At 38.2% G+C, this 288,358-nt stretch overlaps 14 protein-coding genes and 4 long non-coding RNA genes across 28 annotated transcripts in view; 12 read left to right on the top strand and 6 right to left on the bottom strand.

The window, feature by feature from the left end:
* Nucleotides 1–45,880: 45,880 nt before the first annotated feature.
* LOC144207762 (uncharacterized) lies at nucleotides 45,881–68,038 on the top strand. Its single transcript, XM_077733403.1, has 6 exons — nucleotides 45,881–45,912; nucleotides 46,798–46,928; nucleotides 57,752–57,797; nucleotides 59,740–59,775; nucleotides 66,926–67,013; nucleotides 67,512–68,038. The coding sequence occupies exons 1-5, from the start codon at nucleotides 45,881–45,883 to the stop codon at nucleotides 66,987–66,989; spliced, it is 309 nt and encodes a 102-aa protein (XP_077589529.1). The 3' UTR covers nucleotides 66,990–67,013; nucleotides 67,512–68,038.
* A 28,038-nt stretch (nucleotides 68,039–96,076) lies between these two features.
* Nucleotides 96,077–117,596, bottom strand: tsc22d3 (TSC22 domain family, member 3). Of its 3 annotated transcripts, none has more exons than XM_077732137.1 (4): nucleotides 117,285–117,596; nucleotides 116,850–117,169; nucleotides 97,842–97,893; nucleotides 96,077–97,505 (listed from the first exon to the last, which is right to left on the bottom strand). In XM_077732137.1, exons 2-4 carry the CDS (start codon nucleotides 117,167–117,169, stop codon nucleotides 97,248–97,250), a joined length of 630 nt encoding a protein of 209 aa, XP_077588263.1. In that variant the 5' UTR covers nucleotides 117,285–117,596; the 3' UTR covers nucleotides 96,077–97,247. The 3 variants fall into 3 exon arrangements, with proteins under 3 accessions (XP_077588263.1, XP_077588262.1, XP_077588264.1); XM_077732136.1 differs by having other exon boundaries at nucleotides 116,850–117,200; nucleotides 117,285–117,595; XM_077732138.1 differs by lacking the exons at nucleotides 116,850–117,169; nucleotides 117,285–117,596 and adding an exon at nucleotides 98,265–98,592.
* mid2 (midline 2) lies at nucleotides 102,784–180,181 on the top strand. 4 transcript variants are annotated; one of them, XM_077732134.1, is made up of 15 exons: nucleotides 102,784–102,840; nucleotides 108,261–108,436; nucleotides 120,925–121,025; nucleotides 135,809–135,891; nucleotides 136,973–137,079; nucleotides 146,755–147,647; nucleotides 157,409–157,474; nucleotides 158,084–158,179; nucleotides 159,902–160,009; nucleotides 161,873–162,021; nucleotides 162,296–162,423; nucleotides 162,565–162,708; nucleotides 164,279–164,440; nucleotides 172,598–172,805; nucleotides 173,112–175,740. In XM_077732134.1, exons 6-15 carry the CDS (start codon nucleotides 146,811–146,813, stop codon nucleotides 173,548–173,550), a joined length of 2,337 nt encoding a protein of 778 aa, XP_077588260.1. In that variant the 5' UTR covers nucleotides 102,784–102,840; nucleotides 108,261–108,436; nucleotides 120,925–121,025; nucleotides 135,809–135,891; nucleotides 136,973–137,079; nucleotides 146,755–146,810; the 3' UTR covers nucleotides 173,551–175,740. The 4 variants fall into 4 exon arrangements, 3 of the variants coding, with proteins under 3 accessions (XP_077588260.1, XP_077588261.1, XP_077588258.1); XR_013328532.1 differs by lacking the exons at nucleotides 102,784–102,840; nucleotides 108,261–108,436; nucleotides 120,925–121,025; nucleotides 135,809–135,891; nucleotides 136,973–137,079 and adding exons at nucleotides 137,854–138,196; nucleotides 177,054–177,302; nucleotides 179,887–179,933; nucleotides 180,128–180,181 and having other exon boundaries at nucleotides 173,112–173,557; XM_077732135.1 differs by lacking the exons at nucleotides 102,784–102,840; nucleotides 108,261–108,436; nucleotides 120,925–121,025; nucleotides 135,809–135,891; nucleotides 136,973–137,079 and adding exons at nucleotides 137,854–138,196; nucleotides 177,054–177,532 and having other exon boundaries at nucleotides 173,112–173,557.
* Nucleotides 175,883–177,044, top strand: LOC144206983 (uncharacterized). The gene is made up of 2 exons (XM_077732139.1): nucleotides 175,883–176,398; nucleotides 176,473–177,044. Exons 1-2 carry the CDS (start codon nucleotides 175,979–175,981, stop codon nucleotides 176,590–176,592), a joined length of 540 nt encoding a protein of 179 aa, XP_077588265.1. The 5' UTR covers nucleotides 175,883–175,978; the 3' UTR covers nucleotides 176,593–177,044.
* A 1,583-nt stretch (nucleotides 180,182–181,764) lies between the features above and the next one.
* pmt (phosphoethanolamine methyltransferase) lies at nucleotides 181,765–186,647 on the top strand. Its single transcript, XM_077733620.1, has 12 exons — nucleotides 181,765–181,950; nucleotides 182,308–182,479; nucleotides 182,594–182,749; nucleotides 182,818–182,954; nucleotides 183,031–183,176; nucleotides 183,256–183,444; nucleotides 183,876–183,965; nucleotides 184,062–184,151; nucleotides 184,233–184,355; nucleotides 184,760–184,891; nucleotides 185,887–186,003; nucleotides 186,095–186,647. The coding sequence occupies exons 1-12, from the start codon at nucleotides 181,866–181,868 to the stop codon at nucleotides 186,203–186,205; spliced, it is 1,548 nt and encodes a 515-aa protein (XP_077589746.1). The 5' UTR covers nucleotides 181,765–181,865; the 3' UTR covers nucleotides 186,206–186,647.
* Nucleotides 186,648–187,125: 478 nt separating this feature from the next.
* f8 (coagulation factor VIII, procoagulant component) lies at nucleotides 187,126–198,688 on the top strand. The gene is made up of 27 exons (XM_077732938.1): nucleotides 187,126–187,376; nucleotides 187,444–187,526; nucleotides 187,776–187,898; nucleotides 188,320–188,532; nucleotides 188,901–189,080; nucleotides 189,166–189,263; nucleotides 189,829–189,949; nucleotides 190,023–190,257; nucleotides 190,336–190,486; nucleotides 190,569–190,656; nucleotides 191,016–191,233; nucleotides 191,313–191,454; nucleotides 191,532–191,750; nucleotides 192,302–193,122; nucleotides 193,200–193,342; nucleotides 193,662–193,827; nucleotides 193,902–194,141; nucleotides 194,255–194,483; nucleotides 194,566–194,748; nucleotides 194,824–194,940; nucleotides 195,505–195,576; nucleotides 195,688–195,773; nucleotides 195,863–196,018; nucleotides 196,118–196,262; nucleotides 196,355–196,497; nucleotides 197,519–197,701; nucleotides 197,952–198,688. Exons 1-27 carry the CDS (start codon nucleotides 187,228–187,230, stop codon nucleotides 198,114–198,116), a joined length of 4,869 nt encoding a protein of 1,622 aa, XP_077589064.1. The 5' UTR covers nucleotides 187,126–187,227; the 3' UTR covers nucleotides 198,117–198,688.
* A 1,905-nt stretch (nucleotides 198,689–200,593) lies between these two features.
* Nucleotides 200,594–202,378, top strand: LOC144207455 (uncharacterized). Of its 2 annotated transcripts, none has more exons than XR_013328668.1 (7): nucleotides 200,594–200,853; nucleotides 201,430–201,506; nucleotides 201,578–201,667; nucleotides 201,754–201,851; nucleotides 201,913–202,009; nucleotides 202,072–202,135; nucleotides 202,222–202,378. It is a non-coding gene; the product is annotated as an uncharacterized LOC144207455 (long non-coding RNA). The 2 variants fall into 2 exon arrangements; XR_013328667.1 differs by having other exon boundaries at nucleotides 200,598–200,853; nucleotides 201,578–201,687.
* Nucleotides 202,379–202,733: 355 nt separating this feature from the next.
* On the bottom strand, nucleotides 202,734–204,367 carry LOC144207454 (uncharacterized). The gene is made up of 4 exons (XR_013328666.1): nucleotides 204,205–204,367; nucleotides 203,921–204,012; nucleotides 203,029–203,284; nucleotides 202,734–202,839 (listed from the first exon to the last, which is right to left on the bottom strand). It is a non-coding gene; the product is annotated as an uncharacterized LOC144207454 (long non-coding RNA).
* A 748-nt stretch (nucleotides 204,368–205,115) lies between these two features.
* Nucleotides 205,116–221,131, bottom strand: slc16a2 (solute carrier family 16 member 2). 3 transcript variants are annotated; one of them, XM_077732947.1, is made up of 8 exons: nucleotides 220,789–221,131; nucleotides 220,015–220,540; nucleotides 215,337–215,481; nucleotides 213,842–214,316; nucleotides 212,353–212,496; nucleotides 210,552–210,780; nucleotides 209,100–209,353; nucleotides 205,116–209,031 (listed from the first exon to the last, which is right to left on the bottom strand). In XM_077732947.1, the coding sequence occupies exons 2-7, from the start codon at nucleotides 220,430–220,432 to the stop codon at nucleotides 209,112–209,114; spliced, it is 1,653 nt and encodes a 550-aa protein (XP_077589073.1). In that variant the 5' UTR covers nucleotides 220,433–220,540; nucleotides 220,789–221,131; the 3' UTR covers nucleotides 205,116–209,031; nucleotides 209,100–209,111. The 3 variants fall into 3 exon arrangements, with proteins under 3 accessions (XP_077589073.1, XP_077589071.1, XP_077589072.1); XM_077732945.1 differs by having other exon boundaries at nucleotides 205,116–209,353; XM_077732946.1 differs by having other exon boundaries at nucleotides 205,116–209,353; nucleotides 220,015–221,131.
* Nucleotides 221,132–226,276: 5,145 nt separating this feature from the next.
* Nucleotides 226,277–228,300, top strand: LOC144207803 (LRRN4 C-terminal-like protein). Its single transcript, XM_077733439.1, has 2 exons — nucleotides 226,277–226,388; nucleotides 227,265–228,300. Exon 2 carries the CDS (start codon nucleotides 227,267–227,269, stop codon nucleotides 228,035–228,037), a length of 771 nt encoding a protein of 256 aa, XP_077589565.1. The 5' UTR covers nucleotides 226,277–226,388; nucleotides 227,265–227,266; the 3' UTR covers nucleotides 228,038–228,300.
* Nucleotides 228,032–230,095, bottom strand: LOC144207805 (thiosulfate:glutathione sulfurtransferase-like). Its single transcript, XM_077733440.1, has 4 exons — nucleotides 229,973–230,095; nucleotides 229,254–229,385; nucleotides 228,945–229,107; nucleotides 228,032–228,789 (listed from the first exon to the last, which is right to left on the bottom strand). Exons 1-4 carry the CDS (start codon nucleotides 230,061–230,063, stop codon nucleotides 228,735–228,737), a joined length of 441 nt encoding a protein of 146 aa, XP_077589566.1. The 5' UTR covers nucleotides 230,064–230,095; the 3' UTR covers nucleotides 228,032–228,734.
* A 444-nt stretch (nucleotides 230,096–230,539) lies between these two features.
* Nucleotides 230,540–235,200, top strand: top6bl (TOP6B like initiator of meiotic double strand breaks). The gene is made up of 12 exons (XM_077733402.1): nucleotides 230,540–230,560; nucleotides 231,243–231,358; nucleotides 231,479–231,653; nucleotides 231,733–231,788; nucleotides 232,093–232,164; nucleotides 232,324–232,519; nucleotides 232,805–232,928; nucleotides 234,318–234,476; nucleotides 234,588–234,709; nucleotides 234,793–234,906; nucleotides 234,966–235,064; nucleotides 235,153–235,200. Exons 1-12 carry the CDS (start codon nucleotides 230,540–230,542, stop codon nucleotides 235,198–235,200), a joined length of 1,302 nt encoding a protein of 433 aa, XP_077589528.1.
* Nucleotides 235,201–235,400: 200 nt separating this feature from the next.
* pola2 (polymerase (DNA directed), alpha 2) lies at nucleotides 235,401–240,249 on the top strand. The gene is made up of 18 exons (XM_077733556.1): nucleotides 235,401–235,719; nucleotides 235,817–235,941; nucleotides 236,030–236,115; nucleotides 236,211–236,268; nucleotides 236,390–236,499; nucleotides 236,663–236,862; nucleotides 236,982–237,070; nucleotides 237,233–237,385; nucleotides 237,698–237,760; nucleotides 237,924–237,975; nucleotides 238,069–238,187; nucleotides 238,258–238,296; nucleotides 238,387–238,460; nucleotides 238,813–238,915; nucleotides 239,006–239,112; nucleotides 239,336–239,392; nucleotides 239,458–239,584; nucleotides 239,670–240,249. Exons 1-18 carry the CDS (start codon nucleotides 235,635–235,637, stop codon nucleotides 239,823–239,825), a joined length of 1,803 nt encoding a protein of 600 aa, XP_077589682.1. The 5' UTR covers nucleotides 235,401–235,634; the 3' UTR covers nucleotides 239,826–240,249.
* Nucleotides 240,250–240,405: 156 nt separating this feature from the next.
* pigg (phosphatidylinositol glycan anchor biosynthesis class G (EMM blood group)) lies at nucleotides 240,406–249,207 on the top strand. Its single transcript, XM_077733406.1, has 13 exons — nucleotides 240,406–240,801; nucleotides 241,538–241,743; nucleotides 243,105–243,314; nucleotides 243,626–243,814; nucleotides 243,944–244,082; nucleotides 244,265–244,477; nucleotides 244,558–244,775; nucleotides 244,930–245,214; nucleotides 245,456–245,850; nucleotides 246,001–246,192; nucleotides 246,527–246,836; nucleotides 246,950–247,113; nucleotides 247,989–249,207. The coding sequence occupies exons 1-13, from the start codon at nucleotides 240,648–240,650 to the stop codon at nucleotides 248,209–248,211; spliced, it is 2,898 nt and encodes a 965-aa protein (XP_077589532.1). The 5' UTR covers nucleotides 240,406–240,647; the 3' UTR covers nucleotides 248,212–249,207.
* Nucleotides 249,208–249,578: 371 nt separating this feature from the next.
* guf1 (GTP binding elongation factor GUF1) lies at nucleotides 249,579–255,832 on the top strand. The gene is made up of 17 exons (XM_077732825.1): nucleotides 249,579–249,973; nucleotides 250,070–250,181; nucleotides 250,455–250,603; nucleotides 251,215–251,295; nucleotides 251,363–251,440; nucleotides 251,517–251,600; nucleotides 251,684–251,748; nucleotides 251,829–252,032; nucleotides 252,104–252,243; nucleotides 252,680–252,803; nucleotides 252,880–253,012; nucleotides 253,157–253,300; nucleotides 253,413–253,546; nucleotides 254,050–254,151; nucleotides 255,259–255,378; nucleotides 255,467–255,503; nucleotides 255,580–255,832. Exons 1-17 carry the CDS (start codon nucleotides 249,779–249,781, stop codon nucleotides 255,712–255,714), a joined length of 2,037 nt encoding a protein of 678 aa, XP_077588951.1. The 5' UTR covers nucleotides 249,579–249,778; the 3' UTR covers nucleotides 255,715–255,832.
* A 25,938-nt stretch (nucleotides 255,833–281,770) lies between these two features.
* tmem271 (transmembrane protein 271) lies at nucleotides 281,771–283,799 on the bottom strand. The gene has a single exon (XM_077732941.1). The coding sequence runs from the start codon at nucleotides 283,347–283,349 to the stop codon at nucleotides 282,558–282,560; it is 792 nt and encodes a 263-aa protein (XP_077589067.1). The 5' UTR covers nucleotides 283,350–283,799; the 3' UTR covers nucleotides 281,771–282,557.
* Nucleotides 283,800–284,313: 514 nt separating this feature from the next.
* Nucleotides 284,314–285,965, top strand: LOC144207576 (uncharacterized). The gene is made up of 4 exons (XR_013328711.1): nucleotides 284,314–284,479; nucleotides 284,672–284,763; nucleotides 285,399–285,660; nucleotides 285,857–285,965. It is a non-coding gene; the product is annotated as an uncharacterized LOC144207576 (long non-coding RNA).
* A 294-nt stretch (nucleotides 285,966–286,259) lies between these two features.
* Nucleotides 286,260–288,358, bottom strand: part of LOC144207669 (uncharacterized) — a 2,414-nt gene continuing 315 nt past the window's right edge. Inside the window, exons 1-6 of one of the 3 annotated variants that reach the window (XR_013328761.1) lie at nucleotides 287,853–288,358; nucleotides 287,014–287,279; nucleotides 286,846–286,942; nucleotides 286,699–286,780; nucleotides 286,560–286,632; nucleotides 286,260–286,474 (exon numbers count right to left, since the gene is read on the bottom strand). The exon at nucleotides 287,853–288,358 is cut by the window's right edge and continues 315 nt beyond it. This is a non-coding gene — a long non-coding RNA (uncharacterized LOC144207669). The remainder of the gene's footprint in view (nucleotides 286,475–286,559; nucleotides 286,633–286,698; nucleotides 286,781–286,845; nucleotides 286,943–287,013; nucleotides 287,280–287,852) is intronic. The other 2 variants (XR_013328759.1, XR_013328760.1) reach the window with 2 other exon arrangements.

The following is a 288,358-nucleotide window of genomic DNA, read 5'->3' as shown; positions in this document are numbered from 1 at the left end:
TCTGTTTGGAATGAATTAAAACAACCACACTTTCACACCAGGTAGCTTTCTTATGGTGCTCTCAAGAAGGAAAAAAGAAAAAACAACAAATCGGAGCGACATTCCTTAAACAAGTGCCTCATTTTCTAACACATCTGCATCTTTTTTTTTTTCAAACCCTCAGGAACATATCAACAGCTCCTCAGTGTGGTTAATAAAAACATTTCAGTGAGTCAGGCAGATTTTATTGTATCCATGTTGAGGATGGAGCCTGTTTTTGTCAGGCGGGGAAGTGAAAATGGGAGATCACCAATGATCTTGGACCCCAAGGCTTTATTTTCCCATGGAGACAGCGTGGCAAATTAGGCTAGCATGTTGCCTGTTCAAGCACAGCTGCATTCAGAGATTAGACAGACACAAGCTGCCAGCTGTTACTCGGGTTTTGTATCACTGACTAATTGAGACCAGCCAATGGTGGGAGAGAGGCCCATGTTGCTTGTTTTCTGCCATTCTTAATGTGTGCATCATCTGATGATAAGGTTCATCAGTAGGACTGTGGTGTAGGTATGTATTCTATATTGATTCCGGGTTTGAACCTGGGACCAACTGCAAATAGTGGTCCTCAACATCTTATAAAAATCCACCTTGATCTGACCACCTGATCAACAACTCAACTCGATCTTTTAGAATCTTGTAAATCGTCTCTTTAGCGCATCATTTCCAGATGATACATTGCTCACCTACTCATCTTTCTGGGTTCTCTGCTCAATCCGATTCTGCTTGATTTTAGGCGACTAAACCACTACTCTAAGAGTGACATTCTAGTCAAGCATAGAAGATATTTTCAAGATAAGACACATACATTTCCATGACTTGAAAACACTTGCATTCCCCTGTGAACTTCCCCATCGCTTGACAAACCATCATGTTACTACGGTATAGTGCTGTCAGGCAAAATAATCTTCTCTGCAAAGAATTTAACTGCGTACCTTCTGGCACTGTATGGCGATGCAATTTAATACCTTGCTGTGATAACCGAATGGAAGAAACTCTTGAAACTTCAGAGCTTATAATAAGCTTGTCAGCTTATCATATTAGGCATGTGAGCTTATAACATTAGCATTTAAATGTTCTCGCATGTACGGTAATGTGATTGGAGAGTGTTGCCATTTTGACTTTGCCACTGAGGAGATGAGCGGATGGGTGGGGAAAAGTCACAGATTCGGTTGTGATGTGCTCTTGGTGGCTTTTGGTTGATGATTTGTGCTAATTATTTGTGGATTAAATGGAATTTAATGCTAACCTTTGTTGAATTTCCATGTGAGGAAGAACAACAGGAGTCTTTTGTGGCTTGAGAATGGTTGGGTGGACTTGTTTACATACTAGTATTGCATTTTATTGGAATTAACTTTTGATATTGGGCTAATTAGTGTCAAAATATAATGTTTGTAATGTGATGCTTACTTAAAATGTCTAAATAACATTTATTTGTGTATGTAATTCTGGATAATGTAAACTTTCTTCCATAGCAAAATTCTTTTAAAATTGCCTATTTACTTTCTTTGTATAAAATTCGTAAAGATCTTATTTATAGCCCAATATGGTAGAGATTCAAAGAAATTATCTACTCTAATTGTTTCTATTGATTTGCCTGACCATTTCTATGACGAAAGAAAGGCATTTTTTTTTCGTTCCACTTTAGTTATTCTTTTTCTTCTTTTGCACCAAATATAGCTTTGTTTCCCGCTTAATTTTAATATGTTCCTCTACCCATTTATTAACTTTTTTTCCAAAACCATGCTATAAATTAATGAACCCCCAGCATGATATAGGACAGATACATATTATTAAACAAAACTAATTATCGTCATTGGTACTGAACAATCATATCCTGCACACTAAAGTATTCATGTTGGGATTTAAATAGGCCTATCTATTAAAAGACACAATATTTCATTCCATCTATGAGGAGGAAATAACTTTAATAGTCCTTTATATCAGAGCGGAAATGGGCAGTGGGCATTAATTAATAACTGAAGATGCTTTGCAATCAGAACGCTGCTGGTTGCACAATTTGTAGCTGACATGCACAAAAAAAGGCATTTCCATAAATGTGAATAAATTTGAGAAACCTTTTAAAACATATCTACATTTTCGTTGTCTTTTTTTTTAAAAGGCAGTAAGCCCTAGATTGAGTTCTTACAAGGCATACGTTCTAACCACTTTCTACCTTACCACCTCATAAAGTGGGCTACAAATTTTAAATATTAAGTGCACTTATGAGTGATTGGTAGCGTTTGTTAGGAAATGACTACAAACCACATTTGCTTCTTTTTTCGTGTACCGAATAAACCCCCCCCCCCACACCCCCCATTTCTTCTGCTCTAAATGTGGGGCATTTGAAAACCTCATTAATTTAATGAGTGCACAATTAAGATGAAAAATTACGTTCTTAATATAATTTTAGAATTCATTGTTATTGGAGCGCATTAATCACCTTTTTCTTTAAAGTGATAATTTTATGGTCCTGTTCTGTCTATCAGTAATTTTCTGGCAAATTTGTGCAGTAAAAACCACTTAGGTTATAAATTACCTCAACAAAATGTGCATTCAATTGCTCATATTACACAAAAATAGGCGTATAATCATTTGTGTTTGTGATATCTAGATTCCATACTCCTCCTTTTGAAGCAGTAACAATGTATATAATTTTCTTTTGTAGCAAGTCGTGCACAGTTTTACCTTGACTCAATTTTGGCCGAACTGTAATCCCACTGTGACCAAAGGCTTGCTTTGTCTGTTTACATCAAGCAAGTAGCTTGGCCTCAAACTGAGATGGAAACGTTTGTTTTCATAAATCTCACAGAGGGGTATGATTTAGTTACATCTTGCAAATAAAGAAATAAAAACCTCCAAACCATCAGAGAGATTAAACTTCCAACTGTGCAGTTGACCAATTGGAAGAATCAACCATTGTGATTGCATGGCATATTTCAGCTTTTTTTCCCCCATGAATATCATTGGCGAAACATAATGACATGTTAGCAATAATTAACAAAAAGTAAAACCTACCCGTACGTATGTTTACTCAGCTGCCAAACATTTATCGCGCCCAACAACCCAATGCAAAATAGCTTTACCTCTCATTAATTGTCTTAATAAATAATTTTCTCATCTTTTTCGCACATTTCATACAAAAATGGTGTACTTTAAGTGTGTATGCATATACACATAGTAAATTCATATTTTAGAAATCTAATAAATAAGTGGTACTATTTGTTTTTACCTACTGGGCTGGGTTTGTTGATTCAAAATATGATATTTTGCCTTTGAAACATGTATTATACTTTTATTTGATTCACTGTGTCACATAATCCACTTTGATATTTGAAATTTCAAATGTTTTTTATCCATTTTCTTTCTCTGAGGACATAACCAAACACTCCAAACTCCAATAGGATGCGTTGACCTTGCTACAGAAGCATTGCGTCGCTTCAATGCTTTATCGACATGAAGTCATCGTGTGTATTCAAAACCAAATGACAGACAGGAATATTAAAGCTCAATGACATTTACCTTTATTATGCAGCCGCCTTTTATGCATTCGGGGATTTAAAGTTAAAGCTCTAGGGAATTTCAGCCTCTCTGACTCAGCATGAGCTCACCAGTAACTTTACCATGTTGCATTTTTGTGTGAAAAGATCAGTGGCAGAAAACGTGCTATTGTGAAGAAGTAAAATGATATAATTTTCTTTCTCCTTTTTGTACTTGTCAATTTTCACCTACTCCTTTTATAAAATAATGATTAACCATTTTCAGAAATAGAAAAATGTTGACAGAAAATAATTGTAGTTAGCATCCATTTTTTTTATATGAGCGATTCGCCAAATTCAAGGTTGGATTGATTTAAGTCCAATAGAAGAAATTAATAAGGAATACCTTGTTTTTATTTATCAGGGTGAATACAAATACATATCTGGTCATTGACATGAAGTAATTAATGATACACCAAGGGAAGATATAGCTATAAGGTCATTTTATAGTGGACTTAAGTGGAAGAAAAGAGTGAGAGACTTTCTTTAAAGAGTTTGAAAATTTGATCCGTGTTTAGTCAGGTGTGGAACCCGGTGGTGATTAGGCAACACCGTAACACAGTGGCCATGTCAGTTGGAAGCCATCCAGAACTAACAATAAGTCAGATCTCGACGGGCCAATTAGCTCCCGGAGTTCCCATGTAAAAGCTTTCATGAGAATCCTGTGATTGGAGGCCATTACGAACAAAGAACAGTGCCAGAGGAGACGTTCCGTCCTCAGTGGGGTTGTTCTTCCTTGTCCAGTCAGGCTTGCATCTGTGACAAGCGGGTCCAAGTTCCCAACCAGACACCGGCCCTGCCGGAAACCAATTATAGCTCTTAAATCAAATTGTCATTGACCATTAGAGCGGGCAGCTACGCTGGATTGATTCCACTTCAAATCATAATTACAGACAGAATCTGACCATTAGGCAAAACATGTGATCTTGATAGTCCAGCTCATTAAAGACTTTGACAGGGTCCAAATTGTATTTCTATCTGCCCATTGTTTATTAGCTGTTGGAGAAGAGTCTGGATAAGTTATTAACAATCTTTTAAAGCCCCCTATCCCCCTGATATTAATTTGAGACATGCTTTATGCGTGAAAGTTACTACTTCAAACTTAACATCCATCTCGTAGTTTAAGTTACTTTCACGTTGAAAGGTGAGCATGAGTTCCAGTTCCCGAACAGTATATTTTCTCGTAGATTTATTTTGAGGAAACAAGAAGGAAACGATTTTCCGGCATGGGCTTTTTTTTATTTTATATTTCTCTCCTCTCCCGAGGCACAGAAGTCGAAAGAACAGTTGGGGTAACATCCTCAAAGCTTACTATTTCCAGTGAGGATTAAATACTTGCATTTAAATTTGGTAGAAAATGAAAGAAATGCTGCCTTGCCTGCATCAAAGAGCATCCTTGTCATTATTAACTTTAGGGGGAAGAATATGCAACTTGACAGAAGCGAATATTGTCCTGTGCTTTCTTTCTTTTTCTTTGCTTTTATTTTTTTTTCCAAGGTGTCCTTCCCCACTTTCCTGTCAAGTTTCTTGTTTTGTGAGAGTGTGAACGAGCATTTGTGTTAGTGTACTAATTGGCGCTTTGTTGGAGTGGATGCTCCATTAGTACGGCAGGAAATAGACTCCATTGTTTGTCGCCAAAGATATTTTACATGTGAATCTGTTTCCAATATCCACAATAAAATGGCAGCTACGAATAAAGTTAGGCTGGACCCGTTCTCACTATTTTTTTGAACAATGATCAATAATTTGTAAACTGTTAATCTCTGTGTGTCATATTGATAGGATGGTCATTTTTTACATTACCAATGCATAAATGGGATTATTACTTAACATAGTGCATTTATCCGGAATTATAAATATGAGAAAAGGTTGTTTTTTTTGTTTGTTTGTTTATTTTTGGAGTTATTTTGGGATTTGCCGTTGATTTGGTTTACCGTTGTTGTTGTTTTTCCTATCCCATAGTATTCATTCACTTGTTTGTTTATGTTTTATTGAATAGCCATTTTTTTTGTGTTTTTTTGCGATTTGCTATTGTATTGTCTTTTGTAACTTTTGATATGCAGTTGTGTTTTGCTCATTATTGTTACTCTTACAGTTACACCCTGTGCACCAAAACTAATTGCTGTATTTCTTTAAGGATTACTATAGCTGGTTTTAATGTAAAAAAGGTCTGAAATGGAATAGGAGGACTTGTATTTTTTCTTTGTGGGTGCCATCCCGTGCAATTCCATCAGTGGCCAAAAGCTGACAGGAATGGATAGGCTCTATTAACGTAGGTCTCGCTGGCCCGGGGCTGCGCTGTAACCAGTGCAATTAATCCATATCGTTGCTTTATTGCAAGGTGTTACCTTTTGTGCACTTGCTGTCATACAAGCACACCCTGACTTTAAAAAGATTGCTCCAAATAATGGATATAGATCTTTGCAAAAGACAGTGTTGACAGAACAATCTGAAGCAGTTTCTCCTTTTTAACATTTTAACAATGCATGTCACCAATGTTTTCATATTTCCCGCCCTTGGGAATTTTGACAATCTATCTTTCCGCATAGTTTGGACAACACAAAAGTACTTTTACTACTTTTTTTAGGGGATATTTAAACCGATTTAAATGATACCTTTGCCTCAGGGGGAGGATAACATGGGTTGGTCCTTTTTTTTTTACATAAGGACTAATTTTCAAATTTTGAAAGTAATCTACTGAACAATTTATCTATTAAACATAAAGAAGACTTTGAAGGCATTTGGAATAAATGCTTAGATTTATGTGTTTGCATATTATGTGTTTTCCTTTACTACTTTTTTTGTTTTGTTGAAGCCAAGTGAACCGATATTTTTTCCATTGGATATACATTAAAAATAATCCTATTTTCTATATCGCGTTGCACTATTTCAGCATGACTTATTCAAAAGGTTACATTGACATTCCTATTGATGTAACACAAAAGAAAGAAAATCTTATTTTCATCTTGATGCCTAAGTCGGTTTTTATTGCAATTTTGTCTTTTCCAGGACAGACATTCAAATATTTTTTTTAATGAAAATAAAGAATACTACTTCCGACTTTTTTTTAAGTAGATTACAAAGTAGTTTGATGTCAGTGTGCACATTTATTGGCGTTAACTCCACAAGTTCTTCAGTCAGCTGGAAAATGCCTCCTGTAAAATGTACAACATTTTATTGATTGTTCTAAATGTTAATGTCTTTTGAGCCAGATATTTCAGCATCTAGGCTACGATAAAACATGTAATAATGTAATGATATTTACCAACAGCTGTTCCTCCCTTTACTCCCTAGGGGGGCTGAGAAAAAAAAGATTGATGTGACTTGGGTAGATTTTTCTATTGATTTTGTGAAAAAGAGGTGGCAAAAACCCTGGAAATGTCACAAGAATTTGTCTTAACAACATTGAAATGCCTTGGAAACGTGCAACAGCTTGCCAATTTTAGATTTTGCAAAAAAAAAAACAAAGTTTAGAAGCAGAAGCCAGGATCATACTTCTCATTTTAACACATTTTGTTGCTGGAAGGAGAATTCGAATCTCATCTTAAATTCCTAACTGCTTCAGGCATCTAAAAAGAATGTAGGAATGGTCAAAAAAGGGTTGTGTTCTGTGAATCAATTTTATTATAGCCGCAGGAGTTGGAAAAGTGTCAAATAAATAAACTTGACTGCATTTTTTTATTTGATTTTATGAGCCATAATATCATAGGCAAATGATTTTTGGGGATCTTAAATCCATTTCAACCTTTGACGTAAAATTAGCGGTGATGGATAAAAGTGTAAGAATCTGAGCTGTGACACAACATAAGGGAAAGAAAACGCTTCCCATAATTGCTTCGTTAAAAACCAGTTGCATTGTGCGTCCTGGAGTAATTAAGCAGTTGGATTTTTACATTACACCAGTGAAAATTAACAAAGAGCACATCTGGGCGTCCCATAGGTTTAGTCATTAAAAAGCCCATTATTTTTCAAATTACTTTTTCAATCTTTCAGCCCGGCTAATCTGGAAGAATTTCCCAATAGACAAGTTCCTGTTCTTGTTTTGAATGACTCCTTTAGGAAAGTTAAACATTTGGAGAACGTGGTTAGCCGGGGACGTTCCTTATTCCGGAACGGGAATTTATTTCCAAGACAACGTGAAAAGGGAATTGCCGTAAAAATATGGTATTCAGCCACCAGGTTTCGTCCTCTGGAGATGCGTTTGCGTGTTGTAGTAACACAAACTGCCAATGGGGACATTGTATCTATTTAAATTTTAAAGATATCTTTCAATTATTGTTCATCCAGGAATTAGAACCAGGAGTCAACATTAGCTTTTCAAATACATAATGATGTGCGATTTATTTTCTTTTTGTTAATAATAATCCATGACAACTTTTGCATATCTCGACTAAACTTTATTGTTGAACACTTTACAATCTGTTGAGCATTATATTCCTCAAAATTTCACCCTGATTAGCACTATTATATTTGTATTTTATTCATTTAAAATTGTGCTAGGCCAGAAAAGACCCTACTACGACAGTATTTTGGGGGCGGGGTTATCGTAAAAAGGAGGAGCCATCCAAATATTTTACCATATATATATTTTTTTTTTTACTTTAAATAAAGCAAAACCAGAGGAAAATAATTCAGTGTATATGTAACACAAGTGAGCAAATGTTCAGGCAAAAAAGAAATAATATAGTTGACATCATTTATTTACAATTGTCTAGTGAGTCACATTATTGTATTATTAAATCATCCATATAACACCAGCCTCAATGACTTGTGTTGTGAATGACATAACAGTAAAATTAAAGATTAATCCACACGCGTCCTTCTTCCAAGCAGCAAAACAAAATTGGAAACCATCTTTGAATCGTCTTTGAACTGAAAAATAAAAATTCATGGCTGGAATATCAACAATGTTTTCCTCTTGAGGGGCCAATGCACTTGAAACATAACACACATTTATTCATATATTTATTTAGGTAGAGCAATAGTTTATATAAAGGACTTGCTTTGTTATTTTATGTTATGTGCTCAACTGATGTTCTATATTGCATTTGTTAACCCAAGGACAGAAAAGAATCTTTTCTTTGAATATATTAGGTTTTCCTAATAGCAAAATGACACTAAACCATACATTTCTAAACACATTTACTAAAACTAGACAGTCCCAAAAACATAATCCATCTTTCTAATAAATCTAAACATATTTTGCAATGCCAAAACATAAGAGTTTTGCTATTGTTCTCAAATTAAAGCTAATATAATGCAAATTGCAGAGTGAGCATTTGTTAAACAAGGCCGTCCTAAATTGACAAAAACCTGACACAAATGATATGATCATACCTAGAAATATAGTTTACTGCCGGTTCTAAAAAAAACAAAAACAAAAAAAAAACACTACAGCATTAATGCTTTAAAAATGCATTTAATTGTACCATTCTTGTTCTTTCCTATTTTTCTTGCCCAACTTCTGTTCGGATACACAAACGCATTTAACGCATAAAACTCCTTAATGGAACAGATTTTGCTCATAGTCAAAAGAAAAAAAATGAATTAATGCCCAGCTGTAGAATTTGGTTGCCATATTGGACAGTATTATCGTCGTCATCAACGTCGCACGTCACGTTAAATTGACCAAAAAGCAAAATGCTGTTTCTATATATGCTACAGGTTGATGACAGGATTCTTCACACAACCTGTTTATCAACCCAATTATGTAGTTTAATGTTATTTGGCAATATATAAATGCCTTTTGTCTCACTAAGTGTCAATGGGCAATGATTAGAAAACAAGACAATGACAGCGAAATGTAATGTTGAAAACTGATTGACATATTGAATTTTTCAGTTGCACTAGCCAAAAAAATGCATGGCTAAGTATAAAAACGCAAGTTATATTGGAGTACAATTCACATTATTGAGGGGAATTTATTTGATGAAATGCAATGCCAAGAATAGACATTTAATCTTGAAAGTTGTTAAAGCTTAAGGAGCTTTTCATCAAAGATGGTCTGTTTATGTATGTCCATCGGAAATAGTTTTTTTCTTGTTTTCGTTTAGTCGTGGTGAATCTGAGGCGACATTATTATCCATGTGGAGCCCTGACAGAGGCGACTGCGGTAAAAGTCAGAGATGGAGATAAGAGGACACTTTGACCAGCCTTGCCTTCTCACGATAAATCTTTATCATTGTTGATGATGGTCTGACCTCTGCAATGTGCACCGAGGGTGGTGGAGGTTGCAGGGTGATGATGAAGGTGCTCGCTCATTAATACAACTTGAAATCCTCCAGGCACCTTCCATTTTCTTGATGCTTGTGACCTTTCCAGAATTGCTACTATCAAATGAAAGGCTTTTGAAGCTCTAGGCTCTGCTTTTGCAAAGAAAAAAAGAAAAACAACCTATACTTTGGATAGAGCTTGAATTATTTACTATCATGATTTTGGTTTCCACGTCTGTCACGCAAGCAGATGCTTTCCAATTTCAAATCTTGGCTGTTCTTCCTTGGTGGAATTTCAATGTTCTCGCCATTTTTACACATATTCCCAAACACGTTTCTGTATGTTAATTTAACAACCCGATTTTTTCATGGACTGAAATTAAGAGGTAAACAAAACAAGGCACCTACTGCCAATCATGAGCTAGCATAGGCTCCAGCACCCCTTGACTGTCGTGAGAACATGCGGAATGGGATGCAGATGGAGAAAGGAATTTTCCATTGGAGAGATTGTGATAGGTTGGTTGCCGAGGTGACCATCTGCGACCATAATGAGGACAAGTTATATCAAAATTTATCGCACAACCTTGGGATCCCATGAGTGTGCCTCGTAGTAACTACTAGCAAAAATACTATTTACATTTGGAATGGACTAAGCTCACGGATGATTGGATTATGGAGTTTGAAACCAACCTGTATTTTCCATTAGTTCTAATTGTTTTGCGAATGGAGATGATTGGAAGATTTATTTTCACCTTGGACGAGTTTGTTGTGGTGAAAACAGCCGCAAGATACCACTGACCTTACCTTACTTTAGAGTTTACTTAGCGGATTCTTTGCGTTGTTTTGTGAATGTCCAAATGTTGCATGACGTGTTTGCAAACGTTTATTTAAGTCTACACAAAAACCTTGTTCCTTCAACCTTTTTTTTCCTTTTTTTCTTGGTCTTTTAATACAAACACAAAGAAAAAAAAACGATTTAATGTTGCATTTGTGGTCCATAGATAACGGTACAATTATTTCACCATGCATTCTCGTTTACCTAGTGGCTAAACATTACTTACGAAAGAGAAGTATTTCGCATTTTAAAGTTCAATAGTTAGCCGTATCTTTATATAAAATGACAGCGTGGTGATAAATTTCTCCTGGAAGTGGAGGTTTTGTGTCATAGTCAAGCCATCAACTCTAATTATAGTGTGATTAATGGCGCGGTAATTGTGACAGTTGCTCAAACCAGTGTAATGTGGTCAAAATGATTCATGATGAGTATAAACTGAAAATCCCAATGATGGATTCTTACTGTCAAGGGGTAAAGGAACACTTGTTCTCTGAGAGCCATTCATGTTTACAGTATATGGAATACAATCCAATAAAGGGTGACCGGGTTCTATCCTTTCATTTAAAAGCTATTGGAAGATAGGATGCTTGTTTGTCTTTACACGATTCAATTTTTTTGTGTAATTGTGATCTTGAATTTGCAGTTTTGAGAGTCAAACAGCTGAGACAACATGGCCTCAACAGACCCAAAGCAGTAGTAACGCTCGGGCGATTGTTTACTTTCACTGTTTATTCCAACACAAAGCCCCCGTTAATTTCCCCCGCGTGGTGCATAACTGAAACGCATCGAATAATTAAGACTGTTTTCACACCATGACTTTTGGCTTCACTTCCTTTCGCCACACATTCGCTTAATTCAACTGTCCGAAAGAATGAGTCCGCTTCACCACCAAAAATTATTGAAATATTTATCAATTGGATCAATTTCACATTCCTAAATGGCTGCTCTCCTTGAATCGATCACATTTCAATGTAGTTTTGCCTTGAGAAATAATTGTATAATGCATTCCTGGGTAAAAATTTGACACTGACTAAAATTAACGAAATGTACTCGCAACTTTCGATGACCAAATGATGATTAATGAATTTCAAATATTACAACCTTTCAGCAGTTACTCTATCAGTTGACATTATGCACCCTATTATACATGGAGATATTGCACTACATTGCGTTACCACATCTGCAAAGATGGCTTTTACCTTGACTTTTCTTTTTCTGTTCCGTTACGCATCGAGGAAGCCTAAGCCTGACTTTGACTCGCACATATCGGCGCCACCCTTAAAGCGCCCGAATGTGTGCAAGCTAAAGCAACAGGACGCCGTCTTTTCATGCCACCGGCACTGTAGTCGGTCTTTTTATATCAGCGAACACCCAGCAAATTAAATTGCCAACTTAATGTGACAAATTTGAATCAGCAGCCTTGATCAGTTACAAACCAGCTTTCCTGGCAGATCAGTGTCTCACAACACAATAGTCCCACTGTCATCATCGTGTATGTCAAAGACAGACGCGTTGGCACAGCTTTAAACTGGAAGGCGACGAGGCTGAAAGCAAAGGAAAGAAGCTGGCCTTTGATTGAGAAATATCTCAACCCAATTAAGCTTGATAAAGACAGTGTGGACAGGTGTACGAGTTCCATAGCGACTTGAAGATTTGTGGCAATACCCTCAAGCGAAGCCTTCCACTGCTCAAAGGACACCCAAGTGTGTTAGGGTTAATTGCTTGACCCAATCCATCCCAATTAAAGATTTTAAGGCACACCCCAACCCCGGTGTGTATGTGAGGAAATTGAAATCCGCTGCAGATGGCTCTTCCTGTGGGGTTGCTTCAAATAATTGCTGGTAGAGAATGTGTGCGTTAGCGTGTGTGTATTTTCCTATTAATTTCAATATTTGGGTCAAATACAGTGCACGTCGCTACTTTTTGCTTTTTTCGCCAACAACACTGACTTGAAACTTGACAGACTTTTTTTGGATTGTACTTTTTGAGCTGTAGTGAAAAAGTCAGTGGCACATAAGGAAAGTCAAAACATGTCAATCTTGGGTAAGAGTGGGCAAGGCCAAATCCAATAGTGGTGCACCTACAAAGAAATAGCACAGCCGGATGGCTATGATGATCTGTTTTTTATTTTTCAAAGCTTATCTGGGCTCGAGCCTTTTTTGGAATTTGTATGCATTGCTGAAGAGAGGCGATCTGTTTCCTGATAAAAATGAACTATATTGGTATGTTTCATCTTTCTTATATCTGGTAACTGCAACAAAAAAGTCTTATCTAATTTGATCGAAATGCTTGTTGTTTTTTTCTATAATCAGTGAGAAGCCATGAAAGCTCATTAAGTTGCAATTACCAACTTTAATCTATAAATCTAGTCGCTGAATTTGAAAAAGGGCACTACTGAAAAAGTCTATGTTGTCTTGATAGCTCTTAGTGCAACTGTCTTTTGAATTGAAACAACTGGCAAAATGATGATTGCATGGCTTTAAATTTGCAACTTTGGTCAATTACCATCAATTAGTCAGTAACAAGATGAGTTAAATGTATTCCTTGTAAAGTGTAATCAATTCAAGCATCATCCCTACGGCATTGTGACTGCCACTCTAGTAAGGGTGTCATGAATAGGAACTTTATTTCATAACGACCCGTCGCAGATTGTCGCAATTATACATATTACCCTCATTTAAGGCAAAATGCAGTTTAAGAAGGCCCACGCGGCAGGAATCCTCAGCCCATCTGCAGATTTTAGTGTCAAGCTGTGTGACTGGCCACAGTTCAAAATCCTCATGATTAGTCATTACAATCCTCGCATCATGACTACGGAGAAAACCATTTGAAATGGTGGAACCTTCCAGGTGTAAATCCCATTTTCTCATCTTTAACAAGGATCAAAATGACATTAGAAACACACGTTGCTTGGCACTGGCTCTCTATTGAAGGAAATATCTTGGCGCTGGGTTTTAAACGATGCACCTTCCATGACGGTGTCGGATCCCTCGGCGTGAGCGTCGCCAGGCTATAGAATGACTGCAGAGTTTAAGCTGTGGCTTGAAATAGATCACTTGCCAAGAAACTAAAGCGTCTTTCTGATGTGCTGCCAATGCTCCCTTTAGAAGACCCTTGACTGAACACTACACTCAGTTTAACAAAAGTAGTCAAAAAATTGAAAGAAGAATAGTACGTATCTCTTCTTGCTCTTTTTTTTCTGATGCAGAGTACACTGACTTGCTAAACGATGCTTATGTAGAAAACCTCATAATTTATTAATTTCAAATCAACAAAATGATAAGACTCAAAAAGGTTACACCTGCATAATTTTGTTTACATGTCTATTCTTCATCATTTGTTAAATGTGAAATAGTTTTAATTTATCCAAATAAAGCTACTGATCAAACAGGCAAAAATATGAAAATAAAATTGTCCCAAATATTTTCTTAACACTGTAAAAACCTACACTTTAATATTTTTTACTTGCTACTTTTCAACAAACACTACCTGATTACCATTCAAAACGTACAAAACAATAACTAATCTCAGTAAAATTCACACTGCATATTGCACAAAGAAAAACATACATTACTTTCAACAACAAAAAACATTAAGGTCCTTTTTCTTTTGCTAATGACAACAATCATTTTCTTTAAAACTATGTTTGGCCTTGGCTATCATTTAAATGAGTATCTACAGGCATATATATGTATATAAAAGACTGCATTTTTCGCATGATGACATTGCTTTGCATTATTTTCAGCCATGTATGAGGAACAGCATCATTAAAGATGCACACGTTTGTAGATTCCAAATGAGCATGTTGTAATGTCTAATAGCATGTTGAAGTCGACACCAATGCACAGGAGCAAATTCCCATCTCCACAGTGGCTATCTGCCTAGGCTGTGTTGACACCTTGGAATTGATTTCCCAATGGCAGCACGGTCCATCAGTTGCCAGAAACATTGGCTTGACTGCAGTCGCATCATGTTGACACAGAGCACAATCACTTCAGTGTGCCTGCATTGTTCCTGTGGCACAATAGAAAACAGACAAAGACTAGTGGATGTCAGAAGGGATGCTACACAATTCCCATTCACTAAGATTCACTCTTGACTCTTTCTTACCCATCACACCCCCACAAAGCTACAAACTATAGGCACGGCGCTGAAAAAGTCAAGAAATGTACACCGTAATATCAGAAAATCCTTGTCGGCCAATCAAAATGCTAGTTTGGATCTTTAAATCGTATTGTACTTGTATTTTGACAATAAAGGCATTCAATTAATAACAGAAATACCTCGTCGGCCAATCAAAATGCTAGTTTGGATCTTTAAATATTATTGTACTTGTATTATGACAATAAAGGCATTCAATTAATATCAGAAAAACCTCGGGTTGCCCAATCAAAATACTAGTTTGGATCTTTAAATCATATTGTACTTGTATTATGACCATAATGGCATTCAATTCAATTATGGGGGCAAAAAAATTGATGGTAGAAACTTAGTCACCGTGAAATGTATGGTACATGATCAAGACTTTAGTAATTTAATTCACTTATTTAGTTATGGAACATTGGGTAAGTATCTGATCTGTCTATTGAGAAGCTTTATTTTGACCATAGAAAGGGCTCATATCCCTTATAGGAGGGACAAAGTCTAGCTATAATAACATATCCACCAAACACGAGTGTCAGAAAACCCTGAACTGCAAAGTACTCGGCTTTTCTGTGGGTGCAGTGGCAGTTTTATGGTAATATTTATGCTGTGAAGTCTATTAAATTTGTTTATTTTCACTTGGGTGTACAGTGTGAAGTCGAGGTGTTTGCCGTTACCAACACGATCCATTAAGTATTTTATTTTTGGTTGTTCATGCTAGTGCCGCTGCTAAGTTTGGCTACGCATAATTGTGCTTGAGTCATCAGGCTAATCAAGCTTTACATCACTGTGCGTCTACTTCTACTCGTATATTGCAATTTTTTTCTGTATGGCATCAATCATGGACCCGGGCAATGAAAAATGTCTCTTGTGCACAAAAGATATGTCACTGTGATGGTGGCGGTATTTCCAGCGGCTGTTGTCGACCAGTAAATTAGTCAGTATATTAGTGCAATGAATCTGTAATTAGTCCAATAGAGGGAATGTTGGTTTCAAGTCGAGCTGAGTGTCACAGATTTAAAAGTGGAAATGGAAACAGTCTAACAGTCAAACTGTTTAAAACAAGGGTGTCAGACTCGGGTTGGTTCGCAGGTCGCTTTAACGTCCACTTGATTACAAGTGGGCCGGACCATTTTAGATAGAATATTAAGATGATTTTTTTTTCATATAAATGGATGAAAAGAACTGGATTAAAAGCTCTGAATATTCAGTTTTTGTATTGACCTAAAACAATGCTTATTTTTAACAATATTCAGTTTTTGTATTGACCTAAAACAATGTTTATTTTTTAGATACTTTTAGATTTTATAAAATGATTTTTGAAGTAAAAACACAGAAAAAAATGATTAAAAAATTACTATTGTTGATTTAAAAGGGGTGAAATCAGGAAATGCAATATACGCATTTACTCTTCATTTTAATTTTAAAACAGAAAGTCGCTCATGATTTACTTTCCTGGGCCACAAAAAAATGATGCGGCTGGCCAAATTTGGCCCCCGGGCCACCACTTTGACACGGTGTCTGTATTCTCATCCTCTTGCTACTGTGACAATATAATTTCCCGAATACAGGATGAATAAAGTTATCCAAATAGAGCCAAAATTGTAGACATTAATCAATATCCAACTATTGGAAAGATTGTGTGAGCATTTGTATTTTAGAAATAAGACTTTCTTGTTCAGAATGGTGTAGCAAGGTTTTTATCTGGCACAGACTTCAACATGCCAGTTTCTTGATCCCTTCCTCTTAATTAGGGCCCGCTATTCGCTGTATCGGCTTCAGACAGGACTATATTCTTCCCAGCTCACATTCGAAAGTAGTTCTTGAAATTCCATGTAGGCATTTTGATCTCCTCGACTGAATTTACCAAAGAAGCGTGTCTGGTAGTTTATGTTTTAGCATTTCTTAACGCTCTACTATACGATGATCACCTCACATTTAGCCTTCTTAAAAGGCTTTTATAAAGAAGTAGCATAGCACAAGTTTGTGATGTTTACGTAACTTACTAATTAGCAGTCATTGTTCATTTGTATCCTCGTTTGGGTTATTGTGGACACGTACGTTGTTTTTTTTGGAGCTGGTTGATGCGTCCTAAGCGCGTGGTCGCATGCTGATAGGCCACATTGTGTTTCCCGACTGCATTCATCAGTGGATGTGCGCGTGCATATTGGCGTGTAATCAGGGCCCCTTCGGAACTTTACAATACGTCATTAACAGTCGAGACTATTGTGCAGACAGCGTGATTTCAGAGATGCTACACAACAGCTTGTGCGGCAGGGGCTGATTGAACTGGAGCACTTGAAAGGGGGAGAGAGACGTCAGGTTCATGGCGTTCTGGCGTGGCACATCTGCCTCCTTCTATGCTCCTGCCGTCAGACTCCTTTGTGAAGGGGGAAGGGGTTTGAACTTCAAAGAAGAGCAATTCTACTGGGGAGACAGAAACAATTAGAATGGGGTCTGCCGAGCGCCGGCGTGGGGAAGTTGAACTTGTCGGTTGGCGTTGCAGAGGCGCCACCTTCGGAAGACACACCAAGTGGTGCCATTCAATTCAGCTCTTGGAATGAAATCCTTGCTCTGGTGGGGCTTTGACTGTATTATTGTTGCAGCTGGTCTACAAATGTTCTCTTCATAGATGGCATGTCAAACCAGCTAAAAGTTTGCCATGAATTCTGCGCTTTCATAAATTGCAAAAACAAAAAAAGGCCAGACCAAAGAAAGCCAATGAGAAACTTTCCTGGTGTGAATAGATTTTAAGATACCAGACAAATGAGACCCATTATCCCTTAAAAAAAATATATATATATATATATCCGGAATTTCATGTTTTACATGGCAAAATGGCCTGCCATGATTGGTTGTTTGCTGCAATCCAGTAGAGATGATGGAAGAAAAAAATGGAGAAGCCTTGGAGGCTGACCCACCAATTCAAGCAGTGGCTGACACTGCGTCACGGTCGAATAGAAATTGAACAATGGCCGCTGAATTTCAAGCGAGATTCGGAGCCGCCAAAGACATGGCCTCACATGGCAGTTGAGCAGAGTATTGTAGCTCACAAAGCAACTTTTCTGGTTTTCTTGTAGGACATAAAAGTACCGTTCCAATCGATTCAATGCCATGAGAATGAAATGACCATGATGACTAACAATATTAACAGCCATTGCTCAGAATTAGCACGTGCCAACCCGAAGAACAGATTGCATTCATTGAAATTTCACTGCATTCTTAACAACACTCTTCCCTATACATATTTCAATTCAAATGACTTCCTTCTGCTCATTTTAAAGGAGGTTTTTAGGGCTTTTCCTAAGTTTGAACTGCTCTTCAGGGGCAACAAATGTGTTTAAGAGAGAAAAATAAAACAACAAACGACACATGTTCACCTTGTGGAGTTTTATGTCCTCTCTATTTCATTTTCTCTTTGTCTTTAAGCCACTCTTTTCTTGTTTTTAAGTCAGCAATTAGACTTGCATTCATTGATCGTTTATTTATCGCTAAATTTGATGATGATTATCCACAAAGAGCATTTCCATTAAGACTTTTATAAATAATGACACAATTTGCATAAAGTGTATCGACAACCAAGTACTGAACTAACCTAGATGGCTGTAATAAGTATATTCTCATTAACACTTCTATCCCACACTGTCTTTGCAGAAGCCCAGCTTGAGTCCAGAGTAAATCTCAGGGGGGAAACTGCTGCCTTATATAGAATACCCTTGAGCCATTTCACCACGTTCTAAAATCTCCGGCATGTCTTCGCCTGCTCGTTAAACAGCCCCACCTACTTTCACCTCACTTGCATTTCATTACGACGTGAAAGTTTTAGTTCAGTGTCTCGAGCTTTTAATAGCACCTTCTCAGACCCAACCCGACTGAGTGTATCGCCCAGATAATGAATTAGGTTAACACCGTCTTCTTTACATTCCAAAAAAAGCAAGACTGATTGTAAAGAGTGACATTGCGTGAACATAAAGATGGAGACACATTTCTAGTTAAGCAGGTTGGACTCTTTGGACTTTTTTGGGGGAAATGTGTTAATGTACATATGCTATTGTCCATGTCTATGCAGAGATATATAATGAACAAATGTGATGACATCATGTAACATTGCCCAATGTCCATCTATAAAATAATATGGCTGGGAGAAAAAAGTGAAATAATTGGTTTCCATAATGACTTTTCCAGGAAATTAGAACTTTTTTTTAAATAAAGATATACCTGAATAATTAATTCTGACAAAAGCAAGTCACTGGAAGAGAATGAGAGCAATGAGGATGGAAAAAAATATTATTTTATATAAAAAAAAGAGAGCTCATTCCAAGTATTTTCCTCATTCTTACTTTTTTGATAAATTCCACCTCTAAAATGTTTGATATCATCGCACATGTGTAATTATTAGACAGGATTGCATTTTGTAAGTGCATTTGCTCTACCTCATTAGTAAGATGTAAAATGATGTTATTTCCCCTAATGAAGTCAAACGAGCAGAATGTTGTATTGGGGCCGCCATTATTTCATTCTTAACTGTATGTATCGTTTTCTTTAACAAAGTGAGAGCTCTCTCAAGGATACGACAGGCATACATACAATATCTTTTAACCGGCTCAATGTTGGAGATGAGAAAAAAGCACTCACATTAGCTGACGGCCGAGTTTGTCGGACGTGCAGACGTGCTGGGGGGGGTTGTCGGTCCCTTGAAACGAGGCCGATGACCTATTTGGATTCAGGGCCACATCAAAAGATGTGACTAACGGGGATACTTGGGGTCAGGGACACTGACGAAGGGATTTTGTCATTTTCGGACTTAAGCGTAGCACCATGGAGAGCGACAATAAAAGCACAATGTCACGCCATGACCTGTACATGGGGGGGCGACATACTCAGTCAGAACCGTGTGAACTGGTCTTTTGACACATAAATAAGCTAACTTACTTAAGATACTAATCGTTGAGGTGTTCCTTACAATGAAAAACATTCAACCAAGTTCAACAGTAACAATATTGTAGGTGTTTTGTAGATGTGGAAAAACGAAAAAATGATAAGATCATAAATTATTTAAATATCGATGCTTAAATAAGAGTTGTGGTGTATTGATATGTCACCATTTCTTTGTCAGAATGAGTTTTATTTTTTTTACTTCAGGATTGTGAGTTAGCCTAAATGCCACTGGTATTGTTTGACATTTTTTGCCATTGTCCAGTAAATATGTGACAGTTTCTCTTTTAACACTGGATGGCAGCTATATCTTCTACTTGTGTGACATTTACGGAGCACAATGACACTCTCAAGACACATTCACAAAAGTCTCATCTGTATGCATCGTTCCAAATAATCCATCTAGAAATAGGAATGACGCTTTTAGGAGTGATAAAATGTATCATACTCTATTCCTATGTCCTTCCATAGTCTGCTTTTTTCCCCCTTTATGTTCGTTTTAGAAATAAACTTGGGGAAGACTGTAATCCTATTAAATTACAGAGAGAAAAATATTTTATTAGCATAGGAGATGAATGTATCGTTCATACAATCAGTTTTACTCAATCAACATGTGTAAAGATGATTGAGGCAGAATTGGAGTTGTTAACATTTGCCGTTTTGAGTGATTAAATAAAATTCTCCTCAATTTTCTTTGATTTTCAATACCAGTTTGATGCTGATATATAAACATGGAAGTCAATTGTACCAAATAAGTGCGATTTAGTCTTTTTTTTAGTCTTCGCTGGAAAATATCTGCATAAAATATATTATTGTAGCACCTGTAAACTATTTAGAAATAAAATCTGATACCAAGAATGAAACTATAACCTTAAAGTATATTTTCGGCAAATCCCAGATAAACAAACATTAGCACTTGAACTGTTTTTTTCCCTTTTCCCCTCCTTATTTGTTAGCCACTCGCGTAGTTTACAAGCTAACACATTCTCGCCATCTTATTTCACTGTAATGAAGCCAATTGGCCAGGACAAGCCACTTAGAGAATCTCCTCAACAGGATGGATTAAAATGTCAGACCTCTGTGTGTGTGTGTAAAAGAAGCATTTTATTTATTTCTTCTATCCCTCCACTTACTTACGGCTCCAAATCTACGCTCTTTTTCTTTCCATCTCATGACCAATAGAGCCCTAATATTGCTGCCATTGTCAGACAAGATGCTAATCCAAGTCTGGACGTATACATTTAGAGGCCAACCACGTACGGCAATGCTCAGTGCATTCTACGCTTGATAAAAAAAACATTATAACACACATTTGTAGTCCCATTGCCCGTCTTCTGCCTTTCGCCATGTGATCCGTTGGCAAAAAAACGACATAATTTGAATGTATCTTTTACATAATGCATCAGAGTCTCTGATTACACTTTACAAATAAGTCCGTAGAGAAAAAAAGTGAAGAAGATGCTCTTGCTCTGTGAGTCAGCGTAGCTGTGATATAGCATATATACGTATATGTATTCCCTGAGCTTCCTTCAGATGTGGATCTGGCAGCCATCCAGGAACATGCCATCCCCTCCATTCTTCAAAGTGCATTTATATTAGCGACACTCTTGGCAGGCAGGCAGGCAGCCAGGCAGCTCTCTCACTGCTCTCTCCAGCGGTTAAGGTTGAAGCGCCTCCCAGACTGACTATCATTACGATGGCTATGACATATAAACTCTTATTGGCCTTGTTTGCCGTTGGTTAGTGCAAATGTATCAAAAAATACTACACGTGCCGCCCATTCCTATCCGGAGATGTAAGCATGTATAGACGCTTATGAGGAGGTGATTTCAATGATTTGACATTGATTATAAATATTTAATGGCACGGCTTGCCCTTGCTTACCTTTGACGCAGAGTAAGAAGCTTTATCGAGTGTGGAAAAAGCTTTTTGTAGTTGTATTGATAGCAGATACTCGGTTATTTTCCTCTTTCCTGATACAGTCTTTGTGCGCGTGTGTTTTTGTTTGTTTTGCTTGTAGTCAAGGCTAACTCCGTTGACCATTTGTGAATGGATCGTTGCTTTCAGAGACAAAGAATGGAAGTTTTTTCATTAAATATAGCGTTGCCACACAAATGTAGCAGTCCATGAGAAAGGTAAGTGAGAAATATTGCAATATTACTGAATTCTATATGAAGGAAATTGCATTTGTATGTATTTTTTCTTACTTTAAGTGAGGTTTATAACACAGACTTGCACCTGAACGTTCTTATCCAGGCCACCTACTTGTGCGTGGCTAAATTTAAGCAAAATATATGTATTTTTGGGTGGATTGTTTTTTATATATATTCTCACTCTGCTTGACTTTTCTCTGGAGAAATGAAGTGACATCATTCAGGCAACATCTTCTAGAACAAGGGTGTCAGATTCGGGTTGGTTCGCGGGCCGCTTTAACGTTAACTTGATTTTAACCCATTTTAGATATGATACTTTTTTTTTTTAATAAATGGATTAAAAGAACTGGATTAAAAGCCCTGAATATTCCGTTTTTTATAGATCTAAAACAATGTTTATTCTAGCTTTTTTATATTTACAAAATGATTTTTTAACTAAAAACACAGGGAAAAAATGATTAAAAAGTTACAATTATTGATTTAAAAAGGGGAAAATCAGGAATTATAATATACATCTATACTCTTCATTTTAATTTGACCCTAAAACAGAAAGTTGGCACTCATGATTTACTTTCCCGGGCCACACAAAATGATGAGGCGGACCAGATTTGGCCCCGACTTTGACACGTGTTCTAGAAGGACAAAGTCTATACGCTATATCTGTAAAAATCATCTTCATTTGAATAACTTGCTCAAGGATCCTTAGGCAAGGTCATCATTATGGAAAATCAAACCCACAACCACCGAGTCCCCGCCTCCAGCGTTAGCAGCAGCAGCAACGTCCCCATCGTTAATGTCTCCCTAAGTGTTTTTGTTTGTTTACTTTGGATTGGGGAGGGTAAGCATTGGAATAAACACTCCCACACATTTCTCACGGCAGGGAGGCCCGAGCTGTAAAATGGCTAGATTGATAGAGCAACGTTCAATTCATCCCTGAAGGAGAAGGGCAAACTCCTCCTCCGGTGGTGGTGACTGCATCAAGCGCGCCCTTCTCGCAACTCCACATCGGAGATAAACTGTTCCACCCTAACAATGGCTCTTCAGTAGCGGCAATGACGGCCGCATCTTCTATAGAAAGGGGAACAATTAACTTCTCACTGCGGTTGCCAAATAATGAAATAGCTGCGTAAGCATGGCGTTCTTCTTCACCATCTTTCCACTTGTGTACAAACCCTCGCCAGCAGATACGAGTAAAGGTGATTTAGCCAAAGAGAGGTTGAGCGATGGCTATCATTAGTCCACGATGGAGAGCAAAAATCGTGGCTTAACGGAGAAAGATTCCTGACCATTAGCACGCTGGCAGCGGTGGTATTGATAGGATTTTAATAAGATGCGGAATTAATGCTTATCATGAGTGAGTGACTTTATGGTAATGGGAAAAGGCAGAGGAGGAGAGAGGAAGTCTCATGTGTTTTTTCTGCAACATTCTCCCTACGCAGGAGGTCATTGATGCCTGACATGAGCAGTAAAGTCTTGAAAAATGAGCTAGCCTAATTTTTTCAGACTATAATCCAGTTTTTTTTTTCGTTGTTTGAAGCCCGGGGCTTTTTTTTTTTAACAAAGCGTCTTATTTATGGATTTTTTTTTTTTTTTTAGCGCCGAGAGATCCAGCGCGGGTCGGGTAGGACAGTATAACATTTCCATGATACGTCGTGCGTTTCCACTGCAAAGGTACTAGGGGGCATTCCGTCTAGGCGGGGGGATATTTCATCAGGCTGACACTAGTTGGTGTTAGACATGTGGGCTGCATGGATTTTCTTTTTTAGCGCGGCAAAGTCAGTTTGCCGAGCAGTTGAAAAACCCTGTGGATTTTTATAGATAATAAGGCTCCATCCCAGGCTACGTCTTGCTACAAAAGAGCAATTTCAAAAAAATTAATGGTTGTTATAACAAAAGGATGCTATGCTAGGGCCTTTTTAGACAATAATAAGAGGACTTATTTAGGTTTGAAGAAATGAATGCATCTTACTTAAAGGTGATCACGAGAGCACAAACGTTTGTCATGATGTGTCAATGGCTGCCGTTTTTAGATGCGAGTGATAGGAATGAGGAATGAGGAAGATGTGATGTCTCCTGTGTGAGCAAAATATTTCATTTCCTTCTGTTAATCAGTTGGACTGATTTTCCCCTTGTTCCATTTTTAACCTTACAGTGTCACAGCCTCCAGTAGCTCTAATTGAAATATTAACAGGCAGTTAAGTAAATGATGGCAATTTAATCAGTCCCCCAATCCTTTTTTTAATCATTTCCTCATGTGAGGGAGTGATCTTTTTTTAATGAAGACAGAAGTTGAAAGATCAATTTAGATTTTTTTTTAACTAACACCATAATATATTAAAATATCAACAGTTAACCACTTTCTACTTTACCTTACATTACTCAAAATGGTAACCAAAATAACAAATTATTTAAAATACAGACATAAAGATGTTTAATTGTCCCTTATCACTAATGAGATAGTTCATGCATCTGGAAAAAAACTAGTTATTTAAAATAAAAGCATATTTAAAAACAAATTGAGAAATGATAGTTAGCTAATTCAACATTAGGTTGTCCATTACAATCAAATTTAACTCAACTTAATGGTATTCATGACCAAAAATACATTATTATTTTAATCCTTATAGGAGTGAAGGGATTTGCCGATCATATAAATAAGACGACAGATACTGGATTTGTCAAAATTTGATCTTTTTTTTCTTGTTTCTAAACCCAAAGAAGCTGGGTCTTTTCAGTCTTTTCCGTAGATTTCAATACAAATAAAGAAAAGCTTTTCATACGGCTTTTTAGTCATGAATCAATTCCTCAAGTTGGAGAACAAAGGTTATCAGGAATAATTTCTCATCTTTTGTTACCGCATGAACATTGAATGGCTACAAAAATGTAAATGACAACTTATTGTTAATTTATGCCCATAAAGAACCCACTTCTAAAGACAGCCTTTCTCAACTTCACCATGGCAGAGTGTCATTTAATCTGCATATCTGTCTTTGTTGTACATTCCCACTAAACTGAATATTGATGAACGACATCAATAAGCATTTGAGTTTACGTTCCTACGCCTACTTTTATGCTCTTTACCGTAAATCCCATTACGAAAGTGAAACAGAAATCCCGGCGCAGCAATCAGCTGTTAAATCTTTGCTTTTTATTTTGTATTTTTTTTTAAGTTCCCCTATCAGACGTGAAAGTGTGATAACCATTGCCGCCGCCCCTCCCGTCACACACGCCTCTCCCTTGCCCTTCACATCTGTGTGTCTGCACAGTCGAGATAAGCAAATCAATATCCTGTCACTTCTCATTTTTGCTGGCCCAGTTGGGCTCTCTGCACCTTCTGCAAGGTGACAGTCTCTTGCTTTGCTTTTCTGACTGGACATTCCCTGTCGGCACTTTGTAGAATATTGTACCTCGAGATCGACACTCTATCACCGCTAGGATAGCAAAATCCTGCTGGGCAAACGGCCCAGGTTCTGAACCTGGCAACATAGTATCCACACACTCCAATGAAGGTGGAACTAAAACGCCAGGTAATAAAATGACCTAAAAAAACGATATAAACGAACAATTATTTATTCTACAATCCTTTTTAAATCATCCTTCTGGATTGGGTTGAAGCAAAAGTAGAACCTGTATTTTTTTAATAGTGCTTTTCAGGAATGAATGTTTTAATGGAAGCCATTTTAGTCTTAAATGGTGTTTTCCAAAATGGAATATTGTTTGTTATATCCCTTTTCATTCGACACGTTCTCTTCCTCGGGGCTGTTGTCAGACGCTGCTCCGGCTGTCAGCCTCGTCCTCGTGTGCGAATATTCTCATTCATCCTCGTCATTGTACTTTCAGGGCATAGAATCGATGGCTAATGAACTTTTTTTGCTGTTCCCGACGGCGCTTGATGATTTTTCTTTTCCTTTTCAAATCTGATGTGGTGTAGTGGGATGACTGTTTAGCCTTGCATAATTGCACAAAGCCCAAATAAAACAGAAAGGGAACAAAATTATGGTATGATTATTTGATACCGACCCTAACAGAAAAAAATCACTAAAAATATTCCCTTTTATTCATAATCAAAGCTTTTACATTAGAAAAAAGACAGAATAATCCCCAACACTCTTATACTACATTAACGCTAATCGTAAACCCAGACGCGATCAAAATGGAAGAAAAATACTGATGTCTTCTGAAAAATTCTAACGTCCAATGGGGAGATAGAAAAGCCTACGACTTGGAAATGCTAGAAAGCCACATTAAACAGCCTGAACCGGGAGAGCCATTTAAAATATGGATTTAGCGTGATGCTTGATTAACATGTCTAGCCATCTCTGCATAATACGAAGCGGCAGGCTCTTTCTCAACTTATTTCAGCATCAAAAAGAATGCTTTCAACTTTTTTGTAAGGACATGCAGGGACAAGAAGGACAGAATCAATTAATGAGGGCCTCCACATCTTCAGATAAAGTTTTATTGAAACATCATCATTATAATAAGCTTCTTATTCATTCAACACAATGAGAACCGACCAGGGTTCAGTAATGCAATACTGACATCCCTGTCTAGGCTGTATGTAACCTGTGATTTGCTTTTGACCATGCCAGTCTACCATTCCTACTTAAGTCAACTGGGATAGGCACTCGGTTTTACGCAACCTTGAACATGATCAGCTGTATCGAAAATAAATGCACGGATGAATACGAGGCGGCTACCGGGCACAATTTTCGACCAATCCGACTGTCAGAGATTGTAAATGTCAACCAGTGAAGGTCATAGGGTGGACAGTTCCAACTCAGTCTCTAAGGACTTGGCTCAAGCACCTCATGAAAGTCAGTGTGACGTCATAAAGTTTAGGGAATGTATTGGGAGTACACTGCAGTATCATTTTACATTACATAATAATACAATTTAAAAGAAAACTAAGAAATATCTTTTTTTTTTTTTAAATCTCATTATATATACTGTTGGAGAACTATTCAATGATATTGGACATGATGCAAAGTACTTGACTAATGTCACATTAATTGTGTTTTTTAAATCTCCATTGAATGGCACCCATTTTTAGTATTCTGGTATTTTAGATGGCAATAAAATAACTATGATTTGAAATGATTCATTTGACACTGTCAGTTTTAGTTGGTATATAATCCTACTGATTTAACAAACTGTACCAAAACAAGTTTTTATTTAAGTAGTGTTTAGGAAACTATGTTAAAAAAAAAGTAAGTGTCGATGAGAAACCTTTGTTAAACCAGTAAAATTGTATCATTACACTTTTACGTTAAATCGACACAAATGAATTACATATTTACATTGTTGCATTTTCTATGGCTTATCATATGATGGTTTAATCATCGATTAAAATTTGGTACAAATGGGTATCTTTTCCACAAATTAAATCTTATTTCCACAAAGAACCAACCTTGGGGATTTCTGTCATACAATAGCTAGATAAACCAAAATAATGGAGAGACAAACTTTGCCCTGCTCATCAGACAAAGCTAAAATATAAATTAATGATGCCGCGTTCGGAGACTTTTTATCAATGTCTTTCTTGTCGGACGACAACAGAGGGCAAATTCATTAAAATATTCAGTGCCTGGAGCAATGTCGAATAACAGCAGCGCCAGATAAGATTTCCAAGGCTCACCATAGAAATGAATGCCCTAAACAATTATTTCTTGGGAATATTCCTAAGGTTTACAACAAAAAAAAAGCAAACTGTGGAACAGAAGGGATGATATGCCACTCTATGGTGTCTTTCATATTTCCTTCACCAGAAAATGCCCGTCGTGAAGTGGGCATAATGAATTGCGACATGGACCATCACTTGCAAATGAATGATGATTTGTACCAAATGTGTATTTGGAAGATTATTTCTTATCACCAGCAAGACACATGATGTCCTGCGTGAGGTAAATAAACTGCGGCATCTAAATGGATAGGCCAATGCACAAACAAGATGGCTTTGTGTCCATTTGTAAGTTGGCGACCGCGGGCTAAATGGACTTGACAACCGTGCATAATCACCTGCCGTTTTTCACCGGAAGAGTCTTGGCTGGAAAAGAAAAAAAGCAGCCTTGTTGAGACTTGATTCAGTTCCAAAAGCCCCATTAAATACTAATCCTGAATCGGGTTCCATGGCCTGGACATTTCGGGGGAAAGCAGGGTTGTGCCGGGGGAAACTATATCATGGCACTCTTGTTTAGAATAGAAATTTCTGAGTTGGAGTTTGATTAATTTAGGAAGGGACAGTATATATTAATGAGGATATTAATTTTCATAATAATGTTAATGAAAAAGCTATATGTAAATATGTAAGATCATGACCGAGGGCTAATTTGGCTTAAACAAATATTACTAATGCTCATGGTATCGGTTCCCTGTATATGGTAATAAGTTGGGGCCGTTGTGGGGTGGTTGGTGGGGGGGGGGGTGCTGTGTTTTCCAACTATCCAGCACAGAAAATTTAACCAGCGGACAGAGGGGTTGGGCTGAAATGCTGGGGTTGGGCTGAAACAAGAGGCACCTGACTGCAATCCACTGATTGCACTTGCAACCTTCAATATTTGGAAATTTGTAGAGCTTGGGAAAAAAGCCTGCACCCCCCACAGCCCTTTGTGGAATACCTTACCCACCCAGGGCTTAGTGCATTTCAAGTCAAACTGATAGGAGTTTGCATGTTTTCCCTGGGCTTAAAAAATGAAGGAATATCTGCCACTGGCAAAAAAAAATCAAGTTGAACCTTTTAATCTGTTTTTTTAGGTTAATTTAATGACTGACTATTGTAATATTGTCTGTCTATACATGTGTTGATGCACTGTTTTTAGGCAAAAAATGTATTACTATAGCTGATGGTATCGGTTCCCTGTATATGGTAGTAAGTTGGGGCCGCTGCAGGGGGAGGTTTTTCTTCCAACTATCCCAGCACAGAAAATTTAACCAGTGGGGGTTGGGCTGAAACAAGAGGCACCTGTCTGTAATCCACTGATTGCACTTGCAACATCTAATATTTGTGGAAAGGTTTCCTTTTTAGAGCTTGGGGAAAAGCCAGCACCCCCCACGAGGCATTGTGGAATACCTTGCCCCACCCCTGAGTTAGTGCATTTCAAGTCAAACTGATAAGGATATATCAAGTACTCTTTTTTGCAGATTTATTACTTATGATGGCGGTCCAGTGGATTAAGTGTTTAGCATGTCAGCCTCACTGCTCTGGGGTCCTGCGTGACACACTATGTACACATTGCTTTTAAAATACTGTGTTCACCATGAAAGTCATTTTTAATCAAATATAATTTAAATGATAATGTACTTTATTGTGCTGTGGAATCTTCTATTTGCATTTCATGAGTTGTTTCCCTCTGGATACTATGGGGATTAATGTAGAATTAATTGATTCAAGAAACTTGAATAATGCAATTGTTCCTTTTGTGCACGTGAATGTTCCCCAAGGGACTTGTTCCATCAATTAACATCAGATGAGCAGCCGCTTTCATTAGTCTTAGTGTTCGGCAGTCAGAGTTAACAAAGAGTCAAGCAGATGTTTGCTAGGCTTCATTTGATGCTTGATTACATTTGTTTTGGGACTATTTTGCTATTTTGTCACCCTCACGGCTATGGTCATTGTGAAGTCTAACAGTGATAGACAACAAGAATGCAGTACAGTCGGATAGGAGTAAGTTTTGTGGCTAAATAATGTGAAAAATAAATTAAAAGTATAACACCCATTGACACACAGTGAAATTACATAGGTCAGGTAGGTCATTGACAAATAACAACAAGTGTGGTCAAGTTCCACACTAATAAAAGTTATAAACTAAAGAAAAAAATATTGCTAAAAATATACAAAATAAATAGACCTTGTGTCTGGCATCGTGCCACAAAGAAATAATGCCTAATTAAAGTTTAAGTCTTGAATAATTAATAGTTTTTTTTTTAATTTCACATTGCTCGGGGTGGAAATTATTCCATTATTATTGGGCTATTATTGGGAAGTTTATATGTTATAACTTCAACAATTCAACAAAAAAATGATCGCTCTCAATATAATTCCACTGCAGGCATAGCCTCCAAATTTCTAAATGAAAATTAGCTTGAACCAGACCTTCCAAATGTGAAATGAAATATTGATTCAAACCTCCCAAATACTTTTTTTTGTGATTTTCCTTTCACACCAAAAAATAAGGATGCTTGAGAGGATGCTGGAGGAGGAACTGCAACTACCTTATTTGAAGTAATCTCTTCTCAAGGCCCTCAAATTCAATAGCGAATCGGCTTTTATGACACAGTGCAGATAAACAAAAGCTCGGCAAGCTTTTGTGTCCTTAAAAAGGATGACCTTGACATGCCATGGAGCGAGCTGGTTTGAGTACCAGCATATGAGGAGAATGCGCCGAACTCAGCCACCTGCAAACACACACATGACTCCCCCATAGTATTCCGTTTCCTACCCCACAAGCACCCACACACTCGCTCCCACACAAATTCACAAGTTAGCGCTCTCTTTATCTCATGAACCAGTTGGCTGAACATCTATAAATAGGCTGTAGGGCATTGCACAACCTCATTTTGCCTCCCTCATACTCTCCTAGAGCAATTATCCAAAGGTTTATTTCAGTTAAGCAGTCAAGCAGGGGGAATAATTGACTCAGCCCCGTTCAGCAGCGGTGAATAGCACTGAGCTCCAAAACGAACGTCCAAGTAGAACAAATATATTTGTTGACTTCACCTAAATGAGCTCCAGTTATCATTGTTAGCTAATATGGGATTTTAAGTCAATGTAAAGAGACTTTAAATGGGAGCACCACGGCAGGGCTGATAGGGCAGTCATTTTTTTGTTATGTTTTTATCTTTTCCTCAATTTAGAAGCTTTATTTACTTACTATATGCACTTAGCATTGGGCCAGTTTCTTTAACCTAGTCACCTAATTTATTCATGTTGACGTAGAGCTACTGGGCTGGATGGAATGATGGGACGGCAGCACATTTCAAGTTTGGCTTTTTTGGGGGTGTTTGTATATGGTATGCATTTACGTTTTAAAGCACTTGTGTCAAAGTGGCGGCCCGGGGACCAAATCCGGCCCGCCGCATCATTTTGTGTGGCTCGGGAAAGTAAATCATGTGCCTTGTACTTTCTGTTTTAGGATCAAATTAAAATGAAGAGTATAGATGTATATTAAATTTCCCAATTTTCCCCCTTTTTAAATCAATAATTGTAATTTTTTAATCATTTTTTTCTGTGTTTTTAGTTCAAAAATCCTTTAGTAAAATCTAAAAATATATTTAAAAAGAGCTAAAATAAACATTGTTTTAGATTAAAAAAAACTGAATATTCAGGAATTTTAATCATGTTCTATTTATCCATTGATAAAAAAATATCTAAATATTATATCTAAAATGGTCCGGCCCACATGAAATCGAGTTGAAATTAACGCGGCCCGCGAACCAACCCGAGTCTGACACCCTTGTTCTGAATGATTTTCTAAATGTTCCACAATGTCGATTTGTGTAAAGTCAAAATATATTTTTTCTCAATGAATTCGGGTTTGCATACATAATTGCATCTTAAATCCCCTTTTAGACTCAATATTTCTAACATAGAAAAAGACTGTTGTTGGTAACTGACCATCCTTCTGCGAGATATTCTCAAAACAAGGTAGGTCTCTTTACTTTTTATCGACTCTTGTAGACAGCAGTTCGCATGTAATACCAAATTCAATATTTTATGTGCATTTGTGGAGCTTTCTTGGCTAGTCATTAACGACGCTGAACATACGACATTTGCTTCCAGCGGTAATACCGTTTCCACCTTAACACGATCCAATGCCTCCCTTGCTACGGCTGATTTTCTCTCTATTGCCGTAGCTTTTCAGCTGTGCAGACCGCATAGGGGGGCCATTCACGTTGAAGATCTGCAGGCAACACTGGAACCGACGGTGCCGAGGGGACGCCAAAGTGACTCATATCGGGGTTTTTAGCTGAAGGAGAGATACAAAAAGTAACGGAGAGCTGGAAATGATAGCGAGAAGATGGCGGGCATACCAAGAGCCAGACACGGAGATACGAAAAGAGAGAGTGCAGCTGAGACGTAACGTAAAAAAAGAGTGTCTGGGAGAGACAGGCATAGAGTGACGGAAAGCGAACATAAAGTGACAGAGGTCTAACAGCCAGCGTGTCTTTGATATCCCCTCAGCTTCAGCTCGACCTTCACCTGCTCCACATAAACCAGGGAAGAATACGCAAGGTGAATGGACTGTTCCCCGAGCTGTCCTTTAGCTCACGCCCGACTTGCTGTCATAAAATAGGGCCGTGTCTATGTGGCGTGGAGTGAAAGAGGAGAAAAGCTCCGGTGACCTGCACATGTGACCTGTTTAATAGGAATAAAGAGGCACTGGTGTGAATAATAAAACAACAATACAATGATGGATGCAGGGATTGTAGCCCATCACTGTCATTTTTACCTCTGCCGAATTCGAGAGGAAGGAAGAGGCATTGCTTGGAATTTGGGTGCTTCGCCGATTGTTAGACTGCGGGACTCTGTAAAAAGCACAAAGCCCATTTTCATAAATCTTGGTAAATCAGGTTATATTTCTCGGAAAGGCCGGATGGAAATGTTGAAAGGAGAAATGTTTGAAAGGAAATGAAAATCTATTTCATCTGCAAAAGCATTTTAAAAGAGCCAAAAGTAGTCTAATGATGGCCCAACGTTTGGAATGCCAACGTTGCAAATGGCCTGGCGACCTTCTAGATCTCATCTCATCTAATCTCGAAAACTTTGTGGTGACTATTGCCAAGACTATTTTTGCAGATACACAGTAAAAATAAAATGCTTTTACAGTTCAACCAAGATGCCAAAGCAAAACGCTTCAAATGTAATTTGTTTCGCTGTCAACAAATACAAATGTGCTATGGTTCTTACTTTTCTTCGCAACCAATAAAAACTTGAACTTAACACCTATCCTAATAACTAAGACTAACTGGCGCTCTCATTGAACAGATGCCTTTTATTTTATTCCTCCAGCTCTCATTTATATCCTCTCTCTTCTTGACTTCTGGCAAACACTTGGCTTTTTACACACAAAAAAAACAAGCTAGCCCTAACTTCTGATGCCAAAAATCCGCCTTTTGATTCAAACCATCCAACGGCGAGAAACTCTTTCTCTTCCGTGGTCGTCTGTGACTCCCGCAAAAGTTGTCTCGGCCTCTCTCACATATTCAAACTTAACTTTCTCCCTAAAGATGAGCTGACAGCGGAGGAGTTGCAAAGTGTTAAATTGATGAATTCCAAAAATATATGCTTCTTTGCTAGGAAGCTTAAAATGGCTTGATGCCCGACTTTAGATACAGCAGTGTATTGCTATCTGTACAAAATATTATTCCACAGATAATCTCTCCTGAGATCCCTTTCCCTCTATCCTTGTAATGTGAACTTGAGCCTCCCAAGTCATACAGAGCGGCTTTACTGCTACCCATATATCTAGCCATTCCTTCTCCTGAAATATTTATCATGCGGGTGAGAAAGGCTTGGAGTTGTGCCCGTGGGGATCTTATCCACCTGTGGGGGGTGGCATGGGGGGGGGGATTTTGCCGAAATAGTCAGACTTCTTTTATCCTAAGACACAAATCCAAGGACTGTACGATCGCCATTACAGACTGTTGGAAATGAAAATGCGGCCCACGGGAAAGCACGCAATTGGTTGAGATGTTTTCTTTCTTGTGGTAGTCAATTTAGGGAGAAAAATCTTGAATTGTTATATCTATGAGAATAATTTGACAGAATATTCATAAGTTGAGAGTAAAACTGGATGTATTCATTACTTAATTCATGAATTACGAGTAAAATTGGATATATATATTACTTTTTGTCAGTATTCTATGCTCCATTTACAAACTATATTGTGAAAGTGAAAGATTTATGTTGTATTCTGTAGCTGTACATGTATACTTACTTTAAAATAGGAAAAGAAAGAAAAAAATCAGATTGCATTGTTTCAAAAACAAACATAATTACAAAACTGTCACTTTGAGAACATTACATCACGTTGTACTTCATAATTGTACAAGTACTTAATTTTGGCCATGAAGAGAAATATTTCTTAAAATTAGATGTATTCTTGTACTGCTTTCAAATAATTTATGCAGGTACTTAGCTATCTTTTGGTTTAGTGACAGGACATCTGTGAAATTTACGCTTTTACGAGAAATAATCTCTTAAAATGATTTTACTTTGTTGTGATATAGAGTACACACAAACCAATTGGACATTGACCACAGGAGAAAACCACCCCCCAATCGCTATTCGCCTTTAAATAAATGCATGAAAGAGCAAGATTGATTTTATACAATGGATTTAATTAGTGTGTTTAAGTTGCTTCACGTACCACCGTGTGAAGTCTCAATAAGAACAAACCGGTCACTTAATTGGGTGAAGCCTTAATGATAATAGATAGTTGTGAGTTGCTATTGAACTGAGACAAACACACACAGCAGAAAATTAGCTTTAAGTTAGTTATTTACACAGTGTTAGACACCAAGGCCTGTCAACAGGATGCAGAGGGACTTTTTTCGCTTGGCTAATTAACTTCTTGAATGGCAAAGACGAGCAAATGAAGGCAACGCGGCGAGAGTCATGTCCATTCCTGTTTAGAATTCATCCCCAGGAAAAAAAGTCACTGTTGATTTTTCCTCTTGTAGGAAAGAAAAGTGCTGTTTAGTAGCAAAAATAAGCTCTCCCAAACATTGAAAGCTTCTCTTCATTAGGAACTCCAACTGGAACAGACATTTACTTTCATTACACTTGGAGTTAAACGAACACTTGTGACCACTCCACAAATTGCTTTTACTTCCACGTCGGGTACAGAACAAAAGCGTAAACTGGCTACACCCTCTTGACGTATTAAGAACAAATGGACCACCAACACAAACCAAGCTCCACCCCAGTCTCTAATTCATTCATATTTTCAACCACTTATCCTCACAAGAGGGGTGCTGGAGCCTATCCCAGCTAACTATGTTGACCAGCCAATCACTGAGAACACAGAGACAAACATCCAATCACAGTTAAGGCCAATTTAGTGTTCAAAAAGCCTACATTGCATGTTTTCAGTATGTGGGACGAAGCCAGAGTCACCTGAAAAAAACCCACACATGCCCTGGCAGAACACAGTGAGGACCTACCTGGATTCGAACCCAGATCCAAGAGACTACAATGTCTAATTAGTCGCCAAATGGAGTTGTGCGCTAAAAAAAAAATCATCGTGTCAGTCATCATAGCTGTAAAATTTGTTTAATTTACATATTTTGGTTCTTGGGGCGACAGTCCTTCACGTGAATGGCATTGACACCAGGTCGTGTCTTTTCCTTTAAACCCATGACACGTTAACATTCTCGTAGGTGAATGTGGTGCCGGCGGGAGATAACGAGACTGAATTACTCGTTAGAGAGCGACAAGAATCCCGCCGCATGCCATGACATCTTTTCAACAAACGTCTCCTCGTTCAAAGTTGCCCCTGTAAAACACGCTTTGTACCAGTTCCCCCACAGCAGTAATAATAGAAACACGTCACGGTGGAGTATGTTTAACAAGGGCGCCTCTCGTGTCTCCTAACAGTTCTCCTTGTTCCCCTGTGGGTTTGTAGCCATGGTGTGTCACATCCACGGTCAACCAAAGGTCGATGGATTGATGTCACTTTTTTTGTTTTTCGTTTTTTTACCAAAGTCATCCAAGTGTTGTTATGGCTTTGATGGCCGGCGTACTCGCCAGCAGGTGCACGCCGTGCCACCATCGCCTCCCAAATGGTGTGTTACAGCACCTTGACATCGCCGTCCTCTCGGGGTGAAAAACGACGTTGCACTTCATTAGCTCCCTGCTAGTGGCGAGTTCCTCGTCCCATTAGGTGCCGTGGCGTGTCATACCATGTTACTCGCAAGCCCCATTGCCATTTATTTGGCAATCGGCCGGATGAAACGGCTGATATCAACAATCTGTTCCTTGATGTGTTTCTTTCACTCCCGCACATCTGTTCGGACACTTTTTATTTTGTTTTTTGGCGCCGGCTCTTCGTCTTCACCGACGCCCTCGCCTCGGCTCAAGCCATTTGTCATGTTGCGTGATGTTTTAGAACGCAATTAATGGGAGGGAGTGGAGTGGACAGGCCATTTGCATTGCCAGATCCATTTGTTATTTACACTTGTCAATTATACAAACAGAAGCAGCTCTTGTATGTCTGCCAGTTGCCAATTACTCCCCTGTCTACCACCCTGACCTCCCAGAGCGAGGGGTGGGTTTGAAGCCAACGTGATCCGTAGAAATATGAGCCATCCCGGCCATCTGCCACCTGCATTCATCCAGGGGTGAAATGAAACTGGGGGACAAAGAAGTCAGGAGATAATGAAAGCACATGGCTTTATTCGGGAAATAACTGTGAAAAGGAGTCCGGTGACAAAATCCAACTATTTTAGTGCAATCTGTGGTGTATCCATTTCTCTCCAAGCAGAGCAGTATCCAGTCACTTCCGTCTCTTACTTTATTTACGACTGGCAAAAGCCGGGATGTTTGTCTCTCCGTGTTGAGCGATAAAATATTTCGACTTTTATTGCTGTGGTCTACGATGGTGGAATTAATTAGGGCGAAGGCAATGCTAAGCTATTTTTGCGCAGGGCAAAAACATGAACCAAATGCCTTAAAGAAGTGGATTGTTTTTCCATCTGGTGGGTTTCGATCTTGCTTTGCGGTATTATCATGTTTTCCCTGGGCCTGTGTGGGTTTTCTCTGGGTACTTGGATTTTTACACACATCCCAAAAACTTGCTTGCTAGGTTGAATGAACACTTATTGTTTTAATTAATTAATTTAAACACTTAACAATCAGAAGGTGCATATTACGCATTCACATCAGTAGTCAGATGCAGCTTGTGATAACAGTCAGAAAGTATCCCCTAATTTATTCATACTTTAGGATTGAGCCTTTACATTTTTCTTTTCTTACATGCCTATATATACGACGAGTGGACTTTTTTATGGGATTTTGAATTGCAATTTTGCCACATAAGCAACCTTGACAAATAAAAACCTTGACAAGGGGACAAAAAATTAGAGACGCTTTGTGTCGGCTGGCTGGAGGCTGGAAAATATTGCTTTGAACAGGCAGAGCATGACAAGAACATGAACATGACAAAACCAACCTTGCAATGCAGGTATGGTTGATGGCTCTTTTATGATATAGATGCGCTGGCAGAATGGACTGGTCGTATTTCACTACCGTTCTTTTCGTACAGACAGATTTTGGTCAAAATAGTAGTTGCAAGGGCTCAAATTAAATATAATCATTAAATACCTTCAAGGCTAACTCTCAAGGATCTATAAATCTGCTATTCTTCTACAAAATGTCCAACTGTATTACAAAGAAAACCATTTATTTTCTGTTTGAAAGAAAAACAACAATATTAAAAATTACATTTGCAATTTCCGATTCACAACCAGTAAATAGACTAAACAATAAACTGCATTTGTTAATGTTCTACTCTGAAAGTTTTTGCTGTCGAAACTAGCCACTGACCGCTACCGACCTTGTCATTTTTATAAAAATATTTTTTTTCTTTGAATTCATCTTTTTAAACTAGTACACGTGGGGGTCTGCAAAGGTTAAGGCAGTTCAGACTAGCCTGGCAACCGATGGTGGCTGTATTGATGCAAAATAATACAGGTCATGGCCTTAAAATGACTCTAGATGATTGATGAATCCTGTTTATTATATTGATGGTTCTATTTAAGTGTGGAAGTTGCTGCGGAATTATTTTTGAAACCAGTGAATATATGAAGTGCAGGACTCACTTATATTCCTTTGCCAAGCCACCAATGTTAGCGTCCCTAACCTGTCAATGGCATACACAGATCAGTATTGATTGGGACTATTATTGCTGTAGACTAAATTCATTAAAAGATCGACCAAGGCTGACGTTTCTGAAAGCAGCTGAAAGGCTAGGTACAACAACAAAAAAAGTGTAAAGGTAAAAATCCCTTTCAAGGCTTGAAAGGCCATGAAAGCCGCCAAGTGTGAAGGCAGCCAACCATGATCATAATATGTCGAATCAGTTCGTCCCTTTGCACAAAAGCATTTATTTCAATGGTTGGAGTAGAAGGCTATTTTGCAAAAAAATGGATGGTAAGTATTGGCTTTATTTATTTATTTTTTGACTAGTACCCAAACATGTAACGTTGCTCATTAGAATGGTTAAATTATTCAAATGTTTTCATTGACTTAATGTCCCTGAAGATTGGTGAGTTTCCTCCTGGCTTGCTTTATTTATGTACAATTACAATATGATGATGAATGAAGAATGCCGTCTGGTGGAATGCAATGTTCATCATGAGCATTGTTCAATCATTCATGTTCATTGCGTGGACTCCATTTTGAACATGTATGTTAACAACAATGTTCCTTGTTCAAAAAAACAAAGAAACGAGACAGAAATCAATGTACCGTCTGCTTTCTGGCTGAAGAAAAACATCTTTCTGATTTAAAAATGACATTAATAACATCCGGAAAAAGAATGCTCTTTTAAAATGCAAAACATGTCTCCTTCTGTCAATTGATGTTAGTCTATTTTCGCCATATTTTGATATTGTCAATTCAGTAATGCAGTCAAACAGTGTAATGAAAACAGAAAAACAAGAGCATATCTGCCTAATTTGATACTTTATATTGATTAAAAACAAAGCATTTTTTTTGTTCTCCTTGGTCATTTATCCACATCTAGACATCCTTGGTCCACAGATTTAGTAGCTTTCAATTCCTTCCTTCCTACTTGGAGATTGGGAGCGCCATGGGGGGGCCTGAAGATTCTGCAGAATACCAATCGGCCACAACGGGGGGGAATCGGATGAGGGATCACGATTATAGATTTTGCCTCAAACATTTCCCCCCCTTCTCTTCTCTCCTAAAGTCCCAGAGAGGTCTGAAGGAGAAAGAGTGTCCTTTGAGGACTTTGACTTGGGCTCATCGAGCTCGTGTTTACCACTTTTCAATCGGGCTCTAATGTTCCTCGTCATATTTTTCCATTCATGATTGGGACTTTTTTTTGTCTTATTGATATTATATGCTATCGTTTGCTGTCCACGGGATGGCTGGGAGCGTTTTTTTATTATTATTTTTTTAGCATCAATGAGGGTTGTGGAAAAAAGAGGAAAGAGGGATTGGAATAGCTTCATTCATCATAAAGTGGGAATCCATTTCTCCCACCTCTGTGATTTCAAATGATCCAAGAGGATTGGGTTTGAGGTCTAACTGTCTGTCCTTTGAAGAAAAAAAAAAGACATCGATACACACACACACAAACCCACACCCACGCATCATAATATGTCTGTATATAAAAAATGGGTGTGTATATAGTCTGTATTTTAAAAAACAACAACCTGGGTCTTTTCATTATTTGCAACTGCATGCAAAAGAGATAAGAAATAAAATTAGCTTTCTCTGCCTTTTTGATGAACTGTAGTCAAGCAAAATGATATGAATTTCATTAATATAATCCAGAATGCTGTATTTTGTTCACATTTTTGATTCCCATTTGAACAATAATCTTCCCGTTGGCGTAGTTTCAATGTAATTTTTTTATGTCAAATAAACATTTTGCAGTGCTCACAAATATCTCCCACACAATGAGGCAAAGCCTTTAATATCCATACATTTTACCTGTACAGATGATAATTAATAGAAAAAAAACACGTAATGTGTTTCTAATTATACAATAAATAAGCTACTATGACAACAAGTCATTTTAGGTCAACACAAGTCGACAACTATTTAGCAATGTCAGGATCCAATTAGTGTCTTGGCACTGAACAATGACGGCTCGCAAATTATGCTACAGTTGTTGTATTGACTTGTTATGCAATATAAAGTTACAAGTAGAGCAGTTGTTTTAGTTTATATATTTATTTTTGACAAGTTAAGTGAGTGTCAAGTTCTAGCATGTCATCCATCCAATTTGCGTCCCTCTCATGTGAGGTTTTGTTGTTTTTTGTTGATACATCACACACTTTTTTTGGTAACTTGTTAGAGTAGAGGTTCATTCAGGCTTGGCATAATACAGTATTTAAAGTTTAAAGGAGTTCAAATAATTGAATCAGGTCTACTTCTGTTTAGACATGGCCTCCAGAAATATTATTGTTTCATCACATTGCAAAATGTTTTCTTATGCGCAGCATTGTTTGTTCTTTCCAATTGCAAAGTGATTATGGTGGAATTAAGTGATATTAGTATTAAAACGAGCGCTCCAGATACAAAATCTTGGCCCGTAATAGGTTTCTATGTTACCTTTTGATCCAGGTTTTAGTCTAAACCATATGAGTAGTGCAAATAGGCACAAACAAGAAACATTGTATCATTGGTAGAAGTACAACTTGATGGTCAACCATTGTTTTGAGCTGCAGATTAAATCATTTGCAGCAAAGTCTCAACATGATCAAACGAGGTTACATCCTGCAACCTACGGTCAAAGCCGGAGGTCTCGAGGTACGATCCATGCTGATCATTGCAGCTTTCCACTGTCACTCAGCGAGCATGTTATCCGCCCTCACCCATCTCTTAATCACCCACTCACTCATTCTCCCTCACCCTCTCTGTCACTGCAGTCACCAAGAGAGTGGCGCTTACTACTTCTTTTCTAAGTCGCAACAACACTGCCCCCTTTTGGACTTCAAACTCATCCGACATTCACTTAGACGGGATGATGTCCAATTTGAAAAATGGCTCCTATCAACAATTTCTGACAAACGCACTGTCTTGCTGATTTACAGTTGGATCGGGGATGGGAAGAAAGATGGCGTCATATAGGGGGCGGGGGGGATAGGCTGGAGGTTGGCACACATTTGAGTGAGTCTGACTTGGCTCCTTTTCAGGCGACATCATTGCCGCTCTGTGCACATTCCGAAGACAAGGCCGTTTCGCCAGGGTTGGGAATGGCACTTGTGGGAGGCCCGGGGTCGGACTGCCGAGTCCCGGAGGGCCGTGTAATTATCCCTAATGATCGCTGGGAAACGGCGTGAGCCCCTGTGAAAGCTTTGGTGTTGTTTTGACCGCCAAGAAGTGACAAAATATAGCTTGGAGAATCATTCAGAGTGGATACCCTTGTGTCTTTGAGGGGGGAAATGATAGTGCCCGAGTGAATTTTGCCACCAGAAGCAGAAATAAGGGAATGGAGATGAGAGAAAAGAGTATGGAGATAGGAATGGTGCCAAAGAAGTGCGGTTGTAAAAGGAAAGTTTTACTTGGTAATGACTTTTTTTAGGTTTAACACACAATTTTGCATTGTGGAAGAAATAAAATGTTGATTGAACATTCTTTTTCATTGCCTAACTTTTCTTTAACAATACCAAATGTTTTTGTTTGTATTTTTTTTTATATATGCTCATTTTCCACCTTGACATTTTCAAGCAAAAAACATGGCAGTGAGAATTGTAGCCCCTCAGCTTGGATTTTGGGCGAAAACTGGATACAATTCAAAGGACATTGTGTAACACACTACATAAAAACAGAACAATTTAAATAGGATAGTCCCACTTATGCAGTTCCATATTTTGCTCAGTTTGAATACAAAAAAACACAGCCATGATTTGTCACCATAGTTGAGAAGAGGATAAATAGACAAAGCTACAAGGCTTAACAGTTCATGTACCGGAATCAAAACCGCCAGTCGCCGATGATAGCTTGCCATTCAATCATCACGCTATTTCTGGGAAAGTTTTAATTAGAGCCCAAAATGTCAGGCTTTCACTTAAAAAAAAAAGGCTTAATGGGATTTGGATGTTTCAAGCTCTCATAGAGTTGACACCCTTGTAGGTTCCATGACAAGTCCCGGATTACACCCAAGGATGGTTTATTCATTTTCAGTGCACTTTACGGCCAGTTGTTTTCATCTCAGCCCTTAAAGACTTTTTCTTGTTTACTCCCTTCTAAAAATAAACATGAAACATTGGCTTTGTGGTGTGAAGAAAAGCTCAGATGCATTTTAAGAGAGAATGATAGGGAGAGAGGAAAAAAAAATGTATTTCCTGAGGATTTTTTTCCATGGTGAGGAGAGATGAATAATAAATGTGTGGGTGTCTCAATATGCTGGTCTTAAAAATCCCCATGCAAATAGCCCCTGTGAGTAAGGGAGAGACCGGTCCAGATTTCAGCATTTCATCTGTATTGTTTGTTATGTTTGTTTTTATTGCTTGATTTCTCTACAGGCCATAAACTTTTATAATGAATATACACAGATGGAACGATTTTATTCAACCAGAATACAAGTGCAAAGATAAAAATCTTGTAGAATAAAGTGCCACGTGGGTGGAATTCACATTGGGCTTGCTATAGCCATCTAAGTCGAAAGCAGTTTGGATTTTAATACAATTATTTTAAGTATTTTACAATTTACGGATGTAGCCTTCAACTGTTCCCACAGACATGAAAAAAATTAATTATAATAGCATGTGTGCTTGTCTTTTTTCATTGAAGTTTTTTCGGGAATTTAACCTTGCCAATTTGAATATAAGTTTTATTAAACTTAAATATTATGAGAGCACGCAGATTTCAATTTAAATTACAAATATTTTAACATTGGAAACTTTAATAGAACAAATAATTACATTTACAACCAAAAAAAAACTGAAATTCTCTACAGTACATTTCTGATAGTGAACAAAGTCCTAAAAAAAATTAAATAAAAAATAAAAAGCTGTTCAAGATTTTGAATTTATGTCAGGAATATAATTTGTAACTGTACATTTTTCTTCCTCTGTATTTTAACTCTGACTCATTAAGAAATTGTATTACAATTGTCTGTTATTCTTTGGTAAACGAATATAAAATTGCATACCATAAAAAAATGAAAGCCAAACAAAAATCTAACTGTTGAAAAGAGCCTGAGAGACGAGAATTAACCAAGTGTCAGGATTTAAAACATAGTTGGAAAGAAGGCTGCACAAAAGGGCTGTGCTCAATCATTGTGTCCATACGTATGTTTTTGGCAGCTTGTTACCACTCAAGACATCAAAAAGGAGCTTTGTGGTGCACATTTGTTTTAATTGATACGACTTGAAACAATAACTCTTGTTGCCAAGCCTCTTTTAATCACTTATTCCAGCTCATGACTCATGTTATTCTCTTAAATCAAATTTCACGGCGGAAAATATGTTAAATTAAATGCATTCGCTCTCCTTCACAAGTCACCGAATTTCAAGGGTTGATTATACAATGGAGTGTCATCCTTTAAAAAAATAAACATAAATGCCAATCATAGTCATCATCCTTGTTTATTTCATTTCATAAGATAATAATGAGGGATGGTTATTTATTTTTGCTCTTACATTGATTGCTAATGCAATTTCTTTTTTTATCTCACCTAAAAATACTGAAAGGACCCATCAAGGTTTTTTTTTTTTTTAAATTTAGTTGGCAGATCAAAATCTTGCTAATTACAAAAATTTGGCTTTGTAGTCATTTATTGTTTGCAACTGACTGCTGGAAAGTCTTATTTTGATTTTCTGAGCCTTTTAACACTTTTGAGCAACTATTCTGCACTTTTTTTTGTTTTGGCAGAGTTCCTGGTGTCTGTTTTCCTGACAATTAATTGCGAATGAGTTGATGTTCCAATTATCATCATAAGTATCTGGTCATCCCCAATTAGTATCAAACTGAGGTCCAGTGAGCTCCGTTTAAAGTAACACAGATGGACAAATGAGCCTGAAATATTTCCAGTTTGCCTCTCTTTTTTTGCTGTCACGGGTCCAGGTCGTCACATTGGGTTTGATAATGGGTCATTGGACACAGTTTGAAACACTTTGCAGTGCACACTCACTTGGTCGTAACTCAGTACAACGCTATACACTCATGAAGAAGAACTGTCAGTGGCCTTTCATGGTGTTTAGAGAGAGAGTCATTTACTAGCTAGGAGTATGCTAACATCTTCATTACCAGGCCAGCACCAGACGGGTGGAGCCACGGCATGTGCCACCAATCATCGTCACCTGCCCACTTAAACCAGCTGGAGTTTCACTGCCTTGCTGGATCTGGTCCACGCCTCTCACTCCTTGTCCCGTTGCCCATGCACGCCACACTACTGACTCCTCTGGCTCTTGACACCAGCACCTGCTTCACCCCATTCGCATGAACCACGCAGAATGCCTTGGCCCAGGCTCGCCACTCGACAAACACCCACAGTCTCCGAAGCACCTGCACCTGGCAGTTTTGTCACTCAAATAAGGTATTTTCCATCCAACTCTCACCATCTCACATGCCTATTTTAGGGCCCTTCACTAAAGTATAAAATGGGATTCAACCATTTATTTATTAATTTTCTAGAACAGGGTAGGAGGGGGTGCTGAAGCATATCTCAGGCAGTTACAGGCAGCTAGACAAAGGACAACCAATCATACCTAGTGGCAATTTAGCATCCAATTAGACTGCCATAGCATGTTTTTGGGGATGTGGGAGGAAACCAGAGTCCCGGGAGAAAACCCACAAAAGCCTGGGGAGAACATGCAAACTCCCCGCATGAAGGTCTGGACCTAGCATCGAACCCTCGATCTCGGAACTGGGGGGCAGATGACCTAACCACTTTACACCGAGATGACAACACTTTGCAACAGGATTAAACAAAAAAAAAAAACTTACACATTTTCTTCTGTAGTTTTACTTGCCCACCAAACATTTTATTTTGGGGTTATAAATGGGAATTTTTTTTCTGCGCGTGAATTTTTGGTTGTAGGAAGGTCAACCAAAAAATACAAATACAAATAAAATCACATTTAAATTTGGCAAGGTTGCTTTTTCTTAGTCAGCTTTGATTTTGCTGACAGTTTAATCGGTGAGTGAAATGCTGTTTGGCAGTCCGATGTGAAACGGATCAATCCATTTCCCCCGAGGATCCTAGCTAAGAAGAGAAAGGATGGTGTCTTAAATCTCAACGGCTATTGGAAGTAGATGCATTTGACCTCACTAACCCCTGCAAGTCCCAATTTGCTCTGTATTCACATTGCCTCCTCTTCAGGTTCCTTGGGAGTGAGAAGAGGGGAATTTCAAAAAGAATGGAAGTTACCTTGCCTTTATTTTCTTTACAATGCAATGTCTTTTTGGCTGAAATAAACAAAAAACAGCAATTGATTATTTTTTTAATCAGTCATTTGAGGAATGATGTTGACCACCCAGTTACTAATAATAATAATGACATGATTTAAATTACTTTTTGTTGCTTTGCATATTTGTCTTTCCTAATTGTGGACTTGTCGTGTTGCCTGTAGGTTACAAGTTAACCAATAAGAGGCATGCAGCTTTTTATTAGAACATGCTTGTTTTATTTATAGTAAAGAACATACAAATGTACAATTAAGAATTTATAGATTAAAATAAATTTAATTCATTTACTATTAATCACACTAATACATTAATATACTAGACTAAAAACAAACTCCAGGAAAACCATTTAAGACAAAAATCCCCAAAACAAGCTCGCTCTAACTACCGGTAGGTGATTATTCCCATTAATTTGCATTGTGCTAATTCATGTGAAAAATGTATTGAATGTTTTTTTTTTTTGTCCAATTGGTTCCTCTGCCTGCTTACATCTGTTCACCTGCATTTTGTTGCCTTGTCAATTGAGAAAGCTTTTAACGGGCGGGATAGTCTCACGGCTGTTTGGGCTTTCTGCACGCTCCCTGTAGATTTGTTAACGTCTTCTCGTCTTGCAGCTTCTGCACTTAAAGTAGCCATCTACTTTGTGCCGGTTGTCTCCTTAGGTTTGTTTGGCTTGCATATTTTTGCACACGCTCCCCCTGGCTCCACTTAGCGTGACAGTTTGTGAAATGAACCAGAAACATAGCCCAAAGCGCAACATGATTCAGAAATTTGGATTCAAATTATGCAGCAAACCTTGGAATTAGCCCCCCAAAATGCTGTAATACACCACCTGTTTGTCCCACTGTAGACTCATGCATAAACTGATTTTAATCTGTACTTTTAAAACCATATTAATTGAATTTAGCCTCTTGAATAATAGTTGCATGCATAACATTGCTGTTCAAATAGATCTCAGGTGTCAAAGTCGCGGCCTGGGGACCAAATCTAGCACACCGCATCATTTTGGATAATATTATATCCAAAATGGTCCGGCCCACATGAAATCGAGTTGACGTTAATATGACCCACGAACCAACCTGAGTTTGACACCCTAGATTTAGATGGTCTATTGTTTCCTTTTAAAATGTGTAACACATTCATATTCATATCAGCACCGGAAACCTTTCTCCTCTTATGTCTTAAAGCACAGGTGTCGGCCCGGGGGCCAAATCTGGCCCGCCGCATCATTTTGTGCGGCCCGAAAAATTAAATCATGAGTGCCAACTTTCTGTTTTAGGATCAAATTTAAATGAAGAGTATAGATGTTTAGTAAATTTCCTGACTTTCCCTCTTTTAAATCAATAATTGTAATTTTTAATCATTTTTTTTCTGTGTTTTTAGTTCAAAAATCATTTTGTAAAATCTAAAAACATATAAAAGAAAAGCTAAAATAAACATAGTTTTAGATCTATAAAAAGCGGAATATCCAAGGCTTTTACTCCAGTTCTTTTTATCTATTCATAAAACGTATTTAAAAATCTAAATATTATATATATAAAATGGTCTGGCCCACATGAAATCGAGTTGACGTTAAAGTGGCCCGCCAACCAACCCGTGTCTGACACCCTTATCTTAAAGTATTAAAAAGAAATAATAATAAATCTGGTTATGTTTTGGCCTTAACTTTTTTCCATGTAAATGTTAGATGTGTCTTTATTTATACACCTGTCTGGTCCACGGGGATAATGCTATTTTGTTGTCATCCTTCCATGACCTTTACATATTTTCAGTGGCATTTTGATATGGTTGGACAGGATGGGCGGCCCTAAGGAAATGCACAGGTTGTTTGGAATTTTCCTAGATTGTGTGCATGTGTGCTTCTGTGTGTCCTAATTCAGCAGAAAAAAGCCTGGAAGGCAGAGAAACACGCTACTCTCTCATGGTTTGGCTTTACTGCGAGTGTGAGGCTATTATCAAGCCAATGCAATAGAGGTGAGAAAAGGAGCCTGTGTAATAGTTTTTTATAGGTTCACCACTGCCCTGTCTCTGCACCTGGCATTTATCTTCGCCTGGAGGTGTAGCAAATGATTTTAAATTAATAAGCAGGTGCACACTGGACTGCCGGTGTTGGGCTTGGATGCCCTAATGAGATGAACATGAATAAGCAGCGCTTCCAAAGCAATTTTTTTTCACCTCTGTATTTTAGCCTTCAGAGTTATCAGCAGATATTGAGAGAGGACAAAATATAACATGGAGTAAAGTCTGCTCGGGCTAAAATAGGTGTCATTTGTGAAGGGAAATGTAAATGGCTTCTGTTGATAACATTAATTTAGTGAAAAACTGACAAACACTGCAGGATAGTCATGTTTTTCAAGGTGATGTACATGTTTTTGGAGTCGATAATTGTACGTTTTGGTGTTGCATTTGACAGAGGCCTCGGAAATTACAAAAATTGTAATGTTTTTGGTCAAGACACCCATTTTTGCAATTACTACTTTGAAATTATTCATCTTGGCCTCATTGTTTTCTATTGGTAAAATGGCATTGTTGACAGAGAAGTGCAGACTGATTATTTCTGAATGGATTTATCCTCACTAGGGTCATGTAGGGGTACTGGAGCCTATCCCAGGTGGGGGGCACCCTAAAATGGTGGTCAGCAAATTACAGGGCACAAAGAAACAAACAACCATTCATGTTTAGACTCCTATCTAGGGCCAATTTAAAGTGTCCAATCATCCTACCATGGATGTCCTTGGAATGTGGGAGGTAACCGGAGTACCCAGGGACAACCCACACAGCCCTGGGCAGGCAGACTTCCAGACTGATCATTGTTATTTGTTTATCTTGGAAATGAAATGTATTATAACAACAAACGGCAGCATGCGTGTTCATAGCAAAGATGGCAGTGTTTTTCCATTGTGTATTTGTGTTGGCATTTGATTTTCAGTGTACCTGACTGCTGCCCACTCCCGAAATGCCACCTCATTCCAGGTGTTTGGATGTGGGCAGAGGATGTGCGGTTGAAGTAAACAGCATGTGTGCATGCATTTTTATATAACACCACCAGCCCTCCTGGATTTGAATTGGCAATTTGCCGTCTTCCCAGTAGAAAAATCTCCCGGATTCCACCTACACATACACAAGGTTGAAAGCACGTGCAAACTTCTGAACCCTAAAGACAAAAGGCAGCGCAATCATTTTTGATGGTTCAACAGAGCAGATTGTCATGCGAGCTCATTGGTTCTGATTTGGTTTATATTCATATCAAACACTGCAGTTGATGGAAACTTCAAAATTCATGCAGCTGTTATGGTTTTGGGTTTTTTATTTTTTTTGCAAATTGTCTGGCACACAGCAGGATCTCATTAGATTGTTGAGTATGTTGTTTTGTCGCAGTGATGAATTTAGAGAACTTCACCCTCACGAAATTAATAACTTTTTCAAACTTCTAATTCCTTTCTGAACTCCATCGTGGCCAAAATCCAAAAAGTTAGATTTTTTTGGATGAAGCATGTTAGTTTGAGAAATCGTACCAATTATTGAGGATTAATTAGCTTGTAATCTAAAAAAAAATGACTATTATTCTCCATTTTTTAACTCTGCTAATATTCCTACAATTGACTGCTATTCCTCGCCCAAATGTATTTAATCCTTATCCTTTGCTGGCAAGAAAATTACAGAGGTTGTTTTATTTTTTTTTTATTAGCTAGCTCTCTAGTTTAGTTACCATTCTAAATGTGTATTCAATCATTTGCATGAATGCGACACACTCAATTGACAGGATTATTTTATCTAAGCCATTCATTAGGAATCCTAATGATTTGCTCTAAGGCTCATTGTCTAAGCCCTAACCTGTGTTTTAAAGCGGTCTCGTTTCATCTGGCGCAAATAGTCCCCCTGTGGTATGTGTGATTCTGGAGCAATGCCTTATGTCAATGCTTCGTATTCAACTCCAGGCGTTACGCTCAGGCAATAAAAATAAATACAGTACACATGTGAATACACTCAGGCTGTGTGTGAGTAAATTGGGTAATCCAACCCTTGGAAAATGCTCTCGGTATAAGAACGCTTTAATATTGTGGCTATCAAATCAAAAGTGATGATTTTGTGGTAGTCCAAGTGGGCGGTTCTCAAATACAACTTGTGTCTGAAATCTCGTTCGATCGCTGCTAATGTTTTACACGTAGTGACTTTTGTGTTTTCACAGACATCTGTCCGTTCAAATTTACTCCACCGAGTGGTAAAGAAAACTTTAATTCTGTATTGGACTCACAAATGTGCAGCTTTGAGGGATAATCAGGTGACAGCTGGTCTTTGCCAGTAGGGTTCTTATGATAAATCCGCGGATTTTGGCTAAAGAAGAAAACGAAGATCTTTAACAAACATACTTGGAGAACAAAAGTAGCCGCCACCTTGTTTGATTACAATTTTCTTCTGTATCTGTATTTGCCTTGAAAATAGGGCAGGGATAGAGACCAAACTCTTGAGTATTACATGTAATTAAATATACAACTGTATTTTGTTGCAATCTATGCCTTAATTGTCATTCAAAAAAATGATGACTGAATCGAGGGTATGGCTTATATGCGCACAATTTAGACTTAGACGAAACTCCATAGCACAAGACAATGCGGTCATTAATTTCAAAATATAGAAAAGACAAACCAAAAAAAACGCAAAAGTTCTATGCCGCAGTCAACTAACATGCGAGGTAATTAAGAAAATTGTTTATAATAAATACCAATCCTGTTTTTTTACAGAGGCCAAACTCTTCCTTATTCAGAAACCAAACCTTTTGCTGCATTAAAACCTATTTGTATTTTGTCCACTTCGTAAAGTCAACAGCTAAAACCATATAGCCGGACAAAAAAAAAAAAAAACCCTTTGAGAAGTAGTTATTTCCTTTTGTAGACCCTGACATGATGATATTTCAGATGAGCTATAGCCAAGCACACCTTTGTCAGATGTGTGAAGCCTCCTTCTTTTTCATAAATCAGGTCACATTGTGCAGGGATCCATCTTCAGCCCCTCAAGTGTGTTTGTCATGTAGTGTCTCTCTGGGCCGCATCACACCAGAGTACTGGCTGCTTGAGCTGTTCCATTGCACCACCAGGCATCTCCACACCTGCATAGCGAGACAGGCATTATGCAGCATAATGCTCACATGCACATCTGTTGAGGAAGCCACCGAATGATTAATTTATTAGATACCAATTAAAACTTCAGGAACAAGAGCACTTCAATGGGAATATAAATATCAAATAAGAGTGAGCTCTACAATCTACATGACTATTTAGTCATGCAATCTGGCTTTGGCACCAAGGAGGACCTCCAAATGAAAAAGAGGAAAATTACGATACAAAAGTGAGAAATTTAGAGATTTAGTGTAGTAAAAGAAAACGTTTTTAGTCGACTCTGAATCTTATTTTGTAATCATTTGAGTTTTCTTTTTTTTTTTGTAATGCGAGATGATCGATTGGTTTTTTTGCCTTGTTTGTGCAAGATCTAATGTTAAAGCCAGATGTGTTTAGTTGGCAATGGGTTTCAGGAACCCTCGGAATTGACTGACATGTCTCCAAATGAGTCATTGTGACAGCTGAGCGAATGCACCAGAGGAGGTCATCATTTTTATTTATTTTTCCTCGCCAACCGGTGTGGCATGTGACATATATGTGACACAATCTTTAATGGTAAAACTCAAAGGAGAATTTCACTTGTGCATTTTCTCTACTGCATTCTGTAAGAAGAACCAGACTCCCACTAATAAAAAAAAAAAACCTTAAACAAGTCCCAAATACCCATATTGACCAATTTTAAAGATTTTGACTCCCAAAAATATTTCCCATAAGTACTACTGTACATTTTGATTCAACATGGATGGAGCCATTACATCATGCATGTCATTATTTTTAATTTGATTCTTTCGACCTAATTATACAGCCTTTTCAAAGTCAAACAAAGAGTGTGCAGAGGATATCTTATTAAAGTCAAAAATGTCACAACACAGCAGCGCGTCCACGAAATAAAGAGAAGCGCCATCAATGACAGGCTGTCTGCAACCTTGTGCTACAGTGTCCTTATCACATCTGGCCTATTAGCTGCAATACTTACTAAAGGTATCGTCATAAACGGAGACCCCTGACATCCATGCCCCCCCCACTGGCAGCTCACCATCACATGATCCATTTTGTCTTTGACTTTCTACTCCTGATGTTCATTTTGAAAGAACAGATGGTCCGACACACGTCTATAAAAACACACAGGATGTTTCAGGACGGACAGTTTAAGCATGGCTATCCAAGCCAAAAAGTGCATCAAAAGTCGACTTATCCAAAATGTTTCTCAGAAATACAATATACTACGTATATACATACAATGTTTGCATTGAATTGTCTATAGTGTGTGATTATAGAGTGCATGTCAACCCCGCTTCTTGCACACCTGGGCCTAGAGATACCTGGTCCAGGTTTATCTCCGCCCTTGGCCACATCATGGTTTCATCTAAGGCAGAGGTAGGGAACCTATGGCTCTTGGGCCACATGTGGCTCTTCCATGGGTGCATATGGCTCTCCACTAACCTGTGAGGTAAAATATGGAAACTGTGACACTACTTCTACCACCTCTTGAATCATAATTTGTTTTTTTTATTACTCTTCTGCGTGTCTGATTTCCCTGATATTGATTTATTAGTGATAGATTTACCAATTTGTATTTCAATTAGTACAATTAGCAACAGCATAACATTGTTGTCAAAAGAATTCAGAGACTTTTTGAACTTTAAAAGTGGTGAAATCACTAAAAAAGTCACACATTCTCATGTATTTTTACCATTCAAATCTGAGAATGCTCTCAAGAAATAACATTAGAAAATATGAATTGTTTATGGCTCTCTCTGTCAAAAACGATCCCGACCCCCTGATCTAAGGAATAATTACCAAACAAGACTTTAGTGGCTAAAGTGTAGCCTGTAAAAAATCCCAAAACAAACTGCACTGCACTTTTTTTTCTCCAAAAAAAGGGGAAAAAAAGTAGCAGCTTATTGCCTTAAAATTACAGGGATAAAATATGCATCATATAGACTTGGGTTTTATGAAGCTCAAGTGACCATAAAAAGATATTCTGATTTAGGTGTCTAATATTTACTTGACTAAAGCAACCTCACACTATTTACAAAAAAAAACAGTTCCCCCTTATTTATCTAACAGCCTCATCTGTCCTTTTTACTCCTTCCTGTTCTCAACTGAACACCAAAATGTTTCTTTGACATAAGACGATCTTTTAACCGCATCCAGCGACAAGAGAGCGGGCAGGTTGTACGTACACGGGAGAGATTTGTCACACTGTCCGACAACAAAAACCTGCACCCGGGCTGAGTTCAGGATGATTTATAAGGCTTATTTCGGAGAATGGTAAAGCGAAATTCATCACATTCGCACCTGACAGCGCTGCTCAGCAATGATAAATGACAAGCTGCCAGGGACAGACAGTGAGCCTTCCATGAAGCACCCTGTCGCCAGATCGCCTGACCCCGGGTATTGCCCCGCCACATGCCGTGGGTGGGTGGGTGCGTGGCCGGTGCCAGGCACGCTGGAGCGGTCCTCCCAATACACACCCTCCCAGCTGGGCACCCGAGAAGAGCCTAACGACTCGGGGACAGCCAGTCAAACAGATGGCGCTTGGAGCCGGGTGTAGCCAAACGGCAAACGGCGTTGTAAGTTATTAGGAGACACAAAAAATCAGTGTACATTAAAACGATGAAAAAGGTAATTGTCAGGGCAGGGCGCTGGGGGATTGGCCCATGGAATTTGCAGTTGTTAAATTGGGAGTTCCAATCCATATTTGAGACTTATTGTTGTCTATTTTGCTAATTCTCCTGGAGGTCAGTTTAAGCAAAATGATTGGCCAAAGAGATGTAAGAAAAATATTGGGATCTACGTGTTTTTTTTTGCATGTGTAGTCTGGGTAAGTCCTCAGGTGTAATACTGTATTTTTAGGCTAGTTATCTGAAGAAAAAAATATATATTTTAACAGATCCCTATTTAGCCTGTTGATTTTTTTTAACAAACAATAAATGTTTTGATTGTTTTCTTACATGACCAATTTACCCTATTTTTTATTTTACTCTCAGTACTTTATCATCTATTGTTTCTGATTTTTTTTTTTAAATGCCATCCCAAAAATGTGACTCATACTCTAGTGCAAATTAGTTTTTTATGCTATAAAAATATAGATAAGAATGAAATATAATGATAATAATCACGGTAACACTATTTATTCTTGTTTTTCTGTATGTTTTTCCTCAACAGAATTAGAAGGTTTTAATTAATGCTAAAGTTGCCAAGCCTCAAAGTAATATTCCTCTATTAAATTTCCCCTGCAAGTCATCTGTAGCAATGTTCTACCTATTTCTCACCAAACTTCTGATTAAACATCTTTGTTCCAAACTTGGGATTCAATTAAAAGCAATAGAAGGCAGCATTAAAATGTTAATTTCTCCTTGTTTTTTCCGCAATGGCTTTCAACCCCGAAGCCTTTCTCACTTCTTTGTTGTTTCTAATTGTGCGATGAACCCAGAATCTGATTTATATGTTGTCGAGCAACGTTGGAAGCACATTCTTTTGGATGTCCTGCTCCATCTTTCCATTATTAGACTTTTATGAGGACATTTGGAGGATGACAGAGCAGCACTCGTTACTGTCAACCCTGGCAGGGCCACATTCAACATTCCCATCCGTCAAGTTAGCCCATTTAATTCCCTGAATGATTCTCAAATCCTTTGGTGGCCTTTCAATGTTTTTTTGCTTGTTTGCTTTATGGCAACGGAGGTAAATTTTGACATTAAAAAATGAAAGCCCCCTCAAAATCAGCGACTCTGATGCAGATTTCACCCACACCGCCACGGAAATAAATTCTCATCGCCCTTTTGACGGCTACATAATTAATGGAGAAGAGTAGATGGTCCATTTGAACTGAGCCTCTTAATCAAATGTGGTTTCCGCTTTGTGATTTGTAAATGACTGCAAAATGATGCACCATTTAACACTGTCTGTGTCCATGACAATGGTCGTGTTTCTTTGCTCCTAAGTCTATTTTCTTACATCTCCTCCTCCTCCTCTTTTTTATTTTCTTGGCGCAATCGCTCACTCCTTCACTCGCATTTAACAGCATCCACATTAAATACTTTTACTACAGCTTCCCCTAGAGCATATTTGGAGCACAGATCTAAATGTCAGCACTACAAATGCCTCCACGTTCAACACTTTGCCGTAATAAAGCCTGAGTATTTGTTACGCTGACATTTGAGATGTGTGACATACCATTTGCAAAAGAATGTTAACAAATGACAAATCCATCAAAGCGTCATTTGCTTCTCAGATAACTGTCAGGGTGTTATCTATCGGTAAACTGGGAAAAGGTTACATCAACTTGCAACCTGCATTGTCGGGGAATAATGTCTTGCTCAATATTGTGGGTGACATGTGCGTAACCTGAAACTTTGATCCAAGTCGTTGGAAAATTTTGCATCATTTTTTGTATTTTTTTTTGTGCATTTCAAGTTGTGTGAAAATAACTCAGTCACTCAATCTTCCACCTCAGGTGTCAAGTGGCGGCCCGGGGGCCAAATTTGGCCCGCCGCATCATTTTGTGCGACCCGAGAAAGTAAATCATGAGTTCCGACTTTCTGTTTTAAGATAAAATTAAAATGAAGAGTATAGATGTATATTAAATGTCCAAATTTTCTCCCTTTTAAATCAATAATTGTCATTTTTTAATGATTTTTTTCTGTTTTTTTAGTTCAAAAATCGTTTTGTAAAATCTAATAATACATTTAAAAAAAGCTAAAATAAACATTGTTTTAGATCTATAACAAAACGGAATATTCAGGTCCTTTAATCCATTAATTAAAAAAATCTAAATATTATATCTAAAATGGTCCGGACCCCTTGAAATCAAGTTGACGTTAAAGCGCCCCGAAAACCAACTCGAGTCCGACACCCTTGTTGTAGATATTTACCAAAAGTACACGTTAATATCCCTTCCTACTTGATAAAAACAAAGCAGTAATAACAGGTCTCTAAGTCTTACCCTCGTTTATTTTCTGGGTGAATTAAGGGGGCAAATAAGAATGTTGGTACAAACCTTTTGGCCCTAGTGGAGAGTGGGGCTCTGACCTGACAACTATTCACAATGTCAACTAAGTGGACTGTCATTTTCTACACGCAGCGGAAGACTGATGGCGCCTGACAAACGCCACCAAGTAAGAGAAAATACAATTAGAAGGCTCGTTGGGCAGGGCAAGAGGATCTCATTTATTTATACGACCACCTGACGGATGACCCCTGGTGCTTCCACATCACAGCTCCCCGACTGCGGGGCGTGAATGTGTTTGGACCAGTCATATATTTGGATCTGACCTTATATTGGGACAAGTGTAAAGTGCGTCCTTTAATGGATAACTGTCTTAATCCGTAAAAAAAAGAAGTGGACATGTTGCCTGGAGGCGTTTAATTCCCACATAAGGCACTGTGATAAACAGGTCTCTAAGCGAGATGGGCTGGGGGTAAAGAAACTTTTGGGAGGGATAACAAGGCTTGTAGAAAACGCTGATTGATTAGCAATGTAGCAATCCATTTGTGTTTAGCTCTTGTTTTACTCAATCCCCCCTCGAGTCATTGCCTATGTTTACAAGGACAGCAAAGGGGAAGGAAAGAAAAGACACTATTGACGTCCAAAGTTAGATGGTATCTTAATTATTGGGTTTTTTATGATATATACCCATTTTTTATTCGCAATCCTGTTTTGGGGGTTAGTAAAACATACGTTTTGCTTTTACATAAGGAAAGATATGGCAATGTTTATTGATTTGAACTTGAGAAACGTAGATGCAGAACGGGGGGGGTGTGGTTTATAATCACTTTAATATGAATAGATTATAAGGCATTTTAAGATGGCCTTTCTTGTCTTTCTACAATGTGTTCTGAGATTCTGGGATTGATTTAATAGACTGTTAAATTTTCTTTTAGCGTTTGATTTCATGCTACATTCTGGTTGTCAGGTGACCTAATTTTTATATCATCTAAATCTTGCACCAGAAATCATTGTCATCATCAGATTAGGAAAATAATATACTCTTTAAAGGCAATTTTACGTTATTTTTTTTTAAGTGAGTTGCATCCAGTGTGGCCTCCTATAAGTTAGGTCCAGAATAAAGTGCCACATTTTAATTGTATTATCCATTTAATGTATTTTAACACATTACAGCTTCTTGTGTCAAAATTGGCAAGATTGCTACCAATACTTTTCTGTCTACAACACAGAAAATAATTCTGTTTTCTTGACTTTAACTAGATTTATCTAATACAATACCTTGTGAATTTAACCACAATTGCAAATTAGGTTTATGTGAGACTGAAAAGGCACAACCAGGCGGCCCAATTTGTGTACGTAAAATATATTAAGCTAAATAAAAATGTAGCTGTGCAATCTCAATTCGCGTGTTTTCCTATTTGCTCTTTTTTGGAATCAATTTCCTTGGTTAGAAACAGTGGAGGTGTTAGAAAAAAGCAATAGAGCAATGCCACAAACTGTGACCGTGTGTGTCAGTGGGCTACCACAGTCGGCAGGTAATCGGGTAAATTCTCTCAAGGACTTTGAGGCAGCAAAACAAGAGTCATGCTGAGACGGGAACTTGAAAGATGAGAGATATTTGCTGCAAAGAGAGGAAAGAAGATTGTTACACAACCACGTGCTAAAGCTCCTCTTGGCTTCGAGCACAAACACACACACACACACACACACACACACACACACACACACACACACACACATCCACACTGGGTCAACACCCATCCAGTAAACCGGTCTTTGTTTTGAAAATTAAGGGCAAATCCCGTTCACCCTTAGGTCGCCACCATTCAGCATCTGCTTTTCTGATTTTGAAAAGGTGTGTGAAAGGGTTGTTGCTAGGGTGGATTTTTATTTATTTTTTTTCTACAGAAATGATGTCAAAAGTAAAAAGTGGGACCTTGACCGCACAAAGGTTATTTTATTTATTTATCTATTTATTGTGTCATATTCATCATCCGTTTCCTGTTCATGTTCAAGGTCTTAATTTTGAACTGCTTGACATTCGAACTGTGATAACGTGTTTACGCTTGTTGATGTATCTATTCAATAGTCATTTCTTTGCTCTCTATTGCAGAAGCCAATACTATAAATTAAACTTGGGACTTTTACATGCTTGTCAAGGCCGAAATGAATGGGCACCAAATTTGCTTCCTTTAGATTTTGTGTGTTTTTACACTCACAGCTTGTCCTTATGACGGTTACGTGTCACTGGTGCCTGACATTGACAACTAGGAGTAAATTGGACTTTTGAAAAATACATTATTCACATTGGTGATTGTTTCCAGACAATGGTTATACATTTGTTAAAACCTATCCATCCATCCGTTTTCTCCCCATTTCAGTTATTCTAATCAGATAGTAATATTTATTTTACTGTTGGTATCGCATTGAGGAGGTCCTCATCACTCTGTAGTTTTAGTCATAAAAACACTGTTTTAAAACAAAAAAAAATCTGTCAGATTTGCTCTTAATGTCACTTTGATCACTTCAAATGTGTCCAATTAAATTGGATTAGGAATATTTCAAATGGAATTTATCTAAAAGACTGCATTCATATTCAGGGTTTGTTGATTAACTGGCATGGAGCGAGTTTAAAATTGTATAATTTGCTATTCACACTGCAACATTAGAATTGAAGAAAGATGAGTACCTTGCATAAAGTTGAGTGTTTTATATTTTGTTAACAGGTTTCTACAGCAAGCACTTCTACATGGCTCATACAAAGATCCTCAAGTATGTATTTTATGCTTTTTTTTTCTACCTAAATTCTCACTTTTGGCCCTTTTTAAGCTTTCCAAGGCCAGTGTTAGCCACTGCAAACGCAACACTATCTTTATTTTCCATTTTCCATTTTTTGGGCGGGTTTAAAATCAGTGCACTTTCCTAGTCAGGCTCGTGATGTAATGACAGTGTGAGCGCTTTCTATTATTCATATATACGCACATTAAACCGCCTCCTTTTTGGTCTGCTTAGTCGTTCTCTCCTTTGATTTGGACATCTTATTTTTTTATTCTTCTGCCTACTGATTAGATGAAGCCTTTTTTTCCCCCCAGATGGGTCATGTTCATGTATGCCTGTGTTTCTACTACAATAGTCCAAACAAAACACAGTGGACTTTGCATTTCAAACAGGTCAGGTCTGTCTTTCTGCGCGCAAGTATCTAAATGAGTATTTGCACAGTATTGATTAGCATTAAACCCACAGAACCGTCTCTCATTTGCATGCGGCCTCCCCGGTGGGAAGGAAAATGGAAGTGGGGGTGTGAAAAAGGCACGTGATGCATTAGAAGATATGAAAAGGGAGTTGCGTGGGTGCTTGCAATTAAATCAGACCAAAAAAAAAAAAAAAAAAGAATCCCCTCGACATGGCTTCTCTTAATAATCCGCCCATTATCTTGCATTTCTCCACTCACCAATGGGCTTCAGACCAACAAGCCCAGGAACGTAGTCCTCATCAACGTTGACAACCGGATAGAAGAAGAGCAGCCATGCAGAGCTGCAGTTAATGCTCGGCTGGCTATTTCACTGTAGGGTTGATACAATGGCCTTACGTGAGGGGGAAAAAAATCGTATTTCAAAAGAGTAATTGCCACCTCTATCATCTGCCATTTCTTAATTGCTCTATTGGTGCTATTGAGGAGACGGAGAAAAAGACATCGAGCCAAGACAGGAACGGAGGAGGAAAAGGCACTTGGAAGGGACTAAAACCGTCTCTGGTGTCACAGAGACGACGAGAGACGGTTTTCTTCTCCTCCACCATCTGCTGTTACCATGGGAGCAGCAGTCACATATTTTTTCACACTCACCTTCATTGCTCAAGTGAGACTGCGCTTGAAATGGCTCACTGTTTTTACATTGGGGTTTTTTTTCTTCTTTTTTTAACACAATCATAATTCATAGACATCTTCCAAGTCCTCAGGGTTGAAGCTTGCAGGTTTTGGAGTAGAAGACTAGTTTGTGAATGTTCAGCCTTCGAGGTGATATACGACGTATGTCCAAAAAAGGGGTCGATTAGTTTACTTTCAAGGCAACAAAGCGTTTGAAATTGATATTTGTTCAATTGCTTGTGTCCGAGGATAAGCAGTGGAGTTGAGAATGTTTTGGTATCGAGATACACGGGTTGTTATTTAATGTAAACGACATATGTTTAATACACACTCGCAGAATAAATGGGCGCAAAGATGAGTACGCTGTGAGGAACTATTGACATACTTCTTCTAATGAGGTTTGCTTATGCAATATCTTGTAAACCTACTCGAAGACAATAGGGAATAGGTACCGGAGTTTGTTTTTAATTACAGTACAAATGTTTAAAGGTAAATATTGAAATGGTTTCCAAAGGCTGAGAATGTGTGTAGTGCTCTACTTTCAACTATTTTCCATTTCCATTTTCCCATTTTCTTCCTCTCAATTACCTCATTTGTTTTTCTACGCCATTTCACTTTTGTACAAGTTACTTGTTCCATTGTAGTCTTTTTTTTTCTCCCACTCAGGTGCCTGTTGACAAATTTACTGCAAATTCATTTGGGGAAAATATCAGCGTTAAATGAAAACTTTTCACATTTGAGAGTGAAAATAAAGCCAGTCAAGCAGAAATGTAATTTAAATAGTTGACTTCCACGAGCCTCAGTCTAATTTAAACTTGTTCTTTCCATTTCCCGTGCCCCTGTTCCTAGCATGGTTCGCCGGGGTGCTGGAGCCTATCCAAGCAGGTGAGGGACACCCTAAATCGGTTACCAACCAATTACAGGGCACAAGATGAACACCCATTCAGGCTCACACTCATACCTAGGAGCACCTTGAAGTGATCTACTTGCCTATGCGTGTTATGGGGACTGTAATACCCGGAGAAAACCCACATAAGGTCAAAACTGATTGAAACCTGCAAACTGTGAGGCAGACGTGGTAGCTATTCTTTCACCATGCCTCCTTAATTTGACACAACTACCTTGCTATGCATATTTTGGGGACGGGAATACCCGGAGAAAAGCCACATAAGGTCAAAACTGATTTAAAGCTGCGAAATGTGAGCCGGATGTGGTTGACACTTTTTTGCCATGCCTCCTTAATTTTTGGGTCAATAACCTTGCTATGCATAAATTTTGGGGATGGGAATACCCAGAGAAAACCCACAGAAGGTCAAAACAGATTTAAAGCTGCGAAATGTGAGCCGGATGTGGTTGACACTTTTTTGCCATGCCTCCTTAATTTGGCACAATAACTTTGCTATGCATATATTTTGGGGATGGGAATACCCAGAGAAAACCCACAGAAGGTCAAAACTGATTGAAAGCTGTGACCTGTGAGGCAGCAACTTCCCCAATCATGTGCCCCCCCTTAGCTCTGCCCCTAGAAGTATTTAAATTCCACTTTACAGCCTCATAATGATCACTGACATAATATATAGTCATGTAGAAAATACCTCCGCAGCAAGGTGGAATATGTCCTGGGTGAGCCCTTTCGTTCTATGTACAGCATGGTTTTTAATTCCATGGAGGAATGAGTTACATCTGCTCTGGGCTAATGTGGTGCACGGTGACAGGCCTCTAGCGCGGGTTAGTACGGCACGTTGCTCATGGCTTGATAAGTGTGATGTCGGGGGATTTGGGGGGATTTGAATAGATGTGAGGACCGTAATCTTCCTGGCCCCCCTTCAAATGAATCTTTTATTCCTTTAAGCCACATCTGATGGGACCTCAGTGGGTACTCCATCAAAACCTCCCTCTGTCTCCTTCACTTGCTCTCGGTGAAATGTTTCATCCGAGCCCCTTTCCTCTAAACAATAACGTACATATGCGATTAACTGTCATGAGAATACATGGCTCACGTGTCTGCTTAAATCTTTTTGTCCTTTTTCTCATGATAGCTAATGGTACTTACTAGGGGTTCACATTTTATAATGGGGTATCATTTTTGTCACTAGGGGGGAAGAAAAAAAACAAGGCAGTTTTTTATTTGTCCTCACACTTTGGAATTTAGTAATCGTTGTTTATTTTAGTGAGGAATGAGGAAAGTTGGAAACACAAAGTTTTACAGGTGGTATCACAAAGTTTGATTGGTATTTGCACTGATTTGCGAAAATTCTTAATAGTGAGATATAGTTTATTACTGTTAAAGGCACATGTATAAAATGCCAAAAATAAAATTCATCACCATTGGTCCATGAATGACACCCAATATAAATCAGTGATGACAGCTAATTTTTCTTCATTAACAAACCAAATAAACACATTGACAAATACATCAACAGAGTTTTTTTTTTTCTATTAGTGCATCACTTTTGCTTCTTCACCAAAGGGTTAATTCTTTCAAGGGCAACAATGAAAATTGCTTATGATTTCTTTGTTGTGACAATAAAATGAAACATTGATTTTCTTGTCAGTTAAATACAAAATGCCAAATTAGCCCGTGACACGGTGTCTCAGACCAATTCCGGGTTTGAAAAACACAGTTTGACGTGTTTCACTTCATGTAATTTATTCATTTCAGTTCTGGAAAAGCTTTTATTTTCATTTTTAGGTCTCTTTATACTTTTCGAAAAAAAGCTTGTTGTCATCCTTGAACCCACTGGGATTCATTTCTAAGCACATTATAATATCTTTATATAGACCTGTATGCGCTATGTGTTGAATAGCAACCTTTAAAATGTTGACTATTGTGATAATGTTTAGTTTTGACTCACATTTATTTCATGATATACAGTATATTTGAGCATTTTTCCAATTTAAATGACACACAATTGCACGATATGATCTTTCTCCGAGTAGATTTATCTTTAAGTGTATTGCAGTGGATATCAATGCATAAGGCACATAACAAATGGGTTTTTAGAGACAATATTGGAAATAAAGAGCTGATTTAGAAAAAGATGTTGCCATGGTAAGCCACATTTTTAATAGGATGATCATTTCTTATGTAGACCCTTTTGTTGGCGTGTCACCACCGTACACTCTTTTCAGCTCGTCTCGTCCAACTCTCAAGGTTGCTTCATAATTGCTGATTTGTGCTGCTATTCCTTTGAGTCAGTGGTGTGTATTATTCACCCAGTTCACCCTCTCAATCTAGCCGCTCTCGCTTCGAGGATAATCTACTTGCTGTTCTCCATCAGGCATCATTTGGCTCTGCATTTTGCTATTCACATGACCAAATGATGTTAAGAGGGATTTTCCGCAGGAGTGATAAACTACTGGCCGATAATGAAAATCAGTCACTGACACAATCCCCCTCATTATAAGGGCTGTGTTGCGTTTTAAAGTCGTCAAGGCAAACAGCCAATGTGCACAAAAAGAAGATTTCTCTAACCCAATAGCGCCAAGGTGAAGAATGGATCTCGCCCGAAAAACTGAAAAACGGAATAGATGAATATGTTTCTCCGTGAGGTCATTGGCGGCGTGAAATATGACTAAGGTTGAACGTAGAAATGTATTTGCATTAGTTCAGGAGAGCAAACAGCCATGTGTCGAGGTTTGAAAATCCGAATCATTAGAGATGCGGATGCAAAAAGTGGAAGCTGGACGAGGTGTGCATTTTTTAAAGGTCCGTAAAATTTACTGTTGTTTGAAAGGTCACTGTCTGATGCCGGCAAGCAGCTGGGAGTTGTAAACGACCCTCCTTATCAAATGTTAATGCTGGCACAGCGTACGTCACACACACACACACAGAGCGGCGCTCGGAAGATGTCTTTGAGGTCCCGCAGGTTCCATGGAAACCAGTCGTTTCATTTACATGCGCAACGGCAAGCGGCTAATTGCTTTTCTTGGAACATCAAATAATGCCGTGGCTTTCGGAGGTGGACGCTTAGCAAAGATGCTAATAAGGAAACGGAAGTCCTCCGAGGATCAGATTACATTTATCGCCATTGTACACATCTTGAACAGAAAGGATTAAGACCAAGGCGGACCTGATTATTTCTTGGAATATTTAGTGATTGTTCCAATAAATTGGCAGTCGCCTTGAACTCGGTCAGCGGGATTGATGATAGAATAATTGTGGCCGGGTAGCTTGTTGCCTGAAAAGGCTGCCATTGATGTGAAACCATAAGAAAATATGAGTAAAAGCAAACAATCTGTATACCAAGAAGATTGTTGGCGGATATCAAAAATCCTCATAATAGTCTTTAAGGCTCCAATAAGCAGTTACTTTACAAAAACATCACAAAAAAGTGTACAGAAATAAATATTTTAAAATATGGAAGACTGGAGAAATACGACTAATGTTTCTTTCAACAGACAAAAGGTAATTGATTCAATCCAAGCTGTTTATTTTGATTTAATGAGGTCATATTGTAATAATAATAGGGATGATCCTACTTTGCGGTTTTTCGATTACCGCGGCCCTACATTATCCGCAATATTTGAGGGATTACTGTGATTCTATTTTTTTTTATTCAAGCAAAATACTGAGACTGATTGGATCACATTTTTTCTTGAAACATCTGCATTTTAATGCACTGATCACTCTGTGTTTTCAACATATTTGAGACTTTCCTTTCCATGCTCATTCTACCCTATTGTTAATCATTCTTTCTAAATTAAAATGAAGAAAAATTCAATGCAATCACTGTAAAAGTACTGTGCTTCAAATCAAATGAGCCACTGGCAAATTGCAACAGCTTTTTGACATTAGCATATATCCTCTAAAAAAATGTAAGCTTTTGACCCCTCTATCTTTATGGATAGTGATTAGGCAGCATATTTACACATGATTTATGATTGAAGATTCATACTTTCCCATTTTGATGCATAAAGAGCAAGAATTGCCTTCCTCTTAAACAATAAAAACATGGAGGAGAATAACTTTAAAGTTGCAACAGCTAGCGAAAACATTAAAAACAATTGTTAATGTTATTCTGTACTTTGGATGTTTGCCGTTTACAGCAGGTGTTGTTTGCCTATCAACGGGGAATTTTATCCTCAAGAAAGAAACTTCTCACCTCTTCATTAATTGGTAATGAGATAACATTTGCCGACAAATGTAGCAAAAGAAAAAGCCATTGAATCCCTACAGCAACATTTCCAAATGCGTGATGATGCCGTTTTGTTTTTAGCAAAACAAAATAATCATTTGCAAGATGCAAAAAACAAAAGCATGATAATTTGCAGTTATCAAACAGATCTTGTTTACGAAACGTGGCTACTAATTACAGGCTGTATTGGAGCTCCCACTGCGACATTTCCCAGATTATTTTCAGGGCGTATAGCCGTGTATGACAATCTATGATCGTGGATTGACAGGCTCTTAGTGAACAGAACATGTGAAAGATGTTTTTTTATGATGTCTTTGTTTCAGGCAGTTAACACGACTTGAAAGTTGGATTTACTCATGACGCGCATGGCCATGAAAGTTAATTTGCGATGTAATCTTTGCCACTTGGGGCTTGTCGCATAGAACAATTATTATTAAAACTATTTTCCTCCCAGCTGCAAGAATGATCAAATCATTTGTGATTGCCACATGCCGTTGTTTACAGGAAAATCCGGAAGAAGGAAATACAATTTCCAAATCCCTCAGATTTATCCACAACACTAATGATACCAAAAAACATAAAAAAAAATACAAGACGTGCATACAAATTCCCCTTTGTCCTTGAAATCTATTAATAGTCGTACTAAGTTCACATGAGTGTGGAGCGGACAAAACAAATATATGGCTAACGCACTGATGGCCCAGGGTTTTTGTATTTATGAGTGCTCTGGAGACAGCAAGCATACTAATCACCTTGGCGAGGCCCAAGCGCGTGTCTAGAAAGAAATGTACCGGTGTCAGTGGTAATTACATATGTACAGTGGGGAGAGCCTCAAACGCAGTTGAGATGTAAAACAAGCGGCTCTGGGCTGGAGATTTAAAAGCGCCGTCAAGAGAGCTTGCCCACTGCAGCCACCGTACGTACACACGCCCTTCCTTTCTTTACTTTCTTTCCTTGACGACGGCACCAACCTTTTCAATCTCTCTCTCTCTAAGCCAAAAGTAGAACTATGTACTAGTATAGTATAGTACTTTCTTTCACTGAACATTAGCATGACAGTTTAATGTTAAGGATATATAGTATTTTTATATCTTAAAGTATATATATATATATATATATATATATATATATATATATATATATATATATATATATATATATATATATATATATATATATATATATATATATATATATATATATATATATATATATATATATATATATATATATATATATATATATATATATATATATATATATATATATATATATATATATATATATATATATATATATATATATATATATATATATATATATATATATATATATATATATATATATATATATATATATATATATATATATATATATATATATATATATATATATATATATATATATATATATATATATATATATATATATATATATATATATATATATATATATATATATATATATATATATATATATATATATATATATATATATATATATATATATATATATATATATATATATATATATATATATATAAGACTTTTGTAAATAGGCGAATATTTTTGTACAATGATGTTCTGTTGAATTTTGATTTTATGGAAAAGTTGAAGTTGTAGATAGTGATCATGATGCAGTAGACAAGATATATAATTTAGTCATTTTTTTTGTTTTATTAAAGCTTTTTATTATGAAGGGGAAATCTTTTCAAAGGCTTTTTAATGTTGACTCATTGTCAATTTGTACTAGGTACTAGACTTATGAATATTGCCTTTTGTAATCATCATTTTTGCTCGTTTTCTTTCTAATAGCAATCTTGTCAGATTGGATATCTTATTAAATTATGTTAGTTTTATATAGAAAACCATTTATATTATGGAGGTCATTCGCAAGCACACAAATGTGCTTATTCCCGGAAAAAGAAGGGAAAGGTAGCAGTAACTATTCTCCAAAGTATACTTTGTACATAGTACGTAATTTGAAAAAAATATATACCATGTTAGATACAATATTGTACAGCAACATTTGTGAGCATTAACCTAAAAAATGCAATGATCCAGCTGTCAAAAATGACATTAAATTAATAATGCGAGAGTGTAATTGTAGCCATGAATATCAAACAAATACAATCTGTGTAAAACAAATAACAAATGATTGGTGTTCCCTTATCTTTTTAGATTTTTGTTTGCTTCCAATTCATTGGAGCAAATGAAATATTTGAATATAAGAGATGTTGCCCAAGATTTAGTAGCAGAAACATAGATTCACAAAAATGAGGACACACAAAGAATTCCATTAGAGAAGACTCATATAGATTTTCTGTCATTGTACAGATGGAGGCTGTCTTATTTGTTGTTGAGGATGTAAATGAGAGTGGGCTTTTGTGTGTGCTTAACAGGAATTCAGATCAAACAAGAAGAAAAGGAGGGACTTTGAAAGCCAAAGTAAATTTGCTGCTTCAATGTTTTTAAATTGGTGCTATTCTTGACAGCCATCGCTCCTCCTTGTTGTTATCGCCGTCTCCACTCCCTCAATTGCTTTTGTGGAGGAAAATAAAAGATCAGCAAGCACCGGCTCAGCGTGCGGCCGGTGTTAACTTAGCCGGGTGGTCGCGGGATTCTTTGAAAGGTGTCCTCCGAAGGTCACACTGGCGCCTGCCGTACTTTCTCGCCACTCCGAGTGTTTCAACTCTCACTGACTCATCGAGCCTCTGCGGAGAAGGTCCTTTGTGGTGGACGGACAGATCCTCGCCTCGCAGCACGCCGGCGTTAGAATGATTCCTCCGGTAGGGGCTATGTCAAAAAGACGGGGAAAATCGACATTACTAGACATTAGAAATGGAGGGAGAAGGCCTCCTCCGGATGTGTAAATCTGTCTTTTTTTGTTTTTTTTAGAGGGGTGTGTGAAAAGGCAAAATGCAGAATCCCTTCCTCCCTTCATCCCTCCCCTCCGTTGTGAAGCCAAGTCCAAATCGGAGCCCCCGTGAGTGATTTTTTGAACAATGCTTCAGACTGCCAGGCCTGATGGCTCAATGCTCCCTGTATGACTAGCATAGTCTCCAATGGAGGTTTGCGCTTTTATTCAGCTCAAAGTTGATACCAAAGCTGTTCAAATACCACGACCCAGTCTTCCAAAATACACAATAAAAGCGCTGTACGCATAGGGAGAAGACTAAAAGTTTCAAATGTCTTGGAAACTGAATCCTATTGTTGTATTGGAGCGACCATCATTCCCCAATTAATCTGTTTACAAATGGGTTTTTTTTGCCACCTCTGAAAAAAAGAGGGATTGTTCAAGGATTTTCGTAAAAAAAGAGACAATTTTACTGAGTACGACAAATGATAAGATGTCTGAAAGTAGGCAGCGGATATCTTTATTCACTATTGATCCGAGTCCTTTTAAAACGAGCCAAATCTAGCTCTGTGTGTTTATGTTTGTACTCATCAAGTCTTTGTTAACAGGATTTGTTTCTACTTTCAGACGTGGACTTTCAATCAAGAGCGGCATCTGTCAAGGAACAAAACAGTGTGCTGATATTAGTAGTATGCAGCTTCGGGCAGGATGGGACTACTCTACTAAATCCTGATCCGATTACAGGTATCTCTCACTTTCTCTCTAAAAAGATGACGTATAAAGAAAGCCAGCAGGTCCAACAAGTTCCCTTACAAATGTGGAATGCAGTAATCCCTCGTTTATCACGGTCAATAGGTTCTAAGAATTGCCGCAATAGCTGAATAACCACAAAGTGTTTTAAAGTGTTCATTTTATGTCATTTGGACCTTTCTTGTGCTATTATGTAATAAGTGAAAAGTAGACACTGTAACCCCAAGTGGTTGGTTAAAACAATCTCCAATTGTGACTTGCCCCAATCTTTTGTTGTGGTATTGTTCTGAAAGTTTGAATTTGTGGCGTGGCAAGGTATTACTGTATATTAATTTTTTTTTAGGAAGTCTAGTGGAATGTCCTAACCGGCACCTTTTTTTCAAAGGTTGTAGTACGAGAATCATAAACCAAGTCCACAGACTAGCGTTAAATCTGGCCTGCCTAAAATAAATGGATGTTGCACTTATAAACGGGAATTGTGCAGCAAACAAGGCATGAAATAGTCATTTATTTAAAAAGGAGTTTCAGAGTGTAGATGACAGCTGGACTGCTTCTTTCAAAAGTTCTGATACAATCCTCCCACATGTGTCTCATGAATGTTTTCATGTGAAGCAGGAAAATGAACTAGAATTCGACAATAGTGGAGAACAATGTTTTAACCTTGCAGATTCACAAAAGAAACTGGAGTGCCTAAACGTAGAATCATCTTTTCGTGTACGCTTCAAATGTCTCGTAGTTTTCACATACAAAATATGAATGCGTCCTAAAGAGAATGCAAAGATAACTCAGATTTTCCAACCTCCTCCCTTTTCTAATCAAAACCGCCCTGTGCCGTGTTTAATAATTAATTCTGTCAGCTCTTTTGTTTTCATAATAGGAGTCAGATTAATTCATTTTTGTAAGGCTCATATTTGTAATCAAAGCTGTTGAATTTGGAGATGAGTGAGAATTATCTGCTCAAATGTTGCTCTTTACTGCCATCAAGTGGGAATGAGAATAGTTAAACTGACAAGTAGATGTACCTATTTATGCTTTTTTTGTCATTGCAGAAGGGGCGGGGTCTATAATTGGGTTGGGGCAATTAATCGCAGGCCAAATGTAGACTTTTTAAACTTCTATTTACACCTATACACCCTGGTTTGTTTATAATTAGTATAACTACATATCAAAGATGACCAAAACAGGTCCAAAACAGATGACTGGATTCAAACCCAGAACCTAAAAGTCGCAAGGCACACACTGTGACCGCAATGTCAAAATTTAAGGTAATATTTTTTTTGAATCAAAAGTTGTAGTATAAGACGTATAATTAACCCCATACATGTCCCAAAACAGAGGACGGGATTCAAACTCAGAATCTAAAAGTCGTGAGGCACAAACTATGACCACAATATCAAAATTTAAAGTTACATTTTCTTGTTTCAAAAGTTGTAGTATTAGTCGTATTCAGACACCTCCTGAAATAAGGCGCCAAATTAGGAAGGAATGGCATGCCAGATTAAAACGGGAGCACCCGCCAACAAAAGGTTCTGCCGAGAAGCGAGCCAAGTTGAAGTCGCTAAAAGATAGTGATAGGAACAATCGTAGGATGGAAAAAGTTTTATTCCTTAATTACACCCAGAGATAAAGCTTTCTTCAAGGTGTGCTTTGTGTTTTTGGCCCTGCTATACAAAAAAAAGTCCGGATGAATGGGCCGAAGGACAGTTTAATCTCGCTTCCCCGTGTATTTGTGCGATAGATTCCTTCGTTTCCCTCATGTAGTTCTTTTGCCTTCTTTCACAAAAAGACCTCTTTTTTTTTTTAGAAGGCGACCTTGCCACAAGATAATGAATTCAGAAGAGAGACAACTAGCTATTTGAATTGTGGCCACCATCAAAAGTTTGTTTGCAGTTGCTCTGCTGGGCTTTTGAAAAAGAAACGTCCGGTTTTGCTGGCAAATTGCGTTGGGCTTTTATTTGTCTTCGCGGTGAGGTCTTTTAAAGCTTTTGTGAGTTACTAATGATTACAACTTCAAAAATAAATGGGGTCAGTCGAGATTTAATTTAAGTAAATGTTTATCCAGACCTAATGGAAAAGAAAAACTAAACTTTAAAAAAACAGAAAAAGGGTTATTGGGTAGAATGATGATCCCAATTGAGGTTGATTTGATGGAGAACAAAAGAAACAATACATTTAAAGCCATAAATTGCTATTATTATTGGAAACATGAATTCTATTGTTTATTAAGAACAAAGTCTAACAACTAAAGTCAAACAGAATAACTATACTAATCCAGTGAATAAATATTTGATGTAAATTTGGGTATGAATGCTACCTTTATACTATAATTGGCCACACGGATCTTCCCAGTTGCGACAACCTGATCATTTTTACGACTGGAGATGTTGCTAACCAGGAGTTGAGCAAACAAACAAACAAACAAACAAAGAGAAAAATTAAAACAGCAGGCATTTGTAATGCACTCGCTCAGCGAGCGATTCCTAACCACTGTGCCAAACGCATTTAAGTACTGTGCAAGATCAATAGATTTACTAAGGAAAGGAATTCCAAGTCATTGCTAAGGTGAATCACGTATTTACTACCATGTGTTTTTCTCCATCTATCTACAACATTATCATACACCGTCAGGCAAAGCAATTCAATAATTTTTACCAGTAGGCAAAAAAACAACAGCAAAATAATACATTGTTTTGCATGCATATAATTAGGAACACATTTTTGTTAGAATTTCAGGCATTGGAACCATTCTACAGTAATGATGGTATTAATTTGACAGCATTACACAGAACAGACAGTAGGAGGAAGCATATGCTTTGTCTTTTAAAACTTCCTGACCTAGTTTCTACTCTGAGTGTCTAGGACATTGTGTTCCCGTCTAAATGGCGGGCCCTCATGATCTTACACGAGGTCAACTGCTGCTAAGTAGCTTATCAGTCAACAGTTCACTCGTATCGAGCCAAATGAAAGAGAACATGAAAAAGAAAAAAATCTTTCCATTATATGATTGAAATCCAAATCTCAATTAAAAAACAGGGCCACTCTGATTTCAGAGACATTTATTGGCATTGATCTATTTTACGCTCGGCAAGCGCAGATGTGAGAGAGCCTTGTGGTTAGATTATGAAAAGATGAAAAAAAATGTTCATGTCGTTTTTTTCGTTTTTCATTGTGCTACAGTTTGTTTATTATCATTCTTGTTGAAGTGGTGTTAGCGTCGTACGGCACGCAGGCATCATTACGGTGGGCTTAATATTCGGGTTGCCTCATTACAACGTGAGTTTAAGTGGTCATTACGTTGGGGCAGGTGAGGAAAAAAAATAATAAAACATTTGCTCTAGTCTAATTGAATATATGACATGATGTAGTAGGGAATGAGATGGAAAATGGGATGTACGTATTCCAATTTAAGAACGTGTAGATGAAATAAATGAGGGAATAGCCTTGGGAATAATACATTCATCTATTCATTCATTTTCCCTATGACTATTTTATTTTAAAATAAACAATAGTGACAGGTAGATTTGTGTAAAGCAACAAAGAATGTTTGTCCAAGTCAAGGCTTGGTGTGATTATGTAATAAGAATATTTTTGTAGATATGATCAAACAAAGACAATGCGGGTGCATACGTGAAGGGGAGCAGGTGGGTAGTATTTACAAAATGGCGCTAGTTATGTCAATGTTTACGTGTGGAGATCGGATACAAAGCTATTCTTGGGAAATCAAAGAAAATATACATTTGTCACTACTAAAGTTTCTTTTCATAAAATTCTGATGGCTATGCAATATGAAGTTTTCTCCTTGGTTACGTTTTATAAAGGACGTTGCTGCAAACCACCTGCGCACAAAATGATTTTTTTTTAATGTATTGTAAGAATACAAAAAAAAAATGTGTAAGGAGAAGACTAAAATATTCTCTTGCTTGAAAGTATTTCCTCTATATGAAAAAGCCTTGAGGCAAATATTTGTGTGGGTAAGCCTCTCTTCTGATTGGACAGAACATTACTGCCTTGAATGCCATCAAGAATGAACTTTATTCTGTAAAAAATAAAATACCGGAAAAATAAATGAAAAGGAGGCAGATGTTACCCGATTGAGCGAGGGAATGCATTTTGGGTCAAATTTGCACTCTACTTTTGACAGAATTCGGAAGTACCTCAACAGTACTAAAACACACCATCACAGCTTTGCTTTCACACCACGACATTTTCCATTCCGAGACACCAAGGCACAAAATAACTAGTGAATCACCAATGTTTAGTCAAGGGCCAAATGCAAATGTACCAAAACAGCAAAGGCACGCAAGCTGCACCTGCTTTGTGTCATGCCAGCCTTTAAATGACCCTCTTCCAAGGAAAAGGCCCAGCAGACCCAACCCAACTCATTTAAGGCAATGAATGTAATTCTGACATCATGGGAGCCAATGTCTGGGTGCAGCTGTGGTTTTTAACACAGAACCATGTCATTGAATGAGAATATTTTCTACCCTGCAATGTCCTCTGACATATAACATACTCCTGGACACTTGATGTAACAATATACTACATGTATACCCAATACTAATGCTTCTGCTGTAGAGGGCAATATTTGGTTACATGTGGAAATACATGTTAACTACATATGAATTGTATTGCAGGGATTTTAAGATTTTCATCACACAAGAGCCACACAAGTGACATTGAACTTGTAGTTCATCAGAAATTGAGGAATAATGGTGCATGGAGAACAAATGATCCTTTTTACCTGACCTCATTTTTGTCAGAATTAACTGTGCTTTAAAGAAGAAGCAGATCAGGGTGAATTCACAGGATAAAATGTGACTTGAAATGAGAATCACAAGGCTACACGTTACCTTTGTGCGACACTTTCAAAGTGGTGTCACTTTAATACGAGTTTGCCTTTATATTCTCAGCCTTTAGAAATCTCCCTGGTTCATGTTTCACATCCATTGCTGTGAAAAAGAAAACTAAAAGCAAGTTGCCAAGTCAAGCACAAAGTCACAGTTTATGCTGTACTGACATCACACATTTCAACTTTGTACTATTTGTGAAAAAGTAAAAAGCATCCTGCCTTTTATTTATTTATTTATTTATTTTCTCTCTCACAGAAGAGGATGTTTTTCATTTTTACAAGCAGACGTCAAGGTTTAACAAATTTTAGAAATGACTTCCCTTGGATATAATTAGGTGATAAAAGCAGAGCTGGGAATTAATTAGTGTTCATTTGGCCACTAAAGGTGGACTTGGCGATTGAGAGTCATAAAATTTCTGGCCTCTAGAGGGCCCAATAACACTAACTGTGATGTATGTCTTTATTGCAAATACATTTGGAGCTGTTATTGTTTGGTGTTTTGCCAACAACACTGCAAATTCCAGTTGAAATAGCTCTTAACTATGACGGTCATAAAAGTCAAATGTCATTACTATATAGTTAACTAGGCTATAAAATGTACAACTCTGTTAACATTCATATCACTTTAATTGAAAATGGCTTAACGTGAGGGTGTGTATGTGTGCAATCTCCTAATCATGAGTATTTACAGTAAATTTGTCTCAATTTGGCTGCAAAATAGTGGAGAATTATGATTTAAATGTGACTATGTGAAGTTGAGATGTTTACATGGAATAGCCCAGCTGTGTATATGCAGAAAAGTGAGTGACACATTAAGTTTTGTTGGCAAAATGTGTCCTAATTTCATCAAAAAAAAAAACAACAAAAGCAACAGTAGCCATGTTTTCATGAACCTTCTGTTAGAAAAGATTGCCAAACATTTGCAGTTTGCCATTACCTCAACTTACTTCAAGTCCCCATGTTATGAAATATTTTTATTTATGTATTTAATTGATATGATTCAACACCGGACATGAAAGTCAAATGAAGAACCATAGCAGTCGTTTCAATTTTTTGACACAAGGATTTTACAACCGGCACCCTTTCACACACTTACCCGTTTTATTTTAGTTGGGACATATAGTCATTTTTTTCGGCGTTTGCGTGTTCTCCCATTTAGTCGGTTTGCTGTTTTGCTTTTACTGCCCTCATTTCCTTGGCATACAAATAATGTGGAGGTATTAAAATTGCACGAAAAGGAAGTGAGCACAGAAAAAGAACTCGGATGTACTCAAAACAACTCCAAAACTCTTAAATTTTATTCAGTTTTTAAGTGTTTTTCTCCTTTTTTGCCCTTATAAGCAAGTAAAATTTTTACATATTCTTTATCCCCTGCAAAGAACAACTAACATTACAGGAGCACACACTAATGACACTTCTGCTCATTTCAACCAAGTCAGATACAAATATGAGTTTTGAATTACGACTGTGATCATGGAACATATTAAACTTGTAATTCAAAGAAAAACTATATTGCAGATTTTTTTTTCATATTTATATTGCACCATCACTACTCTACATCCACATAATTGAAATAAGCAAAATTTTGACGTGACACTTTTCGCATGTAGTTACGTCGCCTTTATTATTTTTGTAGTGCCGAAAGACAATTACAAAATAAAGAAGTTGCACATTTACTCTTTCAGTAAGCTTTTCAACATTTTCTTTCACATTCTATTAGGAGTACCACACCCTTGCGGTGGCTTTCATCAGGATTTTGTAGCACACAAATGTGAAAAGGTTTTTCGAGCGGGCCTCTAATTTCGACACGTTGTTCAATGGCAGAAAAGGGAGAAGTCTGTGATCTCCTAGAAATTGCAAAACTAAGTGTGTGCATGTGTTGTCAACAGGGTGTGATAGGAAAACATCTCGAGATGCAACATGGTCATGTGGTCTACTTCCTCTTCTATGGTGAGATATATAAAGGAAATGTGTTATTTTTGTTTTCACAGCATTTCACAGCTTAACAAAGCTACTACATTTTTGCACTGGCTTGTGTATTGTTGTTGTTATTGTTTTTAATCGGGACAAAATCATAGGTAAATGATAACATTGAAATTAGATTTTTTTTTGTTTTGTAGACAGTTCAGTGGTTTGTACCACCATGTACTTACATAGTACATGTTTGATAGTGATTATTTTCATAGGGCAACATTTTACAGGGCTGGATAGGCCTGCTTAGTGTATTTAATGTTGTGTAGTGTACTTGCATGTTACCCCTGGATGTGTATTTTTTTGGAAGGTTAATTGAACATAACATATTATATACTATATTCTTAGTGTATAAGGTTGTTTGTCTATGTGTGCCATTTCACTTATTCGGGCAGTACGACTGACAGCTCCTGCCCAAAGTCAGCTGGTGGAATTGCATGTCCTTTTAATTTAATCTATTGTGTTTGGCCTCCTTACATAATACTATACAGTTCCTTGATCCTGTACATTAGGTCATCTGAACTTTGGCTCTTTTCTTTAATGTCAGCATTGTACAACTGAAAAGCACAGGCCTCAGTTTGAACTTTTTTTAGTGTAAGCATTACCTTTTTACCTAAATAACCAATAAGGAGTAGACCACAGTGTCATCTACCTGCCAATCACTTCCATATACTAAAACTACATTTTTCACTCTTTCTATACCGCTTCTTATCACAAGGGTGGCATAACAAAGTTACTTAAATACTCTCACTAATAGGATTGTCCAACAAGTGTATATTATGTTAGTAATAGTTCATTTAAAATATTGGTTCCATGTATTTCTCATTTGACTTCACTTGTCAATATGAAATAGCCTTTAAATACTGTACTCCCTTTTATTTTGTTAAATAATAATCCTTGAAAGCCCTTGAGTGCAGACTGCACAACTCCGACAGATTGTATAGTGTGTACACAGATAACACGACAAAAACAAACACAAGCAGCGCATCTGTTAGCCCAAAGCCCTGAAATCTTTTCACTTGTGTCTTTGGGTGAGCGGGGTGCCATCTTTCTACGCTCTGCCCTGCTGATAAGGACCAGCGCTACACAATGGCACACAAAGACTCACCTTAAGGCACCTTCTGCAAGTCATTCTTACATGCACGCAACTACTAAGAAGACGACCAGCATGTCACAACTCAGCTATGTTATGCAATTTGTTTTCCTAAAAAAAAAAACATTTTTCATAATTGTGCAGTTTAAATTGCCTCTAGCTATAAATGTGAATGGTTGTCCGTTGCCTTGTACCTTGCGATTGGCTTTCCACCGATTCAGGGTATCCCCAATTAGCTGGGAGAGGCTCCAGCACCCCCTAACAGTCTGGAAAATCAATGAAAGAATGAATGAATGAAAATAATATTTGACACATGTTGACCCCAAATAGGTGAACAGCCAACAAGGCATTTACTAAAATTGTTGATTGCTTTTTTTTGTTATATTATATAGATGGATCTAAAAAAAGGATTTTGGCCCTAGATGCAATATATATAGCTGCAGTTATAGAATATTATGCTAAAATCACAATTCCATTAACAGTGTTGGGACTAATGTATTTTTATTATTGCACTGGTGATATTTGTTTTCCAATAAAAATAACTGGTTTATTTATTTATTTATTTTACTGTCAGTTATAGGCTAAGAATTTCCGTAAAGTGTGAATTTAAAATAAATAAATAAGTAAGTATATCATGTGTTAGACAGGAAATGTGATTTTGTTTGTCAACTAAAAAAACATAAACAATATTGTCTTTCCCCGTCATCGCCAAAAATATTTATATATTTATTTGTGGATCGGATGTAAGATCTTATTTACGATCCAAAATAGCTTTTTATTTGTTGATAGGCTGTGACGAAAATGCGAACTAAAACATATATACTCATTATCCAAAACCAAGTCACCAGTTTGCAAATGACGACAGAAAAACGACTTCCTGCAGAATTGCTCGCCACGCTTAAATTGGTAAATCATGAAATATAAACAATTTTTAGCTGTTTAGTAGCATGCAATTGGAGAAAAATGCAACGCAAAACTTTTTCCACCTTTGGAGCAACAATCCAAAAATATGGAAACGCATCTTAAAGCAAACAAACATTTGAGCGTCTGCATGGTTACCAACCACTCCATACATGCTAGATGTCAACTAAACAAGCTTTTTTTTACAGATCAAATCTCTCTGGGTGCATCTTATCACTTCCACGTTCTCAGGAAAAAAGGATAAAAGGTAAGCATGCATATGTTGTATATATTTGGTATAGTTATATTCCATGTTTCTTCCACATTGAAAAGAAATGTTGCATGATGCTAATGCATGATTGTATTATTCTCCACTTCAATAATATTCCTCAATATGAATATTTACAAGGGATCCTTTTTAAGCAAAACATTTAATTACTTTTTGGTGATAGTAATTGAGTATCTAACATTTTATATGAAGTAACTTGTAACGGTAAGTAGTGTAATGGTATTTGGTAACGGTAAGTAGTGTACTGGGATTTAGTAATGGTAAGTAATGTACTGTTTTTTTTAGTAAGGAGTAAAGCAGTTCATTATAAGTGAGCATTTAAAAAACCTAAATGTGCACCACAAAAACTGAGCAATAGAAATACATATTTGAGTCTGGCACTGTCAAGGGTTACTCAAAATAATTGGCCATTTGTTTTTTCACCTGCCTGGAAATGTTACGTAATTGCAGAATACTGGCAACATGGCCAAATACTTGACACCGAGACACATGTTTATCCCTCATCAAACAGCTTTAAAACACCAAGACTGGTTTAGAATTTACTTTTGCCTTCATATTTATTTTGCACTTCCAATTTCACCCTCGTTTCTCCATTGTTGAAATTGTATTTGGGTATAAATGATGTCATAATAGTGATGGCATTGGGTGGTGTGGTTAACAGTGTAAGAAGAAGTTGAACAAGTACTTTTTATATTTACAGAACAGATAGAAAAGTCTTGCAGTGTGTGCTAATATTCATTATGACATACTAGTTGCAATCTTTGAGCAATGGAAGGTTTGAAAACTCAGTTAAAACTGCTTTGACGTTGCATGAAAATCAGATAGATTTGTGCCACTCTCCAAAAAAAAAAAAGAAAAAACATACATTGCAGATTTTTACAGGTAATGTAATTTTCTGATTTGATCTATCATTATCTCATTTGTCTTGGAGAAGGAATAATGAGTCCTTATGGATTTACGTCAATGTAACCTTTCAACATTGCTATCTCTTTTTAAACGTGGCAATCTGGAGGTATCTTGAAAAACTACTACATCTTTTTTATAATGTTCTTTTCTCACAACCAATATCTTATGCAATGCCACATTCTTCTTGACAGATAGTGATGACATAAGACTAAAACATTGCTACAGTCCTTAATGTTTACCTCACTTAGAGTATGAATTCGTATTGTCTGCCCTAATTGCCTTAACGTCACATTTCGGACCAAGCAAAGCATGACTCAACATATTTTAGAACAAAACAATGAATGCACGTGAAAAAATCGCAGTCAAAATGTGTCTACAAAAGACAACACGCTGCTCTAACTGACTTCTCGACCCCTTCCTCACACACACACATGCAAACACGCGTTTGTGTTTTGCAAATGTTTCCTCTGCGGGAGGTTTGAGGGAGGTGGCAGCATGTTCCAGCCAGTCATAAAGAATTTTCAATGGCTGACCAGCTTGTAGTAGACACATACAAGCTTGTTAGCTGTCTGAATCCAAGGTCTTAATCCGTGTGCTGGTAGGAGTTAAAGGGCTTTAGAGGCGGGAGACCATCTCTCCTGGCAGCACTTCAATGTTCTGGCTTGATGTTGCATTCAGGAATGTCCTTTTGCAGAATAAACCAGTGCATTGTAATCAATGAGATACTATCCGGCTAGGTAACTTTAGTTTTAATGTCGCTATAATTCAATATAATTGCAAAAGAGGATTTAATAATTACACCCAATGAACGTTTTTCCAACCTTACATCTGATTGTTGATACCAAAGTTTATTAGAAACTATCCTATCTAACAGGCCTAATGACCACATCAGTCCGATTTCAGGGGTGTTATCCCTTATCTCTACTTTGGTTATCTAACACTGGACGGTAATGATAAGCACTTGATACGGTTGCCATGACGTCACTTAATTTTTAGTGTCCATTTTTATTATTGAGGTAAATGGGAGCTTATCCAGGTTACCTAGTTGTCTAAAGTGACCCATTACGCCGCCCACCCAACTCAAAGTAAGCTATCATTGTCGAGTAAGTGACACATGAGGTTTATGTTCCTACTGTAAATATTTGTGTGTCATAAACATCGCACAGGGCCTTATTTGGCTGAGGCTGACCATCGGATCCATTAATGAAGGGCATGATATGAATTGTAATTCTAAATAAATAAAGTAAATTCAAAGTTTGAGTGCCTTTTCAGTAACATAAAAAAATATTGTTAGATCTACTGTGTGCTTGAATGTCATATCAAATGCACAATCCAGTGCAAATGACAAAAAAAAGACATAAAAATAAAATGCAAGTGCTGTAGAAATTTGATTAATTTGCATTCACAGACAAATATAACTGGCCCGTTCATTACATCTTCAACATTTTTGTATCAAAGTACTTCTAGGTGATCAAACCTTAAAGTGCGAGACAGTATTGCAGCAACTATAGAATGCAAATCCTATAAACATTGTCTTTGACACAGTATTCCACTTATTACTGTTTGTTTCACAGTGCTTGTGTTTTGCACCCTGCATTTTCATAACAAACACTTTAGCATGTCACACTTGCAACTCTGCTTTATACTTTAGTAGCTCTTCTGCAGACGCGTGTATACAGCTATAATTTTGCTCAGTGGGTTTTTTAGTTTTTTGTTAGTTTTTTTTTTGGTCCTTGCTTTGCTCCGTGTGTGTAGTGGCCATGTGTCTTCTTTTGGCCTGCCTGGGGCTGGTTGCCTGCCAGTGACCGTACTTTGAACTAGCAGCGCAGTCAGTCTTGGAGTGCAACTGAAGATATACGGCCAAATGGAAAATATAGGAAAACACGACCTCATTATCTCACGCCCTCATTCGGTCTCTCTCACTATCACTTTGTGTCTCTATGTGCTCTCATTCTTTTTTTTTTTTCTTTCTGTCCTATCTTCTCTTGCGTGCAAATTCAATTGAATTTGACCCATTTAATTTCAGTGTGTATGTGTTCCCAAAGAATATCCAATGGAATGAAGAAACGTATTTTCAGTCCACGGGGTGGTCCCCAAATGTAATGTTAGTGTTGCAAATGTTTGGGAGTGGCTTCCATCCGCTTTTTGCCTTTAGGCTATGCGTCACTGTATTCCCTCGTCCAAGAAGCCGTCGTTTGTTTCCTGCGTGTTGTTGTCACTTTCCAGGCTTATGTACACTTTGACTTGTTTTCTCAGCTGTTTGTCATTTTCACTTATTATTAGTAGGAAATGAGAAGCTGCATCATCGTACAAAGAGGAAGCCAATGCTAAGAATAGAGTGTAAACTATTGTCACAGAGCCAATAATCTTGTTTTAATTAGAGGTCACCATATGCCTTATAGAGATTCCCGGTTGTTTTGTTTTGCGCCTCATAAGCCACAAATTTAGCCCAATGAGGATTAAAAGCAAACAAAGCAAAAAAATAGATCAACAATGAGTTTTTTTAGGTACTAGTATTGTTTTGGGATGTCAGAAGACGGTGTTTACGCACAGAAAATCCATGCAAGTTGAGAAAAGAAGTTCCACGTAATCTATTTACTAATTTCTCACGTGGAATCCAAATTGACTGTGTGCGCGACATTTAAGGGTTTAATTAGCATCAATTACATTTTGCTTACAACGTGATCCTCTGATTTGTCTGCACATGCACGTGAATTGCAAACCTGTTATGTGGACTGAGATTTTGTACTTTGTGTTCTTTTGGCTCTACGACCAATCACTTTTCGTTTAATGACTTCAGAATTTTATTTTCCGCAAAGTTACATTTTAGTTTAGTTCGGCAGATTTGAAATGCGGGGCTGAAAGTAGAACATTATTTTTAAACACAATATTGACGTTTACATGCAGAAACCTTCCAAAAAGAAATTAACTGAGGTTCCTTTTTACTCTTGCCCCGTATGGAATTTCTTGACGTTTTTTTCCGAATAAAGTTAAAAATGGCGACATTTAAAAGCACAGGTGTGGCCCATCAGAAAGTTTGTGTAGGTCTTCTCCAAATGAAATGAGTCACCTTTTGGGATGTGAATGATTTGATTGTTTATAACTTGCTCCACCCTCACCTGTGCCAGGAAAACAGGTCTATTTATATATAGTTAAGTATCCATTCGGGACTTGCAGAGCTTAATGTGTTTGGAATTGGTCCAATTTTGCTCTGTCAGTCCACCTGACAGAATGCCATACCGTATGGCAGTCTGATTCATTTCATAGACGTGAGAAATACAGATTTTTGTCATCTTGTTAAATCTGGGGGAAGCAGGAAGGAAAACCAAGATAATTTGAAATATTTAAATCTATTAATCCTGATTTTCTTTTATTAACTCAGCCGAAATTATAACTTTATTGTGTCTCTGCAATATCTGTGTTGTAAAACGTCAACAAAAACACAAACTGGATCCTTTATATTCAATTGTAGATACAAAATGTCCTGAGCATTTAGTCCTGTTTTCATCACACAATAAAATAGCACATTAAACCAATTTTTTTAATTAAATGAATTAAATATCAGGCTTAACTTGTATAAAGGCCTATTCTATTCCCTAACTTGCAATGTCTCTTCCCAAAATGATAAGAAGATGAAAAAGACCATTCAATGCTATTATTGATGAGGTCAACTTCACGAAATATTTATTTCTAATATTTAACAAATCCAAAACTAATTAGGGTCTTTTTTTATACCAAAGAATATAACCATAAAACCGTCTATTCACCATTTAGAAAAAGCGTGATTCTTCATACTGGGAGACCTAATATGGTCAAAATCTACAAACCAAGGTGGGCGAGACGCATTCCACTGATGGGCAGTTTATAAAAAACATCTCCACCAACTGCCCGACTTGACCACGCCTTCCGCAATCACCTTTGATGGCGATGAAAGGAGGTCCTTGGTGGCGGACGACGAGATGAATGAACCTCTTGTACGGTCACGTCTGTATCAACGGCTTCATTGACCACTACTTGTGTTTACTTTAACACCAAATATAGAAGCGCCACGCGACGTCACGCACCCTCTTTAGAAACTGCAGTGTGAGCGTTTTGCCGTGACGGGCTGGTGGGATGACATCTTCTACAGCCAATCGTTTGGAACACGTGGTTCTTGTCCAGACCAATCGGGGTCCTGGGAAAAGTAGTGGCAAGTGACGACACTGAGCTTCTGTGCAGTATAGCCGCTTCGCATTCAATGAGTATGCCTTCATCTATAGAATTTGTTGTTCATGCTTATTTTGGGGGTTTTCTAGCTTGATCCTTGGCAATTTAAAGGTTCCTTATGAACGCATTGGCTGCCATTAGAAGTGAATGAATGAATGTGATCGTGCATAGGAAATTGAACAAAACGCAGTAGTGGTTTTTCAGCAATTCATTCTGTACGTACAGTATGTAATGAGCTACAAAGTGCAACAAAAAAGAAAAACACAGCCCGGATCGGACCCTCGGAGGGACAATTCTGGCCCGCGAACTGCATGTTTCACTCCCGCTGCTAGTTGTTTTTCTTACGGCTCCCACTGTCTTCTGATATATCTGGATCTCTCCTTATATTGGCTCGAAAACATTAATTTAAATAAGACGACTTCATTACTTTCCTCTCAATTGCGTTGAGAAATTTCAGTTCCTGGTTTCACATAATGTTTGTTATGTTGGCGTTGTCATAGAAACGGTCTAGAGGAAATTGAAAGGGGAAAAAAGTTACTACACACACCAGCATAAAACCATCATTGTGATGGGAGGGGAAACTTAACATTAAGTAGAACATTTCTCCTTCTTCCTTCCCAGTTGAACGACGACGAAAATACATGAGCATTTTTTGCAGTTATGCTTCCTTTTAACTGGCCAGATGGTTCCAGAGTTGAGCGAGAGGGGGAAGGGAGGCGTTTACATCCAGAACTGTGCTGTCTGCGTCTGGCCGACTTCCTGATCATGACTGCGGGGTTTCCCACTACTCAGCAACCCTTCACTACCCTGTTTTTTTTCCTTTTTCTTTTAGTTTCCCTTTCCAAGTTGACTGCCCAGTCATATCTCTATGCTCTGTATTATGTGAAGGGTGGGAGCTTTACCATATAAGGTGTGGTGACCATGAGTCCCGAGCCCGCGTTCTTGTTAGAAGTTGGTGTATGGTAGGTGTTTCCCAAGGCTCCCGCTGACAGATTCGGGCGCAGAGGAAGGTAAACAGGAAGCAGATAGAGGGCTGACATCATTCGTTCGGCCTCTGTATGTTCATTTAAGGCAATGATGTTATGTCTGTGGTGCGGGCTTGAGGGGGAAAAAGAAACTTGTTCGACAAAACTTCTCACTCAGCAGAAATTGAGAAACTAAATGTGGGGCTTGTTCCTTGGGATTGTATTTTGGGTTCTCGGTTGAGAACAAAAACAGGGCACAGTCATTTATTCGATTGGCACACTTGGTTTGGAACTCTCAAATATTAACATTGTTCGTTTTTTGGGGGTTTAATCAATGTAGTGTGGAGTAGAAAACTGTCTTTTACCTGTAGTGAGATTGATATAGAAACACTCCAGGTTTGTGTAATAACATTTTTGTTTCATTATGACACTTGATTATCTTCTACATGAGATTATTGAACTCTCAGTATTTGAGCACCTTAAGAGATTTTGATGTTTATAGTCATATTTTGTTTTGCACAGTCCTTGACTGTAAATGAATACTGACACTCTTAACCTACAAAAAAAATACCCGGAAATCCCTTGAGTCCCTCAGATTAAATTTCATTTATTCTTTCAATTTAGAAAGGTGCTAAATTGAAATAATGATAGAAGGTCTCAAGCCATGGCAATAAATAGAACTACTGAATGAAATTGACCTTCTCAGTGGGAGGACAATGACCTATTAAAGTGATCGCTCAGCTGGCAAAGGTAACCTTCACTTTTTCGGTGCCTGCACAAGGGGCTTCAGGGAAATTAGAAGCTTTGTCGGACTGAAGGCCTTTTAACACCGTACTTAGCGCCACCATGTGCAAGGTGGGCATCTGCCCTGTTACGTCCTTGATTCTCTCTTAAGATTTTTCAACTCGAGTTGCAGGAAATGTCTATTTACTTTTATTCTCTTGCCTTTCCAGGACATATGTAGGTTGGACAATTGAGCATTGTGAAAGGGAGTTAAGGTCTATAGTTGGATGACAATATAAATTCTCGACTATTAATGGAGTATAGGGATGTTTTACTTTCGGAAAGTAGAACATGTGTAGGACAAGATGGCGGCACGTGAGCATGCAGTGGCTTCAAACTTTCTTCAGACAAAAAAAAAGCAATTTTTTTTGTTTGTTCCCAATTTTAATGAGATGAATTTGGAGGTGGATTTATAACATTGGCTATATTGTTTAATGGAAACAAGAGTTTGGTAAATGCTAGTTTTCAGCTTGATGTAAAATTTTGTTCCATAGGTTATCGTTTAATGAAATAGTTGAGGTGCCAAAAATTAATGGAGAAGATTAGTTGTAATGAAAATAAAAAAATGAGGTTTATATGTGTATAAAAGTGGACGATGGAAGATGTGCAAAGGTAAAAGAAAAAGGCTCTCATGGCAAAGAAAGAAAGAAATTGTGTGACTAATAGTACTGTTGCAACATCTCTTATTTGAATTAAAACGCCACACCACCCTGGACACACACTGTTGCTATGGCGAAACATCAAACCTTTGTTATCGATACTGGTAACCACACTTTGGAGGAAGAGCGTGTGTGACTCATACAGAGATAATTGACTTGTGTCTTCCACTGAACTGAGATCGACACAATAGGCTCTCTTGCAAAAGAATCCACTGATTCTTTTGTGTAAATTACCTTTGCCTTCAAATCTGGTCAAAGGATTCTGAATGAACACAGTTTATATTTGCACAGGAAACAGTTGGATACCAGATGGTCATGACAAAAAAAAGCCTAGGGAGTTGCACTTCTTACACTTAGGACGAGACATGGCCAGGAGACTCTTTAAACCCTTGGGTCAGTGTGTCACAAACTATTATAAGATCTCAGTGCAACAGCACTTTGCGTCTGTCAAGATCTCTTGGCTTCCACAAGGAACTGCATCCACTAACATCTTGTTGAGAATGTCAACACTTATTGCCTTGATAGGCCAACCATCTGGCATTTAGTCACACAGAAAAAAAAGCTCTGTCTCCATGCATTATCAAGCCCCACATCAACTTGTAATGCTTTTCTTTTAGTTGATTGTGTTGCTAACTACAATGTAAGGTGACACAAATGCTTACATAACATGTTTTTCTCCTCAAAATAACAGTTAAAGCAGCACGTTGTTTAGAATATTTTTTTTATTTTTTCTTGATCAGAAGAAAAAACTTCACACTCATTTATAGGACATTTATGGGCTAAAATGTTGCTTAACTGTACGACAATTGCGTAAAACTGGATTTGGCATGTTGTGATTAAAGTTCAGGCACTTTTTATTCAAAAAGAAAGGAAAAACATTGAAATTGTTGGCATAATGATGTAGTATTTACATTCCCACCGGTTTGTTTGTCAGATGAGCATGCAAAGACCTGCTCAAGGCTTTTCAAGGGTGTGTCTGTCTGAGTGAAGCAGCTTAATAATGTCCATCTTATAATGGCAAGTGTTTGTTTTTGGTTAGATTTGAATCCTTTCCAGATCCATCTCTCACTTCTTACATAATATTTTACCTGGCTTGACACCAACCTTCCACACTTTCTGACCCCAAAACAAGCCATGCAAATCTTTTAATTTTTTTTTTTAGGCCCTTATCATTCTTTAGCTTAGATTCTATTCTTTCTTACATGTACAAACTCCCGAACAATACTTTGAGGATGATTGTCAAATATAAATGGTTTCAGTTTCCGCTATGCTTTGCAACTTTAGTTCTAAATTTTTGCGTGTTTTTTTTGGCTTGTTGGATAGGGGGTTGTTTTTGTATTGCTACATTACTAGTGTTATTAATATTGGATGTGACATAATATCTACAAAATGAGTTCACTGCTGTGTGTGTGTTTCATAAGAAATGTAGCCTGGTCATTCTATTTGAAGCTTGGGGAACACTCCCAGACAAAATGATGGGGGACTTGTCAACACTAGTGCATGGGAAAACACACCCAGGAAAAATGAAATCAGCTCCCAGCTATACTATTTATACACTAACCCACCTTTTTTTCAGTGTATTTGATTCGTCAGTAGTTCACGAGGTAGGCTATTTTAGGACTAATAACTGAAATGGGGGAAGTCTCCTTCATACTTACAAATCGGTGTCATGGCTTTTCCATCTGTGATGTCTCTGCTTTCTTGTATCACCATGGAAACCAGTTCCAAGGAAAAGGAAACCCACACTCAGTCTGATTAATCATCACCGGGCAACTCCTTGACAATAACCCACTCCCAAATAGAATAGCCCATAGTATCACCTCCTAAAACTATTTCACTGCGTGCTTATTCGTGCAATCAGTCGGACTTTGAACAAATTGTCGTCATTGAAAATACGGTTAGCCTGGGAAGTGTGTGATTTGCCGTGGTCAGCATTAGAAACCCAAGTCAGCACATATGTGTGTCACGGGAATCCTGGCGCAAAAAAAGTGAAACAAAGTTGACACACATTCAGTGCCTGGTAGCCATTGTGTGTCGCGCTGCCGCCTGTGCCAGTGGCCACAAAACACTAATTCCTTGTTAGGCTCTTTCAGATAAATCCATGGATTATCTTTCTCACAGAAAGAAACAAAAAAAAGGAAAAAAATTGTCTTGAACTTTAGTTGGGATCAGGTGTCACTTATGCAATAAGCTATGCAAATGTGTTGATTTATTTGCTCTGTGGTTACCCGAGGGTAACGTAGAGGCTATGTTTGTATGTGCAGCTGTCTAAATAACCATGAGGCCTTGAAGGACTCTATGTACAGTATGTTAATGTCTGTGTGTGCATGTGTGTGTGGGGAAAGTGTGCAAATATCATGCTTGAATGGGAAAATACTTGCATTTAGATGATGTGAACTTTTGAAAACACAATGCAAAATATGCAGGAATTTGTAGTTGTGTGTCTTTTTGTTATGCTCTTTGGTAGTCGTTTTTTTAGGCTATCAGTATCCTTAATCATTTTTGAAAGTACTGATAACATTAGATACTATTAATTGTATTCGTTTTTGGCTTCTTTTGTTCAGAGGTGAATTGTATGCATAGTCTTTGTTTAAATTTGGATTGCTTTTAATGAAGTGATTGATTGAATCAAAGATATTTATGAGCAGTTAAGGGGTGATTAGATTACAAAGAACAAGATTCTGTGCAGAATTTTCAGTATGGAATTGATACCTCTTGTTGTGCCAACAAAAGAGTCGATGAAAATGTGAAAAGGGAAGACACTTTAAGTTCAGATTGCACTTTTGATGAAAATACTTTATACAATATCTTGTTCTGATTGGCTGACCTGTTTTTTTTGGATGATGTTGTCTTCATTATTTGTGAAATTTTAAATGATCAGACGGTAGTTTTTCTCCTTAGATAAGATTCAGGGATTCTTTTTTGGGTCTGTTTGGCACAATTTGTTCAGCTGTATTCAATTCAATAATCATATTATTCAACGGACTCTGGCCTACATTTGGTGTTTGAGAAACCGGTCTGGTAAATGTCACTGTTAATGCTCAGTGAATGTCATTCATATTTTTATTACAGCTACATAAATAATAGTCCTGGAGCTTGCCGGCAAGCTGGCAAGCAGGTTAAGCATATCTGGTTAATGACCAGAATGTGTACAGTGTCGGTTAAAACCCGATCGCCACCAGCCTCGCTCTAACTCTTAACACTATCAAATCTCCTCAGCTTTAAGTGTAGAAATAGAAACTTATATAATCAAATAAGTTTATACTCGATCAAAAAAAGAACCTCTTTGTTATTTGCCTGTATAATTGTGGGAAGACTTTTTTTAAAGAGGATTTTCTTCCCAACGCTGTGTCTTGGTTTCCCAGTGTTGACGTTTATTTGTTTGTTGAGAAAATGCTACATTTTGTGAATAACCGCCTTCTGAGTCATCCTCTGCCTACGCCATGGGACTGCTTAGCCCTCATTTGACATTAGGGCCCTGCCGATGAAGCTTTTGTGGGCAGAAATCACACAAGAGGGTCCACTGTTCTATTGTGAGAGCCCCTCTACACACAGACTGCGAGGACATGCAATTGCATTCCTAACAAGGATGACATTCTCTACCCTGAGATCACATTTGGTGAACTTTGTGGTAACAATCACTGTGATAACTAACATCATGTAGGTCAAAATTAAAAAAAAATAACAACTGAGATTGTGTTCCCTATACTGTTCACTGCGTTTGAATCTAGCTATTAATTTTATGTTGTAAACTTGAGAAGCAATGACAGTTTAACTACTGTACAGCTTTGAGTTTTGCACAGACCTCTTTACTGTGTTGTTGAATGTAATGGCCCTTAAATGATATAGTATATCTGCCAGTTCAACAGCAGTTAGTATTTCCAGCCTTATTTTACTGGGTTAAAAAAAAGGAAATAAATATAAGATAAGAGTTGTGACAGAGTGGCTCAGACTTTGAAGGCATCGCGTCATTTTTAGGCTCATCTTTAGCATTGTAATATTTTTCTCTGTGCACCAATACTATAATTGAAAATCACGTTCAGTGCAATCATAATTGCAATTTTCCTGTTAATGCAAAATATATAGTTTATACACTGAGTATTTTAGAAAATGATTATATGTTAAAACTACCTGAGAAAAGTGTCCCACTTATGGACATCCATTTTTTTGTATGTCCTTGCTGCCGTAACCATATTTCAGCCCCTTAAACTTGGCATTGGATAACTGTGATCGGATTATCCGATTATTCACAGACTCGGGGAGAATACCCAATGTATTTGAAAGGTGCCAGCCCATAGAAGCCGCTTCCCAAGTTGAAGTGAACCTAAAATCCATTTTAGCTGCTTAACATCTTTGGAGGGAGTCAAAATCTTTTCTTTGCCGGGTCCTGAAATTAACTTGATCAAAACTGATTGTGTAACGCTTAATAACAGGATTTGGCCAGTCTTTAAAAACATTGGCTTTATGTACAGTATTATGTAGAATATTAATAGCAGGCGACCATTTGTCAATAACTTATGGATTGATCTTGTTTATAGAGGATGGGTCGCACCCTGCAGAGCAGATGACAGCCGCTATATGATAGGCGGGCAGCATGACACACTGTGACATTATGACACAATGTCGTGTCATCTAACACTGCGATCATTGGCCGTGCCCGAAAAAGTCTGTGTAAGGCGTGACTGCATACAGTGGTGCCCTTCAAAGACATTTCATCTAAATATGGTCAGAAGGAATGTTCTTTCAACTGAGATCCACATGACCTAAAAACAAAGCGACGCAGCTTGAGATTAGTGTGAGGTTAATACGTGAATTCATGTGGGTCACTTCATATACCACCATAAAATGTCACATATCATAATGTCCAGAGTTAACATAGGCCGACCTGCCCATATTTGTTTGCATAATTAAACAAAATTGAACGCAACTGCAGTACTAAAGTAAATGATCCCAATTTGCAAGTGTAACTTTTTGCTACCAACAGTAAAACATTTGCCTTTTCTCATGGCAAGTTACATCATATTTAAAGTCCCACGATCACCAAATTTTTACACACTAATTAAATGAGCTAAACATGTCAAAGGGTATTCAAAAATAAATGATCAAATCTCAAACAGATTCTTAACTATTGACATTGCAGCATCAGTGGGCTTGACATTCTATTCAGTACGTGCCTTTTTTATTTATTTAGTAGTAGAGGCAATTGACGATAATGTTTGGCTTTTCTTTGATATTCAAATTTTTGGAGTCGTAAAGCATATGGTAGCAAAAGACGTGATGCTTATTTGTGTAGGTTCAGCTGAAGGATGCCTTTAGACAAGTCCATCAGATTCAGGAAACTTGGTTGTTAATCTGGCAGAGGTCAAGAGAGCAACAACTGCTCCCAGTCGGCTGGCTATTGTGCTGACAACTGAAAGGAAATACTAACACTAAACCTGGCCACTGATCCTTTCTGTTACGCCAACAAGTCACAGTAGGCGCAGAAGGCCATACTGTACATTGGTTCTGTGCATTAATACCGCAGGAAACTCCTTCCAAAGGCCCAGTCAGAAAAAAAAATACTTTTGAAACTTAGGCATCAAAACAACACAAGGAGAGAAGGCTTTCAAGGGTTTCCTTTGTTTATTTCATCTCCAAACAATAGGTAACACATGCCTTCAGTTCTACTGCATGAGTCCTGTAATATTGCAGATTTTATAAGTATGATACAGGAAAGTCACTTGTTTTTAACTTCCTACCAGTCACAATGAAACCTATCGCTGAAATAATAAGTCAAGGGCGTATTACGTAATGCCTTGAATAAAAGATTGCCTCAGTATCCAGACATCAAGCGTTTGATGACGTTTAGTGCCAACTTGCCTGATTTTAATCTTTGTTTATTTAATCATGTGGTGGCCCGTCTACTGTATTTGTCCTCATATGATCAGATCCCTCCAGATTTTGAATGTTTATTGTACCCTTTGGTAATTTCAGTTCACATTGAATAATGTGTTGTCAAAAAACAAACAGAAATATAATTGAAAATTTCATACCCCATTGAAATGAATCACACAATACCCTTCCATTAAAATATTATCTTCATAAACCAGACATGAAATATATTTTATGTCAATTTGACTTAAGAATTGGACTGCCATTAAGTAGTTAGAACATGACATTTTAATTGAATTTTTACTTGAATTCTGTCGTTGTGTATTCGATACATCATAGTCGTTTTAAAAAGGTCTATCGTTATGGATTATTGTCACTTTTTTTTGCAAGGCGTTACGGATCTAATCATGGAAGTCTTGTTCAAATATCAAGTATACAAATTCATTTACCTCTCACATTATCATGTATATTGAAGTTATTTGTTTTTTTGTAATTAGTCTTGAATTCCAATTGATCCAATGTTTGGAGATGTGATGATCTGTATTAAACAGGATTCTTTGTCGGATTTAGCTGGCTAAACTACCAATGGCGCGATACAATTTTTTCTTAATCCTTTGTTCAGTGCGTGTATGTGTAGAAGTGTACATGCCGTGCAGTTCTATATGGTCCAATTAAGTCAAACAAAGTAAAAACCGGTGCATGGTACAATAGTGAAGAACACACATGCACGTAATCCCTTTTGGTTTAGAACTTTGCATGTGAAGACTGTTCGAGTCTGTGGCTTCATGAGGTTATGCAACGCAAGGCTCGGCTGGGCTATCCCACACGCTACCGTCTGATTAGCTTAATGGAATCCAATGCTCTGCCTGCCTGGAACAAATTCTGGCTGTTTTTAAAAGTAAGGTCGTTTTTCGATTTAATGACATGTTTTATTGCAAAAATAGCTATTTTTGCTTCTTTTTAACTTCGCTCAAGCACGCAATACACTGGAAGATATAAAGTAGAAGTACATCAAGGATAGGGAAGAGAAACATGAAGCCAGATAAACAAACCTAGCCTGGTTTCCCCCTTTTTTTCAAGATTCTTGACTTACATAAGAAGCCAAATTCCACATACGGCTTCTATAAATCACATGGGAAAAAGCTATGATGGCATTTGACCTTCTTATGCCAGACTAAATACAACATGTGTGGCAACACTGAGTGCAGAATCTTGCCGTCGTTGACAACACGAACAGAAATATAATCTCCGCATTCTCATAGATTTTAATAAGATGGACCACCCAGCGACTAAATGAAGTTATTGTTGGACTGAACTTGCACAAGTTATTCATTGACAGATGCATGAAGCCATTGGGTTTACCCTTCACTTTGTCACCTATGAAATCCAGTCTGAGGTGAATCAGGATGAAATCGATTTAGTTTGTCCTTCCAAATCCACAAGTGTTATACAAGTTGATGTGTACTTGCCTTTATTTGATCCAAAAAAATTCAAACACAAATATAGGTGAAGGGAGTATTAAATCAACTTTACCTTGACCTGCAATTGGGAGAGATGCACCACTAATCAGTAAAATCACATCGACATTTAAAATAAACACACCATTGTATGGTGGACAATCCAGGTTGTCTAAATATAATCTGCCATTGGACTCAACAGTTTTTACCTCACACAAAACTTACATTTAAAAGAAACCCTGAGAATTGGTGCCATTTTTGTTGTTTTTTTCCAATGGGTGTATTTGTTATAGAACGCCATTTATAGATGAGACAACTCCCATATTACCCGTTGCGGTTAAAGGTCCATGTCTACCACATTACAAGATTTAATCTGTAATAACCCGCAACCATGATGGATATTGTGAGCACATAATGAGACCTGCGTGCTAAAACAATGTCTTTCTTGAAAGGGCTTGGGATGGGTTGTCCTTAATGTCCCTGATGACTTTGCAAAACAGAAAGAACCGTCTTTTGTCACAGCAGACACCTTCACACATATCACATCTAAAAGGTGTGAAGAATTTGCTGCAGGGAGTCTAAGCGTACATTTACGTAACAACGTGCACGTCAACTGCCTCCATCGATTATTTACTTCTACCAGACTCTAGCACACAGTTGCATAACCAAACTACTTTTTAACTTCTAACATTATTTTTTTTAATCTAGAACGCTGCTCTAGTTCATTTCTTCCAATGATTTTCCAGCCAAAATGGGAATCTCACTTTAGAGTGTCTGAAATCTACTGCTCTTTTATCAAGCCACAAATTGCTCTGATTTGTATTCCAATAAGCTGAGAATGTACACTATGCACCTCTGGAAGGAAAACCATGTCTCACGAGCCATCGTTCAACAATTTACTCCCACATGTTCAATATCTGCCTGCTGCATTTTCCTCCCCAGGCAGTCAGTCAACCCAAAACATAGCAGCTGGGAATGCAGCTTTCACCAAACTGACACCTCGCAGTCTTCGTAGCTGACTAACTGCACATGACAAATGATTTACAGGACGAGGGCAAAAAGGCAATGGAAGAACTGAATTTTTATGGCTGACAGAACTCCTTTTATAGTCTTTACTGAGATGGTGTTTATTGTTGTTTAATAACATGTTTAGAACTAATAACAGGTTACAAGTTGTTATTGAAAAGGAATTGAACGTGATGGGGAGTATGTATATTTAATGAAGACTATTGAATATAATTGAAGGATTTTTATGGCATTAGTAAAGTACATTGAGATTTAAAGCATTAAGTGTAGACCTAAATCGATTCAAAAGCCTCCATTATCATCATACAAAGCTGTGTATAACGAAATCGGTGGTGCTACTCCACAAAGTGTGTTTTCCCAGTAAAAAAAAAAAAACATAAGTAATATAAAAATATAAAAATACACATCCCGGCAAGGTGAATTCTAAAATATTGCACAATCCAAGATATTGCACATTGATATTGCACATAAAAAAGATTCATGTGAAATTAGACATATTGACAGGTTTTGCTGGACGATACTCAAATAATGAACTTGTTTTATTTTTTTATAAATGCCGTCTGCACGCCAAGTGGATACAGTAATTATGAAATTTGAACATGATTCTGGCAACAAGTAGAACATGTGAGTCATGTGTTGGGGTTTCAGGAGAGCTGTCAAAGTGTTATAATTTAGAAAGGCGTGCTAATAGAAATGTGCCACGCCGTGAAAATGAGGCTAGACACGCAGTCTTGAAAGTCAAGCGCATTCATTGTTCTTTGGAGACACCATTACATAGTCAAAATGCACAAGGGCTTTGAAGGCAGAAAAATATGTTTGGAAGCTTGCTCATCAACTAATCAGCTTGTCCATCACCATCTTAAACTAAGTCAGGCTTTTTTTTTAGCATAGTATGGAAACACTTTGTTACCAAAATGATGGAAAAACTGTACAGTGACTGACTGTACAGTGACTAAGAATTATAGAACAATAGTGCAGAAGAACTCGCATAGTTCATGAACTTTTAAGCAGCTTTGTCCTGTGACGGACACCCCGTTTAAAACTGGAGCAGATCTACTAATGTGGGCGGTACCATAAAACATTCTCTAAGGGCGAGTAAGCAATGTTAATAATTGTTTGGGTATCAGTTTAACCAGCCATTTTCCATGCCGTGACTTTAACTCATTTGAGTGAGCATCCTAATTTGGGCAAAAGTGCTTTAAATTCCGATTTTCTTTTCCTATTAAATTCCTTATTTGCTTGGTTGTTGCATGTAAAATGACGATAAAGCATTCTATTCTATTTTTATTGTTGTTTTTGTTTGCTCATTCCTCCTCCAGAGATCTACATTTATTCTGAAACCACAAAAAGAACTTTGATTAGAACATTTGGCAAGATAAAAGTAGGAGGAACCATCAGATTGTAAAACTGGAGCAATCAATATTGGCATATTTCTATCTTATGTAACCAGACTTTAGCAATAATATGTACTGGTTTTTGAACTGTGTTACTTGGGAGACATCCCAGGAAATGTGCATCCTTTTTACAAAATTTTGCCTAAAGTCTGACATTTGCCCTTTTTGTTTTTTAAGGGTTATATATTTTTTTAAAAATGCACGTAAGCTGTGCCGTTCCACCTAAAAAGGCCAAATTTTCCCTCTGCGTGCGAACTTAACCACACTGTGGTGAAGCAGATGTATCCCAGCACAAGGATAGAATTTCCATCTGTAACTCGTGCGGCTGCGATGATTGGTAGCCTTTTTTTCTTTTTTTTTTTTTGGTATTACATAAGGGTGGAAATCCAAAACAAACTCCTTTGCTGTTGATCGCGGGCAAACTTTAATAGAATGTTTTGTTTTTTTACAGTAGTCAACCGGGTTCAAGCAAATTATGTAATAGCAACTTAAACATTTATGTTATCGTGGTGGTTATCTCGGTTGTGTAACGTTAATGCATTTGTGTGTTGACAGACTAATATTTCTGCATTTTTACACATATTAAATGTATTTATTTTTAACTGCAGGGTTGTTGTGTGATCGCTTGATCTTCTGCTACAATGCAGCTAAGCTGAATCGCCCCCTGAGATCAAACAAAACGGAGGTAGGCTTTATACCATATTTATTTTATTTTAGTTACTTTTGTTAGAAATTTGTTCAGGTTATCTTTGCCATAATTCTAGTGAAAAAAACTCAAAAACATGTCATGCAGTCTTGAAATTCACATTTTTTTCACCCAGTTTTTGTTAGTAAATTGTAAAAACACTTTTATACTTAATTGGCCAACAATTATGGAAAAAAACAAAAAAAATCAACTTTGTGATGACCCTGAAAAGTGAAAAATATTGAGCTTGCTATATTTCCATGTTTCACCATTGCTTGAAAATGCTGTTTTTATTTATTGTACCATATTCTCCACAATTACACATTATATTTTTCCCCTAATTTTTTAAATAATAATCTTGAATGCTTTTGCTAAAGATGATGTCTTTGAAAATGGCAACTAGTTGTAATTTTAATGTAGGTACACAATTTAACATAAAGAATGCACAATCACTCGCATGTACGTTCCCAAACATAACCCACTTATGAAATTTTCAAACAAGGGGAAAATAACAACTTGGTTTTCGCATGTGTGTGTGTGTGTGTGATTTGGTCTTTTGGAAGTTGTTTGTCAAGGTCTGCTTGTCAAGTGTCTGCTCCCATTCTCGGATGGACGAGTCTTGTGTAGGAAAGCCACATCGTATTAAGTTACACACGGGCTGCCAATGTGTCTGAAGGAAAAAGCTTTCCTTGGACAAACTACTAAGATTTCAATCTACTGGAATCAGCATTACTTCACTGTCATTAGTGGCCACCTTGCTTCTCACACTGGAATAAACGACTGCTTTTGGAAGTTGTTTTCGTCAAGACTAGAGTCTTAGATTGGGAAACGTGTCTTCAGACTCTGAAAAGCTCAAAGCTGCTGAAGGAGTCTCACGGCATTTGTTTTGGCGTTCCTACCGTCCTTGATGGACAATATGGTTTTTCAATATTAACATTCTCTTGGATTGCCACCCAATGGGGCAGAGGTTCTTCCGACTGGCTTTGGTGTGGGCAGTATGGGTTCGATTGCCACTCTGCGGCAGTGATTTTGAGCGGTTGTCTGTTTCGTTGAGTCCCGTGATTGGCTGGTATTAGCTCCGGCTTCCCCCAGTGATGAATTAATAACTCTAACTAAAAAATTGATTCTGAAGGCACTTAATGTTGGTCATCTCTTGGATGAAAACGTGGTATCTGTTGGGTTGATGGGGTCCCCTTCATTGTAAAACTTCCAGTCTAGATAAGTGACTGTCGTGGAAGTAATTGAGGAATAAAAGTAAAATTTTTAGTCTGTATATTCATTGCTCAAGACCTATACTACATCACACTAAGGTGTTCTCATTTAAATTGAAACAGTTTAGTTGACCGGTGAACTCTACAAAGTTTGGTCGGATAAGACAAAAAGACAGGTTATGTAAACATAAGGTTTATTGCAAATGTGCAGTTGTATCCAAAGAGTGTAACAAACAAATGTTTTCTGGATACTGTACAGCAACAATACCATTATCTTTACCAAACACACAAAGTTTTAGGACTAACTCCAACACGACTTCTCCCTGTGAAATTTAAACACATGGTCCTGGTAGTTTGACTCCTCTTTCTGTTGTTGGGATATCAACAAAAAAAAGGGAAAATAAAGTCTTTGGTAGCTCAAAAACATCAGCAGAGCTTTAAGTATAGAAATAGATTTCTCGCTTGTACTACATACAGGCACTGTTGTCATGCCGTCGTTGTTAAAGTGGCAAACAAAACAGCAGATAGAGATTGTAGACACCTGAAATACCATCTTCTGCTTGTTTGTTTACCTCGGCAAAACTATTTTAGATGAGCAAATTATCTTACAAAACAAACATTTTGTCAAGAGTCAAAAGAAACCATAAGAAATGGAATATGGCAGTTGAAATTACCCCTATTGGCAACAAGCTCCGATTGCAGCCAATACAAGTTATTAATCACAACAGCGTATGAATCAGTCCATCAACTCAATTACATTGCTGGAAAATTTGACCTCCGCTCATCTCGTTGATTATTTTTGTTAATGTGCATCAACAGATATTAAACAGAGGATAAGTCCGTGTTACTGTGCAGCTGGGAATCCACCATACTTTCATTGGGGTATCCAACTGATCCACCAGACGGGGGTTGGGGGGGCTCACTGCGTGTCGACAAATCTTAGGCGGGCCGACAGGAAGTGGCCTCACTCGCGCTCCGACGTTCCGAATTAGCACCGACAGGAAGAGCCCAATCGAGATCAAAAGGACAGTCACTAATGACTCTGTCTGTAAGCAAGCGCTGGTTGGCGTCCGCCGGGCCTACTCTTGATTCTTCCCGCTCGTTTTCTAAAAGAAGACGGCGCAGAACTGGACGGGATGAGAGGACGGTTCGACACCACAGCGCTGGTCTCAACTTTTGTGCTTATCAGAGTCAAGTGTTTGTCTCATCGGGCATTGGCGGACATAAAGCCACGCCCTCAGCGCCACGATGGTTTTTTCAGCGGCAGTTATTCTTTAGCGCAAAAATAGACATGGAGGTCCATTGCTGAAAAGGGACAGTGGCTCTGCCCGCCCCAAGGCAGAGCCACTTACACAGCAGAGCCAGTATTGCGACTGCAGGTCTTCTGCTCAGACATCACCTGGGCACTCTGATTGTCCAATGGGAGCAGGACATCAGTGGGGATGCGAGATTGGAACTTCTCCATCTGCTCTGGACTCGCAAGGTTTTTCAGCAGGTAGTTTTCCCTCTCCAACTGGTCATTCTTTTCCGCTAGCTCCTTGATCTGCTCCTTGAGGATTTCTACTTCCTCCCGCACCGCATACATGAGGTGGTTCTTGACCAGGTCCTGAAATGGCGATTAAATCAGTTTAGTTTGTGCATGGGACTCGTGATAGAAGACTGAACTCCAGATTGATCTTAATTAGGAGCATTTCGCCCTTAAAATGGAATTTTCTATCTGATCATGTATATGCAACCAGTAAATTAGCCAATTATGATGTTGTTATAATTAACGGCATCATGTTGTTAACAATCCAGATGTTGTCTAGTATTCATTCAGTAGTGGGTCAATTTGTCTACTTTAAAACATGCATGCAGTTTGGTTGAGTTAACATTAAGTCAATAATAACAACATCTATACATATATTTTTGTTATTATAGCATGTTTTTCCTGCAAGCTTACCATTGCCTGCTCTATCTTGTTGTCAATAGCCACCACGCTAGCACCAGAGGCACTGCAAGAGAAAAAGAAAACAGACATTTTTAAAACCATAAACTTGTAGACATACAAGAATACAGACATGTATTTAGTACAACTTGTGAATGCAGAGAGATCCAGCAAAAAGACAGGAAAATGGCAGACAACACAGTCCTCTTTGATCAGATGTTTTTTGTTTTGTTTTTTTCTTTCATGCAGCGGTCATACAGTGTGGCCTACTTTGCCGCATACGTGGTTAGAAAATATCAAACTGAATGGAGAAACCCATTTATTGCTCAGTTTCGAAACGTTTTTCGTATATTAATGCTTTTCATGGCAAGACTCATGCTTCAATCATAGCATTTAAATAGGTAAACACCCAATGACATTAGACGGGATGATGTTTACCTGTTGTCAAGTTTGACCGACACGACATCTCCTCCAAGTAGCGAGGAGAAGAAAGATATAGAGAAGTTGTGAAGCTCGTAGACGGCCACCTCCATGGATGTTTTAGCGAACATCTCTGTGCTCATGGTCAGTGCCAGACTCGTTTGGAAAATGCTTTTCGCCACGTTTGCGAGTCAGTTCCGTCTTCTAAAAAATAATGCAGTTAAGTCCGCTTCGTTGCTGTCTGTCGATGCACTAAACTGCCAAGTGGCAAGTGCGGTGTCGAGATTGTTTAAGCTTCGCTTCCTAGCCGAGCGACTGTCTGCTGTGCTATTTTCTGACACCCATCACTATATAAACGCCCGTCCTTGTGACGTCATTTGACGCACGCATAATTTATTCAAATGAGGGCTTCGGAGTGGGAGGGTGTTGCGTTTGGGTGTACTGGGGAAATTTGTTATCGTTTGCAGGGAAAAAAAAGTTATATAGTCTTAAAGCAGGAACAACTTTTACGTAAAATCTAGGCAACAAGAAGAGCAATTCTAGCACGTTTATGGTTAAGGGGTGATCATTTCAAAAAGCTTTTGCAATCACGTTACGTTAGTGCAAAGTGGGAATTATATTGACACTTTGTTCGTTTGTATGGAAGAAATCAAACGAGAAATGAATGTGGATGCACGAGGTGAATGCTCATGATTTTAATTTGGATCAGCCAATGTAGAGCTTTGTTGTTGGCCTAAAATTATGTTTGTGTTACAAACGTGCGGGTGCCCATCACCGAGATAAACAACTGATAAACACGCCTGGATTTTCGCTCATTGCTTCTTTGTGACAGAATGTACAGTCCTTGCACCACATGCGTGGTATCAATGTACTTTTCCGTTCTGTTTTGTGGTTATTTTCCTCTCCTTGTGCGCTCGCGCTTTGTCGCCGTCTCCTGGCCACATTGCATATTACACGCAGAATAAGCAGTGATATGGTGAGATAGAAAATTCCCACAAAGGCTTCAGAGACAACATTTTTATGTACAGTTCAAGCGTCTTTTCCGAGCTTGTCTTAACCTAGAAAATTCAAATCAAGCACATTGTACTTTTGCATACCAGCAACGAGCCAAATCTCACTAGGCGAATCGGTCAACTGGTTTGAACTTTTGACATCATGTTATGTGTATGATGCAATATTAGCAAAGTACAGAGTCAAGATTGTGGTACTTGTTGCTCACAGAGCTCAAGAGGGAGGGAAATAAACATAGGCAGTGTGTTTGCTCAGAATTATTGTGCAATTCTACTTGTTTTCACACGTACAAACACCTTGAACGTGTGTCCGTGGCGGCTGTCACACTGTGTTCCCATTGTATTTGTGTGCTGATTTATTGCTTGCTTCTACTTCCTTTTCAAATGTTTTTGCATGACCCCAATTGTTCCAAAAATGTATAGATCGGCTCCATTTTTGCACGCTAATTTGACTTCATAATCTGATAGAAGATAACGCAATCATCCCTCAGAACTTTGAGGAAAACATTTCACGCAGATTATCAGTTAACTGACAATTCTTCTAAGTGGAATTCTGCAAAACAAAACACATTTGCATGGAATTGCCATGTCACAATGGGAGAAGAACAAGGGACTTCATTCAAAATATGTAAAGGCCGACCTTTTATGGGCCTGTAAGATTAAATTGAAGACCCACTCTGTGAGGTCATGGGGGGCATTTATGGCCAAAGTCTGCGACGGTGCAGCTGTCAGCTTTAATATCAAGCTCTGTGCTCTTGGGGTGACGGGCTAATCTTTTTTGCCCTGTTACAGTTCTCTTATTTAAGAGAGGGGACGTTTGCCACCTCCTTTTCCTAAAGATAACATCAACATCCAATCAAATACAGACTTACGGACACTGTTAAGTTATATACGCAATATCACAGTTGCAGCAATTTAAGGACAGTAAATGTGCCAATTGTGACACTCTTAGATGTACAAATTCCCTCATACCTATGTGGAAAACCTCCCAGACCTGTCTATGTTTGGGTGTATGCTAATCTGTTGAAAAGCTCGTGATGATGGGCTGCTCTTTCCAGCCAAACGTTCCTTGCGCCGCAGCCAACTAGCTTGTATAACACTGTGATTCATCTTCACCAATAGCTCAAGACGACTCGGGCGGAACCATAACACAAGAAGTGTTTTTTAGCCATCCCAAATAAAGACCGCATACCGCTAATGCCAACTGCAAAAATAAAAGTCCCAACCTTCACATTACAAGGCACTGATTTTTGGATTAGAAAAGAACAACAACCAGTGACAACCAATAAATATGAAGTCAGAATATTAAGGAAGTCCTAAACATACTGTCTTTAGTCTGCAATGTACCCCCAAAAAAAGCAATGGTATTTATAGTATTATTGACAGAATGAGTTCAATTTTGAGCTTTGTCAAAGAAATTGCATGTATTAAAATCCCTTTCAGCACTGAATTATAGGTCTTGCTGCACTACTCACCGCCGATCTGGTCTCTTAAATAGACTAGGTGAGTAAGGAGGCGAGTAGTTGAAAGGTCTGTCGTGGTAGCCAAAGTGCTGAAAGTGACAGGCAAATCTCTGGGGCGGATCGGCATGATGGAACGCACATCCCGACAAATGTTGAGGAAATTTAGCCTCGGAGAAACATGTGTGACGCTGTCCCATGTTGGCCTCCAAGTGAAGAAGCCCCCTTTTTGACTCTTGTTCGCTCCCACAATGGCACAATGGAACAATTGGTTAACATCTCTGGACGTGCCGTCATTATTGTGCGTACCATGCTCGGACTGGCACTTAGATTGTTGTGTATGTGTGTGTGGTGACGCTGTGAGCAATTAAGAGGTTAAGTTTGTGGATAACACACACTTAGGGTCATCTGGAAGCATTTTTTTTTACATAACAGCTTGTTTAAGAAAAATCTTCGATTTTTTTTTTCTCTTTTCCGCACATTTTTACTTCAAAAAGGAAACTTCGCGGCACGCCGGCAAACATGATCACAAATTTGGTTTTCTGAAAGAATTTTGAATGTGTTTCTCGTTACATGATTGCTATAGCAATGTAAAGGTTTCTCTTTTTTAATTTTTTTATTTTATTTTTTAAACAAAGCCTACATTCAAAATATCACTCCTGTAGCCTTATAATAGTGTATTTATAATTACATATTTATGTCTATCTTTTTTTTCCTCTTATGTATATTTGATAATTGCCAAACACTAACTTGTGATTGACGCTTTAATCCACTAAAATTGGGGTGTCTGCTTCAAAAAGAGCTGCCTTGCTTTAATAATTCATTGTTTCTAGTTTAAAATGAATCCCTCAGCATTTGATTCTCCTCCAAATCATAAGGAATGAACAAGTACCAATTCGGGGCCTAGTTATGTCATGATGAAATTTCTTTTCCCTTAACCTTAAACAGTCTGTCTGTCATAAAAGAGCATTTGCAATCACTCCCAAACAGAAGAGACCCAACTCTCAAAACTAATGGATTATTTGGGAGAAAAATAATTCCTCTGAGTCGATGGAGTCATTCCAAAATGTCAAGTGCGACTGGCAATTGACAGCATGGCGTTAAACAACAGGGGACCATTAAATGCTATGTCAAAGACCCTGACATTTAATGTGACACTTTACAACTCAAACAGCAGGGGTCTCCTTACAATATATTAGTCAAAAATCACCCATGCATTTTCTGTCATGCTTGACCTCATGACCCTTGCGAGTGAGCTGACATTAGGTGGGATGTCAGATAGATTCGTGGACCGAGCACCTTAAAGACGACGCACATTAGCACTTGTGGGTAATTTACAGACTGAGGTCGAAACCACCTGACAACATTCATCTTTTCAACCTCAGCTGTCGTGACGTTGCGTGGATATATCTAAATAGATATTCGCTTTGGCTCCGGAATGATGACATGACACTGACGGGGACATACTGTACTTTACTGTAGCAGCAATCCAGAAAAGAATCTTTTGGATGCAAACCGTGCTTCGTATTGATGGCAAAGCCAGACGACGCATTAGCTAAGCATTGTCGTTGTTTCCTAGAATGATAGATTTGACCTACTTTGCCTCACAAGGTTGGATTTGTGCAAAAAAAAAAAAAAAAAAAAACTAAAAAAGGCAAATAATGTAGCTTTGGTTGTCAAGGCTTAGAGCAATAACACAAACTACAAATAGACCTTGTTTACATTCCAATCTGAGTATTTTTATTTATTTATTTGTTTATTAACATGTAATTCACTGCTCAAAAAAACCAGAAAATATTAAGAGCTGTAATTTTCATCACATTTTTTTTTAGGATTGAATGGAGTTGAATTTTAAGTTGATGCAGTTTTTAAATACTTTAAGCATCTCAAATGTATGCATTTAAAAGTTATTCTGGGGTATGTTAATACTAATTCCATTGCATTATTTGATTAAATGTGGGCTATCTTGGCACGGCTTGTCCAATCTTCCTTTTAATTTCCCTGTTTTGTGAATTTTTTTGTATTTATTTATTTTTTTGCTCTTGTTCCAGCCGGGTGTGCAGCTGCGAGATCCAAGTCCCAAACAACTGGGACCGCCGACCCCGAGGGGAGCCAAGCCACCAAGTACGTACGTGTATGTGATTTGATTTGATGGTGTTTATTTGCCACGCGTTCTGGTTCCAGCACACCTCAGCGTGTGTGAGTTTTTCGTACGAGGGTGACCGACTCCCCGCTAACACTTGGAAAACACAGGGTCCATTCCCAGAGACTCCAGCAGGTTTTCCCTGCCGAGTTGTGGAGCGAACTGGGTGTCACCTGTGACATTAGGATGAAACAATCAAACAAGTTCCCACGGGTGAATGCGGAGAAAGTTGTGTGTGTTGACAGCTGGTAAACCACTGATTATGTTAATTTCTTTGTCTTTTTTGGCACTTTTTAAAAGTCAAGGAGATAGAACAAGAACAAAAATGAGGTTTCTGATCTATAATAATGCCTCAAATATGTCCCGGATGAAATTTTTAAGATGAAAATGCGTCCTCTGTGGTGAAGATCTCAATTCGACATGCAATTATCTCAGTAATTTTTCTGGATTAATTCAAATTTGCAACCCATTATTGACATTATTACGGATTTTTTTTAAGGAGGGTTAAGAAATGTATAGTATGGAAACTTTGGGAATGTTTTTTAATGACGTATGAATTTGTAATTCATTTTTTAGGTCATTTCAAATTGATTTTATAGCTGATACCAAAGGGATTGACAGACCCAGGGTATCAAATGGTGTGTTTTTTTTTTTTTTTTTTTAACTTTTGAGCAGATTGTGCAAAAAATGCACATAATATTGAGTAGTATTTTCATAGTTACGACCGAGACAATAAATTTCCCGATTACGGGATGAAATAAAATTCTAATCTAATCTAACACTATTTACCCATATTCTATGACACCAAATTTTTCTCTTCAAATGAATCTATAATCATCCTACTTAGTATAACCATATCGTGTACCAACTCACACATCCAAAGGTTAAAGTTTATGCCCTGATTACTACTTATTCTTTAACTTGACTGAGGTTTACATAATCTCCTGTCAAAAGAGGTCATCTTCAAACCTATCGAGTTTTTATTTTCACATACCGTCATTAATTTATGACCTCAAACTATCTCTACAGTAAAGATGTCGGAATAAATCCTATGTGATTGATGCTGTCGCCTAACATATAAACGACTTACGTGGCTCAATATGATGGATATAAGATGTCATTGAATGTTTACATATATGACTTTGAATAATTGCAAGGACAAGGTTATTATTAGTCTTTTCAGCATTGAGAAGTGAAATTAAAAATATGCATTAAAATGAGGCCATTCCCATAATTATATGAATAATAATCATATAATTATATGAATAGTAATCGTTTGTGCTTGTAATGGGACGTATATATTCTAAAAATGAAGACAACTATTGTGAGGGAAATCCGCTCCCTTCAAAACACAAACAGGAAATACTTCACATATGACTCTTGAACTTGCAGTTGCCCGCAATATTCCAGAACCATTTTTTAAACATTTCTTGCTTTCAAAAAAATGGACAGAGGAGCAAGTAAGTCAATAAAATCCTTTCTTGTCGCCGTTGCATAAATGTTCAAGTCAACAGGGTTGCGTGTACGTGAGAAGTGCAAAGTTCAAGACACCGTCCTCGTATCACATTTGGCAAGCACGCCAAGAACACACCCGGCGACACACAGCGATCGCTACCTTTAATGTACACGCCAAGCAAGGTGCGCGCTCACGCCTGAATGTCAACAACACAATACTTTGTGTCCGTGCGTGCAGGCAAAAATAACATGTCAACACAAAAGTGAGTACGCTGTATATGCGCATCAAGTATGTAAAAAAATAAATACAAATACTAAGTACAGTGTGGAAAAAGTGCTGAAAAGGATCAGTAGGTGATGAATATTCAGGATTTTAAAGTCTCTATTCAAGTAAATATTCTTTTTTTTTTGTTAATTCACCAAAAGTTTTGTAAGGTAGAAACAAACGAGTAAAGTTCATTAAAAAAAAATCCCTGTACAATTTTATCCTAAAAAATCCAGGATTATGAAAATCCATTTGTTTCAATAGAACTTGTATCTTTAACAAAACTAATATATTAAACATTGTTTTGAATTTGGGAATGTCAAACTAGTATAAGGGACAGCAACAAACTTCTCAAAGGAAGTCAAGTGCCTAATTTTAACCTTCACAACAAGGAAACATTCAAAACCACAATACACAGTGTTTCTTTTATAATAAGATATGAATCTGACTGATGACTTTGTGTACACACATGCCAACATTGGTCTTTAATTCATGTCTGGAATGTCTAGTGGCTGTTTTTCCAGTTGCAAAACCTCTCAACAAATTTGGCTTTCCTGCTCAACGAGAGGCCTTTTGTTGTACAGAAGGTGCCCACGTCAGCAGCCGCCTTATCTTCAAGTCTCAAACTATAGCAGCAATCCCTTACTCATGATAAAATCAACTTTCTACCTGTGTGGTACAACGGTAAATTGCATTGCATAACAATCAAGTATCTCAATATGGTTTTCTCTATGACCCTTTAAACATTCTAATGATTGACAATCAATTATCAGTTTAAAACTGAGGGCAAACCCTTGAGCAAGGAATTATAATTCACCCCCAATTTGGTCCCAAATAATTGAAGTCACTTATTTATGCCATGGCAAATTAAACATTTAATACACCATACACTCCATTGGAGTAATTCCATTTACTGTATCATCCAGGGGTGGAAATACTGTCTGAAAGGCAGGAAGCCAATTTAGGGAACTACTATATCTTTTGCAGAACAGAAACAAAATCAGGCATTTCTTTTTCCCACACCCTTGTGTTCTATTCTATATCCGTCGTTCACACATTAGCTCATGTAAGCGTGCAATAACAATGTTCTTATTCATGCTATGAGCTCCTCCAATGGATGATATTGTTAACTTGAATTACACCTTTAAAGCACCACCAGGAGTTCCTTAGCAGGCAGATCCCCAAATTGAGCAGAGCATTAAGACTGAAACTGGATGGAGGCTTGCAAAATGTGTCCAAAAATGATAATGAAATTGTTCCTGTTATCTGGCGTGTCTTGCCTGCCACCTTGTGCGCACTCATTGGTTTGCTGCCGTGTCCTCACGTGGCCTCTCAAACAAGCAATGCTGCACTGCCCCTCATAAAAATGTATTGTTAATCCCGTCCTTTCACGCCGACTCTGAGCTGTTAATCCTCTGTAAATCTGGCTCGCTGTCAAGGTAATTATCCTGTCTCTGACCTGTCTTGTCACAGGTAGTCTGGTACATATTAAAGCGCAGGTACACTAGTCAATGTGTCAAACACCTTGAGAGAAAATGGTTGTTATGTGATGTCATGCTGCACACATGAGATTAAAACATATTATAGATCAGGGATGGGCAAACTATGGCCCGCAGGCCACATACGGCCAGCGGGGCTATTTAATCCGGCCCGCCGACGTTGTCCAAATGTTTATATATTTATTTTTTCCCCAAGATGGCGCCGTTACGAGGAAGCCAGTGGCAGTAGCTCTGGACACTCTTATTTGTTTTTCGTGTTTTACAGCCCCTCTATCTTTTCTTAAATGACATTTTAATATTTCTTAATACACTCCTTTTTACTTTATTTTGTACTTTATACTTTTTACTTTATAGATGAGTGATGAGTATGTTAATACTTTAGTCTTTTTTTCTGTTTATGTTTCATATGTACTGTTAACGGATGCACTTTTTTATATGTATCATATCTTGTGCTGACCCGGGCCCATCTGTCAAATTTTTAAAGTCAATGTGGCCACCGGGACGAAAAGTTTGCCCACCCCTGTTATAGAATTTGTAGCTCTCTTAGATTGCTCATTGAATTTGTTTTTTACTGGATCACTGTGTGTCTAAGGTCTTTAACGGTGATAAAATGTTAGATTAGAGGCTTTATTTGTTTCCTTTCTTTATGTAAATTGTATGAGAATGCTTATGGAATGCTTTACTGACTGACACAACTGGTGAAAGTTAAGGACTTTCTGCAAAATGTGCGTGTTTCCTCGAGCAGAGATAATGCAACCACATTTTGATGTAATAGTTCCTCCCTTTGGCTGCTAGGTTTCACATTACACAATATATTTTGTCAGTGAAGCACAGTTATGTCGACGCTTAAGATGCCTTCTGCAAAATATTGGAGGAGGTAGCGTTCATAAAAATAAAAAAAAGTAATATTATGATACGTGCAATACGTCAACCGTGATTAATTGGTCAATCCTTGTTAATTTATCCTAGTGTCCTATTCAGGGTAAACCTCGCCTAGTTATTGGCGATAGGAGAGTTATGCAAGACAAATAAATCAATGTTTTGGTTTGACTCAATCATCATATTGTGTGGTGTGCCCAAATTTTTAGGAGAATCTGAAAGTTCAGTTGTTTTGTGTCTTTTTATCAAGATTTATTGATAGCATACACATACAAAGCAAGAAGGCACGATAAGATTGGTAATGCTGTACTATGGCTTAAGTAGTTATTTTTTGCCGTATTTTCTTTTGTTTTTTTTTTATCAGCCTTTTTATCAAGATGACCCTACAATAGAAGAGACTATTTAAATGTTCATCGGAAAGACAAAAATTAGAAAATTGCCTTTCATCAGGCGGTTGGGAGACAAAGTGGCCGTGCAAACAACATAACAGGAAAATACAAACATGAGTGAAAATGAGAAGGAAAGCAACAGAGGCAAAAAAAGGCTTTCGCAGCTGTTGTTAGGTGGCGTTTCCTCTGATTGGAGTCTTTGGCTGTACTCCCAGTTCTTGAGGTAAACGTTTCAACGTTCAAGACATATGACTTGACCTAAATGCACACTTACAGTGGGAAAAAATAATGCCAGGCTGTATTTTAGATAGGAAATCATTTGTCAATTGAAACTGAGTTTTTTTTTTTTGGTGTTGTTGTTGTTGTTGTTTTGGAGCTTCTGGATGAGGAGGGAATGATTTGCTGATTAGAAAACCATATTGCAATGCCATTAGAAATCTGGGAACTGGATCACATGGTTGGAGGCAAGTGGGAAAAAAAATAGTGTTAGCCCCTGTCTTGTAATGGGATTATGGTGATAAGAAGGGTCTAATTGTCTAATCTGTACTGTGACGTGTCGCATTGTGTTTGCGTGGTAGATCCATGACGCACTATTTGAAGGATTATAGTGGGACAGGGTTTTTTTTTAATGTACTGTCATGATGCATATGCGGATTGTATTATTATTATTATTAGTGTTGCATTACAGTACAGTATGCATATGTACCGTATTTGTGTGTATTAATTTGTCTTTAGTTCTATGGGGAAAACGTTGATTTGAGATACGAGCTCAGTCCTGGCAGGCAGTGAGCTCGTATCTCAAGGTACCACTTTACCTGTCATATGCTTATTTAAATGACATCAACCCCTACTCTGATTTGACATTTTTATGTGACTACATCCATTTACAACTAACACTGCTTTTCCTTGTCAAGGTCACGGATGGGGGTGCTGGAGCCTAACCCATATGAATTGAGGTGAAAGATGGGCTACACCCTAAACTGGATGCCAATGAGTTATGAGGAATTCGCAGAGACAGACAAACATTGGGCCTCACAATCATACCACCACCCAGAGGGTGTCAATCCCATGCTGCCCCCACCCAAGTCAGGTGAATATACCAATACACTCTTATTCTAGTCCAAGAACTTAAGTTGCACTTTTACACCCTTAAATGACTATTCTCTGGCCATAAAATCATATTCCACATGTGTAGGTACCAATATTTTTGCGTAAATGCTGTTAAATTTTCCGGTGTTTATTTTTTGTGTAATGTGTAAATATACCAATGGACCCAGACATTATTTTTTTAACATTGGAAGTAAAATAATAGGAGGATACAACATATAGCTGCATCTGTATTCTACATTGCAGATGGAAAAAGCAACTGTTATTATTATTATGATTGGTATCTTAACTTTCTTTGGTGGGAAAATAGATGTGCGCAAAGTAGTTGGAAGTTCACACATTATTTAATTGACAAAATATTGTGTGTTAGGGTAGGATTACCCCTGTTTTGCCAATATTGGCATAATGTTTGGTCTTCTTGTTTGTTATGTAACAAGGCGAGAACAGGGCACGGTCTTTGAGGAGTTAGGCGCCAAAATAATGTTGCTATTTTTCTACGGTCATAACAATTAGTCATGAGACAACCTTCATCTGCTATCATTTAAAAAGACTTCTTTTACAATGACGCCTTTTTCTCAGTAATATCCCAATTTCTTGACTAGCTGAATTCCGTTTTTATAAGTGAAAGGATTGTCAACGGAAGCTTTTCACTAAAGCGAAAGAGAAAATAAAAGACATAACACACTAAGACACTGTTGACATAAGAAAATCTCCTTGGGCCCCCCGCCCGCCTCTCGCCGCTCTCCACACCAAAGCACTCTGAGGCTCTGAAAAGTTATGACCTCAAGTGTTACGTAAATTTCCCCTTCTTTTGTCACATCCCGCTAGAGCAGCCGGCCTCTGCTTCCCTTTTTAAATGCCGGCCTGCATTAAGAGCAGACAGAAATGGGTTGGTGGAATAAATGGGGCTTTTATGTCTGAGTTCTCCACAAAGATGTGGATGGTTACCTGAGTGGAATCTGCATAAGCATGTTTGAACTGTTTGTACCGTATTTTCACGACTGTAAGGCGCGCCGCATTATAAGGCGCACCCTCAATGAATGACATTTTTCCATATATAAGGTGCACTGTATTATAAGGTGCAATGGATTATAAGGCGCACTGTCTATTTTGGAAAAAAATAAGACTTTTAAGTGCGCCTTATAGTGGTGAAAATACGGTAATTGCTATTGACTTCCAGGTATGAAGCACTCACTACTTTACAGTCACCTCTAGAGCCAGCCATCGTTGATGTTTTTGATTTTTTTGTATAAAATCTTGCAGTGGGGGAGGAGCTATATGATGGAAGATTTTGTAAACTAAGATGGCTTCTGGATATTTAACAGTATTGTTTCAGTTCAGGCGTTTGTGTTTTTTTAATATCCGACAATGGTGGTTTTTCGTTTTTGGTTTTCTGTTTTTTCCATATATAAGGCGCACTGGATTATAAGGCACACTGTCTATTTTGGAGAAAAATTAAGACTTTTATGTGCGCCTTATAGTCGTGAAAATACGGTAAGTAGAATGCAGACCTGTTAAAAGGGTAATTCTTACAAAAATGAAGGATGGTGATTTTTGTCTTGAAGATCAAGCCTGTTTCTTTCACACAGAAACAAGATTCTTTGTCGTAATGACTTCAATGATAGCATCAGAGTACACGGAGTGAGGGCATGGAAATTTGCAGCTTCCTTCATCTGAGCCCATAGCGAAAACTTTCATTTTTTTTCCAGTCCAATTTTTAGTTTCCATCCAAAACGGGAATTCACAGAGACGACGAGAAGAATAGATAGAATGAATTCCTTCCCCCATTAATCTTTCTTATACTTGGAGAGCATACGAAAGGAACAAATTCTTTGGCGCTCGTCTAACAGGAGTTGGCCAAAAGGGGAAACTTGATTTCCGTCGCTTTATGGCCAGCACGCTACTTTCTTGTCTGTCAAAGTGCTCAATTTAATAGTAATTGCAATATATTTGCTTGCAAAAAATTACTTGCATGCAAGTACATTGTGTAATATGCAAGGAATACATACAATGTGTGTCAATGTTAATGGAAGAAAAGACTTTTCCGGCATTTCTACTTCTGCCCTTGATGAAACTATTATTTTTACATGCAGCTTATACGGTCTTAATGTGAGTCATTTTTTCCCCCATCATGCCTCACTGGAAGGAAGGCAAAATGAGGTTATTTAAGGTTGGTTTTAGAATGAAATAGAATTCTGACGGCTTTAAGATGCCAAAGAGTTTATGGGTGCAACTCTTAGCAACTTTTAGCTAAGGGGAACATAGAGATACAAATGAGTTCTTGGACAGGATGCATCTTGTTATTTGTACTCATTTGACTCTGCATTTACGCGCCCCCTTATCTCACACTCCATCTGAAGGCTGGGGAAACATCCAAAAGCAATCATAGATTTACTGAAACTTGGCATGAGGGGTGGTGTTTCAAATTTCTCTCTTGCAGGCTTTTGTCTGATTGGGAACGGAGCCAGGGATAGAAAATAAGGAAAGCACAGATTGCGAGCCAACTTGAACTTTATGTGGCATTTTCTAGCCTATGAGAAGTTTGATATGTTTCACAATGTTGTCTTCTTTGTGTCATTACAGTCTCTTGCTTGCAGAATATTTTAGATTTGGGCCCAATAGTGTGTCTGTTTTAGCAAAAGTATTTGGTGCCCTTAAAGGTAATTTGCATGGAGAGAAGCTCAATTGGAATTGAGTTTTTGTGAGGATTGATAACGAGTTGTCACGTTTTGTTGGTTTTCTCCACCAGAATGTGCCTTGCTCATGAGGAGAGGTTTTTCCTAATCTGTGCCGTACCTAAAGTTATTAGGATCCCCAAAACGTAGGGTCATTCCATCAATCCATGCCATTGAATCTCTGAAGGAGTCTTTCTTTCCTCGACAGCCAATAAATTGGATATCAAGTATTAAAAAGAAACACCATGCTAATATTTTAGATTCTTGCACGCCACCCTGCAGGCCAATGAACAGAATAGTGCACTGGGCCCGTCTTGCATGGGTTACGTAAGGTATGCGCACATCTAATGTCTATTTTAAGGTTGTAATTGTATCATATTGACTATTTGTGAAACTATTAGTCAGCGTTGTCTGCTCTCAAGTCTCGGAAAAGTGTGCGCGCCGGTGTGTGTGCGTGTGTTTGTGTCTGTGTTGACAGACTTCTTAACTATCTGAAAGGGTGCCATTGCCAAGGTCCAAATAGATAAGCCCAGTGCACAAGTCTCCAAAATCTCCACCCCTCAATGTACTGCATTATATAAGGCCAAATGCTGCCAAAGAACTGCAAAGTCGTCTGAAACGTCAAGTTAGAAATCGGGAAAACGAGGCGTTATGCATTTGAACAAAGAGCCGTTTATGCCTCATTGTTTTTGGCATAATTCGCTTTTTCCCCAACGTTGTCTTTCAGTTTTAATCGGCATCGTATTATAAGGTGTGTTTGCGTGACAAAGCCAAAAGTTTAGACTTCCAAACGCTCGTTGCAGACACCACAACATATTTTAAGGCTTGCCTTCAGCACATTCCTAGACGCATGGATATTAGTGTTATGATGACGAGCAGTTATAATTACAAGAGAGAAAGTCTATTGTATCTTGTTTTTGGCATAATTTTCATGCTTTGAGATTGCCAATATTTTCACACTTATGCATCAATGGCATTATGGCCGTCGATGCGGGAAAGGACAAGGTTTTATAAAGGTGCTGATGAGAAGCTCTTTGTAATCAGCAAGCTGTGATGTGGAGGATTTGACTATCTAAGGAGTATAGATTTATAATCCACCTTTAGCACATGTCTGAGTCACCAGTTATGGAGGATGGAAAAGCTGAGCTGGATTTGTTAAGGTTGTTCAGGACAAAAGTATTAGAGTGTTGGGTCACCTTTGTCAACTATGTATCCCCATCAATTGTGTTATTGAGGAAAATATAAGGTTATACGCCGTGTAAATTACACGTTTCTCTATTAAAAAACTATGCTGCAAAGAATCAGTCTATTTTGCAAGAAAATTGTAACTTGTTGGTTAACATTCAGATTATTTGAGGTCATCATTATTTTCAAGTATTTCGCATAACCAAGGAAAATAGTTGTTAAAGTCGTATTACATTCTCCTGCGGATAGGCTCTACTTGTACAGTAAAAAAAAGACATTTGCAAATTATGCAAATACAATGAAGACCAAAAAGATAAACAGATTGCTATTTGTGTCAAAGGAGTGACATATATGAATGTCATATAAGTGTGATCTTGCATCAAGCTGCAAGATTGAGGGTGTGTCTTGTTTTTTGCAAGCCTCTTTGGGCGCTAAATGTCAAGCATGCAACATGAATCCTAAAACAAAAATCATCCATTTGGCAGCCAGACAAAAAGGTTCAAAGAGTCCATAATGATTTTAAGCTTGCTACTTTCTGCCTAGAACCAAATAATTGTTTTTTTCTTTTATTCACCTTCATTTCTTTTGCAAAAAAGTCCCATAATAGCCTCAAAATAAAAGCTGACTCAATGCACTGCATCCTAAACAATGTAAACTGTGAGTCAGGTAGATCGTATACAGTTAAAAATTCGATTTGGGTCCAATTTTGTCTGCGCTATTGCTGTGTTGTGAAGTGTCCTCTGCATGCTTCTGGGATAAATTCATTTTATATGTGACCAGAGGTCGTGCATACTTCCCACAGAAGCTCATCGAATGTTCCCGCATAACCTTTTGCCCATGAATTCAATAAATGCTTCTTGCAGCGAAGCTATTTTTCGGTCTGAATTTGGATTGCAGAGCGGAGCATTTCCTCCCCATGGGGTCTGCGACACAGCTGGATACTGTCTCCACTACATTGTTGGAAGGCCGCTCAGTAGCCCACTGGACCATGGCCAGCGCTCTTTGGGGATCTGAGGCCGGCTTGAGGGACATTTTCAGCCATGAGCTACCGGGACATGAATGTCGGGGCAGATTGGACAAAGTCTTTTTTCGAACTCTATGCTAGAAACGTTTGTGGAAACACTTACCGACCGACTACTTGTTTTGGGGAAAAGTTGATCTTAAGTTTTTGGTTTCAGTAGCAAATTGATTGTGAGAAGGAAAAGGCTATTGTCTGAGTCTTATTGAATGATTTTTTTTAAAAATGTCCTTTTGTGTCTTAGCTCCAAATCCACATAATTTATTTGAACTATTATGGATTTTGATTATTAAGACTGGGGCTAAGTGCTCTTTGCCCCTCCTTAACGTGGTACGCCGGGGTGTTTAGTGGCTTCCAAATATCGACGAGTGACAGTTTGAAAGAAAGGTTAGCAAAAGTAGGGCTCTCGTCTAAGCGATGGTTGCTTTCTTAGCCTCAAAAGGGAGTCTGCTTATTTCCTTTTTAGTTTTATTCGCAGGAAATCAAGCCCAATCCCCTGCCGTCTTGCTGGCTCGATATCCTAGCAAAATTCATTTTCAGTCCATTTCTGTGATCTTTCTATCATTGGTAGCAGGTTTCCTGGCCGTCTATGTTCTCCTGTTGCTAAGCAAATGTTCCTAAAACTGCCCCACATGTAAGATTTGACATCCAGAAGGAGGTCAAACCCTAAAACTGGGGGATCTTGGCCCTTACTCAAAAAGAGCTTTTATTGATTATTACTATTCTTGATGGTGACACTAAAGTCTAGCCGTGACGGCTCTTGAGGAACACGAACAGTTTCAGGAACAAAGTGTACCGAGTGCATGTAGGCACTGTTGGTGTGGAAACAGATGCGTGATCATTCTGGCACACGTTGCGTCTGATGCGTAAAGGTCAACCCTTTATTATTATTTATTTATTTTTAAATCTTATTAAAGGTTTTGCCATTGCCTCCACCCCTCAATGGGCTCTTTTTTCAATTGGCAACTACCCACTTGAAAGCTAAAATTAACAGTGACTTTGGATATCAGTCTTTGGATGATTTACTGGATTTAGAAACTATTTGATGTGTCTGCTCTCTGTCTGGTTTTAGGAGTCTGGCCTGGCCTGCCTTTCTTGTTTCAGCCAAAGCGCCATTTACCTTCCTAAGCTAGGTGACTGTTATCTGCGTGATTATTAAGGGTGTACTCTCACATACTTTTAATGACATACTGACAGCAGTCACGCAAACGTTCAGCGGCAAGTGCCAAAATGCCGCAGACCAAAATACTCTGACATATATACACACTTAATTCATCTTCCTTCAGGATAATCACTCCAAATGCCTATTTAGAACATTTTTTAAATGTGTGTGTGTGTGTGCAGGAGCTATAGTACCTTAGCCAACTACAGTTTTTTTCCCTTTTGTTGCAAAGTAAGCTTGACTAATCTGTAAATATGAACATATTATCAAAGTATGACTGTGCAAATACAGACTTTAATAAATAATTAATCTTGGTCTCCGTCTAAGAGTAAAGCTGATGACGTATAATGCGGGGCTGTCAATAATGTGACAATTAAAAAAGATTATTTTAATTACAATCTATGAATTACAGGTCCATTACACTTGTTATGTATTAATTAAATAGTTTACGGGGACTTCAGATTTTAAAATGAAAGAATTTTGACTAATAATTAGGTTGTGTGGACAACAAAGCTGAACTGGAAATGGCAGAATCAATGGTGAAATCTTTCCTGCCATCCTTAACTGAAAGTTAAACATTTATATCAAATGTCTTATTTCATCCTGCTGGATAAACATCCAATACATTGTTAACCATCCCTATCTTAGACAGGTCAGACACAGGTAAAAATTAACAAAGTTTTGTTTGGTAGCGGCAATTATTTAGTAACTAGATAAATACTGATAGGGATTATCCCTGTTGATAAACACTGGAATCTAAAGATAACGTTTATCCTTGACATTAATAGACTATGCTGAATCTGGGTTTATAGGAGGTGTGTTGAATAATTACACTTAAAGTGACCTTTTCCCTTTCTAAATTCGACAAACATTCTCATTTTATACATCTGCAGTAACGTAAGCAAGGGCTACTGTGGTGCAATGTGAAGTCCAAGCTGCTCTTTTTATGTGCTACGGTTAGATTCCCAGCCAGTGTCCCAATATGTCTACAATAAAAAAATAAAATGTGGGTGGGTTTCATTAGGAAGGGCAACCAATATAAAAACCACGCTAGATTTTACCATGCACGTTTTGGAAGTGTCTCACTGTAACAATCTATCCTAGTACAATTTTTAAATAATGCTGCAAATTATGGTATAGTTATTCATTCAGTTTCACTATAATATATCACACTTACTATATAATATAATATATTTTTAACAAAATGATTGTATTCATTTGATGATATCCAGATTAAAATACTGTAAATAAGAATTACTGCATTTTATAAATACAGTATTACATGAACAAAACATCTCTAAAAAAAATTCCAAGCATATTCTACAGAACCTACACTTTTCTTTTTTTAAGGGTAAACAAAGCGTTGCTCCAACAGGTGATGTTCTTCTCATAAAGACGCTGTCAGATCGCTCCAAATATTGTGAGCAGTTTTCCTATTGAAAAGCAACTCACATTTATTTTATAAAACAAAAGTGGCAGGAATGTTTTTTTTTTTTTTAACATGCTTCTTGGCCCACAACATGGGGAAATAACTTGCCTTTAGCCGTTTGGGTTTGAAACATATCTGTGATAAGAATCCTGCAACTTTTCTGTTCTCGACCAACTCATCATGCAAAGTAGCCAGTGATAAGTTTTGTCACAAATTGCTGTTTTATCTGGTTGGAATAAAGGCTAAAAATGTCCTGTTTGTCAAGTATCTGTAATGGAAAGAGTAGAACTGCTCATTTGGGGTTTAAGTCATTCGAGAGTATTTGCCAAAAATACTAGCAATCCATCTGGCTGGATTTATCTTTTCCTCGGAAACTCTGTTTTATAAACACGATTTGGCAGTGAGTCGAATGCAAGTTTTAATTGATGGCGCATCATAAAATTTCACCTCAATGAATTCCGGAGCCTTACAATAATTGTTTTGTTCTCTGTAGGTTGAACTTTGTTTACGTCACGACTTTTCTCCCTAACAAAATGCTTTGTTTAGAATTGTGAATCTTGGAGAGGCGACTGGAAACACATCTTGCGATGTTCCATTCCATTAACGATACGTATTCCAGCCAGTCAAACAGGTTGCAGAGGTTAAAAAAGGGATTCTGATGTTCAGACGCATATCAGATTGGCACGCTGATATAAATAGAAGACCTTTGGACTCTTTTATGTTGGTAATTCCCACCAGGAACATTTTCATAGCCACAATGAACCTCTTCATCGTAATCTTATAAAACACTGGTGGGAAAAACTGCTGATGCGCAGAACCCTTACTAGCCACCAAGTTTCTTCCAACATCAAAACCCTCCTCCCCACACTGTACAGTCTCAGCAAGCTGCATGTATGTGTAAGAAAAAAATGCAGGATGTGAACAAACCTGTGGAAGAAGAGCAAAATAGACAGCATGGTCTGGTCTATGTTGCTATCGCAGATTCCCTCGTTGAGCAAGAAGCAAGGGTCCCTGACCACCGAGTCCAGCGAGTCCTGTCGCATGATGTTGTTCAGCTTGTCCGTGTTGAGGTTTTGGTAGACCAGCTGGTTGCGGAGCTGACGGAAGTGACTGACGCTCGGCGCGGTGGGGCTCGTTGGCGTGGCACTGGGGCCCCGGGACGCCGAGTCATCGCAACCGTTGGCTAGGTCCAGGCAGCAGCTGCAACAGTCCAAGCCAATGGGAGAGCGGCACTCATCGTCTGACATCTTGGAGGACAGACAGGTGGATGAGGAGGTCCTGGGAGGCCCAAGCCCAGAAAAGTTATTTAAGTAAATATTGCGCATGCATTCCTCCACTCTAAAGACGGAGAGTCTGCCTTACCGTTACGCTGGCAGTCCACAAAAGCTGCAGTGTTATTTCTCCCTGAAAAAAAGTGCAGCCCCAGTGGGCCACTTGTCCTCAGATCACCCCTCCCGCGGAACTGCCGAGTCGAGCCTTTTGTCCGGGGCCAACGCTAACTGCCGCTGCCGTCTCGCTACTGTTTCGTGAGAAGGCGTGAGCGGCCACCTTCCTTAAACACACAACCGCATTCACTCATGAATGCATTCGGCAGGAGTGTACTTGAAAGCAACACCCAGAAGCTGCTTATCACTTTTTTTCTTTTTTTTTTTTTTCTCCCTTGCACTTTTTTTCATTATCGAGTTGTGCTTGAGGACAGAGAGGGCAGACAGGAGCAAAGGCAAGCACGGAGACGGAGAGGGGCGGGGACAGCATTGTGATTGGTAAAGAAACAAAACAAGCACTGTTGGTAACACACACCCCAGGTCCTCCTCTTTTAGATTTTAGCCTGGGCACTGCACACGTAAGGGGAAAGGGAGATAGACGGTGAGGGAGGGAAGCTTTTTTGGAGCATGCTGGAAACGTGCAGCTAAATCCTGCCATGCTGACAACATGAGAAGCGGCTTGAGGGAACACACACAACGAACGCCACGCTTGCAGGAATTCATTGCTGAGTTGTGGAAAAAAGAGGAGGGAAAAAAACTAAACCTAAGGATATGTTGTATGTAGTTGGAGTCAGACATAATAATAATTATTCATGTTCCTTTAGGCTGTTCTTTAATTATTATTATGATCATTATATTTATATTATCATTTAGTTAACTTGTTTTGGTTAACTTGTTACCATCCGTTTTTACTAGCGCTTTTTCTCATTAACACGTGTATGATTTGTCATAAGCCATTTGAAAGGTAATTAACAGACAACCAATCACAATCTGGCTCCCACCTATAGCCAATTTAGTGGTCTCAGATAAAATAACATTTGAAAACCACTCAAAAGAACATTCACAACAATAATTATTATTACTGTGATCCTAATTATGTTTGGTCTAAGTGCTGGTCTTTTTAGATACTCAAGGCTTAATTATAACACTCAGTAACAGTGCATGTTGTTCCACAATGACATAAAGATAGTAATTACCAATGATATGTGTCCCTTTAAGGCAGCGATCTCGTCCCATATCGCAATTTTAAGTAAGATTGGAATCAATTGAGCATAGTTTTATTGGCTTATTTTGTACAATATGGCATGATTTGCTCTAGAAAAGAAATAAAATGAAGCACTTCCCTCTTGTGGTTAGGTGGTAGCACAGCAATTCGTTTTGTAGAGCGCCCCCTAGATGTTTTTATTACATAAGAATAGAGAAATAAATAGAACCTAACTGTTGATTGTTTCATGACTCGTGTCGGGAATCATTAATTGATTATTTCAGTGATCACATATATAAATAATATGCATCAATTGTCCAGTAAGAGTCGAAAAAAAACTAAAAAATGATGTGACTTTGGTATATATTCATATCAGGCTGCCTATTACTGTCCAATTTGTGATCAGCAAAATAGAGTAAGTAGTCTTGGCTCTCTGTTAACATCTGTTGGTTGGAAATGTCTTTAGAATTGTGCACTCATGCCAACATTACATTAATGATTCATTTGATCAAAACGGCTAGTGTCCCACAGCTGTTAAAAGTAGGTCAATGTGGGCAAAACAATCTCTGGAAATAATAGACAATAATTCAGACACAAGATTGTGTGTCCTTGTGCAAGTACAGCATATTTATTGTAAGTGGAATGTTGTGATCTTGTTGCAAGAGTGTCTTTGTCGGATAACCAAAACAGCAACCCAAAATAGGGCCATCTGTATCACATGTTTCCATAAAAAATTGTCTCAATAGATTTATGTTTTATTATGTTACTCAATTAATGATGTGGACAATCAGATGGTTGGTGGTTAGAATGAAATGTCTGCTAAACTGCATCACTCTTAACTTTAAAGAAACAATAAGTCCATAATTAAATAATCAGCTCCACACATACTCCCAAAAAGATTTTTTATAAAAATCGGAAACCTGAAATGTCTACCAAATGTCATTCCTTCCACAATTAACAGAACATTTTACTTTTAATCCCCAAAAACATGCATTTTTTTAACCCCCCAGTTGCTCTAAAAAAAATACCACCATAGGAAATAAGGCAAAATACTTCTTTAAAAAGGAAAAAAAAATGTGTTCTGCTGATTACTAATCTGAAATGTTCCATATTTCACTCAAACCCGATGAAACATTTCAATTTTCCCCTCATTTTCAAACACTATCCTCGATAAATGTTATTCACATGCAGTTCCTGTCATCAATCACTGTTATTTATTTTTTTCCAGATGTACGTTAGTAGTCATATATTGCCACTTGAGGGCAATGGCAGTGGCCGCAATAGTAGCAGCACCACAGTGAAAATTGCTCTAAATTCATCCCTGCCTGGAAGCTGTAAGCGGTCAGACAGGATCGAATTCAAACACTGCTATCTGAGATATGGCATTTATCCCCTAAACTTCCCTTCATGGTTCACTCGTCTTTAGAAAGCGGAGCCTGGAGCAGCCTGCTTGTGCTCCACCACTCGTCATTGCAGTTACTCTTTCATCGCAGGCAGAAGAGAATTTAGCCCAGAGTCAAAATCGGTACTGTTGCTGCAGATTCAGACCATGATTGGAGTCAAGAAAGTATTTAAGATTTTTTCTAAAATGGAAGTGGGGATCCCAGCAAGCTTCTGTTTTCAAGGTCAAACCTCCCTCTGGGCACTTGCACAGTGTGGCTTTCATCTGAATCTCTCTCCACTATGTCTTCTTTATCATCTTTGACATTATAACTACAACTGTTTGGCCTGACTTTTACATCCTATCAGCTTTAGACAGCATGTGTGACTTGTTGTATTCAGCGGAAAACCCCACGCAGTGCTTTGTCACATGTGCTTTCTTTGAAAACTAAAAATAATCGAGTTGTTGTTTTTTTCTATACTTGCCTCAACAAAAAAAATCAATGTAAGGAACACATGTTTGAACTGTTACGTTCTCCCAACAACTTTAGGCTACACTCTGGTTTAGTTAGTTAGTTTACGTATAAAAAGTGTTTTTTTCTGTTTTATTATTATTTATTTTTGATTTAAAAATTGCCCATTGCAATAATGACATGAGCCATTTTTTTATTGCCAGAGTGGGTGTCAGGGGTGATCATAATCATGCAAAAATAAATAATATGAACATATAAAATAAGATAATTGGTCAAAATTGCTTTCTAGGTTTTAGAACAGCACCTGTTGATTTGGCATCCACTTGACAGCCTACAAGAGATTTTGTTCAGTGATGTACTACATTATGTTACACTTGTTATTCCTGTTGTATTTGTTCAATGTATTGAATTTAATTAATAAGGGAAGGGGCCGAGCCCCGTTTGCCAAAAAACCCCGATTGACCAAGAAGACAATGAACTGGTGCAAAACATTGGGGGCTCCCCAGTGGGCTGGCTGGTCACGTGTCCACGCCAGGGAGACATTCAGTCCCCGATTGTGGAGCGAGCGCTCTTTTTTTTTTTCCTGTACGATGACGGAACACATGCAATCTTGCTTCACTCCAGGATTTTTCTGGCTTTTTGAAGAAATGTTCATGTGTTTTGTTTGTTTGTTTTTGCAGCCAAGTGCAATTCATTCTTCCACCGGACTTCACTGAGCTTCAAACACGTTGATCTCGTCAAGTGTGACTGTCACGTCGAATGGTCGCTTTGGAAGAACACTGTGAGTAGCACACATCATCTTGTTTGTGTGTGTGTGTGTGTGTGTGTGTGTGTGTGTGTGTTTCTCTCTTTTTTTTTTTGCATTGACTCTGAGATGAGACAAAGCAATGTGGATGGAGTTCAAGCCTTACTCAGAGAATCACCATCCCAATAGCCACAGTTTTATTTTATCGATTGCTATACAGTTAATATAGGTAGTAAATATTACTATTAGTCTTTGAGCATTATGCGTTGTTGTCATTTGGATTCTAAAGGCAATAATAACATTTTGAGTTTACATTGGATGCTGAATCAAAATGGTTCATTTTGTAATTATTAGTCAACACATTTTTCTTATATCAGTCATGGTAGATTATGTATTCAACAACATTTGTTTTCATATAATCACGGAATGAATTAATCACCCAAATGGAACAGCTGCACAATAAAATCCATAGATGTCAATAGTGTATCACAAAACTCTGGCTGAATATGAATTCAACAAATGATGACAAATTTAAAAAAAAAAATGGAATTTGAAGAAAAAGTGAAAGGATGAAAGACAAAAGTATATGAAAAAAAGCCGCTAGTTATGAATATGTTATGACGATGACCCATACCTGTCAACCTCGAACCATTTGTGATCTTACCAAATTTTGTTTTCGCCCTTACATATATGTATAAATACATGGAAAATCTTACCACTTTACTTTTTTGTAAAAAATCACGAACAACAAGTAGAAAATGTATGTTTATGTGTTTATTGCTTTCAAATGAAAGTAAACATAAACAAGGGAACAGGAAACGGAAATCACATGGTGAAAGTGTTACAAAACGAAATGTTTATCATGATCTTTTTTTTTTAGCCAATCAGAGGCGCCGGTACATATATCACTTGGCAGACATGCGTTTCCGGGAAGAAACAATGGCGGATGGTGAAAAATGGCTAGAAAGTGCCTTAATTTATTTTTTTTTCTCAAAATCACCGTTTAGCGTACCATTTTCATGTGTACAGCGTACCAATATAAAAATGGGCTTTCAGTTGTACCAATTACGGCGAGAACGTACCAGTTGACAGGTATGATGACCGTTAGTCGTATTGTCAGCACATCATCATATCCGCTGATGTGTTTTAATGAAAGGATGCCAAATGGGTTATGATCCTCTCTGAGACAATTGTTGAGCTAGATGCATCAAACTGACAGCAAGTATTCATCATGCATCCACTCACACTATCCACAGCTCCTAATTGTGCCTAGAGCAGACCAGGTTTTAGACGCAAGCGGCAAGGCGGAAGACGGCGTCGGCTTCGGTACATGCAGAGAAAATAACGAGTTGGCGTGTTGTGTTGATGCTGTCGGTGTTCTGACAGCGGTATGCCTGCTTGATCCCGCTGGCTTACGTTGCAATTTCAAACATGGCGGGTGGTTATTTGCTGCACTTTAAAAGTCAGTTCAATTTGAAAAAGAAAAAAAGCATAACAGAAGATAATTAGGGTTTCAAGTTCGGTATTTTTCATAGCACCTGAGTATAAGTCGCATGAGCCAAAGAATAGATATTTAGTGGGAGGGCAATTTTTTATCTGTTCAGAAAGAACAAACTGGTGCTAAATAGACATTTTGTAACAGAATACCCAGAAAAAAAGGAAAAAAACATTAGTTGCACACCCAGGAAAAAAGGGTGACTTATAGTCCATGATATACGGTAGTTCTGAATCCTATTCATATGGAGCTTTATTGATGTATTCCTCCTTAAGAATGTAGCAGATGATAAAGGATTGTGCTTATTCCCTCTTCTATGAGTGCAGGGAATTTGTTGCTAATTTTAATTTGTCTTCACGGGCTATTAAGTGTCGTCAGAGTCTCCATTTTGCTTGCATACAGATGCATGGGAGTCCTTGGGAAGAATCAAAGTCTGCCATCCTCTGGCGAGAATTATGTTTGATGACATTTATCGTTGAGAGGATTCGATTACGTCATGTATTTGCAATGCGCTGGTTTATAATTAGAGCATAGCTAATGTTGCGGGGTGCAATTCTGGGAAATCTTAAAAGAACTGTGACCGATCATTTTGGAAATGGTACTTTAGCTCAAGTGCTCACGTGTTTTCCGCAACATTGTTTACGACTGAGGCAGTTTACACACATATAAATCTTTTTTTTCTTTTTGTTTGCTTGCATGAAACTTCCGTGTGCACCAACAAAACTGCAAGTAACTCTTTGCTTCTGAAAACACTATCTTCATCCAAATTAGGATTATTTAAGGAGACTACCCACATTAGTGTCGTAGAATTCCTTAATCTGTATGTAGAAGGAAATTCTGGTTGAAAATGACTGAAGCCACACAATTGCAACCATTGTTTTGAATTGAAAATGCATGAAAAAATCTTGAAAATAGCTTTGTTGGAATTGTCCACTCTAAACGAACCTTCTTAGTTGGTGAAATCTGCTTCTTTGCATTCATTGTTTGGTGGCAGCTTTGTTTCGTCTCCAAAAGACAAACGTGAAAAGAACCTCGGGGAAGGTGCAATGTGATGCTCCAGTTTGTAAATCTCAGCCGGCCGGTAGCAGTACCATTTTTTTTGTCTGCCACTCGTCATCATTTGTTTATTATTCAATTACAAGGGTTCTTAAGTTCAAGATGGGCTCAGTGCAGTGGAAAAGAGAGTTGATGATTGAGAAGTGGGCATTTTAGCTTTCTGATTTTCTTTGAAGTGAGGCAGATGGCTAATGGAGACGGTGCACAGACGTGGCTAAATGATCTCGTCAATGGTACACGGTTACATTTACCGTCATCTTGAATAGCAACTGGAATTTCAAAAGAGAACTAAGCATTATTGTCTGAAAATTTGCATTTTAGTGATAATACTTGAAGGTTCTATTTCCTTCTTTTGCAATGACTCCCTACCAAACATAAAAAAAATCTGTTGGTTTATTTTTTGAAGGCAAATGTTGCCATATTTGTATTGTGGTCCATTAATGTACACTGCAACAATATAGTGTGTGATAAATTGGCATGCGTCCTCCTCTTCCACCACTGGGATTTTCACACAAAAGGCTTGCACCGTGTTTTGTTTTGTTTTTTTTCTCTCGCAGTTCAATTTCGCTCTTAGAAATCCTCAATAAAAGCATTTTCACATGCTGCAGCCTTACCAATCCTGGGAAAAGGGAATTGGAGGAGCGGGGGTTATTTTCCCCTACCCTACCACCCTTTTTTTTGCAGCTGTGTTGAGGAGATGTTACTTTCATGCCGCCAGTGTGTTTGCGATGAGTTGGCAGCCGCCCATTGCTTTCGGTGGCACTTGCCTTTGATATTTTCCTCACTATTTTATTACTTTTTATGATGGGTTGAGATAATGGTGCGTCAGCAACTACAGATTTGTTCCTATTTTTTGTGGGGAGACAAATTGAAATGGAATCGAACGGGAAGATCAGTGCAATTTGAAATTTGAATGGGATTTTTGGCAAAATAATATGCAAATAAATGAAGACATTTTTGCCATACTATTCAAAAGTATGGGGTCAGTCACTTAGGTGATTTTGTGTTTTCCTTGAAGAATCAATGCGTTGCCTATATGGTCCATTGACCATTTTAATTGGCTAATTATTTTCAAAGTAAAACATTAGGCATCATTTGTCTATTTTTTGCACATTAATGTGATATAGTTGTATCATTTCATTTGGAAAACCATGAATTTACTGTTCCCAGATGCTACTGTAATTTGAAAAAGTCATTTTTTAGAAGACATTAGATATCCTAATGTGATATAATGCAAACTTTTACATGGTGAATGTGATGGTTTCATTTTTTTTTTTTTGTTAAAAATGCACACGTATAGCAAAGCGTTGGCGTACGTGACTTTGTGGAGGAAGCTCACAATCCCTGTCATCACCTCCAGGCATGTTTAGTTTGGGCCTTTTAAATTTAGCCTCCCAACAGTTCTAAAAGAGGAAATGGCCTTTTAGGGGAATGACATAAGGCAGAAACTGAATATTAAGAGGCATAAATATGGTCAGATGAAAGTAAAGATGATGAGCTTATGCATTTCTGATAGACAAATACTATGAAAATAGAGTAAATTGTTTGATGGTAACTTGAGAGGACTAAACCATTATCTGTCGGGAGCAGGAATGTATCCCAGGGGCTCCAGCACCCCGCTACCCTGACAAGATTGACCTTGACATATTTGTAGTGCAGACTGGAATATGTATTCTGGCTCGCTTATTTTTGAGGTTTTGACTGTGTAAATACTTTGGATAATATCAAATGGTGAATATATATAAATATATATATATATATATATATATATATATATATATATATATATATATATATATATATATATATATATATATATATATATATATATATACATATATTTTTTTTAGGATGCCTTAGTTTTGATGGCGATCAGTTGTGTGAGAAAAAGGACATTTTGTGACTTGATTTTAAGAGAGACACTAGATGGCACTGTAGATATGTTTCACAGATATTATTTATATTTTTCAAGTCTGTCCTAGATGGTTTTCTAAGCAGTATTGAATTGAGTGTATGCTTATTTTTTTGTTGTTTAATAAATGTCAATTGGAAGATGTGAGTTTATATTTGTGCATGTGTGAGAGGGACAGACTTTTGAATGACAAATTGAAGAATAATTGCTTTAAAATGGCACTTACGGTGCTTATTTGGAGTTGTGAGTCGAGAGAAATTGAAAAGGAGCTTTTAAAATATGTTTTTTTTAGCTAAGATCTGCATTTAAGATGTTGGCTTTCCATCCATGGATGAGATTTTCTTAATTTTCTCACTTTTCTTTCTTTGGTGTCCTCCTTATTTTCCTGCTTACGTTCTCTTTTCATTCCCATCTTTGAATATTCCCTCATGAGTCAGCTGTCCACTGTTTTCCATTCCAGGTTTGTTACTCTGCATTTGCTTCATGATATAATTGGCAGCTTATTAATAACAATAACTTGTTGCCCGCCCGTATTCCATCTCATTAGACCGGCCCTCTACACATACTCGTCCAAGCTGTTGTGTACGTCGTCGTCCCATGTGACCTTTTCTACAAGAGAATCAACAAATCAATCACAGAGGACGCTCTCTTTACTTTTAACAAGTGCTCTCCAATATTTATCCACGCTAATTAGGACACTTCATTGTCAAGAGAGCGCGTTTGTGTGTGCCTATTAAAACTAATGTGACAGCACAAAGAAGCTGTTTTACTTGCCAATCAAAAATAGGATTTTTTTTTTCCCCCACTGCCACTAAAACTCACTAAAACAGCTTTTCCAGACTGGGATTAGTTAAAAGAAAGGTTTGTTGGCTTTCTGATTTATAGTCGCTTGTAGTATAATTCAATATTTTGCCATTTCTGTGTACAGCTAGATTTTATTCTTCAAGTGGCTCCAATGGAAAACTATGATATGGAACTTGCTTCATTCTTTAAGGATTAACCTTTAATCGGTGGTGATTAGAAATGCAAATTTACAGGCCAAAATGCTCCATTGTGAAACAGCAGCTTTAATTAGATTGATGGAAGCACTTTAGCCTTCGTTTTGGGGTAAACATGCTTTAAAGTTTTGCTTCAAAATATTCTTAGCTACAGAAAATAGGAGGCATTTGAGTTGACGTTCATATTTCTTTGATTGTAGCTGTGAAAGTTTAAAAAAAATAAAAAATACTGGCCTCAGAGAGGGAACAGTCTTTATTTCATTCTTATAATGACCTTTATAATTACAATATTTTAGAAAGGAAGCATTCTTAATACAGGTGGTGGATTTAGTTTTAGGGCAAGTAAGGTTGTTTTAGTATTTTGGTTCTATTTTTAGTGAAGTATATGTTGAATATGTTCATTATTATATTAAATAGATCAAATCCAAAAGTAGTCCAAGAATACAAGGATAATTGCATGACTTTTTATCCTCTTGCGATTAGTAATTCTAGCCATTTGAAGTTAAAAGTTAAAATGCTCACTGCTTGTCTATCAGATCTGTTTTGTGATGAAATATGGATGTGAAGAAAGTCCCCATTTTGTGTCATTAATCCCCCCCTTAAAAGACTCTTTGATAATCACTGTGGATGGGATTGGCGGGGTGCCGAGATGCTGCAGCAAAGGACGTGTCACTTGTTCATTTCCAAGCGCACAAGTCGGCACCCAGAGAACTTGAACAAAGACACTCGCTCTTCTGTCACAAGAAGTCAAAAAGCGCCTCTGTTTCTTTCTTCAAACTGGAGCGCGGAAAAAAAATGTCCGCATGAATCCATTCTGCCCGATTGTGTATCTTTGCGTCCGGCCGGCTTTACACATTGGCATGTCTGGTGCAAACCATGTGGAAATACCCGTGTGGTATTGTGTACTGTTCTTTGGAAGACTTGACATAAAGGCTCTGTTTGATGCGCAAACTCAAAAGCTGGCGAATATCAAATATGCTTCTGTGTGGGTCATGGACTTCACTACTGTTACAATATAGATTGGGGTTGGACTCATATTGTAATACAAAGTCCGACATTTTTGTTCATTGTAAGAACGTGTTAATCTGTACAATAGTGTGTTTTCTCAGTCCATGATAGAAAAAAAGTTATTTGTTACATATTAGTTTTGTCTCATCAACCGAAAAAAATGCCCATGCGTACTTTGCATTTTTAAAATAAGGCCACCTTTCTCTTGTTTTGATAAATTCTTCAAAGAAATTTTGAACGCTAAATCCTGAAAGTATATTATTAAGTGATGGCAAACACACACTAAAATAGACTTCAGGCAGTCATAATAGATTTAGATCTGTTCTAAATATTATATGCTGCTCAATGGCGCTTTTTCTTGCCCTTAAATAACAGAATCAAGTGCACCACTTTGCTCTCAAATAAAAGCTGAAATGGAGTCTTTCCCTCCCTGCTGGTTTCTCCAATTCCTTTTTTTTTTTGGTATTGTTTGTCCTACTCGTCTTCTCTTTTCTTAATATTTCTTTTTGGTCCCCAGCTGCTTTTCAGTCACTTTATCCCACATCATTTGTTTGCCATCTGCGGTAAGTCGTTTGAAGACAAGCCGCTAGTCCCCCTACGCTCAACTGACTGCAAGTCTGGGGCCATGTTTCAAGGACGTGCCAAGCTGCATCCATCCATATTCATGTTTACTTTTACCCCAAGGGTTATGGCAGACTCACCCTCCCACATTTTTAGGCTGATATTTTAGAGAGAGAGAACAACGCTTTCACTATCAAGTCAAGCCAATAACATGTGTTGACCTTCACAAGTCAGGGGAGAGAAAATAGACAGTCACCTGCAGCTTCTTATATCTACTGTTAGACCAATCAGGAGCAAGTTTAAAATCACCGGAACAGTGGTAAACAAGCCTGGGTTGTTTTGTAATGACTGTCAAATAATTGCAGCAATATGGTTCTATATTATTGTATTTGGAGTCAAAAATGTGTACGCCGTATAACAAAATTTGTACAGGATTTTTTAAAGTAGGTTTTTTGTAAAACCGATTTCGTTTGACCCATTTGGGCTCTGTAGCAGACAAAAACGTCATCGTCGATTGCTAATTTGTCATGCTTTGAGTTTGATATGTGCAGTTCCACCCATTTCACTATATAATTATAGCGTGTCAGCAAGCAATGTACCCAGATTGTCAAGCTGTCAGCGTCATACAGTGACATCTACAGAAACTTGAATTTAGTTCAATTTAGGGAACATTTTAGACTTTCAGTGTGCCATATGTGAGTAAATGTGCTATGTTGCATTTGTATGATTTATTGTCACTTAATAAGGGCACTCAATATTTGGCTGAGGTTTGGATTATAATTATGGCGCTCTATTGTTGTCGTATTGCCAAAAGTGCAAGTGGGTTTTGGAATAGGCCGAATGTTGATTGTTTGTCTGTTTTGTCAGGGTAGTTTTTCTTCTTCATCACCTCTTGTTGTGTTACTGGCTGCCTTTGCACCTGCAACACTCCCTTGACACTTAATGTGATCAAAGAGTGGGAGCCATCCCTAAAACAACATCAGGCAACGCATCAAATATTTAGATGGTGCAGAGGAAGACAGTGCAATGAGAACAGAACAAAGCTGGGGGGAAATACTGCAGGGAAATTGAGGACTTGGAAGATTCCAACTCAACAAAGTTAATTACAATATGTACACTTGTCCAGCTGTTTTATTGGGGTTTTTTTCCTAGCTTTTCTCTAACTTGTCGCTGAAAGGCTAATTGAAGTAAGTTTTTTTTCATCGTTTTATGGTGTTCATTCAATTTGCTTTTCTAATATTGACATTTTGAGACAATGTTGATATCCGACAAAGACATCAAACTATATTTCGCCATTACACAGCCTCAAAAGATTTGTTTTTTCCAAGAAAGATTGACAGGATGGCGCAGATGTAGACTGATTTTAAATGGATTGCTTGTTTATGGCTCAAAAATCTGTGGTGAATTATGGCATTGAGCTTTGAGCGAAAACTATTTTTAACACTTTCCACTAGTGAGTGACTCACATGCTGATTTGTCATCATAAATGTAGAGAGAAAACATCTTCATGCTTTTGAATAAAGTTGAATACAGATTAAATCTATTTTTAGTCAAAGTTTCTGCCATATTTGTTCTCCAAACTATTATTGCACAACAAATCCATCATATGCATTCAAGAAATACATTGAAGAACTTTATATTCATCATCAAATTGCTCTTTCAAACTCATGTTTTGTCATGGGACAGTTTACGTCATTATGGGAAAAACCTTGCATGTCTGATATGTGAGGTCCCATCAGAACAGGAAGCACTGACGGCATGTTGGATAGCTTTCCCGGTGATATCAAGTCTCTCCTTTGTGTTGTGTGCTTGTTGATGTTGCACGTTTCTGGGTGTGTGCTGGGATAATTCTGGAACTGACAGACCCACCCTCTCTCATAAAAAGAAAAAGTCACCTTACTACCGCCACTGTGATGTCAATGTTTTTCCATCAGGATTGGCGAGTTCAAACCAGCATTTGAAAACAGAATATCACCAATATGAAAGGGAAAGGAATAATAACATAATAGTACTGCATGTATAGATGGGTGTGGAATTCATTCCTTTTCCGTCCCGCTTCTCCTCGCAATTGTCGTGGGGGTGCCGGAGCCGATCCAGCCATATGTGGGTAGTAGGCTGGGGACACCCTCAATGGGTTGCCGTTCAACAACTGGGGTATAGAATTATGAGAATATGTTTTTAAGATCAGATATAGTATACTTTAATGATCAAGGTGAAGAGTCAAATATGCAAATGAGGAATTTTATAGATGATTATAATGCTAAATAAACAAGAGCTCATGTGCAGTGAATGTTACGTGAATTAGGTCTTATTTTTGGTAGTTTAAATAACCTCACCATGTTGTTTAGTGCATTGTGGGATTTTCTGAACATCTGAAAAGAAACTTTTAAAAAATCAAGCCATTTTTCGTATAAGTCAGAGATTCAGAAGTCACTCATTAAGTATAGTCGTCAATTTCCTGGGGATGTGCTACTGTGGGAGACTGTGGTTTGGATAAGTCACTTTCTAATCCCATGGTGCAATTTGTACTGCGGTTCAGTAGGCCTATAAAAGGTAGTGATTGTACTGGCTTGGATTTTCTTTTTCTCTTTTTTTTTTCTATACCCCGGAAGCTGTGGTTCGGAGGAGTGGAAAAGAGAAGTTTTTTACAGTTAAATAAAGCTGAAACTTGATATGGAGCAAAAATATGCTAACAGGAGGCAGAGTTATGAATCTCTGTTTGCTATGCTTATTTGGGATTTATTCTTTCAGATCCGTAAAGGTTTTTTTTAGTCTTTTGAGCTGCATGCTGTGCTTAATGATTAAATGGTAAAAATGTGGAGTTACAAGCTGTGCAGGATCAGAGCCAAGGAGTCTTCGGCGTTCATCACAAGGTATCTGAGAAGCACGTTTGTGGTCAGAGAGGCTGATTTATTTTCATGGCTTGTCACTTTTACTGATGCGTTAACGCTCGTTTAATTTTTTTGGCCCCTGAACTTTGACAAAAAAAGGCAATTGTGGACATTTTTTACAAGATTATGTTAAATTGATACTGGCCTATGACAAAGTGAAGTGTTTTTATGGTTTTGCTTCTCACGAACGACTTATTTTAATAGTCTGTCATGTTGAATGACAACATTATTAAGAGATAAACCAAATGGAAAACATCTTAACATAAGATGCTTCCCTGGTGAGTGCCATGCATTATTTTTCAAGTTGATCTGCTTATGTTGTGCTGTCGTATTCTACATTATTTTTGCAATGTGATGAAAAGATTAAGGATGAGGTCACGCACATCCCATTTTGAAGGTGCTCCTCCCATCATTGATGTTTACACATCTTTCAACTTAAATGTGTTGACACTCATTCACAGTCCAACCAGTTCAAATATTGAGGAATATAAACTACAAATACAAATAAAGACAAGTTTATCTCATTGCTTGCCAGGCTGACTCTGAGCCCACAGGTACTGCACGGCCCTCCCTTTTTCTCTCTCCTCCATCCACTTGATGCTCTATTTTTAGCCATGTTATGCTGGCCTCCTCTTCTTCTTCTTCTTCTGGGATTTTCTCTTCCTCTCCATCCCAGCCAGACTCTATCAGAGCCCAATCGCTCAGCAGGACCTGTTTGATCACGTATACCGATGCTTCCAAATGAAGCGATTTTTCCCACATTCAAGTGTTACTTCAATGAGGCCCTCTGTGAAAAGTCAGCAATGTTGTATAGGCGCCTCGGCGTCGTGCTGTAAGATATTTACAATTAGTGCCTGCTCCTATTGGATTGAGTTAGCAACAGCTGCAACTACCCTCAGAGGAGTACTATGGTATCGCATCACTTTTCTAAATAGCCCACATCAATTGTTCTAATAGGTGACGAGGGTTTTTTGGTGAAAAAAAATATATATATATCTCCATTTGAGTGGCTCTTAAGGATGTGGTTTTTAAAAAAAAATCTTCACATTTTTTGATCGTTTAAATAACGTCGCCATGTTGTTTTGTGCATTGTGGAATCAAGGGTGGAGGTGCATGTTGAAGGGTGGTATTTATCCTTGCTAAAATGGAAAAGCAATTGATTAACCAGGAATTGAATTGAATGGCTTTATTGTCATTATGCAAGAATAGTGGGATTTCAAGCTAGACCATAGAGTTGACATATGAATTGTATATTTATATACATTTAAAAGGAAGTGAGGTAGTGATGGTGTTTTTCTGTTGTAAGTATAAAAGTGCAAAGTAGAAAATTTGCAGTGCTACGCCTGAAGGAAAAGTTTGAGAACATTTTTTATTGATTTGCATCTGGAAGTGTTATAGCATTTTACCTTGAGTGCAGTGACAGTATTTCATTGAGTCTCGCTTATAGATCCTCTGTGCAAAACTGTGCTTAGACTTGAAGACAGTCCGGGCAGAAATATAGACAAAGAAGAACTACAACTCAGCACTCAATTGTTCACGAGTACAAAATATACATTGGCGTGACGATATGAACTTCACTAACGTCTAACCTTTGTCAAGCAGCGTGTAATTAGCTGGGCTTACAACATTGTACGGCCTGGAAATTGCCACGTGTCTGCGCTTTATTTGAGCTTTTTAAACCCAGACGCCGCCTTTTCATGCGTCTACTATTTTCCATCCATCCCCACTTGCCGCTGCTTTCCTTTTCTCCGGCTTCAATCGAGCATCTGATCACAGACTCGGGAGAAAGGGGGATAATGAGATTAAGCCTGTACATGTTTACACATTCTGATTTGCATTGAGCTTTTTCTGTCTCTTAGTCTGACCCACATTTCCTCTTCTACTGCTTCGTCCTTTTCATGTCTCCAGTCTCCCCCTCTCTGGGTTTATGCGTCAACATTGGCGTCGCATGCACGCTGGACGAAAAAGAACATGCTTTGTTCACAAACAGACCCGGCATTAATGTGCTTTAATTAGTCGGTGTAAAAACGGAAATTTCAGATAGGGTATCGATTATTTGGGCAATGATATTTGCTAATCTGACCTCATTTTAATACAATATAATGTACGATGCTATGCCAATTTTCAAGGTGATTGGAACACATCTGCATTTGCTACTTCTCAGTTTTCTCTCTACTTCTCTTCTTTTAAAAGTGTAATATTAATATATATATATATATATATATATATATATATATATATATATATATATATATATATATATATATATATATATATATATATATTATTATTTTTTTTTTTTTTTACATACATGCATGCAGGTAGCAGCATCATTTAGGCTTAAAACAATAAAATTAATATACCATTCACTCCAAGTGCTTCTCTTTAGGGATAGACATTAGCACAATCCCGGTAAAAACTAATATATAAATAACATACGGTAGTTAATTGTTAGGCAACATGAAAACCCCACAAACTTATTCTCTTACACTTATTTTACTGCGTTTGTTTCTATTCTTTTAAATCTCTGTGGACAATAACAAGTCAAGGCTTCAGGTTCTTTGTTTTTTTGGTGAAGCAGAATTTCCCACACACAGCCATAATTTTGATATACACTGGTTCCAGCAGGCCTTGGTGTAAAACCAGGATTTATCTTCCAGCATGATTGGAGCATAAAAGCAGCTCGTGCGAACCAACAGTTTATGACAGCTGACAGCAAGAAGCGTATTCCCAAATCCACTTGCAACTCGAGCAGAAAAAAATTCCAATGCCGCGCTAACGGAAGCCCGTTTTCAAAGCGCTCTTTGATTCTGGATTCATTTGAAAGAGTTTTGACTTGTCAAAAAGGATAGCCTGTCACGTGGACATAATATTTTCTTGTCATGAGACGTGGGAATGCAATTCTTGTCACAGATTGTGTGCCTGACTCAATTAATCTTTTATCGTTCATAAATTAGAAATCTGTATGTCAAACTGTTTATGATTGCTGCATGTTAATTCCCCTTTGAAATCCCTTATTGGAACATTTGGAGATTATGGTTGAGGCAAACTCCACATAAGTCTGGGATTTAACCCTCGATCTCAGAACTGCAAAGCGGTCGTCCGAACCACTAATCCACCGTTCTACCCATGAGCGCTGCACATTTTCAATCACATTTGACATCGAATTGCCATTATTTGTACAGATTATAACTAGTAGATTTGAATATATGTAATGAGTTGCCTTTTTCAACTTTCGTAATCATAAAAAAAATCAAAGCAAAAAACCCTGCAAGCTTGATTCTATCTGAAATTTGAAGGTCAGATTCGCATAATGATTTGAGCCTTATTCACTTCGATGCTCATTACACTTTACCTGCCTCCAAAATTGGTGTTATATTTTTTTAAGTTTAGAAATAAACTTTAGTTTCCAAAGATTCTTTTTTTTCTCAGGAAAATCTTTACTTTTGTTCATGAGATTTAAATTTGCAACCAGTAATGGTTTCTAAAGCTGCATACTTTTGTAAACCCAGCATTTGAATTAGCATGGCTACTGTGAGAATTAGTATTGCAATCATAATTATAATTACAGGTACAAATGCAGACACTTGCAAAAAAAAGACACGTACGCGTAGGCATTCCAAATTCAAAGGCCATTGAATGTTTTCAATAATCATGGTAATTGAACTCACAAGAAGTGATAAAAGATAGAGGGAAAATGCATTTATAATTTATTTTTGGTGTGGAAAAAAAATATTGCAACTGGGACTAGACCAGACATGGGCAAACTACGGCCCGCGGGCCACAACCGGCCCATGAGGCGTTTTAATCCGGCCCACTGAGGTTGTCCAAATATATTTTTTCCCCAAGATGGCGCCGTCACACGGAAGCCAGTGCCAATAGCTCTGTCCAGTTTTATTTGTTTTTCGTGTTTTACAGCCTCTTTATCTTTTTTAAAATGACATTTTAATATTTCCTAATACATTCCTTTTTACTGTACTTTATACGTTTTTACTTTAATGATGAGTGATGAGTATGTTAATACTTTAGCCCTTTTTTCTGTTTATGTTTCATATGTACTTCTTAACAGATGCACTTTTTTAAATGTATCGCATCTTGTGCTGACCCGGCCCATCTGTCAAATTTTTAAAGTCAATGTGGCCCCCGGGCCTAAGGTTTGCCCACCCCTGGACTAGCCCATCTCCAAAGAAATGCAATATACATCGTATAGATAGGCCTTTTTTTACCCAAACATCCTGCCAGATGAAAACAAAGCAAAATAAAAATATAAACCTGCCTTTTTTTGGTGGACGACCTTGAAACCGAGTCGGAAAAAAAATATCAACACATAGCCTCTGGATTACCGTTGAATCATAACACACTGCATTCAGTACAAGAAGATAGAAATACAACAAGAATGGAATAAAAGAGTTGAGCAGAGCATGGGATCAATTTCTTTTTTTTGTCCTCAGACATCCTTTCGAGGACACCAACTGTGTATTGATGGGCTTCTGCCATACAATGCATTTGAGATGAGCTGTTTGTTGCTTGGGAGGAAACAGGAAGACATCATGCATTTCCTCTCAACACTCCCATTTGGTCATTTGTCATGCGAGTATGCATCATTTGTGCGTTGTAGTGAGCAGGTCGGTTCTGCCGTTAATGTGAAAGGTTGATCTATGGCCCTGCACGGGCAACAGTATGAGTTCTCGTCCCCAACGGCCACTTTGTTTGCCGTCAGCATCCTCAGTGGTCTCGTTCCGTCTTCGTATCTGTGTCCCATCGCAACAATTCATCATGCCGTCCACTCCCGGGCTTTCAATTCAGCCTGTTTACGTAATGGCAGCAAGTCCACTGTCGTGGTATTTTGAGTCAGTCAAGGCATGGAATTGATTTGGAATGTACTCCTCTATCCACAGGATGGATGACTTTGTCCTTCCCGCCATGATGGCTCTACATTCAACTGGAGGTGGATGCTACAAGTAACATTTGTTGCACTAAGGTGAGAAGAAGTGTATAAAAGTTGGCAGCACACGGAGCAAACTTGTGTTGATTTCAGGTTTTAATCATGGTTTATGTCCTTGCGGCTCCTGAACATTCCTCCACTTTTATATAAGGTCCAATCCCAGCGGCGAAGGCGTCTGCTAAATCGTTGTCAGCTGTAGCCCAACCTTTTCTCGCACGGTCCCCGAGCAAACAAACATTATTAAAGTGCTGCATGTATTGAAGAGGAGTAAACAAACATTTTAAAGTCTCGGCTATATTCGGGCTGAAGTTTCGGAAGTATTTATAGTCCAATTTTAAATGTACACGCTCGCAAGGACAAGATGTACTGTAGGGGCAGGTAGCTTAACATATTCAAGTTGAAATAAAACAAATGAAAAACAAACTTAACTTTATAAACAAATGTTTTCTAAGGAAAGTATCCCAAATATCCATTCACAGATCATATCATCTGATCCACCTCTACATTCAAAAGTACTATAACTCTCCATCCTTTCATTGTCAATGCATTTTGTCCTATTTTAAGTCATGTTTAATCTGAAACCACTCCATTTGACTGATTCTAATTAATTTTGTGTTACTTGTGGAGTACTGACACGTGTACAGATTGACTGGCAATATTTACACTCATGCTAAATATACTTTTAGTATCTGAGAGAAAGCTGGTATATTTGGAAAAAAAGCCGCACAACTTAATGCTCTCACAATTGTGCCTCTTGGGCGTCATTGAGAAACAAGTTCCCATGTACTAAGTATGGTTTAAACTGTGCCGAAGTAAGCGAGTAGTGTTGCTTGGGGGCCTTTACCACACACGCACCTGCTTGTTTGACAGCCTGTCACCCAGCTGAAGACAAGACACATTTTGCGGAAGCTTTGTTGTGATTTGAAATGAATTCAGGACATTGCCTCGGACCCATGTGGTTAGAGGCCTGCTGATTCTTTTTTTTTGACATGAGATGAGCAGTTGTGTAGTTGGAAATGATCCCTTCTCTGCTCGTCCTTTCAACTTGCCTTTTACAATCTATAAAACCCCAGTGTCTCTCGGAAGGAATGTTCAGTCCACCTTTCTAACTCTGCAGGTGCTGTAAAGTACAGAAAAGGCAGTCTGTGGAAAATTTGCCACACCGAAATATTTCCCTCAAGATTCTAATAGCCTCTGCAGTCCAGGCAGCACACGGCAGCAAAGGTAAGAATGACATATAAATCACGTCTTTACAAAGATGATATGGAATGAATGAATGTGATTACAGGTAGATAATTCAGCAAAATGCAGTAGTGCATGCAATTGATCATTTCACTCACAAATGTGCTTTTTCGGCTCCCTTCTCGAAAAAAAATTGGAAATATTTCATGATGAATGAGCTGCAAAGTGACTGTTAGGTAGATACAGCCCGTGGGCCGGATCAGACCCCCTGACGGACCACTTCCAGCCCGGGGTCCTCATGTTTGACACCCTTTTTAGTTTGAGTTTAAAGTAAAATAACTATAGGTAGAAATAGGTAGCAGAATGTCATGTTTACTGATTCATGTGGTGTTTGAATGAGCTACAAAGAGACCGTCAGGTAGAACCAGCCCACGGGCCGGAGCAGAACCCCCCTGGAGGGCCACTTCTGGCCCGGGGTCCTCATGTTTGACACCATTATGTTAGAGTCGATAAAGGAATAAGTATAAGTAGTACAATTGAAGCATTGAATGTTGTATGTGGCACATAAATGAGCTTCAAAGTGTAAGGTAGAAGAAACAGCCCGTGGGCCGGTTTGGAAGACCCTGGCGGACCACTTGCGGCCCGCGTTCCACATCTTTGACACCACTGACAGTTAGAGTTGATCGTGGAATAAGTATAAGTCGAAGACAGGTAGAACTGGACCAGTTATGGACTAAGATTGATCGGATCTGGTGATTTATGCTTTGTGGGAGGAGCTACGTACTCTGAAAGCGACACATTTCTCTCGCTGGAAGTCACTCACTCACTCACTCACTCACCCACCCACTCACTCATTCTCTTGCTGCTCCCTGTGAAGAAGTTGAGCCGTAGACTTCCCGAGTTGGAATATTGAGCCACTTGAACGCACACTGCAGCGGGGGAGGTTCGGGTATTCCATGTTTCAGGTCGACTTGTGCTCGATTTCAGCTTGATCGCCGCGAAGAAGTCGTCAAACGCTTGCCCGAGCCGGAGTCGGGATTCGCCGCTTGCCTTCTTGCGTTGAGCGCTTCTCTTCCAGCCGTTCCGCGCTTCCGTCTTAACTTGTTCCCACCGCAGATCCACAATGACAGCCGACCAGCGCGTCTCAAATGTCCGGCTGGTAGGTGTTCATTCGAGGGCGCTTCTTGACGTTTTAACCTCAGTCGATAGATTTCATGTATCTAGGAAATGGATGATTTAGGAGTTTAAACCTAAGGAAATTGCTGCATAATGCTTATTTTGCTTGTTCTAGTTTTTTTTTGTCATCATTATATGATATGGGTAGCCACGCGTCATTAATGGATGAATTGATTTCATGAGACAGGCTTTTGAAAGAGTTTTATTCATAATTATATGTATTTGTGACATTCAGGATGCAATTCCCTATCATTGAAATTCGGCTTTCATCAGTATGAGGTTGTGTAATTGAATCGCTGTCTGGACTTGTCTAATGCTTTCAGGCTGGAAAACTATCATCATCTATGCCAAGAAAAGATTTGCAAACTATGGTTGTATAAATAGAATTATTTGTTCTTAAGGATTATCCTAGAGTAACATTTCTTTGAGGCTGAGGTTTGGTTGATAGGGAGTCAGCATTCAAGAAGATGCTCGGGTTGACTTTGTCTCCTGCTGATCTGTTTTATATATATAAATATATTTTCCTGTTGGTAGTAATACCTTATTGCTTATGGATTTTTTTAAAGACTGAGTTGACATTTAATGCTTTGACCTCAACATTGAAAACTAACTTCCACTTATTGGTAAAAAAAAATCTTACTTGCCTCCTACATGGTGGTGATAAAAATGTCCGATCTTTTGCAGAGGTTGAACCAACAGTGTGCCGATTGTATATGAGCTCCCGCAGTGCCAAATGTTGTGAGCATTAAATTGCACGATGCTCTGTGATCTTTGTGAGCTCAGTAGACTGGATAAGGGCTCGTACACACTGAGATTCAGGGACAGGAGGTTTAATGAGATAAAATATTAGCAGGTAGTTGATCCAGTGTTTATTTCTCCTAATTCTTTGTCTTTTTCCTATGGTAGTGGTCTTTTTCTGTCACTTGGTATTGATGGGATGATTAAAATCATGAGTCTTTAACATGGTGGTGACTTTAGATGACCTGGAAATTATTCCCTTATCCTGGTCTTCTTTTTTGGGGGCATGCCAGATAAATTTGTATGAGTCATTTTTCATATATGATAAGACTTCCTGTGTTGTCTATATTTTGCCACCATTGGCGTTCGAATATGTATCTGCTCCAAAAACGCATCACTGTTATTCTTTAACTTGTCTTTGGTTTTTGTTCTGGTTGTTACTATCACGATAAAATGTATTTTTGTAAGTATTTGTTACAACACTGTATGCATTTCTTTGCGTTATGGTCAGTTTAGCAGCAAACTTTAACTTGGAGATGAAAATAGACAGCATGAAGCTCTTGTTTTGGAAGAATTGCTAACTATCTAGCAAACTGCAGCTTGTGAAGTGGTTTAGTTGAGCTGGCTGCCACTGAACGGCTCTTGTCAGAGTGTTAAAACGGCGGAATGACCGCTTGCGGCTTGGAAAAAGTCTTAAATCGGTTCTCTGGTGTCTCAAGGCGCCACTGTAGTTGCTGCTGCTGTGTGTCCATCTATCTTAGTGTTTCTTACAACACGCTGCCTAGGGCCACTTGATGCCTTAGTTACTAATTTAAACATTGTAGTGGGTGCGGCTGTCTTTAGTGCTGAAATTCTTATGGGCCAATTAAACGTTGACCCTAACGAAACTGCTGGTAACCAGTGGCAATTCAAGAATTGGTAATCCACATTGCTGTGTCTGCTAGATATTTACATCATCACAGTGAAGTTCAACTATGAATCACAATTGCCATATTTAATGGACTATAAATCACACTTCATTTTTTTTGTCTGGCCCTTTGACTAATATTCAAGTGTGATTCATATTTATATACCTTTTCTCTTGGCCTAAAAACCAAAATAAGTTTACATATCTAATACTTTTGCAATGCTCTTTCTTCCTACTCACCACACTCCAACCACTGCAAACTAATTGTGCCTCTGCACAAGCATAATGTATTTAGAATGTAGTTTTTTAATTCAAGATTCAAATTTTTTTATTTGAAGTTTCATCATCTACCCGCTACAACTTTTATTAAAGCATCCCTCCAAATTCTGCCAATGAAATAAACAGCCAAGACATATTTTTTCCATTTTCAGTGGAACATAGGCTCACTTGTATAAGTCCACGCTCAGTCCTACGAATAAACCCAGGCAGGAAAATGTGAGCGTTGTTTCCCCCAACTCAGTCTAGCAGAAGCAGCAGCTGTGGATGAAGAGGGACCTGACCTCCACCACTCACTTAGTTGCCAGCTGCTTGCGTACGCTCCTCCGGGGCTGCATATGTTTCCCATGATCCAACGTGCTGGCACCGGCAGCGAAGGATCAGGCCCAACCCCTGCATCATGTCAACAAGCGCCATCTAGAATACACACAAACACTTCCAAGCGTTCCCCACCCTAAAGAGGGCAAAGATGTTTCAGAAGCTTGATTTGACGAGGGGTGTGGCCAAGGAGTGACTAAGCCTCCTCACTTCATGGAATGTAAAAACGATTAGCGTATACGTGTGGCTTTTTAAAGCTAAAACCAGTTCATAGCAGAGCTGTAAGGCATTGGTCTTGTCCTATTTTCCATACACTAGATTTCACATCATTTTTTTTTATTTGTTGGTTCTGATGACTGATTTATGCATGAAGACAACACCATAAACATGGATACATTAATGTGCTCTGCCATACCTGATCCATCATTCTCCAATGGGAGCGGAGAATCAATTTAATTTGGTTGGAAGGCTTTATTTAGAAGATTTTATCATCTGGTCAATTGTATTTAAGGAGATTATGCTGGGAAATAGTGAGCGTCCTGGCAAATTTGGGTGTATTTATGGCGAAAACTGTCAATAATGGAAAAGATTTGTACTTTGACACATAAGGAACATACTTTGAAATCCTAGTTTATGTTGAGAGTTTGACGAGGGGAGCTTGCCTTAATTCAAAAATATACTTATTGTCTAAATGTTTTTATTTGATCAAAATAAGAATTTTCAGTAGCAATGTGAACTATCAAGGTGAATAGAAATGTGACATAGACGGACAAGTTTTATGGAAAGCTTTCAGCGCACATTACCGATAATGTTGATATCAGCCTCGGCCTGTGGTGACGTTGTGATAAAAATAGAGCGACACAAAAGATGGAAAATTGTAGCTATATGAAGGTGGAAAATGGAAAGATGGGCAAAACACGAAAAGGGAGCAGCCTTGGGGGATTCACAAAATGTTACTCGTGCCATATCATGTACAAAACAAAGCCTATTTGCACAACTAATTGTAATGATGCTGTTTTGTTCCGCTATGAGAGTGCGACATGTAACATGACAGTGTTGGTCCAGTATGAAGTGGAACATTCCCTGTCCCTGAAGCTACACAAATGTTTGGCATTATGTCTAACCCAACTGCTGGATTAGCAGCCAAACAACTGACTTGCCCCCTTTTTCTGTCTTTGTGATAATAGAAATTGGTGGAGCGTAACAATGGGGTGCAACATTTAGCCTGGATTAGATCATAGATAAAAAAAAATGTAAAGTCCATTGACTATGCCAAGGAAAGGAATGTGTGTGTCGTCCTCGTAAAATAATGTGAGGACTTTGACCCAAACAGTCTACACAAGTTCATATTGGCACTTTTAGGAGAAACCTTTCATGCGCTCAGTCATGACTTCTCATAACTAAATAATAATCCTATTGATTTTATTGGGTGGCATTTCGCGGAGGCTAAAGCCAAACCTCAAACGTATATTTGATTGTTTGTAGTACTCCACATATCATAATTTCCCTCTAAATGGATGTCAAAGAAAACCAGACTGATTTTCCAGTGTGAATGGATCACGATGTCATACAAAATACAAGTTTGAATGCCTAGTCCCATAAAGTAAAACAGTATCATCAAAAAGTCTATTTTTTTCTGTATTTTAACCTAAGATTAGTTAGCAGAGCTGATTAATTAGAAATTATGACAAGTTGAACATCATAAACAACATTGTTTGTATTTCATGTTACACTCATTTAAAAAAATATTTATCTCGATAGAATAATGCATAAACAAAATTCAACCTTGAAACAGCGTTTATTGGCCACACTTTATCCACATTTTCTACAGAAAGCACAGATTTACTTGCAGTAACAACATCTATTTGATTTTCTGATGTCTAAATTCAATTTTTTTGATCAGATGGTGGTGTTTTAAGTCCATGTGTGTACTAACCTGTGTTTATGTTGCTTGTGTGCTGTTACCTTGTCGTCTTCTGTTTTTGTGAGCATTGTCTATTCTGTGTTGCTCTTGAACGCTGTACACAGCCAGAATTTTTCTCAGCTCATCACTTTTGTCCAGCGTTGTAGCGCCAACAACAAAAAGCCTGAAATGCTGCCAATTTGACAGTCTTCCATGAAAGTTAAACTGATTGTGCGCATTCTATCGTCTGTGTGACTCGGGGTAAAAAAAAGTTCATTTCCGGGCTTTCATTTTCCCCACGCGGGTTTAAATTCTCCCAATTCTCCCCTAACACTATAGAGAACGACAAACTCAATCAAAGAGCAACTACGAAAAGACAATAGCTCACACTCAAATCCCCCCCAAGTCAAAGGAAATGCCGAACATAAGTGCGGTAAAAATAGCAAAATGCCAGACTGTAGCACCAGACAGAGGGCAGGAACATATTTGCGTCTCAAGGTGGTGCTTGAAATATAAATAAAGTCCATTCTCATCTTGAAAACATCCCCTGAAATGAGTCTTTAAGTTTCTTTGAGAATCCATCTGAGACAAATCCAGCCAACCAATGTTTCGTCCATACTTTTTCTGTCAGCCTAACAAGCGAAAGCACCCTAAATCACTGTCACCGGCTTTTTTCCGGGTAAATTATGGAACATACAGTCTATATTGACACGTTTACTAAACTAATCTGTTGCTCGAGGCATGAGGCATGAAGATATACCTCATAGATTACCTGTCCGACTCATTTTAGCGCAGATTTATGTGCTGTTATTATCTGCTTAACCCAGAAATATATAATCAATTTCACTGCAGAAAGGGAATGTGAGCATTTATGCGTGGGGAGGTGGTCCGCGTTTGCAATTACTCACTGGAATAAATATTATTGACAGCTTGGAATACCATTCACTTTTCATAGATTGCTTTTTTCACGCACACGTGGAATATATTTGCATTTTTATGGAAAGTAATAGGAAACGGTATAAGGCATTAAAGCAACATTGTGCCCTTTTTATTTATATATTTTAGTCATGATTGAGTTTGATATCTGTCATTTTAGTATTGTAAGATGCCATTGAAAGTGCTTTACATCACGTGAAAATTTAAAGACAAATATGCATAGATGTGTTAAATCATAGTTGGTTTGAAATCATTTAAATCAAAATAAAAAAAACATGGTCAATGACCCCTTTTTTATTCCAGTGGTAAATTTCCATCTGAAAATGCCTACTCGATCTCACCGAAAAACTCGAACTAAAATGCCTGGAATTGAACCCAGCAGTGTGCCTTGAGTTCCACACAGGTTCCACTGAAACAATGTGCTGCTTCTTCTTAAAGTTTTAAAATCTCAGCTGAGCGAGTTAAGGGAAATGCCACGTTTTGCTTTCCCAGTAATGTTTACTAACACTGTCCAGAATGAATGCATTCATACAGCAAGGCTATGGCAGCTCGTCCATATAAAGATGACTTATACTCCTGCAAAATTTGGAGAATGAAGTAAGGTGTCTAAATGGCACACACGGGGCACTTAGTCCCTGGAACGTGACCTGTTGACCTCTTGCTCGCTTGGTATGTGCTTACCACATGAACTCTTGAATGTAAAATCCTGTTTTTAATGACTATGTATGAGAGAAACGTTGATGTGAGAGCATTATTTATTTGTTTGTTTTGTGTTGATATTTGTGCACTTTGTGGCAAAGCTTTGAATGTCATTATACTTAATAATAATATATAATGATAATTTCATTTGAAATATTCTTTTAATATGCTACCATATGAAACTTGGACGTTTGGTCTCCGGTCTTTTGGTCGCCGGTCAAATGTACTTAGATATTAAACAGTACTTAGATATTAAACAGTATGTACTTAGATATTAAACTCTCTCTCTCTTAGATATTAAACTCTCTCTCATGAATATAATTTTGAGAGCTGGCTTCAAAAGTAAACTCTCTGTCACCATTTGACCGGCGACCAAAATACCAGCGACCAAACGTCCAGTCACGTATAAAACATGTCATGTTAGTGCTGTAGAAATATGCATACATGGCGTTTTGTGCTTAAAGCTTCAAAGGTTGTTTTCCCTGAAGCTCTTTTTTAACAAGAATGGCAGACAAGAGACATTAAGATATAAGTATGCTGATAAATGTGTGTGTGTGTGTGTGTGTGTGTGTATGCATCTCTGCTTGGCAGTGGCTCCCATCATTTTGTGCATTTTTTCCCAAGAGTGACATAGCAGAGGCTTAATGGGTCTGCTGATGGTGTGTTAAAGGGGGGTGTTAATTATAACACTATGCTCCGTTAAGCGCAGTCACATTTAAGTTGCACCGCTGAGCTCCAACCAGCCAAAATGCTGACTTGTTCGCTTGCTTGACTTGAACATTAAAAAAAAGAAGGAAACAAATCAAATCAGAGGGGCTAAATCAATTAATTCTGTCTCTTTTTTCTTTCTTTTGTGCCACGGGACATTGTTCATCCATTAAGACAATATTTGGTTAACTTTGGTGAGGAAAGGCTTTTGTCTATCATGAAATATGGACGTGTTTTCTTTATAATCACGGCTATGTTATTTTGGGAAGTATTTTATGGCTTCAGTGTCTAAAGGTCAGGAAAGTATTATCCTTGTTGTTTTTATTGGCTGTACGGCTTTCCCTTCTTTCCTTCCTTTAGTTTTTTTTTGTTTTTGCCATTAATTCCATTCTGAATATTACCTACCTCAGTATTTAAGTTATAGCTCGGTTTTTCCTGTTTGCTCACCAATGAGCTTGCTCTGTTTACCCCAACATAGTTCCTTTTTTTTATTGACGAAGGGAAAAAAGGTAAATAACCTAAAAGTTTGTGCACTTTCCATAGTTTCTGCTTTTCCCGTATATTTGTTGTCCAACTATTGGCAATAAAATCAGTTACTTTTTACAGTCTAACACAAGTATGGATTTGTAACAGATATCATTTTCATCCATTTTTTTAATAATGCAAATTTGTGTTGACTTGACTATTTATTTATGTTATAATTAATGTAATACAACTGAATACAGTCAAACAATGTCATCTCAGGCAACATGCTAATGACATAAAGAAAAAGGAGAATTAAAACAGTGACCTGATTAAGGAATTAAACATTTTTATTCAGTAGACTGTTTCCCAAGCATATTTGAAATGATGCCTAACATTTTTCAGTAACTAGATCCAAAAAGTGGCCAATAGATGGGTAATTAATTTGATTTGAGTGACTGATCGAATTATGTCTGGAGAGTGGACAAATCTGGTTTGCCTTGTGTATTGCTCTTGCCTTCAACAATGTGGCAATGTTGTATTTTCCAGGTTATTGTGGTTGTTTTTAACATTTGATGAATGGAAGAAGCCGTAAATGTTAGTTTTTATTCATCCAGATGGCCTGATGCTGCTTTTTCAGGTTGAAGCATGTGTAAATAACAATTTAGGACATACTGACAGGTCAGGCAACGAGGTTAATTCCTCCTAGTTGAAAAATGAGAATATCGCCAGATTTAGAGTATGTGGAAGGAGGTCTGACATCAATTTTCTTGTTTCATTTTTACTGCCACAGCTAAATGTGTCTTTAAAGTTTATCTGTGCCTGGGGTCAGATGTTTGTCCTTGTTTGAATACATAAAAGTCAACTTAGCCATTGATTTTTCCAGGACAGATAAATGGTCCCAAATTAAATGGGCTTTAATTTGAAAAATATGGCTCATGTGTTTCTATTTATACTTTTCGCAATTATCTCAATCTCAGATGTTGCCAGTTCTTACTGGTTCATGAGTTCATCGCCTAATCAATTATTGAGTGGATCTCCAATGCGAATAATTCAAGACCAAATTAGAATACATCAGAAGAGGGTGTTGATGAAGAAAAAAAATAGGAATAATCTCAAAAAGAGCAAATGAAATATTGAAAAGAAGAAATTTTGAAAAGCAGAAATGTTTGGAATTCTGGCGGTGGTGGTGGGCACATCCTATCAAGAGTTCAAAACCGAGCTGCCGTATGGAGTTTGCATCTTATAGTGGGTTTTATTTGGGTTCCCCGGTTTTCTCCTACATCCCAAACACATGCACAGTAGGCTAACCATCTACCCGTTGAACTTGTCCTGAAGTATGACTGGGTGTGTCTTGCAACATGGCTACTACTCATATTTAGCAGTTATCGGTTACAGCACCCCCTGCGAACCTTTGAGGGTGTTTAGATGTTTTCTTTCCCTAGATAGCTAAACAGACGCTAATTTCTGGACTAGATTTACAGCTCCTATCATTAACCGGGTGCAAATTGTTCACAAAAGTAGTCTTTTGTTTTTTCCATTTTTTCATTTGTTGTTCAAAGTTTGACCTTGAATGTTATTTTTGTTTCCACAGGTAAAAGGCCAGCTTCTGAGGGATTTGATGTTGCCTTTAGATAGGTTTAATTGAAGATGGAAACACTGGAGTCCGAGCTGACTTGCCCAATCTGCCTGGAGTTGTTTGAAGACCCCCTGCTCTTACCGTGCGCCCACAGCCTTTGCTTCAATTGCGCCCACCGCATCTTGGTGTCGCACTGCTCAACCAGCAAGCCGCTCCAGTCCGTTTCCGCTTTTCAGTGCCCCACCTGTCGTTACGTCATCACGCTGAATCACCGCGGGCTGGAGGGCCTCAAGCGCAATGTGACGCTGCAGAACATTATCGACCGCTTTCAAAAGGCCTCCCTCAGCGGCCCCAATTCGCCTACTGAAAGCCGGCGCCTGCAGCGGCCACACACCGCCACCATTAGCGGCACGGTAGCCGGAACGATTGGCGGCGGCGGTGGTGGCGGCGGCGGCACAGGCGGCAGCAGCGCCAGGAGTAGCCCGGCCACTTCCAGCCACCAGCACCCGCACGCCAATCACGCCAATCACGCCAATCACGTCAACCACACAAACGCAAACCACAGCCCAGCTTTCGGGGCTCAGATGGATCTGCGAGTCTGCTGCCAGTTCTGCGAGCAAGATCCGCCTCGCGAGGCCGTCAAAACCTGCGTCACGTGCGAAGTTTCGTACTGTGACCGCTGTCTGCGAGCCACGCACCCCAACAAGAAACCCTTCACCGGTCACCGACTGGTGGAACCCGTGTCCGACTCCCACCTGCGGGGTCTGACCTGCCCCGAGCACGAGAACGAGAAGGTCAACATGTACTGCCTGGTAGATGACCAACTCATTTGTGCCCTCTGCAAACTGGTAGGGCGGCACAGGGAGCATCAGGTGTCTTCGCTCACCGAACGTTTTGACAAGCTCAAAGTAAGTCCTTTTCACTTTTTCATTGTTTTATTTAGGATAAGGCTCAATTTGGCGATTCGCATTTTCTTGCAATTTTTACTATTTGACCTCAAAGACATTGGTCACAGTTTTGGTTTCGCTTCAGGAACACTATGAGTTTCATTGCATTTATTGATTTAAGATGCCACATGGCTATTTTAAACAGCCGTGCTATGGGATTCCATTAGAAAGAAAGATAAACGAGAGAGAAACAAGCATGGTGGCTACCGGTGAGTAAAGAGAGGTGGTGCGCATGAGGGGAGGTCGGCATCATAATAGTCGATGAGCTGGCATTCCATGTGACTGCTGAGCTTTCACAGTCTCCCTGTAAAGAGAGCGACTGCTGAGTCAGGGTGAAAAAGGAAAAAAAAACAGAAGAGAAGCAAAAAAGTGGCCCTGATTCTACCAACATGGAGCTACTGTATTTCAATTGGACTTGAACAAAAAGAGAGAGATACTAGAGTTACACATTTGTAACTTTCGATACATATTTTTGACTAATGCCGAGCTACCAAATGTCGGAAATCTTATATTGTTGTGGGTAAAGAAAATTATTTTCAGATTTTTTTTCAATATGGAATTGACTAGCCATGCGTATAAAGATAAAGCTCAATATTATTTTATAATGATTGTCAATTGTTTTCAATAGTCAAGTCTAGATGAGTGTAGAAAAGATTGGTAGTATTTTGCGGCACTGCTTATGTTACACATTTATAACTTTAGTTTTATAATTATGACTCCATTTGTGACTCGAGTTTCCCATTTGTGACTCAGGTTACACATTTGTGCTTCTGGCTATATATTTGCACATCCGGGTACGCATTTGCAGATCCTTTTGATTCCTCATATCGTTTGAATGGTTTGATAGTTCATACTGCACGAAAATATTAGATTAGATCAAAAATTGGATTTCACCTGCAATGTTAACGTAGTCCTACTCAAAAGCGCCACCTAGTTCTTTAAACGGGCAAAGTTTAGATTGAGTAAGCCACAACTGGCACTCCTATTGCTTGGTTCTCTTGGTTCCCTGGAAATCTCCCCGCAGCCAAGTCTTTGAACTTTAACGGCTTAAAAATCATCCATCTTCTCCACATCCAGGACAGAGGCAGCCCAAGTCCTAGCTAGCTCTGTTTCAAATGGCAAGCAGTTCCGAACGTATAATCTGGTTTTCAATCACGGCAAATCGGGACGGCGGAGGTCTTATTAGGGCATCCTTAATCATGAGAGATGTAGGTCAAGATGGGCTTTTCTATTCCGCTTTATTCTGCTCTCTTTTGTGGGAGGAAAAGTTTTATTGGAAGTTCAAGTACAGGAAAATTAAATATGTCGGGATTTTTACATTCAAGGTTTTGCATGCTAATGCCTATGCAGATTAGCTATTGTGTTTCTTCAAAATAAAATACCTTTCACTTCCAGGGAGCGAGAACATTTGGTATGGCCGCAAATGCGTTGGCTTGTTATTAATCTATCCTTGAAAGTCAAATGTGTTTTCACATTGTAAAATTAATGTTCGTTGATTTTTAAATGTATGATATTAATCATTGTAATTGTTTAATAAGGTAAGATTATGCATTGGAATCAGTGATTTCTCATACTTTAGGGAATTGTTAGCAAACCCGATATGCCACGATGAGCCAAATCCATAAAAGGCAGAATTTTGATTCTGCCGCTGCAAAAAAAAAAAAAAAAGGCATGTACTATTCCCCAGGCCGTTGTTGAACACTGCTCTTTGCTCAAAGGCAGACTTGTGTGCCTTTTAATTGGTAGACTTGGCTCTTGTCTCTCTTTAATGTGCTTAAAAAGAGCCACTTAAAGTTAAAACCACTTTCAATGGACCATGTGTACGTCCCATCACCTACTCCTTGTAAGGTTTTCGGTCATGAAGACAAAAAAAATCACAAAAAATGCGTATCACATTGGGTATGTCCTGTCACAAAAGCCTACTAAAGTGTGGTGGGTCATAGAAAAAAAAGAGATTAGCAAATCAGTCTAATCCGTGTATTGTGCACAATTTATGTCACAGTACATGATAGCCTTTTAAAAGCTTTGTTATCAGCGGTCTTTTGCACAAAGACGAGTATGAGAGGGCCACCTGTCACGTTACACCGCAAATCAGATCATTCTAATGTATTCATTGCTTGCTAATAGCCTATTTTTGCAAGTAAACAACAAGAATAGATCAGCGCTGCTGTGTTTTCAGAGGAAAACCGATTTGATTCAGACGCTACATTTCAATAAATATAAAATAAAATGGAGTATTTCTAATTTTATCAAAATGATGATTAACATCCAATCAAATCCAGTCGTTATTGCACCAACATTTTTATAATGTTGTATAGGATTGTTTGCTTAGAAAATGTGAGGAATAGCGGCTTGTAAATATTAATCTGTGTCAGAGATCAGTTTTTTTCCTCAGGAAACTGATTACACTCCCAGTTTAGTAACATCGCTTGAAGGCTCGATTCCAAATAGCACTTCTTTTTTTTTGCTGAATTGAAGAGTCTAGTTTAAAGCACACAAAAAAAGGGCCTACACATTCCTGCATTCGATTCTGCAAAACATTTCATGATTCAGAAGCAAAGTAGGGCAGTGCATAACAAAATTCGTATCTACGGCTAGCTTGTAATGTTAGTCAGCAACAACACTTTCACAGGCACAATAAAACAGCGGGTTTGAGCCTACTGGTGATGACTCATTTTCACCAATGCACCTCCTTTGCCCTCTTTTTTTTATACCTGTAAAAATGTCCTGGGTGTGTTTACTTCATAAAATCAGAGTTGTCAGTGTGCCATTGCTTCAACAGAAAGTTCTTTCACACATGATTATTTTCTCCATGAGCTTAAGAAGAGGAGCTTTGTTTTTGTGTATATGTACGTGTGTGGGTATGGGTGTGAGTATGTTTGTGTATTTATATATATATTTATGTTAAATGGGCATATTATGCCATAGCCAGTTACAACAAAGGGCCACCAACTCTATATTTAAACCAATAAGGGGAATTTTAATGCCTACTTAATAAGGCGTAGTTTTTGCATCACATTTTTAGTTTTTTACAAAAAAGAAAATGTGAATTTATGCTCATTTCCTTTTGATATTGTTTTGGACAGACAAAGACATACAAATAGGGAGACACAAAATTATTTTCATGTAAGAAAGCAGTTTTTTTTCCGGAAGTTGTGGGTAGTTCTATTCAGCATCCATCAACAACAAAAACCTTGTTTTGTGTTTTCTTTGTCTTGGCTACATTTTTTTTTCCTGTATCTCTTTTAAAAAGTCAGTCTTTAAAAAAAATCAATTTATATTATTAGGCCTTATCATCATTACTTTAAGACTATGAGGCAAATCCATCTATAAATATATAAATACAAAAGAATATGATATTTATTTTTAATATGCTTCACTTTATGCCACATTATATAACGGACTATGCATCCACCACAAATCATGCAGCTCATTAGCCTGTAAAAATCCACGAATAAACCGCTGTGGGCGATCAGCCTCAAGGTTCAAAGTGAAGGGCAAAAAAGTAGTTGTTTATAGCTTTAAAAATTACAGTATATCAGTTGTCTGCAATTTAATTCATAACTTAAGAAAGCAGAAAAAAAAGACGACAACATTAAAAAATGACTGGCAAATGTGTTTCAAACATACCTTTGTGTGTGTATGTGTCTTTGGATTTTTTCCCTGTTTATAACCATCATTTTCAAGCTACATACAATATTTCCCTTAGTTAAAGATCACACAAAGGAGAATATGCTGCAGATATTTACACTATAAAACCACCATGCAGAACAATTGGAGTGCCAACAATGCATTTTAGATATTTTTACAGGAGATCATGACCAAAGTTCTTCCATATATTGACTCTTGGCCCTTTAGGAATGCTGAGCCATATTTCTGCTAGACAGGTCATCTTACATTTTCTCTTTCATCCGCTTTCATTGACATAAATGGCACAGGGTTTTATGCCTGCGTGTGTACTATTGTAATTGACCACAGGCTGACTGTGTCCGTCTAATCTGATCCAGATAGCGCTTCCTCACTAAAATATTCCGTTTGATAGCTTTTTTTTTTTATCATCATCCCGCCACCAGCTGCCACAGTAGCCGGCTCAATGTATAACCAGCAGCGACTCCATCATGTTACATGACCGCCTCTATAAATAAATCGGAGTGACTTGACTTGAACGTCAACTGATTCCAATCCAATGAGGCCGAGTACAGATTGTGGAGAGATATATATCACATTGTTTACTTTTGATGATCCAAAAGCCAGACAGATGTCTTGTCTTTGAGTGAGCACACGCTTGTAACTTGAACTAGACACGTGTGCGTAACATGGTTGGACAAGATACGCTTGTGCCGTTCATGTTACGAATGTTGCAGTGGAAGCTTTAAATCTAGAATGGAAATTTTATTTGTAATTGAAGTAGTCAAGAAATGTTCTTTTGGGGGCCTTGTGGGGGTGTTGGGAAAGTTAAAGTCTGATAAAATTCTGAATTGAATGTATTTGATATTATATTGCAAGGGTGTCAGACTCGGATTGGTCTGCGGGCCACATTAATGTCAACTCGATTTCATGTGGGCCGGACCATTTTAGATATAATATTTAGATTTTTTTTTTTATATAAATTGAGTCAAAGAACTGGATCAAAAGCCTTGAATATTCAGTTTTTTATAGATCTAAAAACAATGTTTATTTGTGCTTTTTATCTTAGTAAGGGAAAATCTCTTTTAATCATTATGTTCCATATTAAAGTGGAAAATAGAAAATGTTTTTATATACTTTTAGATTTTATGAAGTGATTTTTGAACTAAAAACACAAAGAAAAACATAGATGAAAAAAATTGCAATTGTTGATTTAAAAGGGGGAAAATCAGGAAATATAATATACATCTTTAATCTTCATTTTAATTTGATCTACTCATGATGATGGCCACATTTGGCCCCCGGGCCGCAACTTTGACAACTGTGTTATAGTGGCACTATCATTGGCGTTTAGGGATTTTTTTTCTTATTTTGGGACTTAAAAATGCCTGGTTTGACTGCTTTTAATATTTTATTGAAAGAAAATGGCGTTAAAGCTCCAAAGATGGGAATCTGGCAAGAATAAATGCACAGACAGAAAAAGGAGGACGCGAAAATTCAGGTCAGTGCTGAAAAATTAGACGAGGGCGACAGCTGACATTGTGAAAGAAGGATGTTGAGGCGTCACTTGTGGCAGCGAGGAAAGAAAAAAACTGTTGGAAAATGAAAAGAGATGTTACCAAAATCCATTGTTCCAATTTTAAATGACAAGTACTCACATTTGGAGCTGCTTTGTTCCAAGACAAGGTTAGACACTATGATATAGTTGCAGAGTCAAAATTTGTTTTTTTCATACATTGTGTTGTTTGACCATTGCTAATTTATAAATACAATCCCAGTCCCCATTGTGGTTATCCATTAGTCTCTAATGGATATAAAAAATAGATTTTTCCTTCTAATGGTTAGAGAAAGAAAAACCTTCTGTGCCGTTTAGCTGTGAACCAAATCCTAAAAACAGAAACAATGCATAATCCATCAAAATTCCCTTTAGCAAAGAATCTAGTTTGAGGAAAAATGAGAATGGCACTGCTTACTGCCGATAACAAAAAGCTTATGAGATGACCACACCGCTTTGCATTTCTCCTGATATCATTTTCCCCCCCTACACACTACGGATAGCATTGTGGCCCATGTGTTGAAGGTAATTGAATCTGTAGTGTCACTTTTTCCACGCTTGATATGGTGAAAGAGTGCAAAGGACTGCTGCGGGGGAACTTGTGGGATGGTGATCAAAACTGTTATAGTCTGCCATGGGGACAATCAGTATGTGGTTGTCCATGTGTCTTTGAGGAACGAGATGAAGACACAACAATACATGGCGTTCCAATTTTTGGGGGAGGTCAAATCAATCAAAAATATCAAAACATATTGAACAGGGTGGAATGGAAAAAGCCAAATAGTATGTAGTTGTAATAGGAGTAGTACCATATTTTGCTGTTTAATATACCCAGGTATATTAAATGATTTTTGCTTTTTTGAGCATCCCGTTTGTGCGCCATTTAATATACCCCTGCCGTTTAATATACCTGGTTATATTAAATATAATATATTATATAAACAGCAAAATACGGTAGATTGAAATTCTGCATTTAATTTATATTTTGTCATTCTACATTACTTCATCACTATCAATGAGACTTCTCCTCACATAATTTATTGTATGTCACAAATTCCACAATTGAGGGTTTACCTGACTTTAAGATGCAGGTAATGGTATGGTTACATTGACAGATATTTCACGGAAATATATAATTGATCAGAAATCTTCTCCTTATTTAACATCCAGACACCCAGGTCTAATTCTTGTTGGCTCGCATCTCTCAACACTCTTGAAGCACTTTGCTATGGTGTTGCCACGAGAATATTACGTATTTGCATCCCTCAGCTTTGCCATTTTGCCCGTGTGTTGTAAATCGGAAGATTTATTTCCGCAGACCCATTGTTCAGACGCTTCTGTTTGGGTAACAGCAAATGAGACTCGAGCAGTTGTACGTGTCTTTTCGCTTATTTACTTAAACCAAACCTCTGTGCGCAAGATCGGTGTCTCCGCTTGGTCCAATCATTACTTATTTTGAAGCTTACCGTGCTTTGTTAGCTTGTCGTTATTTTGCTTTTTCAAATCACCTATCCCCCATTTGTACAGACTTTATGACTTGAGAACGCTGAGTCCTGGAAACATACTGATAATATTCGTGTAGCCAATTTTGTCCATCAAGTCGTGAAGCAGTGCTGTTATATTTCCACAAAAGCTCCATCGTGATGTTAATGCCTGGAGTCAGGAGTTCCAGTGATTTGAGTCTGGAAGACAGAAAAGTTGGATGGATATCTGGGCTAAGAGCAGCCAGACACCTGATAATATCATCCGCTAAGGATAAAGATCATTTGTGCAGGCAGACAGCACCGCTCCCATGATGAAACCATTCAGAACTCTACATGTGCATTTTTCATATAAATTTCACTGCCCGTGGGTGAAGGTAATTCATAAATCAATGGGCAGATTGAGGTTCTGCGCAGATTAAATAAACGATATTGAAATTGAGAACAGTGAGTGATGGCTGATGAAAAATGTGGGGACATTGTAATGGCATATCAGTTACATTCTGGTTTGAATATAGACCTGAATACCAATTCCGATTAGGTCACGTGCGGTATATGCACTTACAAAGGAGAATATCCGATACTTCTGCAATGTCTTAAAATTATAATAATTAACATTACTTTACATTTTGACTGCTAATTTTGACTGTCACTAACAGATATTGACAGATTATAATTAACTTTGCATCTGTCACCCTAATAGTTACTTTATAAAATCAACAACAACAAATTAATAAATATTTGCCTGTTTTTATGTTCTAGCTATGCCGCTAATTTACGCTTTACAATCATCATTAAAGTGTCAAAGTGAAATAAAACAAATTAGCCTTCCATGGAAACCCTCTTCAACTTCTTTAAAGATGCCAATCAACAAACTCATATTAGCTAATAACTCGAATACAAGTTTCTTCTTGAAGACACAATGATTTTTTTTTTATTCCCTTTTAAATCTACTGACAAATGTCTTTATCCTTAATCCCCCACGTGGCCAAAAATTGAAAATATAATCACATCTATCTTTTATGCCCGAGAAATCCTCTCGGGAAGTCGGTTATGCTTCCGTCCTTTTCACTTTTGTCTGTACTCCTACGAGCAATATCATTTTAAATCTCTCCAGCGGGACTTGAGCCAACATCAGTGTTTATATAACGACTTAAAGGACGAAAGGTCACACGGGTTCAAAAACGGGTCAACATATAACAATGACCGCTTTCCATAACAGTGATATTTAAACGTGCTAATTTTCCAGTCATTTTCACACGTGACAATTAAGACCCGGAGACGCTAGTTGAGGGGGGACAAGCTGGTCCTGGTCTTGGCCCGTCAGTCTCCAACTCTTGTCTTAGAGTCGTGCCCCGCGGAATATTACCCTTGGACCAAAAAAGTGTTTCCCAGAAGGCTCGTGTTACTGACGTGACTTGACTCCTAAAATCCTCTTGTTTCCAACAGCTGTAAAGCAAGGCTGCTTCTATTCTCATTCCCTTTCATGAGTTTTAATCTGAGGGTTGCCTTTAGTTCTGTCTCTGCCTCCGTCCTGCTCAATGGCGTCTGCGAAGGGGAGGATCCTGAATTAATTAAAAGGGGGGAAGATGCTTTGAAGTTGGATACTTCCCCTCCGGGCCTTCTGACACATTTTTTTTTTGTGTTGTTGTGGCGTTATAATGGCCCAACCATTTTGAAAAAAATTATCTTTTCTACACACAGGCAATGCAGGATTGAAAACTCCCTTTTTTTATATTTGCCGTGTCCTTTTGCTACGTCTTAGTCGTTGTGTTTTAAGCTTGAACTTGACTGTCATTGTTTGATGGAACGGTTTTTAATGTTCTTACAGGATTTTATCTGTCTCAAAACAAAGAGTGCAATTAGGGAGACAAATTGCCAATTTGTCATAGTTGAATGTTAAGACGCGGTAGTTATTGACGCAAAATTTAATGTAAATATAGAAAATAAATGTTCTCTTGTTACAGAGTTTATTGACACTGTTGAGAAAATTATATTAGTCAATTGTCAGCATGGTTTTGGGTGGGTGTACAATAACTTGTTACAATTTTCGACTGTTACGAATATTTGTAACAAATGATTCTAGAATTCCTGATGGTAATCTTTTGGAACACCTGCCTCCTCTTTAATATGTTTTGCATTTGAAAATGTCATTTTAAAGTTGTACTATTTGGAAGTTTATTAGTATTCTGAAAGATTGGACGCTTTAAATCCTGGGTAGTTCATGCGTTTGTCTGTTTTTTTTTTTTTATTTGAAAGAGATTTAGGCAGAAGGCCTTCAACAATATGATGTCACGTGGTAGGATCAGGCACGAGGTGGTGATCTAACCCAAAATGATGTGCTGTCAGCTACTCCAGTTGGAACTGTTAGCAAGAAGGACAGAATAAGGGCCAAAGTGTATAATAACGTATGAGTGAGAAGGCAGATGGTCAGCTTAAAGTGAGTGGCGCTGCCGCAGAGATGATCGACGATGACAAAAAGCCAGATAACAACGTGGGTGGAAGGGCTTGAGGGCTTTGAAAAGAAGATGCCTTGGATTAAAGCTCCAGTCAGACGACGGCGACTATAACAAGAAGCCTTTCTCGGCACGTCCAACTCCATCTTATCAACCCTGGTTATCATTGTTTCAGTCCTATTGCATGCTTTCTAAAAACAAGTTTGTGCATTTATCTATATTTACTTTGATCTAAATAGCGTCAGGAGGTGTTTTTTTTTTTTCAGATGCTGATCGAAATTAGCATTTGTTGTCCTTGGCCAAAGTCTGCACTTTGCCACCGTCGTAGTTAACGCTGTGATGTACATGCTTAATTAAACACAATACGGAGCTGTTTTAGCAATTTTCTTTTCACTGGAGTCTCATGCATCACAGAACCTTTCCTCTCTCTTACCCTAAACATGCTAAAAAATGTCTCTGTTTAGATTTCTCGCTTGGCATCTATTTCCAATGTTAGAAACTGCTGCATCATTCTTTTAGCTAAGTAAAAATATGGATTAAAATATTTTTTTTTATGTATGTGCGTGCACTTATGCAGGATTATGTGTGTGTTTGTGTTCTTAGGCTTATCAGGTCAGCCCGGGCAGAGTGTCAAATGCGGTAATGGAGGCTTCAAAGACCAGCGCCGCGGTGAGTTCCCAGAGTGTCTTTCGCCAAATAAGCACCCTTACTCACTCACCCCTTCCCCTGGATGCACACCGTTAGACCCCTAGGGAGGGTAATGACGGAGAAGAACAAGCTGAGTAATTATGTAAGCACAATGAAGTCGGAGTTAAGAGATGAGGCAGAGGAGAGCTGGTCGGGTCTCCACATTCGATGAAGAGAATCCTTAAAATTCTGACAATTTTCTGTAGTTTTGTTCATTTGCGGCTGCTATTGTCCACTGGGTGGAATTTAAAGGTCTTCAGGCTATAATAGTTGTTTTGTTTTGCGTTTTTATTTTTTAATCAACCTGCTTCTATATTGAGATGTTGGGTGGCAAATATATGTATTGATAGCATCCTAGCTGGCATTTTTTTTATTATACAGTCAATCTAGTCTAAATTTCAACGCAAGTTTTGTCATTTTTTTGGTGGTTTATTGAAGAGTTGCAAACAATGTGATTTGGAGCTTTCTCATTAGTTTTATTTTCAATTTTCAGATTAGTTTTGGAAATTTGTTTGCTTCAGAAGATTACAATCTGCACATATTTGTATTTTTTTGTCTGTATTCCTTCCTTCACTTCTTCTGTCTCTGCAGCAAACTTTGGAAAACAACTTGACTAACCTGGTGAAACGGAACAGTGAACTGGAGAACCAAATGGCTAAACTCATCCAAATCTGTCAACAGGTTGAGGTAGGAAGCATTTTTCTGTTTCTGTGTCTTCTTGTACTTTATATGGTCATTACAAGGAGGTATGTCTCATTTTCTTTTCTTTTTTTTCAGTCTTAGTATCAAATCCTCTCATTTTCTTTCTGGGTTATGCTTTTAGAATACGTTATTATTACTCCAATCCATTATTCAACCTAACTTGGCCGGCTCATGGTCAAATATTGAGAAGTCCCTTCCATTTATTGAATTTTCTTCACGAGCAATTTAGTTAAGAACTGTGCTGCAATGTTATTTTACACTCATCCATAATAGAAGGATTTTTCACTTAAAAGCTGGAATTGCTTTAGTGCAATTAGCCATTGGAATACCCTGAGTGAACTTGCTTTACTGGCGTCTTCACCGCTGCAAAATTGAATTTAGAGCTCGGACTGAGCATTTATGTGATGAATTAGCAGTCGTGATGGTAGTCATCCTTTGAAACTGAGCTCACTTTGAACAAGGTGTGTTCTAAATCGAAATGAATCCAAATGAACTGATTGTGAATCAATGGCACAATTTTTATGCCTTTTTGGCACCAAGGCTGTTTTGCTTTTGTAGCCCCAAAACTATCAAAATCCATCAATCAATTCCAAAAATAGTCCATCTGATAAGACATTTTATTTGATTTGTTTTACAATAGCTTTCTTCTGTGTGAAGCAATACCTATCTGCAAAAAAAAAAAAAAAAGATTCCCTGGGCAGTTCTGTAATTATTAAACTTTTCTATTTGGAACTGCGCAGCAGATTGAATTGGAAATAGCCAGCAGGATAAAAAATAAAAAAGCTCTTGTATAGCATAGCAAAAATTGACTTTACTACTACACACACACACACTAACACAGTTACAAAATCATCACCATTCAACCAGGCTAGGTTTGACCGTCCTCCCACAGAAGTTTATTACAGACAAGACTCCATTTTCTAAAGTGACTTTGAGGTCTGAGAATGCATCCGTTTATCCAATCAATACCAAGCGGCTGCTGCGTGATTCATTATGTGCAGATAAACCCAATGGAAACTGGTGATTGTCGCTTTTCTGAATACAAATACTTACACGCCTCCTAGACAAATGGAACCCAAAATCCTTCTGAAAAGTGTTCAATGAAACCATTAGAAAGCTTTACTTACCAATGTTTTGATACCTGTATGTTATTCAGTTTTATCTTAAGGACTGACCAAAGACAACCAATTTTACTCAAGGAGTGACCAAAGAAAACCAAGATTAGTTAGTTGTAGATCTAGATAACTGTGCTGATTGGGAACTCTTGACATTGGAAATCACTGCTGTTACTTCAAGGTCTCTGTCCAATGGCTAGTTCAGTTTTTCATGGGATGAATCATTAATTAGATACTCTTGCTATAGATATGAGCATAATTTATAGTAACATTCAAATGGAGGTTGCCAAAGAAGAATGATCCTGCATTAATTGAAGAGATCTCTTCAAATATTGCCCATGTTTCCGCACAAATGACTACAGCTTCCGTTCAGTCCCGTTTGTTTTGTATTTATTTCTTTATTTATTATTTATGCACATTGTTATTTTTGTCAAGAATTTCACCCGGTTTAATGTTTAATCAGCCTGGAATAAGCTCCAGCTCCCCATGGAATATGCATTTTTGAATAGGAATGGATGTAGAAATGATGGACTTTCAACGTTTTAACCATTGGGAATGATCACTTCCAATTAAAAGGTCTCGTCCTTGACAGGTCAACACAGCCATGCACGAAGCCAAGCTGGTGGAGGAGTGTGACGAGCTGGTCGACATCATTCGCCAGAGGAAACAGGTCATCGCCGTGAAAATCAAAGAGTCCAAGGTAAAGAACTCTAAAACAGTACATAGACAGTGAAGAAAGTCTTGGTCCGAGTTAGACATCATGAGAGGTAGAGACACTCACATAAATGTATAATTGACGTCTCAATTATTAAGATGAATGTCATGCACTTAACTCTGTTCTTGTAATCACATATGTTGTTAACAAATGGATGAAGTCAAAGTCAGACGTGAAAGGAGGGCAGGGAAAGGTTGAGCTAACCAGTGGGAGGGTGGGCAATGGTTCATTAATTCCGTAATTACACACAACAAGACAATTTTCGCTCCAGTAGAAATCACTGATGGTACGCTTCAATGAGGAGAAAGACAAGGGTTGATATCTCTATTTAAAAAAAAAAAAAGCGTGAATCCCATTTCATCACAGAGATTCGTCAATTGATTTTTGATTAGGTTTGATTCAGAAGCCTGCGATCAATAAATGCAGACAACAGCTAAAAGAATAGTGATTTATGTCAATTTTACTTAAAATGGAAGGCTAAAAAAAACAAATTAAGCCTGAAGTAAACTCTAGCTCTTCCCTGAGAGAAATTAACAATCAAGAGCTTATCGGGTGGAAGAATAATGATTTTAAATGACACTGACTGATTATTTTCGATAAGTCTACTTAATTAAATGCTGCAACCTTTTCTAAGGTCAATAAAGACTGTTATGGTAATTCTTAAAATATTCCAGTCGTACGGAGACCGTCAACAAAACGTAACGGTGTCGGGTTTCCAAAATGGAGGATGGTGTCGTTTATGGCAAGCACTTTTCCTGAAGAAAAGTCCTCATCTGCACAACAGAATAACAGGATTACGCAGCCATTGATCAAAGTGTGTAAAGCAGAGCAGGGCTCTCTAATTCTCTCTGTCATTTCCTCTTAAGAACTCAAAGTTTAGAATATTTTCTTTCTATTCCCACGGCCTGGCATGTATACGTTGTCACTTTATCTTTCTGTGTGGAGATGTTGTTTTATTGGGTCACATTTGGTCGCGGTACAAGTATAATTTGTGCTGAAGTATGAAATGTTCAAGGTTTGGTCCATAGATTTACACACCAAAAAAAATGGTAAAGTTTGCTCAGACAGCCAGTAAAGTTTGAAGTAGTTTTATAGAAAAGTGGGTCAGAGAAGTTTGGAAGTGATGCGTCTGAAGTTTCTGGCTTCTAGTTTCACTCTGCAAACGTTTTTGATGCTTTTGTCCCAAAGTGCGGAAATGTAAAACTCTCTGGTCTATGAAAGAGCTTAAATGCATCATCATGAAACAAGGCTGATATAAAAAGGAGCCTTTTTTCCCTCCTTTTTAATGAAGGCGGCTGAGTATTATATATCTGCTACTTTTAATGGCTACTTTTTGTGCAGGAACATCGCATTATGAATTGTCACAATGAATTAAAACATTCTCTAATTAACCCATCAGTCTGTTCTCTGCATCTCCGAACTTCCATTCTAATCTCTTTATGAGCAAAAATGGTTTTTAGTGTTGTTCTTGTCATAAAATTAAGATGGGCCCTATTGTAGTCTTTTCATGCGCATACTACAGCATTAATGAAATTCCAATTGTAGCTGCTATATTGTCAGTTAAAGGGACTAATTATCTAAAGAATACAAAAGCACTATATCCACTGAATTTCTGAAATAAATGTTATCATCTTCCTTTAAAATATATTCATAGATTTTTAGATCTCTCCCTGGAGGGATTAGTTTTATTGATGACATTTTGGTTTGCTCATGTGCTTATTTATCAATAAAGGTATGTGTAGTGGTACACAGATACGAAGGGGTGGGGGTGATGGAATTTTGTGTTTTTTTACGTCTGAACAATGAAGGAAGGATTGTAAACATTTGATTGTATGGTGTATTTGCCAGGTGATGAAGTTACGCAAGTTGGCACAGCAGATCGCTAACTGTCGTCAATGTCTGGAGCGCTCCAGCGCCCTCATCACGCAGGCTGAGCAAAGCCTGAAAGAAAATGACCACGCCCGCTTTCTTCAGACTGCACGAAATGTAGCGGAAAGGTGAGTAAAAGACAAATGTACTCATATTTTAATGCCAACGTTTGTTTTTACGTTTGATTTGGATGGACCGTGTTAGTACTTAATTTTCATACTGGCGTAAAAGTTGCATATCTGAGAGGGCAATATTTTATTTTTATTTTCACGCTGTTGTTGGGCAAGACGGGGGAAAAAATGGTTAATGAAAAATGCATGATTTATAATACGGAAAATATGGTAGTTTTGATGTAGATACTTCTACTTCTCTACTGATTGTCTCTTCTGAATGTTTCACCAGAGTTGCCATGGCGACCGCCTCCTCCCAGGTACTCATACCTGATGTTAATCTGAATGAGGCTTTCGACAACTTTGCCCTGGACTTTTCCCGAGAAAAGAAGATTCTGGAATGCCTTGATTACCTAACAGGTTTCAATGAGCTTTTTTACAGTCTTGCTCATAATAATGTTGTTTGGCAGTGAGTGTATATTTAACCCAATATCATGAAAAATATATGCTCAGTACTGCCAAGTGACTTCTAAAAAAAAAAAAAAAATTGTTCCCACGCAGCACCAAGCCCGCCGTCCATCAGAGATGAGCTATGTACGGCATCGCACGACACCATCACCGTTCACTGGACGTCCGAGGACGAGTTCAGCGTCACCTCTTATGAGCTACAGTACACCATATACACTGGACAGACTAATTTCATCAGTAAGTTCTCATACACACACACACACACACACAGAAACAAAAAAAATAAGCTTCATGATCAGTCTACAATTTAAATGGAACAGCTCCACTCTTTTTGCATAACAATGTTATTGCCATATGCTCAATATTTTATTGTGGTACACACGAGGATAACCTAGTTTTTTTTCATTGTGTAATGTATGTTTCAAAAGAAACAAAGCAGATCTAGGTTTTCTGAAAACTGTTTTTAAATGGATTGGCATCTTTAAAGAGGCTTTAGGGGAATTCATTCATTTTAAGCAATTAGTATTTCCCATTTTGACGATTTTTTTTAAGCACTAGTAATTTGTGGATCTTGATATTGGGTGACTTTTAAACTTCCATCAAATTTCTGACTATTAATGGAAATATAGCAACAATATTAAAACAGAAAGCTTTGTAACACTGGTTAAATTGAACAAGAGGATTGTCTCTATGAAAAGAAAGCATATAAACTCCTACCCAACTATAATATAGATGACCAAGATCATGGTAGCATGACATTTTTTTAAGGGGAACACATTTTAGTGGCTAACAATGAAGCACAAACTCTTAAACCAAGTTGCTTCTAAATAAACCTCCATAAGTTTTCCCTTCCTTCATCCATTCTTAAAAGCATCTCACATTTAATGGCCTTATTTGCGTCCTGTGAAGTATTTATATTTACAAGAAGACTCTCTGCTATTACTTATGTATGTATGTTGTTGCCACCCCGCTGAATTATTCATCAAGTCCCAGAAGGTTTGAAGTCAAGATCGTTCCCAGAGTTCCGGATTGCCGCCGCGGGGAAAGATTTAAGAAACAGAGCGATGAATAGACGTCGCTATTGTCGTTTCAACGGTACACTACAAAGCTTAATCCTGACTTTAAAAAAAAGGGGGGGGGGGCTTTTGAATATGTTGCTTAACTGTGCTTGATACCACTCCTAACAGAATCCCAGTTTATTAACATGGTTCTCTCAGTGCAGTAACACCCAAGTTGATCAAAATGCAGCGAACGTGTATACAATTATTTCCACGGATATTCCGTTTTCCCACTTCCCTTGAACTCAACTGCGTTAAAAAAGAAATCGAATCGACCTGGAATGAGCAGAGGTTAAAGTGTTCCGGTAAAGTAAATTCTCATTGGCTGAGTTAGGTTAGAAACCACCTAGAAGAGGTCATGTACGCATAAGCTGCATTTCCAGGGCATTTGAACATGACAAGTTATCACATTCTTTGGCCCGCATTCTTTGCACGCATCATCTCCGTAATATCTCCGTCTCCCGTCGTTAAGGCTTTCAGGATTCACTTTAATAAGTCTAACAAAGTCAGCTCTGGGCGGAAGGGAGCAACACATATTAAACCTGATGTTAAGGTAATGGGACGGATCAGAATGTGCGCATAAATGTTTGATGATTCTTGAGGCGCGTGGGCTCCCCAAGCACTTGCACTGTTATGACTAGGAGCATCTGGTTAAATTTCACGTGGTGTGGTTCACTTTTAAAAATGAGGAAATCATTTATTGTTGTCATGATGGGATTTTTTTTTTTTTTTTTTTGCCTGTGCGCCAGGTTTGTACAACTCTGCTGATAGTTGGATGATTGTGCCCAACATCAAGCAGAACCACTACACTGTGCACGGTCTGCAGAGCGGGACTCGCTACGTCTTCTTCGTCAAAGCCATCAACCAGGCGGGAAGCCGCAACAGTGAGCCAGCTCGTCTCAAAACCAACAGTAAGTTGTAGCCATTATTACTATATGGATTCATTTTTTAAATTTTTTTATGGATCAGTGATGCATTGTTTGCTCTTTGTACGTTTTCTGGGAATTACCGTCACCACAGTGAAGTTAAAGATGGGCAGGATTTTTATTAATTTCAACATACTTGGGTGGATATATATATATATATATATATATATATATATATATATATATATATATATATATATATATATATATATATATATATATATATATATATATATATATATATATATATATATATATATTTTTTTTTTTTTTTTTTTTTTTTTTTTTTAATGAAAGTAAGCCGTCGATTTGAACTCAAATTCATGCATTCAACAACTATCTTGCCCGTCTTGAGTTATAACACGTGGCTCTCAGGGCACATGTGGCTCCCGGCTAATATGAATGTGACTCTTTGATTATTATTATATTTTGGATATACTGAGGCTCTTTGCCTCATTTCTTGTTTCCCTTATTTTTATTCTCTCTTAAGTCAGATTCAAATTTATCAGGGCGCATTAAAAACAAATTATCAATTATATATTTAAAAAGGATTTCGCAGATTGGATGTTTTTGTGAATCTTTTGGCTCTTTGACTCTCACCGTTTCAAATGTTGGCTCTTTGACTCTCACAGTTTCAAATTTTGGCTCTTTGACTCTCACAGTTGCAAATGTTGGCTCTTTGACTCTCACAGTTTCAAATGTTGGCTCTTTGACTCTCATAGTTTCAAATTTTGGCTCTTTGACCTTCACAGTTTCAAATTTTGGCTCTTTTTGTCAAACTTGTTCACCACCATTGATTTATAGGCTTATTATGCAGGTTTTTTAGATGAATCTGTGCCAATTTTTGACTGTCATAAAGTGTCTGAGTTGCTTTTTTTCAGATCATTCTGAAACTTTTTTATATGCGTACTTTCTTCAACTCCTTGGCTCAGTTTCTGTTTCTTTGCCTTTGATTGTTTTTTTTTTGACTGCAGGCTCCCTGGGTTGTTGATAAAGAACAAAAAAAGTATAAATAATTCAGATTCAAATTAAAAGGAAATAACTTTAAGAAAGACAGATGGCAGTCTAAATTATTAAAAGCATTAGTGTGGAAGTATAGCAATTGGAGTCACTATTAGTTTGTCTTTTTGGTAGCAAAACCAACCTAAAATTCTGTCTTAAACCCAGTTACATATAACAATAAAACAGTGCTATAGAAAATAATATCAACTCTGAACAGTAATAAATATGCATACCCTGGTACTCTATGTAATTCAAGGTCACTTTAATAGTAAACAACAACATTCCACTTTTTTAGTATACCATGAAGTGTTGATGTTCAAAAGTGGAGCGGCGAATGAGGCGATTGGTGACGTTAAATTGCAAAAGTAGCTCAATGAAGTTTAAATGGAGCTGATGTGATGCTTTTTTCTGAGCGCCTGTCAGCATCCGAGCTGCCGCATCGGGGGATTAGCTGTAATCTGAACACACTGCTAAGTAAAACAACATGAAACGTGCAAAAATGTTTGGCTTGCAGCCTCTTCAAGGCGCTTCTGACTTTTCTTCAAATAGCAACTTGAATTTACCTTTTAAATGGCAGTACAATCTCGAAAGGCAGAAAGAATCCATTCCACTTGTTGACCTCATTAGTATAAAATGAATTTTTATCATATTACTTTTATTAAAATGTATATGATTCATTCTTCAGCAGGGGCAATAACGATATATTTTTTAATCACCGCTCTTCATATTAGGAAGAAAAAAACACTCATCTTTATTACATTTCGGAGATATCGGATTTGGACAGATCCACAAAATTGGACTTAAATCACATGTAAAAATATGCGATCAATACATCCCTGGTAATATTTAAATGCAAATATGTTGGGTTGCACATCTCATTTTATATGTTTCCAGCTCATAACAAAACAAAGACCTCCCGGGTATGCTCGGATGAGTTCAATTTAGAAGAATTTGACCAAACAGATAGCATCCACTTGAGGATTGTTTAATTCCATTCCCACTCTTCTGTTTATGCCCTGACATATTTTATGATTCACTTTCCAAATACATGGAGAAAACATGCCGTGTAATAAAACACCTGAGTAATAAAAGCATCCTTTAGGGCTATCAAAATAATTGATCTTATTAAAATAGTTCCACAGGCTTAATTTATTTTTCATAATTCCCATCTTTTCTATTAATGTCGGTGCCATAAAATCCTTACATAAGATGTTTGTTTTTAAAATATTCATATTATGAATTTTCAATAGCAAAGACCTACACATGCAAATGTAATGTATGAGTGTGACTTCCATCCTTTTGCACTTTATATCATTTTAATGGTGCAAAATGTGCTTTTCCATTTTATCTTTAGATGTTCTCCATGCAAAGTAATCACGGCCATATGGAGAGGTGAATAAATCATGCATCATGCCGTTTCCTCGGTAATTATTGTTAGGAGGCCGCACATATAACATGTAGTTTAACCTTCAATGGCGCAACTTGCTCTTGAAGTTACCAAATATAATGAAATAACACAAATATGACTGTATTTCAATTGTTTGTTTTTGTCAAATTGGATTAGTTCTCTCGTGCTGGGTGGGTGTTGATCTCCACTTTCATCCATGGCGTGCTGTCCTCGGATCTTTTGGGCCGTGACATACGATGGCGTTGCGCCCTTTTCTTCGGTCTGTCTTCCTTCTCTTGCGACCATCTGTCGTCTTAGCCCCCAGGAAACACTTTTCACGGCAAAACTTTCCGTCAAAAAGATTGTTAGGAGGATCTTATATGGGTTTACAAGATGCTAGACATGAAATTGTTGGGCCTATTGGAGTCATTTGCTTGGGAAATTGTTTAATTTTGTTCAATGTTGAAATTGGATTTTGTGTTGGATCTGAACTACAGTGTTTCCTTCAGCAATATGGCAATACACTGATAAAATAACAAACAAATTTAAATTAACTTGGATTACGATGCAGACACACTCAAAAATAAGTTTAATCGAACTTTTAACTAAACTTAATTCTAATTTTGTATAAAAGTTTGATACCTTTCTTCTCCCGGGTTGGCTTTTTTGCCCCGCCTCCACACTGAATTTCAGTCAATATCGAGGGTTGTTTGAGATTGTATTCCCTTCAAAGTAGTATTAGTAATTAGTATATACGGCATTCTCACTGACTAACGGGGAAAAAAACGCTGAAAAAAATGCAACGCTCCGCCCAGTGCTCGCAGAGACATTACAAAGAGGGAGTTGCAGGGGGAGACACAGTAGCCATTATGTTCTTATGAGCAGCATATCGCGTCCGCTGTCTGCTCGCATATCAAAATTGGTCTCGTATCTCAAGATAAATATTTTCTCGAAATAGTACTCGTATCTCGAATTGCTCGTGTGTCGGGCCACTCGTATGTGGAGGTCCCACTGTAAAAACGACATTTGTTTCTTTCTATTTTTAACAAAACCAAAGTTGCCGGCATGAGCTTTTCAATAGAACGGTCGGTGACTGTCCAAAATAGGGCTGAAGGTCACATTTTCACGTCCAAAGCAGAAACAGTCCACTCGGCCCGTTTTATCTTCCTTATAACCGCCAGCTTTGAGGTTCCGCGACCGTCTCGTGCAATGCCGCTTAAAAAACTGCGCTTGTTCCACTTTGAAAGGCTTTCACCAGCTTTTGGGTCACTCTGGACTCAAACACCGAGACGCTGACTGTGGCCTAATGGAGCGGCCTACTATTGTTGATAAAATTTTCACAGTGTTTTAAAGTACTCACGGCTAAAATGTGTCACAGCATTGTGAAGCGTCTATGAATTAAGCATGACAACGGCGTGACCTTTTACCGCCGTGACCCACATTTGCTAGATCTTTACTTCACGCCGGCTAGGTTGAGAACATCCTCTCATTGGAAAGTGGCGTGAGGAACCTGTAAATCTGTAAATGGAGGGGAGGAAGAAGTGGCATCACCCAAAGAGTGAAAGGAGAGTGAGAAGGTTGAGTGCACGGAGGACACCGAATAGCTCTTTGCGGGGGCGAGTGTCTGCTGACGTGAGTGCCCTCAATCCTCTGCTTTTTTAGTCGTGAATACGTAGCGTCGAGACACAGATTGATCGGGAAACTTCCTAAGCAGGGCCGACATTAAAATACTGTGTGGGGCTTGGAGTTACTTTGCCAGTGTTGTGGTCTTGTGGTTCCTGGAAGAGTTCTGCCGGGATCCTGCTTATCCTTGTTCTTCTTGGTCTGGAACTGTCGCAACTCCACTCTCGTGGTCTTGGTGAAGCATTCACCACTTGTTCAGGCTGTCCTCCAATTTTGAAGGAGCTTTTTTTTAAAAACATGGTCGCCATCAAGCCCAAAGAAAATGGGAAAATTCATCACTATTTAGTGGCCTTTTTAAGCCAGAATAAGAAAAAAATCAGCAGGAAAATAGAAGAGCGATGCAAACATTTGCACTTTTATGCTAAATTTTAAGCTTGGAACAAAATCACCGTCATTATTTTGAGGTTGAAATCCTAATATTTTAGGCTGGAGTTGATTGAGTTAGGATTACATCTGAGCACAACTTAATGAGAGAACCACTTTCATCTGGGATTGTTTTTGTTTCAATCTGTCTTTTAATGAGCGGTCTGTCTGCCTCCTTGATTAATTTATATCAGTAATTAAAAAAATCCTGAATTCTAATCCAGTAATAACAAACATATTTGTTTCTAATTTGCCTTCAAATGAAAGTGTCTAAAGGGTTTGTTTATATTCGTCATATAGTTTTTATTTCAAAAATGCTCTCTTATATGTACAGCTATGTAACACTACATGTGTGTGATTACGTCAAATACACTTTTGATCTTAACAAATATGCTGACACGCAAGCATCAAATGGTTGACATTTGGAAAAATGTCTGCCGCACGCGAGTGGGAACGTGAAAACGTCCCGTCCTCTCAACGTGAGCGCCTACCTTGACGAAAATATCAGCCGTCAACGTGCCTCAAGAGGTACACGTAGCCCTTTACTTCCTCTCAAAGAGACTGCAATAATATTTACCCAGCATGCATCCCAATGGCAGACGTCAAAGTAACTCAAAGGCTTTTTTTTTTTGGTAAACAGTGGAAGGAGAAGAAGGAAGATGGGGACGCTGGTCCCAGTTAGGAGGTGCTCAGGGAAAATAGCCTACAAAAAGACTGCTAATATTTAAGTTTGTATTTCTGGCACGGGTGAAAAATACATTTTTTAAACATGTTTGGTGTTTTTGCAGGCGTAAGAGACTTTGGATTAAAGTTGAAATGGCTTGGTCCCCACTGTGAGATTATTACAGTAAATAGGTTGTATATCCTAATTTTTTCTTGAGTAATCGAGAGCATTTATTTTCTTTTTTTTTTTCAATTGCTTTTTTCCCATTCGCCCATATTTTGGCTTTTTTTTTCTATCCAATGTCCTTGCTCTGGTGATTCCTGTTACGACTCAATAGTCGTGTATTGATTATTTGGACGTTTTTATTGGGAGTACTAGAAATGAATAATAACGCTCAGGCATCCCAGTCCGAATGGATTTGGCTTTTATTGCCTCCTGAACATCATTAGTCAATGCCAGCCTTTCTATTTTGAATGGATTTGACATGAATTGCCGTGGATGGACGAGTGGTTCCATCGTCCACCCTGTAGTTCTGAGATTGAGGGTTCCATCCCCCAGTGGGTTCTGTCTGACCTTCATGTGTGTAGTTTACATGTTCTGCCCCGGGTTTGTGTGGGTTTCCTGCGGGTACTCTGGTTTCCTCCCACATCCCCAAAAAACATGCATGTTATGCTAGTTGAACACTCTAAATTGCCTCGAGGTATGAGCGTGAATGGTTGTCTCTTTCTGTCTAGGCATAGGCTCCAGCACCCCCGCGATCCTCATGAGATTAAATGAATCGATTGCGTCCAATGGCAACGAATGTGTTGATATTGACATTTGGATTCAACACACTTGCACATGGCAACGACATGTTTCTAAAGTTGTGTGTGTGCACATTTGTCGTCACGTTTCTAAACCCCCAGCGCCCCCCCTCCCACACCCTCCACAACCTCTTCTGTCCCCCGCAAAGCCACGACAGAGAGTTTGCAAGAGGCTGCGCCGGCAGCGATAAGCAGTTCAAAGAGGCGAGCGCATTCATGTAATTGGCTGCCGGCAGCACATTGGCCTCGTCCTCTCACGTCCACCAGCAGTTTCACTCAGCAGGCGGATTATCGGAGGGGAGTGTTCGCCAGAGGATGAGATCCAGAGGACGGGGGAAAGAGAGATGAAGAGAAGGACACAGAGGGCGGCGGAGTCGGGAGGGAGGGAGTTTGGGGGGCTCATTGTGCCTCATTAAGCCGTGGGAGGCCGGGGGAGCCGACGAGATGGAGGTGTCGGAGTTAAATGTCAGTTCGGAGAGGGATGCGGCTGACCTCTGATGAGTTTACAGTGCAAATCTTCAGCCTGGAATTATACCCGCAATTTCTCCTGTCAAACTGGGCCTCGCCTCATCTGCCCTATGCCCGTTTTGCTCAAATTTGGAGAGGAACGGTGACCGACATTTTGAATGTTTAGAGGAAAGAACTCTGGTTAGGTTAGAAAATCGTCAATGGCCGTCACTTTAATAACCTCAAATAAAGAGTTGCGATGGAGCTAGGAGTTTAGTTGAACATTTTCTGAATGAAAATCAGAGGTGATTTATTTAGCATAATTATTTCGTGATGTACCAAATTCGTACGTAATCCAACCAAATGATGCCATTCCAATCCCGTTCATTCTTTGGGTGCAAATATGCATGTTATCCCAGATTAGCCATGATGTGTATTAATAGTTACCGTCCTCCGTTTCTTTTCTTCCTTGCATTTCATTTTAGCGACAGTATATCAACTTGGCGTCAAAATTCCCAAGCGAAGGGAACGTGGAAATGTTAAAAAAATCCATGGCAGCTTTTCCAACTCGACTAAAAGTTTCCTGCTGCTAATTTCCAAGTCTGTGTGATGTTAGACACTGAGGGGGGTGCCGACTGCCTTCCTCCAATCGCACCAAATGTTTTCACAAAAGCTGCGAGCAGCTTTGAAGTTTAGATTTGCCAACCTTATGTTTGCAAAAATAATCCCCCCTTCAGTTTTCTCCTTGACTTTTCTCTTCCCTTTTTTTCCACATTTCTTTCCCTTTTACACCTGCTGCTGCTGCAATCTTTTCTTACTCAACCCCCGCCTTGTCCACAACATTGAGGGATCATAAAAATAGATCAGAAATAGCCACTGTCCTTTTGCAATGCATTTTGAATAGTTTTGGTTGATTTTTGTGTGGCAAACCAGCTGCTGAAAATAACAACTTTCTGGTTAAGACATTCTAATGCAGGGGTGTCAAACATTCACTGTCAATGTCAGCCAATAGTTAACAAGGAATCTTAAAGTGGGAAAAACTTGGAGTAGAAAAGCAACCAACGAAACCAGAAATTCTCCCAAAATCAAACTATTGGTCAAAATGTTTCAGGAATTGATCTGTAAGTAAACTAAAATAACAAGCAAGTCACGCAAAATTAGCTCATTGGCTAACACTGACAATAATTTATATCCAATTCACTTTACTTGGCGATGGAGTCATTGACGGCGACCAATTATTTTTCTGGCCAAAAGTAAGATGAGACTACGTGAGATCAAATTTGCTTTTGAACGTGGCCCAAGTAACAAACCCAACTCAACTTTCTATGTCAAATGTGTCAAAGTGGCGGCCCGGGGGCCAAATCTGGCCCGCCGCATCATTTTGTGTGGCCCGAGAAAGTAAATCATGAGTGCCGACTTTCAGTTTTCGAATCAAATTCAAATGAAGAGTATAGATGGATATCAACTTTCCTGATTTTCCCCTTTTTAAATCAATAATTATAATTTTTTAATCCATTTTTTCTGTGTTTTTAGTTCAAAAATCATTTTGTAAAATTTAAAAATATATTTTAAAAAAAGCTTAAATAAACATTGTTTTAGATCTATAAAAAAGTGAATATAAAGGGTTTTTAATCCAGTTGTTTTAATCCATTTATTAAAAAAAAAATCTAAATATTATATCTAAAATGGTCCGCCCCGCTTGAAATCAAGTTGACTTTAAAGCGGCCTGCGAACCAACCCGAGTCTGACATCCCTGTTCTATGTGGTGACGAATCCCTCCGTTCTATTTGCAGGTCAACCCTTCAAGTTGGATCCCAAAACGGCCCACAAGAAGCTCCGTCTGTCCAACGACTGCCTCACCATGGAGAAAGACGAGAGCTCCCTGAAGAAGAGTCACACTCCAGAACGCTTCGGCGGAACCGGTTCGTACGGGGCCGCCGCTAACGTCTTCATTGACAGCGGCTGTCACTACTGGGAAGTTCTACTGGGAGCATCCACGTGGTGAGCAGCGCACACCTTTGCAAAACGTGATCATGAGAGCATCATATAAGCCTTCAAGGGAGTTTGTCGATGTGAAATGTTTCTTCTGGGGGGTTTAATCCAGGTTCCCACACACTGAGTGTACGCTTACCCGAATGATTTTCTTTGTACTAATTGGCTCTGAAGTATAGCACTTCCTGCAGGAAAGACCCAAAGGGCCCCGCGTCTACCTTGTGTGTTTTCAGCAAACGCCGGCCGAGTGATGCACGTAATTACGGCTTTTAGGAGAGATAGCTCATCCATTCCCAAATGCCTTCTCCCCCGCAGGTACGCCATCGGCGTGGCTTACAAATCGGCCCCTAAAAACGAATGGAGCGGCAAAAACTCGTCGTCGTGGGTGTTCTCGCGCTGCAACAACAACTTTATGGTGCGCCACGACGGCAAGGATATGCTGGTGGAGGCCAGCCTGCAGCTGAGGCGCCTGGGCGTCCTGCTGGACTATGACAACAACACCCTGTCCTTCTACGACGCCATGAACTCGCATCACATCCACACTTTCGAAGTCTCCTTCCTACTGCCCGTCGTACCCACGTTCATGATCTGGAACAAATCGGTCATGATCCTCTCGGGGCTTCCCGTGCCAGATTTTGTGGAGGGCACGTCTCTGGACCACCAGGAACATCAGCAACAGCAGCAGCAGCAGCATCAGATGGGTCTCTGCAGACAAGAGTCGCCCTACTTGACCGGGATGAAGACCTGCCACTGAAGAAACAGTAAGGCCCGTCCTTCTCCTTCTCGGTGACCTTTCAGGCAATCGGTAGTATGAAATTACTTTCTACTGTATGTAGAATGTGTACAAATATGCATTCCTTTCTGAAAGAATTAGCAGTTTTGTCTCAAACCGATGATGCGAAAGAGTACCGGTCATTGTTCTAACAGATCATGTGACGAGTTTGGCCAATTAATCGTCTTCTAAAATGCGTACCGTATTTTCTCGCGTACACGTCGTATTTGTAGGTAAAAAAAAAATTGCAATATGTTGTATTATAACCTAAACACAGCAAGAAAAAATCCCCCAAATATCACAGAATTAGTATCTACTGTAAATGACTTTACGATAACCATCTTGGAACTGACCAACTTTGCATTACTATGTGACAATTGATCATGTATAATAAGAGTTCTATTGAAAATACAAAGATGTTATTTATGACAGAAGTTTAATTTTATGATGAATGCTACCAACTACACAAAAAACTACTTAACAAAACAACTCTCATCAATAGTGAAACTAATTGACTGCTCTCCTCATTGCTACTTCCCAAAGGCATTAAAAGCTGTGGTTTATATCACATAAAATATTGATTTTTAAAAAGTTGTTGTCTTCCGAAAAATATATTTATATTATTATTGGGAACGAGGCAGATTTTAACATGTTTTAAACTGTCATGTCATGGCATGATTGTGATTTACTGTCAGGTGTCCACAAAGACTTATTTTCATTTTGTTAGGGCTTGCCCTGTTGTGAAAATGCATGATAACACTGTACAGCAGCCCATGTTGCTTCATCCGCTCATTTTGGATCATTTCAATACCGAGTACGACAGTTCTACACATCCATCAAATGCTGACTCACCTGCACATTTGCTCACAAAGCACTTAAAAGCCATCTACGGCCACCCAGTCAGATCCAAATAATGCACAACGTTACCGAGATCATCCTTTCTAAAAAAAAAAGTAAAAGAAAAAATAAAAGTGCCAATATATTCAATATTTGACCTTCAAATTCTAACATCGCAGTTGTTAACAGTATTCTATCACTTAGTTCAAAAGTCCAATTGCAACCTTCAAATTGTGAGATTTTTCACTGGAGTGTGTGCATTGGAATTTAGTAGGAAACTCAAATTACAATTTTTAAAGCATTAACAAGCTTTTTTATGACTAAATTATGAATTACAGTGCGTGCCCTGCGATTGGCTGCTAGGATAGGCTCCTGCGACCTTTGTGAGGACAAGCGGTTCAGAAAAATGAATGAATTCTATTGTTTTATCATGGCTAATGAAATCAACACTCCAACATAATAAGGAATGAGTATTGTGGGTACTACTACTACTACTACTACTACTACTCACTGTATTCTTGTATTCTTCGTATAGGTAGTTTTCTCCTAGAAATTCAAATACAAGAAATAAGTTTTAAACATGATATGAAATTATATATACAGGGATTTTTTTGTCAAATCCCATTTGTACTGTTATTTTTAGCACCAAAGCCAACAAAATTCTCATGAAAAGGACTATTGAAATCACAATGTCAAAAATACATGCAGTACTACTTGGTATTGTAAGGTTGTTTCCGAAAATCAGCCTTCTTGTCACTCACAAGCGCCATGTTGAATTGTGATAGATTCTGACAATCAAATCATCTGCACAATTATACGTGTCCGATCTGCATGATTTTGTAACCTTTTTTTGCAGGTTGGGTACTTTCTCTCATTACACTGAGGTGCTTAACATAGTAGGTTTTGCTTTTAAAGCTATTGCAAGAAAGAAAACATCCATCGTGATGCATTTGAAAATAGTTTGCAGTGCTATTTTCTTTCTTTGGGTCGATACAATGAAAAATATTGCGAATGATTTCCAGTAGCTACCGACCCCCCTGCAGTGAAGTGTAAATCCTTAGAGACAATTCAATAGATTCTCCTTCCTTTGCTTTTGTGTGACACGGAAAGCCGTTTTTCTTTTTTTTTTTTTTTTTACAACTCAGAAGAAACACTTTTCATCTCCTGTCGGCGTTTTAAAGAACAAAATTAAAAGCTGTCCAGGAAGTAACAAAGTAATCACAGGAGGGGGGGATAATATATTTACAATATATACGGTTGTATATTATACACTATTTACAAACAAATGTGACGTGAATTCAAGTCCAAATAAAAGTCTGAGTCCAAAAATAACAATATTTTTCTTTATTGTATTGACTTCATTGACCACCTTGCCACCATGGCGTCCCTCTTTGATGACGTCATGAAATTTGTCTATGTATCGGAGGCTGACGTGTGTTTAGTGATGTCATCATAGACAAATATGACAGCCATATGACACAACAGGCAACACCGGGCCCAAAAAAATGCTGAGCTCGGGTCGTTGAAACCGCAAACCCGGTCTGGCAAATTTAGCTGGTTTTGGCTGGACAAGATGGAAGGGAAAAACAATAAAAAAGCAGACAAGATGAATATGAAGACGGTTTTCAGGCAGTCGTACATACCACTCAGTGGAGAGGGTCAATCCCAATGGCTGGACAAGGGGCAAAACATGGCCACCTACCTGAAATGCCTGGAGTTGGACTACCGAAAATTGTTAATGGAAAACTGCGAGATCCGCAAACGTATGGAGAGCAACGAGAAGATCTTTTTTAAGACCAAGGCTGAGCTGTTGAAAACCAACGTGGAGCTGGAGAAGTTGCGACTTTTCAAAGATCGCCTCACCTTTGAAATGACAGCCAAACAATCCCGCTGGAATCGAGACAAATACAAGCTGCTCAAAGAGAGAGAAGCTCTTCTCACGGAAATGAGTCAAATGGTGGAGGACTTCAAGCACTTGGCTTTCAAGTACATGGTAAGATCTCACCGCCGATTGATACTTTGAACAATCTTCAAAACCTTGATTGATCCAGTCTTTTTTGTTCTCAGGAGCTTGTGGTCAAAACCTTAGGCGATGGAAATCTGCCCAAGCTTAAAGAGAAGAAAGTCAGGACCGAGTGCTTCATTGGAAGGCTGATTAACTGTTTTATTTCCAAAACAAATGATTAAGGACGAACCATAACGTTTCTCTCCACTTGAATTTGGAGACTTAAGCCAATGACATCAAGCAAATGTGGCCTTGGGATCGCCTACATTCGGATCTGTGCTACACCAAATGGATCAAAGAAAAGTCCAACGTAGCGACAAGGAAGTGAAAAAATGGATCTGTAAGACCCTCTGGTCTTTTCCTGTGAGGTCAATGGATGATTTGGAGGGACATTTGCGAAATCACTTGTGCACAGTCACACTTGAATAATAAAAAAAAAAGCAAACCGTTCCTACAAAGCTAGGAACGGCAATGCGTCAACGCCATTTTGTCCAGACCGTAAAAGTATATCACCAAACATAAAAGGAGGTCAAAATGATGGAAACCATCGTCAAATTATGTTTACCAGTAACCAACCGTGTTTATTCTATTCCTTCCTGTGTTTTTTTTTATCCCCCCTTCCCGCCTCCATCTTTTTTTTCAGGAAGACTCAAGTGGGAGGAGACCATGTTCTCCTCAGGCTGCTTCACATCAATGCACCCCCGCGTCTACCTTTCATGTCCTATAAATAGCCAATGCGCCCAATTGTTATCACCCAAAAAAGGCAGTTTGTGATTCTTTCTGCCTGTTTGCTGCATTTCTAGGTACAAGCATGTAATTTCTTCCGTGGATGGACAAGTTGTTTATCCTGTAGGAGGTGAATGGGAAAGGTCAAGAGAAAGCAGCCGCTTTTGTGAGTAATCTGCAATTGAATTTTTAATTTTTCATTTTTTGGTCATCCACTCCCAATGTATACTTTAAAGCATTCTTCATTGGCAGAAATGTTTAGAACTCTGGTGGGAGAATTATTGGGTAAAATTAAAATGCCATGATGGTCCATTTTTTTGGTTCATGAAATGAAACACGAATTCACTTTAAAGTTAAGTTAATAAGACTGTTTCAAAAATGAGTGCTATTCAAACTAAATGTTTTATTTTGATAGCACTGAAGAAAAATATGACTGTACAGTTCGTTAATTTTGGCTGTCAACCTTCCCAATTAAAACGCAATTCAACCTGTATCACCATCAATGGCCGCCGATGAATTCATGTTTTCGAGTTCAACTTCTAAATAACTTTCTAAGTTAAGGTCAAAGTGCAGAAATGATCATCCATCACCACCTTTTATATTTCCACACAGACTATAATCTCCGCATCCTGGTTTTCACAATGCATGTGCAAACTATTCTGAGCTTTCTGAGTCCCTACGGAGCAAAAGTTCAAGATGTTAAATGGCGTTTAGGTTTTGTCGGAGTCCAGCTTCCTCTCTTCTACATGTTTCTATTCATGTTGACCTTGGTTTGAAGTCACCTTGGCATCTTTGGCCTTTCCCGTGAATTAGGAAGGAAAATGCACACAAGAACACCCACTCAAACTAGGAATTTTCCATATATCATAGCTATCAACCTCAGCTAATTGCTCCCCTTATTAATGATTGTAATTCCCTTTATTAAGCGACTTGGGGGGAAAAAAACGTGTACCGTATTTTCACGACTATAAGGCGAACTTAAAAGTCTTAAACTTTCTCCAAAATAGACAGTGCGCCTAATAATCCAGTGCGCCTTATATATGGAAAAAACAGAAAACGAAAAACCACCACTGTCGGATATTAAAAAAATACAAACACCTGAACTGAAACAATACTGTTAAATATGGAGATGTCATCTTAGTTTACAACATCTTCCATCATATAGCTCCTCCCCCACTGCAAGATTTTATACAAAAAAATCCAAAACATCAACAATGGCTGGCTCTAGAGGTGACTGTGTGGTGAGTGCTTCATACTTGGAAGTCAATAGCAATTTCCGTATTTTCACGACTATAAGGCACACTTAAAAGTTAAATTTTCTCCAAAATAGACAGTGCGCCTTATAATACAGTGCACCTTATAATTCAGTGCGCCTTATACATGGAAGATGTTATTCATTGGGGGTCCGCCTTATAGTCGTGAAAATACGGTATATGCAACACGGCACACTCGTATAGGGCGCACGTAAATTTCAAAAATTTTCTCCAGTGTACGGCTTTTTGAGGTGCTATATTTATATTGTGAAAAGGTGGATGTGTAAAATGGGAATGCGCATATCATGCTTAAAGCATGACAATATTAGCATGACGTTTTCGTCTGCTACCAGTGACAGAAACAATCCGGATTAGATCTGGAATAGGTCAAACGAAATCAATTTTACAAAAAAACCTACTTGAGAAAAAATCCCATACCAAAGTTGTTATACAGCGTACACAATTGGAAATGTATGAGTTGACAGGTATAATATAAACGAAATAAACTTCCACACAACTAGGGGTATTGATTGTAGAGGATGTTTTACTTCCCGAATTGTACTTGTTAAGGCCAAAATATAAAAGCAAAGTCAATTAATGTCAAAGTCAAATTTAGACTGTTGTGTCTGCTTAAATCTACTTGTTGGTGTCGTAAATGATAATGAAAACAGACTGGTCCACACGCAAGCCAAATTGCGTGGTTTCCCCCCCCTATTGCCAAGTAGAGTCAGGAGACCGTTGTGTACCTACTCCAAACACAAAAGATAAAGGTCACCCTTGAGTTTAATGAGCTAAATGTAATAACAGCGAGCCAAAATACGTCTTTGTATTCTAAACTCAATTAAGCAGTTCTGCTTTGGCTTTTCTATGGGGAAGATGGCAATTGCAATATGTCAAAGCAACCCACGTCTCAGGGTGTGGATAAGCGGTTCAAAAAATGAAAAAAAATGAAGATGTGGCAGTATAAACCATGACATTCGTCGTCTAAACGAGATGTCACGTGACCCATCGACACGTTATTGTTATTATGAGCCATCATTTGCCTCTAACCAATTGCAATGACTCGTGTCTGAGCTGTCGTGGAGGGAGAATTATGCTCGCATGATGGCTTTAAAGGTCGTGTTTAGTGTGCATTTAAATAAAGCTCTGCGCTCCTCAGCTTAATTTCCAGCAAACTTGGTGACAGCTCTATTTTTTTTTTTAATATTTTCTGGCAGATTTGCTTATTTAACAAAAGTAAGACACAGGCAGATGTCAGAATGTCTTAGCACACCGTGGCAGACTCGCTTAGCACATCATCGAAAGTTTGATTCCAGGTGGGACCTCATTGTGTAGAGGACAGGTGTCAAAGTTGCGGCCCGGGGGCCAAATCTGGCCCGCCGCATCATTTTGTGTGGCCCGGGAAAGTCAATCATGAGTGCCGACTTTCTGTTTTAGGATCAAATTAAAATGAGTATAGATGTATATTAAATTTCTTGATTTTCCCCCTTTTTAAAGGAGAACATTTGCCTCCTAATAACCAGCTAGAAGACATCATCTTGTGAGTAAGTACTAATGTAACTGTAAGGGTTATTGCTCACTCATCCTTCTCCCCATTCAATTTGTGCGGAAGCCAGAGTGTGATCCGGGTCATTTGCTTTGTCAAACTTCTTTGCCATCCATATTTTACCGGCTTCGTCGCCTGCCGCTGTTTTACTTTGCACTTTTGCTACTTTCCATGACCTCTCCGGAACATGAGGGCCTCGGATTGCAGACGTGGAGCGTGTGAAGCGGAAGGGCGTCAGATGTGAGCGACGTTCCAGGTGAATGGAAGGTAAGTAAAGTCACCTCGGGGAAACAGATCCAACACACGATAGAGAGACGCAAATAATGAATTCTGGTTTATGCCGTCAGTCAGACTCGGGGCCCTTTCATCGTTATCTGATTGGTGCAAGCTTTTATCCTGAACTCTGTCTGCAGGTGGCACACCAAGTAGTACAAGGTTTACTCTATCACCCCAATTTCTTTTGGCATTGGAATTTGTTGTAGCTACTTATTAATATTTATTGATTATTTATTTGTGCACTTTGTGGGGAAGCTTTAAATATCATTATGCAATTATATAATGACAACAAAATCATTCAATTTAATTTTCCCCTGCGACGAGTGTTAATTTTTAATTAATGACGTGAATTTATGAACATATCCATCATTACTTTAATTTGCTTTAACTTGTGGCAATTTGATATACAGTATCAGATAAAAGAAATTATGTAAAAATGCTTATATATTTTCTCCTTTAGTAGTGTATTGTGTGGCTTTATGAATAATTGCTGCCATCTAGTGGAAGTAGTACCGATTTGTCAAAGAATGAAAATGGTTGATAAAATGGTAAATTGTCAGAATTGCTATTATTATCAATTAAATCCATTTGATTAGACATGGAAAAAAGTGGATAAAGTATGTCATTTTAAGTTCAATGTGAAGGGAAAAGAATTGTTAAGATATTTATACAACGGGGACCTCATTTTGTTTAATATTAGTAATTATGTTTACAGCCTTTTAATTACAGGGTGTCTCAAATATAAACTTTGTAATTACAAATTTTTCAGGTGACTTTGTAACAAATACAGAATTACAATAGCTTGCATTTGTAGTTGAAGTTAAATCGACTATTTTCTTAAGAAATGTCAATGTGTCACATGAACTTTCCCCACCAGGAATGTAATGATTGACTATAGTGAAGATAACATTATAACGCTGATCTGGACTGAAATGTTATCAATCAATTATTTGAGCGATGATTATACATCAGCTTATATAAGGAGAAATTTTGTTGTTTATGTTCGTTTTACTTGAACTATTTTCCCAGTTATCTCATTGACCTACCTAATGTGTGTCATGGACTTTGCACAAGAACTGTAAAAAAAAAAAATGGCACAATCTGTTGGCCCCCAATTCCCCCCCAAGGTTCCGCCCCTGACCATAAATTAAGCCAATGACATTTTTTCTTGAAAAGATGTATAGTCCCACAAGGGTTAACAGTGTTGATGTGTGGCGCAAAATGCATTTTAACAATGGAGTTGACGTCGAAAATACATTTCGTCATCATTTTGGGGTTTTTCCAGACGTCAATAGCTCTCTTCCAACTAACTCGTGTGCCACAATGATGCAATGTTGCGTCATAAGCTTGTGCCACGGTGCCATCCCAGCGTGTCAGCAGAAAAGAATTTAAAAAAAGAAAAGAAAAACAGCCATCATTTGTCGTTTTCCAGTCGAGACTGTCTGATTGGACGTTTTTTTGGGGGGGGGTCGTCTTCACGTAAGTCATCCTATTGCTATACATCGTCCCTGCCATGAGCGCTCTTAGACGGCTTTATTAGAATGTCGTGGTAGTCGATGATAGGAAATGTTTACCAATCCTTCATTGGATCCCACCCTCACGCCCATGCTTCAACCAGATTGGACAAATCCTAGTGGTCAGGTTCATTCACATCATGAGCGCTGATTCTATAAATTACAAGGTGAGGATCCATAAACTAGTTGGTGGAGGACTACCAGAAAAGAGCAATATGGAGAACGGTATGTGGGAGGATAGTGTGTATTTTTTTTTTTTTAAATGTAATAAGAAAAAAAGATCATATCCATTCTTTTGACTGTAGGTTCTATATTATGTATTTTTTTCTGCGTCTGATAGAGGCTTTAGAAGCACTTCTGGAGAGAAAAAAAATGAATTTTAAACTAAAATTTAATTGGAAGTATTTTACCTGAAGGGCATTTGGGTAAACACCTGTCTCGCGTAGTTCTAGTGTCAATCTTTCAAAGTTTTGTATTTTACATGTATTCCATCTGTGAAGATATCCTTAAATTGGACTGAAAATTGAAGTCTTAAGATTTGAAGAAAGTGCATTTTTAACACTGTAACTTTTAACACTGCAGTCCGTAGCACCATGACAGAATTTTGGAAGGAGCACTCAAGAGAAGCCACAGTGCAGGAGATGATGCTGGACTCGCATGCCGTTCAGCTGACTCGACATGAACTGCCTGAGATCATGTCTATGCTGCCCAGTCTGGCCGGATGTCGAATGCTGGAACTGGGGGCCGGCATTGGGTCAGTTCCAAATGTGCCTTGCACTTTTTTAGTCTCGGCAAATCAACTGACCGCGTTCCCAAAACCTTCTCATCCCTAAAATGCATCACTCATACTCTTCATTTAATCCAACAGTCGCTACACCAGTCATCTGTTGAAACAAGCCAGCCACGTAACCGCCGTGGATTTCATGGAGAGCTTCTTGGAGAAGAACAAGCAAGAGAATGGACACCACAAAAACGTGACCTTCCTCCAAGCGGATGTCACCAAGCTAAAATTCCCCCCAAGCAGGTGCATCCAAAGTCACCACCTTTATGTTTTAACATTATCATCATGGTTATTCTCCTGTTTCTCTTCAGCATGGACTTCATCTTCTCCAACTGGCTGCTGATGTATCTCAGTGACCAGGAGCTGATTTTTCTATTAAAGGAAATGTTAAGGTGGTTGCGGCCCGGTGGATCGCTCTTCTTCAGAGAATCGTGCAACTACCGATCGGGTATTAAACGTGAACCCTTTTTAAAGGATGCAATCCATGTATGCTATCTTATTTTGATCATGATGCTTACTTTTAGGTGACTGCAAAAGGGATTTCAACCCGACTTGTTACCGCACGGAAGCCCAGTACAACCACTTGACCACCTCCGTCCAAGTGGAGGACGAAAATGGGCAGTTTGGGTTCGACATTGTTCTCAGGAAGAGGGTCAAAACCTACATTGAGGTAGTATTTTTTTTTTTTTTTTTAATGAATCTTTTGAAAATACATTTTCAGGATGGGATTTTTTTTTTTTTTTGCGCAGATGAAGAAGAATCCTAATCAGATATGCTGGTTGTTAGAGAAGGTTCGGCGCTCTTCAAACTCAAAGGAGACGTTCGGGACTTTTCAGATGTTCCTGGACAACAAACAGTACACTAGGCGTGGGATTCTGCGTTATGAGAAAATGTTCGGGGCGGGTTATGTCAGCACAGGCGGGCCCAACACTACCAAGGTCAGAACCGACAACGTTTATTGAAAATATTCTGTGTTATTTAGCCCACGGAATGCACAAATAAGTGTTATTGTGGACAGATCTATTAAATCAACTGCACATTTTCAAGCCTATAGCCCTAAAAAACAGTTATTCATTTTTTAAAAATCCAAATAATACAAGTTTGATCTGATTTAAACAGCAAAATAAATAATGTACGGTAAAATCCCTTTACTGTAATCTTTTTACTTTAAGGAAGAGTGATGAGTATGTTAATACTTTAGTCCTTTGTTTCTGTTTCATATGTACTGTTAACGGATGTACTTTTTTATATGTATCATATCTTGTGCTGACCCGGCCCATCTGTCAAATTTTTTAAGTCAATATGGCCCCCGGGCCCAAAAGTTTGCCCACCCCTGGACTAGTATGATTTATTAACTGTGCACCAACAGGAATTTGTTGACCTGCTCAATCTGCAACCCGGCCAGAAGGTTCTGGATGTCGGCTGTGGTATCGGTGGAGGAGACTTTTACATGGCAAAGGTCCGAGCCAATCAAAATACACTTTGACTCTTGTTATCGCAATCTGAGTCAAATCTTATTTCTCGACATGTTATAGTTTGCCCTGTTATATTCCAGACATTCGGAGTTGAAGTGCTCGGGATGGATCTTTCGGAGAATATGGTGGATATCGCCATGGAGAGGGCGCTAGCTGAGAGGCTGCCGTCGGTGCGTTGAATGCGTTACATGGGTGGAGTAAAGCATAATAATTAATTAGCATAGAAATCAGGTCCGATTTTTCTTCCACAGGTTGAATTTGAAGTTGCCGATGCCACCAAGAGGACGTTCCCACAGGGTTCTTTTGACGTTATCTACAGTCGAGATACAATCCTTCACATTGCAGACAAACTGGCTCTTTTCAAATGTTTCTATGTAAGTGCTCATTCATTTTCTAGATGACTATTTATGCTCACAAGGTTTACAAGGGGGTGCTGGAGCCAACCCCACCTGACTTAAGACACCCTGAATCGGTGGCCAACCAACTGCAGACTTCTTATTCATTACTCAGGAATGTTCCGGTTATTCACGTTTTGAGTTTTAATTGGGGGATTAACCGACATTCATTTCAACTTCCTTAAACCTTTGGATGCAATTTTGCATTGACTAAACTTTCCATTTAATATCTTTTTTTTTAACTCTTGTTTTTTTGGCTCTGGGGTTGACCTGAAAATGTTGTTTGATTAAATGAAATTAAATCTTGTGCTACAAAGTCTTTGCATGTACCACTATTCAATGGAATACACATATAATTGTTCAAATATTCTCTTGTTGTCTAGTCATGGTTAAAGCCTGGAGGACAACTGCTTATCAGTGACTACTGTTGTGGGGAAAAGCCATGGACCCCCCAGTTTGAGGCTTATGTCGAGCAGCGAGGCTACATACTCTACACTCCATCACAGTATGGAAAGGTAAGTGCACGCCACAGGCGTATTAGCCTATTGATTGGAAAATTACAACACATTAAACTGTTGAAACATCCCCTAGCAGGAGATTTTTAACAAAAAGATTGCCTTCCTTATATTTAAAACTGGAGTTGCAAAGACCACCAATCATAAAAGTTAAAAAAAAGTGTATATTTTGGATTTTGACAACCAAAATGATTGCCCTGGAAGAGATAGACAAGTTAAAGTATACATATTATGTTATCAGTTGTATTAATGTCAATGGAAAATGAAAACGACCATAAATCCATAAACAGAAGCTACCAATGTGGTAGAAGCACAGTGACTGTTTTCCCACTAGATAGAGCCATTGAGCTATTTAACTGCTGTCAACCCACAGTTGTCAGGATTTCTTTACATAAAAAAAGGGGATTTTCTCTTTAATTCGAATAGGGGAAATGTTAGTGGCGACAGAATGGAAATTTGTTCTATTTTCTTATTCTTGTAATAATCTTGTATCTGGGTATTTCATGTATTTTTTTTCTTGTCACATCCCCAAAAAACATGCACGCCAGGCTGATTGGACACCCCAAACAAATTCTCCAAAAGTTGACACAAATTGTAATGTTCTACTTTTTAAAAATGTCATTATTTTCAAAAATATGTCAAATTAGAATTATTCAAGAATTATTCCAGTTCAAACCCCCCAAAAAATGGAAGCATTTCACCTTTTAATCATACTGGGTACTTTTAAAAAAAAAATAATAATAATTGGATTAATAAATCCATTGAGCTCCGTAATTAACACAATTGAAACGTCACATTAATGTTCTTCCATCATTGTAATCTTATCACGATGAAAAACAATATTTTGAACTCTTTCATCATCCTCGACATAGGTTATTAAACAGTACTTTGTCTCTGGAAATAATCCAATTTCTCCATAACTCGCCTCCTAATCGTTACATTTGCGGGTGACCTCAACTCATCACGTTCCCTCCATCCTTCGTCGGATTTTCTAGTTCCTCCAAGACGCCGGCTTCGTCCACGTTAAAGCAAACGATCGCACGGCGCAGTTTATTCAGGTCATTCAAGAAGAGCTGAAGAGAGCAGATCACATCAAAAGTGAATTTATCCAGGTGACCAAACTCTAAACCAATGAACAATATAAACATACTTCCAAGTTTTTTGGGGGCCAGCAAGCATTCTCACGCACTTGTGTCAACACAGGAATTCTCCGAGGAGGACTACGACGCCATTGTGAATGGCTGGGGGGAAAAACTTGAACGTTCCAGGAGTGGGGATCAACGATGGGGGCTCTTTCATGCCAGGAGGGATTGATTGAACCACAGCATTTTTGAATAATTATTCAATAAACAAGTGGGTAGGACTTGTAGGAAGTAAAAAAAAAAAGTCGCTTCCTGTATTTCAATGACACCTATCCAGTCATTTGTTGATGTATGATAGCATTGTGTTCAGTGTTGTTATTTTTGCAGCTGAGAAACTGATTTTTTTAAATCAATTTTTAGGAGATGAATTGTTAATGATATTGCAATTTATGACATGATGAGATACATATCCTAACTTTAACAGAGCATGTTAAGAAGAAAGGCCTTGGGAAAGTACTACAAATTGTAGCTAGATTTATTTCACTAAGATGAACTACACTTGAATTTCTGATAAATTGGCACTCTTTTTTTCTCTGATCGATTCAATAATAATATTAATAAGTACACATTTGACTTTTAGAGCACTTGTTCCTAATAAAGTGCTATTTCCTCGAGCCTCTGTGGTACTTTGAGGAGGGTTGCCAGGTTTGTTTGGTTTTTACTTTCACTTTTCTCTCTTTTTTAGCTCTATCAGTAATGTGGGTTAATTAAATTGAATTCTAAACATACTAAATTACAATAGCCATCAATGTCACACTTCCTGATTCAAGGGTGTCGCAACTTTGGAAATAATTGCACATATACACACAGACACATACACACATACACACAGACACACGTACACACATACACACATACACACATATACACATACACACATACATATACACACATACATATACACATATACACATACATATACACATACACATGCACATACATATACACATAAATATGCACATACATATACCCATACATATACACATATACATGCAGTAATATTCAGTACTTAAAAAATCCTGAACTTGAGAGTGACAGCTACCACTCCCTCACACTAACGCACACCCACCCCCAAAAGACGTTGGTTCCTTTTGAGCTTCTCCTCCCACCCAGCGGATCCCTTTTTAACGGACGCTCGCAGCGTCTATGAGCTAGTTCTGTCTTTGTGCTCCATTACAGGTGCGCGCATTGACCATGAAAGCACCACTTTTGCGTCTCTGCCTACTGCTCTTGGCTTTCCACCGCGCAGAGAGCATCGTGGTGAGAGAACATTTCATTGCCGCCGTGGAAATTGGCTGGGACTACGTCCATGTGGGAGATGCAGACGCAACATCTGACCAAAGGTGAGCTTGGCCTGTTTAATATTTCATGTCTGCTCTAAGTTGATTATTTATTCATTTGACCTCCTAGGCTTCACAAATATATTAAGGCGGTTTATAGGGAATACACCGATGCTTCCTACACTGTCCTCAAACCGAGACCACCATGGACAGGTATGTGGGAACAAACCAGCTGCTATAATAATAATAATGTAACAATAATGCTGATTGTCTTTAATGTTTCCATTTTTGTGTTCTTTTGGATTGTTTCCAAATGAATTCCTTTGGAGTACATGTATATTTATGAGCTTTGATGGAGGTCCTCTCAAATGGAATTGAATGCCTTTTACGGTCATGATAGAAGTGCAATGAGATTTTAAAGGTTGACCATTTTAGCATGGTTGTTATGTTCTGTGCTCGCAGGTATTCAAGGTCCAGTGATTGTGACACAACCTTTTGAAAGGGTTGTTGTACACTTCAAAAACATGGCGTCGCAACCCTACAGCATCAGCCCAGTGGGCATAACGTACTGGAAGCAGTTTGAAGGTAATCTCAAAAAGAAGGACTCTCGTCTTCCAAACATTTTATTCTTACTTTATACCAGTTTTGTGATCCAAAAGTTAACTTTGAATTTCAGAACAAACTAACAGACAAAACCAATGAATGCATTCACGTTGTCTCATCGTCACAAACGTAAAAAAAACCATACTAAGCTTCATTTACAAGGCAAAGGATGGCGTTCGCGACATCCCGCGTTGGTCTCATCGCCAGAAGGTTCATCGCCTCCTCTGAGCGCGTGTCATTTCCTGAAAGCAGCTCATGTCTTCCTGTCACAGGATGAAATCCCACAATGGACTTTATCATGATCTGAAATGTTGTCGCAACCAGCGGCAGGAATGGGAACTCTTGAGCGAGATTGCCAGTTTGTTTTCATTTCTAATCTCCCGCCGTGGCCCGGCACCCCCAGGAGCCGGCTACGAGGACTCCACGGGAGGCAAGGAGAAGGAGGACGACGCCGTCTCTCCCGGAAGATACCACAAGTACGTGTGGGACATCGGGGCCAATGACGGACCCACCATCGACGACCCGGATTGTCTCACCTACTCCTACTCGTCCCAAGTGGACCCCGTCCGAGACCTCAACTCTGGCCTTATTGGTGCCCTTCTCATCTGCCAGTCAAGTCAGTGTGGGGAGCGGGCTTTTGCCTCTCATGTAAAAAAAAAAAACAAAATTCATTTTCTTCTGTCGCTGTCAAGTAATATTCCCAAATAACAGAGATATTAATATGTGATACATCGTTTTTGCATGATTGGAATGAGACAAAATAACATGCTTTTTCACTCAAATATATTGTTTCAGATACGTTTTTGCATAAAAGTTGAATTTTAAGTCTTTTTTCAAACTCGGGTCTGGGAAAAAAAGGGGGTCATCTTATATTCGGGTCAATACAGTAATGTTATTTTCAAATGTTTTGCCCATGTACTTCTAGTCATAACATAAGCATGACATTATTTCTGTCATTTATTTATTTTATGGCCTGTTTTCTAGGTGCGTTCAGTAAAAATGAGCAAAGGAGAAACCCGGCTTTCGTGCTGCTTTTTGCCGTGTTTGACGAGAGCAAGAGCTGGTACGGACATTTGGGAGGGAATAGCAGAGAAGACGTCCAGAGGGGCAACAGGAGGACGGAATATCACACCATCAACGGCTATAGCAACTCCACTTTACCTGGTCGGGCACCACACGGGCAAAATGCACACACACTGTTGTTTGTGTTGTTGACACCCGTGCCAAATCATTGTCTCTGTTCACCCAGGCTTGACCATGTGCAATAAACGGATGATTTGGCACATCATTGGGATCGGCACTGCCCCAGAAATCCACTCCATCCAGTTTCAGGATCACAGTCTAAAGGTGATTTTTTTTTCTTTTGTCCGTTGTGACTGGCTTTGAACTGTTGTTTAGTCCTTGAGTGTGTCACATAGAAATATAGTTGCCTGCAGTATGTTATAATATAGTCACGACAGAAAAAATACGAAAAATACGATAGCCTATGTGATTTAATATACCATATTTTCCAGACTATGACTCACCCATTTTTTCAATGTTGAGCCGGGCCTGCGATTTATACACAAATGCGCCTTATATATTTATTATTTATTTTCTCTCTGACCACCAAGAGCCTGTCACGTTGTTTGTTTAGATGTGGTTATCCCCCAAAAAAACTTATGTTAACAGTTTCCCCATGTTGATTTCCTCCTTAACTATTATTACCTTAACGTGTTTTTATTGGTTTCCGATCAAATAAAAAAAGGCCCACTTAAAAATGCGACTTATACTCCAGTGTGACCTATATATTGATTTTTTTCCATCTTTATTGTATATTCTTCTACTAGTTCATCTTATTGTTGGAAAAATATGGCAGTCTGGTAATATCACGTTCTCAAAGTAAATAAAGAGTATCCGTCTGCTTTCCCAGGTGCTGAACCATCGCAAAATGACTCTGGAGGTGACCCCCATGACCTTTACCACCGCAGAAATGAAGCCAAGCACTGTGGGCCTTTTCCTCATCAGCTGCCAGATAAATGCACACCGCCAGGGTGAGAGGGGACCCCAGTTGGCACGGGTGTCCCACTTTCACACTCACCTGATTCTTCTGGCGTTCGTGTCCAGATGGAATGAGCGCCACATTCCAGGTGAACAAGTGCCCGGGGCCAGACCTCCGTCAAACTCAGGAGGACGACTACGAAGGTTTCAGCACGGACGACTTCAACATTGTGAATTTTGCGCCCATGGGTCCACGAGCGCTGGGGAGATCCGGCAGCGGAAGGAAGCGAATTTGGAAACGTTACATTGCCGCTGAGGAGTTGGTGTGGGACTATGCTCCGAATCTCAATGCTAAAAACAGGTAGCGCGCAAAACAAAGGAAAGGTTGCGGCTAGTATTCGGAGAATGAAGAACTCCATGCAAATGTGGTTCTTTCCAGAGACGAGTCCCAGCACCTTCGTCAACGCAACTACAAGTATAAAAAGGTGGCTTACGTGGAATATAGAGACAAATCTTTCACCCGGAGGAAAAACTCGGTCAGGACACTGACGGGTCCGCTCCTGAAAGGAGAAGTCAACGATCAGTTCCACGTAAGCCCGGAATGAAACGCGGGGGTTCATAAAGAACAATTTGTTTTATTAACAGATAAAACAACTTGAATTCTGCTTTCAGATTACATTCAAAAATATGGCCAGTCATCCTTTTAATATCTACCCGAACTCTCTCACCAAAGTCTATTCGCTGCAGAAATCCGACAATGGTAAGCATCTTTTTTTGTACTTTTTTATAAGCAACATCAGAATAATATGTAATATTTGTATGCAAATCTGGCTTTTTGGCTGAATAAGATGTTTTATCTTTTATTTTGGCGGAAAGAAATTGCCTGCCTCTTCTAAGCTGCAATAGAACAAAGAATGACATCGAATACCATGTTAAAGATATTCACACACTTTATTCATTCTTCTATAGCTGCCACTATCCATAAATTGTATTTAGCAGCATAAACCTGCACACATATATTTGCACGAGTCCTGAATGTGCTTGGAAACCTCTCATGAGCATGTTATCATTTATTAAAAGCCACCTCACATCTTTTTCATTCTCAATCTTCACCCAAAGATTCCGAAAAGGACTTGCGCTCAATGGAGGTGCCCCCAAACGGGACCTTTGTCTACGTTTGGGACATCACCCCCGATGACGGGCCTTTGGGGGATGACCCCCAATGTCTCTCGCAGCTTTACCACAGCACCGTATCCTCAGAGAGGGACCTGGCTTCGGGGCTGGTGGGCACCTTGCTCATCTGCAAGTCTAAAGCCATCGACACTAGAGGAGGCCTGGTGAGTGCAATTGCTTTTTGACAATGAGGGGTTTCTTCTTTTTGCATTTTGCTTCTATATATTCCTTTCACCATGGCAGGTGGCCCCCGATCACGAGTGCAGGCTGATGTTCGCCGTCTTTGACGAGAACAGGAGTTGGTACGCCGATGAGAATATCAAGCAAGAGTGGAACACGTCCCTAAGCACAAATCCCGATTCTTTCGACTCCAATGTCATCTACAGTGAGTTTTCCTCAGCGTTTGACTTTTCCAAGGCGGGATGGTGAAAACAAACGATGGTTTTGGTCTTCTTCATCCAGGTATAAATGGCATCATATACGGAGACGACCAAATCGTGTGTCCTCGAATGTGCAAGAGTGAAATCACTTACTGGCACGTGGCCAACGTGGGTACCCAGAGCGACTTTCTGTCTGTCTACTTCACGGGAAACACTTTTGAATACAACAGCCTGCATCAATCAGTCCTCACCCTCTTTCCTATGATGAGTATGACCATTCCCATGGAAATGGACACACTAGGTAATCACTAACCTGTAGCCTAATACAGTACAGTAATCCCTCGAATATCGCGGCTTCACTACATTTCTTTTTTTTCCTGCAGGGAATATTTTTTGTTAATTATCTTTTTTTGTAAGTTCCTAAAAATGTGAAAATCCACGCTGAAACTCGCAAGCGGAAGCCACTTGCTACTAGAACTCAGCAGTGAAGTTGATTACGGCCATGGCTGGTCTACATTAACCATGATAATCGAGGGATTACTTTTCTCCCCCGTTTTTTGCGGTGTTCTGCAAACAAAACAAAAAAACGCAAAAACGGGATTTTATTGTGAAAAATATTTCCACTGTACTACCCCATTTTTCACGGTGTTCTGCAAAGAATAAAATGGCAAAAACAGGGTTTTACTGTGAAAAATATTTCCGCGGTACTCCCCCGTTTTTCGTGGTGTAACGCAAAAAAAATGAGGTTTTACTGTGAACAATATTTCCTCAGTATTGCCACGTTTTTTTGCGGTTTGCTACAAAAAAAGCAAAACCCTGTTTGTTTTCTGACCTCCTGTTTCTCTCTCAAAGGCGAGTGGGAGATCAGCGCCTACGATGGTAACCTCAGAAGGCGGGGGATGAGCACCAGTTACGTTGTTTGTCCCTGCGGCTTTGGAAACCCATTTGTCGCCCACGAGGAGGACATGGACGGTTTCGCGGGCTGTGTGGGCCTAGTGCCGAAGAGCATGAGACCTGCCAATGTGAAAAATACGGTTTGGGGGTGCAAAAATTATACCAACAGTCACTACGACACAGGTGACAATATTGAGTGGACTGTCAGAGGAACCCAAATGTGTCAGACGAGAAATTTGACCGAAGGGTCTTTGGGTGAAGAAAATGCAACCTCTGAACCCGAGAGCGAAATCCCACTGGATGTTTTGATGGAATTGGATAGGAACGGCGAGTGGATGGTGGACGCCAATGCCACGGAACCCCAAAGAATTGGCAGGCGGAGAAGATGGGCGGAAGGAAGCTGGACGGAAGAAAACTTGACTTCTGGTGATGATGAATTCCAAGGGCAGTTTGGTGAAGGGATCCCGAAAAATGGAACAGGCGTCCAGATGAACGCCGAACAAAAGAACGCCACGCCATTTGAAATCAATGCCACGAGGGAAGAAAGCAACGACATCCTACCCGACAGAAATCCAAGACTGTTGTCGAAGCTTTTAAATGAAAGCAATTCACTGGAAATGGAGAAAGACTTTCGAAAAAGCCTCATTGGAAGTGATTCTGCCAACCAAACGGTGGATTCTCCACGGGTGATTTCTCCACGGGTGGTTTCTCATTCTATGGCAGCAAACAACACAACGGGAATCAGTCTATCCGCAGATTACGACGACTACGGCCTAACGGTAAGGTTGTCTTTCTGGGGGAGGAGGGTCTTGGTGTGAGGGTAATCACTTGATCTTTCATCTTGCTGTTTTTACAGGAGAAAAGCACGGTGGATGGAGGTACCTCGGGCCAAATTCATTTGCGCTCTAGTAAAACAATGTACCGCAAATACTACATCGCAGCAGAGGAGATGGACTGGGACTACGGCGTCAAAAAGGCAACTCATCTTATCAAACCAGGGTAGGCCGGGTTACTTTTCCAATCAACTCGACTTCTTACGTCGTCCAAATTAAGGCAATGTGGCTGGGGTGTCTTCCATTTATGGGAATGTTTTTGTGTCAAAATTGCCATTTTTTTTAGGACGTAAATTATAAATAGAAGGATGTTTTGTTTCATTGGCGTGTGACTAGACATTTTTTCTGAATAAAATGCGACATGGTTTGCTCCCATCTTTCTTGGACTTGGATCTTAGTTTAATCCAGTTTTCCCAAACTGGGTCATTTGCTTAACATTTCATATGAGATAAATCATTGGATCAAGTCATCATGATCAACTTTAGGGAGAAGCGTCGTGGAATGAGGAAGTTCCTGGCAGCCTACAAGAAGGTGGTCTTTCGTGAATACCCCAATGAAGACTTCCTGAAAGCCTCCCCCAGAGGAGAGCTTGAAGAACACCTGGGAATTATGGGACCCTTCATCAAGGCGGAAATCAACGAGCACCTGACTGTGAGTCAAGTGGACTTGGTGGTTAGACTCAACGGAACGATCATGTTTAACTTCTCACCTTCTGGCCCTTCAAGGTGGTGTTCAAGAACAAGGCATCCAGGCCCTACTCCTTCCATCTTCAGGGAGTTTACGATCGGACCGAGGGAGCCGGCATGGCGCAAATCTATGCCCAGCCGGCACCGGTGGGCGTTCCGGGAGAACCTGTCCCACCTGGAGAGGTTCGCACTTATAACTGGAGAATCAGAAATATGCAAGGTCCCACGGATGCAGAGTTCCTGTGCAAAGCTGGAGCCTACTACTCCACTGTGGACAAGGTAGGCGCAGATGTGCTCTAGTAGATGGTGCAATGATGTCAAGTTAGGGAAGGGTACAAAAAATACTTGCATTTGTGTGTTCAATGTTTGGAAATGTGTGCGTTAAATATCAGGAGAAGGACCTTCACTCGGGATTGATTGGTACACTCCTCGTCTGTAAACCTGACACTCTGCCAATGGCGGAGGACTTGGGCGCCAAGATCCAGGATTTCAGCCTTCTCTTCCACACATTTGACGAGACCAAGAGCTGGTATTTGGAGGAGAACCTGAAGAAACATTGCGTCTCTCCCTGTCAGGTCAACCTGGACGACCCCTGGTATAAGATGGGTAATACGTTTTCAGGTGGGGACCGGTTTCGGTGTCGTGTCGTGAAGAACTGACTTTTGCCATTGTTTATAATCAACTTTCTATGTTGTTTCCTTAGCAATAAATGGCTTCGTGGCCGAGACACTTTCTGGTCTGGTCGTTGCAAAGCGCCAACTCGTCCGCTGGCACCTCCTGAATGTGGGAAGTGATGGAGAATACCACGCCGTGCACTTCCATGGTTTGCCTTTTGGCACCCAAATGGGAAAGGAGCACCACACGAGCATCTATAATCTATACCCAGGTATAAATGGTCATAATAAACAGTTTTTCTTGAATACTGCTTTGTTGGCATACTGTCTGGAACTGTTCATTTTAGGCGTCTTTGGGACGATAGAGATGAGCCCCGCCACGGTTGGCACGTGGCTGGTCGAGTGCACCGTCGGGGACTACCAGCTGGCTGGAATGAGAGCTAAGGTGTTGGTCTATGATCCAGGTGGGAGCTTTCAAAACACACCAGTATGGGCGTATCTATCTTTCCCACTTAAAAGATTATTTCACGATATATAAAACACTTAAAATTAACCTGGCCAATGGCTGAAAATGGTCTACATGGCCATGAACTATGTGTAAAGTACCGCACTAGACAAACAAATGCGTAAGTCACACTGGAGTATAAGTCGCACTGGAGTATAAGTCGCACGAGGGAAAGAAACCACATTGAAATTGAAAAAAATATATATATAGTTTGCACCTTAGGATAGGGTTGCATTTTTGGGGGACAACTTTTTTAATTTAATTTATCATACAGCAAGAACAAACACGTAAAGTATAATAGTCAAATTGAGAACAACATCGTTTTTTACATAACTACAACCTAGAAATCACAACATTACAAGCTGTTAGTGGGCAGTGTGAAGAAATATAAAAGTGGTAAGTCGCACTTGAGCATAAGTCCCAGTCAAATTATGAAAAGGGTGTGACTAATAGTCCGACAAATACGGTATTTAAAAAAATATCCTATCCTATTCTTTGATTTGATTGAATTGTTTTCACGCAGATTGCGCTATGCCTCTGGGAATGAGATCTGGAAACATTAAAAACTTCCAAATCACGGCTTCAGATCACATAGGTAAAACATTGTGATTCCATTTACGGTTTGTGTATATTTCATCCAAAGTATTTGCCTCATATTATGCATAGAAATGGTCCTAAATTGGATGTTTTTACGTGTTGTGCCCAGGTTCTTGGGAGCCCCATCTGGCCAGGCTGCACCAATCTGGTTATATCAATGCTTGGAAGGGTACTAACTATTCTTCTTGGATACAGGTTGAAAATGATTGACACCGTGATCTTATATCCTCCAACTGTTGGCTTACCTTATTTTTCAAATGCATTATTGACTTGTTTATCATCAGGTGGACTTGCAAAAGCCGACCCTGCTCCACGGCATTCAGACGCAGGGTGTGAGTAGCAACCTGAAGGCCAACTACATCTCTCTTTTCAGCATTTCCTACAGCCTGGACAAGACCACATGGATCACCTACCAGGGAAACTACACATCTCAGCCCAATGTGTGAAATCCAAAACACCGTTTTTCTTTCTTTAACCCTATTTTTCTCCCCAAAAAACGTATATCTGACCGTTTTTGCCTCTCTGTTTGAACCCTATAGAGGTTTCACGGGAACATGGACAACTCCAAGGTGAAGGATAACCACTTCTCCCCTCCGTTTGTGGCTCGTTACATCCGGGTTCACCCTGAAAGCTTCATGCTGAGTCCCGCACTGCGAATGGAACTCCTGGGCTGTGATCTCAACAGTTCGGTTTAACTTTTACAATAAGTTACCACGCCTTGACGTTTTCCAGTTGAATTTCTTGTGTGACCATGCACTGACCTCAAAACTGAACAGGTTGCTCAAATCCGCTGGGAATGAGAAGTGGATTTATCAGGAACATCTCTGCCTCCTCACATCGTTCGTCCTTTCTGCGCGAATGGAGCCCCACCCTGGCCCGCCTCCATCAGGAGGGAAGAACCAATGCCTGGATCCCTAAGGTAAACACATGAATGGACAACATGAGAACATTCATTCATTTTCTGACACCCTCACAAGGGTTGCGGGGGTTGCCGGAGCCTATCTCAGCCGATTTCAGGCACAAAGACCCCCAATTGGCGGCCAGCCAATCACAGGGCAAAATACAACCATTCGTGCTCACAATCATACATAAGGGCAATTTAGAGTGTCCAATCAGCCTACCGTGCATGTTTTTGGAATGTGGGCGGAAACCGGAGTACCTGGAGAAAACCCACGCAGGTGAGAACATGCAAACATGTTATTCCTTATTCAAATAACGTTGCAGTTTGTCTTTGTAGATATTGTCACTTGTTCATTCATTATTCATAGCAGTACGGTATTATTATTAGTAGTAGTAGTAGGAGTAGTAGTAGTAGTAGTAGGAGTAGTAGTAGTAGTAGTAGTAGGAGTAGTAGGAGTAGTAGGAGTAGTAGGAGTAGTAGGAGTAGTAGGAGTAGTAGTAGTAGGAGTAGTAGGAGTAGTAGGAGGAGTAGGAGGAGTAGGAGTAGTAGGAGTAGGAGTAGTAGTAGTAGTGGTAGTAGTAGTAGTGGTAGTAGTAGTAGTAGTAGTAGTAGTAGTAGTAGTAGTAGTAGTAGTAGTAGTAGTAGTAGTAGTAGTAGTAGTAGTGGTAGTAGTAGTAGTAGTAGTAGTAGTGGTAGTAGTAGTAGTAGTATTGATATTGGTATTGGTATTGGCATTGGTATTATTACAAGCTGATGTTGTTGTTGGTTTGTACTCTTTTATTATTTTTGGTTTTTAATCTAATACTGTTATTCTCGAACAGATCAGAGACACAGCAGTCCTTCATTTTTTTTTTTTTTGTCCTGGGGCTGATTAATTGGATTGATAATAGAAATTATTATCCCCCTGTTATTTTTGGATCGATCACAAGGACATCGAGTAGATATATTCGGGTCGTGTAAAGAGATAAATCATTGGAAATCATTGGAGCCCAATGTTTTTTTTTTTACTCTCATAAATACTCTTTGGCAACATTTCCAGGAGAACAACCTTCAACAGTGGCTTCAAGTGGACCTGGTCAAAGTCAAGCGCATCACAGGTGTCATTACCCAAGGAGCCAGATATTTCCGGACACCCATGATGCTCACTAAGTTCTCAGTGAGTGTCAGCATGGATGAACGCACTTGGAACAGAGTCTTAATGAAGGACTCGCAAAGTGAAATGGTACGACACAACAACACACAACATGTCATCATAATAATAAAGGCGCCTGTTCCATTTCTAGGTCAAAATAGTAGACTTTAGTACTTACTTTTTTTCCCATGACTCTCAGATAAATTCCTTTTTTAGCCTAACAACCTTTTTTTGTCAATTAACAATATTTCTAAAGTACACATTTTGCCTATATTGGATCTTATGGGACTATTGAAGAGTGTCCAGTATGAAAGACTGATCCCATTGGATTCCCCTTTAGATTTTTGCAGCTAACAAGGAGCCCGATGAGGAAGCCTACAGTGTTTTTGAGCCAGCTCTCTTTGGCCGCTTCCTTCGCATTCACCCTCGCCAATGGACCAATGACATCGCGCTACGCCTGGAGGTGCTGGGCTGCGACACATGGGAGGATCGCCTCGACCAATGACGCAAAGCGCTTTTAAAGCGGCCCGTAAACGCGCCAACTTTTTTTATCGCTGGTATTTGAGCTCACGGTTCATGACACGTTGCTTTTATTTCCCTAATGGATAATTTCAGATATAAATCTGTCAGTTCAAGAAGAATTATTTGCTCCTGTTTAGGTTTGTATTCTATTACACCAAAAGGTGACATTTTGATGGGGTGTCACACTTGCATTAATACAGAAAATGATCAATAGATTGACATTAGTACATCGAGTTCATCATTATTGAGTATACACAATCAAAAAAATACCACTGATTAAATAGTTTGTGCATTTATGGCCTGTTTGTATCGCACATTATCTCCGCGCTAAGCTCTTAAGTTATTGGATCTGTTCTTCATAGGAAAGTGTATCAGAAAAGTTGTCATAATGGAGAGAAAAGTATCAAAAAATTGCCAACATCTTCAGAATGGATGCTAGTGTAAATATTTCAAAGAAAGATGGGCGTGTCATGTTTGAATGTTTGTTATATATTGTTACAAAAGTATGCATTTCTGCTTTCACAAATTTCATATAAATAATGAATCTTGAATGGATAGACTTATTTTCATTGCAAACTTCTCATTTTCTTAACTGCTTTATCCTAACCAGGATCACATGGGGTGCTGGAGTCTATCCCAGCTGACTTCAGGCCAGAGGTGGGGGATACCCTGAATTGGTGACTAGCCAATCATAGGGCACAATGAGACTTGTATTTGGAATGTGGGAGGAAACCAGAGTACCCAGAGAAATACGCAAACTCCCTGGCCTGGATTCGAACCCAGGTCTCCCATTATGAGGCCGGCACACTAACCACTCATCCAAAGGGACAACTTGAGTTTGGACATGACCCACAATTTAAGAACACAAACATACAAATATCAAAACTGAGTTTCTCTGTCTATTTATTTAGATAAATAGATAGCTAATTCACACAAAATACAAAGTCATCTTGTCAATTATTCCACAACACTAGAATTGCACTTAACGCACTTCACTGCATCTCAATGACATCCTTTCCTAATTTTAGTGTCTTTCTAGTTAACGCAAAGGCAGACTTTTCTTTCAAAAAGCTCTATTCTTTGAAAATTGTGCACGGAGGCCAAATGAGGATCATTGTCATTTTCATTCAAATTAAATCTCCTCACGTCAGGAATGCTTTGTTCCTCCTCGTTATCTTTGCTGTTTCGTCACTCTTTTGCGTCTGTTGTCCTTCGTGTTCCAGATCTGTTATTTTGGCTTATCCTATTCAAACCAGACTGTCCAGGACACACAATGAACAAGCGTGCTCCCACGTAAAGCAAAATGGTGTTGCGTGAAAACATGATCAGAATGTTTGTTGCTCTAAATTGTCTTTATCTTCTTATTATCCGCTGAGAAAGTTTCCTGGCTTGAGAAAGCGACAGCGGACAGGATGTTGGCAGCACTACGTCACGTGGAGCTGATAGGATTCGCAAAACAGGAACACCTGTTTTTTTAACACCGATGGATTACGTTTGGATGGGATTATTTGGAGGTCATTGGCTTCATGATAAGGTCACAATCACCTTGCTAATGTTAAGGGGGGGAGAAAGCAGTGTACAAAGGGTTTGTTTATGTTTCCTAAGGAATGTGTTGAGCACCATATGAAAAGATACTTTTTTAAAAAGCACCTGCCCTTTTTTTGGTTGAAAATGAACGTGGTAATATCGTGGGATGTTTCCGACTGCAGCAATTTCCCTATGAATGTAATTTGTGACTTCTAACTAATCTTTCTCAAAGTGTTTGCTGGAAAGTGCATCTGCGATTTGGTCAACTTCCGCTCTCATAACCTTGCGGCCTCCTTACAAAATTTCCTGTGGTACGCGCCCTGGCTTTTTAGAGATATCCAATGGAGCTACTTTGATTTAGAACTCTTATAAAAATATAAATAGGAATCGCTTATTTATTAGTCATTGAAAATCTCTCATCGTCATATTGATTAAAACATCGGCCTTAGCTTATTATGATTTATTTTGCTGTACCAGATCACATATTTGCAGTTTTAAATCATATTGTTGTCAATGAGGTAGGTTCCAGCACCCCCCGTAACCCTTGTCAGGATAAACAGTTGGGAAAATGAATAATTGTATGTTTAGTGTGTTGTGGGGATTTGCTACGTGATGTTGCAGACAGGATATATATTGAAACTATATGGGTGTTTAATTACATTGCTTTGAATTATTGGGTTTTAAATGTTTTTATATTAAAGTTTGTAGAAACTGTAGATTGAACCTTGTATTGAGGTGGCACCACTGAAGTGTGGGAAGGAGCCCCTCTACTGGACAATTACTGTCTTACCGTTTGAAAAATAATTCTGAAGTTTTTTTTTAAAAAAATAAAAAGACTATGTATAGTAAGGCTTTGTCTTTTTTTTTAAAAAATGACCATGAATAGTGAGTTTTTTTTCCTTGAAACAAATGACCATGTATAGTAAGGTTTTTTTAATTACCATGAATAGTACTTTTTTTAAAATTACCATGTATAGTAGGCTTTACAGAAAATGATATGAGACACGTGTACTGTTTTATAGGATCAAGACCACAAAAATGACGACCATCGACGTCATCAAAACAGACCATCTTTTCCACTTTCAATACGGCGGAAAGATATGGGCGTGGCAAACCGGGTGTGTAAATTAGGCACATGCGCACTACCTCGTCTTGCCATTTCCATGCTGATGGACGTCGGGCACGCCGACAAGGTAAATTGTTTGAGCAATTTACTGACCTAAGTGCGTTTTTATTACGCTACCGGCAGATTTTTTTAGGAATCAATTGAGCTAAAACGCCAACGAATCTATTAGTTTAATGCCAGGTTGACCACACCGTCGACAATTCAAGTTTGGGCTCCTTATCCCCACCGACAAGCTACAAGCTATCTTAGCATTAGCGTCTCGACAACGCTTTTCATTTGACCATGTCAAGCGTCGTCTTGATGTTAATACTAAGAGATCTAATCATTTTTCTCCATTGTCGCGTCGTGTAGAAAGACGTTTGCTGGGTAAACGCTCACTCAATAATGACAACCAGAGGCACGACTTGGTTTAGTGTGTGTTGTCTTTACTGATAGTTTTTACTGCAAGTGTTAAATCATTTGAATCCAAAATTGTTTAGCCATTTTTCTCCTAGCTGTTAACTTCAGTCTGTATATTTAATCACCTTGTCTGAGAAAGAGAAATTAGCACGGAGCACTCACTAACTTATTTTCGTTCTTTATCGTGATCATTTATTGTAAGATTTCTCTTTTGTGTAATAATTGTTTGTCAACTCCCAAATAGCTTGGTTAAATCAAGATGCAGCTCTTCCTGTGTGCCCCAGGACACTCAAACCCTTGAGGAGACTGGACCACATCAAGGTAAAACTAATCCCGGCTGTTTATTCTTCAGTCTCTATATATGACAACTTTTGCTTTTTTGCACACATCAGGTCCATGCCTAGACTCTGGGTGATCTTCCTCGCAGGTTGCACATTTGAAGATGATGCATCATCTCTGAACTCTGCTGGCAGTCTTCTGAGGTTAATTTATTGTAGAATATGTAAGTCAAAACATTCTATTCTCAGATTTTTTTATTGACTAACCCCCCATCTTATTTTATATGCAGATCCAGGTGATCTTCCTCGCAGGTTGCACACTTGGAAGATGATTCATCGTCTCTAAACTCTGCTTGCAGTCTTCTGATGATAATTTATTGTAGAATATGTAAGTCAAAACATTCTATTCTCATTTTTTTATTGACTAACCCCTCTTATTTTATATGCAGATCCAGGTGATCTTCCTCACAGGTTGCACACTTGAAGATGATGCATCGTCTCTAAACTCTGCTTGCAGTCTTCTGATGATAATTTATTGTAGAATATGTAAGTCAAAACATTCTATTCTCACATTATTTTTGACTAATCCCCCCTTTTATCTTATGCAGATCTTCCCAGGTTGCACACTTGATGGTGCATCATTTCTGAACTCTACTGGCAGTCTTCTAAAAGGTAAGTTTATTGTAGAATATCTAAGTCAAACCTTTTTTTTTATTGACTAAATTTGCAAATTTCTAACATCTCCCTCTTTTTTATAGATCAAGTTCCAATTCCAAAGGTGAGGAGGATTTCATCTTTTTTCTTCAACCAGTCATTTTAATAAAAGAGATTTGAGTGTCATTTAATTTTGTCAAAACACTTGGAGAAAAAAGACCCCAAGACCCTTAATGGTCTTTTTTTTCCTTTTTTTATTGGTGTTTATATTCTAAGTAAAAATTTTATTTTTCAAAATAAAAAAAATACTAAGTATTTATGGTTTAATTTTTTTTTTTTAATAAGTATTTTTAAGGAAAAAATGATTAAGTGTTTAATGAGCTTTTTTTGAAATTTTTTTTCTAAGTGTTTTGCTGATTATTTTTTTAAATTAAAAGCTAAAAAAAAATGGCTAAGTGTTTACATGGCTATTCTTTTGAAAATTATTCTAAGTGTTGCATTTAAAAAATGTATTTTTTTGTCTACAGGTGGAGAAGATCATCGATGAATGTTTCAATGTAATACAAACTAATATGTATGCAGGTGTATTTGTTTCAATAAAAATTTTAAACAAATGTACATTTCAAAAGTTTTATTTTTTCACAAATAAGGGCTGAGATAAAGTCCCAACTTCTTAATGGTCCTCTCCATGGACAAAAGTTTTCTTGGCACTGGATGGTATTCTGAAAAAAAAAAAAAAAGAGTTAAGGCTTATTGGACCAAGTAGAACATTAAAAATAAATATAACTAAATAAGTCAAAAAAATAAAACAAGTGTTACCAACAGTATAAATGTATGCTTTCATCCCACTACAAAAGGCAACATTTATGCCACAGTATGAGGGGGGAGAAAAAAAAGGAAATTTGACATACCCCTCTGATGACTTGGCTTTTTGTCCACTGCTGAGGTAGTCCTCAAGAGCCCCTATTCAGTCTATTTTCCATGTCCTCCAACACACCCAAATCAAATAGTCAAGCTCCTGGACAGCTTGTTGATCATTTGATTCAAATGTGGTGGGAGGTATGGAAAACAGACTGGATAGTGGCCCCCAAGATGTTGGTGTCAAAGGCTATGCCACATTCCAAAGTCATCTTTCTTTAGCGTTGATTTGGCAAACTTGGGTTGATCCTGAAAAGACACAAAATGAGTAGGTTTAGTACACATTACATGAAAATAAATAAACCTGAAACACTTCTTTGGTCCCCTCTTCCACTGTGTCCATGGCTTTAAACCTCTACAAAATACAGCATGATTTTGTAATTGCTTATTTAACCAATTGGATGCACAAATGACTCATTTCATCCTGGATGAGTTTTCGGTCAATCATTTCAAATCCATTCATTACAAAAAAAAAATATCCCAAAAAGTCAATTGATTCCATTGATTTTCTTAACTTAAGTCAAAAATGACCCCTGCAATATTGTTGACTGAATGTTTCAACCGCATTCAAAACTAAAAAATGAAAAAGGTCCAAGCGCTAGATCTTCCTTTAAGTGAATGGAAAATGTCTATATTCTATAAAAGTGTACTGTATATTCCTTAAACCTCCACTGATTACCTAGTTTGGGTGAGAGTTATCCTCATGTTCTTGCTATTAAAAAATCAACACCACTAGGTGTATTCTCATTCAAAATTTGAATGTATCCTAAAAAATAAAAGAAAAAAAAACAAGCTAATAGAGCAAAGCCTTGAATAATGAACGCTGACATTTAATTATTACGCAGAAAGAGAAATTAAACAGTTTTTTTTTTTTTAAATACTCACTTTGCTGACAAACAGCCCGCTATGGCGTCGCCAAGCTGCTCCTTCTTGGACAAATTCTTGATGTTTCCAAGCAGTCTGTGCTCGTTGAGGAACTGAAACACACAATAGAATGATTTCTTTTAAAAACATAAAGAACTACAGCTATAGCTGTAGCCAATTTGTTTGCAAACATTTTAATGTCTGCGTCCACGTTGGAAAAACATCATGCCATCGAAGCACGCTACCGTCAAAAAGCACTCTTAAAATGAGAACTGGGACCTCGAAATCCCCAGATGACAACGTACCAAATGCACCGGATTGTCCTGTGAGAACTTTATCAGGTCTATCTTCGGTAAATCGTCACTTTTGAGTGGCTCTGCAGCAATCGCCAATCTTGACTAATCTGCCATTTTGAAGACTGAAGGCGGGTCACATGACCCAGGTCAGAGTTCAAGGGCCGAGAACTCTGACCTGTGTCAGGAAGTTAAAAGCAGGAAGAAAAACAGATTGCGTCCTCTAGTGGCTCAATGTCTTTTTAAAGGCCTTAAAAATACAAGGAAAAAAGCCTCATTATACTACAGGGTGTTCCAAAATGTTTAGTAGGCAGAATAATTTTGACTATGCATTGTATAGTAAGGCTTTTTATGTCAAATAAAAAAGACCATATATATATATATATCTATCTATATATATATATATATATATATATATATATATATATATATATATATATATATATATATATATATATATATATATATATATATATATATATATATATATATATATATATATATATATATATATATATATATATATATATATATATATATATATATATATATATATATATATATATATATATATATATATATATATATATATATATATATATATATATACACACATGTATAAAGTGTTCTAATTAGATTAGATTGATGCCAAAATACCACAACAAGGAAGAGTCATTGGCCCAAATACCTCAATGGACTCAGCCATGTTGCTGTGGTGATAACGAGTACACAGTGTCATGTGTTTATGGACACATTCAAGCACTACAGAGTAGAGGATTGTATTTAGCCACCCAAATGACATACTATTACGTCTTTGTACATTCAAAGGCTGTCTCACATTAATCTCCACTTTAATTCGGTAGACGCCCGGGAGGCATTCCACATTAAAAAAAAAAAAAAAACAGTAACAAGAGAGCCCAATCTTTTCTGATTAGAGCTTTAATGTTTTAAAAGTATAAACTGACTCTTAATACAGATGACATTGACAGACAAAAAGACAAAAAGAAATCTTTCTAGCAGCTTGACAAATTAGTTTCAGATTTAGTAACATTAAGCCTACTGGTCTCATTGTTCTACGGTCATAATAATAAAAAAAGAAGGAGCTTACAAGCAGGTAGCAATATAAACAAACACTTCTTAAGAGAGGCAATCATGGTTTTAATTTGTAGTGACCTCTCTGGAGGTTATCGGGCCACTACAACTCATCAAAGGACGGATAGCAATTAGAAAAGATCACCCATAAAAAGCTGTGAAAAAGTAACCGTTGTTCAAATAAGAAGAAACAACAAACGCCCGCAAAAGGCCCGTAAAACGTGGAGCGAACGGCCACTCGTTGCTCGCGTTACAAAAAGCATTTGGCCAACATTTAGTTTTCAGATTGCGGCTTTTGCTGGCAGTGAATGAGGTGTTTCTGTCTTGATTTTTGCAAGTAATGGCTCAGTTTTCTAACTATTAAATGGAGACTTGAATCTCCTGCTGGACACGCTGTTGGTATACTAGTTTGTGAAATAAACATGGCAAAAGAATGAGGTCAGAAAAGTAGGAAGAAATGGCACATTAACAAAGAATACAAAAAAAATGTATTGCATTGAAAGCCATATATTACACACATGTATTAGCGATTTTGAAATGTGGTTCCTATGAGGGTCACCAAAAAACAAAAACAAAAACAATTTCCTTTGCCTATTTCTATACATTCATCTCACATGATTGTTTTGTTAGATACAGTGCAACTTTTAAAGACAATCTTTTTTATAGTGTTTACTTTCTTTCTAAAGTCAGTTCACACACAACAAACAACATAAAACCTGTAGTCGATGCACAAGTCATACTTTCACTTTTCTCTCTGCCGTACAAGTAGAAAAAGTTAAACATTAATAAAAAATAATAATAATAATACAAAATGTAACCTTACCAGTGGTGCCTTGAGATATTAATGACTCAATTCAGGATACCATCATTCCAACTTTTCACCTCCGCACATGTCAGTTAATAAATTTATAGACTGTAAATATGATTATAAGCAAAAAAAATAAGCCTCAGTGTCACTACATTAAATGTACAAAAATTTTGCAGTCTCCATCCACATCCCAAAAATGTGGAATATACTGATTGGAAGCCTCCAAATTGTTCTAAAAGTGTGTTAACAGACAGTTGTTTGTCTCATTGTGAACTGGGATAAGCTCCAGCACCCCCACAACCCTGGTGAGAATAAGCGGAAAAAAACAAATACCAAAGCCGATTTGAAATACAGTCATTTTCAATCATTTCTAATTGTACCTCAGGGCACCACGGTGTTTAGTAAAATTATATATATATTTTTTAATGAGGCCTAATAGCGTTTAATAATGTACAGTGAAGAGATAAAGTGTTTGCACAGTGACACGTGTTGTTTAATCGCAGAAAATGTATGCGGCAAATAATGAAACCTCGTCATCAGGAATATTTGCACGATAAAATGACTTGGGTAGAACGGTGGTTAGTGGTTAGCACAACTGCTTTGCAATTCTGAGATTGAGGGATTGATCCCAGACTTGTGTGGAGTTTGCCTCAAACATAATCTCCAAGTTTTCACCAATTTCATTATACAATAAAGGCTTTTGATTGATTGATCAAGGTTACAGTTATTGCGCATGACATCACACAATGAGGATTTGATGCGAAAGTTTCCATTTTTTGCTAAATCAACAGTGTACTAAACACAAAAATACTAGCAAATAGTCAAGTAACAGATTAGTATTAAAAAAAAAAAAAGTCAAACAAAACAAAAAAGAAAGCTTAACTGGTAAAGAGAAGGCAAAATGTTGGATGAACTGGTACAAAGTGAACCTGAGTTTTGAAAAATTGATTTTTCGGTTCAGACCGGTCTGAAAAAAAGGTAGATCTGTGTTTTGAATTGAGGTTGTCGCTATGAGTCAAGTGTCTTTCATGTAGTGTCATATGAAGAAAAAAGGAGAAAAAAAAAGATATATAACAAATAAGGAGAAAGAAAAAACAAGAAAAAAAGACAAATATTGTAACAAAAACAAAAACTATTCACAGCAACATTGATCAAAATTAAATATTCTGTTACAGACTAACTTACAGTAAATCAGTGAATACTAGTCAATAATTGGTGATTGATTAAATATCGGTTAAACTTGGGTTATGTGGCTATTGAGAAAAAAAAAACTTAAGCAGCTTATACTTTAGAATTTGACCTACTAATCCATATTTCATCAGATTACCTTAAAATAACGCAACACTATTTGTAGGCCTGTATTATATACATTCCTGTTGCTAAGCAGATGATTAACGGCGCATTCCACAAGGTTGGATGTTCAATTTTCTTACTGCCAACACTGGAATTCTACTCAAACTAAAAAGTCCAAGTCAGGAAAAAAAGTTATCTACACTAACAAAGTGGCTTCCACAATTAAATATAATGTACTAGAATTGAATAAATATGTATTAGGTATAACGTCACACGCTAGTAATGCGATGTTGTACTCAACTCGGTGAAGTTCGGCATTTTGCCGCATGACGTTAATTGTCAATTTTTTTTTTAAAAAAGCTCATAAAATATGATCATTTTCTATTATATGTTGGTTTGATTTTGACTTTGAAAATAAATTCATCTAGAATCCAAACTTCAGTCTCATTTAAGGTCCAGAATATGTATATTTTTACTCATGAGTTGTATTAAAAGATGTGTTTGAGATTAAATTAATCTGAAAATGTGTACAAAAAGATAATTGCAGATGTGAGAGGATTATTAAATAAGAAAAAAGAAGGCAGTTTAAATCTCTCCTACTTGATTGACCCAGTTTAAAATTCTTTGTTGACATAAATGCATGGTGAAATCTTAAAAAGGATACATTTTCCCCACAAGGGAAAAGTTCAAAAATGCCTTTTTAAATGTAGAAAATCTCCTCATTAAAATGACTCTACCTTAATATGGTAATATACAGTGTCAGACATGGAAAAAAATGGTAGGAATCATTCAAAGTATTGAAACGTGGATGGCGTATATTTAAAGCATTGCCCTGCATTTGATTGACCTACTTTTGTGTTCCATCAAACATTTGCGCCTTTTAATGCAAAATAACAACATGTTCTTGTGTTTATGTGTGAAAAGCTTCCTCAGTTGCATTTGGGTCTTCTGCGGACCTGGCTGGTAAACTATAGTTAATTTTGAAAGTATACATTTATAGTTAAATGAGGATGATTTTGATTTTTTTCCCTCTTAGACATAATATTTTCCTGAGAGCTGTCTCAGTGTAAAGATTGAGAAGAATAGAGACAGAAAATATGAGGAGAAAATCATCAAGAATAGATGATCAAGCAACTTTTCCCTCGAAAATAGCTCATTAAATGCTTGTTATCAATTACAAAATTGACCTTTTGCTTGCCTGGCATATGTTCATTGAACATCTTATTGTTCCATCATTGATTATTTCTTTTCTGTGGTGGGATTTAAATTGAAGCATATACTTGAAACAATATGGTTCCTTCACTTTAAAAGGAAAAAGGGAAAAAACTGTTACTCTTAAGTACATTGTTGTTCTTTTTTAAGTGACATAGTCTCCATTCGGACTTATTAATTAGTGCTAGCTAGGTTTTTTTCATTTTTTTTTTTTAAACGGGATAAATACATTGAAACGGCCACAGTTTTCCTACCAAATGTTCCATCCAATCAAACAGCATTTTTTTTTCATTTAACTGTCAAGCAGTGAACCTTTTTACCATCTCCATCTTCAAAAGTGGATGACATGCTTCATTTTTCCTAGCAAGGTCAAAAAGGTCAGGCAAACGGGAGAGTCGCCTTAGGGGAGGAGCAATCTAGGATGCCAAAAGGTCCTTTTGAGAGAACAAACAGGAATCATGTCCACCCGTCACAAATGTATGTGAAAGTATGAATTTACTACCATCCTCGTAGGTCAAATATGCGTCTCGGCATCAGAGTAGCCGGGAAGCGTGTCTCCGTTGGAGCAGCTCTTGGCGGTCAGTTGATCACTGGGTAACATGCGTGCGATCGTCTCTTCGGGCGCCGCCGTCCGGCCGCGTTCCGATCGCCACTGGATCAGCGGTACGCAGAAAAGCACCGCCCCTCCAATTATGGGAGAAACGCCAGCTGCGGAGAAGGCCATTGTGTAATCTCCGAAGTAGTCGTGAAGCAGACCTGAGAGGAGAAGAAAGGAAAACTTTGCTTAGGGAATTCCTGCTAAATTAGATTGCCAATGGTTAGAAAAGAACAGAGTGGATTTTTTTCTTTTATTTTATTTTTTTACCATAGCTGCTTCCAGTAAATCTTTTTTTATGTTCTGCAAAGTTAATCTAACCTGTCTAAGGGCTTCAAAGCATGTCATGCCGGCTAAACGTGACTTAAATCATATTAGCAGTGGGTGTGTGCATGAGCCAATCATATTTTGAGTTCACCTGACTGGGGTTTTTTTTTCCGGATTCAAACTGGTTAGTCTAAGAGAAATATTTTACAGACATTTTTTTTAAATAGCAGCATAAAAGAAACCAATGTTAAATAATACATCCATCATTATGAAGTAGAGTTGTGTTATAATGTTAGAAAACGTTAGCGGAGTGGCTTGTGTTTATATTAATGTCAAATCTATATTTCAGGGAATAAAACATGTATATTTTTAATAACAAAATGACTATTTTAATCATTGTCATACTTTGAATTTCTTAGGGGTGGTAATTAGTGTAATTAGTTTACAATCCTGTATTCCCCAAAAATTTCTGCACACATAAATGCCTAAAATGCCTTTCCTATTTCTGCATCCGCACCCTCTTGCTACTGTAACAACGACATTTCCCGAATACGGCATGAATAAAGTTATCCAATCCAATAAATGGCAATTCATTAAATTAACCTAAAATCCATTTTGAAATAAGCCCAAGTTTAGTGCAGCATTTTCCATTCGGGGAAGAAAAAACTCTCTTTTATTGTGACTATAAACACTTATAAACTTTAGTGTTGTACATTCCATACGCAAGTTGCGAGAACGCTTCAAAGCCTGCTCTGTTTAAAATATGAAGGCTTAGACTGAAAATTGGTCATAATATAGAGCAAAAATGAATCAATAAATGAATACCTCTGTGCTCAAATTAGTGTGCCGTTCTTGTCTTAAATAGATTAAACATTTGCTTAGCAGACATGTGAGTTGCAGAACGAGTTGAACATGGACATTTTTTAGCCTTGAGATAGCCCAAGCCCACTCATTCTGTTTCCAACTACACAAATCCACACACACACGCACATTTTAATCTTTTAGCTGGCTAATAACCAGAAGCTCAACCTTTAACAGCTCAACAGTGCAGATTTTTTTTTTTAAAAGCGGTTTCAAAGCTCGTCCCCTTACCTGCGATGGGTGGACCTGCAGTCATGGGAATAGACATGAGACCTAGGAGGTATCCAATGGCTTGTGACGCCTGCATGGGCCCGACCAGCTCAAAAGCTATGGGAGCCATCATGGTGAGGAAGCATCCGTCACACAGTCCCAAAAATACACAAATGACCACAAGCTCCTCGAAGAGAGAACACTGAGGGATCAATATGGACATGATGCCCAGGGCTATAAAGGAGACCACCTAGAAAAGACAACAACAACAACAAAAAACGTTTACATTTTTCCATTTTGTGCCATTATGTCGACATATTTTTACTATGTTTAAGTACTATGTTGGTGGACTGGTCCAAATTTTTAATCCATTAATAAGAGGCAGATGGAATTTTTAATCAACAATCCAGCCAGGAAAATAAATGTGTCATTTTTTTTTGTTTTCAGATAGGGTCGTTTTACATGTTTTTTTATGCATTTAAATAAGTAGTATTGACACTTGGGAAGAGGAGAGAGAGTGAAAGCCATATGGTGTGTCTATTTTTGTAGCTGGCAAGTGTTTAAATGGCTACCTGCATTCCGTAAAGGGCAAAAAAATAAAAATTCTCTTAAAATAGACATTGAATTTCAATGTATTAGCAAATACAGAAAGCGTAGCTATGTTTGGATGTTGTGTTTCAATAATTATGTACTTGATAAAGTGCAAGTTTGCACCAGGCTACATTTGTTATTTATTTATTTGATTTTTTTTAATGTACTTGGATGTCATGGCCACTAAATTGGGTAGAAATTGAAAAGAAGCCTCTTAGTAGGAACAACGAGAAAAGCATATTTTAAGGACACGGACAAAGCCATGTCATTTGAAACGTTACACGAGTACGCGGGGGGAGACGTGGCGCTTCACCTTATTCTACTGGACTCAACTGTGTTTGTATCTTTTCTACTCGCTTGGAATTGAATCACCTCCGGAAATATCCAGCAGTTTTTCCATTAGAAAACTCTTGTATTAGTACAAATCCAAATTCATCTCAAGCCAGACTATTTCAACTTCTACTGAATGAACTTTGCTTGGGTGTACTAATATGCCTTTGCCCAGGACTTGCTTCAATAACAAACACGTTCGAATGCGGTTAATAGTTTATTTGAAGTTAGCCATTATATGTGGAGGTTTTTGTCCTGGCTTTTATTTAAAAAAGTACACCGCACCGTGTTCCACGGAACTTCAAAATGTAATTACATATTTCCTGGGAAATGTATGAAGATGAGGCTATATCAGGACAAAAGTTAAATAAAAAAAGGAACCTACCTACATTTGTAACTCACACAAAACAGTTACACAGTTTAAATAAGCACCATTTTTTAAAATTGTATCATATCTTGGCTGGCCAGATTTCTGTATTGTATTAAAAACATAACTATGTCAGATGTTTATGGATATTCTCATTTATTAGGCTCGTTTCATTCGGTGGGATTCGACAAGAATAAAATTTAAAATGAGTTTTAGGGGAAAATTGTTCCAGAATAATACAAATGTACTTACTTTTAAAGTGAAATACAACTGAATTGTACTGCGGACAGCGAACGGCATCCCTTATAAAACTATTCCCCATAAAGTTTTATACATCAATTATAATATATACGTACATAATGGCCAAACTGCATAGTTGAAACTTGAGAATATGCTATATTTACCTTGTGTTGTTCCGCAAAATAAAATATAAATAGATGCCATAGAGTCAATGCACTTAGTTTGGACAAGTGAGCAATCGGTGAGGGTTTAAATTTCAAGTCAAAGGTCACTATCTTGAAACTCTTTTCTAACCTGCATGTAGATTTTCTTCAGGCCCGGAATGAGGTCGCCGACCTTTCCGAACGTGAGACGCCCCACACCCGATGATGCTCCGATACACACCAGGAGTATCCATTCCTTCTTAGTCTCATTGAACTGCTCGTTGACAAAGTTCATCTGTGGCGAAAAAATATAGAAAAACAATTTTCATATATTTTGTGCCACAAAATAGTCAACAAAGTCACATTTCCTGCAAAAAAAAACGCCCATTTTTGAAAAAGCACTGCAAGGATATATGAATGTTTAAGTTAGAAGGGAGAGCCCCCTTCCCCCAACCAATCCCTTAAAAAAACATGTCAAACACAAAACCCTCTCATGTTTTTGTGTACAACTTTGACTATTTTCACTGCTTTGAACATAAATGAACATATTTTCGGAAACAGAGGGGCTATTCAAGAAAGGTTTCCTGAAGCGCTTCAAGCATTACAAAGGCCGGGGCTGTGTTTACATCTGTGGAGGGGCCTGAGACAACAGATCTGGCAGGGGGAGGCCGACCGAGGCTAGAACATCCGACAACTGGATCAACTAGTAGTCTCAAATTTGTAGCTCTGAACAGCAGTTTTTACACAAAACATTCTCCTGTTAATTGCTTTTATAAACCCAAATAGGTAGCATGCTTGACTTTCTACAAAAAAATATATATATACACTAAAGGGTAAAAATATTCTAAATATTTTTGACCTCCTGAAAAAAAATAAAAAATTTGAATATCAAATTAGTGCTATTAAATGAGGCAATATTCAGACAATAATTTGCTACTTTGTTAAGCAGTTTTACCCAGGCAATATTAATGATTTTGCTGAAATGTTGACATTTTCTGACTGACCAAATATGAATTCTAAGTGTTATATTCTGGGCAGACCGGTGGATGAGTGGTTAGTGCGTCGGCCTCACAGTGGGGGACCTGGGTTCAAAACCAGGTTGGTCCACCTGTGTGGACTTTGTATGTTCGCTTACGTGGGTTTTCTCCGAGCATCCCGGTTTCCTCCCACATTCCGAAGACATACATTTACACTCACGATTGGACACTTTAAATTGCGCCTAGCTATGATTGATTGGCTGTCCATCTTCTTGTGCCCTGCCACCAATTCAGGGTGTCCCCCCCACCTCAGCTGGGATAGGATCCCGCCACCCCCCACGACCCTAGTGAGGATAAAGCGGTTCATAAAATGAAATGAGATGAGAAGTATTCTATTCTTGGATTTTCTGATCCCATTAAAAAAGTGCAATTTCTTTTCCTTTTTTTATATCAGTGTTATTCTTTACTGGAGATTATGTTCCTGCTTACAGGACAATGAAAACAAAATAAATAGTCTTTGACCTATATTGATGTTAATTTTTTTTAAATTTGCCTCTTAATTTTACTTTGAAATCTTATTGTCGAACCGTTATGGCTGTAAAAAAAAATATCAATGTCAATCAAATGGCTGCACGTATAGAAGCAAAGGCGTAATATTCTTACCAGATGGACATAAGGCACAAAGTATCCGAGTACAGCCGTAGCAACTCCAAACGCCCACACGCGGTAAGTGAGGATGCGAAAGACTCGCAGGTTGAAGTATTTTCTGACCCCCTCCAGCACCTTATTCCACCAGTTCCCATTCTGCGGAGTCACCGGCGCCTGGGATTGAGACTGGGCCGGCGAGCGAGGTCCGGCGGGGAGCAGCGGCTTGAACGTGAGCGCCAGCAAGGCTTGCACCAGCATGAAGATGCTGAGGATCTGGAAGGTTCTGCTTAGTCCCAGGGGCTCCGCAACTTTTTTCAGCAAAACCGGCAGACCCACGGAGAAGAGGCTGGCGCCTGCCGTCACCACGCCGTTGGCCAGGCCCAGGCGTTGGCGAAAGTAGTGGCCGAGGATGACCAGAGAGGGTTGGAAAGCGAAGGAGGAGCCGCAGCCAAACAGTATGCCGTAAGTGAAATAGCGGAGACTCAAAGAGCTTAAATAGAAAGAAAAGAAAAAGAGCATAACAGATTATTAGATGGCACACAGTGACTTCACAAATGAGTTTCTTCATTGGAGACTATTTTGATGTAGAAATGTAATAGAACATTATTGCAGGTTTCTTAATTTATGAAAATGGTTTACAATGAGATTGTGTTTTTTTTTCCAGTAATGGGCATGAATACATTTAAATAAATAACATTTAAAATGTTATTAATGTAAAGATTACTATATATACTTTGACTTTAAAAATATAGCCCTATGAGTGAAAGCTATAAGGTAGACAAATTTGTATTTACGGTGCCTGAAATGAAAATTACATGGAATGCTTTCATAATCTGACAACTTTATTTTACATTATGAATATGAGAAATGTGTGGAATTTGGCATGAAATGCATTAAAAAAAATGCACACAATGTGTGATAGTTGAGAACCAGGCACCATAGCATCACTCAGTTGGTTTGAGCAAAATACTCAAGTTAGCACTAAACATTTAAATAATGATTACAGGTACAAAATTGTTACTTCTCCCTTTGATTTGTCACACTGTCGTTATTTTTATACATTTTAATATAAATGATTCTGGCTTTTGCCCAAAGTCAGCTGGGATAGGCTCCAGCGAGGGTGCGTGGTATGGATGATGAATATTAATGATATGTTTGCAAGCCAATGTTTAATATTTTCTTAGTTAATTTACTTGATTTGCATTGAAAAGTGCAATCTAATTTGCTTTTTAGCTAGACTCTGATAGAAGCATTTTGGATAGACCTTTATGATCATTTTCAGCATGCATAGTTAATGAAAATGAGAACAAAAACTACAATTTATGACATACAAAACTTTTCTGTTTGGAGTTTTTTTGGGGTCATACTTCAAGCACTATATAAAAAAAATCAAATTCTTCCTATACAGGATGCATTCAAATGTATTTCAGCAAAAAAATAATAATAATAATAAAGAACAGCCACTGTTCAGCTGCCTTGCTTGAATAAATTGTGATCAAGTAGAGCTTACTTTGCAAAAGATGTACTCAGCAATCCGACAAAGGCCAGGAGCGCCCCGCTGACGGCGGTTTTCCGACACCCAAAGTGGTCGGTAAACATGCTGACCACCGGCGAACAGAAGAAAATCATCCCCATGGCAAGAGCTCCGACCCAAGCTAGAAACAAAACAGCCGAATATGTCCAAGGTTAATATCACCTCAGCCAAATCAAGGCAAAAACAGGCCAAAAGGTCCATATTTTTCAATCACATTTCCTAATAGGACAAATTGAGACAATGATATATACTTCTAGCTTTATCCCACATCAAAATCTTTTTGGCATGAATGTGTCCCGCGAACCGAGTTGGAAAGCCCTCCGTAATTGCTCCTTTTAAGCAACGAGTGTGTCCTTTGTTGGCATATGATGAATGCATGTCATTTATATTCAGCTTTCTTTACACTGAATCGACATTCGCTTCGCCCTGACACTGCTATGGGGCTTCTTTATTTTTGTTTTAGTTTTCCCAAGTTCCAGTTCCATATTGTATAGTTGCGAGGCGCCAAAGCATGTGATACAGAGCCCACTTTTCACTCTCTCTTCGCTCCAATTTGTCCCTGAATGAGTTGAATCAAGTGTACTTGCACAAAAAGTTTGCAACTGAAAGACAGAAAAGGAGCGTGAGAGAGAGAGGTTTCTTTTTGACACTTATTTAGAGTTATTTCAATGAATCTAAGTGTTCCCACAAGAATTTCTACAACAGTAAAAGAACTGAATTATTTTACAATTTAAATTGAATTCTTCTGAAATCATTTTATACACGAGCATGATTTACATTCTATTTTTTTTTCACTTTGACCTCCAACAGTTTGTTATCTAGTGTTTTTTACGCTAGTTTAACACAAAAAAAACTGTTAGTATTTTATATTAAAAGGCTCTGTTGTTCACTATTTCAGTATTATTTTAATGTTTACTTTTGTGTAACTTGTACTCCAGGGTGACTAATTATGGATATTTCCGCTTATATAGTGCACTCTTAAGCTTGTAGGACTCATACTCAGGTGCGACTTGTGGTCCAAAAAATAGTCCAGTTGCAACCGGTTCCTCCGGTAAGTTGTCAAAAGTAATTCATGGTTGCTGCTGTCTCAATTTAAATGAGATATGTGCAGTCCCCTCTTTGAAGCACAGCCATGAAACAAATGGAGAAGTGGCCTCAAAAGTATTGAAATGCTAATTTTACAGGTGCTGCTAAATAATTTTGATTTTTTTTTTATTAAATACATGAAATACGTTTAAAAATAAGTGCACATTTCACATTTTTTGAACTGCTTTATCCTCACTTGGGTCGCGGGGGTGCTGGAGCCTTTCCAGACTTCAGGCCCGAGGCGGGGAAAACACCCTGAATTGGTGGTCAGCCAATCGCAGGGCACAATGACATAAACAACCAATCACTCTTAGCTAAGGGCAATTTAGAGTGTCCAATCAGCCTACCATGAATGTCTTTTGAATGTGAAACCAGAATACCCGGAGAAAACCCACAAAGGCCCGGGGTGAACATGTAAACTCCACAAAGCTTTGAACCCAGGTCCCCCATTGTGAAGCTGACGTGCTAACCAGCTGAGAACCTAAAAAAAAAAATAACCTCCCTCATCAGAGCTCACAAATGAATTTGAAAAACCCGAGACCCCCCCCCCCCTTTCAGTGTTGTATTAGACAGAGCAGAGTGCAGCTGAGTACACATCTTGGCGTTGCAGGGTTTTTGTATTTGTTGGCACAATAGGAATGAAACCTCAACATGCCATTGTTGAGTTCCTGAGACAAATGGAGACCACCTGCGCCTAATTTAAAAGCCCACTGGCTGCAACGGTTTAACACAGTGGGCTTGGAAGCCAAATCATCTGAAGTTCCTATGTTTGGAATTCAAGTAAAGGTTTTTTTGGGGGAACATGTGCCTGTAAAAATTTTAAAAAAACACTCAGTCGATTTAACAAATATTACGAGAGCTCTGTTTGACCAAACAAGAACGTTGGTCGGGTCCGCCGTGCCTACATTACAGCAAATATTCACAAAGATAGCATTTAGCAAATGTCAACACATTGCATGCGACCTCAGCCTACTCCACGGGACCCTGGTTCATTGAGCAGCAAAAGGATAAACTGAAGTACTGGCTTTTTTTCGGGGGTCTGGGGGGATTGGTTTCCCCAAAAGAAGGCACTCGTCATAGATTATTCCGAGAATGACAAGAAGTAAAACATAAACTACATTCCCATTAAAATACACCATGTCCAGGTTATTTTTGAAATTTTATTTCCTTCGTTTGCAAAAGGATTTATTTTAGTTTTTTTAATAAACTGCACAAAATGATGATTTTCTGACATCAAGTTCTTCAGATAGTAATTAAATAAACTCACAATGTAGAAAGAGAAAAATGTGTGGAAAACATCCCTGGTGGGCTCAGGCCTTCCTGTGTGGGGTTTACGTGGGTTTTCTAAGGATACTGTTTTCCTCCCACATTCCAAAAACATGCTTGATAGGCTAATTGAACAATCCAAAATGAGTGTTTTAGTCCCCGTGCTTTGTAATTAGCCATATAGGATGAACCCCACTTACTGCTATTCGCTGACTAGGAAAGGCTCCGACACCCCTGCGATTCTCGTGAGGAAAAGCGATTCGGAAATGAATTAAATGTGTACAAACATAACACAAAACCATTCATAGCAGTGAGGCAGGATATGAAAAGGGGAATGCACAATGGATCAAAAGCAATGGAAACTCTTCTTTTGTAATGAAGTTTTAACGGTTTTGTTTTGTTCAAAAACAGGCTGTTTTGTTCTTTCGACTATTGTTGGACTGATCTTAATCCTTTTTAAATTCTGCCCAACTAATAATTACGTAAGGGGAATTCAGGAAATGAAAGACAAAATGTACTGCCCCATTTTCCAAGCCAGATTAGAAGGAATCTTTCATCTTGACCTCACGGGAGAGTCCAGAAACCATACAGTATGTTTAAAAAACGCCTCCTGGACTTTTTAGGATATAACAGAGATATCGTGAAATACATCAAGCTGATAAAACATCTGCACACCCCTGTTTATGTTCCTCCACATAACTGCTTTCACCGTTGATAGCGGAGGGTTGACATTGTTCCGAAGCTTAATTCTTTTCCAAAAGCACGACCTTAACGTTTACTCGTGACTGGTGATTCCAGCTTGGAATGAATTTGAGGCGTAAAGACTGAAAATGTGGTGTTGGGAACTTGGTTTACACATTCCTGTGTTCCTTGAAAGCAACAGGGGGAAGATGGGATACTATGAGAAACTTTGTCAACATTGGTGATAGCCTGTTATGTAAACAAAACAAAAAAATATGCAGGTAAACAAAAGTAGCAAACAATGGTCTGATTCCGCTGGAGTTGAGCTTTTTGAAAAGCGCCTCTCCAATGAGGTCAATTCCTGGAAATCTAATATCCCAAACGGTCACATCCTGCCAATATTTTTTCCGCCTGGTACCTTCAGGCAACAACATAAAAAAAAAGTTAAAAGAAATGCCAAATAATGAACATAACCAGTGGAAAATGAATACACCACCAGATTTTGCACTGAGGACTTTACACAAAACGCAACCCCAAAATCCCCAAAACATTTTAAAAGACTAACTACAAGTTTTCTCTCGTCGCCGTGAAGTATCGAGTCAAACTCTGACTTAAAACTAGACAGTTCATGTTTTTTTCTAACATTCCTTGTGAAATTCCATCAAAAATACACCATGTATTATGATAAGACCAATAAATAACTAATAAGGCAGAACATTTAAGGGAAAATTGAGATGTTGCCAAGGGTTAAAAAAAAGCCCAGTTGAATGTGTGGTCTTGCCACGGGTCTAGATGGACAACCAGCGCGTCTAAAAATGTTCCCGCAGCATTTGTGTCATTCGGTATGAGAGGAAAAAGACCGATTTGAGGCAGGATGACTCAAGCGGGGCTTCATCACCACACATGCCTGCTCACAAAGGCCTTAACATCTGGTCTTACCTGGTTTCAAACAAACATCACAGAGGGTGAACTACTTTTCTACTCATAAAAAAATGGTCTCTATGGCGACCGTGTGCTATTGAAGGCTGGAAAAGCTTAAGTAGAAGTAAATGGTTTCGGATTGAAATGTTTTCTAACAGTACTGAAACTTTCCCACTATGTTATACGGTATTTGATTTTGAATGGAAGAAAATAGTATTATTCAACCCACTGACTGTTGAGGCAGAATTGATATAGCAAATGTTCTAATTCAGGGGTGTCAAACTATAATTTGCTTTGCAGGCCAACTAGATCTCATGTGGACCATAACCAGTTTAGTTTTGGCCCCAAGAGTGAACTTATGGATGGTGCTAGATGTCCAAAAAAAAGAAGATCCCCAGCATATTAGACAATTATTACTTAATAGATTATAACAAGGTTTTTTTTTTCATTTTTTAGTAGTAGGGTAAGATTGAAAACGTTAATATTTATTCCTGTGACGGGCCGATACTGTAGGTAAAGTCGTTAACTGCAATCATAACCAGATTTCAAATTTCTACTAAAACTAAAGCAAATGAATTAGGAGAAAAGCCTCATGTACTAGCCCACCATTCCTGACAGACGCTCTTGAGATGCAAAACGACCCACATCCGAAGACAGTGATTTCATGTAGACTGGACGTATAGTAAGTAATCCTACTTACCCACTTTGAACTGAGAAGTCTTGTCCTCGGGGTCCGCGTGCTCCCTCACCAGCATCATATGCAGGATGCCAAAGGAGTTCTGAATCCCGAAGATGGAGCCGTTGCACCAGGTGGCTGCCAAAACCACCAGCCATCCAAAACCACCATCGGGCGGAACAAATCCTCCGTGCTTCTTCTCCGCCGTGTCAGGTTCAAGAGTCGGAGCTGCAAACGCCTTGTGCCCGCTGTCGATGAGTTGCACGGCGCTGTCCTCCTGGGCCACTTTGCACTCGTTCGCAGGTAAAGAGTCGTCCGCCTTCCGGCCCGAATCTGGGCCAGCATCGCTCCGTTCGTCGGGGGAACCCACGGCGGAGCAGCGGTCCGTCCCGGACACGCCGCTAGACGGCTGCGTCTGCGTGTCTAGCCCGTTCGTCCCCATGCTGTCTGCTCTAGCGTTAAGGTAACTGCGGGCTCTTGACGCACATAGTACATCAGATATAGGTCACTCACATGAGGGTGGATTGGAATAGCAGATTTGATTGGCTCCCTTTACACACACACACGCACACACAAATAAATAAATAAAAATTAGTGGCCAAAAATGCTCACTCACTACGCGCTGTTCGCAGTCTGCGCGTCAATAAATAAAGCCCAGAACCGAATATGGGCCATTGTGGCAGACTGGTTTGATGGATGTTTTGGTTATTTTAAAAAGGGGGAGTTTGAACAGATCGAGGATCGTTGTTTACTTTTGATGGTTTCCTCGATTCCCGAAGAAGACGCCGGACTACTAACCTGCGAGCACCTCGCCTCGGCCTGCAAGCGTCACTTGGTCCCCAACGACAACGCAACGACGGCTAGGCTGAAGGAAACTGTCTGAATAAAGTGGGTTTCATTCACGTGTGTCTATTCTACAGGCTGCTTCGTCCCGTCCGCACTTGGAATACTTGGACCAAACACAACGCTGCCGGTCGGGCTGTCATTCAACAACTAACGCACGCCCTCCTTTCCTGGTAGTGGTGGTGGGGGGGTCGATTCAAGCAGCAAAAGATGTCGATATTTGCCTCGATATTTAGACGCATTCCCTAGATCGGCCCTAGGATATTGATACTGGGGCTGCTCTTCTACCATATATGTATACACGTACTATCTGTATGTAATATGCACTCGAGCTGTCGTGATCACGTGACTTTTCGCGTTTTGCTCGCCTGCATTTGAATTCAATTCATTTATTTACAACATATATTTGTGTTTCTCTTGACGTTCAATTTTGCTTAGTTTGTCTCTTGCACCCATTAAAAGTGATTAAAAACACGAATTTTATCCAACAGATATTTTCTTTTTTTTCAGTACCTTCACATACATCTTAAGAAACTCAATAGTCTAATGATGATTTTTTTGGTGTATGTAAAATATCAGTACATATGACGTTCAAATTTGTCGATACCTCCCCTGTAATGCATTGTCATGGTATCGAATCGATACCGGTCTGATTGACTGACTTTCCCAACCAATGGCTGGGCTTCATACACGCGTGCGAAGCGATGATATACTACTTCGTCTCCTTTCGGATTTACGAACAAGCACGAGCGTGTCAAGGCGATTTCCGAACTCGCTCACCCGCATGGTTGCTCCTCCCACACGTTAGCTTCTCTGCTAGCAACCAAAGTAGCAACGCTGGTCACTAGATGGAGCAAATTTGCCAACACATTATTTGATCTCTTTGAGCTGAAAGTTGCTATTGTTGTTGTTGTTTTTAAAATTAAATCATCATAGCTGTCCCAACTTCCTCATACAATGTCCTCACTGTCATTTAATTGCTTATTATATATGTTAAATCACCCTCGCCTTCAACAAGTTCTTTTCAATTCTTAATAATAACTGCCCATGCGAGGGTTATAGTCGAGTAAAAACAAAGGTTAAAATGCTTATTTCTCTGTCGATAAAGAACTAGGTCAACTGAGCAATTCAAAAACAATGGACCCCCTCCTCCTCGCCCCATCTTTATGAACGGCTGGCTGGGTGGGAGAGTATAGTTGGCCTGCAGCAAAAACAATGACAAATGCTTCCTTTCACCCGATCTAAGCATGAAAAAGTTTTGGCATGGTTGAATTGCAATAATGTCGTTTGTTTTCATTAAAAACATGAAGTAAAAAATATATATTTTAATACCTGTAGTTTCCTTTGTACTTTTTCATTCGGCGTTGTTACAATTACTAAACGGGTCAGTAACGTGTATTAACCACTAGAAGGTGCTGTAATTCTGTTAAAATCAAGTTTAAGATTTACAGTAACTTCATTACTTTATTTATTTAAAAAAAAATAGCATAATATATGTTAGTCTAAGTGTATATACAGTTAACATCAATAAACCCACACAAACTATCACTACTTGTGGAAAATGACAACAATGTAAAGCATATTTTCAAGTTGTAGGTGTATATAAAATATACATATCGTACATTGTTGTTTTATTTTCCCCCAAGTAGTGATGACTGGATTTTTTGTCTCATATTTATATTTTCATATCTAGGCTGTGTTTTCTTTCTTCGCTACTAGACACATATGTAATGTAACACTCCCTGTGATTTAGTGATTGCAATTGCTGGAGAATGTGAGTCATGTCATGTTCATTCAACTTGAACAGATCAATGTGTGGAGATGTATATTCAGTCTTAATTTCTAGAGACATGCCTAAGATGCTGTTTCCACAAATTCATAAGGATATTTTGTCTGACTTTTTTGTTATAAATTAAAAGATGGCAATCAAACAAATTAGACACTGTTTATGGTTAAAATAAAAGAAATAAAAAATAATTATATATATATATATATATATATATATATATATATATATATATATATATATATATATATATATATATATATATATATATATATATATATATATATATATATATATATATATATATATATATATATATATATATATATATATATATATATATATATATATATATATATATATATATATATATATATATATATATATATATATATACACATATATACATATATATACACATATATACATATATATATTAATTTGTGTCGTCTGATTTATATTTGCACGGACCAAAATCCCACAAACATCTGCTAAATGGATGAGTCATCAGATGAGTGTACAACATCATCATTTGGACCGACTTTACCATTCAGCCCTATCATAAATAGCAACACTGCGTTGTCAAGTTGGGCCCCAGAGTGACAAAATGTGCTTTAAATAGCACTTCACGTAACTTCACAGAGGAACCTACCCAGGGATTCGCTCTTCAATGTCATGTGGTGTCAAAGGTGATCGCAAATAGCCAATAACAAAGCTTTCCGCTGAACTGGGAATAGAGAAATCCTCCGAACTGTGTGGGTAGGAGGGTAAATAGTGTCTTTCGAGTACAAGTAGGATGTCGAGAGGCCCACACATTTCTCAGACACCATCAAAGTCCCAAGATGAACGCAACCAATAGGTATTTCTTGCTATGAAATTGCTCAGTGGGCGCAGATAAATATCACAAACGTTGCTCATTGAATTGAGAAATACTTCCAATACTATTTTGTTCACCCCCATTGCTAGTATGTTAGCCAGGCTGGCATTTTGTGCGACTTGCTCAAACATGCCGATCTGCTGGGAGTGGAATTCTGCACCGACTGGATGCTTTTCATTTGCAGTTGCATGACTCACACCGGATTCATTTATTCCTCAGGGGCCTTATAGTACCACAGTTTTGCACCAATCATCAACAGACTGCTTGTCTGTCCACTGACAGACTAGTCAAATGATACATAACAAACAGTCTAGTCTCCCTTTTGAGTTTGCGCATTCAACCTGATCTATTTAAATCTTTATGGCGTGGGGGGAGCTTGCCAAAGACCAAACAATAATATCAGTAGTATATTGGAATGTAGATTCTGTATTGCCCAATTTGAGAGGTGAGTTGTTCTTTTTTATTCTGGAATAAATGGGATTACCCCATAACAAGGAGTGGTTCATCATAAGTATTACTAACATGAAATGACAGCACAGGTGTGTATTGAAAAATGAACATTTTGTCAACAATTGATATACTTAAGCGCCTTATCCCCAGATTAGGTCCGTATCCAGAAGAATGGAAGAATCAAACCAGACCGTTAGATTGGTTGTTTTGTAATGTAATTTCCCGAATACGGAATGAATAAAGTTATCCAATTCAATCCAATGTCACGTCCTGGAATGTCTTTCAGCCAAGCGCGGAGATGGGCCAATGAAAATTAGCATTTTTGCCCTCTATGCATTGAACAAGTGGGACATTGTCAAAGAGAGGGCAGAAAGTTTGGAAGTACCTACCCATAGAATACATTGCACCCAGAAAAAGAGCATAGAAAAAAGGCTGCATTCGCACATTTATTGTTGGGATCACTTCAACTTTTATGAGTTCACAGACGCTTGTAAAATGCACTTTATTTTTCCTGCAGTGAGGACGATTCATCTGTTTTTCATTCTTGTCTGTCGTGAAAAAGCGGGAAGGGAGATCGTATCATGGCTGAATGGAGGGTGCTTTAAGAAGGCATACGGGTTCGTGTTGCTGCCATTTTTTTTAAAAGAAGAAACATTGCCCGTTGTGATTTTTTAAGAACAGACTGTTCCATTTCTTTGAAAAATTCTCATATCAGGACTACCAATCATAAGGGATTCAAACCTAAATCATTGGCTGCCTCTAGATGACCAATCCCTTCCAATTAACTGGCTATCATTGTCAACAAATGAATTAAAAAGTGCAATTTATATATATACTGATTTACATTATGACGAACTAATGCATGACAATAATTCTGTCTATTTATTGAAATATTTGTTTGCAGTTTTTAATACCGCACTCCTTATTCTACTGGAATATACCCTCCTCTGTTTGGAATAATACTTTATAAGCATGACTAATTATACTAGTCAGGATCTTTCAGTAATAAATATCACAATTTTTCTGTGTAATGTATCTTATTAAATCCCTCATTCAAAAGTTATCAGTTCCTCATCTTGTTTGACGTGTCTTTACCGCATATAACATTTCCTTAAAAAGTAATCATAGCAGACAAGAAACAAACACCCACTTACTTGACTGAATATGACATGGATAAATACTAAACAGATGTTAGCAAAATTTCAAGAGCATTTGAAAAAAAAATTAAAAAAATAAAAAGGCCATGAAGGCAGACTTGTGGGGACGAACAGATTGTTCATAAAAATAAAACAGAAGAAGAAGACCGAAGTTAACACTGATAAGCCATCGCAACATGTACCATCCTGTTACATTTTTTGCAACATACAATCTCCCGCATTTTTGGCCCGGGTGGCTGAAGGAAATGTTTCTCATGAGGGTCTAGCCTACTTAAAGCCATGCTTATTTGTCCTTTATAACAACTTTTAATAAAGAATTTGTGACTTCTTTACAGCCTGGACTCCCTTTCACATCTTCAATGACTTTAGTGTGAAATTGTAAACGACACTACTTACTCCAAATGAGATGTTCCTTGGATTATGGATTGCAAAACACAACCCTGAGGCAAATCTAAATTGTTTGTATGTTTGTAACCCCCCCCCCCCCCCCCCACCCCCCTAATTCCCTCACTAAAACTGTTTCCCATCTGTTCCTGCATACTCATTGTAAGTATAGTTGACATGCACATTTAAACACATTCTTCAGTGCCCAAACAGAAACTCTTATTTGCCTCCAAACAGTTGTTTAATCTTTCATTTCTTGGCATTAAATAGAATACATTCTACATAACTATGACACAATTACGACATGAATGAAAATTCCTATTACCACTTTCATTGGATGCATTTTAATCACGAACAAAAATGTCCACAAAGGAATTTGCTATAGAAAACAACAAATAATCTTCTATTTCATGGAAAAAATATGAAAAAATGTCTATTTTGGCATTCATGATGCCTCTTCAGTGACAATAAGGTTCTGCAAGCTCGGCATGGAGGCTATTAGAAATAAACATGGGTGCATTCCTCACCCCCTACACGCCAAAGCACACAATGATGCTGACCTAATGTCCCATTCATCACAGCACCTGCTTAGCAAATCGGAAGTTTTCCACACACACAAAAAAAGAAATAAAGAAAAGAAAAACACATAAGTTGCGTTATGCCGCAAGAGTATATTTGTATGCTGAGGCAGCTTGGTGGAAAAGAAAAAAAAAGAAGAATGAGTAGAGGCAGCATGTGAAATAGTGAAGGGGGAGGGAGAGGCACCAATGGGGAGAAAAAGAGGGTTGGGGGGAGGAGGAGAAAAGTTTTGAAGAGACTCATAGTCAGAACAAAAAGCCACAAGCGCACTCATAAGGAGAGACTGAGAAAGACACTTGAAATATTCCTCACCATCCAACAGGTACAGTGAACTAGTTTCCCTTTTTGTCATTTAGGTAGTAAACTGGAATGGTTTATTTTTAGAAATTCAGTCATTGTATTGGATTTAAATGAACAGAAAGGTTTTGTTTTTACACTTGGATTCAGCTTGAGTTCCCACGGAAACCTTTGAATAAGTGAATGTGCTTAATTGGTAGGACTCCGGTAGTGCTTTTACGGTTTTGGAAAGCTAAGGGCTTTTTTTTTTTTCCTCCTGATTGGCTCAGGAGGATTCAAACTTATTTTTCTCATTTTAAGGTTTTGGTGAAAGACAAACATTCATGTTATTGAATATAAACAAACGAGTATGAATAAGAACAAAATTAAATTCATTGTATTTATATATATTTTTTAGCCCAAATGTGTTTGAGGCATTGTATGAAAAATGGGTTGATTTTTTTTATCTTCAGTGTAAAACAATATATTTTTTTGTAAATAGACACTTTACATAAAAACACCTGTACTGTCTAATAAATCTAAATTGTCAGTAAAATAGTGTTTTAAAAAAATGTTTAATACTAATTCTCCTATTAATTCTGCTGCATTTGAGGCCACATTGTTTTTTTTCTTAAATAATACTTTCCCCTTTCCAATTTCCTTGACTCGTGCAGGGAAAAATATTACTCTAAGATTTTATTCAAAATGATTGACAAACTTCTCTCTATATTGATTGCTATTGTAGTTGCCGTATCAAAATAAAACCACAGTAGTCCCATTAGCAAATAAATGTAGCTTTTCTTGAGTAGATGACAATGCTATTGTTTGTGATGAGTAACATAGCGTGTTGGTATATTTAGAAATATACTTAATTATTTATTTCTCGTGTTATTGTCCTCATCCTTATGACGTCTTTCCACAGACATGGAACGGCTACGTAGAAACCTGACGGCGTTTCTCCTTTTCCTGAGTGCCTGGCCTCTCCTTCAAGTCCACCTTTTGACAGACGCTTCTTCCACTTCCCCTCCTGTCACCCGTCCCCGCTTCAAATTATTTACCGGTCTGGATTTCGATTACGACAACGACGAGGTTAGCAAACGTCCCCCTGAAGTGCAGGCCACCACCAGGATGAAAGTTCTCCAGGGGGAAATCTGCAAATTTAACCCCTGCTTGGAGAACCAAGTTCCCTGTATCAAACTATTAGAAGAAACTGGTTGCCTTTGTCCCGGAATTAGCGGACCTGACCAGTTTCCTCAAGCGCCACGTTTGCACGCCCTGGTGCCGATCCGAAAGGGGGAGAACGGGGGGAAAGTCGAGGTCAAGTGGTGTGCCCCAACTTCTGTGGTGATGAAATACAGAGTCGTAGTGGAAGGCCAAGACGGAAAAGCTATGGAGTTTGGGGAAACTTTTCGAGGGGGTTTGATTGGTTCTTTGGAAATCGGCACTAAGGTGTGCGTGGAGGCCGTGAACCGAGCGGGGCACAGCACCCCAACGGAGTTTTCCTGTATGCGATACGATCCTCCGTCGTCGGCGGCGGACTACGAAGTCCTGACGGGGGTCATCGGAGGAGGGATGGTCCTCCTGCTTCTCATCTCAGCCGTCATCCTCTGGAGGTGTCAGAAAAAGAGAAGCGCAAAGAAAGACTCGGCAGATGGACTCGGGAATCCGTCGTACAGTAAAGAAGAGACATTGTAGAGCAGAAGACACTTTTATTGTAGGGTTTTTTTTCCCCAGAAACATTGGGAAAGGGGACAAAAAGAGGATTATTCACCATTCTGGAAAATATGTAAATATAGGAAATGATGGAGATGTTTTTTTTGTTGTTGTTTGTAAATGTTGTGGAATGTTACATTTTTTTTGGGCTAGGACTATATTTTTTTGCTGGAAATTTACTTTTAACGGGTTCTAGAGACGTTTTTGAGAATATTTTGTAATAAAAAGTGAAACGTGGTCGTGAATTCTGTTTGGATTCTTTGTCATTTACATGTTTTGTTCAGTTTAGTCGTCAGGAAGGAAGTAAAATAACAATTCTCACAAATATGATTGTATATGTATGCTTTTTTTTACCAAAAAATTTATTTATTTTTGAAGTCATGTAATTTACCAATATGTTTTAGATTGAATTTGTTCAAATCCAAAACATTTTGCCCATTTCTAAAACCAAGAAATGTTCATCATTGAAATAAGAAAAATATAAAAATCCCCAACAATGATTAGGTGGCTTCTAATTTTTTTCCCCTCCAGTCCCTTTACTTCCTAAACTTAAAATGTTTAGAAAAAAAATCCAATTCCCTTTAACATAATAAGATGCTTATAGTGAAAAGGCTTTTTACATTTTTTTTGGCATAAACCCTCAAATTTATTTGTGTTTTTTTTGTATATTGCAACATCTTCATTTCCCTCCTTTTTCAGACCATTCCTGGTATCCTCCAACATAATTTCGTGCACTGCAACAAAAGAACAGAGAGACGTTTGATAGCCCCGTGACTAACAAAGGCAACAGTGCACAGCGTGCAGAAAAAAAGTCATCAATATCATCAACAGACAAAGTCTGAATGATTGCTGGTAATCCAGAACTTTATGAGATATATAATTAACGTACTGCGCGAAGCCGAGTTCCTTCGCTTTGCTTGTGGCCGTTGCCGCTCGTCTGCCCATTTGGCAATGAAAGACCAACTCGTCGGAGTTTAAGGGTGGTTTGTTGACGCCATATTTTGCTTTGAAGGCTTCTGGTGATAATCCTAAAGCCTCTTCTACACCTTCAACTGAGTTATTTAAGTGAGAAGAAATAGAAATCAATAATAGCTGTAGTCATAAGAAAAGTGTATATGTAAAACACTATCCCATACTAGTCTCAGGAGCAGATGTGGTATAGATAAAAGTATTAAATAAATGTGCAAAAGGAGTATACCTGGGATATGAAGAGATCCAGGAATACGTCCCTTGTCTACTTCCTGCTGAGTACGGACATCAATAAGATAAAGATTCTGGTTTTGTTTTTCCAAAAGCGCTTTCAGATCGTCATATGATATGTCCATAATGGCTGTCAAGCACAAAATATTAAATATGATTAAAAGACGCTCATAAAAAACGTCAGCATAGTACTTTTGCGGGGTGGGACAGGCTCAAATAATAGGACACAAGCAGCAAGTAAAAAGAAGAAAACATGTGTAGTATGTGGGTAATTAGAAGGGTTTAAAATATATATCATAAGTGAGATAGTTTGTTCATCCCGTGTGGGAAATTTGATGTCTATTGTGCTGTTATGGGCCGTTACTTTTGCGTGTTTTGAGATAGAAATTGATATACAAATAGTCAAGTTTTCTGTGTTATGTTTGTTTTGCGTGGCTGCCTGGAGATTTTACACTTCCTGGTTTGCTCTCACTTGTTGCTCATCTGTGTTGTTTTGCTGAGTCACTCCTTGTCCTACAAGTGACATGGATGAATATGAAATTTATTCAAAGGCAGTTCCAGATGTTACACTACTTTTAAGCTCGTGTCAATGTTATGCTTGTGGATGCAGAAGCGCTGCGCGATTGTGTTTCTTTAAAGGGGAAATAAATTAAACAAAGCACGTCTCGCTTAAATGATATTCCTACTAATTAATACAATGATTAAATATTCACTTACCTGAATATGTCACACTGTTGTGAATTTTTGCAGTGCTGCACAATGAATGGAGCGCAGATTGCACCGTCTTTCTGGTGTTGAGACAGAACATTGGTCTTTCTCAAAAAGGAGGCGGGGCTTACAACATTTGAATTGATACCTTTATTGTCAGTATACAAATAAACAATGAGATTTAAAGCATCACCATAAAGTGCACACATAAATAAGTAGTCATAAAAAGATGTATATATACAATAAAAATAAACTGAAGTAAAAAAATGACCAAAGAGATTAGCAGAATTTAACCAATAATAAAAATTGTATGTTATTCTCACAATGAAATTAAGTAAATAATACCGTAGTTAAATGTTAATGATCACAACACGATTTTTTTTACATTATGAATAGGTGCTAACGCCAATATAAAGAAATTATTTTACTCTAGTTATGCATTATTTTTTAAAATGTATACTCTGGATAAAAGCGTTCAAAAAGACATTTCTGATATTGTTTTGCAACAAGGGATTGATACATGTTTATTCACAGTTCATAACACCAAGTATAGTCTGTCACAAAGTTCCTGTAAAGATGCTGGAGCTTATAAAACAGGTATATCTTATGACTGAACATCTATTTTATATACTTTTCAAATTAGAAACGCATACTTTAAAGCCTAGTTTATCAATTGAGGCAGAGTTGTGGAGAATATGTTTCATAGTTAGGGAAAAAATGTTAGCATGCAAATTAGTAATGCAATATTTTCCTTTAAATCATAGGCACTGCGGCTTCTTCTACTTTTGGGAAAGAAAGGTCACCCAAAAGGAGATGTTTTAGTCCTCCTCTGGGCCGAATCTGGAGCTGTAAACTGTACTGGTAAATTACACTATTTTGCCATTTCAGAATGCTTTCTAGTTAACGCTAGCAGAGTCCATGTTAAAATTATTATTTGTACAATTCATCAATTACATAACATGATGCCTAGCTCTCTAAAACTCTATTACTTCACCCTGTAACTTATTTGATATCATACAGTAATTGTTGTCATACATAGATTATTTTACCCTAAGAAGATAAACAAATATGCCTTTTAAATTGACTGGTTTGCGTCAACCCCTTTAAATCAGCAATAGAATAAAATACAAAAGATTCAAGAGGGTCATTAACTTTTCATTTCCTCACAGGAAAAAAACAACAACAATTTAGCCTGTAGACCAGATGAGTTTAGATTAGTGGTCCTAAAATAGGAAACCTAAACAAAGTCTGAAAATTTTGTCCCCCATATGCTTTGCAGTTGCAGCTGCTGGTCCCAAGTGGAGAAAAATCCAACTGGAAACTCTCCAAAATGGTTTGTATACGAAAACATGGAACTCTCCAAATACTACCACTCATGCATGTCATGTTGGGACAGTGTTTTTTTTTTCTGGTGAATTAGTCCTCAGAGATTTGAAGTTTCCCTGCACTGAAACACCTCCCGAGCCTGCCCAACGGGATCTTTGCGGGTTTTCCGAAGAACACGGCTCCTTGAAGTTTCTGCTATCCTTTCAAGTATTTCAAACAGCACAAATTTTTGGGGAAATCCAAAATAAATCTTGTTTGTTTGTTTCTTGATCATGCACAGGCAAAGGATTTCAGATGCTTCAGTCCAGAGTGGCCTACCCGTGTCAAAGCTTTCCTAACTATATTTAGTCTGGCAAATGCAGCAGTAGGCATGATTGTGTACACACATATTTCAAATTCTTAAAGTGAAGTGGAAAATGTAAGTGTTCACTCTTATTTTATAGATAAGAGTGCACCTTCGATGTAAATTCCCTCAACACACCATCTTGGAAGATTTCTGGTTTGTATTATTTGCGTACCAGTGCACTTCAAATAGAATTCCTTATGAATTTCATGTTCTAAAATTCTGGAAAAATTGCAATGTTCAGCATGAAGTATTCCTCGTCATTGAAATAAAGTGTTATTTTCGTCGACATTTGAGCTAATTATTTTTATTTCTGTGTTGCCATCAACGTGTTTTGACTTTTACTGTAATTTGAAGCTAAAAGGGCCAATACTCATCAAATGTCAGGAAATAATTTTAATTGAAATAACTGTGAAAAATTATTCACTGTGTTGATAACCTAATCTTTCTATTCTTGCAGTGCACACTTCACAAGGAGACTCACTTTGCCAATGAAACAATCACTAATGTTGGACGTCACCTGCAGTTTGCTGTAAGTAGCAAACGGTCAAATTCATATAAAGTAAAACCATCACAAATCTGATAAAAGCGCCTTTTCAGTGACATTTTCAAAAATACTAACTAGAAATAATCAATGTATGACAGGCAACATATTAAAGGGTGAATAACTTAAACCATTGAATGTTTGAAGTGCCAACACATTGGTGAAAAATGGAAGCCGGTGTCCCGGTGGGCACCCCGTCTTGGGCAGCCTATTGCCTATCAGCATCCCACCCGTGACCATGGACAGAGGCCTTTACGGTGAACTCAGCATGCAGCCTGTGGCTCTCCTGTCCCCCTGTTTACTCCAATACCCCAATATCAGAACCATTCTAACACAGGTGGAAGTATCCTTTCATTTGTGGGTGTGTTTTTGGACTGTATTCATAATGGTAGGTCGTACTTCAAAGGGAAATTCAATCCACAATTGTTTTTTTTTTTGTTTCTACATGAGCACAATTGAGGTTGAAGTTCAGGGTCTTGTATATGGGCTCCTCATCAAACAGACCTCTATTTATTTTTGCACCATAATCACTGGTTCTGAATTAAAATTTTGTACACAAGCTCCTCCCATCAAATCCCACAGATCACAAAATCTACAATGTACATACATTTCTTTAACTTTTGGTTAGGTGTTGGCCTACACGCCTTCTAATGTTCCCATGATGTTACGGTTTGCCTTCTTCCGGAACCTCCCGGCTCATCCGGACTGCCAAGAATTGGTTCCCCGTGTCCTTGGTTGGCCCTCCGACACAGGTGGGATTGCAAGTTTTATAGGGACCAGCACTCATATAGTAAAAATTCTAGTGCGTCATTTCCCAAACAACCCAACATCTTAAACACAGTCTAAAACATTGGGACTTTTTTTAACATGCTATTAAATTCCAAAAGTTTTAATAGGCAAGAGCCTTATGTTTACCAAAGAGTGATTGTGAGTGCAATACTGGCACAAATGTTGGATAAAAGCACCCGCATTTGTACCAAAGAAATTCAACTTACATAACAGAAAAATAGTTCCCACATTGCAATCCCACTAAAAAAAAAGGATGCTATGAGGTTTTCTGTATGTAACAACAGAAATAAGGCAATTTAAAATTTAAAATTATTTCATTGGGCTCAGTATTTAGCAAGACCAAAGTGGCCTCCAAAAAAAAAAAAACATAGTTGATTCTAATTTGTAATGATGTGTTTTTCCTGCCCAGCTGAAGGAAAAATCTGTTTGAAATTATTTTAACAAGCTCATTGTGCCTGTTTCGCTGCATTAAATTACTTCCAGGTTTGAGCAAGGCTGCAGATTGCGGTGTAGTTGTTTTCATTTTGTGGAATGATCCCACATACATGCCACACACTCAGTTGCATCAGCAAAATACTATCATATAAAATGATATTATTCACATTTCCCAAAACGAATTTGTGTAAAAGGGGAGGTATGATATACAGGCTGTGAGGGAATAGTTTTTTTTTTTTATTGGTCCTAGCTTGCATCTGTGCATGCTTGCATAATGTGTTAGGGAGAAGAAGAAAAAAGATGTTTGTTTTTGTTTTCGCTTCAGGCGTGAATCAAGTTTCTCCAATGGCATAAATTTAAGTTTAAAGAGTTTGTAAAGTCCGTGGATGTTTTCTTTCGCAATACGAAGATAAGGTCCCAAAACATGTGCAAGGACTGAGAACAATTTAGTGGTGATTTGTCGACTTATATCAATATACTCTTTTCACCTCCTGGAAAGGCAGGATTTAGAAATAAGAGATTTACCCACCTTGACCAATCACTTCATTTTGCCCTCCATGTGGACTCAGCAATGCCACTTACTATTTAATTACTAAAAAGCCCATTTAACAAATTACCGTAATTCCCTTGGTTGCAGTAACAAGACAGTAGCAAGCACAGACACAGAAGACATTGTAGACCTAGGTAAAAGGTCTAGCATAATAACAGGATTAAATGGTGTATTATGATGGAAAAGGTCATACAAGGCCACTCCCACAATTGACCATTTAAAAATTCTAGATTAGATTAGCATATTTTAAAAAGTCACATTTTTTTTCTATAATGCATTACATTTAAATCAGGTAATCTGAATGACTACCATTATAATGTACCTAATGTTATGTATTGGTCATGTTTTCATGTCTTTGTCTCAGCAGATCCTTTAAATGAAGGAAGAATTGTGTACACGGTGAAGGACGGAACCTGCCAGGAACTTGAGAAAGAGTTCCATTTGCAGTCAGTTGAACAGAAACTCTCCATTTTCCTCCTTTTCCAGCACACAGACCCCTTTGAATCGCAATTGATGGACACCATGGGTGAGAGCAAACCCAACGAAAAATTTGATGCTCCCTGTTTCTATTAATGAAGAAGTTGATTTTGGTGATTTGCATTGAAATGAATGTACCCCTCCATATTTTCAATCTTAGTCACTGAAGCCCTGATTGAGCAGCAACTGGATGAAATTCTGAATACCAACAAACGTGCCATCACAGGAGCACTGCTCAGTGAGATAAGTGACACATTGAAGGCTCAAGATCGCAGGAAGAAGGCACGTATAGTTAGTCTCACACACAAACTACTCATTGTTTAGATTCTAATTGTGTGTGTTTGCTTGTTTGTTTTTGTGGAAAGGACCAAGAGAAGCTGCTTTCAGCCGCTGAAGTCATTCTAAGTTCATCCATCAGTATTATAAACTGCAGCACCAACTTGACGTTTAGAAAAGAATGCATGAGTCGCATGCAGGTGGTATATTAATGATTTTTTTTAACTGATCAGATTTTTACAGTCAATTTATGCCAATGCAGGTCAGCGATACTAGTGAGCTGGCGGTTTCTCTCCGTGAAACCTTGCTTAGGGTGGTATCAGGGAGATTTGTACCCCGGAACAGGTGCTACGCTGCTCAGGTACCCCTGATCGGGATGCTCATTCAGTCGGGGGTGAATATTATTGTGATCAATTGCACCATTTTGCTATATTTCTTTACTTTGACAGCTAGAAGAACATCTGCAAAGTGCTGAAGATACCAGAGAAGAAATCTGATCATTAATGCGTATTTACAAAATGCTTACCAGTCCATTTTGTTATTATTTGGAGGAAGCAATTTAGCAAAAGCTTACTAAATATAAAGTCATGCGTAATTCGCTTAATAGTCATGTTTTCGAAATGCAGGTTTCCTATTAGTAATGTGTCGTACTCACTCCAAAACGCTAGAGGGTGCTAATTGCGTCTTGTAGAACAAAAAAAGGACCGAAAAAGGAGGAAGTATGGGCAAACTTTCGCGGTAAAATGGAACAGTCTCTTCTAATGTTGACCCATATGCTAACGATGCCCGTGTCTAGACACAATAAAAGGATTCATGCATAAATGTCTATACCCTAGTTTCGGACTATTGCAATGACGTGCGAGTCTTGATTTGCTTTCCGCTAATGCAATACCAATTTACCACGAAGAATTGCGCTTAGTTTGAAATAACAATGCCTCCAGTAACCGCAGAAAACTTGAAATCAGAACTAGAAATGTTCTGCATAACTTGTGATGACGACTCCGCTTTCGATAAAAGTAAGTAACGCGTTAAAACTATGCTGTCGGTGTTGTTAATTTAGCTCCTCACCTTGACAAAATGTCAATTACGCCTTTGTCGTCTCTTGTGTCTCAGTGGTAGAGCAATGTCTTTGCAACACAATCCCAGCAGACGTGTGGGTTTTGGAATGGGTTGCTTATAGTAGCACCAGAAATGGACTGGCCATCTCTGTGGATAATCTGGAACAATTTGAATATGAGGTGTGTGCAACAACTAACACATTCGGTGAACAATACTTGTCCGATTGTCAAGTGCATGTCATCTTTAAGTTGTTCTTTGTTTTGGCAGGTGTTAAACAAGAGGCATAAATCAAAGCGTAGCTCCAAAATCGAAGAACGAAGCAGACCCAGAGATGTTGACACAATTCAAAACATGTATCCTTTTTTTTCCTGAAGCTATACATTCCACCTTTTGAATGTAAATGGCGAGAGAGCAGGTACTGCATCATAGTCCTTAATTCCGCCTTCAGTCTAAAAGCAGAAGAAGAAGAGGATAATCTACTGGACTGCTATTCTACGCCTTCAAAAGTTAGTTGTCATATATGTTTGCAAATAACAGTCCAGATTTTGCATGCTAAATAGTGTACAGTAGATCTGCCTAATTTGTATTCTTGCTTGCGTTGCCTAAATTTGGGGATTTTTTTTCCAGGGCTCCCAGAAGCGAGTACTGACCACTCCAGAAAACCCGTACTCAAAGAGGAGCTCAACCTTTTTGGCTAGTCCTGGTGCCCTGCTGTCTCCTGCCTGTTTCTCTCCCAGGTATTCTGCGATTAAAAATTCCCCAAAAATAATCTTTTACTTGTTAGGTGTAGATTCACAGTGCCAGGGACAGGATTTTTTTTCCAAACCCCCCCCCCCCCTACTGTCCTGAAACTTACCAACTCCAAATCGCAGCCCGCAGAAATTTCCCTTGTCTTTGCAGTGCAACACCCTCACCGAAGTACAGTCAACGTGGCGGAAAAGGAGAAGTGGTCGTTTCGTTTGGGGCTGTGCAGGGTACACGTTGGGCTGGCAGGAAAGATTCCAACGCGGAGATACAACTGGAACTACTGGAAGGACCTGAGGATTCCCTACGCAATAGCTACAAGTACATGTTCCAGAGACTGAGTGATATTCGATACGGTAGGGAAGAAAAATAAAGAACGTGATAGTATTATATTTTATTATGCCTCTCATACAAGTCAACCCTTATTTGAAATGAATTTAAGAAGTCATTTATTCTCAATTGGGTGATCTCTTAGTGTTGGGTGACAAGATCGAGATGCTCGGAAAAGAGCTCCGGTACCACTACGACATCGAAGAGTTCTCATCCATCTCGCTGCCAGCTCAGGTACAGATAGCATCGTCGCAAACACTCCAAATCCTTTTGGGAAAAATCTTTTTATTTTCAGATATCATGCCTTTTTCATATTAACTGTATGTTGTTTTAACTGGTTATTTGTGTTATATAATTATATCATTGTTGTCTCATGTTGTGTTCTTTTTTTCTTAGGACAAGGTTTCAGTTTTGGGCCAGATCTGTTGTGACGGTAACGGCAAATTGAACGCACAGTCCGTTATGTTGGAAGCCGGACCAGAGCAAAGTGGTCAGCAAGTACGTTTGGACCTTTCAGAGCTCCAGGAGTACTCACTGTTTCCTGGCCAGGTGAGGTTTTTCAAATTCCAGATGACTCCTTAATAGTCTGTCGCCGCATGTTATTGAGGTTATTGATGAGCAAACACCGCACGGTGGTATCTCCTTTACCTGTGTGCTAAGACTATGTGCGTCAGGTTATATGATCCACCAAAAGTAACAGAGTATGCCAAGGAACTGGTCCAAAGACTCGGCCAGCCTCCGACCGAGAGCTCTCACAAAAAGATTTTTTGTATGAGTACATACGCGCCATATGCTACACTTGGTGGAAATACGTTCTTAGCAAATGCTCCTTTCATTTCCTATCTGTTTTCCATTCTCCAGGTGGTGGTAATGGAAGGGATGAACACAACTGGAGGGAAACTGGTGGCTTCTAAACTCTATGAGGTCAGCTCCATTTTAAAAATTTGATGTCCCTTGCCATCAAAAACTTTCGACTCATTATTTGATGTATCAAATACCTTTTAAAAAAAAAAAAAAAAAACATTGAGAAAGTTCATTATTTTTACTCCGACTTCATCTACCTGATTGATACTTTTGTGTTTTCCAGGGGATCCCTCTTCCCTTCTATTCACCAGATGCCAAAATAAAGTCGGATGAAGGTAGGGTTGACTGTGCCATAGTTTAAATGGGCCGAAAACTCTTGCTGTTTCCCCACAAACCAAATTTATTCCGGTTTCTATTTGTTATTCTAGAACCGGTTAACGTCCTAGTAGCTTGTGGGCCTTACACCCCATCTGACAGCCTGAGCTTTGAACCTCTCCTGGACTTGATTCATGTCATTGGGAGGGATCGTCCTGATGTGTGCATACTGGTAAAGCCTCACTTCCAGTAACCAACAGCTAACTTTTCACATAACATGTTTCCTCTTTCTTTTTTTTCAGCTTGGGCCTTTTGTTGACTCTAAACATGAAGAAATTGATGTAAGGGCACCTCTCCTGTCTCTTCGCCATCAAGTAATATTAAAATGCTGTATGCTGTTCTCACGTAAAAACAATCTTCCCCTGAAACAGAAATTCCAGGTGACTGAGCCATTTGAAGCCATTTTCTCCAGATGCGTCGAAAGCCTATTGGAAGGCACAAAATTGTGGGTTTGATCGTCCATCAGCATTGAACGTCAGATGTCCACAACATCATTGTTTTATTCAGAATAGAATACAAATAACAAAAGCTTCAACAGAGAAAATGTCTATTGAAGATTTATTGTGACCTTGAAATTTAAAACCAACCCTTGAAAGATTGTCTGAGTTTAAACTTTTGATATGTTATCTTCTATTTTTAATGAAATATTAAAGTCTGGAACTTGGATGCCGTTTTTAATCACAAATTGCATAGCGGCACAACTTTTTTTAGAATCTGGTTTGTGATAGAAAAATTGCTGTGGTCATTATTTTGCTTGAATTTTTAAGCAGGTTGTTGTTTATTTTATTTTTTTTCAGGGTGGGCTGTCGCTTGGTGTTCGTTCCGTCCCAGAGAGACATACATCATCATTACATATATCCACAGCCACCGTTCACGTTGCCAAGCCTCAGCAAGAACCCAGTGAGATGGACACAAAAACTCACATACACTTTTCTGGAAGAAATATTAACAGTGCTATGAAGTTAAACTTTTTCTTTTTCATGGTTATAGCGAGTGATTTTGGTTCCTGACCCCTGCACTTTGTTGATTGATGGTGTGACTTTTGGCATAACCTCCACGGATATCCTTTTACACTTGGGGGCGGAGGAGATCAGCTGGTGAGGCGACTTTTTTTTTTTCAATCCAACTGGGAAATGTAGAAATATTTTAGAGCTCTATTCCCGATTTACGTATAGCGTTATTCACATTTTACACCTTTGGCTAATACTTGCCTTCACAAGCAATAAGGTGATGAAATGATATTGAATTGAGCTCAAATATCGGACTCCCGTCCAACGTAGCCTTTGGGTCTCACTATACGCTTGTTGTTTTTTTTTGCAGCGGCACCCGAACAGACCGATTTTCTCGCATTCTGAAGCACATACTAACACAGAAAAGGTAAGAACCAACATTGTCACGTTATTGCCCAGCACGCCCGGTATAATATGCCCGATCCTCGTCAGCTACTATCCACTGTACCCGCCTGTTGAGGACGTCAACATGGATTACGAGAACTTCCAGTGCTTCGGTCAGATGCCGATCACACCGGACGTTCTCCTCGTTCCGTCTGAGCTGCGCTATTTTGTTAAGGTACGGAACAAGCAAAGTATTGTCCATTTTCTTTCTTCTTTTTTTTTTACACCCCCCATTTCTTAACTAAATATCTCCTCCACAGGACGTCATTGGCTGTGTGTGTGTTAATCCCGGACGTTTGACCAAAGGCCACGTAGGTGGCACTTATGGACGGTTGCTTATTCGACGTGCCGCCTCGTTAGATGATGATACGAATAGAGAAAGCTGCTGTTTGGCAGCTCAGGTGGTGAAGATTTAACCCAAATAAGGATGCACTTAATGGGGGGCAAAGACTTTGGTCAGTAGCCACAATTTTTAATGGTAATTCCAAAATATAGGCTCTCCCGTGAGAGCATCATTGTCCAGTTAGATAAGAGGCTTGCCAAAACACTTGAGGGAGTCCAAAATTCAACAATATTTCCCCATGAACTTGAGAATTCCAAATCTTTTGACAAGGACATGAAATCTGTCGCTTCTTCTTAGCGGCAAAAAATGTAATAGCATATTTTTATGTACGTCTGCTCCTTGTATTATAGGATAACTGGTATACAAAGTTGGTCGTTGGTGGTAATTAGTCTTAAAAATGGTCATCAGAGTCACTCTGCTCATCCAGTTGTGGTCTGGCTTGGAAAATCTCTGTTGCACATTGCTGGAAAATAAACAAAAACCTGAATGAACATCCACGAAGGCCCATATAAGTTTGCATTTTTGTTTAAGTGGGATGTTGCAACCCTACTTCAGTGTGCAGTATGGAGCGTTAGCTCCTATTTGATATTTACCGTATAAAGAATTTATGATGGCTAAAATACATTGCGTATCCGTAGTTTGACCCTGCGCGGTTCCCATAGTCAAGCTCTACACGCGGAAGTTGTTATAAATGACTACACCGCGATGTATTTTGAATTGTTATCGTTAGTAGTCCGGTAAAGTCCTGTAATGTCATCAAGGTTGCAATATTTATGGAAATCCCGGAATGCAATTTAAAAGTATATAATGACGCGTTAAATGAGTTGCTAGCTAAGAGGCATCTGTCATAAATTACTATTGAAGTGTTGCATCGTCAATCAAAAAAGGAGAGAAAATGAAAGTCCGTTCATCGGCGTTTGCCTCATTTGTTTTAATATTCGAAGTTTTGGGAGTTGCCCTCTTCCTGAGAGGCTTTTTTCCTCTACCTGTCAAGTCGTCGCTGTCAACCAAGAGCCGGCTGGAAGACTTGCCAGTGGAGCCCCTGTCAGGCGAGTTCACCTGCTTTCCTCTCAGTCATTAGAAAAACTCAAAAGTATCCAACTTTCAATACTGAAATGTTGGATACGATTTGAAACCATCGAAAGTCTTATCTGTTTTTTCTCTACCAGAAATTTTCTTGTCATCAGGTAATCTCCATTTTGCACTACTCTTGTTCCTTGTTGACTCGCCGTAAGCACTTGAACCAAAATTGTAATTCATTCCTTCATTTTATGTACCGCTTATCCTCACAAGTTTCGCAGGGGGTGCTGGAGCCTATCCCAATCGCCAGCCAATCGCTAGGCACAAGGATACAGACAACCATTTACACTTACACTCATACCTAAGGGCAATTTAAAGTGTTCAACCAGCCCAACTTGCATGCTTTGGTCTTTGGTATATGAAAGAAAATCAGAGTACTCGGAGAAAACCCACACAAGCCCGGGGAGAACATACAAAATCCACATAGGAAGGTTCGAACCTGGGATCAAACCCTTGATCTCAGAACTGTGAGGCCGACACGCTAGCCACTCGTCCACTATCATCATTTTCACTCCCTTTTTACTCTCATTCTACAAGGGTCCTAGAACCATGATGCTTTTTATTTAATTTGGAAAATCCAAATAGAAGACGTTATAAGAGAAAATGTGAAATATTATTTTGCCGAATGACAATCATTGTGTAGTATTGTGATGACCATAATGGAAACACTGCTATCAAATAAATAATATATTTCTATAATTACAGGGGGATCGCCAAATTCATCTCACATGCCCCAACCTTTGTTCAAAAGGGTGGTAATCATGCTAATCGATGGCCTCCGGGAAGATTTTGTGTTTGGGACAAATGGTCGTATGAACATGCCCTACACGAGAAACCTGGTGGAGAAAGGCTCAACACTCAGCTTCGTGGCAAAAGCCAGAATTCCAACTGTCACCATGCCCAGAATCAAAGTAAGTGTTGTATTTTCTGGACTATCAATTGGGGGAATTGAACCCAAAACTCTGGGTAGGGCAACTCTACCATTGAGCCACGTCTTGCGTAGATATGCAAAATATGGGACACAATACAATACTGGTTAAGGTAATGTACCAAAGCGCTTCTGTGGTGATGTAGACTGAAAGACAAAGAAGTTATTAATGAATAAGTTGCAGCTAAGGGGGTCACTAAGGAAAAAAATGGGATGGTTTGCGAGGGATTCAGGTGGTCTTTAGAGTCAGACAGATGTTTCGCCATAATCCTTGGATGATAGATTTCCTGGCTCGAGCACAAAGCAATTCAGTTGGAGAATCCTTCTTAAAAAGTCATTTTGTGGCGGCTAAAGAACATCTCTCGACAATTCATTTAAAGGAGATGTCTCTATTGTCGTATCAATAGTATCGCTGTGTCCTAATTCTTCCAAAATTGAACCTTTCTGCCCCCTGAGACATAATAAATCCCCCAAATACTTGCCACAAAGTTGAAACCATGGAAGGAATAACTGTTATTTTTTTGTTTGTTTGTTTGGAAGGTTGTTTTTTCTTTTTGTTTAGTTTGTTTCTAAAACCAGAACATCCAAGCCAATTATATAACCAACAGATGGCAGTAGACATTTATTGTTTGGACAATGTGGTAAATAGTCATCACGGCCATGTGACACTACCATTTAGTCTGTCACCACTGTGTTTGTTTGCATTCTACTGAATGATTGTCAGCTAGGCAGAAGCTAGAAATGGAAAAAAAAGCATTCTCCCTATTTTTTATCCACATGGGCACAGCTGAGCCCAACAGTTTGAGTGGCAGTGCTCTCAGTTCTTATTTCTGAGGCGTTACATTTTGATAGTAAATTCAGGTAATGGAAAGGAATGACAGCAACTCACTGAGGATGTCAGGGCGATGAGTAGGTGCCTCAGCAATGTTAACCTAGCGAACCAAGTGCACATTTGCCTCATATCTTCACATTCAGGCAGCTTCTTTCCCATTTTAAAAAATGGGAAAAAAATATTTAAAATATTGTAAACATATTCGGAGATCTTTTGTCCTCAGCCTTTCATTGACAACAACAGCAAACGGATTGAAATGATGTTTTAGCAAGAAACGTGAACTCAATACTTGGAACAAATTAATTTGTCTTTAGTTCATTTCTATGGAAACGTTCATTTGTGTTACGAGAAAATCGACATACGAGCTTAGTCCTGGAATGAATTAAGCTCGTATGTCAAGGTACCACTCTAGTCTCAATTACTAGCTTTTAAACTGATGCAATTGTATGGTTGTACAGCAAAATGAGATACTGCATATTCTCCAAGAGTGACAAAATCATGTGTCGTTCCAGGCAATTACCACTGGCAGCATCCCAGGTTTCATTGATGTCGTGATTAATCTAAATTCCCCAGCTTTATTGGAAGATAGTCTTCTGTGGCAAGCCAAAACGGCGGGGAAAAAAATGATCTTTTATGGTGATGACACATGGGTGCGCCTCTTTCCCAAACACTTCATGGAGTATGATGGCACAACTTCCTTTTTCGTGTCTGACTACACTGAGGTAAGCTTGTCACCAATTTTAAGCGGAATTTGTCAAAAATTGGCAATCTTTGCGTTTCTCCATTAGGTATGTATTATATTAGAGGCTGAGATGAATTAACAATTACATTTATATGCCACGCAATGCCTTTGCGTGCCCACATATATAGACTTTTTTTCCATTGACAGTATATACCGTAAAACCTCTATTTCCATGGCATGCCGTTCTATTTTTCAATTCTTCCAGCAAGGTGCCGTTTTGTTAGAGGTGCCGCTCAAATAGAGGTTTTATGGTATTTTCCCTTTTTAATCATTATCTTTTGTAAAATGCAGGTTGACAACAATGTCACTCGCCACCTGGATAGCACGCTTAAAAGAGATGACTGGGACATTCTGATCCTTCACTACCTTGGCCTTGATCACATTGGCCACATTAGTGGACCCCACAGTTCCTTGATTCAGCCCAAACTTTTGGAGATGGATAACATTCTGACAAAGATCCACAACGCTCTCTTTTCAAAGGTGAATGTCATGAATGAGTTAGGAATGTAAAACCCTTGCTCTTCTCAGTGAAAGAATCGTAACTATTGTCGTTTTGAAGTATTTCTCAGAATTGTGCCGTTAAAGTCAGTCTATTTTCCCTCTTTGTAGGTAGCTGAAGAATCTTTGCCCAATCTGCTGATTCTCTGTGGGGACCACGGGATGTCAGAAACCGGTAGCCACGGAGGCTCCTCGGAACCAGAAGTAAACACGCCCCTGGTGCTCATAAGCCCCGCCTTCAAGAAGAAAGGTAAAAAGTTATGCCTTGGTGATTGTTAAAAATGCTGATAGTCTCCATTGCTGGAGCACATATAGGCATTTTTCCTCCCCAAAATGATGCAGAATATGACGTTATTCGTCATGCTGCTAATAGCATTTACAGATGATGCAAATTGAGTGCAATATACATTTGTTGTTTTGCGCTCCTGTCAGTGGGGATGGAAAAACCAGCTGATGTGGAGCAGGTGGACCTGACTCCAACCTTGGCCCTTTCCCTGGGTTTGCCCATATCGCAAAACAGTGTGGGTCGGGTCATTCCGAGTGTTTTGGAAGGAGCGTCACTGCGAGACCAGCTGCGCTTCCTACATCTCAACGGCCACCAGCTGAACTGCCTTCTCAAAGACAGTATTCCAGATTATGAGAAAGGTAACTGTATATTCTGCCAACATGTCTAAAGCACAGGTTCTGAAATTAGCTTTGTAACATTCCGTTTTGTTCTGGTTCAGAGTCAGGATTTGAGCAATTCCGTGTGGCAGAAAAGGCCCATGGCAACTGGATGAAGCGCTACCTGGAGGGCAACACGTCAGAGGTCTTGACCAACATGGGCAAAAAGGTCTGGAAACAGTACTTGGATGCCTTGGCCGCCATGAGCTCAGCCCTTAGCAAACAGATGGGAAAGTACGACCTGTACTCCATGATTGCTGGAATGATCTTTGTATTTCAGGTAGGATCATTTTGGCTAATGTTAACGTAACATCTGAATTTTCATTTACAGAAACATGCTTTCCATCGTCACTAATTCAAATTCAGATGTTAAGTATTGTTACCTATCCACCATAATATGAATACTATAAGCTTTGTACTCTGATCTCTACCAGCTGCTGTTGATCTTATTGTTGGCAATGCCCGAGGCTCTGAGCGGCTCAGCAGTCGTGGATCTCCCATTGGTCTCGGCCCTGCTCTCTTTGCCATTTTACCTCTTGTGCCTTCTGCTCGCATCTGTGCACGTTCTGGTGTGCACATCTGCTGAGAGTTCCTGCTACTTGTGCAGCCTCTCCTGGGGTCTTGTCTTTACTGCTATTGCCTTTTCTTCAGCTATGTCTTGTTTGCTGCTTGCTATGATGTCAAGACGACTCTCCTCGGCACCACATTTACACGGAAAGGTAAGTCCTGCACTTAAGTAAGTGTTTCTAACAGGAGAAGCTACTTCTCAACCTAGGCTTTTAGGGTGAAAGCAATTGTAAGAATATTGAATACACTATTACTATCCCCAATACTCAAGCAGTTAATGTAAGGCTATTTGTATTTGGATTTCTACCATTTAGAATGAATGTTTACAACATGGGCCGTTATATTGCTAATAAAAAGATGCTTATGTACTGCTGGCATTGCTTTGTGTTCCAGTCACCATCATTGATCAGTAGCAGTGATTGGTCACTGTCAGAGTTGGATGTTTTGCTGCTAGCGGGCACAGCCGGTCATACTGTCACTTTGGCTGCTACAAGCTTTGTAGAGGAGGAGCATCAAACTTGGTACTTCTTGCTCAGCACCCTCTGCCTTGCAGTCTTCCAGGATGTGTGTCGCAAGTATTTTAGAGAGAAAAGCAACCCTAAAAGTGAAGAAGAAGAAGAGCTAGTTCTAACGTATAAAGACTCACCCAAGGAAGAGATTTATTCCGAGAAGTGGCTAGCTTTAGTTACACCACCCTTTGTTCTTCTCTGCTGTCGACTGCTGCGCTCCCTCAACCAGACGGGGGTACAGTGGGTTCATCTTCGGGATCTGGGCCATTGGCTCAACAGGTGGGAGTGAGCAGTTTTCAAACCAAGAATCAATTATTGAAAGACGTTTTTTTTCTTAGCAGTTTACCATCACAATCGATGCCACCAGAGGTGTATTGCTTTTTTCCTTTGCAAATAGCAGAACATTTTTCTTTATCTTTTTTTTTCTAGCTCTGAGCACAAAGTGGTGCTGTCTCTACTGTCTGCTTTCTGCTTGGTCCTCATCTATTTCCTCATCCAAAGACGGTGTTCATTAGTGTCCAAGGTCGCTCTCGCCCTTGGACTTTTGGGGGTCTACAACTACCGGGCAGCTGTTAGCAATGTCTCGTTTCCCTGGCATCACTCTGGTCGGAATATTTCCAAGTAAGTTTTTATGACCTCCTTGACTGAGACCAATGCACAAAGCGGGAAAGACAAAGGGACCATTTGCTGCCTTTGAAAGAATTTCAATCCATGCTACTTTACACTTGGGCACACCAATATTTGAACCAAAAAAATGTCTTGGCTACCACAACAATGTAGCTGCTTCTCTAAAGTGAGATTTAGCAAAGTACTTTTTTTTCCTTTACTAGTGATTTATTTTTGTCAATACTTCTGATTATGACTGTTTTTTTAAGTGTAGCACAATTCTGACTAAAAATAGAGTAAACTGGATACATACTATCATTAAGGACTCTGTTTATTCTGTCTCTTTCAGGGGGACCAACGAAGCACGATTTGTATATGTTTTCATTTTGGGTATCCTCTTTACGGGTACAAAGGACCTGTTAAGATCCCAAATCATCACAACTGATGCCAAGTTGAAAAACCGGGGACTCTGGGAGATTTTCAGTGGCTTGGTTTTACTGGTTTCACTGTTGTTTCGTCCCCACAACCTACCAGTCTTGTGCTGCAGTCTGCTCATCCAAACTCTTATGACTCAGTTCATCTGGAAGAAACTCCACTATGATGCAGCCCAGACCACCATCATGCACTACTGGTTTGGACAGGCGTTCTTTTACTTTCAGGTAAACAATGAAAATTAATAGGTTGCAAATTAAGCAGACTAAAGGGCAGCAAATTTGAGCAGTCAAAGTGAGATGTACAAAATGAGTAACATCTTTTTTGTAATGCATTTCAGGGTAATTCCAACAACATTTCCACCATTGACATCTCAGTCGGGTTTGTTGGTTTAGACAACTACGTAGAAGCTCCCGCCATCTTTTTAACAGCCCTCAGCACATATGCTGGACCACTGCTTTGGGCTTGCCACCTTGTCTGTTACCTTAGCTCAGAGAGCAACAGGTAAGTGCTAATTATGACTAAATACATTTCAGTTGCAGCCTTCTCAATTTGATCTGTTTTATAACTGTAGCAAGCAGGAAAGCAGAGCCGAAATCACGTTGTCTAACAGCACAATTAATTTTCAAAGTTGCTGTGTTCGAGAATCCTCACCAAACGTTTTGTGGCTTTTCTTCAATTGTCGTTAGGATGTTGTTTGTCTGGCCTTCACTTTCAAGTTGGGATTGCTAATGATTGAAGCATTCTTTTGTATTTCAGTTTCATACTGCTGCTTGAAGCAATATGTGTATGATTTTCAAATGCAAATAACTGTTCGCAATTAGTAAGTTCCCAATTCAATACTCGTATCGGCGCTCGTTCTGACGATTTTTGGAGTACCGGATTTGGTCACAAGATCGGGTCCGACCGTAAATCAAATTGTATACAATAATCCCTCCAATATTGCGTTTAATGTAAACCTAACATGGCCGTGGTAATCGAAAAATCATGAAGTAGGGTCAACACTATTATAAATACTTTTTTTCCCCTTCAGTGCTGAATCCTATGAGTAAGAGTGGCTTCCGGTTACGAGTTCCCGCCTGGATTTTCACATTTTTATGAATTAAAAAAAAAATAATAATAATAATTAATAGCAGAAACAAAATCGCAAAGAAGTGAATTTGCGATAAGTGAAGTCGCGATAATCGAGTAAAGACTAGTACTGCAACATTAGACGGCAAAGAACCGTGTCTTTTTTCATCCCTGCTGTTGTTGTCGTGTAAAATACGGTGAGCGAGAGAATTACTGTGTGAGTTTTGTGTTTTTACATTTCTAGAACAGTAACAATTTTTCAGGTTACTTAAGCTTTCCTTCTTGTGATGATGTATTTTCGTCCTTAGGAGTCCCGTAGCGGTCGGCCACGGCTGTTATTGTTTAGCTCTTCTGAGGTCTGTGCCGACTGCAGCGTATATTGTTCTGGTGACCGTCCTCCGCTACCATCTCTTTATATGGAGTGTTTTCTCTCCCAAATTGCTGTATGAGGCCATGCATCTACTACTCACAACTGCCATCTGTCTCATCTTCTACACTGTGGAGCAAAGCCACACCTCCACCACACCGTAGGGCAGTTTGTTAGCACGTAAGAAAAATTGCACTGACTTTCCAAAAGAATGAAATTAATTACCTGAGATTTTTTTTGGACAAGATTTTGAGATCTCAGGGATTGCGAAGAAGACTGATTAACAGGACAATGTGTGTTACAGAAGTTGGTCAAGAGCTCTCACCAAATTAAATCCAGCTCTCAACTTTCAGAGGAATGTGAAAAGTATCAATTCTTTATATACAAAGACTCACATTCTTCTCAACCCTTTAGTTTTTATATCTATAAAAATAATATGAGGGACTGCACCATCTGGAAGGATTACTGTACTGGCATGATCCAAAATGTTGGCATAAATTATTGATGTAATACATATATCATTGCACATATAGTATATATCAAACATAGTTGGTAAATAAAATGGGTAATGAGGATTTTTTTTAACTCTTAAGATGATTTCTGACATGGTTTGAGTTTTTCTTATCTACTGTATATTTTATTTAGTTCTTTTTTTCGTGTCCTAATTATGTTTGGTTTCCATCTGTTCTCAAGAGCCTTTCCTTTGTGTGATCCTATCAGTTTGCACAGCCATTCGTGTCACGTCTGAATGTTCTTTGTTGTCACGACACTTTGTTTGCACCTAGTTTCATGCTGTCTTTTCTTCCCACAATTTGGCCTACAGTCCTACCTTGGTTCCTGGGTCCTATAGATCTGTAATTATATTTGTAAAATCTCATTATGCTTTAGACTGGTCTTAATATTTTGCCAGTTTTTACTTTTTCTTCTTCTTTTCTGCCACTTATCAAGTTGCTGTCACACATCAAATGACTGTAAATATTATCTTGTATCATTCTGTTCAAATTGTTTATATTATTTCAAATTATCTTGATTTTGTCAAGGTTTAAATACATTTTACATTTTCCTCTTGTACATTCAAGCAAAACATCTTTCTTTGACCACCATTTATGTAAAAACAGTACTTGTGGCTTCTGTTATTAAAAAAAGCCTAATTTATGACCATGAAAAAAATGTTTTAAGTGTCTTTGTAACCTCTCAAAGGAAACTATCACTTAAATTTAAATAATGTTGTAAGTCTATAAACTGTGAAAATAGATAGTCTTAGAGCAGTGCTTCTCAATTACGTTATGTTGGGCAATGACAAATTTTACATTTCGTACCCTCCCCAACCAAAAAATACACTTTTTTTTTTTTTAAATTATGACTATGCGTCTGCACAAGAATTTGTCCTTTTTAAATTTACAATCTTAAATTGCATCTTACACATTTATGCTGTGCACTATGCATATAATAATATTGCCTCTTTCAAAATGGCTGCTATACTGACGTATATTCACATGTTTCCCAGAATGCTTTGTTAGTTCAACGTCACTCAAAATGTCAGCGCCCGAGAGGTTCGTGTCTGTGTTTGATAAGGACTGCTGTATAAATTAGTGATTTTTAAATTCGAATATTCCATCAACGCTTTAGAAATGGGACTGTCAGTCATTATCTGCAAATATGTAATGTCCCGATAGCAGCTCTGGCTATTTTATTCTATTTATTTTATCCAGTGGAATATTTAAACGAAATATGGTAGTTTCTCTCGTTCATCGGTGCTTTGCAAATCCACTGTCACGATATGGTTTGTTATTAAAAATGTACAGAAGGAAAATTCCAAACTACCATATTAGTTATTCAATGTTAAGACGTTGCTGGATGGACAGTCTTCCTATTCCTTCTAATTTCGAGTTTCAGCTTTCAAACCTTTGCACACAAAGTAACAAGGTACAGTATATAGTACTACACACTGACTATAGTGTTGATTATTGTATTAATAATATGAAGCTTAATATCTAGTATTCTTCCTATCCTGTGGTGTAGGAAGTTATTGACCTATCCAAGTTTTCTGTGGAAAAAATCAGGAATTTTTGCATCATTGCACATATTGACCATGGAAAAAGTACCCTTGCTGACAGACTGTTGGAAATGACAGGTATGTTTGCATAAATTACTCCAAAGCACATTTAAATTATATCTTATTTATTCCCCTTGAGATAACATTTTATCCATTCATTACAAAAATATATACAAATAAAATATAGAAAAAGTATAAGATACAAAAAAATAATCAGCGCGCTGATCATTGATCATGTTTCAATGCCATTGGTGGCAATGAACCTCTAATTTATTTGATGTTAGATTTCCAATGGTTTGGACGTCTTTTACCGTCAATGTTGGCCAATGGGTTAATAGTTTTCATTAACAGGTGCCATAGCAAAGACAGACAAGAACAAACAGGTTTTGGACAAACTCCAGGTGGAGCGAGAGCGAGGTATCACTGTCAAGGCCCAGACAGCCTCTTTGTTTTACACACATCAGGGTCAATCGCACCTTCTGAACCTCATTGACACGCCAGTAAGTTCATCATTCATTTAGTTTTATTTAGTTTGGTGAAATCCCATAAGTCAAATGCAGTATCGATTACTTTTAGGAGGGTTTACCGCATTTACTCGCATATATGCCGCAATGTGAAAACTGCCTTAAAATCATTAAATTTGAAAATTTCTCACGTGTAATCAGCCCCATGATTCATAATTTTCATCCATATTCATGGTTTTAATAGGGAGTACAAATGTGTTACCTTGAAAGGAAAATCTTAAGAAAAATTATTGCACGTGGTATTTCTGAGTTACTATATGAAGCAAAAGCACATCATTAGGGTCAATATCATAAGGAATTCATTCATCCAGTAATGGTCGGTTTCTTACTGCAAAACAGAAAATAACCAACAAATAGTAAATGTTACTTTGCCGACATCTACTGTTGAAAGAGTATAGCAGTTCTGTGCGCATATAAGCCGTACCGTTGATTCAGTCATCTTTTTTTTTTAGTTACGAATGCAGCATATATGCGAGAAAATACGTTATATCTGCTTGTCAGTTAATAATGCAATTGTTTTGTGTTTATTGATACGCTCTCGATAAATATTTATCCTGTTGTTGATGTTATGCAATTTTTTTCCTCAGGGTCACGTTGACTTCAGCTACGAAGTCTCTCGGTCCATATCTGCTTGTCAGGGTGTCCTGCTGATTGTCGATGCCAATCAGGTACAGGAGCTAAGTCATCACAAAACGTAATGTATGTCTTGTGATGCTGATGTCTCTGATATTAAAGGGGATTCAAGCACAGACAATGGCTAACTTCTACCTGGCTTTTGAAGCTCAGTTAACCATCATCCCTGTCATTAACAAGGTGATAAACTTTTTTTTGTATGAGATTGCCACTGTGTTATATAATTTGGATCAAACTCTTTTTACTAATCATTCAGATTGATTTGAAAAATGCAGACCCAGAAAGGGTGGAGAACCAGATTGAAAAAGTGTTTGATATTCCTCGTGAAGACTGCATTCGAGTAAGTTGAAATTGATTTGAACTGCTTTTTGACTCCCTCACTTATGTTAATATTCTTTTGTTGTTGATTTTTTTTAATTTTAGATTTCAGCAAAACTTGGTACAAACGTTGAAAAGGTTCTCCAAGCAGTTGTCGAGAGAATTCCACCGTAAGAAGCTGCCGAGAAAGGCTATTTTCATGGAGTAATGTTGACATGTACAATGGATGTTGTTTTCTATTCCCCCTCAGGCCTGTGGCAGTTGTTGATGACCCCTTCAAAGCACTAGTTTTTGACTCCAATTTCGACCACTACAGAGGAGTCGTGGCTAATATAGCCGTTTTTGGGGGACACGTCAAAAAAGGGGATAAGATTTTGTCGGCGCATCTCGGCAAAGGGTACGAAGTCAACGAGCTTGGACTCCTTCGTCCGGAAGAACATCCCACACAGAAACTGTAAGTTATAATCAGACTTTTAAAGGAGCGATGAACAATAAAGTAATTCAATATTCATGCACACTTTTTAGATTTGCTGGGCAGGTGGGCTATCTCATAGCTGGGATGAAGGATGTAAAGGAAGCGCAGATTGGGGACACCCTTTACCACCAGGACCGGCCCGTGGAAGCTCTGCCCGGCTTTAAGCCAGCCAAGGCAATGGTGTTTGCTGGTAAACAAAAAAAAATCTAAATGTAAAGGGCTATTTTCACAAATGCACTGCAACGACTAAAGACTTTTCAAATTGGATTTGAAAATACAAAATGGACATATACTGTGTGGCTCCGTGAATGAGTGGTTAGCTCGTTGGCCTCACAGTAGTGGACCTGTGTTCAAATCCAGGTCGTTCCACCTGTGTGGAGTTTGTATGTTCCCCTCGGGCCTGCGTAGGTTTTCTCCGGGTACTCAGGTTTCCTCTCACATTCCAAAGATATTCATGGTAGGCTGACTGGACACTAAATTGCCCCTAGGTATGAGTGCGAGTGGTTGTTTGTCTCCTTGTGTCCTACGATTGGCTGGCCACCAATTCAAGGTGTCCCCGGGATAAAGCGGTTCAGACAATGAGATGAGAAATGAGATGGGATTTATAGTCTGCACTTGCCCCTCAGGTATGTATCCAGTTGACCAGTCAGAATACCCAGGCCTTCGAAGTGCCATCGAGAGGCTAACATTAAATGACTCAAGTGTGACAGTGCAGAAAGACAGCAGTTTGGCCCTTGGAGCTGGTTGGAGGTCCGTGACAAAATGTTTTATTATCCCTGACTAAAGTTTGCCAGTTTGAATGTATAACACTACTGTGAATCTCTAGGCTGGGCTTCCTAGGGCTCCTTCATATGGAGGTTTTTAATCAGAGGCTGGAGCAGGAATACAACGCTTCTGTTATCATAACGGCACCAACGGTGACGTATAAAGCTGTGCTCTCATCACCTAAACTCATCAAGGTAAGAGTTGTTCTTTCTCTGTACTGATGACTTTACTTCCAGTCAAGTCCCAGTGGATTCAAATGTTTTTCCATGACTTTTTCCTCATTTCATTTATTTATATATTTTTGTTATCAATATTTCAAAATGGTAATTCCTACATAGGAACATGGTAGGAAAGAGATCGAAGTTGTAAACCCAGCTCACTTTCCTGACCAATCGGTCGTGTCAGAGTATTTGGAACCAATGGTTTTGGGGACCATTTTAACACCTGACGCATACACTGGCAAGATTATGTCTCTCTGTTTGGTAAGATTTCTTTTTTCATTTTTTTTTAGTATTCCTACTTCTAATGCGTTTAGTCTTTTTTTATTCTTTCTTTGGAATTTATATTTAAAACATGTTCTTTGTGCTTGTGCAGAATCGGAGGGGCATTCAGAATAATATGGTTTATGTAGATGAGCATCGTGTCATGATGAAGTACATCTTCCCATTAAATGAAATTGTTGTGGATTTCTATGACCTTCTCAAGTCTCTGTCTTCTGGATATGCCAGGTAAAATAATTAAAATATATTTTGCATTGGCAATATGAATGAATTAACTAACTTGAACATAAAAAATGTATGCCTACTATTGTCTTGAAGCATTATCAGCATCAAAATGGGTGCATTAATTTTCTGTGACGGGCATCTCATTTATTTCCCTAAACAAGAACAGAATTAGAATTAGATCCGCTAAGAAATACATGTTTAAATGTATTTAGTTTCGCTTGATTTACAAAGAAGCTATTTTCCTAACCACTCATAGTGTGTAGTATATTCAAACAATAATAATGAAGCCAATGAATAATTCATTTATTCATTCATTTATTCTCTGTACCACTTATCCTCGCAAGGGTCACGCCAATGAATAATGATAAGAGATACGGGTACATTAATTCATTGTTATTATGTCAAAGAGATTGCCTGTGCCTCTCATGATACATTTGTACACAAAGTACTGTAGTAGGTTCTCTATATGTAACACATGACATGTATTCCGACTCTCTCTTTCATAGCTTTGATTATGAAAATGCAGGCTACCAGTCGGCTGACCTTATAAAAATGGATATACTGTTGAATGGGCGCTCTGTGGAAGAACTCACAATAATTGTGCACAGGTAAGTTTTAAACAGCAGAGCTTACAGTAGATGCTAGCTAGATGTACTGCAATTACTGTGTTTTATAAGTTTTCCGTTATGTTAATTCTTGGTTCCTTAAAATCACCCACCAAAAAGGTGTTAAATTTGTCTTGATGTTTGTCATCATTCCACTAAGTTGGATCGTGCCTTAACCATTTATTGCTTGCACTACCGTATTTTCCGGACTATAAGTCACACTTTTTTTTCATAGTTTGAATGGGATAATATACTCAAGTGTTACTTATATATGTATTTTTTTTTCTCTCTGACCACCGACAGCCTCTTATGTTGTTCATAATTCAATATTCATCTGAAAAATGTATGTTAACAAATGCCTATTTAACCTGTTGTTGCCATTTTATCATTGTTACTTTAACGTATGTTTATTCTTAGTTTCTAATCAATATATATATACATATATATATATAATATTATATACTATCAATATATATATATATATATATATATATATATATATATATATATATATATATATATATATATATATAATATTATATAATATCAATATATATATATATATATATATATATATATATATATATATATATATATATATATATATATATATATATATATATATATATATATATATATATATATATATATATATATATATATATATATATATATATATATATATATATATATATATATATATATATATATATATATATATATATATATATATTTTTTTCCTCTTTTTTGTGTATTCTGGGGCTAGTTCTATAGTCCGAAAAATACGGTATACATAACTATCTTCCTGCGCATATACACATACAAAAAAATCCATGTAAAGAATTTCTCATGTTTTGTTCATTCTCTTCAGTCTCACGACAAAGGTTAAATTGTCTATTGCTATGAGCATTACTCAGAGTTCATTATTTAATAACTAGAGTATAACGGTACGAAACAGGTGACTTGTCAGGGTGCCATCATGTCATGGTATTATACATTAAGCAATGACAGTGGAGTCATAGACCAAAAGTAATGATGCACAAATGTGCCATATCAGCAGAATTAGCTGCTAGACTTGATAATGTTCTGAGTTATTGCCTTGATTTGCAGAGAACGTGCATACAGCACAGGAAAAGCCATATGCGAGCGACTGAGAGATTCCATACCGAGGCAAATGTTTGAGATCGCAGTTCAAGCAGCTATCGGAAGTAAAATCATCGCTCGAGAAACGTGAGTAAAAAGCTATTTACTATACACAGTAGTGTGAATATTCTTTGTGCACAAAATATATGATGAAAGTAATCTGTGGCTCTTTCAGAATAAAGGCCTTCAGAAAAAATGTCCTAGCAAAATGCGTAAGTTTGTTTTTCAATTTTGTATCTTTATTGTGAAATGGCTTGCAAATTAAAATATGCATTTTTCTTTTGCAAGTATGGCGGTGACATAACACGTAAGATGAAACTTCTGAAGAGACAGGCTGAAGGCAAAAAGAAGATGAGGCGTATTGGTAATGTGGACGTGCCCAAAGATGTTTTTATTAATGTTCTGAAGAGGACAGACAAATAGAGTAAAACTTTAAATACAGTATTATACCTTAAATAATGTAGTATTTCCAAAACTGAGACTGTTTAATGTGAAGCTTCTATTAATAAAATGGCACTGAAATAATTGTGCTAAATTCTGATTGCGTTTCAGCAGCTAGTGCAGGAAGTCCACTTTTGTAGTTTTTTTTTTACTCTTGACACCAGATTACCATTGTATTATAATTTGAAAAGGTAAAGATGTTTCATCTTTAAAGTTGATCTCCTCTATGTTATCTTGTTAGTCCTTGTTGGACACTCTAAATTTCCCCCTTGGTGTGAGTGTGAATGTGAATGGTTGTTTGTCTCCTTGTGCCCTGCGATTGGCTGGCCACCAATTCAGGGTGTCCCCCGCCTCTGGCCCGAAGTCAGCTGGAATTGGCTCTGGCAACCCCCGTGACCCTAGTGAGGATAACCCGGTTCAGAAAATGAGATGAGATTAAAATGTATAATGTCCAATAGGTGGCAGCACGTACATACTAATAATATACTGGCTTTCACTATTGCATCTCATTTTACACATTTCAAATGATGGAGTGACACTGCTAGTATTCACTTTGACACTAGTCCATTTGTATGTATACATGGGCAAATGTGTTATTATTGCTTTAAATTAATGTTGTTGTTTAAGCCACCGAATGTTGTCATCTCTTGATAAGAAGCTGATAGTAACGAATGGGCTTTCTTCCTATTTCATTATTTACACGTACCCAGCTGAGCCCAACTGAGTGACAGAGCTGTCATTTCCTCTTTCTGAAGCATTCCACATTGATGGAAAATTGAGGTAATCAACACTCTGGCAAGAATGACAGCAACTCTCTAGGGATGTGTCGAAAGCTGAGTGAGTGCCCCGGGAAGATTTAACACAGTGGACCAAGTGCACAATTGCTTCCCATTAATCTTTATGTTCAGATGAGTTGAATAATCTAGTCTCAAAGTTTGGGAAGACTGTCACCGGTTGTATGTGGACTACCTCTTGATTTGTGTGAAAGAAAGGAAGTACAGTTCAGTTGTATTTCACTTCGATACCAACGGGAAGTCGTTTTTAGATGCTAAAGTGTACCCTGTGTAATGTACTTGCCAATGGTGCGTATCTAAACAAGTGAAATCTCCATTATCTAAACCAGGTGAACAAGTTGGACACAGAGCAAACATTTTAAACTGTGGGAGTCAAAGCCGCAACGGGCAGTGATCTGCCAAAACAGACAGACAAAAAACACAATTAAAACCATATTATTCACCATTTTTAATGGGAACTGACGAATTTGAGTGTATTTTAAGAGAGGAAAAATGAGAGAAACATGAAAGGATGCAAAGAGCCACAGTATATACAAAATATGATAAGAAGTAAAGAGCCATTCATTTTAGCCGGGTGCCGAATGCGGCTCAAGAGCCTCGTGTTCGCCACCCCTGGTCTAAACCAACAGGAAGTGAATTTTCTGAAAATCAACAGGAGTCCCCAGGAAGTGGCCCTAAAATTAACAGGTCAGTAACCAATATCAACCTGAAGTGACCTGTAAATTCCCCAAAATTAAAAGGTTGTAGGTTAAAGGGTTACTTTCCATGTAGATCTTTTTAATTAAATTAATAGCTACATCAAAAATGTATTTATTTATCTTCTGTTCCTAAGGGATGCGGGGGTTGCCGGAGCATATCTCAGCTGACTTCGATCAAAATTCACTCGAGACTGGTCACCAGTCAGCCATAGGGCGCACAGAGTGACAAATGATCATTCGCACTCACAATCGTACCGCCACCAGCGGGAATAGAGTCTGTGCCTACCCGCACCAAGTCAGGTGCGTTTACGGATAAACTCTTTGACTTTAATTCCCTTGTAAAATGTCCTATTCTTATATATCCTTGACTGACTTATGCCATTTAATTTAGACCCATATTTTAATTGTTACTTAATTTTTAAACCTACAATTGTTTTTGAGTATTTCTGTAAATTCAGGTGTTACTTTTACCTTTTCACAACTATTTCATATACTGGATTTGTGTCATTTGAATTCATTGGATACCATTGACGTTCAATCGCTGCCAGCTGGACTTAATTGTTCAATGCCAGCCATCCCAATTGAAATGGATTTAAGGTCTGTGAAGTATTTAAGATTTCCCTTACAATTTAGATTGTATTCTTTGAAAACTACAGTATGTTGTTGCTGTTCTTAAAAATACAACTAAAGAAATACAGACTTTACACTATCTGGCAGCAAATTATGACTCCAAATCTTCCAGACACGTAAACTACAGAATTTCACGACTATGCCGGAGTTATTCTTAGATTCCCTATTCTGGAGAATGGTCAGCTCTGATATAAAAATGCTGATGGTTTCCATCTGTGTTTTGGCACAGGTGAAAGAAAGCTTCACCCATGATGTCAGCTACAACCGTGTGTGTGCCTCACTGATATTGTATCTGACATTCAAAAAGTGGCACATGACAAGCACAAATACACTGAGGGACAGTAATTAGCATGTTGATGAGCAGCAAGTAACACAATGAATTTTGGCAGTTGGAACAATGTTTTCCCCCCTTCCACATTTCACCACTTTAGCTGACCTATAGTTTTAAAGCTATTTCTACATTTTGCCAGCGCCCCCATTGTTGATGTGAGTCGAGTCCTTGAAGCTCACTGAGAGGGGCACAATCCATCTCTTCCAGGTAGCTGCCATTGGCTGTGGCAGCAAAAAGATTGTTGCAACGAGGGAGGCGGTGGTAAGTAAACTGAACTAGGAAATAAGTTAAAGAAAAATCTCTGTTATTTTGAGCCAAATACAGTTTTTGTTCGGCTTGCTTATCCGGTTGTCCGGTTGTTGAATGTGGAAAACCTTGTCTTTCTTGTCCACAATTCATCTTGAGCATTTAATAATTGGTTAATTCTTTGGTAATGTTAATGAAAAGCTTTCAGCATATCTAAAAGAACATGTTTAACGATGTTTTGCGGTTTTTTTTCAATTTGACTGGATTGTTTCTTAACCGTCGCTGTAGCAATCCACTGATTATAACCTTACTAACCAAATTCAACTAATTGCCTTCTCAAGATGCAGTTTTACTTGGAAAAGTTGTTTTGAAAGGTACAAACTAAGGTCTCCACTTTCTATTGGTATTATAAATCTTGTATTCCTGCCTCCCCCTGCTCATTATATTAGTATATCTTTAAAGGTTACATCTCATTTCCCTTCAGTAAACTTTCAAAGGTACTGACACAGCAAAAAGTCATGAAAATCCAGCCAACAAAAACATTACAATGTCGCATATCAATTATGTTATTAGTTTAGGGTAGAACTTTATCTCATGCTGTATTCGGGAAAATTCTTGGTTGCAGTAGCAAGACAGACAGAAGACATTGTAGACCTAGGTAAGAAACTGGAGCCACCCACAGGAATTCCACTAGGTGGGGGGACCTTCTGCAGACTGAGACTGAGGTTACCAAGCAGTCCCTCAGTAGTCTGGAGGTTTTAAAGATAATCTTCCTTGCCTAGATCCTCCTAAAATGTCCTATCGCCTAATCAGTTTATTAATTATGTGTTTTAGTGATCATTCTAGAAAAAAGACCAGCAGATATGGGCTCAAATTTGGGTTATTTGCGTATTTACATTATTCATACACTTCAATTTCTGTCTAGATTCTCCCCTTGAGTGCCAAAAACAAACTCTAATTTTTAACTCATTTTGAGTATGAGCATGAAAAGATTCAAGCACCCCCGCGAGCGACCCTTGTAAGTATAAGTCTTACTGCATTCCTCAACCTGACGGGTGGGCAGTTGATTCTTCTCTGGGACCCAGGCCATTGGCTTAACCACTATTTAAGAATTAATTATCCCACTCAATGGCAAGCAAGGCGGTGTTGCTTTTGCATATTGCGTAACCTTTTTCGTGTTTTTTTTTCTGTAAATCTGACCACCAATCAGTTCTATTGCTGCTTTCTGCCAGCAATTTTGTTCTTACCTAAATCCTGATTCAACTCATTAATGACCAAGGTTCCCCTCTCTGTTGGACATTTGGGGGCTCACAGCTACCATTTGGCAGTGTCTTGTTTCCCTGGCAACGCTGCAGTCGGAATATGTTCAAGTAACTTTTTATGAACCACTTGACCATGACCATTGCTCATGGCCGTGGAAAAAAAGGACCATCCTCTAAACCCTTGGAAAGATTTCAGTGAGTTCCCTCGTACACTTGAGCATGGCATCTCCTCATTTTTAGTTTTTCTAAACTTGTCAGAGAACTGGTTTGAAATAGTCCACTAGAAATGATTGAAAAAGTATTTTTTTAGGTCATGTTATTATATACTTAGTTATTTTATACATCAAATGAGATTGTTTTCCCCAAGTGGAATCAAAACAAGTTAGGATTACCCAATTAGTTTATTATTTACCCAATATTATAGAGAAGACAAATTTTAGGTGTCAGTTTGTTAGAGTGAGATGTGATATGACAATGTTTCTCGCTAAAATGTCATTATCAACGTAAAGAGAGCAGTTCCTGGAATTTTATATTTTTAACTGCAGATGGTGCCTAATTTGCCATAATACGTAGTACCACAAATAGCCTCAAAATATTCCTAAATCGTCTCAATAGGTAGCCAACCATATGTGAATAATCCACATAAGACAATTGAAAATAGCAACGCACAACCACACAATTCTATTCAATATTAATATTAAGGAATACTTCATTATTAAGAGTTTGTTTTTTGTTTTTATTTTGTACACCAGACATACTAGTCTATTTAGAATTAATTGTCAAGAATTTTAGAGCTCCAAAATTAATGTCAGATTTCCTTTTTTATTTCATGTTTTTGAACTATAACATTGTATTATTGTGTGCAAGTAGTAACAGTATTGTACTAAACTGTAAACTAGGGGGAAAACTCGACCTGTTGGGGGTAAAAAAAGAAGAAAAGGAACAACACTATCCAACTAAGAGCTGCAGTTGTATGGCCTTTCATAACCCTTTACCCTCCCTGGCAGTCTCTTCTCCTCCCTCACCTAATCAAAATCTCAACCTTTCACCCCCCCACCAACAAGAAAAAGCAACTGATTGAAGCATTGCAGGGACTCGAACTCCTTTTAACAAACTGTATGATTGACACGTTGGCAGCCGACGGTCCTTTACGAAGTGATAAAAAAAAATGTCTTGTTAATTCGATACACATCAGAGAGGAGTTGGATAGTATACAAATAAGACACGAAGGAGCTAAAAATAAGACTCCATAATCATAAAAAAAAGTGATCATCTTCCAACTGTGTGGGTGTGTCCACTGAAACTGACCTTCCACTATCAATCATGTACGTAAGTATGAGCTATTTTTTTCTATCCGTGTCGTGGATTGCATTTTGATAACTACTTGAATACTGCAATAGTAAATTTAAAAAAAATGAACCCAGTTATTATAACTTTAGGCAAGATCTTAATTTAAAAAACAAACCCGTTTAACCATTTAAACCAAAATTCACCTATAATAACTGACAGCAAATTAAAACTCTAAACTCAGAGCCTTTAATGGTCCTTCGGAACATAAAGACGAGAAGATTCCAAGTTAGTTTTGTTTTTTATTTTATTATTTCTTTCAAAATCAGTGGCAGTACAAGATGGCAAAGCACAGGCTTGTGATAGTTTTCAACTGTCTTTGTTAGAAAGTTAGCAAAAGTGGATTAGTTAATTTATAATTATAAAATAATTCCAAGGTGATGGGTGGAAGGAAAATAAGTGTCTCTCATATTACACCACTTATATTTGCTGCAGTTTTGTAATTAATGTTGTCACTTATCTTGTCTGCACTGTTTAAATTCTAGCTTTACTAGTATTATATACCAAATTATAGATGTTTTTTCAAACTATATACCTCCTGCTGCAACACCTTATTTCCCCATCTTATCTTCTTTGTGTTCTGAAGAACAGTCCATCCTCTCAACTACTATAACAAATGGATTATTTGCCCTGTTTTAATACTTACTGTTTTTTTGTGCTCTACTTTGTGATTCCACTCACCTAGACTGCTTCTTGAGCAATCTCTGGATAACTTAAGTTTAAGACAACTTTTAGACTTTCTTGCTTCTGAATATTGAACCCTAAAACAGAGTGAATCATTTGCAAACATCAACAGACTTGATAAAATAAAGAGCACTGTGCAGGTAATATCAATTGAGGCAACCGCAATTAAATCCATTAAATCACAAGAAACGTGTGTTTAAGCCATAAACTGGTAAAATTGCAAAATAGATGCACAATTGGCCAGAAATTAATAAAAGTGATGGAAAGAAACATAAGAGAAAACATTAAGTATCCAACTGGGGGTATAATTGTTAGTGTGATTACAATAATCCTATCTGTCGAATTCAACGTTGACTTAAAAGAAAACGGAAATCTTTTTTGTTTGATTTTTCGGCTTCACACCTGCTCAAAACACGAACCATTCTATCTGGTGCAAAAGTGTCATCCTTGTTTCCATTTCAAATGTATTCATGCATACAGATCACGCTTAAAAATGGAAATATATTCAGACCCATCCTGAAACACCTGTGAACCCCTAATACACACATATAGTTGTTCTTTCCGCCCCACCCGGGATCTGTCATTGGCCTTGTATGTTATTCTGCCCCTAAAGGAAAAATTAACAGTGCCAAAGACACAATCGGGTCTTGAAGAAAATATCAGGGGAAATCCAGCTGTTACAGCAGCACACAGAAGATTGTTAAAAATGTCTGTAGTATACATATGTATATGCTTGTAAATATACATACATATACATGCACACATTCTTAACATTCTTAAAAATTAACGGTGGCTGTGTGGTTAGCGTTTGGGCCTCGCAGTTCTAGGGTCGAGGGTTCGATCCCAGGGTGATGCTCACTGTGTGGAGTTTACATGTTCTCTGTGAGTGATTGAACACTCGTCATTGTCCCCTAGGTATGAGTGTGAGTGCAAAGGGTTGCTTTCCTTATGCCCTGCGATTGGCTGGTCACCAATTTAGGGTGTTCGATACTTAGTTGGGATTGCCTCCTGCACCCCCGCGACACTTGTGAGGATAAGCGGTTCAGAAAGTGAATGGACAAATATAGAGAACATTTTGGAAAAAACATTGTGAAAAATCAACGAGAATAGATTAAATCAATAATATTTACAAAGAATACGGTCGGGTCTATAGTAGTTCCTCAGTCACTCGCTCACTTTTGTGTTGGGTGGAATGACTAAAAAGCTGCCCATCTGTCGTAGCTCAGTGCTGTGAGCCAGGGAGTTGTGTAATATGGCCTTGATTTTTTTCGTCACCATCATTCCATAAATAAATAAAATAGGCAGTACTATTCAGCAATATATTTATATATATATATATATATATATATATATATATATATATATATATATATATATATATATATATATATATATATATATATATATATATATATATATATATATATATATATATATATATATATATATATATATATATATATATATATATATATATATATTAACAGGTTCACATTCAAGTTGTTTTTTATTTTTATTTTGAAGACTAAAAAAAAAAGTAGTCCTTTCTTTAAATGCTTTTGACAGCAAATTTGTTACATGTTGATTTATGTTTATTTATGCTGTTTTATTTTGGTGGGTTCCTCTCTTACTCAGTGTACATTGTTGAAGCCTTGCCTCCATCTAATCACCCGAGTGCATACACCTGATTATTGTTTGCCCTAGTATGCCCCTGTTGTTCCTTTTCCCTTTCCCAATCTAGCATTCTTGTTCAAGAACGTATATAAAGGTGAGATTGTGCCTCCAAGTTATGTTGTGTCATGTTTTGACCCTTGGCTTTGCTCCTGAAAAGCTTTGAAACTGGCCTGAAAAGCTTTTGTTGCCAGTTGTTTTAAATGGGCTTTGAAACTGGCCTATTGTCATGTACCAGGAAAATTTACTGTTGTTTGAAATCTGCCACTCATCTTTTTTTTGTGCATTTGCATCCAACAGTGTGTTCCCAAAATGTGAAGAGATTGAGAGATTTTAATTATTTTTAGGCTACTCGTATGTGTGTGTGTGTATATAGTTATTATTTAGATCTTTTTTATAAGGTTGAGTTGCCCTGATGGCACATAATCCCATCCGTGGAGTAAACTGAAGTGGTAAGGGAAGATTCATAAACAGTGAACATGAATGGAAAATTGCTGATATTGAGAAAAGTCCATTTAACTAGGTACATTGTTGTTTCAGAAGCCAAATTCAATGTGTGGGCGACAGAGAACATTGCGGCCTCCCTCACCGCTGCAATTGTGTTCGTTGCTGGTAGCTACAGTAATGTTATTTATTGTTTAATCCCCCCTCCAAAATAGCAAATGTTAACACTTCTCCAATGTGGTGTCTCACTGTAACAAAGCCCGAGTTTGAAGGACACAACTTGTCATTTACCTCACGTGAATCACGACTCGTGATTCACGAGTCAAAATGTGTGTGGCAGTGTTTATGTTGCTTGCAGTCAAACTATCTGTCATGCCTGACACACACTTTGCTTACTGCTATTTTTTCCTGCAATGTGAAAGGAAATATGGGTGAAGTAGCTTCTTTCTCAGTCTGGTTCTGTCAGTAGCACGTGAGAAAACACAATTTGCTGTTGTTATCATAGCAAATTTTGTATCTTAAATAATTAGCACACCATGATGATAAAATGTGTCAGTCAATTCATAAAGTGCAAAATTATACATTCACCACCTCCCAAAATGGATTGGATGTCTAGTTCCATGAATCAGACTGAAAGATGACCTTTTACAACCAATCCTTGTAGTAGAGTTGAACTTGACATCTATCATTGTCAATGGCAGGCAATTAATTGAGCAATACACATATTAAGTAATACATATTTCATGCTTTGTGTTCTTGATTGGCTAGCATCTCCCCTAACCCGAACCCCGTAGAGAACTTGTGGGCTATTGTCAAGGGAAGATAAAGTGTAACAAGTCAACAATATTGCAGAATATTCCGTTTTTTTTCTCCTTTTTTTGTCCTTTATCCCATTGCCGAAAGTTATTTTCACACTGTCCTTTACCGATTATAATTGAGCAGCGAATTGGATGCTGGGCTGATTTACACAATGAGTTAGTTTAATTTCCATACAAGTGATTTATGAAGAGGACATACAAAACATGTGGGGATTGGGCACAGTCTTAGCTTTCTTAACCACACCAGAGCTTGTTTCCAAGGTAACATAAAATCCTGACTGCCTCTTTGGTTTTTACCTTGGGAAGACACGTTCCCCTTTACTATTGTGTTGATAGTGTCACTATTGCCATTCTAGGTCAGATTGGTTCACTTAGCCATACAGTTTTGACTTTAATAACCTTTTGAACAGGAGTGTCCAAACTTTTTTTCTTTGAGAGCTGTTTTCAAAAATAGTATGCTAGGGGTCATCTGAAATCCTTCCACGTTTTATTCACAGTTGGGTAAAAATAAGATTGTGATTTGTATTAACTCATAGGTTCCCATTGACAGAAGTAGACATCTAATTTGACTAGAAGGGCTAGCAATTATCAAATGAATTGGGAATGGATGACACCTAAGAAATCCATGAATTGTGTGGACAATGTGATATACAAAAGAAAAGGAAATGATTGATATCCCTTGGGAAATCATAATTTTCCATTTAGGCCTTGTCCACTTCCACCACAGTGTGAAAAGTACAAATTACACAGTGTATGAGACCCATCAATCCTACTACCGTATTTACTCATATATAAGCCGCATTTGTCGGACAAAATAATGAATCGAGGGTACGGCTTATTTGCGCATAAAAAGACCACATTCACAAAACTGCAAGGTGACAAAGACGAAACACCATAACACCGTGACGCCATAACGCAAGACAATGTAGCCGATATGGTAATTTATTTCAAAATAGAGAAAAGATAAACAAATAAAACGCTAAACAAAATGTATGTTGACGTCAATAAATGAAATTCAAGGGGAAAAAATGCCATATCTTGCATAAAAGGCAAAAAAAAAACCTCACTTGTGCTTGCCACCGTTATGATATTGACCTGGATCATATGCTTTTGATTCATACAGTATCTCAGAAGTGCCACGTGTGATATTTTTTCTCAAGATTTCCCTTCAAAGTAATACATCTGTACTTCCTATTAAAACCATGAATATGGAGGTGAAAATTGTGAATCAGGGTGTGGCTTATACATGGTGGTGGCGTATATGCTAGTAAATACCTAGTAAGTACCTAATTTAGGATTATTATTTTTTAATCCTTTGAATATCCTGATCAAATCTAGAATGAACAATCATTAATCATATTTTCACGATGATACTTTTTTTGCAAATTCTGTGCCAAATGAGCAAGATTCACAGATGTGCATACGCTTTCTTGAAGGAATACTTGGGGAATAATTCACTCTATTAAAGCTCATCATGACTATATTCATTCATCAACTTGACAAGGATTGATTTGATTGAATTGGTGTCAGAGACCTGGCAAGTGGAAGAAAGAAAACCTCAATGAGGAATGATCTATAAATACAAAAATGAAGACTGGCCATTTTGGGACATAGATGATGAATAAGATGACATTAGTGACGATTTTTTTGTAAATATGACGACATAAGCTTTGAAATAGCCAAAAATAGATTAGTGATGTTGTTTTGCATGTTTTAGATTTTTAATCCTTCTACGCCAAAATTCCAGGGTTCACTAGTTTTTCATGGTTTGGTTGGGTATTCTATTCGGGTACGACTTTTAAGAAAAAAATGTATATATTATATATATTTAACCAGATAGAACACTTTCACAAGAGGGACCTGGCCACATTCACACTTAAACTAGGGGCAATTTAAAGTGTCCAACCAGTCTACCATGCATGTTTTTGGGATGTGGGAGAAAACCAGAGTACCTGGAGAAAACCCATACAAGCCCAGGGCCAACATGCAAACTCCACACAGGCGGAACAACCTGGGTTTGAACCAAGTGAGCCCAAAACTATGAGGCCAATGCACTCACTCACCACTCAGCTGTTGGCCGCCAATTAAATTCATTAAATTTTTTGCATTTATTTTCTTCTGCACTTATTTTGTTTCATGTGTTGGAAAAAAATATATCCTACTATTCCTTATTGGCTACGTTTACGCTATTTTTATGGACCTCTATTAGTTTACGTACGTTCACATACACATGCTTTTCACGGTTTTATACTGTACATCAAAATATCTCAAGTGAAGGGATTTTGATTGTGAAAGATAAATCCACTAGGCTCCTAAGGCCCTGAAAGTATATCCACCAGCTCAAATCTGTCACTCCCCAAAATTCACTACTTTTTCACCACTTTAATTAAGTATGAGTGCAATTTTTCGCCATATTGTTGAGAGAGTGATGAATGGTCGAGGAAAAACTGTATGTAGTGTGTAGCTCTGCCCCTTTTCTTTGTTACAGGTTTCATAAAACAGGCTGATTAATAATGCATTTTCATTGCTTGCTCAGCTCCTTTAGGGTATACCATTATACTGTAGTACTTTCACAGCTTTGATGGTGTCTTGTTTGTAATGAAACATTGCTTGCATTGAAAAATCCTTTGACACCATATGCGGTACACATTCTTGCTAGTTTACCAATGATCTTGATGTAACCTTTTTTGTGTAAATATAAACCACAGTTTGGATAAAGTTTAGGAATTGGTTTAACCCCTTGATACATTCATTCATATTAACAAATATACATAATAAATTAGCGTATTAAGTGAAAAATTAAAGATACATCCACACACACACACACACACACACACACACACACACATATACACACCATAAATCACGCTTTTTACAGACTATAGATAATTTTGGGTGTTTAGCGTGTCGACCTGACTGATCCCAGGTTCCAGTTTTGGAGTTTGCATGTTCTCTCTTGCGTGGGTTTTCTGTGGGTACTCCAGTTTCTTCTCACTTCCAAAAAACATGCATTGTAGGCTCGTTGGACACTAAATAAGCCCTAAACGTAGGAGTGTGAGTTTGAATAATTGTCCATTTCCTCGTCCTCCACCATTGGCTGGCCACCAATTCAGAGTGAATGCAGCCCATAGTTGGTTAGGATAGGCTCCAGCAACCCTTGTGGGGATAAGCGTTTCAGGTAAATGAATGCAAAAATACAATTTGGTTATTCCAACTGATTCATTTCTCCTATTTTAATGAAATCCCCAAAAGTCCACCAGAGTTATGGACAGTCTGTTTCTTTCAGGCAATTAATTGTGTCTCCCAGTCTCACACGTTAAATTATTTATGTTACCTTGCCTCAATGTGTAATGACATAAAAGATGGAGCAGAATGCAATGTATTCTGAATGACAAGTGCCTGTGATATGATGAAATATAAACATAAAATTGCACAGTCATGACAATCCACTGTTACATGTTAAACAGAACAGAATCTTATTTTTTTTTAGGATTGTTAAAATGAGTTTGATTTGATTAAGGCCCATTGAATGAGAATAGAAGTCAAAGTTAAGTTTGATAGATTTCAGAAGATTTATTTACGCGTTTTTGTATTAATATTATACAAAAAATAGTCCTATTTCAGATCAAATTCAATTTTTAACATTCCCTTGCTCAGTCATTTTTTAATATTTAGAGGTTATGATTTCACAAAGCATATATTTTCCCCTTGTACAGTTTGAAAACATCAAATTCAAATAGTATTTTTTTACATTGGTTATGATAATCACTGTGGTTTTTATTTTTTGCTTATTTTTTTTTAGGAGAGACTCCAAAAGCACACCATGTTTTCCTGCTTTGGTTATCCTTGACAAAGTTGAAAATGACCTGCTGTGATCCTATATCAGTGCAGCTGATGGGAAATTGAAAAAGAGAGGCTCAAGGGAGATTTACAGCGGCCTGGTTTGGTTTCTTTGATGGTTATTTTGAGACCACAAGCAGTCAGAGCTGTGATCCTGCTCCACTATGATATGGATCGATCAACTTCATCCACTAATGGCCTTCTATTATTTCAGGTAAGCAATGAACAACATGTTATATCTCCTCATCCTTGGTTAACAACTTTTTAATTATTTTTTTTTTTTGAGAAACTAGCCAATTTCAGCTGCGTATAACAAAATGAGTGGTGCTACTCAAAAAAAAAAGTGTGTGTTTTCCAGTAAAAACATAAGTAATTTAAAAAAGTCATGTCTGGGGAAGGTAAATTCTAAAATATTGCACAATCTAAGATATTGTACATTGTTAATGCACACCCCAAAGTTATTGCACAGAAGAGATTGTATCGTGCTAATTTCAAACAGTTTCTCACAAAAAAAACTGTATTTGTAATGTTTTAGGTATTTGAAGCCACTTTAAGAGTGAATTAAGGAAGCCTGTTATAATGCAAAGAATTTGATTTCTGCAATTTGATCTCAATTTTACAAATTGTCTTTAGATTAGAGGTATTCATTTATTTAATGTGGGACACAATGAGACTAATACCCGGTCACGCTCGCAAGCATACCTAGAGGAAATATAGTGTTTAAATACCCTACTACAATGCCTGTTTTTGGGTGTGTGTGGGAGGAACCTGGAGTACCTGGAGAAAACTCACACAAGCCCGTACATGCAAAGGTGGGAATCCACCAGAGATTGAATCTTCCATCTTGGAAATGTGAGCCGGACATGCTACCACTCATCTAACAGGCCGACCTTGTCTAATGCAACAAAAAAAATCATTTCATCATATCAAATGTAGTGTTACCCTGACTCGTCGTCTATTACCCAATACTAAAATTGTGAAACCATAGAAGGATTATAGCAACTTTTCCACATCAGCATACTCTTGCTTTGCTTATAAAATTGGGAACGTGCACGAGAATCTCAAAAGACGTGATTAAATAAAATTCAGATGCAGCTCTCTGCCATTGATCTGTTTCACCGGGCGTCTGTAACCAGCAGCAGCAGCGGAGGCGAAATTACATTTAGTCTAACAGCACATTGATTTTTTCCAAGCGGCTGTGTTAAAGCGTCCTCACCATACGCTTTGTGGCTCTCCCTCTTGAGTCGCCGCCATGTTGTTTGGTCGGCCCATCACATTCATGAGTGAACGCTACTGATGTATGAAATTCAATGTCGTTTGATAAGCATTCTCAATGCGAGGCCTTTGATTTATCCCCACTAACACCCACTTTAGGTTTCAAACCAGTCTTGAAAATGACAGGATCAGTCAAAAATATTCTAATCACTTTTAAAACGGCTTATTTTGATGTCCGATTTATAGAAAACAAGTACATGTCATTCATCACATAAGGCACTCATTTAAATCACATTTAGGGGAGAGCAATTTCTTAATATATGTACTTCATAACTGTCAACTTGTGTTTTTTTTTCCCATAATTTATACGTCTTTTGTATCATTTCAAATTGTCTACGTCGTATAACAACTTTTGTACGTTTCTTTGTAAAACCGATCTCGTTTTAACCATTTCGGCTCCAATCCGGATCATCTCGTTCACCGGTAGCAGACGAAAATGTCACCGCTATTGACAGCGTTTCTTTGGTCAGAAAGGAGAAAAAAAACATATAAGTCCCACTTGAGTATTAGTCACAGGCCCAAACTATGAAAAAAAAGATTGTATTATGGAATAATTAGAGGGTATTATTTCGCACTATAATTCCATTCAATTAGCCATTCATTTTCCATACTGTTTATCCTCACAAAGGTGCTCAGCCAGGCGTGGGCTTGGGCGGGGGTGGCCAGCCAATCGCACAGCGACGTAACTAGTGTTATTTTTATTTCTATTCATTCTATTATTTAATTTAAAATTAAAGAAATCTTAGTTCAGCATTCAACTCAGGAGCTCATTTAAAAGCAAAGAAACTTTTCTCAAATCCCACCTAATCCAAACCGAGGCAAGTTAAAAATTGAAAATGTCAAGCTCTTTAAGAAAGTAGAGTCAAATAGATTTTTTAAATTGATCTTAAATTTAGTTGAATGCTCAGCTGTCAGCCAATTAGAAAGTGTGTTACAGCCAAGGTTAAAGATTGGATTTAGATTTTTCATTATACTTTAGTTTTGATGTATGTTTCTTTTACTTTTGTTAGTCATTTCAAATTCATATTTATTCATCTTTAATTAGTACTGCCTGCTAAATGAAGCATTCAATTTAGATTTTATTATTTTTAATTATTTACAATTGTGGTTATTTATCAGGGGAAGAATTTGAAACTTGAAAAAAGAAAAACAAAGATCTTTTTCTATCTATAGAAGTGTTACTTTCACATCAAGAAAAAAAATCCAAAAGGACTATTAACGTTATTAATTTTAATAAAGAATATTATTATTACACATGCATAAAATATATTATAATTTGTTTTTAAATCGTTTTTCTTAATGATAATTTGCTTTGTTTTCATTAAATTCTCCAACTCTAAAATTAAAAATGGTTCTATATTCTCCTCTAATCAATGTTTCAAAGTACTTTACTACTACTCAACTTGCTTGGTTTTTGTCTCGAGAAAACTCAACTGCGCTAATGCACGCTTTTATATCTCGTCGCATTGATTACTTTGACGCTTTCTTTTCTCATCCTCATAAAATAATTATTAATAACTGACCACTTCCTATGGAATTCACCAGCTCATCTGCTGATGAGGACCAGAAAAAGAAAGCCCATCACATTCCTTTTAGGCACTTTTAGCTAAATGTTTCATTTTCCCGCCTACTCTTATGTTGAGTACTTATCCTGTTGAAAAATTGGATATTTGTTACACGATTGTCACCCGGTTCCAATTCTTCTAGAACCTCCAAATTGTTTACTACCTGCCTAAATACAAACACAATATCAAACACAGTCTTCATTAATTCACCATCCGTACCGCACATTCTCACAAGGCTCGCGGGGGTCGCTAGAGCCGATCCCAGCTGACTACACCAAAGACTGATTGCCAGCCAGCTGTAAGGCAGACTCAAACATAGTAATTGCGTACATTCATAACACATTGTTGCTGGCTTTATGGTTGGATTTCTCCCTGCAAACTGCACTCCTTCCATTGTCTCCTACTTTATTTATCTATTACTTGTCTCACTCCCTTTGGATTCCACGCAAAGATTTCCTCCCCCTCACCTGGGAATTTTGCCTGGTCAAACCATCTTATTTATACACTAGCACACAGTTTCCTAAGCAAGAATGTCTTTGCATTAATCATTTTTTGTCCCAAATTTGGTGTATGAAGAGCTTTTTCAAAGCTGTAAAACTAAGCCAGACCGTCACAGCATATTAGGCCAGTTTCATACCTTGTAAGACAATTTACACCGACGTTCTGAAAAGAATTTAATCTAATTTTATGTTATTTACTCTTAAAAAAAAAATTAAAATACGTCCATGATGCCTTTTTTTAATCATTTCTATCAGGAATTTTACTTCTTTCAGTGCCTCAAGTATAAATACATACATTATCATGACTAGCACAAACTAGTGACATGTTTTTGTTTTTTTTAATGGACAATTTCAACCGCAAAATCGGTTTTGACGTGAGATGTGAGCGTATCGGTTTATAAATCGACCTAAAGTTAGCTAATAGCTTCATATGAAAGTGCTGAAGTGCTTTTTTTAAGTCTTAAAAGTATGCAAAAATTAGCTAACTTTTAATGTTTCAATTAAAGACAATGCTCAAGGTTTTGACATTCTGAATGTGCCAACCAAAACATAATGCCATTGTTTAGAACTCATTCATTTCAATAAATCGTAGCATCATCCACTTGTGGAGATTGTCATGCGATGACATAAACGACCAAATACTTCGAAATAGCTTTGTCATTTTTTTCATTCATTCATCCTCTTTCTGAACCGCTTATCCTCCCAAAGGTAATGGGGGTGCTGGAGGCTATCCCAGCCAACTACAAACACCAGGCGGGGACACCCTGAATCGGTCGGTAGCCAGACAATCACAGGGGAGAAAGAAACAGACAACAATTCATTCTCACTTTCCTTCCTAGAAGCAATTTAGAGTGTTTAACACGCTTACCGTGCATGTTTTTGGGATGTGGAAGGAAACCGAAGCACCCAGGGAAAACCCACCCAGATGAGTTAAACATTTATATGGGTAAAATGCCCATAAAACCATAGGCAACAACAAAGGCGAGTCATACACCCCCAAAAAATGTGGTCATCATCTTTCAAGATAGCCACTTATTACTTGACTGCCTTTTTTTATGAGCGTATCATCGTTATTACAACTGTCATTTCTGAAGTATGACTCATTCCTTCTGTTCATGTGATGATGGCTAGCAGATATTTGCAGATATTTGCAGACATTCCATACGTGCAGATTTTTACACAATTCCCATCCACCCACCGTGGTTGAGTCTGACTAAAGAGGGTGCAAGATTTGGCGGGCTCAGTCGACAGCACCAATGTGCAACTGGCACCTCGGGGCACAAAGAAGCACGGCATGTGGCCGCCTGCAAACCTGTCACTCATTTTGATGAGTCTGGCTACCTTCTCACCTGAGGCCAAGATTGCTGACATCTCCCCCATGTTGCCACAGCTATTGGAAAATATCGTACTAAATAAATTTTGTTTACAGCGGTAGTATCACAATTTTGAATTTCACTGACCTCCGAAAAGGGAACAAGAAAATGAATAATTGAGTTGCTTATTAATATATAAAAAAAAGATGTAAAAAAAACCACACACACACAAAAAGCGATATATTGTTTCCCATTGCACCCCCCAAAAAATGGATAATTTGCATGATAATGAATTGATAATTCAGTTTTAACATGGTGTCATGAGCAAATGTGATCATTATTATATAAAATCTGATAACAATCATATAAAAATACTGCTATATGATTTCCTCACACAGGAGTTAAGTCCAATATTTTTACATTTTGTATCTTAAATGCACTTAATAATTACCATTTTTTTATGATTATGCTAATAAATACCATTTCTATCTATTATAATTATTATATTTTTATATGATAGTTTTGGGGTTTTTAATATGACATTTTTTATTTATTAAAACCTAAACTATCTTTTTTTGCAAGTGAGCATTTTACATAGCAACTATCACCTCTATTCTAAAATAGTTATAATCATGTATATTCAAATGGTAACATGTTTGAGTTTAGTTATCGTATTTTTTCCGAAATAGAACCATGTCAGTTGGTCAAGTGGTTAGCCTCGCATTTCAGAGATTGAGGTTTGATCCCATGTGGGTTCTGATCTACCCCTGTGGAGTTTGCATGATCCCAAAAACATGCATGCTCGGTTAATTGTATGCTAAATTGTCTCTGTGTATGAGCATGAATAGTTATTTGCCTCACAGTGCCCTGTGATTGGCCGGGCACCAATTCAGGGTGTTCCCTGGCTACTGCCCGTATTTGGCCGCAATAGGCTTCAGCATCCCCTGACCCTTGTGACGAAAAAGAGTATGTATCATGGAAAATATACCATGTAAAAACTTTTCTCTTACATTAAAATAGTCATCCCTATCTGCATCATGCTTGTGACTAGCTTTTTACCATGCGCCTATACGACGCATTATATCACAGCATGTGTGCATATGTTGCTTGTTTCTGTGCATATGGAAGAAGTTGTGGATCGGAGTTGTTGTTACCTCAGCCGTACTTTGATGCTCCTTGAGTTGTCTGCTGAGTGGCGAATGGCGGCAATCCAAAACGGTTATTACAAGTTTCCAGCTGGCTCCGCTGCACACGCTGCTGATGAAGGCCCAATTCACTGGTGGGCCCGCAGACGATGCCAGCCAGCACTTCCCTGCTCCCGCACTGCATCCCAGACTGACTATTTTGTTCCTACGCCATGGAAATAGTCGACTTGCAGATGTGTGATCCTCGGAAAGATTTGCCACAGTATCTTCATTTAGTACAATGTTATGATGTGAATATAGGTTCAAGTTTAACCCGGTTCAAAAGCTGCTTTCCTTTCTTTGCAGCAGTCTTTGTGCTAAACTATGGACAATGATCATAAATCATTTTGAGGCTGCAAAGCTACGGCATCATCCCAGCAGGATAAATTAACTCGGCAAGAGAGGCACTATGTAATGCATGACATGTTTTTGTTCAGTATATCACAAAATGTAGTGTTTTATAGTAGATTTGAAATTGGGAATTAGTTTGACGCATAGGTGAGAAAGAAGGGAAAAATATTCAGTTTCACAATTTTTGCGTGTAAGGATTACCAAAGACATTTACCGTATTTATTCTAGTGGAACGCGGAAAATTTTATACCAAAAAACTGAAGCAAAGTTTGGATGCGCGTTATACACGAATCCCCGTTGAACACTGCACTCCGCTGGTGAAAAAGTCCCCTCGGCAGCCATTAAATTGGGAGACGTAAGACCTGTCTTTGTCCACTAGATGGTGCGTGAGAGCCCGTTCTATTGGCCAGTGCACACACTTTGAAAAAATGACTCAAAAAGAATGGAATCAATTGTTGGGTGAATCTGATGATGATGATGAATCAGACGCATCAGAAATATTATGATGATGAATTAGACTTTAAGAATTTCAAATTGTAAATTTCATTTGAGGATTGTGTTCATAACGGTAGTTTGTTTTTCCAGGTTTCCGTGCCATATGTTGTGAATAAATGTTTTGTCATTGGGGGACGTGTTCAGCATTTGCCAGTTACCAATACCGGTGCAATCCTTGGTGTGAGCTAAGAAAAAGTGGAGAAAAAAAAATGTATTTCAATTTTTAGTCGCCAATTATGGGTGCGCGTTATACACCAATGAATACGGTAAATCTTTGGGTTTTTAAAGCCTATCTTGGGACCCTAACCCGAGTTTGAAACTTTAACTTTTGTGTTTTGACCCTAACACTAGTTTGAAAGCCCTTGTTTTACATAACACAACATTTTAAACCCTACCCTTAGTTGGAAACACTACTTTGGAACCCTAATCCAAGTTTGAAAGACTTCCCCCGAAAAGAAACTTCAAAATACAAAACTTTCTTATACAGTAGACGCTCAATAACAGGTACCTATTTGCAGATGAATATTGTATATCAGCAAAATAAAAGCCATTATAGTTCACAAGGCTTTTAAAAACCACTGAATCTCTCTTCACTTTGAACACTAGAGTACACAGACAAATGGATACGTCCAATAAAATGCTTTTAAGGATATTGATTTTCTTTTCCGTAGGATAGACAGCGAGTTTTCCCTCCTTGATACGCACTCAAAATATTGGTAGGCGCTTTGAGAGGATCCATTACCAGTGCTGGAGCAAAAATGTTGCCCTCCAGATTGCTTCGCTCAATTTTCAGAGTTACTAATGACCAAATGTTGTCAGCACTTCTCAGAGTCGTGCAGAGTAAATTTCTCCTCTGTAATAAACATCAAATTAGACTGATCTTTCTCTCTCAATGAGATAATTGTGTTCGAGCACTATACGGAATACAGAATTAGGCATGTGAGTGGTGCACGTCGTCGTCTTCGCCCCTGATATACAAAGTGTCTGGCGGATTGCCGCTTTTAAATGTCACTCCATCAGCCCTCCCTGGCGATCTCCACTCGAACATATCAACATTCATCATACTTCCTGCAGCGCCATCACTTGCGCGGAGACACTCCATCGACGCCTCAGTGAGATGCAAGTCAGCGATTTGCTACCTTGTGTGACCAGTGCCGGAAGCTCATTACACTAATGCAGCAACACAATCCAACTAAAAATCCCTCACCCAGAGAATAGTGTCTTGGACACGGATAACACTGATTTGATGATAATACACTGCATGTACGGATGTGCGTGCAATCCTTTACAAGGAAGTTAGCTTTCAACTTGATGTTATTTATATTGCACTTGAAGAATAACCACATGTATTTGATCGTATATACACGGGGTGTCAAACTCATCTTTACGTGGGCCATTTATAGTTAGCAGAGGCGGAGTTTAGGGGATGCTGGGTCTTCTCTAGGGTAGAATTTTCCAACCAAGTGGTGTGCCGTGAGCGATGCTCATGTGTTGCCGCGGGAAATTACAAGAAGTCATTCATTGTAATAATCCAAGAGAGAAATCTCATATTAAGAGATTAAAATCAATCTATTATGAGGTTCAAATGATAACGTAGAGTTATAGTATATAGCACATGTGTCAAAGTGGCGGCCCGGGGGCCAAATTTGGCCCGCCACATCATTTTGTGTGGCCCGAGAAAGTAAATTGTGAGTGCCGACTTTCTGTTTTAGGATGAAATGAAAATGAAGAGTCTAGATTTATATTAAATTTCCTGATTTCCCCCCTCTTAAATCCCTAATTGTCATTTTTTAAATCAATTTTTTCTGTGTTTTTAGTTCTAAAATCATTTTGTAAAATCTCAAAATATATTGAAAAAAGCTCAAATAAACATTGTTTTAAGTATATAAAAAACTGAATATTCAGGGATTTTAATCCAGTTATTTCAATCCATTTATTAAAGAAAATCTAAATATTATATCCAAAATGTTCCGGCCCACATGAAATCCAGTTGACGTTAACGCGTCCCACGAACTAACCCGAGAGTCTGACACCCTTGCTATATAGTGTTCAAGGCCATGTTTACACAACAGCAATAAAAATTTCCATCATTCAGTTATCCTCAAATGGGTTGTCAGAAATTCGGGTAAAGTTGCCAGTGTAGGAACGGAACTCGGTCATAATTCCGGAACTGCTTGTACCTCTACTTCCATTCACGTCAACCTTGCCAAATGTCTCAAAGAGAAGCCAGAGACTGAATTAGGAATGAGAAGAGAATTTTGGAGAGCAAAGTTGATGTGACTAGCATAATAAGCATCCTAAATGCAAGGGTGTTTATAGCATGTCCACCTCACAATTGTGAAATGTAGTCTTCAATGCTTGTTGCCTTCCAACCTTCTTTGTCAAGTTTGCAAGTTTGCCCCTTTGCCTGCGTGGTTTCCCAAAAACATGCATGGGAGGCTGGCTAGTTGAACAATCAAAATTGTCCTTAGCTATTGGGAGCATTAATAGTTGTTTGTCTCATTGTTCCCTGCAATTGGCTGGTCACCAATTCAGAGTATATCCCACCTTCTGCCCACAGTTGCCTGGGATAGGCTCCAGCACCCTCCCCCATGACCTTTTGGGTGATAAGCGGTATAGAAAATGAATTAATATACACGACACAATGTCTAAAAGGGTCCGTCATCCAACAATGGGTGCTGATTGACCGCAACATCATCTGACAATGTTATTATATCCATCCGTTTTCATTTGTTTGTGGTTTTTATCAACTTTAAGAATACTGTCTTAGTCTTTTCTCACCCTGGTGGAAAAAAAAAGTTCTACTTACTCACTCATATTTTGCAAACGGTCTCTTTTGTTTGCCCCACAATAATCCTTCTCATATTTTCCAATTTTGTTACATTACATTTTTTTAAATGAACTTGAGATCTGCCAACTACTCTGTAATTTCAAACACAAGTATGATTTATGTATTTTATGTTAGTGACTCTCACTAAAGCACATTCTTTGCCTTGTTATATTTTAACAGCAGAATGGAGGATTTCCAAGGCACCAAGCTGACTTTAAATGAGCAAGAAAATTTCAGCCACTACTAAGGTAAGTAATGGACTTCACTTATTGATCGCTTACTTTATCAATTTGTGCCTAGAGGATGTTTAATTATGCCCAACACATACTTTAATTGTGTGTTTCAACTTTGTGGCACCAAATTTGACTTCACAATAAAACATGCTCACTCTCGGAGAGGGAAATAACAAACAGGTCGACCCAGTAAACTCAATAAACTTGTCGATGCTCTCGGCCTTCCAATGAAGTGGCATTGGCCAGCAGTTAATCTATAACGTATAGATGTCATAATTACTAGCCATAAACTCAAATAAATGATGTGTTTTGTCTGCAAAATGGGATTGCATAGATTTTTATATGGAAACAGGCCTTTGTGTTGAAATGACATCAAAACAATAGCAGCATTGTTGCATTTAATTTTCAAAAGTAATGTTATGATGGCAATCATTTTATTTAAATTCCAATTGAAGTCAACTAAAAGCTTTGTGAAGGTTTTGTTCGACAATCAATTTGAAAGAAAATATATACTTTGTGGGTATGTAAAAGGATCTCCAGGATTTGGGCCAGAAAATATACATTTAAAAGTAATATAAAGTGTACATTAGATTTAGTAATAAAACATGGCACATTGTGGATTACTTGGATATAATATTTTTCTTTTTAAAAAGATTATTTTTTGTTTGCAGTTATTTTCGCTGTGGTGGATTAATTAATTTGTGGATTTTAGCAGGGCAAGAAGAAAAAATTCTAGCTATTTTAAAAATAATACTAAATAAATAAATAAAACTTTTGATAGCAATATATTTCATCGCTATTTTTGGGGTCTTACCCAATTGATCCAATTAATTTTGATTGGGACGTCTGACTGAGAAAATGACTCTCCTTTAAGGCACAGGTGTCAAAGTGGCGGCCCGGGGGCCAAATGTGGCCCGCCGCATCATATTGTGTGTCCCGAGAAAGTAAATCATGAGTGCCGACTTTCTGTTTTAGGATCAAATCAAAATGAAGAGTATAGATGTATATTTCCTGATTTTCCCCCCTTTAAATCAATAATTGTATTTTTTAATCATTTTTTTCTGGGTTTTTAGTTCAAAAATCATTTTGTAAAATCCAAAAATATATAAAAATATTTTCAGTTTTCCACTTTAATACAGAACATAATAAAAAATGGTTTCCTTTTGAAATGAAACCCAAATATTAAATAAATGATTCTCTCTTACTGAGAAAAAAATATCAAATAATCTATTAAAAAAATTGAATATTTTGGTCTTTTAATCCAGTTTCTTTAATCCATCTATAAAAAAAAATACATCTAAATATTATATCCAAAATGATCCAGCCCACATGAAATCGAGTTGACGTTAATGCGGCCCGCGAACCAACCCGAATCTGACACCCTTGCTATAAAGAGTTAAAAATAAATTGGACCGATTTATGCCAAATGATTCACTACTTGTTGCTTGGACAGCTGTGTACTATGCTACAATATTTCCATGCAGGAATCTGCTCAGTTGAACACTAAAAACAATGCACGCACACACACACACACACACACACACACACACACACATACAAAACAATGCGTGCACACGCATCTCGCCAAAATCAATACACTGAATTCCATCTTTTCTATCACCTCTGACTTTTTCCTGCCAGATAGATTTCATAATAGGTTGAGAATGTTTGAGGTTTCCCACCCAACTGTCTCATCATCAACAATGGATGAGTAACAGGGGGGGGGGGGGGGGGGGGTGAAGGCACGCTTCGGTGAAAGTAAAAAGTTTCTGCTGACAGCTTCTCATTTCTCACTTACTTTGTTGTAAAAGTGTTTTAAATACACGCTTTCTTTTCTACTTCCTCAGCATCTTCCTTCCCCTTTCTTATCTACCTAAGCTTTCGTCATCTGATGAGTTTTTTAGCCCATTCCTGAAGTGTATTTTCTTTATAATAGTGAGAAGAATAGATGTTCCTTTCATTTTTTTTGGTGTTAATCCGCCGTACATTAGGCTAGCGAGCCTTGTTAAAAAGTTAGCAGTGAAAAGAAGTGGTACTCACTATTTAGTAAGTATTTCTTTAAGTTCCCTGTCAAGGATGAACAAAAAAAGATGTCTTTTTAATAGCAGAATATTAGCATTGAACTAGAACATTTGAATAAAAAGGTTAACACAGATTCACTCACATTAACTTCAAGATAATCTTCCATAGATGCATGTTCATTTCACTTGGGAAGAATAGAAAGAACATGGAAACTGCTGCAGGAATTGAAACAATCTGTTCTTCCTATTCAAGGTCACATTATTTTCCTCATAATGGCAATTAAGATTCCTAATTAGAGATGGGCTCATTGCTGTCTTGCCCAGCTGTCTTGACTAATAATACTTGGCTAAAGTACATCACCTAACTGAAAAGTAATGCAGTAGTGCAAGGGTGTTAGACCCGGGATGGTTCGCGGGCCGCAATAACGTCAACTCGATTTCATGTGGGCCATGTGTCCATTTCACATATAATATTTGGATTTTTTTTTTTTAATAAATGGATTAAAAGAACTGGATTAAAAGCCCTGAATATTCAGTTTTTTATAGATCTAAAACAATGTTTAATTTAGCTTTTTTATATATATTTTTAGATTATACAATATGATTTTTTAAACTAAAAACTGAAAAAATGGATAAAAAAATTACAATTATTGATTTAAAAAGTGGAAAATCAGTAAATTTAATATACATCTATACTCTTCCTTTGAATTTGATCCTAAAACAGAAAGTCGGCACTCATGATTTACTTTCCCGGGCCACATAAAATGATGCGGTGGGCCAGATTTGGCCCGCGGGCTGCCACTTTGACACACATGTGCAGTTGGGTAACATTTTTCATACAGCGAGAGCTGTATTGTACTGAACTTTTTTTTTATCACGCAGGCTAAAATGAACATTTTTTTAAGTGTGTGAGAGCATGTAGTATTTATTTTAAGTCGGTGAAATTTGGGAAAGGTAAAGATTATATTTGTAGTTTCTTGTAGGTTTTTTTTATTGTGTTTAATATGATACAAACTCCGAAAATGATTTAAAAAGGATTAAAGTTTGGGTAATGAAGTATAATTTCACGAGACTTTGCTAATGAAATTGTCATAAATTGTTAGGTATTTGTCATGCAATTGGTTGGCCACCAAAATAAGACTACAGCTCCCCTTTTTGATGCCCATAGTTAGTTGTCATAGGCTCCAGCACCCCCTGCGATCCTTGTGAGGATAAGAAGTTCATAAAATGAGTTAATGATAGTTAGCTATGTAGATCTTAAACAACATTTTGTGCTTGTGTTTGAACAAAAATGCCCAAAAGTTCAATATAACGTTGTCATATCAAAGTAAATCATCATATGAAATATGAATGGTTGAAATAATCCTTTAACATGTCATCATTTGGTTAAAAAAAGGGTTTAAGTTTCCTGCCAATTCTTGGCATAAGGAGACATGACGCAGTGTTTTCAACCAATCCGTTTCTTTTATTGTAGAGATTTTGTTCTCGTTGAAATTTTGTGTAAACATATTGTTAATGTGCAAACTTTCTTGCTGTAGTGTATTTAAAAACAGACAGAAATATTATTATAATAATGAATAATTCATAGATTTTCTAGCTGTTTTTTCAATGTTGTGCTTAGTCTTTGTCTACATTCAGTGCATCTTCCGGGTGCTCAGCCAAATTCCCAGTGACCCCTCCTTGACTCCCAGTTTATATGATAAGTGAAGTCATTTGATGTCTTCCAATAAATAAAAATAAAAAGTTATTTTGCAAAGGTTCAAGGAAGGTTAAATACACTTTTTATTCACCAGTATAAATCTGAACAGCAAATATTCCGACACAAACTTGGGTTTTCTGCCAAGTTGCTTTTACTAATAGCTTGTTGCTTTCCAATAGTGCGACTAGGACAGGGGTGGTGAACACGCGGCTCTCGAGCCGTATGCGGCTCCTGGCCAAAATGATTGCAGCTCTTAGCTTCTTATCATATTTTGTATATACTTTCTTTGCCTGGTTTCCCTTAAAACACACTCAAATTCACCAGTGCTCATTCAAAACAATCAATAAATGATGTTTAAAAATGAATTTGGCGGATTGGATTTCTTATGCCGCTTCCGATGCAAGTTTCAAATTTTGGCTCTCTGTTTCTAACATGTTCGCCACCCCTGGACTAGGAGGTTATGCAAATTACAGGAAGCTAGAAGAAAATAATTTTGTCGTCCTTGTTGTGGGCGAGTTGGGGGCGGGTTAGAGGTCAGGGTTAGGTTAGGTTAGGTTGGGGTAGGGCGGCCTGCAGGAAAGCAATCCACAGCCACTATGTGTCGCGTGCCTCGGCGGGGAAGATGTCCTCATATGCCGGCGGCAGTTCACTGGGAAGCGGGAAGGAGAAGGGGAAGCAGTGGTTGAGTTCCGGGTCGGCCGGCGAGTACCCCGGCAGCTCTACGGAGGGGTGCCCGGCGCGTTGGGCTTCCCCGCCGCTCTCGTCCAGCACGTTCAACACAGCCAGATTGATATAAGAGACGGGCTGGAAGTCGGCCGAAGAACAGTCGCGCTCCTCGTTGAAAATGATGGGTCCGGAGCTCTGCCTCTGAACCTGCCTGGTCCTGGAGAACTGGGCCGCTTTGTATCTTTGGATGAGCACCAGGTTGAGCAGCCCCAAGAGGCACTCGAGCGTGCTGAGCACGGTGGAGATGACCAAACTCCTGCGGTACTCCCTCAGCTCCCGGCAAGCGCGGCTCACCTGGCCCGTGTGGACGCAGTAGTGCGAGAACTTCCTTTCCACCAGAGAAGCGGTGTCCCCGTCCACCACGGCCCCGGAGAAGGCGGCGAGCACCCCCAACAGGAAGACCACAACCCCCAGGAGCACCAAATTCCTGCCCCGCGGCTTCCCGGTGCAGCAGAGCAACGCCACGGCCAGGACCACCTGTCCGGTCCCGAGAAGCAGCCCGGAGTAGAAGGCTCCCGCCGGGGCGCCTAGGTGGAAGTGTTCTTTGACGCTGGAGCCCAGCGAGACGCATCTTAACCCGAGCACGAGTTCGCTGAGAGCGCAGGCGAAGAGGAGGCTGCTGGAGAGGACCACGCAAAGCCCTTTCCCACTCAACTTCATTATAGTATTCCACCTTTTCTGCTGCTGCTGCTGCCGCTCTCGATCCCACGGCACTGGCAGCCGGCTTCATCCTCCGTCTGGTCCGAGAGCGCCTCGGTCACCAGCGCTCATCGTCGGTGGGATCTTCTCCTCCTCGGCCGCGTCGGAGGTGACGGCGGCGGCGGCGGTAGCGGCGGAGGAAGCGGCGGTGCTCCGCGCCGCTCTGGCGTCTCTCTGCATTCCCACCGCTTTACGGGAACGCTGGAAATCATTCATGCCAGGAAGGCATGCCCCGCTTTGCACTTACAGCCTCGTCGATAATCCATTGGTGAGCATTGATCGTGTTTCTCCCCGACGAGAAGTTGGGTGGGACGTGGGACGAGCCCCCTTTTGCTGCTCTCGGCTCAGTCGGTTTGGCTGCCTTGAAACTGCGCGCGTGTGTGCGCTCTTGTTAAATCGGGTACGTGCGGCGTCAAGTTGCAGGCATGGGTGGGCGTTATAAAAAAAATAATTAAATAACTTTTTTTTTTTTTTTTAAAGCATCACTTCTCGGGAAGATTCAGAATATGTCGTGATCAAGAAAGTATTTTCCCTATTCTTGTTTTTCTTCCTATATATATATATATATATATATATATATATATATATATATATATATATATATATATATATATATATATATATATATATATATATATATATATATATATATATATATATATATATTAGTCATTTAAAAATGCTATACTAGCTCATTTTTTAAAGAAAAAATGCCTTACTATACATGGTCTTTTTTATTTTTACATAAAAAGCCTTACTATACAATGGATAGTCAAAATTATTCTGCCTACTAAACATTTTGGAACACCCTGTAAGTGTAGTATAATGAGGCTTTTTTCCTTGTATTTTTAAGGTCTTTAAAAAGACATTAAGCCACTAGAGGACGCCATCTGTTTTTCTTCCTGCTTTTAACTTCCTGACACAGGTCAGAGTTCAAGGCCCTTGAACTCTGACCTGGGTCATGTGACCCGCCTTCGGTCTTCAAAATGGCAGATTAGTCAAGATTGGCGATTGCTGCAGAGCCACACAAAAGTGACGATTTACCGAAGAAAGACCTGATAAAGTTCTCACAGGACAATGCGGCGCATTTGGTACGTTGTCATCTGGGGATTTCGAGGTCCCAGTTCTCATTTTAAGAGTGCTTTTTGACGGTAGCGTGCTTCGATGGCATGATGTTTTCCCAACGTGGACGCAGACATTAAAATGTTTGCAAACAAATTGGCTACAGCTATAGCTGTAGTTCTTTATGTTTTTAAAAGGAATCATTCTATTGTTTGTTTCAGTTCCTCAACGAGCACAGACTGCTTGGAAACATCAAGAATTTGTCCAAGAAGGAGCAGCTTGGTGACGCCATAGTGAGCTGTTTGTCAGCAAAGTGAGTATTTAAAAAAAAAACTGTTTAATTTCTCTTTCTGTGTAATAATTAAATTTCAGCGTTCATTATTCAAGGCTTTGCTCTATTAGCTCGTTTTTTTTCTTATTTTTTAGGATACATTCAAATTTTGAATGAGAATACACCTAGTGGTGTTGATTTTTTAATAGCAAGAACATGAGGATAACTCTCACCCAAACAAGATAATCAGTGGAGGTTTAAGGAATATACAGTACACTTTTATAGAATATAGACATTTTCCATTCACTTAAAGGACGATCTAGCGCTTGGACCTTTTTCATTTTTTTAGTTTTGAATGCGGTTGAAACATTCAGTCAACAATATTGCAGGGGTCATTTTTGACTTAAGTTAAGAAAATCAATGGAATCAATTGACTTTTTGGGATATTTTGTTTTTGTAATGAATGGATTTGAAATGATTGACCGAAAACTCATCCAGGATGAAATGTGAGTCATTTGTGCATCCAATTGGTTAAATAAGCAATTACAAAATCATGCTGTATTTTGTAGAGGTTTAAAGCCATGGACACAGTGGAAGAGGGGACCAAAGAAGTGTTTTAGGTTATTTATTTTCATGTAATGTGTACTAAACCTACTCATTTTGTGTCTTCTCTTCAGGATCAACCCAAGTTTGCCAAATCAACGCTAAAGAAAGATGACTTTGGAATGTGGCATAGCCTTTGACACCAACATCTTGGGGGCCACTATCCAGTCTGTTTTCCATACCTCCCACCACATTTGAATCAAATGATCAACAAGCTGTCCAGGAGCTTGATCTTGACTATTTGATTTTGGTGTGTTGGAGGACATGGAAAATAGACTGAATAGGGGCTCTTGAGGACTACCTCAGCAGTGGACAAAAAGCCAAGTCATCAGAGGGGTATGTCAAATTTCCTTTTTTTTTCCCTCCCCCCTCCTACTGTGGCATAAATGTTGCCTTTTGTAGTGGGATGAAAGCATACATTTATACTGTTGGAAACACTTGTTTTATTTTTTTGACTTATTTTGTCTTTTTTTTTTTAATGTTGGACTTAGTCTACTAAGCCTTAACTCTTTTTTTTTTTTTTTTTTTTCAGAATACCATCCAGTGCCAAGAAAACTTCTTTGACCATGGAGAGGACCATTGTGAAGTTGGGACTTTATCTCAGCCCTTTTTTTGTGGAAAAATAAAGCTTTTGAAATGTACATTTGTTTAAAATTTTTATTGAAGCAAATACACCTGCATACATATTGGTTTTTATTACATTGAAACATTCATTGATGTTCTCCACCTGTAGACAAAAAAATACATTTTTTAAATGCTACACTTAGAATACTTTTCAAAAGAAATACCATGTAAACTTAACCAATTTTTTTTAGCTTTTAATTAAAAAAAAATCAGCAAAACACTTAGAAAAAAAATTTCAAAAAAAGCTCATTAAACACTTAGTCATTTTTTCCTTAAAAATATTTATTAAAAAAAAAAAATGAAACCAGAAATACTTAGTAAAAATTTTATTTTTCAAAACATAAAAAAAAATACTTGGAATATAAACACCAATAAAAAAAAGGAAAAAAAAGACCATTAAGGGTCTTGGGGTCTTTTTTCTCCAAGTGTTTTGACAAAATTAAATGACACTCAAATCTCTTTTATTAAAATGACTGGTTGAAGAAAAAAGATGAAATCCTCCTCACCTTTGGAATTGGAACTTGATCTATAAAAAAGAGGGACAAGTTAGAAATTTGCAACTTTAGTCAATAAAAAAAAGGTTTGACTTAGATATTCTACAATAAACTTACCTTTTAGAAGACTGCCAGTAGAGTTCAGAAATGATGCATCATCAAGTGTGCAACCTGGGAAGATCTCCTGGATCTGCATATAAGATACAAGGGGGGTTAGTCAATAAAAAAAATCTGAGAATAGAATGTTTTGACTTACATATTCTCCAATAAATTATCATCAGAAGACTGCAAGCAAAGTTTAGAGACGATGCATCATCTGCAAGGAAGATCACCTGGATCTGCATATAAAATAAGATGGGGGTTAGTCAATAAAATAATGTGAGAATAGAATGTTTTGACTTACATATTGTACAATAAATTAACCTCAGAAAACTGCCAGCAGAGTTCAGAGATGATGCATCATCTTCAAGTGTGCAACCTGCGAGGAAGATCACCTGGATCTGCATATAAAATAAGAGGGGGTGGGGGGTTAGTCAATAAAATAATGTGAGAATAGAATGTTTTGACTTACATATTCTACAATAAATTAACCTCAGAAAACTGCCAGCAGAGTTCAAAGATGATGCATCATCTTCAAGTGTGCAACCTGCGAGGAAGATCACCCAGTCCTCCAGAGTCTAGACATGGACCTGATGTGTGCAAAAAAGCAAAAGTTGTCATATATAGAGACTGAAGAATAAACAGCCGGGATTAGTTTTACCTTGATGTGGTCCAGTCTCCTCAAGGGTTTGAGTGTCCTGGGGCACACAGGAAGAGCTGCATCTTGATTTAACCAAGCTATTTGGGAGTTGACAAACAATTATTACACAAAAGAGAAATCTTACAATAAATGATCAAGAAAAAGAACGAAAATAAGTTAGTGAGTGCTCCGTGCTAATTTCTCTTTCTCAGACAAGGTGATTAAATATACAGACTGAAGTTAACAGCTAGGAGAAAAACGGCTAAACAATTTTGGATTCAAATGATTTAACACTTGCAGTAAAAACTATCAGTAAAGACAACACACACACAAGTCGTGCCTCTGGTTGTCATTATTGAGTGAGCGTTTACCCAGCAAACGTCTTTCTACACGACGCGACAATGGAGAAAAATGATTAGATCTCTTTGTATTAACATCAAGACGACGCTTGACATGGTCAAATGAAAAGCGTTGTCGAGACGCTAATGCTAAGATAGCTTGTAGCTTGTCGGTGGGGATAAGGAGCCCAAACTTGAATTGTCGACGGTGTGGTCAACCTGGCATTAAACTACTAGATTCGTTGGCGTTTTAGCTCAATTGATTCCTAAAAAAAATCTGCCGGTAGCGTAATAAAAACGCACTTAGGTCAGTAAATTGCTCAAACAATTTACCTTGTCGGCGTGCCCGACGTCCATCAGCATGGAAATGGCAAGACGAGGTACTGCGCATGTGCCTAATTTACACACCCGGTTTACCACGCCCATATCTTTCCGCCGTATTGAAAGTGGAAAAGATGGTCTGTTTTGATGACGTCGATGGTCGTCATTTTTGTGGTCTTGATCCTATAAAACAGTACACGTGTCTCATATCATTTTCTGTAAAGCCTACTATACATGGAAATTTAAAAAAGAAACTACTATTCATGGTAATTAAAAAAATTACTATACATGGTCATTTGTTTCAAGGAAAAAAAAACTTATTATTCATGGTCATTTAAAAAAAAAACAAAAAAAAAAAACAAAGCCTTACTATACATAGTCTTTTTATTTTTTTTAAAGAAACTGTTCAGAATTATTTTTTATCACGAGGTCGCTTATTGGCAGAAGGACTTTTACTTAGTCCAGATCAATGCGGAGGGATATGTGCATGAGTCATCACATTGCTGTGAGATGACGAG

This window comes from Stigmatopora nigra, chromosome 14 (assembly GCF_051989575.1).
Source record: "Stigmatopora nigra isolate UIUO_SnigA chromosome 14, RoL_Snig_1.1, whole genome shotgun sequence".
Taxonomy (NCBI): Eukaryota; Metazoa; Chordata; class Actinopteri; order Syngnathiformes; family Syngnathidae; genus Stigmatopora; species Stigmatopora nigra.
The sequence above is the reverse complement of the archived record's forward strand: the minus strand, read 5'-3'. Positions and strand labels throughout refer to the sequence as shown.

Excerpts from the sequence above, each read along its gene's own strand:
- mid2 (XM_077732135.1), top strand. The coding sequence starts at position 146,811 with ATGGAAACACTGGAGTCCGAGCTGACTTGCCCAATCTGCCTGGAGTTG. Across the intron at positions 164,441-172,597 it reads AGCTCGTCTCAAAACCAACA|GTCAACCCTTCAAGTTGGAT; the intron begins GTAAGTTGTAGC and ends TTCTATTTGCAG. Across the intron at positions 172,806-173,111 it reads CTACTGGGAGCATCCACGTG|GTACGCCATCGGCGTGGCTT; the intron begins GTGAGCAGCGCA and ends TCTCCCCCGCAG.
- guf1 (XM_077732825.1), top strand. The coding sequence starts at position 249,779 with ATGGTAGTTTCTCTCGTTCATCGGTGCTTTGCAAATCCACTGTCACGA. Across the intron at positions 251,601-251,683 it reads CTCGTGAAGACTGCATTCGA|ATTTCAGCAAAACTTGGTAC; the intron begins GTAAGTTGAAAT and ends TTTTAATTTTAG. Across the intron at positions 254,152-255,258 it reads CTCACAATAATTGTGCACAG|AGAACGTGCATACAGCACAG; the intron begins GTAAGTTTTAAA and ends CTTGATTTGCAG.
- tsc22d3 (XM_077732137.1), bottom strand. The coding sequence starts at position 117,169 with ATGTCAGACGATGAGTGCCGCTCTCCCATTGGCTTGGACTGTTGCAGC. Across the intron at positions 97,894-116,849 it reads ATTTTGCTCTTCTTCCACAG|TGCCTCTGGTGCTAGCGTGG; the intron begins GTTTGTTCACAT and ends TTTCTCTTGCAG. Across the intron at positions 97,506-97,841 it reads ACAAGATAGAGCAGGCAATG|GACCTGGTCAAGAACCACCT; the intron begins GTAAGCTTGCAG and ends TCGCCATTTCAG.
- tmem271 (XM_077732941.1), bottom strand. The coding sequence starts at position 283,349 with ATGAAGTTGAGTGGGAAAGGGCTTTGCGTGGTCCTCTCCAGCAGCCTC.
- LOC144207805 (XM_077733440.1), bottom strand. The coding sequence starts at position 230,063 with ATGTTCTGTCTCAACACCAGAAAGACGGTGCAATCTGCGCTCCATTCA. Across the intron at positions 229,108-229,253 it reads TGGATCTCTTCATATCCCAG|TTGAAGGTGTAGAAGAGGCT; the intron begins GTATACTCCTTT and ends TAAATAACTCAG. Across the intron at positions 228,790-228,944 it reads AAGGAACTCGGCTTCGCGCA|TGCACGAAATTATGTTGGAG; the intron begins GTACGTTAATTA and ends CTTTTGTTGCAG.
- pigg (XM_077733406.1), top strand. The coding sequence starts at position 240,648 with ATGAAAGTCCGTTCATCGGCGTTTGCCTCATTTGTTTTAATATTCGAA. Across the intron at positions 244,776-244,929 it reads GAATGATCTTTGTATTTCAG|CTGCTGTTGATCTTATTGTT; the intron begins GTAGGATCATTT and ends GATCTCTACCAG. Across the intron at positions 246,193-246,526 it reads TCTGGTCGGAATATTTCCAA|GGGGACCAACGAAGCACGAT; the intron begins GTAAGTTTTTAT and ends TGTCTCTTTCAG.
- LOC144206983 (XM_077732139.1), top strand. The coding sequence starts at position 175,979 with ATGGAAGGGAAAAACAATAAAAAAGCAGACAAGATGAATATGAAGACG. Across the intron at positions 176,399-176,472 it reads ACTTGGCTTTCAAGTACATG|GAGCTTGTGGTCAAAACCTT; the intron begins GTAAGATCTCAC and ends TTTTGTTCTCAG.
- slc16a2 (XM_077732946.1), bottom strand. The coding sequence starts at position 220,432 with ATGGGGACGAACGGGCTAGACACGCAGACGCAGCCGTCTAGCGGCGTG. Across the intron at positions 214,317-215,336 it reads CTGAGTACATCTTTTGCAAA|CTCTTTGAGTCTCCGCTATT; the intron begins GTAAGCTCTACT and ends TTTCTATTTAAG. Across the intron at positions 212,497-213,841 it reads TTGTGCCTTATGTCCATCTG|ATGAACTTTGTCAACGAGCA; the intron begins GTAAGAATATTA and ends TTTTCGCCACAG.
- pola2 (XM_077733556.1), top strand. The coding sequence starts at position 235,635 with ATGCCTCCAGTAACCGCAGAAAACTTGAAATCAGAACTAGAAATGTTC. Across the intron at positions 236,116-236,210 it reads GTTGACACAATTCAAAACAT|TCTAAAAGCAGAAGAAGAAG; the intron begins GTATCCTTTTTT and ends TTCCGCCTTCAG. Across the intron at positions 236,863-236,981 it reads ACTGAGTGATATTCGATACG|TGTTGGGTGACAAGATCGAG; the intron begins GTAGGGAAGAAA and ends GTGATCTCTTAG.
- f8 (XM_077732938.1), top strand. The coding sequence starts at position 187,228 with ATGAAAGCACCACTTTTGCGTCTCTGCCTACTGCTCTTGGCTTTCCAC. Across the intron at positions 187,899-188,319 it reads GTACTGGAAGCAGTTTGAAG|GAGCCGGCTACGAGGACTCC; the intron begins GTAATCTCAAAA and ends CGGCACCCCCAG. Across the intron at positions 190,487-190,568 it reads AAGTCAACGATCAGTTCCAC|ATTACATTCAAAAATATGGC; the intron begins GTAAGCCCGGAA and ends TTCTGCTTTCAG.
- LOC144207762 (XM_077733403.1), top strand. The coding sequence starts at position 45,881 with ATGCATAACATTGCTGTTCAAATAGATCTCAG. Across the intron at positions 45,913-46,797 it reads GCTGTTCAAATAGATCTCAG|ATTGTGTGCATGTGTGCTTC; the intron begins GTGTCAAAGTCG and ends GAATTTTCCTAG. Across the intron at positions 46,929-57,751 it reads ATCAAGCCAATGCAATAGAG|GTTTCTACAGCAAGCACTTC; the intron begins GTGAGAAAAGGA and ends TTTTGTTAACAG.
- pmt (XM_077733620.1), top strand. The coding sequence starts at position 181,866 with ATGAGCGCTGATTCTATAAATTACAAGGTGAGGATCCATAAACTAGTT. Across the intron at positions 183,445-183,875 it reads GCGGGCCCAACACTACCAAG|GAATTTGTTGACCTGCTCAA; the intron begins GTCAGAACCGAC and ends GTGCACCAACAG. Across the intron at positions 184,892-185,886 it reads CTCCATCACAGTATGGAAAG|TTCCTCCAAGACGCCGGCTT; the intron begins GTAAGTGCACGC and ends CGGATTTTCTAG.
- LOC144207803 (XM_077733439.1), top strand. The coding sequence starts at position 227,267 with ATGGAACGGCTACGTAGAAACCTGACGGCGTTTCTCCTTTTCCTGAGT.
- top6bl (XM_077733402.1), top strand. The coding sequence starts at position 230,540 with ATGCTGGAGCTTATAAAACAG. Across the intron at positions 232,929-234,317 it reads TGGTTGGCCCTCCGACACAG|ATCCTTTAAATGAAGGAAGA; the intron begins GTGGGATTGCAA and ends TTGTCTCAGCAG. Across the intron at positions 235,065-235,152 it reads ACAGGTGCTACGCTGCTCAG|CTAGAAGAACATCTGCAAAG; the intron begins GTACCCCTGATC and ends TTACTTTGACAG.